General features: G+C 33.3%; 1 protein-coding gene across 6 annotated transcripts; it reads left to right on the top strand.

The window, feature by feature from the left end:
• The first annotated feature begins 26,942 nt into the window (after positions 1 to 26,942).
• LOC118198326 (BTB/POZ domain-containing protein 2-like) lies at positions 26,943 to 245,054 on the top strand. 6 transcript variants are annotated; one of them, XM_085816999.1, is made up of 4 exons: positions 26,943 to 27,171; positions 229,830 to 230,081; positions 230,535 to 230,830; positions 242,425 to 245,054. In XM_085816999.1, exons 1-4 carry the CDS (start codon positions 27,088 to 27,090, stop codon positions 243,314 to 243,316), a joined length of 1,524 nt encoding a protein of 507 aa, XP_085673125.1. In that variant the 5' UTR covers positions 26,943 to 27,087; the 3' UTR covers positions 243,317 to 245,054. The 6 variants fall into 6 exon arrangements, with proteins under 6 accessions (XP_085673125.1, XP_085673127.1, XP_085673126.1 ...); XM_085817001.1 differs by lacking the exon at positions 26,943 to 27,171 and adding an exon at positions 36,294 to 36,398; XM_085817000.1 differs by lacking the exon at positions 26,943 to 27,171 and adding an exon at positions 85,448 to 85,666.
• The last annotated feature ends 6,533 nt before the right edge of the window (positions 245,055 to 251,587 follow it).

Raw genomic sequence — 251,587 nt, 5'->3', positions numbered from 1 at the left:
TTCTCGGTTCTATTCGCTTTGAATGGTGAAAGAGCTGGCTATACGATGTTTTCCTGATTTCCCACAGAAAAGATTCACAATGAAAATGTTCGCCCTTTGGTTTATTTGATTATGGCAAAGCATGGGAGGGTTGCCTAGGGAAGATGCTCCGTGGAGGACTTTTTTAGGGAAACTGCCTCCCATCCACGTCACATGGGAAAACCACGAAAACGTCCATGCAGCCAGCCCGTTCGCCTGGAATCGAACCCAGGAACCAGTATGTTTGCCTTTTGACAGAACCAGTATGTTTCACTTTTGACAGACAATTACTGCAGTACTCTTTACTCTTTAAATGAAAGCAATCCAATCGTCTAACTTATATCGTGTTTTATTTGTTATATTTTAGCGAATGTTAGGGTTTGCGAAAAAATAGAAGTGATTAGATTTAATTTGAGAGCTTAAGATATATAAATGTATTGTGTTTTACATACTGCACAATTATAATAAACAATAACTCTATTTGAAGCTATTAAACATAAGCTAGACACATATTGTTATTACTCGAACAATTCGTATGGTATGTTATTCGAACAGGTTTAATAAACAGTTAAGGTAAAAACGGAAAAAAAAAAAAGTATATACGTGAATAAAAATTTTAAGAAGGCCTCAGTTTTTATAAATTAATGAATGCCAGAAAAAGCGTTAAGAACAGAGTTGGAGTGCTGGAATAAAACTGTTGAATACTTTAATCGGAAATACGTGAAATTTCTCTAAAATTAAAAGTTTGAAGTTTGCAAAACAGTTTATTTCATTTGTTGATATATCTAGATAGGATATATTTATAATAAAGTTTTTATTGTGAGGGGACTGAGAGATTATGAGAACATTTACAAAACTCAAGAAGTCTAGTCTGGGTTGAAAAATAGAATTAAATTCCAGTTAATGCATTTGAGTTAACTAAATAGAAAGACAATTTTATGTCCTTTGCAGGAATTGAAAATTGAATAGCCAACCTATACCATAGTATGTAATCTCAAATGAATTCTTGAATAGGTTAGTGGACAGTCACTGTCGTAGCATATCTTTAGGCAATAGTGCAGCACAAATGATCCAATATGAACTACCCTTTCCACCTCGCTCTTTCAGCAACTCGTAGTCATTTTACTCTAAGCTACCAGCTGGCCCAGGAGAAATAGTGGCAAAAATTACATTTTTCAAGAAAGGGGCACACTAGAAGTTTTGGTTAATAAAAGCGTAAATTTTATGGTAATTGGATAAAACGACTTATTTTTGCCGTTATATATGTACACGCCTCATTATAACAAGATTCAGATAAAAGCTGATGATTTTGGGATGACGAAAAAAATGTATTATGAGCATTTTACAACTTTTAGAATATTACTAACGAATCTAATGAAGTTAAAAAGAAGATTTAGAGCATGTTACAGACTGAAGTTGAATTTTATCTTCATATATACTGAAGTGCCAAGATGAGCCCACTCAAAATCTACTTGAGGGAGGGGGAAGGAACAACCATGAAAGCGTGCTTTATAGTAATTCTGTCAAGTGAAGTTCGATAAAATGTTGATAGTTGATTGCTCATTGTCAGTGTGTCGAATTAAGTCGAATGAGATTCAGCTTTGCTACACAGAAATATGCAAATTTTTGTGCTCGTTCTTTCGTCATGTGTAAAAGAGGAGTGCAAAGGAAATGGTTCAAATTCTAATCGTACTAGTAGGTGGACAACTGTTTCGCGTATGGAAGGTGGAACGTGTCGTTGAAAAAAGCATTTTACGAGTTCTGAAAAAGGCATACGATTGGGAGACTACGAGAAGCACAGGTTAATAGAGACCTACTTGTAGCCAGAAAGTCATGTCAAGAATCCGGAAACGGCTTCAAAACACTGGTATGTATGCGGACATGTAGATCAATGTCGAAAATGTGCCATAACAGACTTTTTTCAATGTCGTCATTTAACAGCAGTTAGCCCAAATTACAAGGGAGTACAATGATGCTATAAAAGCTCAAATGTCCAGATATATTGTGAATGATAGGCTGAATAAGAGAAGGTTGCGTGCAAAGAAATCAATGATTTCATTAAATCAGGTTATGAAATGCGCTAGGCTACAGTGATTATGATTGGAGAACACTGGAGCTGAATTCTCTTTACTAGTGAATCTCGTTTTTGTTTCGAAAGTAATTTAAGTCGTGTTACTATGTGGTACAGGTGATAAGCCTGAAAATATCCTTGAAAGGCATCAAAACATACAAAAGGTGGTGGAGTCGTGGTATAGGCGGGCGTAATTTTAACTGACCACACTAATCCGTACATTTTTACCAGTGCAATTATGAATGCTGAAATATACACAGATAAGGCTGTAGCAATTTCGAGGGCAGATCAGTTACATGCATCAAGAGACACTTCAAATATCGGAAGCAATCGCATAGATACATTTTTACGATGTTGGTACGATATTTCTCAGCTACGAAACAGATTCACGTTCGACCAAGGTCACTTATCTTCTTAAAGGAGGCTTCATAGCGCCACACATTCCATCGGGGCTAATGGGTGGTGATCCAAGAAACGCAAAAAACACCAAGCAGAAACAGAGCTAACGTTCGCTATTGCCTCAAGGTTTTGAATACTTATATCAACTTGTTTGTGGGTGCAATTTATAATAACCTTTCTTAATTTACGATAATGCTCGCTTCCTTGCGCTGCACTAGGGGTCGGATATCTTGAAGGCCAAAATCACTGCCGAGGATTCAGAGTGCTACTCACTTACCGTGAATACACTTTGCTACTGCTCCTTGACAGTATAATGCACAGCATGCAAAATTGCTATAAAGCTTGCATTTCAGTCAGGGTTGAACACGCCTTATTAATTTTTTCTATGTGTCTCTTAAAAGTCGTAATATCAATTTTTCCCGACACCATTTTGAAACGTCGAAAATAAGAAATAAAACTAACTAAATTAAATAAGAAATAAACTCAGATACTTTACAAAGAATAGTAAAGCTGAGATTGGCCTTTTAAACTCAACGTATGTAGTGAGCAGAATGCGGGAAACTACAACACGTCTTCGAGTATCAAAGGGGACTAAGTTCTGGCCTCAAAGGCAGACAGGAACTCACTGAAAAGCGCGCGGAAGCGAGGTAAGGTAGCTAGAAGTTTATTTCTCCCTCTTGGCTAAAAGCCACAGCTTAAATACTTAACAGTTTGCGTAACCAAATCTCTTCGCGTTTATTCTGGCCGGAAATGAAAAATAAGAGAGGATAGCAAAGTTTTAAAATAAAATAAACGTTAGTAAAACTTAAAATCCTTACAGTTGTTCCTTTAATTTTTTGTTTCCTTAACTGGACTCAGTAATCCGACTTATGCTCGTCACTTGTTGTGTCGATTAGTACGCACATAATGTGACAGACATGTGTGAAAACTTTGAAACTGCTTATCGCCCTAAAAGTGGCAAGAATTTAAAGAATTCATTTTTAATTTGTTCTAATCGTTGGAACTGAATGAGACGAGTAACAGCATTTCGAAGGTTAAGTTGGATTTTCATATATAATCATTCCAAGAGTGTACTGTGACCTCAAGAATTCCAGCAAATCTTTGAACTTAATAACAATATGGCCATAAAAAATTCTGGTTGAACATGGCTGATATCAGCTGGTAAGAATTATTTCATTTGATGCAAGTAAAATACTTATTCAAGTAACATTCGAATTCAGTGGAGACTTAATAAACATCAGCGTGACAATTAATGGGTTTTACAATCTGACAGGTAAATGAGTACCTGCAATGAATACAAGATAACAGAGCTAAACTTCTTATTTGGGCTGCGAACGAAAAACCTAGCCTAACCTCATTTCCAACTGTTTGGGACAAACTGAAGAATCTGTATGCTGAGAAAAACCCTATGAATCCCTGGATCTTACATACCAGCAGGGAACTGTAAGCAATGATGACTCCATAATGTTGTGAAATTTATTTAATTTGTATTCAGTTAAAACTTTGATACGTTCTACAAATATCTGTACCTAGCGAACGCTATTGTGAGCCCCATGCCTTTTCTAATGGAACGATGCGCAGCCATATGAGTTTAGAAATGCCAAGTAATAGTTAAAGCGACACTGATTTGAGTTTTGAGTATTATTCATAGCTGCCTGTATCACTAGACTTGTAGAAGATATCTGAGATGATATGCAACGCGCTGATAAACGCAAAAATCCAACGCTTCTGCATATAACGAAACTATTTTGGCCCATTCTTTAAGAATCATGGTATTCATTACCTATAGAATATTTCCATTAATCACGGAGTCTATTTTTGCAATTCTATGCTCCTATGAAGAAACCTCTAAATACTGGACTGATGTAACAGTGCCACTCCCAAATTTTAGTATGTGTGTATATAAGGATGTATCAAAGAGCAATTACAGATTTTATTTGGTTGCATAATTACCAAATACAAAAATGTCTGTTGCGTTTCTTCGTAGGAAAAGGGTAAAAGATTCCGTTCCTTCCAGCTGGAATTAATTTATGTTACATGAAGTTAATTCGTTTCTCACTGTTGGATCAATCAAATCGCACGCGATAACACTATGTACTAGTCTTGAACGCTTAGGTCTCCAGATTTGAGCCTTGCAATTGTTCTTTTTTTCTCCTCTCAGGTGAATCGTGAAAGAAACTGCTTATTCGCCATAAGGAACTACGGTAGAGTATTGTTGCTGCATTTCCACAAAATTCTAGTGCAACTAGAGCGTATGTGTTAAGAAACTGACTGTACGTTCAATATGTGTAGATTTAGGAAAGATGCGCATATAAGACCCATTTACATTAGCGGAACTTTGAACTTTGAGAAACGCAGGCGAACTTGAAGACTCGTTTGACAATTTTTTAACAGCATTTGTTTCATATTGTGAGGAAATATTTAAAGTAACATTTTCGCTCTTTAGTGAAGCTAGCACCTTCGCGTGCGTTTCTTATTAGGCTCAAAGTTCCGCTAGTGTAAATGAACCTTAAAGAAGTTTTAAGAAAGTTTCCTGATAAAAGATTTCATCCTTTCTCTGTTAAATAATTAAGTGCACATTTTGCATTGTAAGTAACACAAATTTTTCGGGTGAGTAATATCTGCTTTTTGGTTTAGAAAAAGAACGATTCATACTTTATTTGCCTAAGAGTCAGTTCTGAACAAATATGAAAGGGGATACATAAAGGAAGCCCGCGGCACGTAAAAGATTAAGAATCAATGTCCTAGTTCTTGCACATGACAGTTATCGGTTTTAATAATCTGTATTTTCGCTCATTACGATGGTATTATAATCTTTTCTATTGCTGCATCTTTAATACTATGTCTTGAAAATCTAACCGATTATCGATGCCTGTTGATATTTCTTTCATGATAGTGACTTACATGCAAAATCTGTAAATTAACGAAGGAGAAGAATGTGAATTAATATAAAAGCACTTAACATCATCATCTGAATGACTGCCTATGGTAGATTTTTATACTGTATTCGTTTCAATGCATTAAAAATAAAAGTCTATGTATGTTTGACAAAAGAACAAACTAGTGCTTTTCTTCTCATTTTTTCATTTGTTAAACTAGCATTTAAAGTATGTGAATTTGATTACGTAATTTCTCTAATGAGCTGTGGCATCATTTTCATTTTATCTTAAATGTTTGACTGTTATTAATATTTTAATTTTGCTGGTTTTTAACAGTGAGAATGCAGTTTTGTCAATTTAATGATTAAATATGAATAATGACTCTAAATATTTTTTTCTAGGAATGCGGGATGAAGTTCATTCATAAAGAGCATTGACTGCAGCAAGGTCATAGTAAAAGAAATATATATATATCGGCTCAGCGAGTTCAGTATCTTTAGATTCTGAGTAAATATAGATTTTCTTTTTCTTGTTAGCAAGAAATACTTTTTAAAACTTGCAACTAGAGAATCAAATGATTTTTTTAAAAAATCAGACGAAAGCGTTTTTATGTTAGTACGGCGTAAATGTCACCACGAATGTCTGCCTTTTTAATGAAAATAAAAGAAATAAACTGGATGTATATTCAAATGAAATCAGAAGTACAGCATGATATTCTTTTTTCGGTAATTACCTAATCCTGTATTTTAACTGATTGCCAATTTTCAAAAAGAGACTGAGATCACTTCGCAAATTAGTGTCCTGAGACCAGAATATAGGTATATCTCGGGGAGAGGGAGTGCCTAAGTAGTAAACTGAGAAAAAATATTGTAATATGAAGGTTTAAGTTGAAATAATGCAAATCATAATGCAGTAATTTTTCCGAATTTAGAATATCTGCAGATATGTATTTTTAATGTCTTTAGCTTGATGTTCTGTGTGGCTAAAAAGTAGCTGATATATCAGTGCTTTACTGTTACTTACGCAAAACGAGCTCATAATTTCAAATCTTGAGGGAACGAAATCTATCCAGTCTAAAGTCCAGTAAATGAAACATAACATTTCAAGGTCTAAAATTTAGTATGGTTTCATGTGTCCTTGTACTTATGTTATTATCTTCATTTGTTTGTACTGTAAAAAACGATTGTTGTTTTATATCACGACTGCTTTTACTGTCTTTTAGACAACAACAACAAAAAAAAAAAAAAATTACAACTGGAGAGTTCATCGACTGTTACTACAAATTCAGTTTTCCGAAAATGTAAACTTAAGCCTGACCTATAACAGTAATTCTTTATGAGATGGCATGATGAGTTATGTGAAACTCTGTTAAATTTTTATGAAAGAAAATTCGGACGAAAAGCAGCATCGAAATGAATATCAGCTCTTTGTTGCTTCGCACAGCTATCGGAAGATCGTTAGCTTAAAAACATGTACAATTTTCGACAGACTGTAATAGATTAGTCATTAGATCATACAGATTTATATATGCTAGCTGATCGAAATGGTTTCCTCTCCTCGTATATTCAAGATTATTATTTTAGATTAAAAAGGTTTATATTATTTATTTGTAATGATCGGATTAGGTAATTTCGAATCGAGGTTTGCATCCTCTCTCCAACTCTATTTCGACCTATTTTACGTTGCCAGAAATCATAAGCTCCTAGAAAAGCTCGAAGTATTTGCTTACTAATTTCAAACACATTACATTGAGAATTTAGTTCTTCTTTTGCCTGAAAAATGTAATATTTTATAAAACTTCGCTCAGCTCATTTTGCATTTCAAAATAAAACATAAATCATGAGCAAAATCATAAATACTGATTGCACATAGGTAGGTAGCGTAATTTATTGCTAATATTTTGAAAAATCCTTTAAATTTTTACAGCATTTATTTGATTTTGACTTCAGATAGATCATTTCAAGGGGAAAAAAATCAACAAATATTTTAACTTTCTTTTTAACGTTCGGGTTGGCGTGTAACTCTCACATCTATTATGTAAACAACTCTGTATGACATATGAAATAGTTGTATCAGATAACGTTACAATTTTTCAGCACATTGTCTGGACACAAACTTCTTTAATAACCTTTAATTAATTTTTTAATAATTTTTTCTTTAACTTTAGACCTTGAATCATTAAAAAGTATTATATATTCCTTGGTTATAAGTCTGTAATGCGTTAATCTTTTGATTAATGTATTCGAAACTAACTAATGGAGATGTAATAACTTTTTTATTGATTTGCACATGGACATTTTTACATAGAACAAATTGTCGTCAGTTAAATCTATCTGTCTTGTTTGTAGCTTAAGCGCGAATGTAATTAGATCTAGTAAATATTAACTTTTTAGTTTTTATTGAGGTTAACAGTTATAAATGTCTAGTGCGTTCCTCTTTTCATTTTATTAAATTATATAAACGTATTTCCTCCCTCCTTCCAGCATACCATCCTGGTTTAATTGGAAGCACACTCGGTGCGTAGTCGAGAGGTCCAGTTTGGAGTCCTGGCGAGGGCATTGCTAATTTTTTATGTCTTCTGCTTCAAAAATAACCTAATAATGCTACAGTGGCGCCTGAACTTAAAGATGGCGGATGATGATGCTTCACCACCAGGATTTGGCGACTGGGTCCCCTAATCCCCTGTCGCCCTTGAAAACGGGGAGTGTATAAGGTATTTTCTCCCCCTTTCCATCATGTCTTCGTAGTGTAACGGTTAGCACACTCGGCGTATATTCGAGTGCTCCAGATGCGAGTACTGGCGAGGGCATTGCTCATTTTCGTGTTTCCTACATCAAAAATCCTAAAAACTCTACAATATAAAAGAATCATAGCAAGTTGTTACTAGTTGACGCTGTATTAATAACAACTCTTCTGTATCATCTATAATTATATTATATGTCTGCTATGTTATCATCATGTGATGATTTGTGGTTGCTTTAATTTTTATCACGATATTTTGCCTGAAGATATTTTAAAATTGCGAAATTTTTTAACCGTTTTATTTTCTACCACGGTGTTTTAGAACTGCGATTTCGAATTTTTGTTTCTTTTCTTTCACGATGTTTTGCACGACGACGTTTTCCCTAGCGTAGCGTTCCTTCTTCACGTTGTTTTCGTCCGAAGATATTCTCCCGCGACGTTATCGCCTTTAACTAGCTTCCACCAAAACATAATGAAATATAAACTTCCTTCTCACTGCATGAAAAACTAACATATTTTAAGAAGAAACTGACTTAGCTTATCAAAACCAAAAGAACTAATAAAAAGAACAGCTCTTTCTCTGATTTGACATTTTTAACTCGTAATAATATCACGGTGACCCATTCGGAACATTCTGTATCTAGTGCAGAAGAATTATTAGCTTATCCTAAGACAGTTTGAAATCCTGGCATATGAGTTGGCTGCATGAGTCTGTTCGTGGTTTTCCTTATTCGTAAGCGGACTACGAGCGTAAACGGACTTTGCTATAACGGACTAGCCAAATAAACAACGGACTAGCCAAATACACGGACTAGCCGAATAAACAAACAATCAGCCAAGATGTTTGGCGAATGAGCATATTGATTATTTTTTTATAGATAAAAGGATTATGTCCAAGCATAGGATGCGTGAGGCGCATGCCTATAAATTTAAAAGTATGAAAAAGGAATTATTCTTCTTTGACTTAATCGAGTAATAAAATCCTTATAAATTATTTTCAATACACGGCTTTGCATGAATTCAGAATGTTGTTTAAAACAAAACGGAATGCGTTTTGTCGTGTCTTCTTTCTTTCTCCCCAGAGATTGTGCTTTCTTTCTAGTTACAGTTTCGATTGACAAAATATTTTACACGAGCAAAAGTTTTCCCTTCCCCTCCTTTCCGCATTTAAGCAAACCCTACCGCGCCGCGATCATAAGGGAAAATCCATCTTCGTGATAGATTACAACGCAGATGACGTTTGGAGGCACACATGTGACACCATCACGGGATTTGTTTTTGCTGAGTAATATAGTCAAATGAAAAAGGAAATAATTGACAGAATAAAAGAGTTCGCAAAAGAAGGTTTGTGCTTAAGTGCCACGCATATCATTCTGTTTGAATAATTTGTTTTTATGTGAAAGATCAGAAAAAGGACACTTTAATGAAACTTTTTTAAAGAAGAAAAATGTGCCTACCAGAATTCACGTGAGATTAAGTGGTATACTACAATTATAGGTAGCTTTCAGGTGAAAAACTTACCAAAATAATAATAATAATAATAATAAAAAGAATTTGTTGAGGATGCGGTAAAAATGTGTTTGAAAAGCTAATATATTTTACTTCATAAATTAGATATCCATCTCGGCATCATTATTTAGTAAGATATGTTCTTGGTTCAGATTATCTTCATTCTGGAGATGCCCCTTTCTGCATATTACGAAAAAGGAGCATTAAAAGAGCATCTACATAGTAAGTAAGCAGTTGTAGAGGACGATGAAAGCTCTATTGAACACAGAAAATTTGTATTGTATTGTGTTTTTTATTTATATTTATTTATCAATTTTATTTTAATTTATTATTTATTTATTTATTTATGTATTTATTTTGTCCCTACTCATAAAGTAAGAAAAAATTTACTATCAAATATACCGTTCTTCAACACGACAATATACCATAAAAGAACAATAATGTAAGCCGATAGAATAATAATATAAAAAATCTGATGTGGCCACCACATGACTTCCGTATGGCCTATTAAATTATACGCATCTGTTGTTGCACTTTATTTAAACTTATTTCCTCGAATTAGTCTAACCTGAATAATCGATCCCTCAAGGTAAGATGAAATGGACATCAGTAAAAATCCTTTCCTTATTTCAATATAACGGATATTGAACCTTGTAGGAAGAACAAAGCTAAATTTTCAGAATGAACAAATTTTCAGAATACTTTTATTTGAATTTTAGAACAGAACCAAAAATAAATAAATAAATAAATAAATACTGCAGCTCTTAACTATCAAAATTTTAAACTCTTAACTACTACAGTTAAAACTCTTACAACTATTAAAATATTAAAATCTTAAACTCTCTAAACAAAATATATAAAAATCTTCCGAATCCTCTTCTTGTTGCCACACCGTAAAATGCAAGTTCTTGTCCTATTATTTATATTTCACGTTCTCTTTAAGTCACGATCTTTGCAAGTCATGATCTTTACAAGTCACGGTCTCTACAAGTCATGATCTTTACAAGTCACGTTCTTTACAAGTCCCCCCACAAGAAGCACATTCGTCACCGTAGAGACAATGTTGCTCAGAGTTCATTTAGAGAGAAAGAGTTAACAGCTAACCTTGACAAAGCATCAGCATTCCCATATGAATTTCCTTTGCGGTATGTCACAGTCATGTTATACCGTTGTAACGCTAAGGCCCAACGAGACAATTTAGCACCATGAGGAGCGCTTTGGGTCAAGTAGGTGAGGGGATTGTGATCAGGTACAATCTGCACTTTGGCACCGAAAATCCATGTGTCAAATGTTTTCAAGGCTTCGATGACACAAACTGCTTCTCGTTCGAAGGTTGACCATCGTTGTTGACAGGGCGTTAGTTTCTTGCTGAAAAATGATATGGGCATTTCTTTTGTAAATGGCTTATCTTCATTATCATTCTCACCTATGGTAGGCAATCCTAGTAGCTGTTGTTCCTTATCATCTTTCTTCTCTTCTATCTTTCCAATGGCTTTGTCGAGTAGCTCATACCATTCATCAATTGTTTCAGCTTTATCAATTTCTTCAAATATGGGATTTCTGTGTTTGGTGAAAGTCCTATAAACTAAAAAAAAATCTCAGCTATTTTTTCTTCTGCTTTTTCTAATAATTCTTCATCAACATGATGTAGATCGTCTACCTCGGGCTCGGGCTCTTCTATTAATTCAGCAGTTTGTTCCGTTTCTTTCTCGTCTTCCAGTTTTTCGCTGTCATCCGAATAACTTTCTGTTCAATCTTCCATGTTTTCACCCTTGAACTTGAAAGGTTTCTGTGGTTTTCAGTTTCATTGTGGATGACATTTTCCTTTTCAGTTTCAACTTTTGTTGTATAATCCACACTTTCTTTTTCATCTCCCAGTTCAACAGTATCTATGCTGTCCTTATTGTACTTTTTGTTTCTATTATCATACAGAATTTCTTTTTCAGTAAATTGTAATAGTTCACTATTATCTGCAAGTTTATTTTCAGTCTCAAGATCTGCAGCTTCTGTGTGATTTAAATTTTCATTTTCAGTTACTAAGTCAGCTTTCACACTTTCCTTATGGATTATTAAGTCATTCTTTTTATCATCTACTTTTTCCTTCTCGTTTCCAATTTCAGCAATATATTCTTTCTCTTCTATGTTCTCATAATCAAGATTTACTTGAATTTTATTGTCATCTGCAATTATTTCTTTTTCAGCTGCAGTTTGAGCATCATCTGTATTTTCTGTTTTGGTTACTGGCTTCACTTGAGTTTCACTTTCATTGACAGTTTCTTTTTCAACTGGGATTTCAGTCTCACCCATAAATTCGTTTTTACTTTCAAGTGGAGTAATTTCTACATCTGTTATTTTGCTGTCAATTAACTTTTCCTCTTCGAGTTCATCTTCTGTTTCTACTCTCTTAGTTTCTTCAGTTATAATTTCTTCCTTCTGTGCTTCCTGTTCAACAATTTTATCTTCTATCATTTCTGTTTTCTCTATTTCTGTAAAAGGCAGTTCTTTACAACTTTTACAGAATTTTTTAACATCTTGCTTAATAGTAGGCCAAAAGAACGAGTACTTGATTCGTTGAATCGTCTTTTTCTCACCGAGGTGGCAGGCAAGAGGGATTTCATGTGCCATTCTTAGGACTTCCCTTCTTTTTTCTAAAGGTAACACAACTTGCTTAATGTTTCTTAAGATACAGGGGTTGGACAAAAATATGGAAACACCTTTAAAAAACATATTTCTTTGCTTAATATGGTGTAGGAAACGCGTTGGCATCCAAAACAGCTTGCAGTCTTCTCGGAATGGATAAATACAGTTCCTGTATGTTTGCCAATGGAATATTATACCATTCTTCCTGCAAAACGGTGGCAAGTTCAAATAACGATGTTGGCGGTGGATAACGAGAACTCACTTTCCGTTCCAATGTAGACCACAAAGGTTCGATAATATTCAGGTTTGGTGACTGTGGTGGTCAGGGGAGATGGGACAACTCATCCTCGTGCTCAGAAAACCAGTCCTGGACAATGTGAGCTGTGTGAACAGGGGCTTTGTCGTCTTGGAAGACACCATCACCATCGGGGAACAAAGTTTGTACCATGGGATGAACTTGATCGGCCAAAATGTTCACATAAGTCTTGGCAGTCATGTGCCCTGACACAGTTATCATGGGGCTAGCAGAGAACCACGATATGGCTGCCCAAACCATAACAGAATCCCCGCCATGTTTCACTCTTGGCAACAAGCAGTCTGTAATATAGGCTTGAGATGGCGTTCTCCAGACGTAAACTCGGCCAGAAGTGGGAAACAATGTGAAAGAAGACTCGTCAGACCATATTACTCGCTTCCACTGCTCTGTAGTCCAGGCTTTATGACTTAAACACCACCTTTTCCTGTTACGGGCATTAGCATCACTGATGAGTGGCTTCTCATTTGCAGCACGGCCAGCAATTCCCTGTTTATGAAGCTCCCTTCTAATTGTTTTGGTACTCACAGGGTTCGGTAACACAACATTCATTTCAGCAGTAACTTTTGCAGCTGTGGTCTTCTTATTTTTCGTCACAATTGCCCTTAATGATCGTCTGTCACGATCACTCAGGACACACTTTCGTCCGCGCTGTGATTTAGCAGATGATGTTTTTCCGCTTTTCAAATATGCGGAATAAATCTTCGATACAGTACCTCTCGTAACACTAAACACCTCGGCTACCTTGCTTACGGAAGCACCTACCATACGTGCTCCAACAATTTGCCCACGTTCGAAGTCTGTTAACTCTGACATAATGCAATGACAACCTCACATAACAGTACTCCGACAACAACTGAACTGTTTAGCACATTTACGAAGTTGTTTAGGTGGCGTCAGTAGTCAAAAACGCCAGCGCCACCTACATATTTCATTAAAATCAATCTTTCTTTTCAAACATGCATTTCAGAAGGTGTTTCCATATTTTTGTCCATCCACTGTATATTCGGAATGAAGTAATATGCCATCATCGAAAGTATATGAATTTTGATTTTTATTTGCCCATTCAAAGCATTTTTTCAGAGTTTCGTCTTGTTCTTGATGTGTCTTGAATTCTAGTCTTACTCTGTTCGTTGTTTTCAGAGACTCTATGTTTTCTTGGGAAATCTGATTAACAACAGCCAAATTTGTAGTATTGTCTTCAACTGGTGAGGGTTTATCATCTGTCTCTTTGTACTCTAAGGGGGATGTATCCCAATGACGATCACTGTTCCACAGTTCGATATTTCCACAGAGTGTTTCATAAGCTGAAGAACTCAATAGCAAGTCGGTAACTAGCTTTTTTGAAACAGCACACGTAATGGACACTCTACCGTGAAAATCATCGTCAATATTCATCTGGAAAATCTTTAGTGGAGTAATTTCGTTTTCACCAAAAGCAGAAGATATCTCTATTTTACTTTCTCCTTCGGAAGGTATGTTGTCAACCAATTTCTCACGGACTACTGAAATTTGTGCTTCCGTGTCTACGATTCCATTTAAAATAATATCTCCACATTTAACTTTGACAAGTTTTAATTCATCTATGTTTCTAGACACGTCCACTGACTTTGAGACAGGAATAGAGATCTTGGCAGTTAGCACTTCTGGTTTTTCTTTTTCTGCAAGGGGTGCTTGTGTTTGTATTAAGTTGTTTTGTGCTGTTGCAGAAGCACTTCTTGGTATCCGATTTTTGGTACATAACTTAGATGTACCAAAAACTTTCTTTTCCGCAATTATAGCAAGTTAGTTTGAAACTAGGCTTTTGTGGTTCGTCAATCTTACGGGATGGGTACACTCTTGGCGTGTTTTCAGCGGACAGAGATTTATTTCTGAAAGCTCTTTCTGGAAGTGGAGAACGAGGTTGCCATTTTTTATTAGTTCTGTCTGCTGATGGATTACCACCAGTCCGTTTTGAGATATTACGAACAGTCATATTCGTCAAGTTTATCAGCTAATTTGGTTGGAGAAACGAACTTCGCCCAGTCGTCAAGAAGATGGTCTCTTACTTCATAGGGTACTATTTTCTTAATTTGGTCAGTAATAATCAAGTCTTTTAACGCGGCAAAATTTGTGATTTCAAGACCATTGATCCATTCTTCAAAATAACTTGTAATTTCGTAGCAAAAATCTCTCCATGATTTTTCAGCGTTCTTTTGGTGCATCACAAATTTTTTTCTAAAGCTTTCAGGATTTAATTTAAATCTCTTCAATAAAATGGCCTTTATGTACTCATAATCTTCAAAATTTTCTTCAGATTCCCTACCAATTAATTGAATGATTTCAGATGGCATTAAAGTCAATAAACATGAAACCCAATCCTTAGGATCAATCTTTGTCCTTTTAGCTTGTCTTTCAAATAAGGATAAATAAATCACAATATCATCGTGTCTTAAATTGAATTTGGGAATAAGCTTAATTAAATCAAATTTATGATGTACATTTTCATTTGTTGGTGGAGTTTGTGTTAGTCGAACACGAGATTCAATTTCAAGTTTCCTCAATTCAAACTCCATTTGCTCTCTTTTCTGCTGTGCTTCTAATTCTTCTTTCCTTCGCTGTTCCTCAATCTCTTCTTTCTCCTTTCTTCTCTGTTCCTCAATTACTTCTTTCTCCTTTCTTCGCTGTTCCTCAATCTCTTCTTTCTCCTTTCTCCGCTGTTCCTCTTCTTTTATTTTCCTCTCTTCAATAATCGTTAAAAACACTTCTTTAGCAAATGCTTCATCATATGTATCACTTTGAATTATTTCATTTTTTATCGCCACGATTTTCATACTTGGATCTACTTGAATTTCTAATTCAGCAGCTAAAACTAGCAAATCCTCTTTTTTCCCACGTCCCATAAAAGTCATGTCCCATAAAAGTCATGTCAATTTTATTCAGTCAATAGACTCTTAGTTTTATGAAAAGCAATTTTTTTTCTCTTTTCTTTTTCTAATTAAATATAATTCACAATGAATTTAATTTTATTCGGCACGAAAATCAATCAGTGGAATCAATACTTAATGTGTTGTTCACCTACTCTGGCGAGTCAAACGAAATTACATTTGAACACTGGCGTATTCATTACTTTGACAAGTAAATAAACTAAGATTCCATGACGGAACCAATAATTAACTTTTCATAATCTTAATTAATTATTTTACGTTTACAAGGTAAATTGAGCTCTCACCTGAGTTATTTTGGTTCGTAATTATATGCGGGGAAACCCCGATCCTGTCGACTGCGCCAGTAAAAATCCTTTCCTTATTTCAATATAATAGATATTGAACCTTGTAGGAAGAACAAAGCTAAATTTTCAGAATGAACAAAATACTTTTATTTGAATTTTAGAACAGAACCAATAAATAAATAAATAAATAAATAAATACTGCAGCTCTTAACTACTACAGTTAAAACTCTTACAACTATTAAAATATTAAAATATTAAACTCTCTGAACAAAATATATAAAAATCTTCCGAATCCTCTTCTTGTTGCCACACCGTAAAATGCAAGTTATTGTCCTATTATTTATATTTCACGTTCTCTTTAAGTCACGATCTTTACAAGTCATGATCTTTGCAAGTCACGGTCTCTACAAGTCATGATCTTTACAAGTCACGATCTTTACAACATCAAAAACTGCAAATTTTGAAATTAAACACCCTGGTCAATTTTTATCCTACGGGAGTGAAACTTCTTACAATTTTATTTTTTCATAACGAGTATATTCCCAGCCATACGAAAAGTCTCGATCGGATCAACATGGCCCAAGAAAGCATTATTATTTATTTGTGTTTCTACATTGTTCCGATAGGATGCTGCCGTTAGACACAGAGTCCCTGGCTCCTTTATGCACTTATTACCAACCAGAGGTAGGTCAATTGTTCGCAACACATCTTTAAGGGGCTGTTACCATTCAACAAGTTGCCTTACTGTACGATGCAGACTGCAGTAAATGGGTTCAAGCAAACAGGAATTTATCCACTCAGCAGGAAAATTTTGGATCACTTTTGCTCCTTGAATAATCACAGATAGAGACAGGCGCCTATCTAGCATATAATGTAATTCCAGAAGCGAACCTGTTTCAGAGAACTAAGCTCCAGTAGTCAGTCTCGTTCCAATATTTTCAAAACTTTCTGGCATAGCTACAGAAGCAAATCCTGCCGTAGAAACAGAGAGGAAACCTGAAGCTCTACATAAGCCTAAGGCTCCTTTACAAGCCAGAAATATTCTAGTTTCCAAATGAGCCTTGCTCTTGTGAAAGTTTGGAACAAGATTTCGGGTTATTGCCTGATCGTGCAATTTTTGCAGATTTTCTACTTTTGACAAACCTCTTCAACAAAAATTATATGTATGCGATGTTCCGAAATTTTTGCTACTGTATCATTTCTTTGTGCTACTTTTTGCGACCTGAAATTTTTTAGTAGATCTTAAAAAGCTTATATGTAATGTATCTGAGAAAACAAGTTTATACTAAATAAAACAAGAAAAGGTTATTTAGGTTTAAATAGAATTTGGCATCTGGCAATCTTGAGATCTAAGAGCGCAAATAGTTTTCAACGTGGCTGGTGTTTTCAGGTGCTTAATTGATTAATTTGTTTAATCCTCAAAGTTTGCCAACAAACAATACAGCTGCAGCTAGGGTATTTTCAACCAAAACTTCGACCGAAATGAACCAAATCTTCGAAACACAATGTGTTTGGAACTAGAAGATTCGATACTTCGAAAGAAGATATCTGTGGAACATAGGATTTTTCCTTGTTGAAATTCTGTAAAATATGAAGTACAAAAGACAACTTTTATTTATTTATTTCGATGTTAAAAGATTCTTCTTAGGAAAGGGAGATTTTATATACATCTATAAAGATAATATATGTAATTTGAAAAATTATCACTAAAAATATTGTAAAAAAACAGTGTGCACTCCAGTGGTTTGCTTTTTGCGTAAAGTTGTTTGTTTTATAATATACGTATTAAAAAATTCTTCTTTGAACTCATGGAGCAAAGAGTGTATTGTATTATTGATAAATAGGAGATAATTCCATAAAAGCATTTGTAATGAAAACGAAAATATTGCAAAAAAAAAAGTGTAAAATAAAGTTATGCATCTTAATACTAATATTTACTATTTTATTACTTTACAAATATGATTTTTAAGCCAGTTTTTCCCCAATTCTATGGTGATAACGAAGCGACTTGTAGCCTGAGCGCCATATATTGGGTACTTAACAAAAAAAAAAGAAATGAAATTCATTGTTCTGATTATAATATTGCTCAGAATTAAAAAAATCGAAGTGACTGAAAAGTTAAAGCAAAATCAGTTTTCTAAATAATAACACAAAGAAATTTAGCAGTGAAAGAACGGTGATTTTATTAGCAGTCAGAATCTGATAAAGTTAAATAAATCAACCAAGCAGAAAGGAAAATACACTGAAAAGCCTTAAATAAACCCAAAAAATGAGCTGCTAACTCAAATAAAGTAGTACAAAAGTGCTAGCACTCCAAACGTTAGGAGCACTTAATAATGGATATGAACAAATTCATTTTACAATAAAAACCTAATTTAACTGAGAATTAATTGAAAAAAATGAATATTTAAACAATGAATAATCAGCTATATAGTTTTAAGATTTTCGCCAAAACTATGAAAACGTAATTAAAATTACTAAGAATCGAATTATAGTCCGTAATTTACGGAACCAATGGAGATTGAATTTGTCATGACGTCAAAGGTCATGTAAACGTATAAAATCTTCCGAATAAAACAAAATATATAAAAATCTTCCGAATGTAACTATGACGTCACAAATATCATGTGATTTCTGGCATCTTGTGCTACTTTTTGCGACTTTTCGATACTTCTCCTGCTACTTTAGTTCAAAACTTTCTCTCAATACTGTCTTTGAAGAGCAGTTCGGTTACTTTCCTTATATTTGCTTTATCACCCAAGAATATAATTAAGGTGACCAGATTTCGAAATTCGGGGTGCTATATGTATATAATTTTTAGAAGTAAATTATTTTATTATGAACTTTTAAAAAACTATTTGATATTATTCCATTTTTGAGTTTTTTTCTGTATGTTGTTGTTAGTTGTTAATAAAAGGTCGTTTAAAATTAATTCCTAATTGATTGATTGATTTTCTAAGGATATACTACAAAGAAAATTTCCGACCAACATGGGGCAGCAGTATAGAGTTGCAGAACGCGTTGAATTTACGGGGAAAGTGCAGAATCGCTCACTGCTTGGCGCGTTTTTAAGAATTGCACATACTTGGTATCCATGTACACATCGACCTATTTTCACTTAAAAAAATCACAGAATTGCACAAAAATGGCATTGTGCACTCCCTTGACTTTATCCATGTACATATCGACCTATTTTCACTTAAAAAGTCAAAGAAAATTGACAAAAATCCAATTCTTTATACTCTTGTAAAAAGCGCCAAACAAATAAGTGGACGATTCTGCACTTTAGCCGAATTTACTTTTGTTTCAGGATACTTCATATAGATGTTATGATAGCCATTTTTGTTGTCTTATAATGAAAGGAATGGATCTTCTTCAGGGATAAATAGAAGGGCTAGGTCATTCCTTTGTTCGACTCCTCGCCGACGCGAGTCTCATAGAGGGGGGGGACCGTGAGTAATCTGACGTATCTCTGTTGCACCTGCTCTGATTTCGCGCCTTTAAAACTGTAGTTTCATTCAGTTGCGAGACGATTTTTTGGAGATCGCATATCCCAAATTCATTTTAATCATACATATTTGTTTTCTAATAATGCAAATATTTAAAATAATTTGTGTATATATAGTTTTAGTCAGTTTTCCTTTTAAATTCTATATTTAAAGTATCCTTTATGTAATATGGCTTCTTGTGCTGTAGCAACGTGCCGTAACACTTATAGAAATACGAAAGGAAGAGATATTGTATTTCATGCTTTCCCCAAGGACAATTTTCTTTTGACGAAAGAATGGATACATAAATGTCGAAGACAGGATTCTATTAATGTGAAAAAAGCAAGAATTTGCAGCGAACATTTTCTGTGCAGTGATTATGAAGATAACATGAGAAATCGCTTGCTTGGATTGCCGCAAAAGAAACTGTTGAAATGCAATGCTGTGCCGAAAGTAAATTTATCGTGAGCAGTAAACAAAATAACACCAAGAAATCGGAGACATTTGAAAAAACTAATGCAGAGTGCTTTTGAAAGACTACATGAATTAAGCCCAAAGAAAATTTATTTTGAGGCCGAGAACGAAATTGAAGCTGACAATAATAAATCAAATGTGAATGATTTTGAAATAAAACTCACAAGTGACAATGCCCTATGTGACAATATCCCTGAGTGCCCTAAGTGTAAAGATAAACAAGAATGTATTGATAATTTGAAGAACAAAATAATATCCTTAGAAAATTGTAATAAAATATTGACAAATAGAGAAAAGAAAGATTTTAGAATGTTTGCTCAGCGACAAAGAAGGTGGACGACATTTAGAAAGAAATTTGTATCGGAAATTCAGAAATTAAAATCCCAAACAGCGAAATTTAGGAAAAAACAGAACAGATCGGAGAATTTGGAAAAACGTCTAAAGCATATTTTTATAAAGACGCAGATTAACGCATTGCTAGAAAAGAAGGAAAAAATCCGGTGGACTAGTGAAGATATTTCACGTTGTATTGTCATAAGAGCTCTGTCATCTAAAAGCTACGATTTTTGGAAAGAAAAAATGGGAATTCCTTTACCTAGCACTAGCACATTTATATGCGGATATTTAGGACTGCACTAAATTTTCATGTAGTCCAGGAATTCAGAGTGATGTTCTTGCTGTAATGAAGGAAAGATGACAATATTTGAATTCTGTAGAAAAAATATGCGTTCTCAGTTTCGACGAAATGCACATAGATTCTAAACTCTGCTATGACTCTAAACTGGACCAAAATCGGTCCTTTTCAAAAAGTGCAGTTTGTTTTAATAAGAGGTCTCATTTCGCAGTGGAAACAACCAATATTTTTTGATTTTAACACTCCAATGAAGAAAGAACTTCTTTTTTCACTCATAAGACATATTCAATCATCTAGAGTAGAAGTGAAAGCAATAGTGTCTGATTTAGGAGGATCTACTACTTTGTGGAAAGAGTTACAGATTTCGATTAATAGTTCTCATTTTCCAAATCCAGTATTCCAAACGAAAAAAATATGGGTTTTTGCAGATTTAGCGCACTGCCTCAAATTACTGAGTGTTGGTGCATTTAATTATGACAAAGCACACTAGGGCTATCTGCCTAAGGGGAGGGATGCTTTCGTGGAGGACTTTCTAAGGGAAACTAGCTCGTATACACGTTACACATGGGGAAAACCACGAAAACGCCCATGCAGCCAGCCCGTTCGCGGGATTCGAACCTCGGACCGAACTACCAGTGTTCAGCGACTTTACCGCTCGGCCTCTGGTGGGCTCAAATTACTAAGAAACCACTTTTTAGATAAAGGATTTGTTTTAGAAGATGGAACTGTTTTAAATGTTGATATTATTAAAGAGAATTAAATTGTGTCACAAACTAAAACCAAATTATTTAATGGTCAAGGGAAACGAGAGACAAAAAGTAAGTTTATATAATATGTTTTGATTTGAAATATTTCTAGATTGCATTTTAGAAGTTAATAGCGTAAAGCATATTTCAAATGAGAACTAATTCTGTTAAGATATTGTTACAGTTATTTTTATTGTATCCTCTGTTATTATTGATTCGATTTTGTGCTAGCTTAGCATTCTAGATAAAATATATATAAAGTATAATATTAAAGTAATTGGCATAAGAAGACCTGCCCCCTTAACCCCCACTTTTGAAAAATTAAATAATTATTTTAGGTACTGTGAATAAAGTTGTTTTGTCTAAATTAAGATAACAATCTTACATGTATTTATTTAAATGAAATATTGATGTAAGCCTAAGTTGCAAAATTATTTTTTAAAAAATATATGTTATTATAATGAATCGGGAGAAAAATATGCTAATGTAAAATTTACAATTAGGCTGAAACTCAAACTTAGATTAGCAGAAATTTTGCCATATATAACCATACACGTTTAAAACTATGCCAATTTAAGGTTATTATTTTGATTAATTTTAAATAGCTGTTATTATAGTTATCTTAGCAGTAGTACAGTTCTCTTAGTTAACATGCAGATAAAGAAATGATTAGAAACAAACAGGCATTTAAAGAAAAAAAAATCCCTGCAAATAAAAAAAGGAACTTTATGCTAAGAGTAGCGCATTTTATCTATTATTTTAAAATTGAGTAAGTACTATTAAATTTTGTAATGTTCAGTGTAAAATGCAGTAACATTGTCTCTTCCAAATTATAGCTACCTTTCACACACAGCTCATTTTAAACGCTGATTCTTCAAATTTAAAACGCTAATTTCTATGTTGTCAATTGCACCTCCGCGCTCAGTGCCATCATTGCTACGTCATCACTCCTCACTGCCTGTTTCAGGGGGAAACGCTTTATGAGCTAGCCCTTCTCTTTAGTCCTGATCTTCTTATCCCAGAGGTGCCCGTTCCCGCAGACGAACAGGGAGGCATTCAACAGATTTATGGTCAAGCAGCGACACCAGACCAACAAAATTACTCATATAATTGATAAGCTAATGGACATGGGTCCAGACTTATGCCATGTGTAAATATAACTGGTTAGTATGTCAGCAAATTTCAATGTAAATCAGTATCATTCAAGCATAAGTAATCTAGGTATGTCTGCGATGTGAGTATATAGTGTGGGCTAGCGTGTCTTAATTTATGTTATTATTATTATTATTATTATTATTATTATTATTATTATTATTATTATTATTATTGTGCTAGGTGTATATACTATCTCTGTCTTATTATTCCAAAGCAAATTAAGGTAATATCATGTAGGTATTTAAAAGTATATGTATGTAACAGTGCTAGATTGTATGTCAGCAAATATGTATTAACAGAAGCATGTAAATAACTACTAATGTATATCTGCTCTTGTTTAGCCATGTACAATGCTATTCTTGAAGATTCAAAAATCACTGGACCGGGGCACTTTGGACGGGTGTCAACCCGGTGGCATTTGGTTCGCGGAACTGCCAACCGGATGGTCCAGGCGTTGGGTTTGGGCGCCCTGTGCAAGCCTCCCATGTGGCCTCTCTGGCTTTACTCTGTATAAGGGCGGACGTGGCCCTATATGCTAATTAACTTAATAGTAAAGGGGTGGTGGCCACGTCCTCCGTCACTATCACTATCACTACCCCAGAGGTGCATTGATAACATCTACCCCGATGTGTATAATTAAGATAAGTAATCTTGACTTAAAACTATTGAATAACATTTGATTATTTATAGTATTAGAATCTTAATGAACCAGTAGTGTTTATTTCCAGTTATTGCGAAGTTGATCTCTTTTGTATGACCCTAAGTACTTAAAATTATCAACGATATCTTAGAACTGAAAGACGAATTTAAATACATTTAAAATTCAAACAAGTATAAAATTAGAATATTAGGCTTTAACAGCCATAGTGTGAACTTTAACTGAGACATTACGACTGCGTTTAAATTTCGCAAAAGACAAAATGTCCTTTTTAGGTAGGGGGAGAAAAGAAGATTTAAAACTTCTTGCCCTTGAACTGGATTTAGTCGTGGCAGATAATCTAAAAGTGGTGCAATTAAAAGAACTCGTAACGAAATCCGATAGTTATGCTGAAGAATCAGTGAAACATATGTTAACTAATATAATAGAAGAAAGACTTGAGAACGAGAAAGAACGTATAGCTCAAGAAGAAGCTGCTAAGTTAGCCAAAGAAAAAGAAGAGCGAACTTATGAATTGGAACGCTTGAGACTTCAACTTGAAGTTCAGAAGACACCCCTCTCCACTACAGCAGGTTCTGTTGTTGAGTTTGAAAAATACCAGTTGGGATCTTGAGAGAATTTTACCTAAATATGATCCTAAGGATAATGTCATGGCCTTGTTCTTAATACTTTTGAGAGACAACTGAAGTTTTTAAAAGTTCTACAAGAAACTTGGGTTCCGTATTTAGTGAGATCGTCACCAACATAAATTGGAAAATTGATTGCTCGTGAGCCAGAAGAGGAATCAAGAGATTACCAAAAGATGAAGGAAATGCTTCTAAAGAGATATAAGCTCACCGCTGATAAATTACAACTGTTCGCTCTACATCGGAAGAAACCAGAAAGTACTTGGCGTGATTTCTACTTTGAACTGACCGGTTATTTCGAAAATTGGCTTAGATAATTAAACATTACAAAATTTGATGATTTGAAGCAGCTCATTATAGCTGACCAAATGAAAAAAAAGAGTCTCTCAAGAAATAAGAGATCACTTTTTAGCCATTTGGCCGAAATTAAACTCGCCTGCAGAAACGTTGGACACTTACGATAGTTTACATAATAATCAAAGCAAAGTTGCAATCTCACCAACTCGAAAGAAAACTTCCAATTCGGAAGGTGGTATCCCAAAATCCGCACCAGTGAAGAAGACATATACCAATGTAACAGATAAACTAACCCTCTCTTGCTATGGTTGTGGCAAAGTTGGATTTACTAAATCAAAATGCCCGGATTCTGAGCACACCACGAGTTCAGCCTCAGCTCGTTTTGACAATATTTGTATACAAAAGTTAGGCACCACTAAGACAACTGCAGTGATGAATATCTCCGTCAATGGAATATATGGCAGAGCTTGCGCGGATAGTGGAGCAAGTCATTCAGTCGCTGGGGAAAAACTGTACCAAATCTTAAAGGAAGATGGGGTAAAGTTCGAGAAATCCTCTTGCACTGTTTGTCTCGCTGATGGCAGCCAAACAACGAGAGATGTTTACACAACTTGTGTGAAACTTGGCCTTAAAGGATGGACCTTCCCTTTGACACTGATAGCTCTTCCTGATGCTACAGGTAATTGAACACTGCTTGGAGAAAACTTCCTAAAAGAAGCTGGAGTAGTGCTAAATATTCGTGAGCAAAAGTGGTTTTTTGGTAACAATCCAAATAAATACTTTCCATCTGCTGAAAGAGTTCAAATCCAATCCTTTGACATAACAAATCCTTGCCTACTACGTCCAGACGAAGGTGAAAATCTAACTGAAGAGCATCGAAAATGATTGAATGCCTTATTAGAAAAATGCGAAACTACATTCTCACCTTAATATAATGCAACCATCTGAAAGGAAGTAAACTGAAGTAAACGATAAAGAAACGGAAAACTGTAATTTGACGTCCTCACAATCTAAAAGTTCATTAGAATATCACTTAGAAGTAAAGAAAAAAATCTGAAAGCAAAGTGAAAGCAAAAAAAGAGAAAATCGTTTATGGTGCCTCAAAAAAAAAAAAAAAAAAAAAAAAAATGTAAACAAAACAACCCAAAAGAGGAACTTTTAAAAAGCAATATGACAAAAGAGGTTCAGGAAAAAAATGTGAATCTTGACTGATGATTCTTCCGATGAAGACGATAAATACACATCAGACATTGACTGTTTATATTCTAATGATATTGTATACTAGGGAATTTACAATAGATAGAATAAGCATGTCGTCACAAAAGTGAAGCCAAGAAAATCTCAACAAGGTGATGCCACGAGTTACCATGGCCACCATACAGCGTACGGATAAGAGTTCGAAATATATTGTTAAATAAAGTTACACTGACTTTCAAAGCAAATATCAGCATCCGCAGGCTCTGAAAAGTGTCTTTTGGCATAATTTGCATAAAATACCATTGAATCTTTCACAGGTCTTCCAGATTTTACCATATATACATTTGTCTTATACTTACCATTTACACATTTTCATGTACATAGATTTTATTAAATTTGAAACAGTTATTTGCAGTTCTTGCTATATTTCTATATACTAAGTGAAATTATTTTAAGTGCTAAAATTAGGCCGGGAAACTTACAAACTTTGAATGATGTATAGCTTACATATAGACAACACCAGTTAGAATGCAAACAAAACCAAGTTCACCTATGGCAACGGGCATGATAAGTCGTGACTTCATATCTTGACGTATCATGGTTTCATTTTCATTTCACAAGACATACGGAGAAGGCTTTATTCTAAACTGGGAAGTGATTTGGCTGAGCCCAGAAAAGCTGCAATACAGTGGAAGGAAAAGATTAGAGAGATTTATTAGGAGATTAGAAGAGATTTATTTAAGATTAGAGGAGAGATTTATTTTACATATGAATTGTGTACATAATATTCTTAAATTTTCTTATAAAATAAAACTTTATGGTACTTTTCGACTGATAATGTAGTTTTGCAAAATCTCATAACATGTGCATGGTGATTTGATGCTTTTTAAAAAGAAATCACGGATAAATAATTAGTGAACTATGGCATTTCTGGAATAATAGATTGTTTTAAGTTAAACCATGAATATTTTAGTTAAGTCAGATACCTCTAGGTTGAATAGCTTTCGAGGTCTTAGTTACCCAATACTACCCCTCTTTCTGCATTCAATTAATAAACCGCTGAAATAATTTTACTTCTGAGGTAAATTCGCAATAATCTAAATCAATAAAAAGTCTTCATTTGCCACCATATAATTAGTGGTGTAAATAACCACTCTGTCATAACTTCATTACTGTCCGGCGGGTAATAGTTCAGCAGTTTACCTTTTAAGAAACGTTTCACGAGCAGAAATAAATTATACTTTCGTTAATTTTGGGATGAACCTTGTTTTTCCAAATGGCCAGTTGATACAGACTTAAAGATATTGTTTTCAAGTTTCACAAAAAACAATACAATTATTTTCTTATAATATAGATATAATGAAAATTATTTCACCTTGGATTTGTTCTTGGATTTTATGCCTCACCGTGAGGTAAAGAATTATTCACAACGAGTTGAGAAAAACAGAAATTAAGACACAATAACACGCCGAACAAATACTAATTCAGAAGTCAAACAACAAAAACAACAGAAATATTAAAGACAATGTTTTAACTTTCTGAATGTGTCTCGTACAGTAAAATTATTATTTTCGGAGTAATCATTACTTCAAAACGCGAGTATAATTTAAAAAAAAATAATATTTATATACTATTTCTGTACACGTATTTGGAAATAAAATGTATGACTGCAGATAAATAATTATTGGTAACTCTTCACGTGTATATTATAAAACTTTAAAAAAAATTCGTTACATTCTGTTTTGAATTACGGCCATTATAGGCGGCCAGTTATGATGATAAAGAATTTGTGGTCAGATGCTCTCTCCAGAAAGAATAAAAAGTAACCTCACGCGCATTTTCATCATTGCTCGTTGAGATGCAAGCAGTCCGAGGGCAGATCAGTATAGCGCATGCGCGCGCGAAGATCAATGAAAAGAATCCAGAGAGAAAACGAAATCAACATGGCTCTGTCTGATCTCAGACCAAAGGCACCACAATGTGCTGTAAACAAGCAGCTTTCTGAAATTACGAAATGATCATATCCTACTATGAGGGAAAATCCAGAAGCCTACAAGTTGGAGTTGGAGTTAGAAGAGGAGAAATTCACCTCTTTTTGTGGATGTTTATGTCCGGTGAGTTTTACTTTCTGTTTTGCAATTCACTAAAATAGTCGTCTGCTAGAATTTCTGAGAAACCTAATGTGAACGCTAAGAAACTCGGAAAAATATCGATATTGATTGCATATTACTATAACTTTTAATGAGAAATGCTTTGATTGAAACTTTGTAAAAACGGAATGAAAATCTATCTTGAAGCAGGCTTTTTGTTTAATGTTTTATGGCAAAGTTGATTGTCGTCTGCTAGAACTTAAAGAAAAAAAGGAATTTTACAGATTTCGTTGTTTTAAGAATACAAGTTGTTTTTAAAAAGTATTTTAATATTTGATAAATAATGCCTAAAGTTATTCAGATTATATTCAAAGAAAAAATGTTATAAATACTGAAATGCCTACAGTTTTAAAACATACCATGGTCCATCTATATATCAGTTTTAGGGTAATCATTCCTACTTTTAAAATATATTTTGTAATGTTAGATGTTTTGAGAAAAATTTAATATTCTGTAGCATAGAGTAAATTTGGTTATGTCCATTTCAAGTAAGTTGAGTTGTTTCAGTACGAAATAATATACATTTCAGTTTACTTAATCGTTTGTATTTATTATCACATATCTCTATAGGAAACGTTTTCAAATTAGTTAATAATAATTTGGTGTAAGAAGGAAATAAATATATATTTTAATGTATTATGTTTACTGTTTGATAATGATATTAAAATATGATCCTTATTAAAAACATTGCAGATTTTTATGGATATGAATTGTCATTAGTAGCAAATCATATGAATGATGTTTCAGTAAGATATTGCTTAGAAAATTTGGCTCTAATTTCATTACTTTCGCAAACAGAAAATCATAGTATTCGCAGTTAATTATTATTATGTTATTTGTAATAAATGAGTCAAAATAAAACGCAGCTCTCCTAGTTTGGTGAAATGTGTCATCCTTGACATCAGTTAACTAATTTGCTGCAATCATATTATAATTAAACATATAACTTTCGTTAATTTTATCCAAGAGCTTGAAACGTACTTATGCTCCTAATTGAACCGAAATACTTCTTAATCCAATTAAGAAAAGATTTAAAATACAAACTTCCGCTACGAGTAAGAAAATGATTCAACAGCAAAAGAAATTTTCAGTAGATCTGTACATAAAAGTAAGTACTATTTGCAGAGAGTATTGAATTTCTATATGCGCTCGTGAGATGTGACATACTTACTCATGGCGTATAAATTCCAAATTCCAGAATACATACTCATACCATAATCAAATGTTATAACGACCTTAGCTATATGTTTGCTGAGATTGTTTGAAGATAATTCAAGTCGTCGTATTTGATATAATGATTTGCATGATATGCTACAATCCATATTAAAGACGAAATCTTTCATTTCCTGCGGATCATTCCCTATTAAAACATTACTTTAAGAAATTGACTTACTGTTACTGTTACTCTAAACTTTTAGAGTATGTAATAATAGTTATCTTTAAAACGGATTGACATTTTCATTTTATTTAATCATTCTGTTATCGAATTACTGTTTTAAAATATTGTAAGGTCGTAATGTTTGAGACTTTTATTGTGCTGTTTATGAGGTTCTCAATCAATTTTATATTAGAAATTCATATTATGATCACTAAAATTATTTTTGTTTCGTATTTAATTAACAGTCGCCCTTGAAGCTTATATTCTGCAACATTAGTGCCGCAGAAATTATTTCTGAATATTTCTAGCTCCAACAACGAAAAACTTAATTCCCATTTCCTCATTTCGTTGCTAGAGAAATTAACGAATAATGAAAAATTTCTCTCACAAATTCTGAATCAAATGCATTTTGATATATATAAATTCGTTTTTCATTTTCGAGTTACTGTGTTTCAACATGCGTTCAAGACTAATAAAATAGCGAATGGCAATATCATAAAATATTTTTACATATCTTACTTATTTTAAGTTAATAGAGCGTTTTAAATGTAGGTATATCTTTTGAACAGAGAACGTGAGACAATAGTCATGCTCTCTCCGGAATTCGAGCTCTGGAGCTTCCGAGTGCTAGTCGGACGTGCTACCATTTGCACTACGAAGGCACATAGTGAAGAAGAAGAGAAATTTCTTAGAAATTTAATCAAAAATTCTTTATCTAAAATTAGTCGATTGGATAAATCGGCATTTTAGAAGTGTAGCTCACGAGAGTGGAGTTTCGAGTTTACATTTCTTTACAAATAATATGCTGTGTAGCCTCAAATATTTTTGATCACGAGATCGATATGATCAATGAGATGCAAACACGGACTTAAAGTATTCGGTCTACCGGAAAGTTATGTCCGTTTTATGGCAACAATTTTCGACCCGTAAGCACATGTTTATTTGCCGTAAGTTCGACTCTCTATTTTTATCGCTTAATGTATACATACTGAAGTAGCAAGTTAACTAAAACAAAGTTGATTCACGTTAGTCTTAAGTGTGAAGCGATAGTGTATCCATGGCCACTGTTAAAGTTCACTTATTCCACTGTATTTTATACGAATTTCAACAAAGAAGAAATGCTACAGAAGCATGTAGAAATTTATTGAAAGTGTTTGGTGAAAGAACAGTTTCTGATAAGGCATGCAGAAGATGGTTGGGAAAATTTGAAACAGGTGATTTCGAAATTTCTGTTAAGCCACGTTCTGGGCGATTATCTTTGATCGGCGACGGTGCTGTTACGACCATGTTGGAGCAAGATCCATTTGTGACAACATCGAAGATCGCAGAAAGACTTAATTCAGCTCAGCAAACTATTTCGAACCATATTCGGAAGACAGGCTTGGTGTGGAAATATTCAAGATGGGTGCCACATGAATTAAGTTAGAAGAATTTGGATGATCGAGTCGTCATATGCACATCTCTGCTTGCTCCGAACAAAATGAAGTCCTTCTTGAACCGGATGATAACTGGGAATGAAAAGTGGATCACCCACGGAAACATCATAAGGAAAAGGGCATATTGTGAACCCAGAAAATCTAGCCCTCCCACCTCTAAACCAAATTTGACCCTAAATAAGGAAAATGTTGTGTATATGGTGGGGCATTCGGTGACCAGTAAATTATGAGCTTTTAAAACTGAACAAAAAGCTCAATTCGGAGAAGTACTGTCACCAGTTAGAAAATTTAAAGATAAGAAAGGAGTCCAAGAAAGGAGACCGATGATTTTCAACAGGAAGGACATCGTACTGCATCATAATCATGCCAGTCCACATGCTGCTTTGGGGGATCGTCAAAAAATTACAGAACTAGGCTAGGAAATTCTTTCACATTCACCATATTCCCCGGACTTAGCACCCTCTGACTATCACTTGTTTTTGTCCTTACAAAATTTTTTTGAAGGGCAAAAAATTCAAAAATGAAGTAGATATCAAACAAGCACCAGCTCAATTTTTCGCATCAAAAGTTACATCATTTTTCAAAAATGGGATATACGAATTGCCCTCACGCTGGCAAGAAGTCATTAATAATAATGGAAATTATATTAATTTAATCAACTTTATTGACGGTAAGAAAAATTTTTATTTTGTTTTATTCCAAAAACGGACAGAATTTTCCGGTAGACCCTATACAAAAGCAGCTTTTATGAATGATAATAAATATACTATCTTATTCTCTGTAAAATTACATTTACTTTCAAAAATGTATTATATTTGTACAAAGTAAGGTACTTTTTTATTACATGCCCGCAATCTAAAAAAAAAATCCTAATTGTTCATAAGGTAGCCTAAATTTAGCCAGAAAGGATTAAGCATGATTTAATTCGCAATAATAAAAGAAAACGTTATCTTTGTTATTGCGAAGTTTACTTGGCAACAAATCTACTATTCTGCTGTTTAAAATGTTAAAAAACAAACATGGCCGCCATTGCAAAAATAATTAGGTTTAGCGGCACTTGAGCAACTTTTAAATTGTTGATAATTCTAAAAATATTGCATGCAGATTTACTAAAGGCATAAAAACCTTAACCGGAAGATAAGAACAACATAATTCAATCATTTTTAAAGCAAAAAGTGCACAATTTACAAACATATAAGAATAAAGAAACTGAGATTTCTGAGCCGAGTAACAGAGTGGATATATGTATACGTATATTTATATACTTTTGGTGCGGCCGATTGCCATTAAAATACGAGGTGCACATCTACATGTCCTAGCAGTCCCCTATATACAAACTTTCTACGTTATGAGGGTACTCGTTTTTGAGTTATGCGAGATAAATACGTACGTATGCACAGACGCCACTAAAATTTCTCTTCAGAATTCATTTTAAATCAGTTTTATAATTTTTGGGGGGCAAAACTTTTATTCTGTCCTTACATTCGGATGTCACGCAAAAATATCGTTAAATTGCATTCGATAGCGGTGAAAATAGATATTTTCGTTTAAATATGATGCCTGAAGTTTTTCGCGATTACAATACTTCCTTTTTACTTCGTACAAGAAAGCAATAACCTAATCTGGCGAGAAAAGTTTTACCGTTGTTCATTTTATTATATTTTTGCTTTAGTAAAGAAAGTAAAATCTGATTCTGATGTTACACAATAATCTCGAATCAGTAATACACAGACTTGGTCACATAAACTGGACACTTTAAGCTAAATTATACTATATGTTAATGTATTATACTATATGTTAATGCAATTATATGTATGCTAACTATGCCATTATATGTAAATTAACTGTGTTAGTGTAATTATATTATATTTAATAAGCTGAATTATAATTATATAGATATATTATTCTTATTAATATAAATTATTCTATAATGCAGTTAGTAATGAACTTAATGACATTTTGTCAATAAAAACTGCCCTTTTACTTTTTCAGTTTGATTTTTAATGTCTAAATAAAACGCTGTTGCGTTTTATTAAGACAGAATTAGCAGTAGTAGTTTATATGGAAAAAAAAAAAAAAAGAAAAGAAATAAAAAATACAAAAAAGATAAATTTAGTGGTTAAAGAATTTCTACCACAGTGTGAACTAAATTTTAGGCTTTTGTCTACACAAAAAATTCCTAACAGGACGGTATTTACTCCCTGGTTGTCGACGAAATTTTAAAGGGGGTCAATGACGATGAAGGTATCGATCAGAGGTTAAAAGCGGAATATGCACTATGAGTTCTAATTGGCATAATTCAAGACAAGTTGATTAAAAAAATTATTGATAAAACTGATAATAAATTGTTTATTGTTATAAAGCTATATAATGATTCAGAAAGAAATCATATAAGATAAATATAAGAGAAAAATATTCTAAAATTGTTACGCAACACGATTAAACTGAAGGAAGATTTTTAAGCACATATCTTTTTTTAAAAACATAGGTACACTAAGTTGTGGAATTTAAAAGTCATCCGAGATAATTTTTCCCAAAATAAAATCACTCACTTTAGCCTCATCTTACCCTATTGTAAGCAAGCTTTAATCAAGTCAATAATTTACTTCGGAAAACAAGACACAGGTTGAATATTTTTGAACGAGCCTATTTAAGAATTAAGGTAAGGAATTTTATGCCAAGTATTAAAAAATTGCAGCAAGCGCTGCCTACCATCATATTAACTAAAAGCTCACTTTTGTGCAGTTAGAACCTGTAATTTTTTTTTCTGAAAACATGTTTATATTTGTAAAATTAAAACTAATGATAATGCAAAAAGTAGTAAAACCTAAATATTTAACCTCAATAATAACGTAATAAATTACCCTAAATAAGAAAACCTAAATAAATAAAAGCAATAAATTTAATAAACCAATTTTTTCAAAATTATGTTCAGATTTTTAGTCTAATTAATATGTTTAAACTATATATGTTAAATTATTTGTACTATGATAATGTTGTCTGCTGTGTGCTGTGGAAAAAAACTGTAAGAGGGGTGGTCGATGAAGAAAACCATTCTTTTAAAGTGAGTTGATGCAAGAAAAAGGTTGATAATCCTGCTCAACCAATATCATAAGAATTTCACACAATGTGTTTAGAATCAATCCTTGTCAAAATCCTATGCTTGCAATACATAAATCGAGACTTTTCTGATCCATAAACATTGATTACGACAAGAATAACAATTTGTTTTCTTCAGGTACTGCAAGTTAGTAATCCAAATAACATATTATGAGGGCATATTGTTTGTTGTAAGTGTTTGATCCAAATAAACTTATGTTGCAGGCTAGATCATTCTTATGACCAGCATAACGGATCATTTTCTCTAGTAACGCCAGGCCACTAATTTTGAAATAAATTAAGAATATTTTAAGTCACACCATAGAGAAAAGTCCAATGATTAGATTTCGATTTTACCCTTCGACTTTTTCTAGATGACCTATCCAATATCCTGGAAAGTGGCAATAAATTATCGTGATTATTTTATTAAAATTTACGAGAGATTCCTAGCATCTTTCCTCTCGGGTGAAGCTTCAAATAGAAATTTCATAAATATGTATAAATGTGCAATTAATGTTCATAATGTACCTTAAAGGTAGACAACTGAAATGTGAAGACTTTTTTATATATTAAAAATGCTAGTAGCTAGTTACGAAGAAGTTTGAGAAAAGAGTAAACGAAAAATGCTTCTTTTCATTTGTTTTCTTAAGACTAACACCAAACGATTAAGATTTGTGCTGATTAGAACTAGAATTTGTCCAGAATAAAAAACTTACTCAATTAAACAGTACATCTTTAACATGGTGTTAACTGTGTATTCTTCTAAACATTTTAAATTAATTTTTAATCTTTCGGGAAACTATAAAACTCGTAAAAATCTAGAAACATCTGTAGCGTCAAAAAATGTTTATATCAAATATTTAAACTGTTTTTCATTTTGAAATTATGCTGCTCGGAAAACATTTTGTTCTACTCGAATTTGAGCATTCCCCCCCCCCGTTACAATGAATTTATTCCTTTTATAATCATATATCTTCACGAAAAATCACCTCTGATTTTTTACTTTCGTTTTGCAATTTTGTATATTCTTTACTAAAATCAAATTTTATTGAACATAATTTCTTTATAAATAGTGAATTTAATAAAGTTTGTAGAGACATTAGGTATTTTTTGGAAGCAGGCAAGTTAAAAAATGAGCAATCGCCTTCGCCGGGAATCGAACCACGGACCTCTGGAATATCGGCCCAGCGTGCAGAACCAAAACCACTACACCACGAAGGCACGCTAGGAAGGCGAGAGAAATACCTTGTGAGTTTGTAGTCTAACTGGAAGCACGTCCGGCTAGTAATCGGGAAATCCAGAATTCGAATCCCGCTGAAAGAATTGCTCATTTTTTAAGTTTTCTGCTCTGAAGTAGGCTTAATGACTCTATAATACTTACATGTAATTATTTACTCCTATAGATGCAAAACATGCGCATCCGTTTAACATTTATTTCGTTAAAAATGCTTAGCAATATTTGCAGGAAAGAAAATGGCATTATTTAAATCGCAAATGTTGTAGAATGCTAGTTGATTTACTCATTTGTGCTTTTTATTTCTTGAATTGCATAGCCTTTTATTTAAAATTAACGCTAAAAGTGCTTGAATTTACCAGTTACTTTACAAATGTATAAGCAAAAATGCTGAAATAACATTTGCAACAAAATGTTCACGGAAGAGGAAACTGCGAGCAACCTGTTAAGCTATTATTTATGACGTTGTGACTCGCATTCATATCACGGTGCTAGATTGTGAAGAATATTTAAAGAGGACTTTTAGTGCTGTCACCGACTGTATTTTTGTTTATGAATGATGCATGGAAAGAAAAAAATATTAAAATTAGGTAATTGTATTCGGGCCGAGTTTTGAGGTTCGTAATTTACGGCTGTATCAGGAGCAGGTTACTAGTTTCATCTTCCTGAAACAACCGAATTTTAGTTGTTTCCCTACCTTTCTGCCCTAATCTGATGGGAAAATTTCCAGCATTTTGCTATTGATAAACTTTATGTGTGGAATATTAATTTTTCAAATTCATGTGTAATATATAATATGTGTAATAAAATCGAAATCGAAATTGAAAAACTAACAAGTAATGTGACGTAAGACCTATTTGGTCTTAAAAAGGTTTTGCGTAAAATGCTGCAAAAATATGAAATAATAGTAAGAAATATTGTAGTGAGCTTGCTAAAAAGTTACCAGGAGCTGTGGCTCCATTTTTATTTTTTCTGTTTCGTGATATAAAATTTTGTAATGTAAATTTTGTCACAGCTGATTTTAATATGATTACTTATTATTCTAAACATTTCACCTCGAGTGACGCTGAATTATTATAAAAAGTTGTAGAAGTTCTGAAGATTGAAAGAAATTAAACCACAGACTACAAAAATAGTTACGAAATGCTAATTGTGTACCATTTAGATACCTCAATTGGGTGTAATTAGTTAGTAAATAATTTATTTAATGAGATTTTTGCTCGAGTGATTATAAGCGTAAATATTTAGAACTTTGTTAGGAAAGAAAAGAATATGTAACTTTATTGACTAAATGTTCCTTAAATTTAATATGAATTTACTGCAGATGTCTTTAACGAATTATAGAAAACTGTCATAGGTACTACCTTCTTGATAATTTCTTGGATTTAAAATTAGGCAAAAAACCAATTTTAATGCGGCGTAGATCTTAAATGAAACTCTCGATTTCAAGGGCAATCAGGCACAATCCCTCTTGTTCAATAGCAAAAACATTTTTGACATATTTGCCTCACTTGTTTACGTTAGCATGTTTCTTTTTTAATTTGATTTGTTGGATACATTCAACAACGTTATAGACGTAAAATTCCGTACAAAAATGTTGCTTTCTTATTTATTACACAAGAAAATTTTTGCCATCTTTTAATGTATCCGATTTCGAGCTGGATGTATATTAGAAGAAAAAGAATGACGGTACAAAGTGAGAGAGTCGTTTTTTAATTATAATTAGGAAAACCCCATTTGTTCATGGCATTTTGAGGAACTTAAAAAATTTTGGAGCTGGACCCGTAACGCTTGGAGGTTTAAATATTATTCGTCATGAGAAACCATATCGTAAAATTCTGAAAATCCCAGCAAAAGTGGTTTTTTTTTTTTTTTTTTTTTTTTTTGTTTGTTTGTTTGTTTGTTTGTTTAGTTATAGATTTGTTGTTTAGGTAGATTCATGATGCATGGAAGATTAGAATCACTGATTATTCTTCTTATGGACAAGTAGAAGCAGTATCGCCATGGGTAGAAAATCTAAATCAGAAAGAAGCTACTATAATTGGTATAAATTTCATAATGATTTTCTTATTGTTTCATGGATATTTTATATATCAACCCATTTCATTCATTTCATGTAAACTAGTAATCATATGTTATATTTATGTTTGATCTTTTAAAGATTTTATTACGAATACTGCTTATGTTGATATTATAAAATTTTCCTCATCTCCGAATACAGCATATTCGTCACTTTCTTTTCTTGTGTAAATGTAAGAATTAAAAAAGTAATGATGTTCTTACTTGCAACAAAATAATAATTAGTACATATGTGAGTGAATAATTAGTACAAAATAATTAGTGTAATGAGAACAATACATATGTGAGGGGGGGAGAAATGCTTGAGGAAGTAAATAATTCTGCAAAGAGGGTGAATTGTAGTCAATGCAGCTTTGCACAAGAATGCTATTCTAGGTTTTCGAGAAAAAGGGGAGAGAATTTGAAATAAGAATGCCCTTCCGAACCGAATGAATTCGCGGAATTAGGACTCAGATGTTTTCTCTTTCTGTAGTCATTGAAGCCGTGATTTTGAAGTGATCATCGAAACTTTAGTAAATCGCATTTGCTTAAGTTGAAATACCGTTGATCTAGGGTTCCTCGTAGTTGTAAATATGGCTCCTGCCAAACCAAACAACACAGTGCTGGTTTCAAATGCAAAGTCATTCAGTTTGAGTGGAAGTCGTACTGCAATAAGGATATTTGGTGTTGGTGAAAAATGGAATGGATGATGATTACTTATTTATGGATCAGACTAACAATGATGGTGAAGATGAAACAGAATTCGATAATGTGCCTGAAGATATAACGGAAAATGAACATAACGAACTTTTCATGTTATCAGATAATGAAAATTTTTAAGTTCATAAGGTGTGTCATTTCTTTTAAATAAGGTACATGTAAAACATTTAGGTAGATTTAGTACATTTAGGTACATGTAAAAATCTTAATTTCTGTATGCTGATTTTTTTCTTTATTTTTAATCTATTATTTTTATATCCTGCGTATAATACGCATCCGTAAATTTCTATCTTATTTTTTGTATTAAATGTGCGTATTATACGCTGGAACACGGTAAATTTATTATTCATATTAACTAAATTTATTATTCAAATTAACTGCGTATAGCTGAAAATCGCAGTTTTTGGGAATTATGCATGGCAATCGCTTATGCATCCCTCCCTATAGACTGATGTTTAATGAAATTTATTTTACCTACTAGTTTTCAGTTCTAGTCTTACCAGCAAAAGAAAGAATTAAAGTACTCTAACTGTGGCGCTTCTTACCAGCATACATCCAAACATAGACAGCTGTATATAATAATCGGCAGACTCATCCATCTCATTAGTGTGAGTACCAACAATTATTTAATTTTTAGTTTGTAAGATGAAGATTATCTAAACTCTAATTGCCTTGAATTATTAAAAACAAATATAAATTTTTCTGTATTAACATACCACAATGAAATTAAATAAATTTTAATTAATTGTATTTTTAAAATATAAATATATTGATAGTAACATTGATTTCGAATGGAACAAGAGTGAGCTGGTGCACAGAACATTTTGATTTGGAAAAGAAGTCTCCACCTGAAATAATTTGAGAAACGGTGCTATAGGACATGTCTGCGACGCTTTTAAGAGGGCCAGTGCAACTCGTCATCTTCCTCTCTGAGCCCTGTAGCAACTCATCAGTCTTCTTGCAACATTGTTTTTAGGTCCTTGATTTATAAAAGAGGTCCCTGGTTGAAACAATTTGAGAAATGGTGCTATCGAACATGTCTTGGACGCTCTTAGAGGGCAAATGTTACTCATCTTCCCCCTCTCAGAGCCCTCCAGCAACTCGTCTCTTTTCTTGCAACTCTGTTTTCAGATTTTGGACGAATGCCTTCAGAACTGACGACGGATTTTCCTGAAATTTGGTACGGATATAGGATAACAGAATACAAAAATATACCGTAAAACAGGCATGATCATGCATAAGGCTCATCGACTCAGGAAATTCTACAACGGAGGTTGTGAGTTTAAACAAAATAAAGAGGCTAATAGGGGTTCTGGTTCCTTCAAACAGTCATACAGTCCTCACAACCTGACTTCATACTACAATTGAGGAACTTTATGAATCCCACTGGCAGTTCTCCCCTACTCTGCAACTCAGTTTTCAGGTCCTAGGAGGACCTGAGTTCGATTCCAATTTATGTTAAGTTCGACGTCACTGATGTACACTGCGCAAAAAAAAAGGGGGAGAGGAGGGGACAGTTCTATATCTCCCGTTCCACTGGTCCTATTGACGAAATTCAGATTGTGTTTTTCATGTCTCGAAAGCGCGACTTAGAATATGTATTAGATTTATATATAGCATTGCTCTAATATAGGTATTTTGACACAAAATCGTGACTTTTCTGTAATGACATGCCAATGGTTTTCCATATTTCGATTCTACAACTCAAATTATGTCAAAATCTTTACCGGAACATAAGAACAACATCATTCAGCTACTTATAAAGCACGAAATGCACAATTTACCCACATATGAGAATAAAAATAGAGATCTCACCGAGCTGGGTAACAGAGAAGAAATATATATATATATAGACCTTTTAATTATCAACAAGTGCAATACCGACCTCTACAGTATGCGTATCGACCAATTCGATATCCACAATTACCTGCTATTAATTATAACACGGTTCCTAAAAGAGAAGTTAAAAAATGATATTACTTTAAAGTGAATGTCCAAATTGGACAGGAAAAAATTCCCAGTATTATTGATACGGGATCGCAAATTAACGTTTTACCGTTAAAATATTTTAACAAAATTGGTGATAAATTTAGAGAAAATTCATTGAAATCTCATGATAAAATATTTTCAATATCTAGTCAAGTTCATATAGAGAAAATAATCAAAGTAAAGTGTAAAGTAGGTAAAATAGAAAATAATGTGATATTTTATGTAGTAGATTCAAATTTGAATTATTTATTGCTTTCATCACCATGTGTTTCATTATTTAAATTACAATTGAATTTTCATAATTATGAAGTGTATCAGCTTGGAAAACAGGTAAGTAAAAATGTTAAAGTAGACAAGTTTTTCCAAAATAATTATATATGTAAAAATGATATCAGTGCTGAACAATCTAGTAAATATTTTGATAATAGCGAAAATTTTGTATGTAAAAATGATCTTAGTTCTAAAAATTGTGGTAATTATTTTGAAAATAGTAAAAATTCTGATAGTAAATTACAGAAATTGTTGAATGATTATAACCATATATTTGCAAAAAGTAAATATGATGTAGGTTGTATAAGGGTTGAACCTCCCAGAGTTATATTAACTTCTGAATTACCAATAGCCTATAGACCATATAGAGCATCTCCTAAAGATAATAGTGAAATTAAAAAACAAATTTGATGATTCACTTCTTTCACATTATCTTGGATTCATCACAAAACGATGATTTGAAGAGCTGAATTAAATTTTCCATTGAGGTTTCAGGCTGCAGGAAACTATGTTACCGGCTAATTGTTATAATAAAAGCACAAGGAAAAGACGGAGCACTGTCGACTTAATTGTAATAATAAAAGCAAAGGAAAAGGAAATGACGGAACACTGTAGATGCGTGATTAGACCCATATTGAAGAAGAATTTTGATTGCGTAGTATTTAAAGAACTTGGCAGTCGAGGCAGTTTTAATTCCATTTTTATTTCCAATTGATATTTGTGGCCACAATCACTTGGCACTCTAGTCGTGCCTTTCCACAGAAGATTTACATTTTTGATATTGTTGAGATAGAAAGCAAGCCAGCGAAATTACATCTTAGCAGAGCAGAGGGCAAAAGCTGAAGTGCGTAGTTATGAAAGATGGAAGCACGCGAAGAGAAAAGTTTTGGTTTACAAGGTCAGTTTCAGTTCTTAATTATTACGTCATCAGAGTTGCGCGGCCCATAGAGTGATCTAGAAATGACGCAATGCAGAGAAGTTATTACGATTTTAGAATAAAGAGGAAGAATTAATGTTTTTAGTTATTCTGATTCATATAATTTTATCTTACATATATATATAAGTTTGATGCACCCGATTGAAATAAAAAACTAGAGATGCACAGCTGCATGTTATAACAGTACCTTATACGAAATTTCATCGTTCTACGGCTACTCGTTTTTGAGTTATACGAGATACATGCGGAGATACGTACGTACAGACGTCACGAAAAAATTCTTCCGAATCCATTTTACAATCCGTTTTGGTAAAAAGAGTCCTTTATTTTGTCCATATGTACATACGTCACGTAAAAGCATCTTTCAGGCGGATTCAAGAGTGGTGAAAATGAATATTTTCGTTGAAATATTTTTTTAAATTTATTTTCTCAAATTTTACGTTACTAGTCACTAGAACTAGAACTTTAGTTACTAGAAACGTTACTAGGTCAGAAGAAAGGATTTCAACTTCGGGAAAGGGAATTCCATAGTTTCAGGGGGAATGTAGTCAGCCTTTTAATTTTATTTCAAGAATATAAAAAAACTACTTTTCTTCAAATTTTGGTTTTTATCAGTATTTTATATGCTTTTTTTTTTATTTAACTTAAAAACGGTTAAAAATAATCAAAACCTAAATAAGTAAATGTATATGTATTTTCGAGTTTTGGAAAGAAGGACGGAAATGATCTTCTAGTAGTGTTGAATGGGAGCAAAATACAAATAAGAACCATTGAACTAGACGAATGATCAGTGAAGGTCGATTTGCACGTCAGAACCGTTACGGACCTCCACCAGAGTTTCCTCTGACCTCTGCTGCCCGGGCATAGTTCACCATCTTTGGAATCACATTACAAGGTATTTTCTCCCTCCTTCCAGCATGACTTCGTGGTGTAACGGTAGAACACTCGGCGCGTATTCGAGATGTCCATTGTTGCTTCTCTTTCCTTAGCTACGTAGGCATCTCCTGTCAATTAACTAGCCATATATTTTTTAGTTTTTATCTAACATTACTAAGCGAAACTTCACTGATTAACATTGTAATTAAAACGAAATCTCAAGTGCTCATTTGTAATAAATGGACACACTTGGCCGGATTAAATCATCAATTAAAGCACAAGTATTATTTAACCTCTCGATTTCATGTCAGCAATTCAGGGAAATCTCTCTTGTCGAAAAATAAAAGCAAAGAATGTAACAAAAAAAAAAAAAAAAAAATTCAGCACAGATGAAATTCTAGTTAATAAACCCATCAAACCACCAGTAAGTCAGCCAATTGGCATTTCGCCGATTTTGTTTCGAGCTACTGTTTCAAACTCTCGCTTTTCTCTTGGATAAGGACATTAGATGTCGCCGTTGGTTCACTTTTAAGTTTTCTGCGCGCCTGTGTGAAGTAGTTCGTTGTAAGTGGTTGCCACAGTAACCGCTTCAACCCCGCCATCTTTGGATCAATAAAAACCCAGTAAACGATGTAAACAATACTTTAGGTTTCCAAGCTTCTTGATATTAATATTTTCTCTTTGTTTTGTTCTTCAAAACATTGTTTAGTAAATTTCAGTTATTTGTTTTCTTCTGCTTCAGAGAAAGTATGGTTTTTCTTTGCGCAATAGTTAGAACGCCTCTGTATTTCCCTTATACTAAACAAAAAGAGAATACTTCCAGCAGAGACTGTTAAATAATGAAGATTATTAAATAATAAATGCTTGTGTTTATGTTTCTTACCAGTGCAGGATTTACGTATAAGCTACACAAGCTATAGCTTAGGGCCCCCACTTTCTTGGGGGCCCTCTCAAAAATTAAAATGCAGTATAACTATAGTATTAAAATATAGTATAGCGGGCTTATAAAGGGCCCCATATCTCAAATAGTATATCCAAGTTTAAATCTGGCTCTGTTTCTTGCATTGTGGAACAAGGGCTGCACCGAGATTGATGATTGATTGATTAGGCATAATCCTCCACGGAAATATGTGCACATAACAATCCGAAATTTGAATTTCGAATTTTTTTTTCAATTAGCCCAAAAGGAACGTTAGTCCCAAATGGGATATTAGTCTCAAAATGCCATTTTGGGTTGAATAACTATAAACGGCCTAACACTTTTCAACCTGTTGCCACCAATTACGTATTATAGCCCTGCATTAAAGAAATTAAATCATAAATAATTTGCATGTTTCTAGCATTTGATTAACAAACTCAACGATTTCAAAGCAAGTAGCGGTAATACTGTACCGAAAAAAACATTTTCATCTTCAGCGCGCGAGGCTGTCTATCGGAAAATCTAAAGATATGCTGTTTTTAAATATTTTGTGATTTTGCTGTTGAATCGAATTTTATGTGGCGTGACTGCGAAAATCTTGATATTTAATAAATCAAGTAAACACACAAAACGTTAATAGTAAAAAAAAAAAAAAAAAAAAAAACTTTTTTGCTAGCTGTCTTACTAAGAAAACAGAACACTGATAGGATGAACGGAGAAAGATTGGAAAAAATATAAAGATCTATGCCAACACTTAACATTGCATTGGGAATTCTAAATTTTGTTAAATTAATAATAATAATAATTATTCTTAGCCTGCCTCGCCTCTCATTGGGCACTACAGGTCATTCGTTATGAATTAATTACAAAGCAAATTACATTTATAAATGCAATTTGATGTTGGTTTTTCCAACTTACATTGAATAGTTATATTAGTGAAAACAAGTTTGATTAGAAATTTGAATATATATATGAAACAGTGAGTTATTTTCATATTTTATAAGGCATGCTGCCTTTTACATATCGTCAGGTTTTAACCTGGTATAACTTGTATGGTGGTCTTGTTGTCATTGACGAAGCTGACAATCTGTCTTACTTCCTGGAGACCGTAGAAATCCGTTAGGTAACCTCTGAGACCTTTACTATGGAGTAGGGCGATGTTGGCTGGAGATCTAAGCGACTTGGTGAGTGGGCATGAAGTGATGTAATAGACGGCATCTACTGTGCTGGCGGGTGATCCACAACTGCACTTGACGTGTAAATGTAGAAACCTCTCTAAATATTGGGGGAACCTTCCGTGATTGGAAAGGGCCTGAATCGTGTAGTGGTTCGAGTAAACTCTTGACAGCCTGATGATCGGGAAGATTGCGAAGGTGTACCTTCCGGTGTCCCCTTGTTCCCATCTTTCTTGCCATTGTGACATGAAAGCCTCGTGGATGTAATGCTTGGCTGCTCTCGTGGAGATCGGAAGAGAGATATCCAAGTCTTGGCGAGATGTGGCGGCCTTTGCGAGAGTGTCTGCCTGTTCGTTCTCTCTTGTCCCTTCATGACCTCTTATCCAGTGACGAGTGACTTGCTTTGTATTACTCAGAGTAGAGACAATCTCTTTTAGGGATTGAATATGCGCTGGAATCTTGCCTGTCTTATTCATACTCTGTAGGACGCTCATACTGTCTGTGTAGATAGAGATCTTGTTAAAATCTGAACTGCTTGCCCTGAGGGCTGCTTTCATAAGTGCTAGGGATTCCGCTTGAAAAACTATGGCATGATCGCTGATTCTGATCTTGAAAAATTTCTTGACTATTGTGCAAAACTGCGAAAACAGCGCCTACTCTTGTGTCGTCTTTAGACCCGTCGGTAAAGATCTCTAAACTTTGATCGGACGGGGGATGTTTGTCCCATCGGAAGTCTCTGAGGGAGGCTGGATGTAGGGATGTTGTACTGAAGCATGGTTCTAAAAGTGCTTCTTCGAGGAGAATGGAACCCTCTAATGTCGCTGATTCTTTGAAGTGCAGAAGTCTATATGTGACTCGCTCGAATTCCGCTTTGAGATCTAATGGGAGTGTATCGGCTAGGATCTGGAGGGCGGCAGTGGAGGTGGTAGTAAAAGCTTTTGTAATCTTTAACAGGGCGATCCTCTGGATTTGTTGTAGTTTTTGTCTTTGTCTTACTGTGCCCTGCATCCATACGGGGCAGCCGTAGAGAATCATTCTTTCGACTTCCCTTAGGTACAGGTCTTTCATTAGTCTACCTTTTAAGTTCCATTTGGACTCTATTATTCGGTTTAAAGTATTTATTATTTTGCAAGTCTTGTTCCTTATATCGGATAGGTGGGGAATCCACGTTAGTTTGCTATCCAATAGGAAGCCGAGGTATCTGAGAGTGCCCTGGTTCTTTAATGTTTGGCCATGCCATTTTATCCTGGGGGGACTGTTAATTATCTTGTTGCCCTTTGGAAAGCTTATCATCTTAGTTTTATTTATGTTAAAATCTAGTTTATACTTTGAGCTCCACGCAGAAATGATGGAGAGAGCTTTCACTGCTTTCCGTTCTATAATAAGTCTGTTACCCCCGTTAATTACTAAGATGAAGTCGTCAGCATAAGCTTGAAGACTTGCTGTGTCTTCCAAATCTAATTCTAAAGCCGTGTTATCCATGATATTCCACAGGGTCGGGCCGATGTTAGACCCCTGTGGCGCTCCTCTTTGGCAAGTGTGTGATATGAACACCGTCTCTTTGGTAAGTTATAACTCTATCGTGAAGATAGCTGCTTATTAGCCTGTAGATATTTTTGGAGCATCTGAGTCTTATTAATTGTTCCTTTAGACCTGGCCACCAGAAACTGTTAAAGGCCGAGGTGACGTCGAGAGCTATGACGCATGTGTGTAGCCCATTTGTTTTGTTCTCGTTGATGATCTTTTGTAGGTTATCAAGGGCATCTATCGTGTTTTGATCTTTTCTAAATCCGTATTGTGCTTTGTGCAGTAGGTTATTTGAGTTTAAGTGATGTACTAGACGCCGTGTTAGAAGCTTATCGAGAACTTTGCCCCAGGCCGAGAGGAGGTAGATCGGCCTATAGGCGCTGGGATCTTTGGGGTATGTTGGCATGAGATTTTGACGAAAATTAACCTCGCGCAATACAGTGAGGGCGGGATGTATTTCAACAATGTTTATTTTCGGAGTAATGTTATTACGTCCGAGCGAAACCCAATTATATACTTAGAAAATAAATATAATAAATAAAAATTACATGCATATGCTTATCAATGACACGTAAAAGCCAAGATAACTAAAGGGAAAATAATATTTGAACGATCATAATAATAGTACTTGTAGAAAATAGCTTTTGAGCAAACAAAACGATAGTAATCACGGGAAATATTGTTCGAAAAACCATAATAATAATACTAATTGCAGAAAATATTGTTATAACTGCCATACCAAAGAGATACAAATTTATTTGATCGGTTTTCAGTCAACTTTCTCTTGACGATACAAAAAAAAAAAAAAAAAAAAGATTAATGAATGAATTATTTATTTTTATGAAAGATTTATTTATTTTTTATCCTTCACCAAGGGGAAATTTATAAAATAGTATTCGAATCACATGGGAATTCTACTCAAACACTAAATATAATAATAATAAAAGGAAAAAAAAAACTGATATTTTTTAGATTCTAATAGTCACCCAAAAGGGTTTCCTAAGGATTTCTACGCTCTCGCTGAGCTGGCAGTCTACCTCACTCCTACTAGTACTTTTTTTTACCCTGTCTTTTTAGATTCCCCCCCTGTCTTTTTAGATTTATTATTAAGCATCATTTTCTTCCCACTTACCCCATATGCAATTCAACAGCAGAACTGCAAACATTTTAAAAGCAGCATAGCAGTATACGTTTAGACATCTCAGCGTTAAGTGTTGGCATACATTTTTCTGTTTTATTCAATCTTTTCTCAGTTAATCATATCAATGTTTAATTTCCTTTCTAAGATGGCATTACAAAACGTTTTTCGTTTTTTTATTATTAACATTTAGTGCGTTTTATTTATTAAATATCACGTTCTTAACGCTTACGCCGCATAAAATTCGATTCAACAGAAAAATCACAAAATATTTATTTAATTTAACAAATAAAGGCTTTTGCACGTGGAAAATAACCTGTATGAAGGCAGGCGTTGAATACTTGGGTTAAGAGATGCTCATTGACTAGTCGCAATTCATCTACGAAGTCTATGTTAAGCCTGTCCAACCCTGGCGCTTTTGCCTCTCTTTAAAGCCTTTATTTGTTATTTTTGTATCGTCAAGAGAAAGTTGACTGAAAACCGATCAAATAAATTTGTATCTCTTTGGTATGGCAGTTATAACAATATTTTCTGCAATTAGTATTATTATTATGGTTTTTCGAACAATATTTCCCGTGATTACTATCAATATTTCCCGTGATTACTATCGTTTTGTTTGCTCAAAAGCTATTTTCTACAAGTACTATTATTATGATCGTTCAAATATTATTTTCCCTTTAGTTATCTTGGCTTTTACGTGTCATTGATAAGCATACGCATGTAATTTTTATTTATTATATTTATTTTGTAAGTATATAATTGGGTTTCGCTCGGACGTAATAACATTACTCCGAAAATAAACATTGTTGAAATACATCCCGCCCTCACTGTATTGCGCGGGGTTAATTTTCGTCAAAATCTCATGCCAAAATTTTGTTATGCAGTAAACCAAGGTCTCTGCAATTTTTCCCATCTGTTCTGCCGTTTCTCATGAATCAAAATGTTTAGTCTACAGCAATGGACCATTTTGAGATTGCGTCAGTATCCGCACGTGCAGTTTAGGACATTTTAAATCACATGATCTATGTAACGTAATAAAAAGCGACAGAAAGTTTATTTACTAGGAACATTCAAAATAGCCTCATTTGTTACTCTGATGATAATTTAATTGGTATGAATACTACCGAACAGCAAGAATACAAATTCACAGATAGTTTAGAATAATAGACACATAATAATATTAATTTAAATTTATGTAAGGCAATTACAATAGAATTAATAATACCCCGATTCTCTAACAAATCAAATAAGCGAATGCGGGAAACTCACTGCTGTATGAATTACATGGAAATGAGAAAGAGAGTTTTAAAAAGTAGAAATTAAATCAAACTTTAAAAGTTGCATATGCATTTTTGAGATTTGCCGATAACGAACATTAAACGAATTTAAATAATAAATAAATAATGTCGATCAGTTATTTTATTACTTTATATTAAAACATAACTCAAAACTTTTCCCAACAGTGAGCAGTAAAGTTAAGGAAATAAATCAACTCAAATTGATCAAAACTGTACTCAATGTTTCCGGTACTCACTGTTCTCACTGTACTTAGTATCTTCACTGTCCGGTACTCACTGTTCTCACTGTACTTAGTATCTTCACTGTAATGTTTCCGGTAAAAACATTGTTAAACATTAATGCGCATATATAATACACATGTATAGTACTTTAAACTAAATATAAACTTCGGAGCAGAAAACTTGCTTTGTTTTAATTAATTAACTGATCTTGATTAGCTGACTGTGTCCACACATTGTATACACATTCGTCTAAGATTAGCTATCAGTAATAAACAACTATAAAAGTATCCTTAGAGTGCACTCTCGATTATACGGGTGCGGATTATCTGGTTTGCGCATTACCCGTGCAACTTTTCTAAATTTTTTAACACATTTTGAATCACAACATTTTTACAGTCATCTTAAAGTAGATGTATTTCTAAGCATACCTGCAAAAATTACAGTTTTTTTATTCAAAATTTCCAAAGATATATGTGAATTTATTTTCTGGCGGGTTTTGAAATGTGGCATATTTATTATAGGCGACAATAACACCAAGTGTGCTTTATACGATTTGTTAAAATTACTTGAAAGAATGAACGATGCAGCTTAATTTTCACTCGTGTACAATGTGAAAACGGAAAGGAAAATACAGGTTACTATAAATTAAGAATTTTACCAAGTGAATTATTCTTGGCGTAAACTGTAAAAGTGCGCCAAGATAAATTTTTAAATTTCTCGGTAAGTTTCTCCCCAGATTTTACAGAATTTAATATTTGATCATAATCTGAGTCGTAGAATTAAAATATGGAAAAAAATTCGGTATGTCATTTCAGAAAAAGTTCAATTTTGCATCAAAATACTTATGTAAGAACAATGCTGTATATAAATCTAGTATACTATATCAAAAGTCGCACTTGAAAAATGCAAGTTAAATTTCGTCAGTCGGTCCTAATTGAAAGGTTTTTTAGTACTGATTAATGCAAATTAATTATTTAGTACTGTAAATACAGGAAATAATTTTTACTATTAATATTTTTAAAGCTGATGATTTTTGCTTGGTACAGTCTTTTTATAAAACTTTCGTGGAAAAAAGTGTATAGTTTTTTAATGCTTCTCATAAAATCTCATCTTTATTCATTTGGGTCAATCTCCATTTCAAGGTCAGATAGTTCCTGTCTCTTTTTAACAGTGCTTATTATTAACAATGCGTTTAACTTTTTTATAAGCTAAAGATGCTTTGCCCTCTTTTAATATCCTTGCTTTCCTTACTGCTGTTATATGATCCTCCAGTTCTTCATCCGGATGGATCTTTGACTTCTCTGTCTTCCATGTCTAAAAATTTTTCTGCGCCGCCAATTTCTTTTTCAATTTGTACGATTTCTTTGGCTTCATTTTATCGATGAAGATCCTTTAAAATTATCGGTAACTTCAATCAAAACTAATGCCAGCAAACATTCAGGGTTGACGAATTAACGTTGAACCGCGTATGAATGAAATTCTAGCGGGGGACAAAAGATGCAAAATTGTGTTCGGCAAGGGTTTACAAGTCAGCATGGGTTACGATGGCAGTACGAGTTGGCTGAGTTTCCTGGACAGCACTCCAGAGGACGGTTCTTCTACCATTCTTTCCCTAACATTAACTTTTCGAGGGATATTTTAAATCAAATGTACACAAATGCCACAGAGACACTTTGCATTTAGAAACATCAGTTCCTTAAGGTATTCAACAAAGAACCAGCAATATGGTAACTGCCACCATTAGTTATCATACCTTTGAAAGCGACAGAATTGAAGTTATTTCAATATTCACTTTTGTTAATGTTCTAATAGTGCTGATGAAACGCGAATATCACAATCAGTCATTGAAAGCATTTGGCCAACAGTTGACAGTTGAGAGCAGAATCTGGACATCCGTGCGGCTTACTAAGACTATTCAGGTCTAGTCCAGGTTCCGCAACTATCCGGGGCAACACCTCATGGGCGCCCCTTAGTACATGCTTATATACAAATAGTTCATAATACGTAGATCTTTCATAATAAGTGCTTAAATAGTTCATACATATACATGCTTACATAGTTCATACTTGCTTACATAGTTCATAATATATTGAGCCAGTTACATAATACATACATAGTTCATAATAATTTTCATTGGCGATAATACATACATGTTTCATAATATATACAGTTAAAAAAAAAGCAGAAGAAGAAGAGACTTCCTCTCACATTTCAAAGTTATGAATACCAAGCATGTTTCGAACACTACTGAGAATATCAAAGCTGATGGCGACTAATAAGAAATATTTCCATTTTCGCAGGCATTATTTCGTGTATACCAGGGATTCCCAACTCTTTTCTTGCACCGATCGTTTTAAAAAGAATGGTTTTCTTCAGCCCTCTTACATTTTTCTCTATAATACACAGCATTCAACATAGTTTAAGTTATTTATGTGCAAATAACTGCACATAAATAACTTAAAGAGTACAATTAAACTAAGAATAGATAGAAATGTTTTGCAAAAAGGAGATTTATTAGATTGATTTATTTTTGCTTTTTAAGTTATTGTTTTTAATTTTACAAATTAAAACAAATTTCAGAAATAAAACCACAGATTCTTAATGCATAAAAATTCGATTTTAATTAATGTGATAGCTGCGCTTGATGTACGGATGCAATTTTTGTTTAATATTTAGCATAACATTGCTTAATTTTTAAATCATCTTATTCAGAATTATCCAACGTGCTTTTTGTTCTCCGTAGTAAATTATTGATTTGATTGCTTCCCTTAGGTTATAGAAGAGCAAAAATCAATAATGATGACTCGGCAACAACTTTTATTTTGGGATATTTTTCACGAATGGTTTTTAAATTTCAAAACTTAGCGAGACCATGTATTTTGAATAAGATTTGACTTTGTATAATATAGCTTTTTATTAATAATTAAGCAATTATCAACTGTATTAATTATTTTTTGCAGTCAGTGACATCTTGTTTATGCCGATCAATTGTCGGTGCATATTCAGTACCTCTTAAATCTCCCCTGACCCCCTTTAAAATTTCATCAACCCCAATCATGGTCAGTACTGTTTCCGTTGGAAACCCCTGGTGTGTACGATGCATTTCTGTAAATCGCATTCACTTTGTCTTTCGTCATACATCTAATAATATTTTGTGTGTATGATCATTTAATAATAATCAGATGCTGTTTCCGTTTTACAAGTAAAATGCATGTTTTTAAATTATTATCACTTAAAAATCATATTCTGTCATACTGACTTCTGCATTTTGAAAGTATCTAAATCAGTTAGTGTTCTTGTTTTGATTATTAAGATTCTTGATAGTGATACGCAGCAACGTAAAACGTGGTTCCCTACCAATGGAGTAAGTATACTTGCTGTTGATAGGTGCTTTCCTTGTGCTTAACAAAATAGATGAACATACCATATCAGACTATGACACGTTAATAAAACCGTTATTCATCCGTTATTATATGATAATCCGTTTATTATATGATGAATAACGGATTCATCCGTTATTATATGATAAATAACGGATGAATGTTCTTGACTGGTACAGCATGAGTTTAATCTTCTTGACAGTTCATTTAGTTAAGCAGGTACTTGGCGGCGTAATAAATTATCCTGGAGACTGTGCTAGATTTCTGTTACAATCTAGTCTTCCACATCTTCTATACTGCAATGCAGGTTTCCATGCCTTGAAATTGCCACACCACGCTAAATTTATTCACGGCTGTTGGCCACGTCCATAAGGCACATCGGGAGGACACATAACTTTCACCCACATCGGGAGATACTTTGATACTTTCGTCGGTATACTGACTGACAGGGGGAGATATTTTCCCCTTCTCTTAATAGTACCTTAAAGATTCCCGTTTAAGGCCTGACCTTTGTGAAATCCGCAGTTAAATATATCCTCTAGTTGAGGTGAATTTGTCAGGAAAAACGTTTTGAATACTTTGTCTCTTGAAAGCAGACCAGCACATCGAGAGTATTCTACTGCGGAATCATTAGTTTACCTTCTTCGGTTCAGCTTAGCCGTAAAGGAGGCACGCAAATTTCCCAACAATCCTCCCGATGTGGGCCGGACTCATCAGATGCTCTGCACACAATTGTTAAACAATGATTATAATATTTTAGTTTTGTTCATTTTAGCATACTTAAACTCTTTTCCGATGTTCAACTTGTTGTTCAATCGAATGCATATATATATAACTAATGACAGCTAGAAGGTAATTTAATTCTTTTTTTTAATTGCATGTATCCAAAATGACCAAATTTTTCTGAAACCTATCCAGGTTAGTATATATTTGGAAGACCTTGTAAAAACTAAAAGTATAATGGAGTATAAAGTAAAGTATAATGGAGTTATTAAAGCTATTATTATAACAATTCTTATCCCATCTATATTTTATTATACAAGATGATAAATCAAGCAGATTTAGCATATTTAAAAACATTGTATTTTAAAAAGTATATTTGATACTTATCGGTACTCCAGTTATTTTCTCTAAGAATTTCGTATTTCCTTTTATTGGGCATCTGAACTGTCGTCAATTCAACTGTACTTCACTTCGTGATTTTCACAGATTTTTTAATTTCAAGCATGTGTATATAAGAGACAATATTTTTGCTCCTTGAAGAAGAGGAACATCGTTATTCGACTCCTGAATAACAATACTTTTTATAAAACCAGGGACAACCTAAGATTGTGTTTTTGCCTAATTTTATGTAATGATACTTAGCTCAGTTTTCCGTACATTATATTTGAAATGCATGCATTGTTTCTGCATTTGTTCTCACAAGACCAATCTAGTTATTAAATCTTACTCGTTTAAAGGAAACGTGATTAACGCTGAAAATGGAAGTAGCTTGCTCTGTGTTGGAACAGTTTCACTTTATACACGTTGATAAATTTTTCAGCTATTACGCATCTTTTTAAATACATTCTTTCGCTGAATAATTTGTTATCAAATAACTTGCCTCCTCAAAAATATTCTTTTAAAGCTAAACATTTCTTTATATTTTTGTATTCTACACTGATTTTCAAAATAATTCATTTAAAATTCTATCGACGGTTTATTTGTCCAATTTTTAAGTGCAAAATGAAACCTTGATTATTCCAGAAATGAGGCCTATTATGAATCGCACGAGTTTCCAGAGTATTTATATAGAACTAGCGATTATTTGGCTACTTGCGCATATTTACATTCTGGTACCACGAAAAAAACCTCTAGGAGTATCTGTAACGGCTAGGACTATTATATTGTTGCGTGCTTACGGGTCCGTAATAGATTGAATGCACACAGAATTGATGATAGCTTGATAAAATTTATTTTATTAAAAGGTATACTTCACAGTTCTAGAACTTTCCACAAAAAAATACTCGTACAATTCTCCACAGTATCACAGAGTACAATCAGCACTTACACTTCAAACTAATAAGGACATTAAACAGAACTCAATGTAAAGAGCATCTAAAAAGCGAAAGTAACACACAGATATGTCAATACTCTGAACCATACTGAACTAACAACACCTGTTAAACTGAAAAACTGATGTTCTCTCCGGTCTTACATAGTTTTCTTCCGGCCGCCGATAGATTTCTAGCACTTTTCACTTCTCGAAATTACTGTAAGACATATGAGGGCCGGGGTTACAGTTATCGAGACATAAAGGATCAATTACAGTTATTTAGTTACAATACTCATTGCAGTTATACAGGGATCAGACCTAATGTCGTCAAGTTTGGCGATTTCTCGCCAATTTTGCGAGATAGTCACTAACGCAATATTAAATAAGCCTGCCCTGTATTCTTATTTTTCGGCAAAGCATCATTTCTTTAGATTTTTCATGTTACACTATATATATATATATATAACTACAGTTTCGCATATAATTTCACTAAGATTATTTATATATGTACAAAATTCGTAACAATGTTAAAAGGAGAATCATGGACCAAAGGCGATGGCACATTTGACCCCACTATAATCAAATAGAAAACATGTTTTCTGTTGATACGTGTAAAATATTTACATAGTACATTTGATTTTATTGATGCACTAGTGTAATCTACAAACTATTAATAAGCTTCTATTTAAACAATTATAAAATATAATCCTCTCCAATTAGTCCCCGAAAAGTTTCTGCGGGTGCTCATGTCTGTGGACACATACATAGGATGCCCATACATAGGACACATACATAGGATGTCCTAAACATAGGATGCCCATGTTTAGGACACGGTATGAAAATTTAATTTTAGCAATTAGAAACCTAATCCATGTACGTTATATAAATCTACATCACAGATGAAAGTTGGTATTAACAAATAAAAGGGAAATATATAGTACTGACACAAAATATTCAATGTATGTATTATAAAATAGATCGCGTACATTTTGCAAATTATTTCCACTTTGAAAATAATGGAGGCGGCTAAAATTCTTGTTCTTGTTCCACTCTTGCATATTTTCCGTAGCAAGCTCTCTGTTGGATTATATGTGTTCATAAAAATAAAAGCGTGAATATTTGAAATTTTTTATCAAGTTTAAATATTTCTCAAGTGCTGATGCCTGTAATCGACTTCTCTCTAAAGACCATTGCTCTTCATCATTGAAAAAATCCTACTCAGTAAAGCTGATGCATTTAGCAGGGAAAATGATTATCTAGATATATAATCAGTCTTACTTAAATGTTGCAGACATTTTTCAATCCGGGAGGCCAGGATTAGGACGGCAAATTTATAGAATGTATTACATTTTTCGAGACATAACCTGAATAGGATATAGTCGTAATATCTGGTACAATTCTCCACATTATCACAGCTATAAGGGTGTATATCCCACCGCTGTTTCTTAGGGTGTATATCCCACCGCTGTTTCTATTAAGAAATTGAAAACAACAACCCAATCCTACATTAAAATTACTTAGCAAGATTTACTCAGCTTTTGGACGTTACAAACATCACATGTTTCCTGCGGAAGGGGGAGACGAAAGAATTGCATCGTTCTCACGTGCCCTATCGCGCGATGGGATCTGTCTCGACATGATTTCACATTCCCAAAAGTCAAACTTGTGTATATGATTCATTTTAGAAAGTCATTCATCGTTCTCGTTCGCCCACGCCATTGAAAACGCTTCTTCTGCATTTGAATCTTGTCCGTGACCCTCTAGTGAATATTTCGGACGGTTCTCTTTCATGTTCTCTTCTAAAGATAAAATTAAGTAAACATTAGAAATATTTATTTATGTTTTACAGATATTCGATGCATTGTGGTTGTGAAACATATTTCATATAAAAAGAAGAAAAGAATTCTTTTTCTGAACATTAGTTTCGAAATTGTCGCTGGTTTCAAATTATATTTTACATAAATTAAAATTTTAAACTTTCAATTTCATTTATATATGATGTTAAAGACCTAATGTGCATCTGTAATTACAAAATCGATTGTTAAATTTTTTATAATAGTAGACTAGATTTAAACAATTAAAGTAGCATTCCTTAGATAAAGTTAAAAAAATATTTGATGAAAATTAGCAGTTTGTGTGTATGCGTGAGTATTTATGTGTTTGTGTGTATTTATAAAGGAATATACGTTTTAAAAAGCATAGGTAAAATAATCACACATTGTCATTTACAGAAATTCTCTCAACATCAATGGTAGACCATAATTACTGCATCAATTGCAAAATTTTGCTTTGAGCAGACACTGCAAAGTTTCTTTTTTTCACTTTAAATATTTAAAATATTTTTTCATAGTTTATTTTAATTCTGATTTATTTTTGTTAGAAATCTTCGTGAACCAAAAAAACTTTAATTGACATAATTCCAATGTGTGAACGTAGCAGTTTGAAAGTCATGGTTTAAACAGGGATTTCCTGTTCACTGTTTGGCGTGCGATATACTATTACGATTACTTATCTGGACGTCTTTAGTAGTGTTTTTCTAAATTTTTGAGTCGTTACCTTGCGTTGTGTGACCATGTCATTTATCATCCAAGCGATTTGACAAATGCTGCCAATTGCATGACACATAACATCTTTAATTCATCGTGCACGTGCCCTGGTTAATAGCCAGTTTTTAGACCGCTAGCTGCATTTCAACTTGATATAAAAAATTTATCTTTCAAATTAACTATATTTATTTTAAAATCCATGCGATGTATGCACTTCTATTACCTATTGCTTATTTTAATTTTAACAACTTATCTAATGAATATATTTTTAAATACATTTAATTTATGGTGATATACTCAACTAAGAATTATAAATATTTTCTGCATTTTTTTATCAATGAACGAATATTTTTATTGCCATACATAATCCAGTATAGAACATACCTTCCTTTATTTTTTCTTATAATCTTATTGACTCAATAAGCAATTTTCATCTCAAAAAAAATTGTAAATCAAAATAAACCCTCCCAAAGCCATCGCTTCTTAAAATTACCAACTTTGAAAATAACTTGCATTTAGTAGAAAAAGAAACGAACATGTTGAAAAGCCATTACATTTGTAAGACAACTGTTTCCATGAAACACCAAAATCATCAAAATCGTAGGTGATCGTGGTTCACCTTAATTGATTTATAATTTTAATCTTTAGAAGATTATCCTTTTTTTATAAAATTTCTCGAACGGAAAGCCGTTTATCAACCGAAATATTCGCGAACCGAAAAGTTTTTTTTCTCTAGGAATTAATGCAAAATGCATTAATTTGTTACTATATCACAAATGATTATTTATTTAAACTTCAGAACATTATTTTGCGCACACGTTCATGACGCAGAATCAACAGAAATGATTAAATCTAAAAAGAAAGATAAACGTGATATTAAATAATTAAAAGAAACTAAAACGAAAACTTAATTTTAGAGTACCTGTAAGGAAAGTGGCCTGCAGAAATACAAACTGATAAAGAAAATAAATTTAGATTAGAACTGGGATTTGAAGTTTATTCTGTAAGCGATTTTAGCAACTGACGATATTTTTCGTCAGTTGCTCATTTAAGAAGGAATTGTTTAACATCCACGTTCTGCTTCAGCTATTTTCTGTTATTTATTGCCCTATGTGTTTTTATTTTTATAATAAATTGTTAGTTTCTTCCTGTTTATCTGACAAATATGAATATTTGAATTAAATGGTATTTGTGACGGACTCTATAATATGGCTTCGTTTCACGACCGGACTAGTGCTAGTTTAGACTTAGGACTTAGATTTTATGAATAACTTGTGCTAAGAAGAAATGAATGCTGAACTCAGACACACGAGAATATTCAATTCTTGTCTCAATGGAATAGTCAGACCTAGTAAATCTTATACAAAACATGCCATTCAGTTTGAACTAGCAATGTCCAAAGATGTGCAACTCTAAATGCTTAAATAAACATAAATATCAGATAAACTCGACCTAAAATGACGAAAAACGGATTGTTCCTAGGAAAATACGCAAAATACCTGGTGTCGAATCTTCCATCGGAGAAGCAGGGAAAAGCAATTAAATCTGAAGCCTTAAGTGATGATGATAAAATGAAAAAAACGGCTCCAGGGATCCATCTGTTTACAAGGTACCGAATCAAACGATGGATTTATAAAAACACGAAAACGTACCTGAAAAATTCTTCCGATTGTAGTTTCTGAAATTAGATTGGAAAATTCTAAAGGACCAAATAGAGGTCCTAGGGGTTAAGAAAAGCACTGGAAATCTCAAAGGAAAAAATCTAATTATAAAATTTTTTAACGAAAGTGACTTTTGCAAAGTAATTACTGATTTTGATGCTAAAGAAATCCTATATCATTCGTTTCCCCTGCTGAAAGACAAACCTATTTGTGCGTTTATAAAAAAGTTCTTACGAAAGGCACAAACCCTGAATATGTCAAACAGGTACTACTAGAAAAAAAAATAACATTAGGGATGAGATTCAACTTCTTCCTACGTTTCTCTTTGAGAATAAACGCAATGGAAAATATCGTTATATATATTAAATTTCGTTATATCAGGTATACTGCTAGAGGCAAATAATGAGCGGTTTTGAAAAATATTTCTAATTTAATAACTTACGTATTTCAGTACATATAGCAAATTTAAATAATATAAGAAACATAAGTAATAAAAACATAAGCCTTGATGTGTAAGAAAAAGTTATATTTACAAAGAACCCCATAATCTATCGAACCGTATATTGATTTTTCGAGTTATAAATGGCAACGCGTACCGATATCACCTAAATCAACTATTGGGTGGTAATATGTCATCTTTGTTAATCAGCATCATTGATCATGTACGTAAATAATTCATTGCATTACCCAGTACCGAGGCAAAACAATTTCAGGAATACATGAGCTATCAGAAAGGCTTGAAACAATATTCTGCTTTAAACTGCGTTGATGCAGACCAGTGATTATGTATTCTTGATCTATATTCTACTTTTGTCAAATAAATTACCTCATTTGCTTATGGAGAAATTCACAGATAAAAGTGATCAAAGTTTTGGATATAATGTGTTTCCAGTTAGAGAAATACCATTTAGATGATGGATAAACGCTCCGTCTAGTACTTAATATTCCCATGGAGCAAATTCCTTTGCTCAGAACCGTTCAGTAATTCCTCTTCTCATGTTCAAACAGATCGAATTAAATTAATGTCATGGCGAATGGACACTCGAAATACAATTCGGGAAAGAAACGCTTATACTATAAGAATAAAAAGAGAAACTACTTTCCATTCCGTTCCGCTGCAAAATAGATTAATAATTCAACTGGCGTGGTTTTATTCGTTTAAGAGGAAGAGCAAAATGAAATGAAACGAAACCAAAAAGATCTTTAGTTGGGCAAAATGCCAGCTAAGCGCATTAAGCATTTTAGAATTCAGTTTTTGAACTTCAAATCTTCCCTCTTCTTTTAAGATAATCGGGATCTGTAAAGATAAAAATATTATTTCTGAATATTTTGGGAAATATATAGGCCCCCAGTGTGTTTTACTGCATCAACAAACTATGTTGCATAATCGAAATAAAACTGACATATACTTTAGAAGTAATAAAATACACCTGATAGTTGAATTCCTGCTGAAGGCCAACAAAAAAATTTCTGATGCAAGCAGATATTATTTTCTTGACTACCTTCGCATTCTGCTAAAAGCAGTATGAGTCTTTGAAAAAAAAATTCTACGTAAGTTAACTGATTCAGCTAGAAGAAAGAGAAATGTCGTGGAATTCTGCACACAAGAATCTTAAATGGTTTTCATTACAATGTAGAGTTGCGCGCCTCCAACCTGCACGCAACCAAGAGGTGACTGTTGAAACTGGAAAATAGACAGAGTCTTGCTAAGGGTTTAAGTCCCTTTTTATTCAACTTAAGACATTACAATTGCGTGCTCTTGACGCTCACAAACTACGCCGACCCGGCGGTAAAATAAAAATAAGAACCTGAAAAGAAATAATAACAAGACTCTAACTACGAGGTTCTCTAACAGTAACTAACCTCACCGCGTTTTACAATACCGCTGCTAATTCAGCAAACTTTGAATATCACGTTGAACGATTAACAATTCTCCGAGGCAAGCACATATAGGCCGAAACGCGGGGTTCTTCAATTTCTGGCTAACTACCTCCGCGCTCGTGAAGTAAGAACAGCACACCTCGAACTCGTTTCCTTTCTATTTAACTCAGAATACTTCCGCTGATAATTTGAATCCTTGCGCGTTCTACTAAAATTTACATACTCTGGCATTGGCAATTCCAGGGGAAAGTAAGGCTTGACAGGAAAGATAGTTTAAACTTAAAATAAATGTTTAAAATAAATATAAACCCTACAACCTTATGAAAATATTCAACTGACAATAAAATCAAAACACTAAAATCTAAAAATATTGGTTTTATGTGCTCATAATATCATATTGGTCCGTACATAAGCACTTAATATAATGATGAGCTTGAAGTTTTACAAGGTGCTTAATAAGAATAAATAGCATCTTCATATAAGTTGGCTTGATATATATATATGTAATATATTCAGGAGTCTATTAAAATTTTACCTGATTTAGACTTAAACCCTAACCATGACAAATTATTTTCCCGATCTTGACCTTTTACTTTTTTCACATAATTTTAGAAAACCAAATGTTTTGTTTACTACATTATTTTGTAACATTTTTTTATTCTCTTTCTTCTTGTTGTAGGGTAATATTCATTTTTAGTTTCCAAAATTCTAGCAAAGACTTTAACTTGATCATATAAGTTATTTGTCTTAAATTTTAATTTTGTAAGACTTTGTATTTTTACAAAAACATTTTGATACAATGTACAATACAATGCCAAAAAAACAGTTACCTGTTATTAGGCAACGGAGGTTTTTTGATATTTTGTACCTAGCACCCCCCAACCGTCAGTAAACTAGTCACGCTGATCTGTTGGAGAGGACATGCCAAAGAATTTATTCAAGGTCTTATGAAATATTGCATCATATTATTAGAGTTTTATATTGTATTGTTTTCTTAAGGTATTATATCATAATGTTTTGTATTAAATTTTTAAATTACTTTAAAATATGTCAATGTATTGTTAATTACCTACGATGAGAAGAATGAATGCACGTAATGCATTATGCATAAATTGTATATCTTTTAAATCTTATATGAAAATATCTTCTCCGTAAAAATTTTAAACATTTTCTATTCAAAACTTATTATGGAGCCATATTCATTAAAAAAAGTGCATAACATTTGAGTTTATTTTTCTCTTGTGGACTTATTGGCATCAAGAGACTCAACTTCATTCGATGAAAGTATTCGAGAGTATCTTCATTCGATAAAAAGGACTTTACAACAAAATTTTACTTTTCATTGGACATTTTGAGAAAAATTGAGGTTTTTTATGATTGTAATTTATTATTTAATATTCTTCTTCTATATATTATTGTCTTATAGTTCTAAATTTAGTTATAGATTATATGTTTATTTATAAATCATAAGTTCCATTGTAAAATTATATAATTACAAAAATTTTATAATTATATGAGAAAGATCATGATTTATGATAGGGCATAGTTAAAGCCTGTACGCTATGTCCTGGATGTTTTTCTTCATGTCTTTCCTCATACTTCTTGCTTCACTAATGTACTAATGCTTTGCTCGCTCGGCGTCTTGTTTTTGAGGGGGGGGGGAAGATGTAAAATATAAAAAATAGGACGGCTTTGCTCTATGCGAACAAACAACCTCTAATTAACTTTTCTCAATTTCAGGATCTTCACCCTAGACCAGTACTTTCGAGAACATTCGAGCCTATTACGTAACCGCTTCTATAAATAGAGAACTCGCGCCATTTTGCGTCAGAGAGACCGCTTTCTCCCTCTGCTGCTAAGACCTGTGCTGCTGCTCTTCTGCCTTTCTTTGTTCGAAATGACGCAGTGCAAATAGATGTTGCTATTTTTAGAATAGAGAAAGGAAATTAATTCACGCTGCTAATTTAATCTTTTACATATTCTTTATTTTTCTTCCATATATGAATTTGGGATGTCTAAAATATTCTCCAAGAAATATAAATACGTAATCTAAATACTATATCTTTGGTTGAAATAAGCGAATAAGTTTTCTTTTAGTGGAAATTTACGAATATCTAAACAGTTTTTTTTTCTTTTGCTTATTAATTTGTGCATATACAGTGTACGGTGTTGCCTGGCATAAAGAACACCGCACACAACGAACTTTCCGGAAAACGAATACCTGCATTGGTCGAAAAATGTTAATACATGTATATTTTGCTATGTATTTTATATTGTATTTTTTTCTTTTTAGTTTCGTGATGTTTTAGTTGAATGCATAAAATCAGCTTTCAAATTTCACTCTTAAATATGTAATTATATTATTTCTTTATATGCATTCATTCTATTTTCATTGATGAATCCTTCAATCTAGCGTAACGTGGGTGGTCTTATAACGTAGATTTAATTCTAGTCCAACATGGTGTATTATAACAAAGAAGTATTTTAAAAAATTTTCTTACAGAATTCATTTAAAATCATACATTTATCTTAGAATGTTTAAAAGTTTTCGAGTTTCATAATGTTGGAGGAGGATTCAAAAGAAAAATACTTTCGTTAGCCTGATTTTAACAAAAGTAATTTATAACCTACTTTATATCTTATGTATTAAATTAATGTCTAAACTCATATGTACTAAATGCGCGCAAAAATTATCACGTAAATGAGTGATACACTTACAGATGTGTACACAGTAAATGACGTTTGATATTATTAGAACCAGGAGCCATATTTCCAAAAAGCAATAAAACGTTGTGGAGAAAAACATGATTTAGGATAGGGGGTGTAAAATTGGCCATGCTGTTGCTCCAATGTCAAACTCAGGACTGTAGGATATCATATATCTAGTTAACGAGTTCAAGTTGATGAAGAATTAACTTTATATTTTTATTGTTGTTGCTGAGACTAATCTTATTTATCTGATATCAGAGCAAGCCCATGAAATTCGTCGTGGCAAGGAGGCAAGTTTGTGCCTATCGTTGGCAAGAGCTTTGGGCACCATACAGTTAACAGTATGACTTTGCTCAATTGCTCCCCCCCCCCCAGTTTTGAAGGTGAGAACCGTCGCATATTTAGAGTGACGCATTCCGCACTGACGCTATACATTTAAAACATCCATGCCTTCTCCGAGATTCGAAACCGGGCCCATTGGTACGGCAGTCAGCGTCGCTAATCACTATCTCGTTTGGACGGCATATTTTAGTTCAGGTGACAGCTAGGCAAACCAAAAGAGGTTGGAAATGGGATGTCAAAATATTTATTATGTGATTGTTCAAAACTGAGTGCTGAATCTTCAGATAATTGGATCTATGTTTAAGTCCAGAGGCACTTGAGCGGATGCTTATATGAAGTTTAAAAATCTTGATGATTATCTGAAATTTAAAAACTTCATTCAGTAGCTCAGAAGCCCTTAAAATGAAATATATTTTCATTAATGAAGACATTTACTCCTTTCTCAACCCACAGTGCCATTTATTACTAAAGGGACTAAGTTCTCTACAGACGCTCATACCTTATGCTTTAATGCATACAGAACAAGCTAAATGTTTTTTGTTAATACAATTTCTTCATAGATTTAGCAATACTTGATAGAACCAGTTAATCTACGTATCTTTCCTAGTTAGGTCTACTTCAAGAGAATGTAAAGCAAAAGTATCTGCACATTTTTTAAATATTTTAATGATAGATAGAAACATCTTTCATTTCAAAAACTACTCTTGAGAGCTATTGAAAAGGACAGTTAACGAAACTCTTATCATGTTAGTAAAATAATATTAGGTGTAATAGCATTCTTTCTACATAAATAAATCATCATTTGAAAAATAGCGAAGGTAGAAATCTGCGTCATTGTGTAGATTGTTAGGCAGGCGAAACGGCTGCTAGTGAACGTGTCATACATTTATTAATGGAAAGTGATTTTTGTTACGTTTCTAATGTCTTTGAGAACATTTATTAGAACACCATATTAATGGAAAAACTATAGTAAAGATGAGATGGTTTTATCGATTGAACAAACATAGATATAATCGAAAAATTGTTTCTCTTCTTAACCTCTCCCAGTACTTTTTTCATTGAAACCCATTTTTTCCCATAAAAATATAGATCTCGAAATAATGATGGTTTCATCACTTTTTTATCATATTTTATTCTTTTTCCGGGTTGTAATAGACCTAGAATTACTTCTCGAAGTTGGTTAGGAATCTTCCGGGAGTACTCCATTTGTCCTGTAAATTTAGCCAAGTTTCGATTCGCTTTTATGGTTAGATGTAATCGATATAAATGGTTAAACTCTTCTTTCATAATAAAATATATTTATATCATCATTTCTATTGATCAGTTTCTTTTTTTATGTCTAGCTAGAATTCCTATGAAACAAAATATTATAAAGTTCTAGTGATTACATTCTAGTGATCTATTTTTACCTTCCCGGATTCAAAATCGGTAACCTATTAAGAAAACAACAACAACAACAAAACTTTTTTTTTTTTTTTTTTTGTCTTTCCTGTTACGTTTCAGTGATTACTTAAACTTCTGTAGTCATTTAGCAAATGTTAGTATATATTGGCAATTGCAATACGGTAAAACTGTCTAGCAGTTCTATAATAATAACTACAGTGAGGAAGAAACGTCTGGCGGTTTTTAGAATGAAATAACAGTAAATGTAAAGAACTAGTTATTATTCGTGATATAGGTTTTTGCTATATTTCATTTAAACCTATTTCTTTGAATTTCATTATAGAGATATATTTGTCATTCAATTAATTCAGTTTTCACTTCACGGTAAGGCAAAAGTGCATAAAAACCTCAAACTATTTTCATCAAAAATTATAAAACAAATAAAAAAAATAATAAAAATAAAACATAAAACACAAAATGCAGTTAAAAACAGTTAAAAATTTTACAATTAAAATTAGAGTTTCTGGGCCAAACGAAGCAATTAAGCCAGCAGGTAGGAAGACAGATTTTTCTGTGGAACAAATTGAAAGTTTACTTTTGGTGCTACTCGGCAAAAAGACACTGAAATTGGTGCTCAAACTGGCTTAATTCACTATTCTACTGAGATTTTCAAATGTAGACAAATAGCGGCCTCATTAGGCTTAGCAAGACTTAAACAAATTTTATATTTTTGATAATTCTACAACTATTGAATGCAGATTAAGGCATAAAAACCTTAACCGGAACATAAAAACAACATAATTTAATCACTTTTAAATCAAAAAAAAGCCAAATTTACCAACATATAAAAATTAAAAACTCAGCTCACGGCTAACAGATACACACCACACTCACTGCTACTGTCTCATCATCTTGTTCAAAGAAATATGGGCCAACCACCAGAAATCTTGACACTCCACACTAAGCTGCAACCCGTTGCGAATGTAGTAGACATTTATAAAGTTGTAGGAAGTTAACAATCATCGACTCTGACAGCGTGTCGCCCGAAGATGCATTTTCAAGATAATATTTTCAAAACATAATAGTGGCATAATTATTAGCTTTATTTTTTTCATTAATGCCATACATTAAACTGAAAAGCTGCAACATAAATAACTGTAAGTCCTTTGTATTCTACGTGTTATTTCATTTCAGAAGTCATAAGATTTGTTTTGCCCCACAGTGTAATATTAAACTTTCTGCTTCCGCGTTTACATTTTGCTGAAGTAAATTTGCTAAAGCTGTCTGCTGGCAAAATAATTTTCATCTCAGATATGAACCAGACAACTAGATGTATAAAAGAAAAGATTAATAATGACAAGAAAAGGCCCTTATGTCGATAATAGGCACGTTATTCATTGAAATATTCCGAAATTAATTTAGTGTTATTTCAGGTTTATCGTAAGGAAAATTATTTTCATTATTTGCCGATGAAGAAATATCCCTTTCTTTCTTATTTCAGCACATTGTGGTGATTCGGCTGAAGAATAAGTTGCAGACACCATTGTTAGGTAGTTTAAGGTTGTAATATACATGTAATATAAAAATATCATTATCAAACAAATGCCAAGCCACTGATTATCAGGTCATTAGGCGGCGAGCTCTCCAATATGTTTTAACAATATAATCCAAATCATTTAGTGAAAAACAGTCGCCCATACGAGCAATAGTCATGGCTTATCCGGAGCTCACAGAGCACACATTCAAATGAATTAGTCAGTTTAAAACAAAGCAAATAGACACTAGGACAACCGTGTCCAATCAAAAGTCTAAAGTCGTCCAACGGCTACAGAGGCAGCACACGGTGAGTCCGGAACACTTTGAGTACCACAAAGTACACTCCAGGACTTAACACCAGCAGCGTGGGAAATCACACGACAAAGCGCTTAAAAGTTCTCTTTATTTCTAATTTAGCAGAGTGGAGTGGAGTCTGTATAAAACTTCTGGAGACCCTTTTTTGTTAGTGTAATAGAAAAATGTGTAAATGCAAATATTTGATTTTCATTAGCAATAGCCCTTTTTATTCTTCATTTTAATTTGGGTATTTCCCCTTTCAGTCCTAAAAAAAGTAACTATTTATAACATATCAATTTAAACTGTGTTATTTTAAAATTAATCTGCATTGTAAGATTTTAACGCTGCAATGCACACACTTCTTATCCAATCACTGAATAAGATTTCTGTTTCAAACCAGAACTTTTTTTAACTCTTTCACGCTTCTTTTGAATGTTCTTTTCAGCTTCGTTGCTTTAAACCAATACGTAGCTGTATCGTATATTGTCTGAAGATGTGTCTAGCTTCCAGAACTGTGAGGTGCATGATGCGTCCATGATGATATGTGAATCAGAATATGTGCTTAAGAATTAATTGTTCAACAATAAATTATGTGAGATCTACAGCTGCGTTTGTCTGCAGGTTTCATCATTCTGTCATTCGTAATATACCTCTCCAATCAATTACACACTCACACCCACACATACGTGTAAAATAAAGATATAAAGAAAAGTAATAACTTTAGAACCAAAACAACAAAGACATGGAAGAAATGAAATATAAAACCAATCATTCAAAATTTTCGGATGAAATAATTTAAAATAGTTGATCGCCTAATTTAGGGTGAACAGAAACACAGTGAATTTTCTAGGAAATGGACTACGCTGGGATCTGATTGACCTCCTCTGGATAACACAATCAGAGTTTGATTGCGTTCCTCTTCCTTTTCTATGTATTTTTATGTATTTCAATTGTTATTGGGCTTTCTTGTGGTTTCAATAGACTGAGCTAATTGAGTGTTCTTACATTTTTATTGCGAAAATTTGGGATTATACTGGTTTTGTATTTCATTTCTTTCATGTCTGTTGCTTTGGTTCTAAATTTATTACTTATTAATCTATAATTAATTAATATTTTAACAGCATTTTGCGCAGAAAGATGATCTTGGAATATTTTTGTTGTAAAAAGGTTTGTACAATACTAAATATATAGCATTACAGATATTTTATAATTTAAAAAAATTCTGTAATATTATAAGGGCCGTTCAAATGAAAGTGGCATTGCTGTAATAACTCTGCCATTTGAAGAGAGAAATGACATCACGTGCCCGTTTAGACAGCGCAGAGTGCTGGGAGTGTATGCAATATTGTCAGATCCCGCCAGATGCATGTGTGATAACGTCGAAGCTCATTAAAAGGCATCATTCGCATAATGAATGAATGCCTCCAAATGGTGTCAACGCGCGGTCGTGCAATTTTTAACAGCGGAAAATGTGAGTGCTTCTGAAATCTATCATCGAATGCAAAATGTGTGGCATGAAGTGTATGAAACGCTGATCGGTATTCCAATGGTATAGGGATTTTTGTAGTGGAAGAAGCAGTACTGACGACAAGCCACGAACTGGTCAAGTGCATGTGGTGATCACACAGGAAGCAAGTGCAGATGTAGACCGTCTCGTAAAAATGAATCGGCAAATCACCACTCGAGAAATAGCGGAGGAAATGTCTATGAGCATAGGGAGTGTGCACACAATACTGCATGAAAGGTTGCGTTACCGCAAGGTTTGTGCGCAATGAGTGCCAAAACATTTGACAGAGGAGCAGAAGATTCATCGCATGTCTGTTTCCGTGCAACACCTTATTTGGTACTACGAAATGGAAAACCAATTCCTTTCAAGGATTATTGCCACTGAAGAAACATGATGCCATCACTTTGATCCAGCTATAAGGTATTTCTCCCGTCTTCCTAGAGTGCCTTCGTGGTGTAGTGGTTCTGCACGCTGGACCGGTATTCCAGAGTTCGTGGTTCGATGCCTGGCGAAGGCGATTGCTAATTTTTCATCTTGCCTGCTTCCAAAAAAATACCTAATGTCTATGCGAAGCTACCAAAAGCATGAGCATGGAATGGCGACACTTTTCGTCCCCATGGCCGAAGAAGGTTTCCATGTCCACTAGAGCTGGTAAAGTCATGTTAACATACTTCTTTGACGTCGATTGCCCATTTCTGTTGGAATGGCTACTTACGGGCACGACTATCACTGCTGCCACGTACCGTGCCACATTACAGAAACTGAGACAGAATATCAAGAACCGCTGACGTGGTGCGCTGTCACACGGAGTTATCCTCTTGCATGATAATGCTCGTTCTCATGTGGCTGTGACGTGCCACACGTTACGGCAATTCTGATGGAAGGCTTTTTAACATCCCTCTTACAGCCCGGATCTTTCGCCGCCTGAGTACCATATCTTTGGTCCACTCAAGGAATCTCTGAACGGACAGCGATTTGTCGACGGTAAAGAGGTCCAAACTGCCGTTGAAAACTGGTTCCACAACTAACCCCGGAGCTTCTTCACCCAGAGTATCCATGGTCTCGTTGACCACTGGGACATTTGTTTCAACCTACAAGGTGATTTTGTCTAGCCTATCTGTTACATCTGTATTACTTCTTTCTTTCATATACTAATTGATATTAATATCACTAAATCGTTTCGCAAACCGACTGTAATGCCAGTTTCATTTGAACAACCCTTATATATATATATATATATATATATATATATAAAGAAATTTAGAACTAATATTTCACAAAGAGCAGAAATTGAAATTCATAATTGATAAATTTCAAATAATCATAGAAATGCAACAATAAATTTTAAAGAAAATACGATAGCTGCTTTAAAAATAATTGGCGACCTCAAAATTAACGATTCTAGATTTGGGCTCTCCTCCTAAATTCATCTGTTCTCACAAATTCGAAATATTTCTACGTTATATAACGCTACTGGAAAAGGGCAACTAAAACTAATATTAACCAATCATACCTTGTCTCTAGAATCACACTTACTTTGGTATAAATACCTCTGGCGAGCTAATTACGTCATTATTCTGCTGCACTCTTCTGCTAGCTTCTACATGGCTAATATCTCCCCGCTTCGCTTCTTTAAAAATGCCTGCGTCATTTCTTGATAAAAACCAAGGTACATAGAAATTTATCATATTTCATTATGATTGAATCATAGAAATGTATCTGATTTCATTATGATTGGATAAATATATCTACTAAGATGATTTTATATGCGTGGAAATAAAGGTGACAATTGGCTGAACTTAGTTTGGTATCAACTTCTTTCTCTCTCCCTACAACTCAGCCATCGCGACTGTGCTTCGAAATTATATGCCATTATATATATATGTGATAAAATCAAACTCAGAAGTAATGACCAACAAGAATTTTGATGGCGTAGAATTGTTGATCCATAATGGAAAAGGCGAAGACAGATTAAATCTTCATTTTTTTTTTTTTTTTCTTTTTTTTTTTTATTTCTGCAAACATGTTGCGGCCACAATCAATTTGGCACCTTAAATGTGCCTATCGCAAAAAGTTTACATTTTAGGTAAATTTGCAGTAAGAAAGAAGGAGCAGACAGGCTGCAGTCCAGCTAAGCCAAAGCGTAGGAAGCAAGTGTGTTACGTTCAGGGTGAAGTCTTAATTCAGCCCGAGTTAGTTTTGGTTCTCAATGCATTTTGATTGGATAGTTAATACTCCTGTAAAATTACTATTGGCTGTTTTAGTTCCATTTACATCATCAGAATTACGTAAGACTCATTAACATAGATTAGTCTCGGAATGACTCAGTGCAAGTAGAGGTTACTATTTTTAGAATACAGAAGGAAAATTAATTTACATTGCTAATTTGTTCTTCAGCATATTCTTTATTTTTCTTACACACTTTCATATATATATAGTATTACAGAAATGTAATACAGCAAAATATATCCCAAATCATTTCTGCGCGAAATGTTGCTGAAAAATGAATTAATTACCGAAATACAGTGGCTTTTCCTAGGAAATGAAATTCAATTGAGATCTGATCTCTTCCTCGATAACCTTGAATCATATTTTGATTTTATTCCTTTTCCTTCCTTATTTTATATAATTTATGTATTACTGCTGTTTTCGGGATTTCTTCTGGTTTAAAAGCAGTGAGTTGATGTGGTTTTCTTACATTTTTATTGGGCGATTTCGGGATTGCACTGGTTTTAAATTTCACATCTTCATGTCTTTGGGGTGTAATACATACATATATGTATATATAATATATAAGATAAAAATTATGTAAATCAAAATTATAATTTAAACTAATGGTAACCTCTTAATTCTTCCTCTCTATTCTAAAAATGGTAATAACTTCTCTGGATTGCATCGCATGTAGATCAATCAATCTTGCATGGCGTGCGCAACGCTGATGACGTGGATAAATGCGCACTTTAGCTTTTCTCTGTGTGCTGCTTGGACGATATTTCGCTCTGCTCTCTTCCTATCGCAACAGTATCAAAAATGTAAATGTTCTGGAAATAGGCACGATTAGAGTGACAAGTTAATTACGGCTACAAATGTCAATTTAAATAAAAATGGAATTTAATCCGCCTCGACTGCCAAGTTTCCTAGTCAATAACGATTTAACATTTTATCATTTCAGAAGTCTTCCCGTTTCGTATGCGATCTACGTGCCTCGCCATGACTCTTTCTGCGCACGGTGTTCTACATCAGTACTTCTCTAAATTTGTTTTACTTCATATATATATTTCTCTTAAAGTTTTATAATTTCACTTACGTTTTCAATTCTTTCGATAAAGTTCTCTTTGTTTAAAGATAAAATTTTGATTTGAATTTTTCACTAAAGTATTTTATTTTTTTACTTACATTTTCAAACTTCACTTACGTTTTTAACGTATGTTGTTACATTCACTTACATTGTTATGTTTTTGAATTTCACTTACGTTTTATTATTTCACTTGCGTGTACGTTTTCATTTCTTTGGATAGAGTTTTCTTTTTTTAAAGGTAAAATTTTGGTTAGAACTTACTTTGTTACTTCCTTGTACGAAGTAAAGGAAGTATTGTAATCATGAAAAATTCTGGATATCACATTTCAACGATAATATCCATTTTGACGGCTGTCGAATGTAATTAACGTTGTTTTTGCGTGACATCTGTACGTAAGGACAAAATAAAGGAATCTTTTTCCCCAAATGAATTATAAAACTGATTTAAAATGGATTTAGAAGATTTTTTTTTCGTCGCTTCTGTACGATACGTGCGTAAGTATGTATGTATGTATCTCGCATAACTCAAAAATGAGTAGCCTCAGAGCGTTGAAATTTTGTATATAGAACTACTATAATAAGTAGTTGTGCACCTCCCTTTTTGGTTGCCTGTCGGTTGCACCAAAATTATATAAAAATATACATATTATATACACTCTGTTGCTCGGATTCGTGAGCTCAGTTTTTTTTTATTATTATTATTCTTATATGTTGGTAAATTGCGCATTTTGCTTTAAAAATGATTGAATTATATTGTTCTTATCTTCCAGTTAAGGTTTTTATGATATAGTTAATCTTTAGTTAATCTGTGTGCAATAGTTGTAGAATTATCTCCAGTTTAAAAGTTGTTTAAATACCACTAAGCCTAATTTTTTATAGCAGCCATTTTTGTTTATATTTGAAATTTAGAAGAATAGTGAGGCCCCTTCAGTGTTTTTTGCCGAGTGGGACCAAAGTAAACTTTTAGTTTTGTGCACCGAAAATTCTGCCTTTTTGCCCGCTGGCCGAATTGCTTGTTTTTGTGTTTGTCCAAAGAGGCAATTTGCCCAGAAAGACTATTAATTTCATTTTGGCATTTTGTGTCGACTCACTGCTGAAATTGTTGAAAATAAAATGATCATGTGATCTCTGGCGATCGTCTGGTATCTTTTTCCTGGCAGGCCTTGCGATAAATGGCTATGTAAACAAACGTTTAGAATTCAGAACGGAACGGAAATTTTTTGCTCACTCGGTTAGTTTATTCATTATACTTGTTTTGCAGATTACCTGATTAATTATATTTGGATAATATTTCAGTCTAATATGTTTATGTATAGGTTGTGTCTAATTACCACACTACAACATTCAATACATAATTCAAATATAGACGATAATGTCCCATATGTTATGCCAAAACCAACAAGCTCTATAATGAACATAACTTCTTGCATTGTAAATAATTTGTAAAAGTTTGTTATTGCTATGTCCCATGTGCTGAAGTATGTTGTGCTATGTCCAATTTGTAATAGTATGTTAATCCTATGTCCTATGTGCTGAAGTATGTTGTGCTATGTCCTATACGTTGTTAGAGCTATGTCCTATGTTTACTGTAATCAGGTCCCCTGTGGAAGGGGCTGTACCAAAACCAACAAGCTCTATAATGAACATAACTTCTTGCATTGTAAATAATCTGTAACAGTATGTTAGAGCTATGTCCTATGTGTAAGTATGTTGTAAAAGTATGTTGTGCTATGTCCTGGTTTACCGTAATCAGGTCCCTTGTGGAAGGGGCGTTACGCTAGAGAGTTAGTGTATGGGGGCTATAACCATTTTTGTCAATGGCGATGGCATGGTGCCCCCTGTACTTGTTCCTGTCCTGTCCTGTATAAATTGTGTTGTGAATAAAAATAAGAAAAACTTGAACGGCATAGTCTTCATGCTAGACTCAAGTTTATTCTTTAGTGTGATATAATATTATTTTTTGTGATATTACTCTTGAATTGAATTTTATGACTTGTGCAAAGAATATTACATTTAATAAATAAAGGTAACACTCTAAATATTAAAATAAAACCCTTTTGGGGGCAATATGTTATATGAAAGCTTTCAGATTTTTTTCTCTTTATATTTTTCTATATTTTTCAGTTTTCCAAAGTTTTTATGTATTTGTGCTTTGTCGCGAAGTGAGAACTGAATTAATTAAATGAGAAATATATCTATAATGAAACTGGAGGAATTAAGTTTACATGAAATCCAGAAAACATTTGTATGATTTAATATTCCGTAGAAGGAAGTCATGTGGTGTATACATCAGATTCTTTTTTTTTTTTTTTCTATATTTGGGGAAGCACCAGAATTTTCGGGTGAACTACTGTATATATTAGAATGGTTCGTCGGCTAATTCTGGATACAGAAATGCAAAGTTTTTTATGGAAAAGAGATTTAAATTAATTTCAGTAATCATCCGCCTGGAAGTAGCATTGAAGTTTATTTAATTCCTCTTTTTTATATTCTTTATTCTTTAGATTTCATTGATTTTTGAATTAGGGCATTACTTGTGTGAGATATTGAGATATTTTACGTTTAATATTTATTAAATTCTTTTTTACATTTATAGGATTTTATGAAATTTATTACTTATAAATTTCAATTTTTGATCTTTGAAAAATTGGTTCTATGTTTCTAACTTTATGTTTTTATTATAATGTTTCAGCAGTTTAATGCGCGAAAATACCAGGCATGATTATATTATGTTTTTTTAATTGTTTGTTAATTATATATACATACATATATGTATGTATATGAATATGTATGCATATGTTATATATATGTATTATATATAACATACATGTATGTATGTATATGAACATAATATAATATACAACACTATAACATATATATAGAGAGAATAGAATCCCTCGTAACCCGAACACAGTTAAGGGACTATAACAACATAACGGTACCTTAAAAAGTACCATCTAGATTTAAATCTGAAATTAATGCTTATGAGATAAAAAAAAATATGTAATGGGCTAATAATCTGTAGACTTAAATGCTGAAAAAATTTAGGCTACGTTTCTTCCACGAAACATATCAAATCTTATCGAAATAATTAATCAAGTAGTTACCGATCTCTTTTAATGCGATTATGAGTGAACTGAAGGCAGTGTCCATGATTTTCAGAATCGCAAACAGGTGACATCGCAAAACATGAATAAGTAAGTTCTAGAAATAAATATTTAATTATCCGGAAAACCTTATCAGGTGCAATCGGCACGATACCGTTCCTGTTTAAACGAAATTTTATTGTATATTAATTAGCATGGCAGAATCTATTTAACTAAAATATCGCAATTTGGATTTCTGTATAGTTTTATTTGGTGTATTAAGCACTTTTATGACCCAAAATGCATGCCAAGCCAACGGTGTTTTAATTTGATTTTAAATACTCCCTCAGAACTAGTAGACGGCGTATAGAAATATTAAGAACTTTGATGAGTGGTTAGCAACGCGGACTGCACTACCGAAGAACCTGGATTTAAATCCCGGAGAAGACATGGATGTTTGTAAATGTATAGTATATGTGCGGCATGGGGCACTCTAAATATGCGGCGAGCCAAAAGTTCTCTCGAGAGTTTGATAGTAGGGGAAGAGGAGTGGGAGACTTCGGACCCGTGTCCCGCCCAATGTGTTGTCGTTCAAAATTGGGCTCGGAATTGAACAAAGTCGTCATGTCACCTGCATGGTCCTCAAGACTCTTGCCAACGACATGCGCTATCTTGACTCCTTGACGATTAATTTCTTGGGCTTCCTGTGATATCAAAGACGTGATGTTATATTACTGTCCATAGGGTAGGATAAGCCACAAACAAACAAAACGAAGCTTTTACATGTATGACAGATTCTAACAGAAGTTATTTAATGTTTGCAATGGCATATTAACTTGTTACATCCATATGTATATTACTATTTATGTAAAATGTTATAAAATGACGAATGTAAGGCTCAGTTTTAGATTTGTCTAGCTTATTAGATTTCAGTTCTCTGACACCTAGGAGTCAGTTTAGCTTTTTTAAAAAAAAGCTGAGTTTCTAATGAGGTAGAGTACACATATGTAACAGGCTGCTTTCAATCATTCGTGTGGTTAAAGTTCAAGCCAGTAAATCATGATAAACTTAAAACCTGAGATTTATTAGCAAGGAAACCTACGTTGCAGTTAGCCATTCTCCCTATATTTAATTTATCATTAATATTTGCTCGAGCATAAAAGTACTCATGAAACACAAACACTAAGCTTTAATGGACTGTAGCTTTATTTCTTTTAATTTCTGTTTGGATGGACACTCTTGCCATCGCATAGGTGCACCTCTCAGCACGCAATCAAGCACACTAATCATGGCCGCTAGCTAACCACGTTGTCGTTTTCTCCCATCGTGGTTGCCAGATCACTTCTGCCTTAACATACTGCCCGGGTTGGGCATTTGTTACATAGTTAACAATGACCAAAATTAAACAGTTTTAAATCACCATACAGTCCAAATCATATATCAGAAAATTTAAATTGATACACATGAACAAAAGCAATAAACATAATTAACCACAGAACATGAAATGCACAACATCTAAATTAAAATACAATGCATATATATAACAATTTTTTGAACTCAGGAAATATACATGAAATTATGTAACATCTACTGGTAGTACAGCTAATTTAGTTATTGGTCTTTTTAAAAAACCTGACTTGGTTCTTACAATACAAACTCTAACCTTTTTATCCTTACCATAAATTACCTCTTCTATTTTACCCAGTAACCAAGTCGAAGTGGGCATGTTGTCTTCCTTTACTAAAACTATAGTGCCCTTTTTAACGTTATCCTTAGAGAAATACCACTTAAATCGTTGCTGTAAATGACTGATGTAATCATTTTGCCATCTTTTCCACAAATATTGCGTTACTTTAGTAGTGCGCTGCCAGCGCTTTAAAGAATTATCAGAAAAATCAGTTAAATCAGGCTCTGTTATTGATGTTAAAGGTCGCCCGACTAGAAAGTGTGCGGGCGTAAGAGCTTCTAAATCATTGGTGTCATTTGACAAAGGGGATATTGGACGTGAATTTAAAATTCCTTCAATCTGGTTCAAAATTGTAAGAAACTCCTCAAATGTAAAAATCAATCTCCCAACTGCACGCTTAAGATAAAACTTAAACGACTTAACACCTGCCTCCCAGATACCTCCAAAGTGAGGAGCCCTGGGAGGGATGAACTTCCAATGAATTCTTTCGGATGTCAGATATTTGGTTAAGAATTCATCAGGGTATTTCAACAAATTGTAGAGTCGCTTCAATTCATTGCTAGCCCCAACAAAATTTCGAGCGCTATTGCTAAATAAGGTTGCGCATTTACCCCTTCTAGAAATAAATCGCTTCAAAGCAGCAATAAATGATTCTGTAGACAAATTTGAAACGATCTCGAGGTGGACTGCACGAGTCAAGAGGCAAACAAAAATTGCAACATAAATCTTGTGCACTACGCTCTTCTTCTGAGTTGTATACTTTATACCAAAAAGGCCACAAAAGTCAACACCAGTATGGTTAAAGGGAAAGGATGGATTCAGTCTCTCTAATGGTAAATTTCCCATCTTTTGATCCAGCAATACTGGTTTTACTTTGGCACACGTAACACATTCTCTTACTATCTTTCTAGCAAGATTACGCCCACTTATCGGCCAAAATTTTTGTCTAACACTATGCAAGAGCGCTTGTGCTCCAGTATGAAAGTTTCGAATATGGTAGTGTAACATAATTAAATGAGTCAGTTTATGATTTTTTGGCAGGACAGCAGGTCGCTTTGTGTTAAAGGGTAAGTTAGCTTCCTGCAGTCTACCACCTACTCTAATAACTTGAGATTCATCTAAAAAGGGACATAAAAATTTTAACTGACTATTTTTACATACTTCCCTTCTCTTACTTAAGTTCTTGAATTCTTCAGGAAAGTTTTGACATTGGACTAAGGAAAGTAATTTATTTTCGCTTAACGAAACCTCATCTACTGTCAGATGACCTACTTGTTTTTCCTTGGATCTACAATTTCTTATAAATCTTAAAACATAAGCAAAAACATTAATTAATTTAGCATAACAATTAGTAATACTGAAAACATAATCCAAAAGAAAATTTTTAACAGTTACGGTCAAGTTTACATTAGAAATAAGTTTCAGTTCGCGCACATAGTTCTCATTTGAATTTTCAAAGTTATTATTAACACTATAATTAATGACCTGTTGATGCAGAAAATTTGGTAATTGAAACCACAAAGACTTGTCAGCAATAATTTCCGGTCTCAGACCGCGAGATATTAGGTCAGCGGGATTGTCTGCTGTTCTGACATGTTGCCAGCAGAAATCCTTAGTTAGCTCTTGGATACCAGCTACTCTATTTGACACAAACAGTTTTAGAAGATAAGGAGATGTAGCAATCCAAGCTAAGACAATTGTTGAATCTGTGTACAGAATAACTTTGTCAACATATAAACTCAAAGATGTTATTACCTTACACACAAGTTTGGAAAGGAGCTCTTCTGCACACAACTCCAAACGAGGAATGGTTATTACTTTGATAGGCGATACTCGAGATTTGCTGCAAAGTAAAGTCACTTTAACTTCGCCAATTTTAGAGACACAGCGCAAGTAAATTACTCCACCATATCCAAACTTTGAAGCATCAGCAAAACAGTGGAGCTCAATTTCTTTAATTGATTCTATTAGAGTGCAACGAGGGACTTTGATTTGTTTCAACAGGGCCTTTTGAAATGTCTCCAATTCTTGTCGCTCTTTGAAAGGAAGTGGATCATCCCACTCTAGATGTAAAAGCCACAGCCTTTCCAGGAATATCTTAGCACGCATGATTACAGGCCCTAGGAAACCTAAAGGATCAAACAGTTTAGCAATATCTGCCAAAACCGTGCGTTTTGTACAGATTTTTGACGAACTAGACACAGTAAAACTAAAAGAGTCTTCTTCTGGATTCCATCTTAAACCCAGAGTCTTTACGGTGCTTTGTGAAGATTCTCCAAAACGATACTCTTGTTTTTCGAATGGAACTTCTTCTAAAAGAATTTTTTCGTTTGAGCACCACTTGTGCAATTCCATTTTCGCAGATTGTAGCATGTCTATTAACTGCCGCTGCAATTCTACAGCAGTGGTGACATCTTCTGCACCAGACAAAATGTCATCAACATAAAAATCGTTGAGTGTCGGTTTAGAAGCCAATGGATACTTATCTTTTTCATCTAAGGCTAACTGCTTCAACACTCTTGTTGCTAAAAAAGGCGCTGATTTTGTTCCATATGTTACCGTAAGTAATTGATAAAGTTTAGATGCATCATTCATATTTTTCCAAAGTATGCATTGAAGTTTGCGTTGCTCAGGATCAATACGAATCTGCCGATACATCTTGCATATATCAGCAGTGAAAGCCACCTTGTGTTTTCTAAATCGTAGCAAGATAACAAACAGGTCATCTTGAACTACACCTCCATTCATCAAACAGTCGTTTAATGAAACACCAGACGATGAAGGAGCCGATGCGTCGAATACCACTCGTAACTTAGTTGTACTGCTGTCTGCCTTATAAACACCATGATGAGGCATTATGTATTTAGGAGTTTCCGTCACACTCTGCATTTTTTGCATATGCCCTAACGCTTCATATTCACTCATGAACTCACAATACATCCTAGACATGTCAGGGGTTTTGTCTAGTCTCTTCCACAAATTATTTAACCGTTGGTTGGCTAATTGCGAAGAATCACCCAAATGAACATCTTGCCTTAATGGTAGCGTCACTACATATCTACCCTCAATATCCCTCTGATGGGTTTTTCTAAAATGCTCCTCACATTCTACTTCTTTATTTTTTAGTTTGAGAGATTCTGTAACAGCCTCAATTTCCCAAAAGGACTTGATTAGTGAATTTAAGTCTTCTTCGACTTTCATAAATCCGCACTGAATCGTATTGCCTGAATTTGAACCAACATTTACACCGGTAGCAATGTATCCAAATACGGAATTTTGAAGAGTTAAATTAGAATTTCGTGGATGAATTTGATCAGCCTTCAATAGTTCATAAAAGCATTCTGCACCTAACAATGCATCTATTTTCTGGGGGTTGTTAAAATGAGGATCCGCTAGTTTGATCTTTTGCGGAAGCTGTGAAAATGAAAATTTAAAATAATTCACTGGTACCAAATCATTAATTTTAGGTACAACAAGGAATTCGAGAGCACGGTGGTAATCACGCTTGTTTGATATCACAGCAGTAAGCCTGGATTTTACCGATAGAGCTTTTCCATTTAAACATGAAATTGATATGTTAATTTTACTCCCTTTTATTCCAAGCCTATTAGTGAAATCATAGGTGAAACACGAACACTGACTTCCGCAGTCAAGTAAAGCTCGACAAGCAATAAAATTCCCGCAAGAATCTTTAACATAAATAATAGCAGTAGATAGTAATACCTCCTCCGAAATCACTTGTGAAGCAGTTACAGACGAACCACTAAATTCCGAATTGTTTATTTGGTTGCAATTATATAACATTTCAAAACATCTGGCGTCAGGGTTTAGATTCGAGTTGTCTACTAAAGGAGGGTCAGAATTATTAGCCGGTGCTTCCTCCTTCCCCACACAACTCGCTATAGTAGCAGGTGAATGCGAAATGTCTTGATTGGGAAAATGCAGTAAACTATGGTGTTTTTTCATGCATTTTGAACAGCTGAATTCTGAACGACAGTTCTTTGCAGTATGAGTCGGATTAAAACCCAAGCAATTAAAGCATAATTTATGTTTCTTAACAAATTCAAGACGTTCACTTACAGTCATTTTCAAAAAAGAATTACATTTATACAACTTGTGAAAATTCATACTTTTACAACAAATACATTTAAAATCTTGACCTTTAACATTTGACACTAAGGCAGTCACCTTTTAAATAGGTTGACCCTTTTTTGCAATAAACACATTAGATGACTTTAACGACTGCAAAGTTCTAGCATGATTTTTTAGAAATGTAATAAGCTCAGATAATTTAGGTAACTCACTTGTTTTTGAATCTCTTTCCCACCAAAGACGAGTGGAAACATCCAATTTTTGCAGCAAAATATATGCAAGAAATGTTTCTGCGAATCCCTCTATTTTTTGGTCTAATATTTCCAGAGACCTTACACTTTCATTCACTGTGTCTACTAATTTTAAAATAGAAGACGGGCTTTCATTTTGTATGGGAGAAATTGACATGAAACGCTTTATCTGAGCGAAAACCTGATCACGTTGATTGGAGTATCTCTCTTCTAAAAAATCCCAAGCAATTTTATAGTTATTGTCACAAATTGTGACTGATTGAATAATCCTAGCTGCTTCGCCATGAAGCGATAACTTCAAATACGAGAGCTTTTGGGAATCCGATAATACATTATTATTATGAATGCTTGAAATGAAAAGATCCCGAAAGCTTAACCAATCTTGAATATTTCCACTAAAAGACGGCAAGTTTAATTTAGGTAATTTCATACCTTGTGCACTGGTATTTTCAATCTTTACATTACTTGCATCTTTAGCACTAAATTTTGACATTTGTCGTTTAACCTTAACCCACAAAGTATCAATATTGTCTTGAACAGTTTGTTGTTCAGTTACATATTTGTCAAACTCTTTTTCATCAACTATTACAAATAATTTATCAAAAATATCTGAACATTCATTATTAAATTTTGCACATTTATTTTCAAAAAGTTGTAACTGAAATTCATCACAAGTATATTTTTCGAAGTCTGATGTAGCTTTCGTTATATTTGACTTTAAAATTCTTTTCTTAATTAAAAATGCTTCCATAATTAACGTTAATTAATAATACCGAACATATGAGCAAATTCACTTACCTCCGTTTGAGGTAATCCAAATGAACCCGAAATTCGTAAATCCAAACACACACTAATTTTTATGTCGAATGCGAAGTAACATATCACACTTTTTTATCAATTTAACACTTCACCTTTAAGCTTTTTAACCAGCACTTTATCCATAGGCACTAATCTTCCTCCAGCTCGACGGACCACAATTATGTGTTCCAGCAAAAAAGTACTCATGAAACACAAACACTAAGCTTTAATGGACTGTAGCTTTATTTCTTTTAACTTCTGTTTGGATGGACACTCTTGCCATCGCATAGGTGCACCTCTCAGCACGCAATCAAGCACACTAATCATGGCCGCTAGCTAACCACGTTGTCGTTTTCTCCCATCGTGGTTGCCAGATCACTTCTGCCTTAACAATATTAATAGCAGAAGGCAAACGAATATTTAACAGCTCAAAGATTAAAATTCAACCAAGAAATCTGTAGCCTTTTAAGTCATGTAACGAAATATTTATAAAATTTTATGCCGTCTGAATGAAAGTCGTTAAATATGGAAATATTTACATTTTCTCGCAGAAATATGGCTTTACTTTAATCCTGTGCTCTAAGCAGCGGTTCTCAGCCTTTTGACTAGCGCGAACCATCTAAACAAAAATTGAAAATCTTAAGAACCACCACTACAAATTACTACTACCACCACCACTCTTGAACAAAGTTCAGATCGCATAAATTTACGAATGTTAGAGAAAAAACTCAGTCAGAATATTGGGGTTTTAATTTTTGTATTTAATATTAAAAATACTTTGCTTCTTTGCGTACCAACTATTTTTCTCTTGCGTACCACCTGTTTTACACATACCACCGGTTGAGAACCCCTGCAAAGTGTAGCAGAGCTTAAAATTAAACGTCATTAAATGGCATCCGAAGTTCTGTTTGCTTCATTCACTGCTGGCCAATAAAAGCGCAACACCATGAAGGAAAGCAGCAACAAAAAAAGAGATTTATTGTACGTAAACAGCATGGCATGAAGATAAAATGATTAAATTTGTATGCAGTATGGGAGTTTACAGGGTCCAAAATCAGTAGAAACAGCTGCCACCCTTGGCATCTAAAACGACCCTTACACGGATCAGGTAATTTAGTATTTTTGATGGCATAATGAACTATGCTCTTTATTTAAATATTTTAAAAGATAAATTAAAATTATCCGCCTAAAATTTGGATATTGGAAACAACTATATGTTTTCCCGGGATAACGATGCTAAGCACACGACCCTTAACGTTCGCGTTTGGTGTGCGTTGTCCTCAAGTTCTAGAAACACCACCTCAGTCACTAGATTAATACACGATTGAATGCATTTAGAGATAATTAGAGGTTAGATTACGATGACACAGCATTGAAACCAAACCAAACTAAAAGCAGAAATGATGAAAGAATGGAGGAACACTGATGCAGACATTTAAAAAAAAAAAATCGCTGTTGATCTCTTTGCCCAAACGTTTGAAAGCTGTCATAAATGCTGCAAGATACTGCAATATTTATTGATGTGTGCAGATTTCTTAAGTGTACGAAGACCTTTCTGAGGTAACTTTTCTGTTATTTTTCGACTGTTCATTTTCCATAAAAAATTGTTTTTCTATATTCATAAAATAACTAATATATTTTTGACAAGAGAAATTTATAAATATTATTAAAAATTTCTCATTCTCAAATAGTATTTTTTATTAATAAATAAAGTAATATTTCACTGAAACTCGTAGTATACTAACACTTCTGGGAGCCACTGCATGTATAATGAAATTTAAATTATAGTATAAAAACATTTACTGCAAAAGAAAGAAAACATTTTCTCTAGTACTAAAGAAAGAGTTGTGAATGAAAAATAGTGAAAGTTTCCTTATACACTTCCTCAAAATGTATAAATTTTAAACGGAAATAGCAGCCTCATTTTAATTCTGGTGTGAAAGATCATTTGTTAGTACTTCGAAAATATTTTTATTGGCAATTTCTTTGTACTGTTTTTAACAATAATATTTTCAAAATGCAGAAATGAAATTCGAGAATAATATTTTAGAAATTTCTTTGTCAATAAATATTTAATTCCGGACAAGTCTTTATATTTATTAATTTCATTTGCTATTCAAGTTTGACATGCTTCTGTAATGTGATACAAGTAGTTCATTATTAAATTAAATGCATATTTATTAAAATGCAGCTGAAAGTGTTAATTTAACTGGATTATATTAAAGAAACATTTCATCAGGCATTTGTTTTCATTATCAGAAATTGCAATAGTAAAATTAGTGATTAAAATTTTGAACCTTCCAAAATCTAGAAAAAAATCATAGTAAATATTGTATCAAATTTTATTACTGCAATTAAAGTAATTAAAATAACTGATACAATATTTCTTTAATATAATTCAGTTAAATTAACACTTTCAGTTGAATTTTAATATATATGCATTTCATTCTACGCATTCACTTTTAAAATTTTAAATTGGTATTCTTTCTTTTTGTAAAATATGATTTGCCTGCTACATAAACATTTCAGCAAGGCAGATAAAATATGCAGTGAAACAACATTGGCAGGCGTATGCGGAAACGAATTTCTAATTGCGAAATACATCGCAATAAAATAGGGTTCTTTTAACGACTGAAATTTTTCTGAATCAGTCATTAATAAAAAAAACTTGGAAATTCTATCAGATTAAAATGTTTGCATTGCATTTCGTAACGAAGATGTTTGATTCATTATCGAAGCCAACAGATGGCGCTATTTACCGTCAACTTCACACACCAGATTGTGAACGGGGATGATAAAACAAAATCTATTAGCAGCATGAGAGTCTTCACTATTATTTTTAGCTTCATAGGAAGTTTACTTAGGTGGGTAAATTATGGATTGCAAAAGAGTCGTAAAGTTCTAAGAACTTCCCCCCCCCTCTCTTCAAAAAATGTGTGAAAAAAGGGTAACTTTGAACGTAGGATAGGCAACGTGATATTTCAGGATAACTATTTTCATTCAGACACCGTATTTGTGTTTATTAAACCATATTTCGACATACGTATACTTACTTGTATATAATGTTTATGCACGTGTATATTTGCTTCTACTTATATACGTGAGGACAAAAATTATAGTTCATATTCTATTTTCGCATGCATGACATTTCAACATATATATTTTTTAAATGATTCAGATATTGATATAATAATATTAATTCAGATATTGATATGATTCATATTTAATTATCCAGGTCTAATTAAAATATCGCGTTGCGTTGTTAATGCAGAACTGTGCAAAAAATTATGTTTTCTGTTACGATTTCTATTTCCACATAGAAGGACAGAAATGGTAACATTTATATGAGATGCTTTGAGAAGCAAATATATTGGTGAGAAATCTGCATGCAAATAATGCTGGATAATAAATAAAACAGTGATGCTAAAATTATAGTACATAGTTTTAGAAGCTTTTCTGTAAGTATCCGATCTGTCATTTATTTTTAACTCTTTATTCGGCCATTACCAGCGGCTGAATGGTTAACATTGCTGAATAGAGGGAGTTCGATCCCAGGCGAATGAGATAGCTGTGTGATTGGTTTCCTGGTGTCTAACGGGAATAGGAGTCAGTTTTCCTCAGGAAATCCCCCATGAAGGCATCTCTTCCTTTAGGCAGACAGCCTCTGCTCGCTTTCCTTTGCCATATCCAAATAACCTTACGTAACATTTAATTTTAATGCAAAATAAATGCATTGTTTGTTTTCTACTTCCTTATAGCTAATTTTTTGTCGTGTCTTGGAATTCATGTAATTCTCTCCTTACCTAAAATGAAGAATATACAATGCAATGGAAATAAATAAATGAAATAAAGAATGTTCAATTTATTTTTTATTACTTGTAGAATTTAAGATATAATCATCAATTACTTTGGAAAGGCTTTAAATTTCAACTTTAAAATAGTTTGATCATCGACATGGCCAAATTAAATTAATTATTTTAAAAGAATTAACTTTATTTTTTACTTAAAATTAGTTTTTTGATTAATTTGGGTTGTTAAGATTTCTGAAAACTTTGACCATATACATGAATGGTTAATTAATGTTATGAGAAATCCTTCTTCAACTAAAATGCTATGAAAGAGACATTTTAACTGATTGGTGCGTTCGCAATGGGAACACATAACATTACATAAACCCGAGTATTTTTAATTAATTTTAATTTATATCTCATTTTTGTTTTCTCTTTCATATTTTGGTGTTTCATCTCTGGCCTTGTGGCTCTCGATTTGCACATTTGAATAGTCTCTCGTTGCGTTTATAAAGTGAACAGCTCCAAATTTTTATTCTAATTTTTTATTTGATTATTTTTTGTTGTTTAACAGCGGTTTTTTTTAAATATATATTCACTTTTAGCATCAAAAACGCAAATTTCTAGAATTAGTTGACTGTCTTATGCTTTTGACACCGTGGTGGAAAAACAATTATAGGCAACTCAATTTTAATTTTTGATAATTTGTTAAAATTTTACTTCTGTTATTTATTTAAAAAATTTTATAATTTGAGTTTGCTCTGTGTATACAGAAGAAACCAAGATTATGGCAATTGTTGAATACTTTCTCAGCAAGAATATTAAAATATGTATTTCGTTATGTAATCAAAACATTATAAATGTTTAATTTTATTTTAAAATAACAAAGATGACAGATGTAAACAGAGACGCAAGTAAACTCTCTGCATTCATTTGAGATTTAGTTTCGGCGACTAAAGGGGAAAAGGAGTCTATTTTAATAAAATAAAACGTTAACTTCCAAGAAACATTCAAAGCCGTGAAAGGTGTTTCAGAGAAGGAAATTGATTGGTGTATAGTTTTTTTCAATGAAATATGCTGTAGAGACAATAGGTTATTTAGAAGCAGGAGACGTGAAAAATGAGCAATGCCCTTGCCGGGACCTCTCGAATACGCGCCAAGTGAGCTGACCACTACACCAGGAAGACATGCTAAGAAGGCGGGAGAAATACCTTATAATGCCTAGGAGGTTGCATTTTTTATAGATACAGTACATCTGATTTTCCTTTCTTGTTTGTTTTGTTTGTTTATATATTCGGGGAATTCTTAAAGTAACTGTGATAGTTAAGCTAATACATAATATGGATTGTAGCAGCTTTCTAAAATGCGAGAAGGCAATAAACTAATTAGAGAATACACCGACTGTTACTTTTGTAACCATAAATAACGCCTACATGTTCGTGCGCATCCTATCTTCGCAGTGAGGTAAAGGAATTTACTGAAAAAGTACCACAGTTAATTGTATGTATCGAAGTCTTAGGATATTTATTCTTCAGGTGCCATTTGCTGGCAGGATTCTCGGCGAAAACGCGAAGATAAGAGAGAGAGACGAGAATTTGCCGCAACACCATCCACTTACCGTGGTTATTTACCGTGGAGACGAGAACCATCCACAGACCGTGGTTATTTATAAACGCTTCTACTCGAAATTCTGAAATGATGATTTCTTAGCTCAAAGTGGAAACGAAACGGGAAGTCCTTCCAGTTCGCTGCGGGATCTCGTAAATTAACAGTTGACTATATAACAGTAAATAAAGCACAACGAACTATATGTGAAATTTTTCGTGTTTAGAATGGATATGTGGCTAAAACGTAAAGGTTGATTCTAGTTAAAACAACTCATACCGAAAATATGGCTGCAATTGGGGTAAGAAATGCCTTTTCTTTTAAAAGTCACTAAGATAGCAGTTCATGGTAGGATGTTATAATCGTCATATATATGAAGAATTTTAGATATGCTTCCATGTGCCTACGTATCTTAGAAAATTATTTTACTAATAAAATTATTTAATAATTTCTTTTGCAATAAATCAAGTAATATGTGAATGTAAAGTCGAATTTTAAATTAGTTAGGCATAAAATCATAATAAATATTAGTATAGATTTTAATTTTATGAATATTTATCGATATTAATGTTCTTTGTTTTTGTCGAATTGCTCTGCAAAAGAAGTTAAAGATTTCACGAAAGCTTAATTATGTTGATTTTAAGGTGCGGATTTTTTAAATGTCTACTTTTAACGATGATAAAAGAGTTATATAATGGAATTCAATAAGATTGTTGTAATAAGTTTGTATGCTAGTTTTAATGCGATATTATAGCATAAAAATAGCATCTTCCTATCATCTAATACCCTGTGATGACGATATTTAAAAGGTAGTCCCAGATAAAATATGATTAAACTATTATAATTCTGCAAACGTACCAACGCATTTAATATTTTTTCCGTTAGCCTCTGGTTTCAGATTTCATACTTTTATTATGCAGATACTAAATGAAATTATATATAATTAATAAGATCCAAACCTAATGAAAGTCATAGTTGTACTGTTTTAATAGCTTTGTATGAGAAATGAATTGTTTACAAAATGATAATTTCTGGAAATCGTATATTCAGAAGCCTCATTGTAATCAAATAGTAATATTGTAATCAAATAATTATTAAATAAAAGAAATTAATTTTAAGCGTGTGTTAATATTAAATAATTGAAAGGAAGCCTAATAATACTGATAGTATCATTTGATTCCGAAGTAGTGTACAGTTGAAATATATTCAACATATTTTAACTATAATGTTAAATACTGATTTGGGAATTAAAATAGTCAAAAAAAGTAATTTGCTATATACTTATGAAATTATGAAAGGAATTATGTAATTATTGAATTAATTAATGAATTGAATTAAAGGAATTATGTAATTATGTAATTATTAAATTTGCTTAGATTAAAATTCCTATTAGCCTTTAAAAATGGCAAGTCGTATGTATTTCAAAATTTTAAAAAGGGCCTTTTATTAAAATATTCTCTTCCTGAGTATAATTCTCATAAAGCAATTAAAATGCAGAGAAAAGCGTGATAGTAATTAATATGTATGTCATTGCAATTTAATTGAATGATTATGATTTCAAGAAAAGGAGTAATTTTAAAGTCACATTTGATGGGAATTATTTAAATTATTTATTTAAATAAATAATTTATATATCTATAATTACTATCTATAAATGACAATTTTAGTCTCTTTTTTTTCTAGCATAGTAGCTTATTTAAATTACTCTCCAAAGTATTTCATTTAATTATTTTTAGAACTATTACCATGAAAACCAGGCTTGCATAATGCATATAAAAGTGGAATATTAAGACAGCCTATTTATGATGCACGCGCATGTCATACTTATTTGAGAACTTTAGAAAAGGTACAAGGAAACAAGTTTCTTACGACAAAGTAATGAGATCTCAAATTTATCCATCTTATAAAAATGTGGAATTTTGTAAAACATTTTAAGAGAATCGTTAAATTAACTAGAGTTAGGTACAATTAGTAATTACATTACACGCAGTCTTTAACGTAAGAAGAAACAAAATTAAACGAATTAGTGAGTGAGTGAGTGCACCGCTATGATGGCTTCCGACCACGGACATGAACCAAACGGAATTATATACCATCACGGCGGGGAAGACTCCAGAGTAACAAGGTTGAATATTATAAACTAATAACAGTTTTTACATATTGTTAACTGCAAGGCACTAAGCGTTATTCTGGTTATCTGCTTTAAGTTCTGAACTTTTGAAACATTATAATATTATCCACGGTTGTTTCTGCTTAGGCAGTGTCCTGAGATTTTCTCTATTTTATCAAGGGCTATTCTGTTTTTGAGTGTGTTAGTCGTCCACATTGCACAGGCGCAGTCCGCTGGTTTCTTCAAGTGCCAGGTTCTTGTATGTACACAATGGAAGTAATAATGGTCCGTGTCGCCTTCCTCTCCGCATTCGCAGAAAGGAGTATCCCTAAGTCTGAATCTGTTCAGGTATACTGGGAATGGTCCATGACCTGTCAAGAACTGTGTTAGGCTAGCACAGTGGGTCTTTATTTCCATGTTAACTTTTGGCAGTAAGCGAAATGTCCTTCGTCCTACCTCTGCCTCTGTCCATCTACTTTGCCAATTTTGTAGCAGACTTGTCAAAGTTGTTCGCTTAATATGAGACCAAGGAAGTTTAGTTGGTCTTTCTAATATATCCGTACAGTTGGCTGCCTGCTTGGCCAGTAGGTCAGCGGCTTCATTGCCTTGAATCCCTGTGTGAGCAGGAACCCATTTTAAAGTGGGTCTTTGCGAAATAGGCATTGTCAGAAGCTGTTTCTGAATTCTGTATACCAATGGACTCCGGCTGTTTTGACTTGCGATAGCCGTCAGACTTGATGCAGAATCACTGAGTATGGAGAATTTCTCCTGTTGACATGTGTTCGCATATCTAATTGCAGCACTGATAGCTAGAAGCTCTGCTTGGTATACCGAGTTGTTCAAGCCTAATTTCCTTTTCCACTCGAATGTTACAACTCCATTTTCTAGTCTACAGAAGGCGCTGCCCGTGCCGTTCTCAGTTTTGGAGCCATCTGTGAAAAGGTTATTACTGTACCTCTGAATTGGTTGGTCGTTTATACTGATACCGTCAGAGAGATTAAAAGCTGCTGGATGAAAGTTATTGCAGTTGTTTTGCTCCTCGTAGTCCGAGTGGTGATAACTATGACCACAGAGTGTTGAAGTTTGACCCAGCCTGGTAACCCTTACGATAGCTGCCTCCCTTTCTACTATCAAATCTAGGGGAGGAATTCCTGCTAGTTGTTGTAGGGCTAGTGTTGACGTGGTACGGTAGGCCCTGCATACTTGAAGTAGCTGCTGTCTCTGAATAGAGAGCAGGGATCTTTTCATATGAGAGGTAAGTTCGCCACCCCAGATTGCTGCTCCATAAGTTATTACTCTTTCTGTAATGGTTCTATGCCAAATTTTTAGTAGCTTAGATGAGATACCCCATTTATGTGAAGTCATGCGTCTCATGTTGTTGCTTAGGATGCTAATTCGAGTCTTAAGATTCCTGACATGTGGCATCCAAGAAAGTCTGTTGTCGAGTAATAGCCCAAGATATTTCAATTGGGGGAAACATTTTACCGGTATCCCATGGAGTTTAATGCTTGGGTTGCGTCTTAGCTGCCTGCTGCGTCCTATGAGCAAAGCTTTAGTTTTCTCTGCCGAAATCTGAAGCTTATGTGCTCTGGTCCATTGGGAGAACAGATCAAGACAGTATTGAGATCTCATTTCGAGGTTACTCCTTCCTGCCGCAACTAGCATAAAATCGTCCGCATAGGCTATGATTCGAGCGTATTCTACGCTCTCAAACTGACGAAATGCCGAGTTTGCCACTATATTCCACAGTGTTGGTCCAAGGCATGACCCCTGTGGGCATCCTCTAAAGACATTTTTGACATAAATGCCGCTGTCTGATGTTACTTGTACACTTCGATCTTGAAGGTACGAGCGAAGGATGGTAATAATGGCTGTTGTGCACGCCATGTTGTGCAGCAAATTTATTACGCCTGGCCACCAAAGGGAGTCAAAGGCTCCCTTGATGTCAATGGCTATTGCCAGTGAGTGCAAATTGTTATCCTTGTTCTGTTTGATAGTGGCCATTAAGTCTTTTAGTTGTTCAGTTAAGTTGCCCATTCGGAATCCATATTGGTTGGGATGCAGGGCGTTGTTCCTTTGCAGGAAGAAGTCCAATCTGTAAATAATTACTCTTTCCAATACCTTACCGAGCGCTGGCAGTAGACAGACTGGCCTGTAAGATGTAGGTTCTGCCGGAGTTTTGCCTGATTTTAGGAATAACGCCACTTTTGCCAACTTCATATTTTTAGGAAAGTACTGATGTTTCCAGCAAGCTGAAATGACCGCTAGGAATAGTTTTGGGAATTCCCGGTGTATCTCTCTAATGATGATATTATCAATTCCATCCGGACCTGGAGCTTTTTTGGGTGCCAGAGTACGTATGATGTTATCCACTTCCATTTGCGTAGGAGGGAGTTCGTCTCTTCTGGTAACTTGGCGAAATTTCATACTGTAGGTTTTTCTCGCTTCCTCTTGCTCCTCTAAGAAATCCTCTTCATCATCATCAGGAAAAACTGCATTTATGATCTCACTGATTACTTCGATGTTGGATGAGGCAGTGCTATTCACCATAGGCGAAAGGGTCGTAGGACGAAACACCTTGTTACATGTTATCTTTTGAGTAGGTCCAAAGGCTTTAGTGACATTACTACAGTAAGGTCTCCATGAGATTAACTTGGCCTCTTTAATTTTTCTTTTATATAAAGCTCTGGCTTTATTGTATGTTATCATTTTGAGTTGCCGTAGATATGGATCTACCGTGGATTGTGCTTTTCTGCGAAGTGCTCGAACTCTGCTCCTCTCTGTGTTAAGCTCTGGTGACCACCAGGATATCGAGTGTTTTGCCTTATAAACAGTTACGTTTAACTTTACCCGTGGGAAGTAAAATCACTGCCATTAGAGCTCGCGTGTGTATAAAATTTTAATTTCTTGGAAATTTTTCATTGCATCTAATGCTGTACGTTTAATTTAGTGAAGCTAACCGACACAGATGAACTATAATTTTCTTTTCACAATTCGGTGCAAATTCATTCGTTAAAAAGTATGCATTAAAGTTCCTTAAGTTTCCTTAAAAGTATATACTACTATAATTGAATGCTTCTGAGTAGAGAAACTCATAGCCTTGAGCCTGAACTAAACTAATGTATGTGTTTATAAGTACGTACAAAAGTACTACAGATGTGGACAAATGTGGAAATAATGAGTGCTATATACCGAAGGCCATAATTAGAGGAGCGGGCTAATAATTGTGATTTCAGTATCGTATCGAAAAGCGCAAACCTGTACCGTAAAAATATTTTTATCACAGGCATATTCATTAAAAGTGCTCAAAAGTTTGCTTAAAATACGTGATAGTAATTTGTTACACTAGTTTGAAATGTAACAAATCTATTCCATATAACTGCAACAAATTGCTTTCGCTCAGCTGGAGTGGAAAACCTTTATTTTATTTAATTAAACGTTTATAATTCTAAGTATTTTATTTTATTGTCAACGAAACGATTTCAAGGAGAACCAATGAAAGACAAAAATGTGCGTTTTTTTAGTCTATGGAAAGATTTCTTCTTTCAGTCTTTCTTCTTCCGCTTCAGCCCTCTTTCTCTTATAGAAAATAACGGTTTCCATTTTGGAAAATATCATGTTATAACATCAAGAAATGAAAAGAATGGAATGACTACTTAAGATCGGAAGTCTTTTGCGTAGTGACTACGCAAAAAACTTAAGCTTCCGACACTATAGGGAATACATCGTAGTCCCTATAGTGTCGGAAGACTACATCACACTATAGGGACTACGTCGTAGTCCTTATAGTGTGATGTGCAATTAAAGAAGGCGTATATTTATTGTGAATATTTTTCTTGTGAACTAGCTCAATCATATTGCGACCGTATGAGGGAACCTACAAAATCAAAAGAGGGCAAGAGGATCAAAATGTCTGCTCCACTGTTTTGAAAAGCATGCAGTAAATTTATAGATTAACATCCTCCATAAGGCTTAAATGTTTTACGAAAGTTCCCCAAAACTGTTTTGAGTTCAAAATTTTATTAGGCAACTCAAATCAACTATAACTGTTTTTTGTGAAATCACTACTATAATTGGAAAAAGTTGTAACGTCGTATTCTCTTTGCTTTCATAAAATGCACTCGATGCTGCAGCCTGTTTGGAGAATTATCACTAAATCCTTTAAAATACTACAAAGTCAGGACAATTGCGTAAAGAACCCTTTATTAACTCAAGTAAACTTTACACTCGGCATCAGCTCATACTTACAAAAGTCAACACTTTTGGCTTAAATCAAAAGGTAATGAATAGCTTAAAAATTAATGAAGTATAGCCTAACGGTTTCACAGGCTAACTATCGCGCAAGCTGGTTCTGATAGGAAAGTCGGCGTAACGAAGCTCAACGGCAAGCATAATTCTAATCTCTATAGAATCTAAAAAAGCAACGTGGCCTTCAAACAGGCAGAACACGCTCTGATTTCAGCCTTCAAAACCTTGCTTTAAATATTTCCTTCCTTCTACCTAATTTGAATATAGCGCTTTCTGGAAATTTGCATTCTGGCAGAGAAATGAAATGAGAATTGAAAGGAAAGGTACTTAAAAATACTCAGCAGAGTAAATATTAAAAAAGCATTGAAAATAAATTTCTATTTATGTGTAAATGAAAATTGGGTATTTTTCCGTAATGCAACTGCCACGCTTTTCGGCGCCTATGAAAGAAAAGCCAAGTACTGTGTTTTTAATTGTAATCTATTTGTATTTGCAAGAATAATTTATAGATGGTAACCTGTTTATTAGTCCAAAAGGGCAATTTGCCCAGAAGGATTATTAAGTTTTTTTTTGGCATTTTGCGTTGATTCACTATAAACGGCGTTTCACTTTTCAAATTGTTGCCACCAAATATTAGAGCCCTGCATTATATTTAAAGAAATTAAACAATGAAGAATCTGTATGAATGTATGTATTTTTCTCGCACTGTGAAAAATCAACGGTACCTAGAGACATCAAATTTTGAATAACGCAGTCATCCACTCGAATATGGGCATCTAGAAGCTCGAATTTGTTTTATTATCTGTTTCATATTTTGTAAAACTCTTAACGAATTTTGGATTTACATACTCAACGATTTCAAAGCAAGCAATGGCAACACTGTACGGAGAAAAAAATTTGATCTCCAGCGCGAAATTATTTTGTGGTATTGCTGTTGAATTGAATTTTATAGTTTAAGTGCGAAGAATATGATATTTAATAAATAAAGGTAATACACAAAAAGTTTAAAAAGTAATATAAAATCTGAAAGGTTTCAGATTTTTTTTTATTTCTAGTTACAGTTATTGGATCTCGGAGAATGTTTGGCTTCTTTTTCATAGGCGCCGAAAGGCATAACAGGTGCATAACGCAAAAGTACCGAAAACAGAAATAAAAATCGCGATTTCATTAAAATTTAATCATAAAAATAATTCTTTATATTATTTTAGGTTGAAATAAAAACAGGCATAAAAAAAGAATTTAGTTAATTAATTTAAGTATTTAGGTATTTGATTTTGTGGTTGTGGTTTACAAAAATTCTTTCGAATTTTGATTTTGACTTGCAGAACCCCTACAGGAGTTGCAGAGAAACGCAGGGTTTCACAAAACACAGTTTGACGATGAGTGCTGGTGGCTAATCCATCTGTGCACTATATGCGTCTGTGCATTATGTCTATGTGCGATATACGGGGTGTTTCAGTGCTGGCGTAGCAAGCTTATAGTAGGGATAGGATGCATCTAGACAACTCGTTTTCACAGGCTTGGAAATGACATGCGCTTGAGATAGTATACACAGAAAATATCAGAAATGAAAGGATTGTCCATATGATGTGAATAAACGTTTTAATAAAACATATGCATTCACAGAAGAGAGAGAGAAAGACAGAGGTCAGAGAAAGTGGTCGAGCTATTGCCAGCCGGACATCTCCAGAGCATGGGATTCCAAAAGTTTTGGGATTCCAAGCATGGAGGTACGATAGATCCAGAGATCGAGTAGGCCAGTGCATCGGGCCATCACGCCCAATTTTTAGGCCGAATTTAAAATCTAAGTGTCCCCGTATACTAGATTCATGTCGGTTGACTTCCTGTTCCTATAGTTAACCATATCGCTGCCTCCATGTATGAAACGAAGTTTTACCATTTGAAAGGACCGCTCGAGCTTGCAATTGTGATGCGATTCCGAGGCTTCTGTGTACACTCTAACCCTCCTATAAATTTTTGACCTGATATTAAGACACCCTCTATACACATAGAGAGAAGAACTTTCTTTTTTATTATTATAGATAATACAGTCATTAAACTCTATATATTTAGCAATGATGAAAGGGAATATTAATAGCAAATTGTCGTGAACCATTTTCCATATGAATCTGAAAGTTTTGAAGAATTTTTCAAATGCAGCATTTTTGGTATTTTGCATTTTTATACCTGTGAAAAGATATTTTCGAATTTTTCCATCATTCGAAAGGTAACACTCAGCTGAACACTGGTGATTCAAAGTCCAGTAATTAAGCATAATCAAAGTAATTCACCACTGAATTGCCACAAGACACAGCTACCTCTCAAGTGGAAAGGATTAAAAGCTTTTTATCAGACATGCAAAAAATGATTATCTTGTACCTGAGTATGCATTGTATGGCAATTAGAAATATTTTTTATTAATAATGGTACAACGAGCTATTTAACATCAATTAGAAATATTAAAAACAAAATAGAGATATAAAAATAAGTACGTATGTTGCCTCTAAATCACCCAGTTCTTTATGAGAAATAACATAATTTTTATTTGCAACATAAATTAAAGATCTTTGCTATGGGTAATAATAAGAATGTTGATTATAAACAACGTTCCAAGTCTCATGGATGATAAACTGAAGATCTTATGTCATTTCATATGAAACTATTTTTCAAGCTATAAAGTCTAACTGTGTAATATTAACTCAAAGTCCTTCAGACTTACATATTAGACTGTTAAGCAAGTTATCGCTCCATCTGTGTAATTACGAAAAGTCCATCATAACGTATTAGACTGTTAAGCAAGTTATCGCTCTGTCTGTATAATTACGAAAAGTCCTGTGAAGGTTTTAAATAAACCCTGTTATTAAATTTGAATTTTAAACAGAAGGCAACACTTGTGTGTACAATCAATTCTTCGCCCTTGCGGGTATAAAAATAACATAATGTTGAATTTACAATTTAAAAAGCAACGTAGCTAGAGATTACACAAAATTGGCCTAACTAAGCTGGCTTAAACTCCAATTTCGCGATTTATCTTCGGGTAGCAAATTACTGATAACTTTTTTTTACAACCGACACTAGCTACTTTTAGGCTTTCTCCTCTAATAAGGCCGGAAGCGGTGGTGATTTTATCATGGGAGGCACCTAACAGACGGCCATCGTTATGTCCTATGAAAGAACAGACAGTTTAGATCCATGCCTCCAACAGGGATTCGAACCTGGGCTCTTTGGTACCGCAGTAGGCTACCCTAATCATATTTTAATAAAAGTGTGTGTTACCAGTACCCCCAGTGTTACGTTACTAGGAGCCCGTAATAGTTCTTGATGAAAACTGTATCCAAATATATTCCAAAACTTTTCAGTTAATATTTAAGACTATATCAATGAAAGCAATAGATTTTGGCTAAAATTAGTAAAGTGAAACTGATACTTCACTTGAAATTCTGAACATATTTTAATAAGGTTATATAATATGACGTAATCCAAAAACCCTCATATTTAAAACTCATATATCCATATTTCATTCATATATGCAATCATCATTTAAAACAACATACTAGATTTTGACTATATACGATAAATCGGATGTGGTACTTTACTTAGAACTCATCATATGTTTTCATAGAAAAACATTGAATCTAATAAGAATTTAATTAATGCAGCACGTATTAAGTCTGTTTCTGTTATATCATTATACGTTTAAATGATATTTATTTATATCAAGCGGTAAAGAAGAGAAAAATTTTGATAACAATGTTTCATTTGCAGAACTTCCAAACTCTTGTCATGCAGGCATGTTATCGAAAACTTGTTTTTCCATGATGACCAGACACAACAGCAAACAGCAAATTAAAAAACACCTGTTGTTTACTTGATCCCGGATCACACGGTAGTCTCTATTCAGCTATAATTCCAAAACCTAACGAGTATTGTTTACTGATATGTAAATATCGCGGAAATATTTTGAATTGGTTCGAATCGGTTACTTAAAACCTCGTTACTGATTAAAACAAGGAAATGGTAAAGTCATGTCCTAGGCATATTATATTTTTTAAATATGCGATGCCAAATTCACGTAAGTTCCGGAAATTAAATGTTCGAATTATGGAATCAGATCTCGACAAAATGAATAACAGAAACCGATTTTAAAACAAACCAATGAAAGCTTCGAAATTTTCCTATAAAAAACATAAAATTTTAAAATTTAGTGATTTAACTTTGTAAAAATGATGTAATTTGCATTAATGCAAAACTTAGCGTGTAAATTTTAAAACTTATTATGTGGATATAACACCAAATTCCCCATAATGAATGAAAAATATTCGAAAAGTACTTTTTGATTGTAGATGTTGTAGAGTCATTAGGATTTTTTGGAAGCCAGAGAGATGAAAAATATGCAACCGCCTTCGCCGGGAATCGAACCACGGAGCTCTGGATACCGGCCCAGCGTGCAGAACCACAACACCACGAAGGGTGCTAGGATAGTAGGAGAAATACCTTATAATGTAATATCTTATTACCATTTTCAGTTGGACAGTTACTGAACTGCCCGTTAATGTCGAACATGTTTCGTATCCCTTAGCGTTTGAAAAAAGAAAAAAAAAAAAAAAAATTCTGAATTGCATTTACATGAATAGTATTTTATTATAATTGTACTCTTTTGCAGTATTGAAGAAAATGGTCTATTTTTTCCCAAAATGAAATCAGTTTTTTTTTTTTTTTTTTTTTTTTTTTTTTTTTTTTTCATGTTTAAATTGATCTCAGTGGTAGGTTGATGTTTCAATAAATAAAACTTAAGTATCTATTTCTATAATTTTGTTACACAGGTTCATTTTTAACCAGTCACATTCGAGAAATTTTTTTCAGTTATATAACATATTTTTACGTTTTTAAAGCTCAAGTTTATACATTAATTTTTTTTTTACATAACGCAAAGTTATTGATGAAGTTGTTTTCAAAGTTTATTAATGATTGACCCCCCTTTTCCAGTATAATTACTGAATTTGGACATATTCTGGGAGGACTGATAGACTGATAAGAGTTCCCCCTCTCTTCGTCTAGGGAAAAGGAAAGAATAATAATAATAATAAAAAGATTAAAAAATTTTTTATTCAAAGGTAAATTTATTAGGAATAAAAAAGAAATATAAATAAAATATTTAAACTATTATCAATATTAAAGAAATTTTAAGAGATATTACTAAGATTTTTAATTAGTTCAGATTTCTCCGCTTTAAAAATTAATTGGTAATCTCAGTTCTCAGTGTTGTATAAAAATTTGTTGAAATTTTCTTCTAATTCCGCTGTGCTTAATATTCAAATTCTGTCCTCGGAACTCTTTGTTATAGTTTAAATATTTCGTATTCATATTTTCAATTGACAACTTACGTTCAAATGAACTTTCATTTGAAGTAATAACAGCTTATCTAAGTTTTTCAGACCTAATTATACCCAGTCCATTTTACTGAAACTTCTTCTGTGATCACTAGATGGCACTGCACATCCGGAAATGTGCTGCCTTGATACGATTGCTATCAATGAAGCCATTTTATGAGAAGTAAACTAGCGCGCTCCGTAAGCATTTTTCATTTAAGAAGCCCTTTTATATTAAATATGGAATAAAGACATAAATATCTGCCCATGTCTCGACCGCAGTATGTGCCCATAAATAATTTATTTCTTTGGTAAGCAATATACATTTGAAATGAAGTTTCTTTAGGATTTGTTTCAAGTATTCAAAAATTAATGAAAGAAAATCACGTTTTAATGAGACCGATGTGCTTGGTTTTGCTGCCTAACAATCTTGTAATAGCATTTGACAGTGCTGATTTAATCTTGGAACAGCATTGGACACTGTTGAACGTCAATAATCTTCAGCATTTCTCATCTGAACGCCGTTCAGATTCAATAAGCGTTATTAGACCTGAAGAAAATCGTTTCACATAAGTATCTGATGCTGAATGGCAGGTGAACATTTAATGCTATTTCAGAAATTATGGAAAATTTAGTTCTAGCTCCGCACCAGAATTCAGTCAAGATTTTTTGTGGAAGTTCAAGTTTTGAGTAGCTCAACAAATTTCTTACAGGCTTTATATGGTTGGTGGTTAATCCAATAAATGTAAGTTAATTAAAAATCTCATTACTGTAATTTGGCTCACCAGCGGCCGAATGTTAAAGCCGCTGAACACTGGTAGTTCGGTCTGAGCTTCAAACCCCTCGAACGGGCTTGCCTGCATAGGCGTTTTCGTGCCTTTCTCCATGTGTAACGAGCAAGTTTCCTTAGAAGATTCTCCACGAAGCCACATACAGCCCTCGATTGCTTTGAAATTATAAACCAAATCAAAGCATTAATGTGATTTAAATTCACTTATTTGAATTAAATTTTCGCGACGCACAGTTTCAGAAACGCTGATACATTATATATTACTATTCGCTAATTGTGATTGCGCTTTTGAAAATTTAATACAGTATTGCATGTAAAACGCTGGTAGCTTAATTAAAAAGATTTGGTATAACTAGAAGTATTTCTTATAATTTCACTATCTAGGACAAAATTCCGAATCCGAATAGGTGACTGACGAAGATGAAGAGTATTTTTCAACTCAGTAATTATCAAGTATTCACCCTCCCTCATTTTATGGATTTGCAGCTTCAGCGAGACATGCATTAACTAATTAATTAGTAAATATTGACAAAGTTCCATTATAAGTAAAAGAAAATATATAAAAGATTCGATAGTTATGTTCAGGGAAAGATCGTGATTTCCTAGAGTTTTTCTTATATAATCTTCTATTCATCATTCATTATGGACTATGAACTCTTTATTATTTACAATATATTTCTGACTTTGATAGTGTCTCCTTATACTGAGTTGTAAAATATTCTTTATCTTGAGTATCACCCAGAAGTTTAACAAATTCATTAGTCGACATTGAACAAAGTATTTATGGTTTGTTGTTGTTGTGACTTTTCTCACTTAGCAGCCTCAGAACAAGCCCACGAAATTTATCGTGGCAAGGAGTGCAAGATTGCACCTCTTGTTGGCAAGAGCGTTGAGCATCATACAGGTGACAATATGACTTTAGTTCCGCCCCTAATTTTGGTGCGGAGCACCCGGGGGGATGGGTCTGAGGGTCTCCCAAAACTCTTCCCCTAATAACAACCTTTCGAGAAGACTTTCGGCTTGTCACATGTTTAGAGTGCTCCCATGCCGCACAGACGAAACCATCCATGCTTTCTCCGGGATTTGAACCCAAACGCTTCGGTACGGCAGTTAGAATCACTAATCAGTGTCCAGGTTGAGCAGCATTTATGATTTGTTCCATTTTAGTTGTAACAGTACTATAATATTTCAATATAGCCGAGATTTCTAATGCTTTATGGGCCCTACTCCTGAATAAAATGGTGGAATTCTAAACGTATTTCCTAAGCTCATTTTGCCTTTTTTGCTCAATCTGAGTGCATCTCTGATACGTCTTTCTTGCCAATCTAACTTCATTGCTCTGCAATAGCTTAACTCTGTTATTAACTTTTTAATTCATCAATAAATCTTCTTGGAAACATTTTAGTTTTAACCGGATTATTTTTTTGAAAATTCGACTGATATTATTATGATATTTATAACATCATTTATAACACAATCACCGCTTACAGTGATTGTGCATTTATTATATTGCTTAATAGAGTATACTTTAAACTTCGACGGATCTAAGTTTTAATGCTGAAGCGTTCAAATGGAGATATATTTGGTTTATAGACTAGGCGAAGGCAGATTAAATCTTCAGTTTTATTTCCAGCAATATGTTGCGGCTACACACAAGTCGGTCAATTAAAGGTGTCTGTTCTAAAAGGCCTAAATTTTTTGTAACTTTGTAGCAAGAAAGCAGCAGCAGACAGACAGCAGTCTAGCTAGGCCAAAACGTGGAAAGTAAGTGCGTTATGTTTAGGATGACGTCTTAAGTCAAACTTAGTTTTGGTTCTCAAAGCATTTTGATTGGATAGTTAATATTGCTGTAAAATTAGTTCAGTTTACTGCTTTAGTTCAATTTACATCACCAGAATTATGTAAGAGTCGTATGACATAGATTTTTCTCGAAATGATGCAGTGCAAATAGATGTTGCTATTTTTAGAATAGAGAAGAGAAATTAATTTAACGCTGCTAATTTAATGTTTTACATATTTTTTTATTTTTCTTACATATATTTAACTTGTTTTTTGTTTTTTCACAAAAACTATGTGTTCCCGAAAACGAGATACCAATCTACCTTTACAAAGTATGTTAAACTATTTCAAAAATGCTCCAACGTAACTCTTGTCCTCGTCCGGCCTGGATAGTAATTTTTGATAATATTCCTGTAGTGTTCTTCTAGTGCTTCTATGTGGTAGAAATAATGGCTATAATCTTTAATAAACTGTAAGTCAATACTTGTGAAAATTAAAGGATAATCTGAAAAAAAAATAACAATTTTCAATCCGTGTCCTCAGATGTTATTATTTATGTTAAATTTTTCTAAGAACAATCAGTATTTAGTTAAGAGACTGAAAGCATCATTCATGTGAAGGGAAAAGTAGCTGCCCTTCACTTAAATTATGTAGTCGAACCAAACGTTGCCCATATGGTCGCCAAACTTGGCGACTGGTAGCGAGCCTCGCAGCCATTTTCCTCAATGTTAAGTCGACTTACCCCTATAATTCTATTTTTAGGGGTTGCTTCTCGTTCTTAGGCCTTTCGTGCTACATTATACAAAAGTTACTACAATTTACATATGATTTCACTAAATTGTTTTTACATACATACAAAATTCGTAACAAAATGGTGATGCATCGTTATCAAGAACACAGATGTATGAGAAATATAACCGCTTTAATTTTGGGTGCGAAAGCATTGAGAATGATACAAAGATAGGGTGCTTTTTTAACTTCAAAGACTGAGGAAAATGTTGAGGAAATTTATTGGGCTTATTCGCCAGAAATTTGTTCCTGAAAATCAATCAAATAATCAGAAATTTTACAAGGAAGTGCTTTTTCGATTAAAAAACAGGATTAGGCGAGTTAGGGACGAAATGTTTGATTCTGGGCAGTGATTTCTTTTGCACGATAATGCTAGGTTCTATACAGCACAATTTGCACAACAATATCTTGCTAAGCATTCAACTGTTGTGATAAATCACCCACCATATTCTCCCGACTTATCCTCAGCTGATTTTTACTTCCTTGTACGAAGTAAAAAGGAAGTATTGTAATCGCGAAAACTTTCGGGTATCATATTTCAAAGAAAATATCCATTTTGACGGCTATCGAATGCAGTTTAACGATGTTTTTGAGTGACATCTGCGCGTAAGGACAGAATAAAGGACTCTTTTCCCCCCCAAAAAAATTATAAAACTGATTTAATATTAATTCTAAAGAGAATTTTTCGTGGCATCTGTGCTTACGTACGTATCTCGCATAACTCAAAAACGAGTAGCCTCAGAACGTTGAAATTTTGTATGTAGGACTGCTATAACATGTAGTACCTCCTATTTTGGTTGCAATCGGCCTCACCAAAAGTGTATATATATATATATATATATATATATATATATATATATATATATATATATATATACTCTGTTAACCGGCTCAGTGAGCTCAGTTTCTTTATTCTTATATGTTTGTAAATTGTGCATTTTTTGCTTTAAAAATAATTGAATTATGTTGTTCTGGTTAAGATTTTTATGCCTTTAGTTAACCTGCATGCAATAATTTAGAATTATCAAGAATAAAAAAAGTTTTTTTAAGTGCCGCTAAGCCTATCTTTGATTACCATGGCAACATGTTTGTTTTCATTTGAAACTTAGCAGAATAGTGGATTTGTTGCCAATCTCGAGAAACTAAGCTTCGCAACAACAAAGATAACGCCTTCATTTATTATTGCGAATTCAATTATGCTTAATCCATTCTGGAATTTATTCAAGGAAATACGTGTTTAAAATTTATTTTGTAATTTTTAATATAGATATTTTGAGTTTTTATGTATTTTTGCCTTGTCGCGAAGGGAGAACTGAACTAATTGAATGAGAAATACTGAATCGTCCGTAAAAACTGGTGTTTTTTGTTTGTTTGTTTGTTTGATTTGTTTTGTTTAATTATATTGTTACGAAATGTACAGACGCGGTAAGATAGCTTCCCCGCAGAGCAGTTTTAGGGTTGCCACATTTGGCGAGAAATCGTCTATTTGGCGACTAAATTGGCGATATGACATGGACGCATAGAGAACCTTCTGGAACGAATTCTTACCGGTTTAGCCCAGAATGTTCCCGAACACAAGCCGAAAGCTATATAAACCCTGCTGGTTCGCAGTCAGTTAGTTTGTGTGTGTCTCGTCTAGCGAGTCAATCCCTGCGGAGTCGAACGAGTTGACAGCCGGGCAACGAGTGCCGAGTGGGTCGTTGAGTGCACCGAAGGAGTCTGTTATTGTATCGCGGTTAGTGCATCGTCGAGAGAGCGTGTTAAGCTCCGGGAACGACTGAACCGAAAAGTCGGGAGCTGTGCTCGTGTGTCGTTGAGTGCATCGCGAGTTGTAGCGTGGAGAATTTCGAGAGTACGTGGACTTCCGAGAGCGACCAAGCAGAATCGGGAGCTGTACTCCGGAAAGCAGAGTCGGGTGCTTTGCAGGAAGCTGTCTCCATCGTTATTGCCTGACAGTGTGTCGGTGACAGTATCAGTGACAGGCTGTGTCGCTGATTGTTCCAGCGTGTTTATAGTAGTTATTCGACGACTTTTGGAGCTATCTGATTAATATTGTTAAATAAAGTGTGTTTCGATATTTCATCAAGTTTCGTTATTATTCACTCCAAATCTACGAACCCCGTACGAACGTGCAGAGAAAATAACGCACGAACTGGTGTCAGAAAAGGAAAAAAAACGTAACAATATATTTTGTATAATTTATTATAGTATTTGAACAAAAGATGTGGTAACGATTATATAATCCTTCAGATAATATAAATTTTGTGCATTCTGAGTTATGGAATGATCGTTGCCTCCGTTTTTCCTTAGAGGATAACCATGCCAGGAAACTCTTATCGTCACGCGCCTGTTAGGCTTCATTCTCACTGAGCCGGCAAAATTACACTTTTGTCTAATAGTTCCGGCGATATGTTTATAAGTTATAAAATGAATGAAATGTAACGCTGTTAAGTGAACCTAGCGCCAGAGTGTCACTATGATAAACAAATATTGTGAATTTTGAAGATTGAATTTATTCTATCGTGGTTTAAGCTCTATCGACGAAGTATATTTAATTCAATCCAGTAAGTCTAAATGAAATGCAAGAAAAAAAATGCATGTAATTTAATTATCCTTACAGGGAAGTCATGTGGTGCACACATCAGATTTTTTTCCTTTTCCAAACCTTAAGATGGCCATTAAGGGAAGAGATTTCAAAACTTCTCGGATATTAAATGAAATCTTACGCGTATTTTTCGAACGCCTAGTTCCGATGGTTATAACAGCGTTTCGATGACCTGAAGAAACGTTAAAAAAATTTTATAGACTCCTCTGGCGATTGTTTTGGTGGAGATAAATTTATTTGAAGGTTAGTGTTTTTACTTTATTTAAAAATATTTATCCGGTTACTTTATAGGCGCAATTTATACTTCTGTAGACTTTGGTTAATGATTAACTCAGAGGTCTGAATGTGTTAAATTTTGTTAATTCACTGGAAACATTATTTCGGAATGTTATATATTATTAAATACTGGAAATAATATATATTACCGGAACATTACCAGATTAAATTATACCGGAGATATTATATATTACTGAATTTATTGACTGTGATTTTATGTAAAAACGGCAATAAACATATTAACTACCAGTTTTATATATATATATATATATATAAATTATACAGCAGATTTTATGATTTTATCAAATAATGAGAGATAAAAGCTTTGAAGTTTTCATAAATCGAAAATATAATCAGCTAAGTCACTGTACATTGAAATACTTATGTCCTCGCCTGTGGTATTAAAAATATCCAGAGCAGTAAATTTCTGGCAATATTATTACATTAATACTTTAGCATACATATGCTAAAAATATAAACGTTTTAAAATACGTTCTTATAACAAGCATCCCATCTTATAACAAGCATCCCTACCTACCATAGCAGTTACTTAAAGAGTTAAGAAAGAAGATGAGAATTTTTAGGTAATCAAATGGATAATTTGGTAACAAGTTTGGGATATCATTAAAAGTTTACTTATGAGCAGGTTATTTTTATATCTTTCTCCTGTTTGTTTTTCTAATTTACTTCCCAAGATATGATGAATAATGAATTTAACTAAATTAGAAAACAGAGTCAAACAGATATGACTGGATTCTAAAATTAGAACTGTCTTTCACTTTATGTTATTTTCATGATTATATGTATACAGACTGGCTGGATAGTTGTAATTTTTATGTATCCTACAAGTACTAAGCGAGTTACCACCCTAGGCGATTTCAGAAAATTTATGTAATTTTTCGTCCGTTCCAATTAAGATAACCTTTGACTGAAAGCTTTTTCTTGACATATACCGTTACTAAATATTTATGAGGATTCCTGTCACAGCGGTTTGGAGAATTTTATATCACTCCCAAATCTCTGTGTTAAGTAATATATTCAGAAAAATATATTGCACACCAGAATATCGAGAATATCTTGTGTAGCAAATGAACTTTACTCAAATATTTTTCTTCTAAGCGTGGATATTATCTTTATGAATTTCTTTTAAATACTGAATGTTGGTGTACATATTTACAGTTTTTTATAAGCTTATTTGAAAGCCTAAGGGTTTTTGAGGGGGAGCGGGGTAAAAGATTGACTATGTTTTTTTTAAGCAAACATGAACATATTATTGGTATTTTTATATTAAATCTCTATACGTACTTTATTTCAGAAATGAATGGATGAAAGTTTTCGAAGCACGTTCATCAAACGAAAATGCTCTGAAGAATTTAAAAAAGTTAAATAATTTCGAAGCATTTACTGAAATGCAAGTTTTCTCTTTTTACAGCCTTTTTTTACATGTATGTATGTAATTCCTGGAGACTCTAGCGTCATACTTTGTCTAATGTTTAATCTGAGTATTATCATACATACATATGTGTGTACTTTCATCATTTTAATGACAGTATAATTATTAATCATTTTCATGAAGAGCCGTATATAAAAACTATTCGTATAAAATAAAGGGTTATTCAAAATAAAAGATCCAGTTTCAGACGAGTATAATTCCGGGCTTGCTAACCAATTGACTAATATATGGGTTGTGGAGTCATTAGGTTTTTTTTTTTTTTTTAAAAAAAAGCAGGAGACTTGAAAAATATACTACAGTAATGTGCCCTGAGAGACAGAAACACATTCTGTCTTAGAATCTTAAATTTCAGCTTAAAAAATCTCTAAATTCAATTATATTTCGGTGAGGAAACGGAACGTAGAAGTTATAGTAAAGGTTGAAATTATAAATAATGATTAATGCAAAACAATAGTAACCTTATAAGTTTCACATCAAGAATTAATAGGTGGCCAAAATAAAAGCTACAGTCTGGAAAAGTGGATCTGAGTGTGTAAAAAAAAGCGAAATGACTTGTTTTTCATTCCTGATATCTTCTGTTGAAAACTGTATGGTGCTCTGTGTTTAAATGAAATAAATAATAATTTATATTAGAAATTTCGAATAATGCCTTGTTGTTCGTAAGTGCACCTTTACAACACTATCGAGACAGTATCTTCGAGAATGGACCATTGGACTTCCAGTAATATTTCTTCATTTCACATGCGTTAAGCGTACATATGCGTTTATCTTGCAATAAGCAAGATAGTTGAAAGTGTTTTGCCACGCAATTTCCTATACAAAATAATTAAAGCCTCGTGTATTTCTTATGAAACTTCTTGGTGCGAAGTTAGATCAAGAAGTCGAAAACCAATGGATTTCATTAAATCTAACACATGCGCGATGTTAACATATACACAAATATTTAACATATTACTAAATATATAAAAAAATAAGAATGCTTGAATTAAATTTTACCTTATCCCTATGAAGGAAAGTTGACGACGTAAGTAAAAAACAGTAAAGGTACACAATATTATTTATGGAAGAGAAATTCTATTTCGTAAAAATATCAACTAGCTTTTCTTTCTGTGGTCTCTTTCTCTTAATGTCGATCGCAGTATACAAGAATCGCTGGGCTTTCGTCCCTTAAATATTTGTCTAGTGTGATATGTTTCTGTCTAGTTTTAAAATGTTTCTAAAACAAGAATGTCATTATCAAATTATTGCAAATATTTATGCCCCAATTTATTAGTGCTTTATCAAAATGATAATGTTCTGTAAATCTTTGCACCGTACTCATTTTGCACAACTTTGTGAATCAAATAGTAACTAGGAACAACCTCTTTTCTGTCTTCTTCTTGTGAAGACATTTCCTCCACTTGTATTAACTGCATTTTGAAGAATCATTTGTTGCCGACTTACTTGTTTACTGCGTTTATCATCTAAGCTATTTTTAGTTAGAAAAATGTTATGGTCAACCTATGTATTAGGGCTTCAAACCTTTCGTGATACAAGTGTTGCGTTGAATCTACCTTAATATTATTTCATTCAGTTATTCTCGCCTTTAAATTAAATCTGACTCTATTCTATAACATTTAAAAATAAATATTTAAAATAAACAATTGCATTTTCTTGCGTAAAAAAAGCCAAACTTCATTTGCTTACACACTTAAGGAAATCAAAACATTATTCTAAATTTTCTTATTATTGCCAAACTACAAAAACAAAACTCCGTCTAAAAAAGAAAACAACGGCTGTTGAATATCGTTAACAAGCATAAATCATGGAGCTCACAACATACTCCCACCTTTTGATTTTCTTAAAATGGTCCTATGAAAATCAAAACATTAAAAAAAAATTAAACTTTCTACTCAATAGATTTGCATAGTACTCGAAGCTCACAATACAAATTAAATAATAATACAGAATATACACTTAAAAAAAAATCACTTATAACAAGAAGGTTTGACAAGTTTTCTGCTACATCTAGTTTTCAGTTCAAAATCACTTTCTTTAAAGTGACTGTACCTTTTAAATTTTTCAGATTAATGAGGAATGTACCTTTTATGAGAAACAGTTCGCACGAAATTTCTTGTACGGACAACTCTCCCTTCATTATATTCTCAGGAGTTTCACAGTTATTGTAGAAACGCCATATCCAGGCTATTAGTCGCAAAATCTTTGAATACTTGGAAAATCTTCTAAGTACCATCGCTCGTCTAACAAAGAAATGTTAGCTAAAGCAGTTTCTTCCTTCTTTCGCTCTTCGTAAACTTCTTCACTATTGGTTTGAATCTGAGATTTGGGCCAGTTGTCTTCGGATTGCTTTAGCCACTCCGGTCCCTCCCAACATTTCGATGTGAGGAGAAATTTTGGAGAACAACCTCTGGATGGGAGGTTTGCCGCATTATGACTCTCAGGAATATGTTTCCATGAATCCACTGAAATGATACTTCGAATTTCCTTAACTCTATTTTTACTCCAATTATCTTCATTCTTAATCCAAAACAAAGCGCTTAAAGAATCTGTCCAACATGTGGCTGGGACTTCTGCCAAATTCCTTTCTTTCCTCATGTAGGATATAATGCATGCTCCTACACAACAGGCTAGTAATTCCAATCTGGGAATTGTTGCTTTCGCCAAGGGAGCAACTCTGCTCTTAGCTTGAATTAAATGAACTTTCACTTCATCACGGTTTTCTTTGCAAAGAAATACAACTCCGTTGTAAGCAGATTTACTAGCATCTACAAAAGTGTGAAGACTTAATCAATCTCGGGAACCATCACAATCAACATATCTTGGAATTTTAATTTCCGATAATAAATGAAGATCTTCTGTCCACAGTGAAAATCTTTTACAAACACTTTCAGGGCATAACCTTATCCTAGCCTAATTTCTTGTATTAGCATCTTTATGCATACAGTTACTAGGCACAACATTCCAATGGGATCAAAAATACTGTTGACAACTGAAAGAATATTTCTTCTTGTTACATGTTCTTTCTTAAAGGAAATATTTTCTAAGTTACAAAAAAGGACATCTTTATTTCTGTCCCACAATAATCCAAGAACGGGAGATTCTTTTTCCTTGTATTGTCTGTTAAAGAAGTACTCCCATACGCATAAATCAAAACATGCTGAATCTAGAATTTGTTTAGCCTCATGTACGAATTGCAGTAATTCCTTTTCATCAGATACAGATATTACACAGTTATCCACATAAAAGGCATTTCTTAACTTCCGCACAGTTTCTGGAAAATCGTTACGGCATTCCTAGAAATGAAAATTAATGATTGCAGCTTAGAGGAATGGACTGCATGTGAGTCCAAAGACTACCCTTTTATGACTATAATTTTTTAATTTTCTTTTCTCGAAATTCTCCCACTATAAAAATATCAAATAGTCTTGATCTTCCGCAACAGAAATTTGTAAGAAAGCCTTTCTTATGTCTGAAATGATGCCAATCGATCTTTCCCGGAACCTCAGTAGCAGTGGAAGGATTTTCTCCAAGAGGTTTGGTCCTTTTTCTAGAACATCATTAAGTGATGGAGAATGACGGATCTGCATGAAGCATCGAAAACAGGTCGAACGCTTGTAGTGGAGGTTTTCTTGAAAATGCCTCGATGGAGTAAATAATGGCATGGAGTTTTATTTTCTTCCTCAGGTGGTACTTCTTCAATAATATTCTCCGTTAACCATTCCTAGAAAACAGCATCATAATCTGCATATCTGTCTTCCTTAATAAGTTTCTGCGCTGTTGATGCATACCTGCGCTCAGCAGCCAATTTATTTTCTTCAAAATCTCCTGTTCTTCTAACCAAGGCAGCTTCACGATGTAACGACTTTCTTTATCCGTTCTCACCGTTCGCTGGAACTGTTGCATAACTAATTGATGCGTCTCTTCTTTAGATTTTATTTCAACGGGAAATCTACCGAACGTGCAATATCCCACATTTTCGTGGTGATCAATAGAAATATAGCAAACAAGAAGCATTCCCTAATTATCAGTCTAGATATTCAGGGGGCATTTGATTCCTTATGGTGGCCGGACATCATCTATGCTTTAGTCACCATGGAATGTTCAGGTCAACTTATCAACCTTATACGCAGCTACCTTTCGGATAGATGGATTCAGACAACCCCAGATGCTGAAGTATTATCTCATTCATTGCAGAAAGGCTGTATTCACTGCAGAAATACTATTCTACAAACATTTCCAAAATTATAAGGACTGCGCACTCATTGCTTACGAAGATGACTTTCTAATTGTTGTGGAAGGACGTTTAAAAATCAGAGGGAAAACTTAGGATTTGACGGATTCTTTTTCACAATGGGCACGAGACCATAAACTACATATCTCAGCCAGCAAAACACAAGCCCTCATAGTGGGTGAGGAGCGTCCTTTAAAAGGTATCCAAAGCTAACTCTACTTGGAAATTCAATAAAACTCCAAGTGTAAATTAAGTAAATAGGGCTCATCATTGATGCTAATTTGCCTTGGATCCCACACCTGAAGTATATAAAAGAAAGAATCAGAATGTTAAATAACAGTATGAAACGCACAAGAGGCAAGGCTTGGGGAGTCTCTTCGAAACTTTACAAGCTTTGGTACAGAACAATTATTGAACGTATAATAGCATATGGTGCAGGAATATGGGCAATAAAACTAAAAAGCCACACACGAAAAATTGTGAATTCAATACAGAGATCATCGCTTCTACAAATAAGCAGGACATATAGAATAGCTCCAACAATCGCCCTACAAGTCATAACAGAAATTCCTCCTGCGGCTTTAGTAGCAGAGCGTGAGGCGTTTCTAACTAGAATTTTGCGCCTCCGTATAAACAGCTCTTTATGGGAAGTAAAACACAATTATGAAGAATACAAGACAAAGGAAACACACTTCCTCTTTCATCCAACTAAGAATGACATCTATAAGACAATGACATGTATGATTGTTAGGATATTGACTCTCATCGAATATCCTAACAATTTAACCTCAACCGGTTTGGAAATCTACACAGATGGATCCCCAATGGAAGATGGGACAGGATGTGGATTATACCTAAAAATAATGACTTTGTAATTCATTGCTTACGAAGCGGAGACTTGGCAGACATAACTCCATCTTTCAGGCAGAGCTAACAGCCTTAGGAAAAGCTATAACCCTGACAAAAAAACTTTTCTCAACGCATTATTATTTATTCAGATTCGCAGTCAAGCCCTGGGGCATTAAGAAGCAGAACATCCAATCATAGTTCGGTCTTTCAGATTCAAACAAAACTGATAAATATAACTCCAGAACTTATTTGTGCTGGGTTCCAGCATATAAAAGTATTGCCGGAAATGAAAAAGCGGATGAGATGGCCAAAGTTGCAGCACTCGGCACTCAACTCCCGGAATAACCTCTTCCATTACCTCAAGCGTACTTCAAGCGCATTACGTTTGAACAATTAAAACAACAATGGCAGTATAGATGGACTAATGCAACGACGGGTAGAACTACGCAGAAATTTCTACCAAATGTCTCAGTTAAATTAGCTACAACCTCTACAGCATTAACTGCCATTCTAACCAGTCATGGACCTTTCCCTACCTACTTGAATAGGTTTAATTAAAAAGATAATGACTTATGTATATGCGGACAGCAGGGCACACACCGGCATCATATGTTCTCTTTGTACACGCACAATACAGTTTCATCTCTCTGAACCTAACGACCAAAATTGGCCACATTGGCTAATCGGACTTCTTAACTCTACGTGCACACTATCTAAACTCTTGAACATATATAAAATATGTAGTGAACTGAACTACAATATATTCTCAATTAGGACAGTTTTGTGCTTGGACAGTTCAAAGCCATTATTATAAATGACATCTATTCTGTTTACAGTTAGTATCTACTTGAATCTACTTGACTTAAAATAGGAGTGTATGTTACTACAATTATTACGTATGCATAATCGCACTAAAAATACCTTTTGATGTAACTTTATTATATAATGCATCTGTTTTTTTTTAATTTTTTTCTATATATATATATTATATATTGTAGTCATTTACTTGCTTTTTTCTCAAAATTCCACTGTTTAAATTTCTTTTTTTGTAATTTACAACATTTGATTTTACTTTTGGTTTTGAATTTTACTTTTACCCTTGCCTATATGGATAACGAAACACGAATTGAGTAATTGAAGAGTTAGGTATGGGGGCAACTTCCCCTTGATAAGTCTGTCTCCTGCCTGCTCAACAATTATTCACTTATGCAATTTTCAGAAATATAAATTTAATTTTTTGGAATAATATATTTTTTCATGGTTTTAGATAAGTGCAATTAATTTATAATTGTTTTATACGAATAGAGATTATTTGTTGAATTCATACATATATATACATAAATTTAGTTCCTTACATCTTGTATTCTGTATTTTAGCATCTTGTACTCAACTCATTATACTCTCTTATGTATCCAGTTTCTGCAGAAACTCACCACACTAAGTTACCGTAACTAAGTTACAGCTATAAGTACTTCAAAGACGTAAACCACAATATGTTCTCAATTAGAACAGTTTTTTTGCTTGGACAGATAAAGTATAATTATAAATGAGATATATTCTGTTTACAGTACAACTTTTAATATGTTCTCAATTAGGACAGTTTTATGCTTGGATAGGCTAAGCATAATTTCAAATGAGATTTATTCTCTTTACAGTTCATTAATCAATTTGACTTAGAATATGAGTGCATGTTACCGCAGTTGTTATGTATGCGTTATCACACTATTAATGCCTTTTGATTGTAACTTTATTATATAATGCATCTGTTTTTTGTATTTCTATTATTTTTCTCTCTCTCTTTCTATATTTATATTTAGCTCCTAGCATCTTGTATTCTGTATTTTAGCATCTTGTACTCATCTAATTGTACTCTGTTATGTATCCAGTTTGTGCAGAAACAGACCACACATTGTAACCAGTACGAGGTTATTGCATGCGCTTGGTACTTGTAATTCTTGTTCTAGTATTCGGCGCATGTAAGTCAGGATTCTCAGGCTACTTTCAAATAACTACGGGATTCTAAAACAAAACTTTAATTCGAAAGTATTCTGAATAAGATTCAACTTTTGTACTTATAAAACCTGTCTATGTAACTAACTGTATATGAAACTTAGTACCAATGATTTCTTGCATTGAATATATTAGATGTTCAGCAAATTAGAGACTAATTCTGAACTGATCGTGAGTAAATATGTCACGGTCTTTGTAGTTAATATTTGTGGTTAGCATTTAGATCCAGTCATGTTGTAGATAAGTCCCCCCATTTTTTCACTTGTATTGAACAATTTAAATCAGTATTAGCATCCAAAGTTCTATATTTTTGCATTCTGTAACTCATTTATTCGTATTCCGTGATATATTTTGTTTCTGCAGAAACTGACTGCAAATTGTCTTAGACTAACCCTAGTATGCAATATTGCATTCATGAGTAAATTTTGTCACCATCAGAACAAATAATTGTATTGTTTAGTAGTACTTTAAACTTGTACATGTAGAGATTAATTCTGCAATTAAATGTAAAACTAGGTTTCATTAGATTCACTTATCCAAAATTATTCTAGTATCTGTTATTCGTAATTAATGCTTTATTTTACCTCAGTAGATGATTATTTACTGTATCATCTACAATTCTGGTACTTGTAACTTTTGACCTTTTTTTCTACACTTTTTTTTTAAATTTTATTTATTTATTTTTCTCTGTAACCCACTATGTATACTGTCATTTCTATATTCCATAGTTCTATTTGGGAGAGCTTTCGATCTCTATATTCGATTCAGATCACTACTTATTAATTAATTAAATCTTAATGACTTTTATTTACACTCATCTTTTATATTACAATATATACATAATTTGAGATTAATTTCAAATCAAATGATGGTGATTATTCCCCCTTCGTACCAAATTCTATCGAGAGAAAACCGAACGAGCGACCGCTCTCTTCCAAGTTTGTTTTTCGACTCCCCGTTGCCACTGGCAGAAGAGAAACTTTCGCTCATTTCGCGTTCGAATTGTAACATATACGTATTCTTATCACTGTTATAAATAATTATTTAGCATTTCGAACCAACCATGTCGCTGATTAGTTTATACCTGTACTGTGATATAAATGATTAATTACCGTATCATCCATAATTTTGGCACTTGCAACAGTTGTATTATTTATTTATTTATTTATTTATTATTAGTCAAAAGGGGCTTTGTCCCTGAAGGACTTTTGTTTTCGTTTTGCGATTTTCCGTTGAATCACTATAAATGTCCGTTTCACTTTTTAAACTGTTGCCACCAAATGTTAGAGTCCTGCATTACATTTGAAGAAATTAAATAATGAAAAAATCTGCATAAATAAATGTACGCACATTTCTCGCATTGTGATAAAACAACAGTACATAGAGCCATCGAATTTTGAATGACGTAATCCTCCTTCGAATACAGGCATGTGGAAGACCAAATTTGAAATATGGAATTTGTTTTATTATCGATTTCATATTTTATAAAACTTTAACGAATTTTTGAATAACAAACTCAAGGATTTCAAAGCGAGCAATGGCAACTACGGGGGAAAAATACCTTTTTATCTCCAGCGAGCTGAACTGTGTATCGGAAATTCTAAACATATGCTCATTTTAAAATTATTTTGTGACATTGCTATTGAACTGAATTTTATGGTTTAAGTGCAAACATGATATTTAAAAAATAAAGGTAACACACAAAACGTTATAAAAACACCCCTTTGGTGTAATTTAAAATCTGAAAACTTTCGGATTTTTTTTTCCTCTGTTTTTCACTCTGTATTCAGTATTTTGTATCATGCAATTTCTAATCAAGCAGTAGCACTGCACATTTAAATTATGTATTCATATCACTGTAATAAGTAACATCTTAGTTTCACTTTCAATAATTTTGTTAATTACGTAACATTATTCTAGAATCTTCGCAGCTTCAAGCTCCTCAATCAGAGCCTCAAAATCAGCAACTGACCAATCTCAATATGAAAATTAAGTCACAACCAAGCCTCTTCCCTCGGCTGGGGTAGCTGCAGTTAGTAGAATTTTCCGCTGATTAGGCAAAACAAAAATCTGCTCGGTTGAACCTTAGGTCGGACGCCTCCTAAGCGGTTTTAGATCATCTTAGACCTTTGAGACTTAACCAAATATCAACAACTTACTGAAATTTAACGTTTTCATACTAGAACCACCTTTGAGACTTCAGCCAAATATCAACAATTTTACTGAAATTTACATTTTCATTCTGTAAACTTTCTTAGAACCATCTCTAGGACTTCAGCAAACTATCAGCAACTTTACTGAAATTAACAGCACTAGTTGTTTTCTAAGAACTCCCACAGCGCTCTGGTAAAGAAGGTTTGTATTTTAAGATTTATTAGAACAATAACCTTTTTATTAAAATATTGCATTCAAAACAGCATTTAAAATTTTTATGCATGTAATTTATCTTTTAGTTGAAGTTGATCATGGTATTTTCCAATCTTCAAAGCATGTGACAAAGATAATTTCAAATAAATATCCCAAATAGACTAAAATAATCCACATTTATTATTCCCGGACGTGTCATGTTATATTCTTAATCAAAACATACTGAGTGCTTATGCATTTACGCGACTGTTAAACTGGCCCTTGACTATTCAGAGGCTGGCCACCGCTGCGCTACAAAATTTTAATATTACAAATTTTTGTAAAAACATGCTGCAGGGCATTTAAATATTATGAGAAACTGGTTTCTTTTTTTATCTTATTTTCCAGCAATTATCACACGTGATTGAAAAGCTTAGAACTCAACTGTTTTCTTCTCCGTAATTAAACGAAATTCGCAGACCTCATCTTCCTGGCATCGATGCGTCGCACATTATGCTTGAAATCGCCAGCGCGATCACGTGGTGTATAAATTTAGACTGCTGCATGTAAAAATACTGTAAGGAGCTGTTAGGAAAAGTGTACTTCTACTAATGTCCGTGAGGCAGCGATGACTCAGATAGTCAGGAAATGTGTGTAACAGTTTGGGGCTGGAATTCCGAAGAATATGTATTCGAGAGAAAAGTCCTCGATTACATGTTGGTTCTTCCAAATTCTTTTTATCTAGTCTTGTACGGAGCATTCAAATAAGCTAACAGTGTCTTAAAATTCCTGTTAAATGAAATGAAGGTCTAAATTATTGCCACATGTTTGATAATTCTAAGATGTTTGAGTATTAGAAATGCAAGTTGCTTAGCGATGACAGAAACTATAGGTTTACCGATTCAGTAGGTCAGTTTCACGTTAGGAAAGCGGTACTCTTAATAGTGTCCGAACTTCATTGCTAAGTGTGATAACTGAAATAATTTTCAGAAATCTGAAAAAAGTTGATTATCCCTATAATTAATAATGCACTGTGAGCTCAGTAAGTTTTGAATATAATAACGCTGTTAGTGCTTTCTTATAAAAATTATTTTCCTCTAATAGGCAATATTTTTTTATTATTAACGAAAACAGAATAATTTTTCGTTAATAATCTTAAAAGATTATTGCCTAATCTAATCAATCTGCCAATCTCTTAAATCTAAATTGAGATTCAGTTTTCGACAAATTAGCTCGATAAAATTAGATGTTCATTAATAGCATGATTTTGTTATAGATTTTAGTGACATTTTCTTTACTGGTTGAACCTTTAAGTAAAATATTCGTTTTTAAAAATCCTTGTAGAATTCCAGTGTCTCCTGATGTTCTCAGTTTTTTTTATATATTTTTCAGCAGTGCAAATTCAGGTGTTTAATTACTAGTAAATTATTGATAAAAATGCGAAATCCGAAAATTACCATAATAAAATCGGAACCTGTCCGAAATACTTCTGTTAGTGTCCTGAAATCGAACACCCAATTGATTACTCGAAGCATATGCAATGTCTTCATAATTAAATCATATACAGTGTACTCTCGATTATCCGGGTGCGAATTTTCCGGCTTACGGCTTGTCCTTGCGTGGTTGTACCCATGCATGCATACTCAACGATACGCTAAAGTGCGTACAAAACAAGCATGCACAAATCGAAGCATGTTCTAAAAACCGCTGAATTGTATCTTTTAGTTTTAACGATTATCTCGGACATGTAATACTATGTGGTGCACAAGGATTTAAAATTTTCAATTAAAAAAAAATCGTTCTGCATATGCATAGTCGACCAAAGATGATTCGAATACAGCGATGAAATAGCACTTCGAAAAATACGCAGTGAAACGTTCTGAAAAATAAAGTAAAATTGCTTGCCGATTTTTTAAGTAGTAAGCATATGCATGAAAACTGATAGTTTGGATTATCTGTGTTTCTCATTATCCGCGACCTGTATCTATTAGCCTGGATAATCGAAAGGTATTTTTATATAAATTTATAGTTTCCTATTTTAGACTGGTTTTTAATTAATTTATTCCAATGACCCGCTGAGTGATACTACTTGTCCAGAAGGCGAATTATCGTTTGGTAGTTAAATTTAATGAAACATCAATCTAAAATGTTTTTACTACGGTCCTGAGGGTAAGTAAAAACAAACCGGAAGTCATTTCAACCCGCCTGCTACCTGTGAATATAAGTAGCCTTATGATCACACTGAAGTGACCTACGGTCTTGTGGGTAACTGATCGAACAGAGTGGACAGTAACTGCATAAAAACGTAACAGCTACTCCTTACAGGTGACAGTTTAAGTTGACGATGAAGTTTCGATTCTAAATAATCGCATAAATTCAGATGTCCACGATCAGTTCTAATGTTTCTGTCATATTAAATTTCGCACGCTTGAGAGCGCACCAAACAAGACAACTCAAGAAAATTGATTAATACGCTTAATTAATCAATGAAACTACAATTACGCTTACTCAACGCTTATTTAATCAATGCAAACTTCAATTACCTTGCGTCTGTTTACATTCGTTCTTAATCTCTGGCATAAGCTAATTTACATTTTACATCTTCTTCTGAAGTGAGATTATTTGTGCGCATGAAAACAGAAATAGGCAAGACAAAGTACCAAAACCAAATCTGAAAAAATTTCAGATTTTAAAGGTCTCACCAAATAAGGTCTTGAAAATCTCAAATATTTTTATATAAAATAAATGAAATCGTATACGTTTCTCATTTCTTATTTTTCTTTATTTCCTAAATAAATCATATATTTTTTTTTAATATATTACGAGAAACTACTATTCAAGAAAGATCCACTTCAATTACATCTCTGTCTTTGAAGTTTGCTTACTTCATTTACTGTTTACTTCCAAAGTAAAAAATAAATTTTAAAGAATGTAAAACTTCAAACACTTTCAAACTTAAAAACACTTTCAGACTTTTGAAATAAACTCTTTAGGCACTAATAAAAATCTGCAATCGAAGCTAATCAGTAAGTTTGAAGTTTTTGATAAAATTCCTGTATGTTTTTCGATTAATAATTCGCCGCTTGGTGCCTAGTTTAAGTGTTGGTCCGAGTCTGTAGCAATAGGAACTGGAACTCTAATGATATGCACACCTGTTTCTAAAGGTCAGTTATTTTATTAAGTCCAAAATAAATAAACAAATAAAAAGCAGAAATTTTAGAAATAAGAAAACCTGCAGTTATTCCAGTCGACATTGTACTATATTTCATTCCTAGATGCAGTTGACTACCACTGTGAACTCTTCACACTAGAAGTAAGCCGAATAGTTATTCGTGAAGGACTGCCTCTACATCTTGCAAACACACATACAAAAATACAAAAAATAGTTCTGTATCCTCGTTCTACTGGACTGATTGACAAAATTTAACTTGCTTTTTCCATGTATCAAAAACGCCACTTAGAAGATATATTACATTTATACACAATATTGTTTTAACATAGGTATCCTAACAAGAAATCGGACGTTTTCAGAAATGACATTCCAATCCTTTTCCAAATTTGGATTCCACGACTCAAATTATACCCAAGTGCCGAGTTTTGGAAAATCGCACGGATATATTTTTAAAAAATTAGCTGTCAAATTTTAGCTCCTCAGTTTTAACTAAATTTGCTATATATTTATTTATATCTCATTATTTATTAAATGCACTTGATTATTTCTTTCACAATTCGAAATTTAGGCACAATAAAATTCATAACTATTTTTTTATTTTTATTTTTATTTTTTTTAGTAGTTTTTATAAATTTTTCGCAAACATTTTTGAATTATAACCTATAACATTTTACCAACATCTTAAAGTAGAGGTATTTCTAGGCACGCCTACAAAAAAATTAGTCTTTTATTCAAAATTTGCAAAGATACGCGTGAATTTATATATTGGCGCGTTTTAAAATTTGGCATATTTGTTAAAAGCGATAATAATGCCAAATATGCTTTACGCGTTTCGTTAAAATTATATGAAAGAATGAACCATGTATCCTTTTATTTCCGGAAAAAAAGGAAAGGAAAATAGGTTACTGTAAATTTAAAATTTTGCCGAAGGAATCCTTAGCGCAAATTGGAAAGAGTGCCCCAAGAGAAATTTTTAAACTTCTGGGTCAGTTGCTCATCAAATTTTAGAAAATTTAATATTTGGGCATAATTTGAGAATCGAAATATGGGAAAAAATTGTCATACAGAAACGGTCTGATTTTTCTCTTAAAATACCTACGTTAGAACAACAATGCTGTATATGAATCCAATATATATCCTACGCCGTGCTTTCGAGACATGAGAAGTGTAAATTTCGTAAATCAGCCGTGCAGAACGGGAGATATAGAACTTTCATCTGTCTTTTTTTTTTCTTTGTGTGTGTGCAAAGTGAACTTTGAACAGCGTACAATCTCTAAACCTTTCTTTTCGCAGCTCAGTCTTTCTTTGCAGCGTCATTTCAGCGCGATGGTAGAAGTATAACAGTGCCATTTTCTGATTTTCCGAAAAAAGTCTTTCAACATAGATGAAATTTTTGTCTTGGAAGAATTTAATCATGGCATTTCGTCATCAGACAGTTGCCAAATTGCGTAATCCTTATGACAACTGAAAAATGACGAAGGGAAAATTATTGAACTGATATCTTTCATCCTTTTGCTCAGAATGACGTCACTGCGTAGCTCTCATGAGGTCAAAGAAGTAGATTGCTATGCTTAGCTCTTTGAATCACTTTTACGACTGTCACTCCGTTAACTCCGTCAGAAAGTATTAATTACATTGATGACTAATCGATAAATGAAACGCACTAATTAGTTAATAATGTGACATGCGAAACAGCGAATTTCTTTATATGAAGGATTTTTACTAATATTGGCCAAATTAATTTGACCTTTTACGAATTTTAAGTTGAAGTATAGAAATTCACTCTGTGAAATATTAAAATGCTAACACAATTGCAATATAACTCGGAAACATAATTAGAATATTTTTCTTTAACAACGTAAACATAATAGGATGTTTTAGTCTTTGTAGATAAATTAAATTAAAAATACATTTCCTGTTTTCTTCCATACATGCAATCATTTATCCGCATGCTTCGTTATTCCTTCTCTTGCTCGATAATAAAAAGTAGAAAAATAAAAGAAGTCTTACTTTCGGCTCAAAATTTAATCCTTGCTCAGAATTCTAATTAAATGTAAGTTTGCCTGAAACTGGAACTTAATACCTGCCAATTTTTCGTTCAATCAAAAAATAAATAAAAGTTTAATAGAATAGTTTAAAAGAAAACAGAAGATAATATTGCTTCAAAGTATCAAATTTGAAAATTTTCTTTATTGATTGTGCTAAGTTAAACAGTTTAAAGTTTTTCATATTTTTTATGTGCACATGTCTTTATATACATAAAAACAATAAAAACTTTTTTCTGCTACGAATATAAGAATGAAGGCAAAGAATGTTTTTAAATAATCCTAAAACATTTTTCACAGTTATGCTGTTCGCTTTTATTGAAATGAACTGATTAGATAAAAGAGCAAACCCTCGTGAACTTACCGATGTTGACATGCAATGTTATAGGAGTTTGCTAACAATATTATGCTAATGATGTCATGTAACGCCATCACTTTGGAGTAGTTTTGGGCACACCCTTTCCTCATGAGATTGTATTATATTCGATATTCATTATTACGAAATTCGCCTCATGACATGTGAATTTTATTTTGTTATAAAGTAAGAACAGAAGCTTTCTTAAAGTATATTGATAAAACAAAGACTTCACTGCGTCTTTCTATGTATAAAATCTGATCTGTAAGCAAATGAATGCAAAATTTATCTACTAAGTAAAAATCTCAAATATATAATCAAAATATAAATATATCTGCTGCTGTCTTTCCAGTTATAGTTTCTGTTGTAAAGAATAAACTTTGCTAGAAAAATTACAATTATTAGAATCGTTTCTATGCAAGACAAGCACTCCACTATAATACTACAGATTATCACGAAATTCGGGCCTACGAAGTTAAAGGCATAAAACCTTTGTTTCTGGATTAAAATACAACGAAAACTATTAACAATCAAAACCATCAATGAAGCATTTTAGCATAAAATTAGTACACGTCAAACTTGAATTTGGCGTATATTTAAGTCAAGATCACAATTTATTTCGAGGGCAAACAGGTATAGGTCCCTCTTCATCAGGAGCAAACTAATCTGCAGTAACCGAGCTGTTTAGCAGCCGAGCTGTTAAAGTCGCTGAGGACCGGTAGCTCTGTCCGAGGTTCGAGTCCCGACGAACGGGCTGCCTGCATGGTCGTTTTTGTGGTTTTCCCCATGTGTAACGAGGATACGAGACAGCATTCTATAAAAAGTCCTCGACGAGACATCTCTACCTTTCCATTAAGTGCCTAATCGCGGAACACGTAATAAAAATTAATAAAAAAAACTTAAGAATAGATTATCTTGTATAAATGTAATTAAATTTTTGAAAGAACTATAAATTCACCATTTAAAATTCAGTTTCATGAAAGGTTGTGGTATCAAATTTACAGTTTAAGATGCAACTGGACATGAAGTTTGATTACTTAAATCAAATGATTTACATATGTATTTAGCAATTTTATTGCTAATTTTCTACAGGCCTGGTAATTTTTCCGTTTTAATCTTCATGGTAATTTTTCCGTTTTAATCTTCATGGTAATTTTTCCGTTTTAATCTTCATGGTAATTTTTCCGCGTATGAATATAAGAATATGCATATTTTACGAAATATTTGAACAACAAGAAAATGTACTTCTTGGTCTTAAATGAATGAACCATTGTTTTTTTCTTTTATCCTAAGTCTGTAAATTATTAATTCAGTTAAATTTTATTAACATTTATGAACGTTTCATTTTAATGATTTACTTTTATTTAAGCAGTCTATTTATTTATCATTTAATTCAATTTATTATTGATTAATTTATAATTTAATATATATTATTAATTATTATTCACTTTTATGTTTTATTTAATTTTATTGCTAATCATTCTTTAGTCAATTTTAGCTCAAAAAGGACGTTAGTCCCTAATGGGATATTAGTCTCGAAACGGCATTTTACGTTGAATCACTGTAACACCAAATATTATCGCCCTGTATTACCCTATATATTTAAGGAAATTGAATAATGAAGAATCTGCATGAACGTATGCATGTACCTCGCATTGTAAAAAATAACGGCACGTAGTGCCATCCAATTTTGAATAACGTAGTCCTCCACCCGAACATGAGCACCTGGAAGCTCGAATTTTGAATTTGTTTTATTGCGTATTTCATATTTTGTAAAACTTTAAAGAATTTTTTTGATCAACAAACTCAATAGTTTTAAAGCTAGTCGTGGAAACACTGTACGGAGTAAAACATTTCTATCTCCAGCGGGCGATACTGTCTATCGGAAATTCTAAAAATATGCTGATTTTAAATACTTTGTGATTTTGCTGTTGAATCGAATTTTATGTGGTTTAAGCATCAAGAACGTGATATTAATAAATAAAGTAAACACGCAAAACGTTAATAATAAAAAGACAAAAAAATAATTTTGTGAAGCCGTCTTTGTCAAAAAACTGAGCATTGATATGACGAACTGGGAAACGACTGAAATAAACAGAAAAATGTTTATGACAACACTTTAACGCTACATCGGGAATTCTAAACGTGTACTGCTATGTTACTTTTTTTTTTTTTTTTTTTTTTTTAATTTTGCTATTGAATTGTATGTGGCGCAAGAAAGTGATGCCTAAAATAAATCGAAAAAAAAAAAAAAAAAAGACGGTTTAACGGACGAGTAAACGAGTTTAAAGATAGAGCGAGTGTAACGCCAAAGGCTGCGAGCTCAGCGAGAACGTAAAAAACTTTAATCAACCCTTTTGGGCGACCGTTAAATCTGAAAGCTTTCAGAATTTTTTAAAACTTTCTTTATATATTTTTATTGATTTTTTCCCGATCGCTAACTCTGAGTTTGACACTATAACTTGTCTGAATTAAAGCAAACACTTATTTACTCTCAAGTTTTATAAGAACTGCTTGCTTAGCAGAAATGTTTCTCATGAGGTAGGTGTCTCTCCTCTATAAGGATATTATCAGGAACGTGTCTCGTTTGTAATTCAGGAACTACCTGTATAATACATAAAAAGTAGAAATTGGTTAGTTCGAAATTTTCGATATGTCTAACTGAATGTTTCCTACCACAAAGTGTAAAAGATAAATGTTAATTTTTCTCGATAAGTCGAATTTATCTCAAGTATTCAGAGTATTTTATAAATTAAATAAAACTATTGAAGTTATTACTGCATTTCATTTTCAGCAAGTCAGATTTTTCGCTCCTGAACGATGGATATCATGGCCCAAATTTCCTTTTAGAAATATTAAATTAGAGTATTTTGTTGCTAAGTAAGCTGTGGCCACAAATGTCAATTTAAATAAAAATGGAATTTAATCCGCCTCAACTGCTAAATTTCTTGTTCATTGTGGATCGGCATTTCAGTATTCTATGCAATCCTAATTCTTCTTTACAATATGTTATCTTCGTGCTTCGCCATCATTATTTTCTGCGTTGCTGCGTCCTTTTCATCTTTTTATTACATATAGCCTTTATTTTGCATTCATTGGTCGTATATACTCCCAATTACAGAAGCGTTTTAAATGACAAAAGTATTCATGTTTTGGCAGTGTCAGGTAAAACAAGTTACTAAATCTAACATTTAATGCAGTCTTCCAGTTTCTATACTTATATTTATGAAAGTTTTATACTTGTTATGGAAAAATTAAATTATAAGATGTTTGACTTTCATACAACAAAAATTGAGCGGGATATTTAATATCAAAATATGCAATTTTTTATGTCACTTTCAATTTCCTTGAATCAATTGATTAAGTTAGAATAATTCAAAGAAATAAGTTTCATTTAATAGGCCGAATAAGGGAGTCTCGTGGTGTTCTCATTAGAATTTTTTATTTATTTTTGTATATCAAACTAATTAACATCAGTAATGTAATTAAAATTTCCATATTGCTTCTTAAGTATGCAAGATAATTATAAATGATTCACCAGGTATTAAAACACTATATTTCAAAAATTAATACGCATGCACGAATGGTAAACGAAAGTAAGCAGTTAATGTCCAAGATTTTATCCATATCATCAGAAAGTTTCATTATGGATTCCTTTGGTTGCACAAAACACTTCTGTGAGGTATTTGAGTTTGGTCCACCCTAGTTGCGCTTGTATTTCCCTACTAATGGCCATAAACGTATTGGTATTGCGATTCTTGATCTCAGCCATCATTCTTGATCATTCTTGATCTCAGCGATCTTGAAGTTTTCGGAGGTTGGTTGGTTGGTAACGAAGGACGGGGACGCCTGATGTCTAACAGAGGTAAACAGGCATGTGTCCCGCGCCCTCCACTAACCAGGAACAATTCCCTGGGGCCTTAAGAGGCCGCCTCGGGAGCTTTTTAGGATGTTAACAAGATCATTTACATGGCCATACAAGGGCAGATTGCATTCGTTTTACCGTTTTGACATTTGTTGTTGCAATTTGCTATGGTAATTTTGCACATTCACAATAAAATTCTAATAAAAATACAAATTAAATATACAGATACAAAAATACAATTACAAAATAATAGGATCAAATTACAGGCTCATAGGGGAAAAAAAATAAAAATAAAAAATAAAAATAAAAATAAAAAAATAAATAAAATAAAATAAAAATAAAAATAAAAAATAAAAATAAAAATAATAAAAATAAAAATAAAATAAAATAAAATAAATAAATAAAAATTTTTAAAAAATTAAGTATTATGCATATACAGAAGAGGAAATGTTAAATACATTTGATTGTACATTATTTGAAAGGTGTCTGTAATAGGGACTTATGTAAATTTTAGGAGTAGACTTATGTGTCTGAGAATGTGGAACTGCATGCTGACTTAGTTAGTGTATCATGTCTTGAGAGTTTTGGTTAATGAGGAGAGCACAAATCTTGGCCCATTCTCTTGAGCTTGTTAACAACTTTGCAAATTGTATTTACTGCCGGTTTGTGCTTTATAAGGAAGCGGTGATAAGCTTCACTATTGTTGATAGGAAGAGGGAGGTGATTTCCTGCTGTCAGATAGCATTCAAAAACATAGTGGTCTGGGGAGCCTTCCGCTCCGCAGGCGCATATGTCCGTGGTTGTTATGCCATGTCTATTGAAGTAGGTCGGGAATGGGCCGTGTCCCGTAATATAAGCCGTAAGAGGAGCTATTGCAATGTTGCGTTCAGTGCTGACTTTCGGGAGGTAGCTGTATGTACGTCTTCCAGTTGTGCAGTGCGTCCAGTCTTCCTGCCAAAGATTTAGGCCTTGACCCCGTAATAGCCCTTTGAGGTAGGAAGGAGGGGCTGGGATTGTGATTTTTTCAGCTTCTGGATCAGTGGCTGCTTGCTTGGCCAGGCTATCAGCTGCTTCATTCCCCTCATTTTCTGCATGTGCCTTGATCCATGTTAAGGAGAGATGTTTCTGCGGGTTGCGCTGTAAAAGTTGTTGTAATTTGATGATCAAGGGCGAGGTGTGGTTGTGATTATCTAGTGCTAGAAGCGTTGACATACTGTCAGTGAAAATTTTCGCCCGTTCTATATTATTATTGAAAATGTAATCGACCGCGGTTATAATTGCTTGCACCTCCGCCTGGAACACACTGTTGTTTAAGTCAAGGCGTCCTTTCCATACATGGATGATTCTTCCTTTGTCATAGTGTGCAAAGGCGCTGCCTACTCCGTCTTCCTGCTTAGAGCCGTCGGTGTATATTTGCGTATCCCTTGAAACTCGCGTCATTGACAGTGGCTGTATCCGTGAGATGTTAATTCTTATTCCTGTGCCTTTACGTGCAGGATGAGTGTGAAGAGTGTTACCTGGGCTTTGAAATTGCAGAGGGCTGTATGTTATGTTGCCAAATGTTGCATCTTTGCGGAGGTATATGAGGGTGGTGTACACTGCCTCTTGTTCTGCCCGTATGTGGAGTGGAATGAGCCCTGCAAGGACTGTCGCTGAGCTGGTGGCTGTGGTGCGGTACGCTTTACAGAGATTCAGGGCGAATGGTCGTTGAAGAGATGTAAGATGTTTGATCTTTCGTCCTCCCATCCGCAAGGAGCGAGCTCTTTACAAAAACAACATACTAGCGGCCAAAATTACCAGTTGGAGTTTTCGGAGGGGAAGCATGTAAGCAAAATCTCTAACATATTCTCATGTAGAGTCATTAGGTTATTTTAAGGCAAGAGACCGGAAAAATGTGCAGTGCCCTCTACGAGACTCGAACCTGGACCTCTTGAAAACGCGCCGAGTGTGCTACCGTTACACCACGAAAACGCGCCGAGTGTGCTACCGTTACACCACGAATCCTTGAGAGAGAAAATACCTTATACAGTAAAGAAGAAGATCACAGATCATGATGTCTGGAAATTGCAAAGGCCACGTAAACAGCCTTAAATCATCTTCAGCGCGTCATCTAATCTAGCGTTGTGGGAGTCTCATTAAGAAAGTCCCGAAAACTTTAAAACTGAGATGTAAACTTGAATATTTAACGTTTATTTTCGAGTATCGTTCATTGCTACATGAGTAATAAACTCTTTTAAAATCTGATGAATCATGTAAAAACATCCTATATTTATATGGATATCGACGTAGAGGCAATTCTAGGTGCTTTCTGCCTACATTTTGCGCAAAAATCCCTAACTCGAATTTTCGTTTACTCAAAAGCTTTTGTATGGTCTCTTCAGTTTTAACTTATCGCAGTTCGACCTAAGTAAGGCCTAAGTAATTATAAATTTTGAAACTCCAATGATAATAATAATATTCTCTTTGAACAATTCTAGGAATTTATGCAGTTTCTTCGACCTTCAAAGAACGGAAAATTGCAGAAAAAAAAAATCACAGCGTCATTTTAAAAATTATCGTTTCATTTCTACTAACAACCTGTCTTTGAAAATTTCATGACGTACCTATTTCTTAGTCTTTGCGCAATAGGTACAAAATTATAATTAGTCACAAGAAGAGCCAATCGCAGATTCAAATGCCGATGCAATCTAAAGATTTTGCTATTCCTTATTTCTGTAAATTATATGAGAGCTTGATTTGGCTATAATCTTTATAGTGCAATTTACGATGAATTACTTATCACTGTTTTCATTGGGAATGCCTGTGAGTATATTCATCAATATTTTCTGCCATATAATTCTTCAGTATTTTAGTTTTCATAGTATAAATACCTTAATGATTTTTAATTGTCTATTACAAAAATGGATATTAGCAATAAAGAACCTTGCGTGCAGTCTTACATCCGTTTTTATAATTGAATGTTGTTACGAACGGCAGAGAAGTATAAGAATCTTATGACAGCTTGTCCTTAAATGAAACTGTAACGGTAGATTTCATTTAAAATTTGCAAGACAAATAATCTTAATTTCCTTTTGAAGAAAAAAATCTCGGCAATAATATCTTTACATTCTTTTATAAAGATGACATCAACAAGGCGAAACTGTGCATTCCCATGCGGACAGCGCCAAAGACATTGCTCTCTGTTAACTTTATGATAAACCTATAGTGATTTCAAACGTATTTAAATTATAAGAATCAATAACAGGTGTTATTCATATTGTGCTACATTAAAAACTAGAGATTTTTTATATCAGCAATTCAGGTGTAGAGCAGCGTTTGCCTTAAAAAGCTTCTATCTGAACAAACAAAATTAATATTCAAAGATGCATTAATTTTATTAATTAAATTATTTTTAAGGTAAGTAGTTTGCTAACATTCCAAGATTGTAGTACTGTTAGGTATTTATTTGGGAGCAAGAAATATGAAATTAGCTGTGTCTTCTTTGGAATTCGAACTCCAGATGTTATGATTGCCCCCCCCCCCGAAAGCGCTAACACTTACACCCTGAAATCACGCGGTGAAGAAAATGAATATAAGGTAACTAACTATCTTAATACTTATCTTCACATCGCTATACATTCTTTAGTTTTAAAAAATTCCATTGCCTTTTTCATTTGGGTTGTTCGGAAAGTAATTTCGTTTTTTTTTGGGGGGGGGACATGAAAGACAATTTTCGTATAATGAATAAATATTTTATTAAATTATATATTGGCCATTCTGGTCCAACACCTTTTGCCATCTTTCTGGCAGTAACATGATTCCCCGCTCGTAAAGGTTTTGGTCCTTGCTGGCAAAAAACTGATTCAGGAGGTTTTTGAGAAGTTTTACCATCCAAAAAATTTTGCAGGGACCGGAACAAATAATAATCGGAAGGCGCCAGATCTGGAGAATATGGTGGGTGTTGCAGTATGTCCCATTCAAGCTGTAAAAGCTTTTGGCGAGTGACCAAACTTGTATGAGGTCTCGCATTATCCTGGTGGAACACTACACCCTTCCTGTTGGTTAATTCTGGCCTCTTCTGTTTAAGTGCATCATTCAATTTGTCCAACTGATGACAATAGACTTCCGAATTAATAGTTGTATTGTCCGGTAAAAGCTCAAAAAAAAAAAAAAAAAAAAAAAAAAAAAAAAAAAAAAAAAACGATTCCTCTGAAATCTCACCAAACGGACAGCATCACCTTTTTTTGGTGAATGTTGGCTTTTGAAACGCTTTGAGCCGGTTCATCTTTTCTGTTCCATGACCTCTTGCGTTTCACATTGTTGCATACGACCCATTTTTCGTCCCCAGTAATAATCCGCTTCAAAAATGGAACATTTTCCTGACGTTTGAGGAGCAAATCACACACGTCAACGCGACGACACAAATTTCGCTCCGTAAGAACATGGGGCACCCACACATCGAGCTTCAAGGTTAAGCCCAGGCCTTTCAAGTGGCCATAAACAGTCGAATTCGACAAATTTAACCTCTCACCGATCTCTCGTGTGGTTATTCGCCGATTTGCATCAACTAATAATGCCTTTATCGCATCTTTGTCAGCTTCGACCGGCCTTCCAGACCGTGGTGCATCTTCGACATCAAAATTGCCGGATCGAAACTTTGCAAACCAGTTCTGGCACTGGCGTACTGTTAACACGCTTTCTCCATACACATCCGTCAATTTTTTTCTCGCTTGGACAGCATTTTTACCTTTTCTGAAGTAAAAAAGTTAAATATGACGAAAATGCTGCTTATTGCTTTCCGTATTTAAAAGGGCACCAACCAAAAACTACTGCGTAGAATTAATAGAACTTTTTCACACACAAGCCTTGTAATATCAGCTCTCAAGACATACAATGGTTATGCGGCTTAAGTGTGAAGTTGGTTTCGAAAAAATGTAATTAAGTCCTCTGACGGGAAAAAACGAAACTACTTTCCTAACAAGCCTAGTTTGTCTCTCATATTATGCATACATCATTTCCATGTTGACATTTTGCCGGTATCGATATGCTCTAATCATCTTAAATCCTTTTTCACTGTAGTTGCATCTTAATGTTCACAATTAAATAAGATAAATCGCTGCTGAAATAATTCACTTGGTTATTAATCTGCTCAGTCAATTAAAGAAAAATTGTTATGTAGAAATGCTTTATTTCCTCTAATTCCATAATTAAAATCTGATCATAATGAAAATTAAAAATGTTGTAATAGCCTTTGAGTTGCATATAAGTAGTATTAACATTACTTAACAATAATAGAATAATTTACGTGTTATATTTTGAATACTAACTATGTCTTATCAAGAACTTTGCATCATATATAAGGTTATTTTTTGTCCTAATTGTTCAGTCAATGATTTGAAACAGAGTTTCTCATCCTTACTACGATTAACTTCAGATTCATTATAGGTAGTGTTAACATACTATTTGATACTACTAAAAGCACTAATCAATAGGTTCTCCAAAATATTTCTGTTTCGAAGGCTGGAAGATGTTATGTCCACCTTAGAGTAGAACCAAAAAACATCATATTACTGAAACTGAGAAGGGCAGAGAAAATGACATTAAAAAATAATAATAAATAAATGTAACTAAGCATCGAAAAAAGATAGCTTTCATTGCAAGTGACAGTCCCGCATCATAAAGCAAGAAATTCATGGAAAAGCGAACTTTTTTCTTTCTTTCTTTTTCTTCTTCTTGTTCCCTGTTGGGGGGGATAGAGTTCATGATGCATATTCTTATACCACAGTAACAATGAATATTGTCCCAGTTATTCTTTTTTAATTTGCTGCACCCGGTCGAAAATTTTCACTTCGCATTTTATGCAGTGGTTAACTAAAATTTATTTCCCATTTATGATATAATTTACCTAATAAAAGAGACTTTGTGAATCACATGTGTATGACTTTCATAATGAAGATATTTTCTTAGAAGTGCACATTCTTTTTTTCATACTCTTCATTTATTTGTACTTTGATTTTTTCCCTCGCAGTGAGTGAAGAAACAAAATTCTCTTCTTGGGACTGAACTAGTAATTTGCTGCAGTTCAAGTCTGACAGAAAGAAGTAAAGAACCTAGTACTGCTATGAAGTCAATTACTCTATTCTCATACAGTTAACTAACTGAAATAACCGTTTCACGCCCGGATTCAGCATTTAAGATTTTCAGATTTTGGAAAGCTCTATTCTGTTCTAAAGAGTAAACGAACCCGGAGCCATCTAAAGGTTTTAGTAAGAACTGATAGTGGACAAAATAACGACATGAACCTAATATAGATGAAGTGGTTTCAAAACTGAGGCTTCGTAGAAATATTAATATTTATTTTTAATCTTAAAAAAATTATAAATTTATTGCTTAGCATGTATCACTTCCACTGATATTGGACATGCATTAACTGCGACGTGAACATAGGATGGGTGACGGGAGCACAACGTTCTAATATAAAAGCCCTGAGTGTGAACAGTGACCTTCTTCTTGATTTGAACGTCAAGTGTGCAACATTTCATCAAGATCGAAATAAAGAGATAGGTTTATGTGAATTACATGCACACAAACAAATAAGCGGAAACTCTTATATATGTAAATACGAAAAAAATAGGTTAATAAAAATTGCAAAGTACTAGAAATATTTTGGCGGCCGTGTGAAAACTATATACGCCCGGATAGAGCATCTGCCATCATTTCGCAAGGCAGCGCACATGGAACTGCTACAATACTAACAGCACTGGACAGGTAATGTATGACTTAGCCAATTCAGCTCTATTACGCATATTAGCTCCTAGAATAGTAGCTACTGGGTCCATAGGAATCTTAGACATTTTCGTGTTCATAAAAACCGGTCATCTACTGGATCTTCTGTGCTGGTTGCACTTTCTTCTGGACAAACCGGTTCGAATTCTACTGGACATCAGTTACTATATCACACCAGACAAAAGAACCATCTACACTGTCTGGCCTAAGTTTGCCAAAGCTATGAACAACACTCATTATACTCTTCCAACAGTACACATTGAGAATGGCATTGACAGTTTAGTTGAGAATTTCGTAAGTTCTATCACCGATGCTCATAAATCTGCCAGCAGAACTGCTAAAACCTTCAAACCTCGCGCTAAAGTAAGTGTTGCGCTAAAGTACCTGGTCATAAAACGCAGACAGTTTCAAAGGACCATGCATGCGGAAGATTAATAGCAATTAAATAGGTTGAACAAGCCAGCACGTGCAGTACCATTATTTTTTATGTACATCACATGCAGCACATTACATGCAGCACATTAATGATGCAGTATTTACCAGCACGTGCAGTTATATGGAAACACTCTGTCCTGGGCAAGTCAATTATATCGGAGTGATACTTACTAATTCTGTCACTTGGACCCCGCACGTATAGTCTATTCTCTAGAAGTGTCGAGTTCGTAAAGCTAAACTATACCCTTTAATTGCTCGAAACAGCGTTCTATTCATAGACAACAAGTTACTCATTTATAAGTCCATGTTGTGGCCCGTGTTATGTTATACCTGTCCTGGGCGTATTCATGTAAATCTGACAGAAAGAAAACTTCAAACTGCACAAAACTGTATTCTGAGGCAGATGTCCAAAGAACCATGGTACGTTCATAATAATGTCATTCATGACGAACTTGGCATTGTTCAAATAAGATCATTTTATTACCATCTTGCACCAAAATTCATGCAAAAATGAGAACACTTAGTAATCCTGATCTCCTCATCTATAACTATCTGGATGAGCTGCATTAAAAGAGGTCCATGGACATACTTAACCATACGGTGTTAATGGAGTAATTAGTATTTAATGTTATTTTGCGTAAAATTTTTCCTTCCTTGATTTGATATTTTACTGTATTATTTTTGTATGTATTCTTTTTTAATTTCGTATCATATGTATAAACTTTACCACTACGATCGCTTGCATTGTGCACTTAAGTACTTCTTGTTCTCAGTTCGATCAGCTTTCTGAACAATCCCCTCCAACTATTTAATTAACATTTACAATATTTTTTTTAATTCAATAATGCGAATTTATTTGCTTTCTTAACGTATTATTGAATATATTATTTCGAAATTTTTCGTCGTTCGATTAGGGGTAGGGCACAGAGCCCAGGCACCTGCGTGTCTTAAACACTACTCCACGTCAGCTTTCCTCATTTTTTTGTTGTAGTTGTTAGGTCAGGCAGACTTTGGAGAAGTCCGCCTTTTATGTGCGCTTTGCATTGTGTTTTACGTTCCTAGTAGTTTGAAGCGTAACTACTGATTGTACACTGTGATACTGTGAAGAGCTGTACCAGTATTTTTGTAGAAAGTTCCGGAACTCTGAAGTGTTTCCTTTGATAAAATTTAATTTCATTAACCTATCGTCTGACCTGTGTGCATTCAATCTGTTACGAATTCCTACGCATGCAGCAATATTTTGTTGTTGAATCGTTTATGTGACGTAAGCGCCAAGAACGTGATATTTAATGAATAAAATAAATACACAAAACGTTAATGATAAAAAAAATTGTAAAGCCATCTCAGTTAGAAACCTGAACGTTGATATGATGAACTGAGAAAAATTTTTAAAAAAATGAGAGAGAGAAAGAAAGGTATGCCAACAACTGAACGCCGTATATGGAATTCTAAACGTATACTGCTAGGCCGCTTTTAAATTTTTTGTAATTTTAATGATTGATTGTATATGGAGTAAGTGCGAAGAAAATAATGCTTAGTAATAAAGCTAAAAAGACTAAAAAAAGGGAGTGAATAGGAGTGGTAGACCGAGAACTCAGCGAGAGCGTTAACAAACCCTTTTGGGCGACCGTTAAAATCTTAAACCGCTCAGGTTTTCTTTTTATTTTCTTTTTGTTATTTTTGGTTTTCAGTCAGGCAATGAGTACGTGCTTAGATGTGATCAAAGTGTAAATATTTAAAATAGATGATATGAGATGAAATAGAAAAGATTATGGCTACCGTAGATCGGAAACTCGCGACCTCAGTGAATACCTTGGTGGGTCGGGAACTGGCATTTACCAGACTAGATTTATTGGTCATCGCTTTTTAAAATATTAACAATGTTGTGTTCTTTCGTTAGCTACAGAGCACGGATGATCCACCCAGTCATTTTTTATATTTTTAAAAGCGAGTTAGTGAAGCTGCAAAAATACGTTTTGCGTATTCCTGGGAGTTAGGAAGTAGGGGGTAAAAAAGTCCCCTAGAAAATTCATGTTAAGAATATAAAACAATTACAAAAATTGTTTCAACCCCCTTTTTTTCCTTTCACTATTTACATTAAACATAATTATAAAAAATGTTTAACGGTTGTAGAGGCATTAGGTATTTTTGAAAGCAGGAGAGATGAAAAATGAGCCGTCGCCGGGACTCGAACCATGGACTTCCGGAATACGCGCCGAGCGTGTTGACTACTACACCACGAACGCATGCTAAGAAGGCGAGAGAAATACCTTATATATATATCCCCCTTTCAAAGGGCGACTGAAGATTAGGGATCCAATCATCAGATCCTGGTAGTAGAGAATCATCATCCACCACTGTTTTTAGTTCGGGTGCCACTGTAGATACTTTAGGTATTTTTTAAAAGCAGTAGAGATGAAAAATGAGCAATGCCGTCACCGGGACTCGAACCACAGACCTCTCGAATACGCGCCGAGCGTGCTGACCACTACATCCCGAAGGCATCCTAAGAAGGCGGGAGAAATACCTTATACGGTAATAACTTTTTAACGGTCGTTTTAATTTATATAAGATAGCCTATATAGAGTACATATGAAGCTTGATGAATTTTCACAATAAGTATTCGCATGGGTGCGGCTACACAGTGTATCATATTAAAACTATTTAAGATATGTAATTTACATTAAATTTTATAATATTTTTAGATGCCATTTAAAGTTATCATTTGCCCTTATCGACAAAATATTGTCATAAAAGTGTCAAACTACTTTAATGATATAAAAACTCTTTTTTTTTAAATCATAATGAAAGAGCTTTATGATTCTTGAATGTTTTGCATCTATGAAAGCAGAGGAAGTAATAAATAAAAGCGAATCTAAAAATGCTCAAACTTAAGAGCTGTAGTATTCATAATTTATGGTGACTCTTATTTACACTTCTAGACTTCAACACGCTATCAAATACCATATTTTTTATTTTTGCAAGTGAAAGCACTTAAAAGAGCCGTGCTTTTTTAGATCGAATGCCGGGAATTCGGTCTTCGAGACCTTTCATGATTATGCACGTGTAAAAGTACACAAATTAAATGGACTCTTCATTAGCACATATATTATTACTTAGTTATTGCCTCTATCAGTTACACTACATGCAAATAAAATAGAGTTGGAACTTACGTAGTCAGACCGTCTAACGGAATAGTGACTCTGATTATCATACCAAAGGGCATGGTAGAATCCTAAAGAAGGCATGCATGTTGCGAATGTATAGTACCTTCCTGGCATGGGGGCTCTCTAATTACACTTGTGTGCAATATTAAGAAAGTTTGCGCATTATGTAGAATTGCTGAAAAACTGACAGATTTTTATGAAATTTGGTATAAGTATACATTTATAACAGAGAAAGAGACGTACTACTCAAAAGCTCTTTTACGTACGCATGATAATGAGCTCATAATACGAGAATGTTCAAAATCCACGTTATGGGGTATGGTCTCCTCTTACTGACAGATAGGTCTCTCAGCGTGACGACTACTAAACGGAAGGCAGTTGAGATGTCCCTACGGCATTTGATACCACTGCTACAAGGCAGTTGAGTAACTCACTGCAGCAAGCCAGTTTTCAAACCCGGGATGGTTTTCGGAGGAAAATGGCGAAATGAAGTTTCCCTCTCAAGAGCGTCCCAGACGTGCTGTATAGTATTAATATCAAGAAATCTGGCTGGCCAATCCATGCGGCGAATATCCTCACTTTCCAGGTAATAGTCAACCAGCTGGGCCTTTCGTGGACAAGTGTTGTCGTCCATCAACAGGAACCTAGAACCAACTGCGCCTCTGAAAATTCAAACATAGGGTTCTACAATCTTCTCTCTATACCTCATAGCAGTCAGGGAGCCTTGGTGACACGCATGCAAGGTCCAACATAGTACCTGCCCAAACCATTACAGTCCACCACCGTAATAGGAGGGTTAGTATCGTACTCCAGGTTTTTCTCTATATACAGGTACACTGAGATTCAGTGTCCAGGCTGATTCTGGGCTCATCTATAAAACTCACGGTGCTCCACTGAAGTCTGGATCAAGGCGCGTATTGTCTGTGCTATGCTAAACGCCCTGTCGTGCTGGAGTGAGCGGAACACAAACAGCGAGTCTTTTGGCATACAACCCCATCTCATGAAGCCTTCGGGCAACTGTAGACCGTGACACTCGGGTTGCAGTAGCAGCTTACAGCTCACGTGAAGGCTGTAAATCTTTAGCAGTCCTGTGTCGCCGCACTTAAAATGCCAATAACGAACCTCATCTATCATTGTGAAGCGTTTTTTTTTGCGTACCTTGTTCAGCTCCTCTCTCTATGAATAAAATGTCTTGAAACTATTTCCACAAGTTGGCGTTGCATTGAGCTCTGTGGCCACCTGTGCTTGTGACTAGCCTGCCTCCAATCTACTAATAATTGTCCATCTCATTCCGTCGTCCATACGTTCGTGACTACTCAATTTACCTGACACCTTATAAAATTTATATTACTCTTGTAAAAAACACGACAAATGTCGTGAAGAAGTGCAAGCCCACAAATCGCTGAAAACCCCTCGTACACTTATAACCCCGTCCCACAATCATAGTTCCGCAGACACGCTCGTATACGCTTACGTATTCGACATTGAACATTTGCAAAATTCTTTAGCGGCATAATTAGTACCTTAGACAATTTTCGAATTCTCTTAATTTTGCTCATAAGTATATGGCAAGCCGGAAATTCTCTTGTGTGGTTTGGTGGTAGCGGAAGAGGGTGGGTGACCCTCGGACTGCCTACCCGATTGCTCTCCTTTAAAATTGTAGTGAAATAGGGTAAAATATGGTGCCCAAGTTAAATGCAGTCTTGTACTCTCTGCACAATAAAATTCGGCGGCTTGTTCTGATTAGTTTAGACATGTGAGATTAGTCACAACAAAAAACATTTAAGTAGATATAAACCGCAAACCTTACTGAAAATGTGTTTTTAAGAAACTGATCGATACAGAAACATAAAATTGCATAATTTTAAAGAATATTTGCTTCAGACTGTCTTTTCACCTATGCTGCGCATTGCATTTTTTCCTACATTTTCATTACTTTCATTCAAATTAAATATTTCGGAAACGTGTATGCTTTCGCTGTACAACTTACTCGCTACTATACATTATGAAATAACATGTTTAATCATCTTCAGATCTTGGCTGATAAACCATAATGTCTCATAAACTGATACCATAAATCTGACGCATAAACCCAGTTATATATGTTTCTTCATCGCTCATTGCTTGGGAATCAGAAAATTTCGGTTGTATGACCTGCAAATTTCTGTCTGTTTCTGACATTATAGTTCCACAACCTTTGTGCTAGTATAAAGACATAACTCTGGGCATTCATTTAATTTTTATTATATTTGTTTAAATTTTACAAGTCGGAAGTGTGAATCATCTATATTGGAACAGCTACTTTTTTCTCTCATGTGATCTTCTGTTTTCCTGATTTCCGTTTAGAACGGATGAGATTTGAAGGTTTGCTTTCACAGACATCCGCACGGCTGCCATTGCCCGATATCATATAAACGTAACTGGGTCAGCTTCAAATAATTTGCGTCAAATTATATTTTGCTTCTGAGAGCTTTTTAGTAACCTTGACCCGAAAATTCGGGTCCTGTGCCCTTTGGACATCCGTAATATTTTCAAATCCATTTGTAGCACTCCATTCATTCAAAGCGACGATAAGGAATTCTGCTATAGAGGTGAGATTTCAAATATTGATAAGTAATTTTAAAGTCTTTTAAAGGGAATGTGTAAAGTACTATGTGTATAAAGGGCACTTTTCCTTTCTAGATACCTTTCACGCAGTAAGTTTAAATTACACATTTTCGTCAAAGAAGAGATTTATGGGTGGTTAACAAAATAAGTGTATAAGAAAATTCAAATTCTTGGTGATTTGCGATAGTTTAAAAAGCTTGCATATTAAATTGATGGTGGTTTTATAGAAAACAATCCATGCTTTTTGTGTAGCATGGAGAGGCACTTTTTTCAAGAAACGAACTAATGTCAGTCTAACACTGAACTCTGCCTAATTTTGAATTTTGTATTGACATGTTTCTCTTCCTTCTATTAATTGCCCCTTGTGATATTTTTGTTAAATTCGGTTTAATTTTTAAATTTTTTAAACTGCAACTCAATTGATGTTGCTTTTGTAGAAAACTGTATTTTGAGTAACCCTTTCAAGAAACCCTAGAAATGCAGCAGGCAATTACTAAAAAATATCTCAACTGAATTCGAAGTGTGAGCATGCCGTCTTACAATCTCAGATAAGTGCACTTTTCTTCCATCTGGTTAGAATTCAAAGGATTTAAAAAAATTAAAAACTTATGTTACAATTAAAATATGCGCAGCTGATATTGATGTTATACATTCTGTTATTTCGAGAGTAATAAAGTTTTAAATAATAATTCCATCATATAATTGATTTATCGTCAGCTCTTTTAAACGCGTTGTAAGGAAGCACATAAGCAGTTTATTATAAAGTGTCTCTTTGTTGGCAGTGATAGGGTTTGAAGGACAGTATTTTCGTAAATAAAACTTACATGGGTGAAAGCCGTTATTAAGAAATCGGTGTGGATATCGTTAGAAATGCACGGAAAAAAATGTCCAGAACTTATGACCAAGAAAAAAAATGCGAAATGTTGACTTTTTCATCAGAAATGTCTATAAATTTGTCAAGATCAAGGGCAAGGATTTGGACTTTTCTTTTCTTCTGTTTAAAAGGCACGTGCACGCGTTTTTTGTGCACACCATTAATTGAAAATATATAATATTAGGTTAGCTTCCTTAATAAGAATAAATGATTGATGTTTCAGCGTGCAGTTTCTAAAAGACATGCTGATTATTGTGGTTTGAATGAATGGTTGCCATCATTTCAGTGAAATACATTGATAATTACATTTTAATTAATGTCATGAATCTCCCAATATGCACCACATAAAATTTTATGATAATAAATTTGTTATAAAGTTGAGTGCTTTAACAGTTAGTATATGTATGCAGTTATCTATAAATTATTCAATACTTTTAATTTCACACGTTATATCCCCTTCTTGAACACAACGCTGATAAGTTAGTATGTAAATTTAATTTGTAATTAACAAAAATAGTATTTAATCAATATTGTGTAATTAGTCAATATATGAATTAATCAATACATGAAGAATTTATATTTTGATAAAAAAATTTCAACGTTCATACCGAAAATAATGCAAAAGTTGGTCTAATATATCTTATAAACTTGCACAGATCATCCTAACTATGCACATTGCTTCAGTGATTCGTCCTATGTACATGCGTATAATAATAACGTTTTCTTTACAAATAAATAATGCATATAAAGTACAAGTAATGCACTCTCATTGAGTTCTCAATACTAGAAAGACGTAATCTCTCCGAAATCCAATAAAACTGCAGGATATTTACGGAGAAAAGACTGTTCATAACAGTAATGTGCACAGATGAATGAAGAGATTTAAAGAAGAGCGAAGTAGGACTGAAATGGAATGAGACATAATGGAAGTTATTAATTGCAACTATTGAAGTAAAGTTTCAACATGTGGCCATATTAACACATGCCTTATTGGAGGGCCTGTGTTAATATGATCCCCAGGCTGGAAGGCCTTATTTAGAAGTTACTTACTCTGGGTTTCCCAGGGAACATCACGAACATCACTAAGTCCTATTAAATAAGTAGAAACTTTGTTGTTCGCATTTCTAACGTGTACTCTTCCGGCCGAGCTAGACTAGCTTTACAAGACTCCTTTCTGTGGAACGATATTCTTTTGCAGAATATCGTTCCCTGTAGTCGGATATCCTCTACAGACAGTTTCACTGCATTCAGAATTGAATGTATTTTATTATTTGATGTATTTACAGAAAAATCCTAATTACTTTGGCTATTTTCCAGTTTTCTAAGATCAATCGCTGTCTGAAAACTGATTGATAAAGAGTTTGTAACTTCAGCTGCAAACCCCTTAAATCGATTAAATTCACGAGGAGAGTTATTTTCTAGTGTTTTCAAAATAGACATTAAAAAGATCCTGTTAGATTAATGATAAATCAAAGAAAAGTTTTAAGAATTAAAAAAATATTTTACCTATATTAATTTGCCCGTTCATATTCTATATTAGTATTATACCTCGATTATCCCTAATTCAGGCGTTTTATCTTTGTCACGAGTAGCGCTAATATTCAGGAAGTGTGCTGCCTCACTAAGTGATACATAACAAAAAAAAAAGAGAGGGGGGGAAATGATGAAGAATAAAAACATGTAAAGAAACCGCTAATTTTTTTTTCCAACCCACGACGAATTGTTCTTAAAATAGGCATCTAACAACTAAATTTAAAGAGATATTATAATCATAATGGAAGAATTCTTTGTAACTGCTTTAGTTCGCAAATTATGCAGTGACAGCTACAGTTCTCTGCTGATATTCCCTAACAAGTGTTTTTCCAATTAGCAGCTTAACGTTACAAAGTTAATTCGACATAAAATTATTTAGGACGATGCGCTTAATGAACGTCGTTGCCGAACATACTGTCGTCCAGCTTCAGTCCCATCCGAAAGGTCATTGTACTCTGGAGTCAGGAATATAAACTTGAGAACGAAATTGAATGAAAATTCATGGAAACGCAGCACGCTATGTTTATCCAGGGCATGTGTACTAATGTAAAAAAAGTGTGGATCTGTTTCCGTTGACAACTTTCGCTCTGCTATATTTGTTGAATTTTTTCCCCGTTTTTAATAGATCGTTACTGAATACAAAACGACTTCCGGAAGGAGGGTTGTTCCCTTTCGTTGTCCCTCATGCTGTCTGTCACGAACAAGCGCAGTGAAGCCAACATAAACAAATGTGCAATTTGATAACATTTAGTGAGGAGGGGACTAAGTATTGTCCATATGAAGAGATACGTAGATCTTTATATGTAATATATCTCATATATAACAGATATACGAGATCCAGACCTCTTAATACTCAGAAAAGAGATGTGTAGATCTTTATATATAACTCATATATAACAGATATAAGAGACTCAGGACTCTTAATATTCAGATAAAGAGAAGAATAGATCTTTACATATAATACATCTCATATATAACAGATATAAGAGACTCAGATCTCTTAATACTGAGATAAGAGACACATAGATCTTCATATATAACAGATGTATGAGACTCAAACCCCTTAATAATCTCCTTATATATAAGAGACTCAGACTTCTTCTAGACTCAGACTACGATATTTGTAATTTAAATTTTTATATAAAACGTCAAAAGTCATTTTTGTTGTGAAAAAGTTTCGAAAAAGTAGGATCTGGATCTGAAACAATTAATACTTCCAGAATTAAAAAAAAATTACATTCAGACTTTTTATTTCTACTCAAAACTGCATTTTTTAAACAGCAACTTTCTCTGGCCTTGCAATCGATATAGCTCCTTCCGAGTATTAACGAGGCACTCCTGATAATCAAAAGTCACTCAAGGATCTATACGAAAGTGTTGAAAATTAGAATCATACCATCACTGCACTATTTCAGTGTTCATTAAAAATTATTTGTCATTTTGGCTTGATATTACTTGTAGTACAGCTCGTTTTTTATAAGCTGTTTTGTTGATCTTAGCAAATAAATGAATGAAATAGTCCTAAAGCTTTCAGATTTTATATGACGCCCAAAGGGTAAATAAAAAAAAATCTGGAAGCTTTCAGATTTTATATTACGCCCAAAGGGATAATTTTTTTTCCGTTTACACTCACACGCATATGTTTCGAGAACATTTGGGCTAAAATCATTTAAAAACAGTATATCTTTAGAATTTCCGATAGATAGTCTAGCGCGCTGAAGGTAAAAAAGTTTTATTCCGTACGGTGTTGCCACTGCTCGCTTTGAAATCGTTGAGTCTGTTAACCAAAAAATTTTCTAAAGTTAAAAAAAAAAAAAAAGAAAAGAAATAGAAAGTAAAACAAATTCGAAATTCAAAATTTGGGCTTCCAAGCACTCAAGCTCGGGTGGAAAACTACGTTATTCAAAATTTGATGGCTCTAGGTATCGTTGTTTTTTCAAGATGCGAGAAACATACATACATTCATGCAGTATTTTCATTATTTAATTTTTTAAATATAACAGAGGGCGATAATGTTCGGTGGCAACAATTTGGAAAGTGATTCAACGCTTTTCGTGGTTCGACGCAACCTTTGGTTATGTTGATATACTCGTAAATTTATAAAGCCAAGTTTTATACATGGCTAATTATACCCAATGAAATATAATCCAAAATTTCGTATTACAGGCTTTTCTATTTATTGGAACAGAAATTATATTTTCTTTACAAACGATCAACGGGAACTTTTCAACGGAACAACGGGAACGAAGCTCGTTACTATTTAAAACATTGAATTTTGGAAGGCCATAGGTTGGGCACGTCAGATTTTTTGCTTATTACATCTGTCTTAGCGGTCGAATCGTTATATGGATACACTACTATAAATTGAAGGGACGCATTGATAGATTTATAAGGTTCCAACCTTAAAGTTACGGCTATGTATGTGGAACCTTGAGAACTGGTAAGCGAATAATCGTTTTAGCTCAGGAAACGGAAACGTAAACTCAAGAGTTAATTACCCTTTTATTGCTCAAAATAAAGGTTAACAGATGGTCTTTTCTCAGGACGTACAGAAAAGCCTTCACTTGCGCTTGAATTCAATAATACTAAGAAAATCAAACTCAATTAATGCTTAACTAAAAAGATATAGCCGAAGCTATCAGAATTCTACAGGAGTTGGCCTCTAAATGTTAATGGCCAAACTATCAAGGGCCTGAAATACGGTTCAGCGTAGTAATAGCTTAGAAAGAGGCTAGCCAAAATCCGAACGCGCGCTAGTCAGAATCTCTGGCTCTCTAACAAAGCCAGTGGAACTTCGACTTAAGTGCTTCACTTGCATTTAACTGCGATTCTAAAAACACATTCTGGAAGGAAATTGTAAGCTGAAATTAGGAGGAATAGGAAAGTATCTTTAACTAAAAATAACTGTTAAAAACATAGGTTAAACCTTACAGATTAAAACAGTGGAATTTATATACTCATCTAGAGCATGTTAATCACGTAGTGAAGTTACTGTTTTTGGTACTTACGTATTAGAGCAAACCCCTTGATGCAATTTGGCGATTTTTTACAGGAGAAAAAAGGTGATTCGGTGAAATTTTGGATTGCAACTTAAAATGAATATGGTTACCTAAAGAACTGTTATGCGCATGGTTGCCAGAGTTTGACGACTTCTACTAAGGTGGTTGCAATAATACCTAAGTACTCCCTTCCTTTTTTCTTTTTCTTTTTTTTTTTACGTGTCTGTAACTGTAAAATAAACTTTTATTTAAAACTCATAAAATTACTAATGAAATCGAAGGATAAAAATAATTTGTAATATAGTTTATTGGAAACAATAGTTTAAATAATTATCTTTTCAAAGTCCATGTACAATTTTATATCACGAATGATAAAAGCCCTTAAAGATAATGGCTTATACCTTTGGCAATGCAATTCGTTTATTAGATTTCTTTACATAAGCGCCATTTCCGCTAATGTATTACTGTTATACTTTTCCAAGTCAGCTTTGTATGGCTCAGCTCCCGAATTTTAATTCTTTGTGACTTTACTCTGCTAACAGCACGCTATGCTTGATCATCTGAGAATAGGTAAATTACCACACCACATCTGGTTTACATTCGGTATGGAGAACTACTCATGCCAGTGTGATAGCTGGCACCGCAAGCAGCTAGTTAAAGGTTTAAAAGCGTCTCCTAATAAATATCTTAAAATCTTTCTTATTGTAAAAGAGTTTATATTATAACTTGCAAAATTTTCAGATCTGCTACATTTTTAGATGTTAGAATTTTCAAACTCTTATAAAAGAATATAATATTAAATTTCACAATAAAACTAAAATGAAAAAATTAATTTTAAAACGAATGGGTGAGAAAAATGCTTATAAATTTATAAAATGATGAAATTAAAAATGACATGGCAGATTTCTTTGCCAATGATTTTAAACGCTAATGACTCCTTAAAGTGCGCGTTTTTCAGATTAGTAAAACGAAATGAATACTAAATGGAAAAATCTCTATATCAAAAACGGGAGAGAAACAGAATTTATAAAATTGCGGAAGACCTTCTAGAGTAAGCTTAATTTCTTCACAAGTGATTCTTTCTAGCAAGGGAAAGATTAATAAATGAATAAATAAAATCAATAATAGAGAAATTTATACGGAAGCAGGAAAAATAGTTTGACGCATAATGACATCATAACCTGTTGTATGTTCATAATGCAACATGTTTTTTTAATGTAGAAAAATCTCATAATTTATATATTTTTATCATTCCCGTTTTAAAAGAAGATAAAGAGCTTGAGATGTAAATGTCAAAACACAAGCGATACAATTTTAGATGTTGAAATTTAAAAATAATAGCAGTCAAACAGTCGAGGTTTTCGAGAGTTCTCCCAAAACTGAGAATTTATTTTAAAAATTTTTATACTAATTTAAAATGAAAAAAAAACTTTCTATCCGATTGTGTAAATAATAAAATTCTGATATTTAATTTGTTCCTTAAACGAAGATATGTGCAAAAAAAGCGTTTCAACATTAAATTTTAAAAAATCTAAATCGAATTTTGAAAAACCCTTGCTTCATCGCATAGTACAAGATAGTGATAAATTCACTTTCCGTGTTTGAAGGCATCTGCAGCTAAAACTTATAAACAGAATGAAAATAAGATTTCATACACAAACTGTAGAAAGCAGGGGAAAATAAATTTAAAAAAGAATTGGCGCTGTCGGAACCCAAAACGAGTCAATGATTATAATGAAAGTGCAGAAAATGGATTAGGCAAAATTTCATTAATGTTTCAGTAATAAAAAAATGCGCATACAAAAATGAATGACATATAATACGAAATTCATAGAAAATAATCTTTTACTAATCAACATTAGGATTTCCTAGATCATGTCCAACATTTTCGATGTGCTGACCTTCCCTGTGTGCAAGATATTGCATTCGGTGTACAACGTTCTCTACTGTAGCATGTAAACTGTCAGTTTGGATGTTTGGAACAGCCCGTCTTATGTTATCTTTCAAGGAACTCATGTTTGTAATGCCACCATAATACACAGTGGATTTATGATTTTCTATAGTCAAAAGTTATATGGAGTGATGTCCGGGCAACGAGGTGACCATTCCGTCGAAAAATATTGACTGATATCTCTCTCATTACCGAAATGCTGGAGTAAAATGTTCTGTAGTGAACAAAAAACATGCGGCCATGCTCATCTTACATAAAAAATTAGAATCCAAGCACTGTCTTTGCTGCAGTTATGAAATAGCGAAAGTTTGCAGCACTTGCAGATATTTCTACAGTCCAGTAACGGTGCAGGTACAAGGACTGTAGATGTGATTTTCTCGTTATGATTGTGTTATAAAATCAGCCACTGAATCCACACCACGCGATTACTTTTGCAGAATGCAGTGGCACTTAATGGATTACTATGAGTTGCTCAGATGACTATATTCTGCAATTGTGAGTATTGACGGGAACCATTCAGATAAACTAAGCTTCATCTCCGCATAATATTTTCCAAGGCTGGTTTGTTATTGTTGGTTTCTGTGCAGGTAAGAAACATAGTACGAAAGTTGGGTGCTTAATCATAATCTGTCATCCTTAGTTCTTGCACATTACTGATATTATACGGATAGAAATTCAATATTTTCTTGGCAGTAACATAAGGCATATCGGTTTGGTGACAACGCTTAGACCACTGCTAATCCCTCTGTAGTCAAACATGGCAGTGGCAAATTCCTTTACAGCTTTTCATCATCTTACGACTCTAGCTCTAGCGATCCAGATTCCTCGAATTTAACCTTACATTAACATTACAAGTAAAGCCTGCTCAGGTAAGGTAGGACACATATTAAACACAAGTCAATGGTCAGTCAAAGAACTACTCAAAGTCAAAGAAGGGGAAATTTTGATGAGAAAAGATAGATCCACTTCGCCTCTATAGCAGCTTGAGACCTTCTAGCATCTCTTGCTCCACGAACAGTGCGTGTGCAAAATTTAAGCTCGATAGCATTAGCAAGAAATAGTTTAAAAATCGATGTTAAATATTTTATCATAGCAACAAACTCCATGAGTGAGCTAAATAAAAGCTTATGATAAATATATGAGGTTCTTATCAAATTGCCAGTTTCAGTATTTTTTTATTGTTATTTTAAATTACAAAGCAACCTAAATGTTACAAAATTAGAAAATATCTCATGTGAAAGATATAACGGCAAAAAAAATTCTGCCTTCGTAAAAAGTAAATTTGACCCATTTCATAGCAGATGCCAGACTTCAGTAACTTGCTTTTGTTAAGTGCCTACGGCTGCTTTTTTTAATTCAGCACTTACACGAAATATTCGAATCCTTTTTCTTTTAGGAGATAACTGTAGATGTGAAATTAATTTAGTAAAGAAGCTTTCACAGTTTTATTTTCTGTACACTTTAATTTTTTATTTAATTTTTTAATATGCAAGAAAATAAATCTTTTGTAGCAAAAAATAAAATTTTTATGACCCTTCGAGTAGTTTTTTTGGGGGGCGAGGAGGTTACCTGATTTAGCATTTTCCATATTTTCCCCCTACCTTTGTTCATCAATGACCTTTAATAACATGCATGCTTAAACTGTAATAAAGTAAATATAATTTTATTAATTCAAGCAGTTTCACAGAAAATCCATGAAGAATTTCATAAAGGCCTGTAACTAAATTGCAATGCAGATTCTCTGACTAAAAATTCTCTTCTTAGGCATAGAAAGAAAATTTTAAAAAACTTGAGAAGTTTTATTATATTAATAGTCAAAATTTTTATTATTTTGTTTAACAGGACTAACGATTTTAGAGTAATTTCAATTCCGCATCAATCAGAATATCCAAATTTTCCGAAAACAGGGTAAAATATTAAATATCATTCGAAATGTAAGTTAAAAATTTTGTGAACTAGAAAAGTGTATAAAGTAACCAATAAGTTAATTTTCTTATATTGTGAACTTTAATTTTAAATAAAATGAAAAAACATGTCGTGCGTAGTAAAAATTTTTATGACCCTTCGAGTAGTTTTTACTTTAGATAAAACTTAGAACTGCTGCTTAGATATTTTTAACTTAAAAATGAACTATATGACCTAATCTTGGTAATCTGAGTCCCGCAAACCCATTTGTTTGGTACTTTTCAAAAGCAGATGCTGTTTTAATTAACTAAAAGCAGCTGTTCTTTTAATAACTCTTTGTGTTCGTCAATTTTTTTTAGTCTTTCCAAAGCATGCAAGGCGTCCACGACCGGATGTTATGTTCTAAACGCGTCTGTCCTTTTTAAAAGTACATAATTATCCAGGAAATCCCATGAGAAGGATTGGACGTATTCGGACCTTCTACGAAATGCTATCGTATAAAGCATCACCAGCACTAGATCGTGGATCTCCGAAGGAAGACAGGTTAAAGCCTGAGGGATGTAACGGTCTGATATCAAAATAAAGGTCTGTCTTAATTGGCTGATTATCGCTGTTCAGCAGTACTTATCACCCGTCTCTCAAAAGAACTTTCTTTACTTTTTTACATTGTTCGGCCGCAGATGCGTCTGAATTTTGACTTTTCCTCTCTCCAAAGCCATATCTCGTAGCATATTCTTACCTGTACTTTAGATTTCAGCGTTCTCATTGTGCCTTTATCAATATTCAGTATCTCATAAACGAGAGAATATTAATCAGTTACCTGCTGACCGACGATGAACAATAGATGCATTGCAGTTTTTACCAAAGACTGGCCGTCATGGAATTAATGAAAATTAAAACATATCCTCATTCCTGCAATTCTGGACTACACTGAACACGCATAATTAAACAATTTTGTGTTTCTAAATTATTTTCATGAATGTGTCTCATGTATTTCGCGGTTTCTTAATTAAAGAAATTTTTATATATGCTTATTCAGGGAAGAAATCTAATTTTTATGTGATTAAAATGTATTTTAATTTTATAGCTAATAAAAGGGGCAATTTAGATCAGAAACGTAATTTAATCCGAAATAAAGCTGAGATTAAAATTCCTTTAAATCTTACTCTTTAAAAACAAATCATTTGCCAAATTTTGTAAATAGGAGTTTGTTGTTGGAATTGCGTAGCATAATATTTGAAAAACATGTATTTTAATAGTCATAGGAAGTTTAAAGGATTTATGGCTTTCTAACTCTGAAGTTAATTACCCTAATATCAGAAACAGTAAAAATAAGTAAATATAGCAAAAATCATAATTGTAGATAAAATTCTAATAAACCTAAAAGCTGTGCCTGTAGTAAGCATTTTAAGGCTGAACACCTTTTAAATTACATGAAAATTACTATTTCCAAACTGTAATTTGAAGCTGTGTTCCGGTTCTCCTAATCATTTAAATTTCACTATAAATATTATTACGTGCCATTAGTAATAATAATAATCACAATATGTGCATTACCGTCTATCTGCATCATTATTTTGAAAAAATAATAATACAGTAACAAAATGTGATTTAAAAAAATTAAATGAATAGCAAAATAACATAAAAATTTTTTAATAAATTTAAAATAAAATGGTGGACAAAGATAAATCTTTTTCTCTGTACTCTAATTTATTCAGTCTATCCACAGTGTAAACTTTTTATATAAGTATTTTATTAGGCGTAGCTCTTTTTGTTGACGTTTAACTTCAATTTTTGTCCAGGAAAATGTCAGAAAAAATAGCAGAATATAATAGAATTTCTATTTTTTAGACTAAATTTTAGTTATATTTTGAACATGGTATTTGTCTTAATAGCTTTTTCATTCTTGTATTATTATACAATAATATGCTCAATCCATGAATAAGCAAGCAATTAAAAATGGAGATATTGTTTGCATTAAAAAATAACTGCTTTTTAATGAAAACAATCTTCTGTATTTCATGATTAGTACTTCCCAAACTTTCATATATTTTCATATTTGAATGTTTTTTTTTTAATATAAATGGCGGGCACTTGCCTATATCGGCATTGGCCTCTACTAAGGCCAGAAGCGGTGACCATTTTATTGTGGGGGCACCTAATAGGTGGCCACCGTTACCTCCTATGATGGGACTGACAATTTTACATCCCTGCCTTCTGCGGAATTAAAACCCGGGCCCTTTGGTATCGCAGACAGGCTCCCGTAATCACTATACCGTCCGGGCGGCTGATTTGAATCATTGAAAATATACGGGGGAAACATCGATTCACGAACTTAATTCGCTCCTGAAGGCCGTTTGTCAACTGAAGTATTCGTAAACCAAAACAATTTTCCATAGGAATTAATGTAAAATGGATGAATTCTTTCTTAGATCACAGCTGATCGCTACTTTGTGCATATGTTCGTAATCCCAAAACATGAGCAAACATGTAACGTAACCAAAAATGAAAAATCATTAAATGCCAAACAAAAAATATATATATACATATAAACACAATATTAAGTATACAAAATAAATGAACACTTAATTTAATTTTACTATACTTGTAGGAAGAGGAATGGAGAATGTAAATGGAAAATAAAGAAGATGTTATTGCTTGGATTCGAAATTCCCTTCCATTAAAACATCAGATAAGTGTCATTAGGATACGTCTTCTTTTATCTTTCCTTTTCCCCTAAGCTCCAGGTAAGAATAAGCTCCACTCGACTGTGCTTGAGACGCACAGGGTCTCTATTTCACTGAAAATTTGTCCATTATGATTTGCTGTTGCCTGCGCTTTTAAATGTTTCTAAACTGAGACGTGACGTCAATGAAAGTGCTTACGCTATAGATTGCCACTGTTTTATCAAGGTGATACGTAATGATTTTGCAACTTTCCCCATTTTTCACAAATTTTGCAGGCCACAGAACCAGGATCATTTTTCTTTCGCTCATTTTCATGATCCCATAGTAACGTCTCCACGTGTTCATTGTTAATTTCTTAACCCATGGTTTTGTCTAGAGACACAATATCATAGATATCAAAAGCATTTTAAGTGTCAAAGTGCTTAGTCTTTGCCTGCAACCCAATCCTGCCATTATTTATCCAGACATAAGCCATGATCCTTTAAGTCACTTGCTGTCATGAGAGCTATCTTAATGAGAGTTAAACAATGGAAAATATTAAAATGGTAACTGTCGGTGAAAATTATGTACGTGGTGCAAGCTACTTTGAAACATCTTTGAAAAATCGTATGTTGCCGACTCATGAGTTCAAACATCTTTGAAAAATCATATTTTGCCGAAACACGTGTTCAAAACTCGAGATATAGATCGTCATCCAAGACCTCTTTTGTTCAGAAGATTAGTTGTTCGTGATGTGAGGCTTTTGTGATCCGAGTTTCCACTGTAAAAATTACAAGAACCGGCATTCATCTAAACAAGAGTATTTTTTTAAAAACTTCAGCAGAGGTTCAGTTGAAAGTAAAGAAGTACTTGCACTCAGGATCACGTTGAATATTAATACTAGTATAGCACATACGTACTGATTTTTTCAAAAAATATTGCGGTTAAATATCTCTTGAAATACTACGTACTATGCTATCTTAAAGAGACTGCTTTGAATGCTAAAATACTGAAAAAATATTTAGCGACTATTCGCTCTCTTGAGCGTAAGTAACAACTCCGGAAAAAGGGTTAAACTACCCTTTTTTTCAACTCAAAATATATTTACAGATCGCCGCTCTTGGACGTACTAAAAGCCTCTACTTGGGCCTTAACTGAAAAACGAAAATATAAAATTGCACTAATGCTAAATAAATGTAACCAACCGAAGCTACACAGAATCAAATTCGTGGAGTTGCTCATAATTAAGAACTACCGGTGTATACTAGCAGGCACGTATCAAGTACAGCCGTAGAATAGCAAGCTTTAACTAATAGCAACAACGTGGCTGGGAAGTAGAACACGCTTTCTTACTGACTCAGGCCCCAGCTTAAATACTCGTTTCTACTTTATTAGCATAAATCGTAATACAGAAAACTCATTCTGGCAGGGAAATTAGAATGTATAGGAAAGGCTTGTTTCAAATAAAAATAACTATTAGGAAAATAAAACAACACCTACAACTACTTATAGTGAATGTAAAAAACTCTTTAATGACTGCAAGAGCAATGAAGATTTTTTTATTTTCATGATCCTAAATGCCAGCAGAGGTAGTCAACCTTTTTATACCTATCGCCCTTTTAGTAGGTACTAAAATTTCCTTACTGTCTTCTGATTTCGCAGTAATTTTATTTTGCATAAATTAAAAGTAAGTTTTAGCGGAGTTTAAATTTATCCATTTATTTACTTTGCTTATATTTATGAGAGATAAGAAATTTATGTCTCGCGTAGCTAGCCGGGTTCCAGGGAAACTGTTTCGGCTAGGAACCTTTTATTGGTAGGATAAGTTCGTTTCTCTAAAACATTTCTCCTAGCCTCACGCACTGTTAAGATGCGATAATCCCATTATGTGCGCTATAGTCGCAGAACAACACCTAAGAGAAATAGCAAAGCCTTCTAAATAAATGAAAACAGAAGATAGCTGAACCTGGGAAAACAATCAAGTAGAGAGTTAACGTTTCAGATGTGTATATATGTTATACATCCAAATGTATGTATGAGTATGTTTCGATCGTTTTGACTCGCATCATTTCATCGAAAAAAGCCTCTATCGCCACCATTAAAACTTAAATTGCCTACTAGTGGGCGATAGGGATGAGATTGAATATCCCTGCAGTCCAGAAACTTTTGAGTCCAAGAAAGGAAAGCGAACTTGTCATCTCTGCTAAAGGGGAAAAAGGTACTCACTCTTTTTTAGATAAAATTAAATATTTATACGTTTATTGCATAAGCAAATAAACAACCTAGGCGATAATGATATTCAAGATTTCGAGAGTGAAGTTTTTCTTCAGTATATGAAACGAATTCCATTAAAAAACTGTGAAAAGACAGTCTCTTGCGTTTTTTGGACTCATAGCTCCGTTATCCTTCAAGATTCAAACGTTTAGGTTTGAAATGCGTTTTTAAAAAGGATTGTATTTTTCATTTGCTAATATTAATTACATTAGAAGAAGACAAAACTTTCTAGTTGGAAACAGTAATTAAGTAATCCTACTGAAATAAAGAGTAAATGTCGTTATTACAAATTTTCCGCGACACTTTAATTTTAACACAGATGTCACAGAAAAGCATAGATAAATTGTGCTTTGAGATAAGTAAACTCTGTGCCAAAGGATAGCTCCACTGTAATCCTTTCAGTTGTTTCCGTATTATTAAATCTGGCCTCGTTAATTCAGTTATTAAAGTCCGCCCCAATGAACGGTGTTCTGTTTTTTTTTTAACATATAAAAGAAGATTTTGTGTCTTTAAAGTAAAAAGATTTTTGAATTTATAAATGAAAATAAATGCACGCAGTTAGAACGAAAGAACATGTTTTAGATAATCCAAACTTAAATTTTGAAAGCAGAAATCAAAATTTTCAATAAAGGAGATCTATCAAAAGTGCAGCGAATAAAAAGGAAATCTAGTTTCTTATTCATGAAGATTCTAAGAAATGGACCACTGTCATAAATAAAATATAAAAGATGAAAAAAATCAAGAGGATCTACGAGGAGGGAAACGAAAAAAATTCTGAAAGCTTTCAGATTTTATATTACGCCGAAAGAGGCGTTATTTACACACACATACACATTTCGAGAGCCACTTCCAGAGCATTTAAATTAACGCCCCTTTAAGCTAAAAATATTTAAAAACAGCATATATCTAGAATTTCCAATGAACAGTTTCGCGTGCTGGAGATTTTTTTTTTTTTTTTTCCCGTACAGTGTTGCCACTGCTCGCTTCGACATCTTTGAGTTTCTTAATCAAAAATTCGTTTAAGTTTTACAAAGTATGAAATAAATAATAAAATAAATTCAAAATTCGGGCTTCCATGTGTCGATGTTCGGGTGGAGGACAACGATATTCGGAATTTGATGGCTCTAGGTACCGTTGTTTTTTAACATTCCGATAAATATACATAAATCCACGGAGATTCTTTATTTTTTAATTTCTTTGGCTATAATACAGTGCGATAGTATTTGCTGGCAACAATTTGAAAAGTGATTTAACGCTTTTAGTGATTCGACGCAAAACGCCGTTTCGAGATTAATAGCCTTTCTGAGCTACCGCCCGTTTGGGCTTAATCTGAAAAAATCTGCAAGCTTTCAAATTTCATATTAAGTCCAAAGAGGCGTTTTTATTTACATACACATACCTGATTCGAGAACATTTGGGTTTAAGTCCCCTTGGGCTAAAAATATTTAAAAACAGCCTATCTTTAGAATAGGCAGTCTTCCGCGCTGCAGGTATAATTTTTTTTTTTTTTTTTTTTTTTTTGTTTTTGTTTTTCTTGTGCAGTGTTGCCATTGCTAGCTTTGAAATCGTTGAGTTTGTTAATCAAAAATTTGTTAAAATTTTACAAAATTTGAAATTTACAATTAAATATTTAAAAACAGCATATCTTTGGAATTTCCGATAGGCTGTCTCGCGCGCTGGAGATTAAAATGTTTTTCCGGTACAGTGTTGACATTGTTCACTTTGAAATCATTGAGTTGGTTAATCAAAGATTCGTTAAATTTTACAAAAAATGAAATACACAATAATACGAATTCGAAATTCAAAATTCGGTCTTCCAGGTGCCCATATTCGGGTGGGCTACGATATTCAAAATTACTACTACGTTATTCAAAATTTGATGGTTCTAGGTACCGTTGTTTTTTCCCAGTGCGGAAAACATGCATACATTCATGCAAATTCTTCATTATTTAATTTCTTTAAATATAATACAGGGCGATAATATTTGGTGGCGATTCAGACTTAATAGTGATTCAACGTAAATCCCGTTTTGAGACTAATTGTCCTTCTGAGCTAACATTCTTTTGGGCTAAAAAAAGGTACTCATGAAATTTTATTATAGCAAATAATATCGTACTAGAACAGTTTTGAACATATCCAAAATTTTGCCTCTATTTTCCGATAATTTCATTGCTTTCATATGATTATATAACATTTAACTAGATAAACGATTATATAACTAGATAAAACGCGCAAGTATGTTAAACATTATCATAAACTGATAACATTAAATATTTTCATCATATGGTAATAATTTTGTGTTTGCCGCTTTAAACTGTTAAAACTGATGTCTCACTTTCTATAGTTGGAATGCGGGTGTTACGTTTACCGGAAACGTTTTCTTCCCTGCATTGTTTTGCTGATATTTAATGTATATGTTCAAACGATTGTTCCACTTGGCTGATTCCAACGGTAACTGTTTACCGGGTTACAAGATCTTTCTGCAAACTTGATAAATCGTCATTCGCCAGCTGTGCGGCAAATTCTGGCGCTTACCGCGGGCTATCTTCATCCTTGCATGCCCTCTAGCAGCAGATTTCTTCTTTTGTTTGTTTCACTCTCTCACACCCTTTCTGGTTTTGCTTCGTATTTTTTCCGCTTTAGGTTCTTTTTCCGCTTTAGGTTCTTTTTTAACGACGCAGATGGAAAAGAATAATATGAAGGAGTGCAACTGAAACATTAACTTAGGAAATCCTAAAAATTTACAGGCGGATGTATTTGAGTATGTTTTCGGAGAACTAGAACTATCGTATCGTTCTATTATTAATAATTGCTTAATGATGCCGTCGTATTGACGAACGTCACATTTCCGACTGATGAAGAGAACATAATGTTTATAAATGAAGCAAATGTTGAGAGTAAGAACAAATCCCACGCAGAATATCTCCTTAACTACACTATTCGGAAGGAAAATGTATACTGGGTTTATTTGCTCAAAAATGTACCTATATGTTCGGAGTTATGCTACTTGGAGTCAAAGCATGAAGAAACGAAAGGAAAGATGACATGAATGGCACTTTTTTTATCATTTCCGCAGCATTTCTCTAAATGTTAACGATTTGGGAGGAAAGATCAGCTTTACACAAATTATTTTATTGAATTGCTACTAAAAACATATATCAGCAAAAACGAACTATCAGTTCTTACCTGTGTTGTGAGGAAATAATAAATATCAAACAACCCTGTATTTTCTCTTTTCTCTTTTTTCATTTTTCATGTTTTTTTTTTTTTTTTTTTTTTTTTTTTTTTTTTTTTTTTGTGCATAGTTTGTTTTTCTCCTTATTAAAACAAATTTTCTTTAATTTAGTAATTTTTTATAATTCTCGAGATTCTCAGTTTCGAAAGGAAATTCAATATCTCATGAGATTAACTGATACCGAAATTAAGAAACTCCTAATTCTGAACAAGAAAGTAAAAGTTCGACACGTTCAGTACTAGCAAAGACTAAAAGAATTTGAAAGATAATTTAAGACGAATACCATAAGCAGCATATGTACATTTCTATAATAATCTATTTCTGTCTGAAAAGTTTTAGAAGTAAGCTTAAGGAAGCGAAATTATGTTCCTGTTATTAACATCTAACTATATCAGTTTTGTCCTTAAAAATTAAGTTAAGAAAAAGCCAAAGAAACCTGAACGATTTCATATTTTAAAGCTCTCCCAAAAGGGTTTGTTAAGATTTTTTACGCTCTCGCTAACCTCTCAGTGTTCAAATCATAAAATATTTAATAATAGCATATCTTTGGAAATTTCCGATAGCACGCCGGAGATAAAAATGTTTTATTTCGTACAGTGTTACCACCGCTCGCTTTGAAATCGTTGAGTTTGTTAAATCAAAAATTGGTTAAAGTTTTACAAATATGGAATAGATAATAAAAATAATTGAAATTCAAAATTCGCGACTTCCAGGTGCCCATGTTCGTGTGGAGGACTACGTTATTCAAAATTGGATGGCTCTAGGTACCGTTGTTTTTTCACGATGCCAGAAACATGCGTACAATCATTCAGATTCTTCATTATTTAATTTAAATGTAATACAGAGTGATAATATTTGGTGGTAACAATTTAAAAAGTGATAACGCTGTTTATACCGGTTCAATGTAAAATGCCGTTTCGAGACTAATATCCCATTCGGGACTAACGTCCCTTTTGGGCTGATAAATAAATAAATCTAAATTGATGAGTCTTTGTTGACCTTGACTTTCCTTTAACACCTGCTCTAATCTTAAGTACTACGTGTTCCCACCCTAAGCAAAAAGCTACGGGTGTAAACAGAAGAGCTTCATGCGTAACGAACGGTAAGCTAGATAAAGAAACGTATAGGATAGAAGTTGTAAATACGAGAAACTTAAACATATTCAAACATTATTTTATTTATCAGTTGTGTGTGATAATATTGAACGATATGAGTAAATGTAGACGAATTAAATAATAAGTTCAGGAATCAAAGGGAATTAATCCTTCTAACCCATATGGAAAACGTAAACTGCGAATGGTAAAAATCTAAGCAGTCAAATTGATTTGAAGTAATTGGCAGTAGAACGTATATCTTGTGCCATTTTAGGATTAGGTGTTCGTATCTTATCAGATATGCTTTAGGTAAAAACGAACTAAAAATTTTACATTTGCCTGACTGCTGAGAAAAATGTCCCATATCATATTAGCTCAACAAAAATTTAATTTTTTTTTTAAATCTTACCTCTAAAAGACTATTTCGTGGTCAGTTAAAGATGAAAATACTTTTATCTCTAACCTGAATCATTTTCAGCTTGTAATTTTTAAGTAACCAAAAATTAATGTCTCTGTAAAAACAAAATCAAATTGAGAATCCAGTTTCATTGCAAATTTGGAAGAAGCTAGACTTAATTCATTAATCGTACGAATAAATTGTGAAATATACTTTTCATCAACTTTGCATTGCTTCTCTTGCAAGTTCTTGCTGCTAATATAAAGATGCGAGCAGAATTGCTGTTTTCAAACAAATGCTGTAAAAACTTACAACATTTTCAGAAATTTGTGGAAATTGATTACCTAGATTACAACTTTTCTAACCTGTGAGACAATGATTACCTAGATGTAAAGATTTTAATCTGACGATAAATTAAAAAAAAAATTAATTTGTTTAGCATTTGATTACTGCTGTACTACATTAAATCAAAATCTAAATATTAGCTAACCTCATATTAGTATATGCATCAGTCTCGTTTTTTTCGAAAGAAATTTATGCCGTTAAACAGTAACATCGTTACGGAATCTGTAAATTTATTCTTTTCCTTTACTTCGATTTGTTGTTTGATTATTATAGTTATTTCTTAATTTTAATCAGTTGGAAAAGAGCCAGATTGATAACATTGCAGCCCTTTCGTCATTTCTCCGCGAAGTCTTTGAAAGTTTTTCTTGCCGGAAATATATAAGTTTCTGAAAGTAATACCCTCTTTCGGCATTAATAAAAGTAAAAAACAGTTTATCAGTTTTTGTTAGATGAATAAGATGAAATAAAGGAATCTGATTTATACCTTGACCTTGAGACGTTATTTCTCACCCCTATACCTTTTCCTCTCCAGAGGAAAAGGGAAAAGCAGTATTCTGTTCCCCCTGCTGTTTAACAGAGATCGGTTATTACAGTAGATTGGATGCGGATACGTCATTTCTCAACATCTGGTCACTTTCACTGTATTCTCTAATTATATCTCTCATGGATTCCTGTGGTGTCTATAAAGGGGGCCTCATTCATTTAACCGTTGAAGAGATATGGAAAAAAAAAAAAAATAATAACTCTTGGTAGCAGCTCTTCCCACACACCCTAACAGAGAACCCCAGGAAATCCATAGGTATACACACACCTGGGGTCGAAGTCAAAAATGTTCATTCATTTCGGATGACCCATTTTGATAACCTTGATTGGTGCCTCCAGGGTTGACGACCCTCAAGGCATGATTCGGAAAGGATGGGGGGCTGAGTTTTGTAAAAGCGTAAACGAATCTTCCGATCATTCGCTGTTAGACAGAGGTAAAACTACTGGAAATGATTATGATAGTTAATGACAGTTATGTAGGAAAAACTCCTTAATTTTTTTAAGAATAGAACAACTCCCCTCATTCTGTAAAATTCGTATTTTGGGGTAGATAGCAATCTCGCGACCTGCTGTTGTGCGACAATTGTTATTTGACACCTGAGGAGGAACTCAATAATGCAGCCAGGTGATCCAAAGGACCAAAGGAAAGAAAGTAAAACTCGAAGAGGGTAATTTTATTTTGGAATATGAGCAATCCGTGAATGGAAATTTTTCACGGATGCTACTGTCTTCCCACGGCAATTTGCGACCATGAACTTAGATACACATTTGCTACTCTCACCCGCGTGCTTACCATATAAGCCGTAAATAAGTTACAGATAGGTCCCGATCAGGCTAGCATAAGGGCCCTAGGTCCAGTTTTTTTTTTTTTTTTTTTTTTTTTTTTCCTCCTAGCGCTGTCTAAACTTCCTTTTCTTATGTAAGAATAGCATTATGACAAACTATAATGTTTTAGCCTTCTAAAATCTGAAGTTTAGGACCTGTGCTTAAACTTTAGATGGGGCGTTGGTTGTAGAAAGATTCAGTCTGTTTTAATGTATTTAATTCCCTGCCTAGATTCAAGACGTAGAGATTAAAGAGATGAATCAACGGAAAAGTTTGAACTATTAAGAAAATAATAAAACCTTAAATCTCATTAAATAAGCATCTAAAGGCACATTCTTCAGGTACGTATGATATCTTACTGGATGTGTGCAAGTGTTTTGGCAGAGTGCTAATTGAGAATCATATTTCGTGTTGGCGAAAAATATTTAAAAAAAATAATAATTTTGAGGCTGAGGAAGAAATTGTTTTCTTTCTTTTTTCCCCAAAAAATATTTAAGCGTTGAAATATGAAGTGTTTAAATAACCAGAAGAATTTAAGATAAATTTTGAACTGAATTGGCTGTAATGGGCAATTATGAACTGAATTGTACTTGAACTACATATTGTCTGTAATTGAATGGTATAATTACTGAGGAAAAAACTATGAAAAGTATGTACTTTTTAATAAGGTTACAGTGCCGCAGGAAATAGTATTTTTTAATACTCAAGAATTTAGATTCAATGAATGAAAATATCGTTATTTTTCTCTGATTTACTAGCCAGAGCCAGTTTTTGTCCAGCTAGTATTTTTTTTTTTTTTTTCCAAACAGCTGTTTTCATGTTGGTTGCTGGTTTGATGTTCGCATTAATTGATTGATTATGGCAAAGTAACTCGAGAACTATATACCTGTGGAGAGACCTTCGTGGCGGACGTTGGTAAAAGAAAATAAATAACTACAACCATAGTAAAAGAAAATCAATTTCATGCGTAAATGCGGGCTCGTATCCACATTTACGCATGAAATTTATTTTCTTTTACTATGGCAAAGCAAGCGAGAGCTATCTACTTAGGGGAGATGAGATGCCTTCGTGCCAACGCTACACACGAAGAAAAACACGAAAATGAACTCTGGTGGAACTGCCATTATTCAACGACTTTGCTGCTTGGCCGCTGAAAAGGCAAACGATTACCCAGAAAGAGCTATGGAATATGGGGATTTTAAAATAGAATAAAGAGTTTTATTTAATGATAATACGAAGTTTAAAATTTCTTAATAAAGCAATAAAACTTCCCGTTTTTCATATTAGCAGAGACTAACATATTTCTGTTACGCAACTAGAAATTTACAATTTTTGCCAAGTGCAGTAAATGAATTATTAAAAGCTTATTTATTTACACTTATATTTTTTAACTCCTGAAGGAAATAGATGTTATGCTATGAAAGGAAACAAGTACAAATATATTTGAACAAAGTTTTTTATATCTTCAATAATTTAACGAAAAGGGAATATTGAAAGATTATATTTTTCGTCTATTATCATCCTGCGTGCAAATGTGAGCACAGTATGGAAAAGATAGCAATATAATTTGTGCATACATAAACATGAAAATTTCAACCAAAAAATTATAGGATCTGTAGATCGGAAAGGTACAAGTTACTTTAAAAAAGAGAAAGAATGAAAAGAAAAGACAGTTTTATATCTCCCGTTCTACTGGGCGGATTAAAAAAATTTAACTTGCGTTTTTCATATCTCGAAAGCGCGGCTTTTGATATGTATCAGCAGGGCCGTTCCTAGGGCATTGGCTGCGCACGAAATCCCTGTTATTTAATTACAAATTTAGGTACTTATTAGATACTTACATTTGTATTGCAACGTTCTTATCTTTTGCAGGATTCGTTGTTTAGCCTGTCATGAATATGTGTAACACTGTAATTATTTAAACAGTAATTATTTATTAAAAGTCAATAATGACATTTATTAGCACTATGACTCTGTCCTTAAGCACTACTACTAGTGCCTACTTATATATCTATTATTACTTCAGATTTATCTCACAGTATTTATCTTAAACTTATTTATTTCACACTGCAGATATTTATTTCAACGCCGGGATAATAATTAATGCACTACTAAGCACTAAATGCAAACAACTTAAATGGCAAACTGTAACTCCGCTGGTAGGGAATTTCGCGCCCCTTCTTGAATCATCCCATCTTTCTCGAACTTCATTCCTGGTGTTCTTTGTCTCTATTGCGCCATTCTGGAATCTGGCCAATGCTGCAACATTCGGCCGGAAATAACCTTATATAATAAATAGGTAAATGTATTTTATAATATGTTAATCATTCCGCCAATCTAAATTATAATAGCTTTAATGAATTTAAAATATTTAGGCGTGGCGTCGCGAGAGTCCGGCCGCCCCTGATTTTAGCCGTCCGAGAATCGTCATCCACCATCTTTTTTTTAGCTCGGGCGCCACTGTAAAGACAGAAGGTTATTTCGAAGCAGGACAGATAAAAGATGAGCAATGTCTTCGCCTGTACTCAAACCACGGAACTCTCGAATACGCTCTGAGTGTGCTGTCCACTACACCACGAAGGCATGCTAAGAAGGCGGGAGAAATACCTTATAATATTTATCAATATCTCTTTTTTTATTATACTTGATTTCTTTTTCACAGTCCGAAATTTAGGTTCAATGAAAATAAAATTCGTAGTTGTTTTCTGATTTTTTTAGTTTGTAATTTTTAGTAAATTTTATAAATTTTTGAAAACATTTTTTATTAAAACCTGTAAAAATTTTACCATCATTTTAAATTAGGTGTGTTTCTAGGCACACTTGCAAAAATTTGAAGTCTTTTATTCAAAATTTCCAATGAAATATGTGAATTTATATAATAGCGCATTTTGAAATTTGGCATAATTGTTATTAGCGATAATAACGTCAAATGTGCTTTATGCACCTTGTTAAAATTATTTGAATTATGAAAATTATTTGAATTATGAATGTTGCATCTTTTTTTATTTCGCTCGTGCACTATGTAAAACGGGAAAGGAAAAAGGGATTACTCTAAATTAAGAATTTTGAAAAGTGAATTATTCTTGATGAAAACTGAAAAAAGTACGCCAAGATAATTTTTAAAAATTTTTCGGTACATTTCTCACTAAATTTTATAAAATTTAATATTTAGGCATTATTTAAGTCATAGAATCGAAATATAGAAAAACTCGGTATACCATTTCAGGAAAAGTTTGATTTTGTGTCAAAATACTATTAGAATAATGCTATATATAAATCTAATGTGTATCCGAAGTCGTACTTTGGAGACATGAAAAACGTAAGATGAATTTCATTAATCGGCCTAGTAGAACAGAAGATATAGAGCTGTCTCCCCTTTTCTTTGTGCAAAGCGTATCTGTATGTTTTGCGCAGGGTGTACATTTAAGTCAGGAAATCGGAATTTTTGTAATTAGTACACTGCTTTAAAATATGAGTAAATTTAACAAAGAACGCGCTTTATGACTGAAACTGCAGAGCATTTGAAATCCACTGAATAAGTTCAGCAATCGAAACTGTTTGTTAATATAATTTAGCTTCTGCCTTTCATAGTATTTATTTAAGTTTCCAAAAATATGATTTAAAAGTATCCTTCTATCAAGTTTGTGCGTCAAAAAATATAGTACATGTACGGTAATGTAAATAATATAATTGTACAGTACGTTATTTTTGGTAGTATAATTTTTATGCAATAGGTTTAAATAAATGTTCGAAATGAATGTAAAATAATGCCCCTTTTGGTAGTATATTTTTATGCATATTTATGCGGTGCAATGTGTAAAAAAAGATTTCGAATCCCTGTTCTAATCCATACGATTATTTATGTCTAGTATTAAATAATGAAAGATATGCATATGTGTATGTTTGTTCCACGCATTGTGCAAAAACGGCGCCAACTAGATCCACCAGATCTTGAGCGCTCTGGCTGCACTTTTACATGTGCATTGTGAAGCCCTAATTTTGAATATCGAATTTGTTTTTTATTCATTTTATATTTTGTGCGAAAACAAATTCGGCATTTTAAAAGAGATCTGTTGCCACTCGACAAAGCCTAAGATATTTATGATTGAAATTTAATAAGAAAACTCAGCGACTTAAAAGTAATTTTTTGTCTCATTCATTAAAGGGTATGTTGCCATTGTTCGAATTAAAATATTTTTATCTTACATGCGCCAGTGTTTTTTGTTTGTTCAGTATTCTTTGGTGTATAAGCCACGGTTTTTTTTTTTTCCCCCCATAGAAAAGCAGGTGAAATTCACGGGTGCGGCTTGTGTTCGCGAATGTTTAGAAATAGGTACGTACAAAACATAAGATAACCCAGTGAAATATAACAGCGCGTATCTATCGATTTAGTAGCGGTCAATCGGTGGAATCGCTGAACACTGGTAATTTGGTCCGAGGCTCGAATCCCGGCGAACAGGCTGGCTGCATGGACGTTTTTGGAATTTTCTCCATATGTAACATGTACACAAGCCAGTTTCTCTTAGAAAGGGAAGTTTCACTTCATCGAAGGCATCCCTCCCCTTAGACCGATAACTCCCAAGTGCTTTGCCATAATTAAATAAATCAAACCAAACCTAAAGATTTAATTATAAAATCCATTATTGTCGGGTTTTAGTTGTGGTTGCAGTGCTTGGTGACATGCTGTAGGATATCGGTACCAGCGGTAGTGAGGCTGGTAGTGCAGGCAACTACTTTACTGGTATCGACAAAGGACAATGAATAAGACGTGCTAAACACAGAACCATAGTCCTTTTGACAACTAATAAAAATTTGTCTTAGTGTGTGGGAAATACTGTTTCCATTTTAGCTGTTTTTACATCTCCAAACGAAAAAAATACTGCAAATGGTAAACAAGCTAAAGTCATTTTTTTTTATTAGAGGTGAAACTAAGGGTGCAGGTTATAAACGAAAGAATATGATATTAAGTATTTCATAGGTAGGTTATAAATGCTAATTCAGAAGTCAAACAACAAAAATCAGCGTTATACCTACAAAATTTTCACAGGACTAGTTTCGATGGTTTTGCAGCTGAAGATGATCGTTTTGCAGCTGAAGATGATGGTTCGGTAAAACCATCGAAACTAGTCCTGTGAAAATTTTGTAGGTATAACGCTGATTTTTGTTGTTTGACTTCTGAATTAGTATTTATTCAGCGTGTTATTGTGTCTTGGTTATAAATGCTTGACTGTTTATAAAAATATCTAGCTATGATACATCCTTACCTTTTTATTTGAAGAGCATTAAACTTCCTCCTTATAGCTTCCATTATTCTATATGTCATAAGCACTATTGCTAGCTCTTTTATGTTATTAAATAAAAGATTTATCCGTTTGTCCAAAGAGTGTTTTTTAAAAGTCATTTTTCGCTTTGAAAAAATTAAACTTCGAAATCAGGCACACCTATATCTGTTTTGGTGAAAATCTGAAAAGAAGTAACAAGTTAGCAAAATTTGCGTTAATTAATTTATTCATTATTTCGTTTTTGATTTTAGGTCATTGGAAAATTTTTGTTTGTAACTGGAAATTTATCCATCATCTGAAAACAGGAACAATTTATATTGTTGACTTGTCAAAACTTTTCATAACTTCATTTTTTTCCTTTCTAAAATATTACTGGTGAAAATGAGAGAATAATAGAATCAGATCTATTGTGAAGCTAATACTAGAAAACAAAAATAGAGAATGAAAGGAAAAAATAAGAAACGAGGTAGAGTATTACGAGTTTAATGAACGGGGCCAAAAATGCTAAATGTGATGTCGGTTACAAAAGTGCTGACCCGAAACTGCTAATATCGTTGAGAAAAATCTCCTTCGTATGTAATTATGCATCGGCTTGGCAACTAATCGTTAAAAATACTTCGGGCGTTGGCATCTTATTCTTACTAGCCAATGTCTGGGGAAAAAACTGTTTTATAGCTTCGATAATAATCCAAAGGAAATTTGTTTAAGGGGTGAAGAATCTTCAAGCTGAGAACATAGTTCAATGTAAATCATGTTATTTCTCAGAAAGAGAAAGGAAACCGCACGGGAAATAGAGCAGCTCTTATCAAATACAAAGTTTCCGTTTTCTCTTGGCAGAATGTGAATGCCATTATCTGGGAAGCTCATGAAATTTTAATAGTGCCTTTACGGCTTACCTTGTGTACGAAAAGTAATTTTTAGAGATTTTTGAATATTTTCTAAAGGCGAATTTATATACTACATCAAAACTTTATTTGGTGTCAATATTAAGGAATTTAGCTAGGGTATGTAAAAGATACATAAAATTACAAATTTAAAAAAGGATATGCAGGTTCTGTTAGGCACAAGGCCCTCAGCTGCTCGAGATTTCCTCCCTCAACTTCTTTTGCAATCAAAAAATGTAACAATTTTTAAAAAATTTAATCAAGGATAAAATATTTTATTATCTTTATTGCTGATTTTCTTGAGGCTGCGTATATTTATGCATAAAATTGTATATAAACGTAAGAATATTACAAATCATAGAAGTGCAATAAAATTCTCAATATTAAATTCTAAATAGTGTATTATAGCGCAATGGTAAAAATTACAGAAGAAATCACATTTGAAACTCTGAAGCTTATATTTTGCGTAGATGAAGGATGTGCATCATGTAGACCGATTAGTTATATTCCTTGAACCTTTAATATGTTATTGCAATCCCTCGTAATAACAAAAAACCTTTTGCTAATAATTAAGTTCTTATTGATTTTTGGCTGAAAAAATATTTTCTTTTTTCCTAAGCTTCCATAAGTATAGGCTTATGCATACTCTAGATAATGATTTATGAAGTGCAATGCTTGTCCTTTAAAATGCACTATATGTATGCTTGGTTATATTGATTTCCAGAAAAATGCCTGTTCGTTGAGATGAAATGTTTTGCGCAAGGATATTGTCGAAGTGAACTCGTAGTCCCCATAAAGATGAATTTTGAGCCAATTGCTTACTAAAATACTTCGTACGCAGGCCCAACGGCAAAGCCTGTGCGAACAATGCGGCTGCACCAAGCTGCAGGATAACAAAATTTTTAAGGCACTGGGCGACAGTATTAAGGGAAAGCAGGTATTGCAGTGGGCAGGAAAAACGTCAGTCGTCTGTTGTATTTATACATCACAAATCTAGCCACCAGCGTATGATTTCAACTCAGGCAGAACACGCAGGTTTTCCCTATGGATCATGGTTTGTCTATTTGTTATGAAGCCTGCTTTGATTTAAAACTGCACACTCTTGCCGTTATACCTTCTTTTTTTTTAAATTTATTTTTGAGTTAAAAGAAAGGGAATGCAATCCTTTTTCACTATTAAAGATGAATAAATGTATTATATTATAAGAATAAGTATTTTAACTAAATCGTGACTCATCAGTAGGGAATTATTGCGGAATCGATTATGATGATCACAGCTCCACCTTAACTGATGCTGTCTAATGAAGGAATTAAAAAAAGAGCACAAACTTCCAGGTATAAAATCGTCTTTTGTGAAATATATGTAAAATATTTTTCATCTAATCGAACGCTATAAGCTTGGGAAAACGTCGTCTAGCGACCATCGCTCGGTATTTCTAAGCTGTTAAGGCTAAGCTTTCTTGGTATAATTGCTTTGTTAGCTGGCTGTCCTGCTTGCTTGATGATGATGATACCTTCCGTTTCCTAAAATTAGTCTTAGAGTTTTAACAATTTTATTTGGAATTCATTTAGTGCTTGATTCTCTTCAGCCAACTGTTTTCAGATTCGAAAACTTTCATCTGATGCTTTTACTATTTGTTAACTCTCTCTTGTTCTTGTAGCTGTTAGTAGATTTACCACGCACAGTTTTCCCTTATATTCTGATTTATTAACACAGTTTTATACATTTATACAAGCCGTATGATGGAAGGTCGCAAAACGCAATTCATCGCCATTACAGAATTGTTACTACACGCACTGTTACTCACTCTGCGCCCTCTATCGGTATCGCTTTTACAGTCCCATCTATTGGCAGATTCCAAAATATCAAATGTTTATAATCTTTAACAGATTTGCAAAGGGACACCACAGGTAACAGAAGAATAACTGCTGAAAAATATGTTTCAGACGCAATCTGTTGTGCTTGCTTTTGTTTTGAATCTGTAATATGTACGTTGAGATTTTGCTGATTAGTCGTGACTCATTTTTTCTTCAGTCATTATTTTGAATTTCATGTTCATTAAGCTTATTTACATGTTCTTCCTTATGCATCCAGAGTCATGTAAACAGGTCCACCTCGTGCGGGTATTCAGGTTGGGCCTCACCCAAAAAGATCAGAAGTTGTGCCGTATATTTTCACATATTGCATAAAATTTGTCCGTTAATAAAATTCTTTAATACCAAAAAAAAATGTTTAAATTAATTTTAGCTTTATTTCATAAAATAATAATTTCAGTGTAGATTGCACGACTTAAGTAGTAAAGCAATGAAAAATAGTAAACTTCTAAGGTATTAAAGTTGTATTTCTTTCTTACGGTCAGCATATCCATCTAACTTGAAAACTTGGATTAAATTTTGGCAATAAAACAACTGACGTTTTAAAATTTCTTGCCGTCGACCTTTTATTTTGACATATCATTTCATGTATTGTACGTGAGAAGATCCGGATATGTTATGTTCATTCTCTGAAGTGGGTTTTGTTTTGACTATTTTCAATAATACGAACAATACTTTGTATGTAATTTGTAGCATGGAACAAATGTCGGTCTTTCGCATTAAATGCGGTTTAAAATATAGCGAACGCTGTACCGAACAATTTTAGGACGCAGTTTAGCTTTACGCACTCGAAACTTCATAATAACAATAAATAGGCGTAATGTATGTGGTCCATGTGAGAGAATTTGTGAGGATCATTCCAAGATAAGGGATTTGCTTTTATCGATTAATTTTCCATCTTTCTTATCAAGTCTCAGTGTATTTTATTTTAAATGTTGGATGTGTGGATTAGGGCATGCATTTTGAGCGAGTATCTCTGTGTCATCAGCGTACATTACAAGTGTTATGTTTGGTGTTCGTTCAATCGCGGTCACGTGGACTGTCAATATTAAATAGAATGGGCCCACGAAGGGACTCTTGTAGCACGCTTGCTAGAATAGCATGGTTTGCAGAATATGTGCTGAAATGTGAACAAAGAGAAGCAAGAAAACATCCTTCGCACGATACAGATGACAACTGCCATCAAGCAGCTCTTTGCAAATGAAAATGTAATTGCGCTTTACGAGTTCATTCCCTTCATTTACGAGTTTATTCACGGCACCTGCGAGTTGCTCTCCAAAGTCACCTATGAAGGCATTCTGACGTTAGGTAGTAGTCCTCGTGTATTTAATTAAACAGATCTACTAAGTGAAATCTCTGCAGCTCAGACGGGAAAATGGTTTGTGACTTTAACTGCTATCCCGAAGGGCCCGGGTTCGAATCCTGGAGAGGACATGGATGCAGTTTGTCCTTCCTTTCCATAGGAGGCAACGGTGGCCCACCTATTAGGTGCCTCCATAATAAAGAGACCATCACTTTCGGCATTAGCCATAGCTATTGCCCATAAACGGCTAGAGCCCTCCATTAAGTGAAATGTCATTTTTAAAGGCACACTTTTGACCACATTTCAAAAACTGAAAAAATTTTAATGACGAGATAAAAAAACATTCCAAGAATTCACGTCTAAAAAGTAATTCAAAAACTTCAGAAACATGCTAAGAGATATATAACATTCGAAAGAATATGTGCAGAATACTAACAGTGATAAAGCTGTTTTCTTCCGATCAAATTAAATCTTAAAATTTTGTAGACTCACTGTGTATAACTCCTGAATACATTTTAAAATATTTATGTGAAAACAAATTAATCAACACTCTGTAGTAGAATATGTTCAACAATATATATTCATTTGGAAACAATTATTACATCAAAGAAGCTAAAAGAGAAGGAGAAAATTCATTCCATTCTAAATACAGAACTATGATTCGTTCTGTTCTAATAATTATTCCTTGCTAACGTGAGTTCTTGCATTAACATCGATTCTTATGTCTGTGTTGGACAACTGTATTTTCAACGCAACACCTCTAAAATACATGTATGCGTAAATGGCAGTCAAAATTGCTTTTCAGAAGTGTTTTTCTTTTAAAACAAAAAAACAAGGGAGCTCAAGATCAGTGACTCGGAACCAAATAATTACTTGTAATTTGTATTCATGTCCTGACAATGAAAGTCCACTTCAGTCAACATGGCATCTATGACTTGTTGGCTGCACGCGCGCCATTTTGAAATTATGTTATATAGTGTCTGCGTACTGGAGTTAACTCAGAAAAGAGGTCAGTCAATAAAGCTGAAAAAAAAAATCGATAACGAAACTCGTTTTTCATTTCTTCCTCACCCTTTGGAGAGTTTTCGAAGTTAAACCCTTCTAATGACCGAAACCGTCGAATTTATTTATTAGACGGGAAATCGTGAAAAGGTAATAATTCCTTTTCAAAGACACACGAGAACATGAGCAGGTGATTTAGCCCACCCACATTCATTCGCAAGCTTATACCTTTTGAAGAGCGTTGAAATTTATATGAGTTTTGTCTCTGAAAGTTGCAGATATATGGCAAAGCTTAAGGTTGTTTTGTACACTAAATTCCAAACACAATACTGAAGAGTTTATAATCAGAGTTTTCTTTATTTTTAAAGTGGCAAAAAATTAAAGGACAAATAAGCATATGTTTTTAAGAATATTCTGTTCTAAATTTTAAAGTTTTGGTAATTTTCTTCATGAAATTAATCAGAGCGTAATTGTTATTAAATAATGCTCCTAAATCTTGAAATTGTTTTAGGATTAAAATTTAGGAGTAAGTAGAAATGTACAGTCTAACTAAAGTTCTCAGCCTGTATTGCCCATGCACTCATTCACCACTGCTACAAAATCATCCCCCCCTTTTCCAAAACTAGAAAAATACATGTATACATTTATTTAGAATTAGAAGTTTTATAAATTAAAGAATAAAAATTATAGATATTGATATATACCGAAATTTGAATAAAAGTAGTTTTTAGTATTCATAACATCTAAAAATCTGACCGCATTTCCTCTGAAACTATGCCTGCTAACTGAAAACCCCTGGTCTAACACATAATTAAGCCTAATGAATTCCGGACTAGAATATCAGGGAAAACATAGATTTTTGTAAGCGTATAATGTCTGTGCGGCAAGGGAGCACTTAAAATATATGGCGAGCCGAAAGTCCTCTCGAGAGGCTGGTAGCAGGGGAAGAAGGGTGGGAGACCATCGGATCGCCCTCCGAGGTGTTCTTCCTCAAAATTGGCCGAGAACAGTTACCATCATTGGTCGTCCAGGCACTGATACGCTGTTGGTCCTATCAGTGCCTATATGACCAATAGCGAAATTCTGATGTCCCACCCACTTTTACGTGTACATGTACATTTAGGGGCTATATTATGATGTGCGTTGATGTCGCGGGACACAAAATGAGTTTGTTTAACTAGCATTTAAAAGTAAATCAATAGGAGTTATTTCAAGACAATAGGCATATTTATTTCAAATTATGCTTTTAAACGATTTGGCAGACAGAATAACATCGAGACCATATATAAGAGAAGAAACATAAGGAGTTTTTTATGCCTTTGTTGAATATATTTACCTTTGAATTCTACGGCTTAAAATGTAATTCAGGTCAATTAGAATGTTGTAGGCACTCGTTTGAAGTAGCCCATTCACCAAAATTAAATTTGAATCGTGGTGTTCAGATTTTTAACTACCGAAAATGGTTCTAAGATATTCAAAAGTACGAAATAAGTTAAAAAGTGTGATATAATTATAAAACTTTTAACTTTCCCTGGCCCATTGAAAAAAACCTCATGGGCAGCCACATAGCCATATTTATCATTAGAAGCAATCTTTGCAGTTGTATTCATGTTATTTTCAGGTGTTCGAATATAATTTCTGTTAAGTGAGACTACAATAAATAATTGTTGCATTTAGAGAAAAAGGTAATTGATTTTGATTTGGTAATTGATTGATTTGAAGGATCTTAAACAGGTACAGCACGTTATAATAGTCTTATTATTTCTCTTTCTCCACCCGAATTATGGAAGATTATTAAGATTCGTCGGAAGTTAAATTATGAAATTAGCGTAGACTTCATAGCAATCATAACAAGAATATTTTTTCTCAGAACTCAATTTTGAAAAAGAGACAAATTGTATATTTTGGAATTTAAATCACATTTCCTTGCCTTTTCAAAGTTGGATATATGTATATTTTTTTAACTTTATAGCTATTGAGAGACTACTGAAACTATACATGTTGACATTTGTTGCGTATTCTTATTTTTTCCAAGGTGCCCCGAATAATGTCCAATTTTCTGCCCTACTTTAAAGTTGCAACATAACAACACCACAGCACTTTGCCGACTGCAGTAAATTTCTTTTGCCGTCTCTTGGTTGGCCAGGACATTCATTATGTCTCACTAATTACGGTACATGATGCAATTTTCTTTTCTTTACAAGGGGGAGGGGGTATTTATGATCGAAAGCCAGCAAGAACTGTCAATTGTCCTCCATTCATCCATATCTCTCACTCTCTTCCGTTGTGGTGAAGGACACAGATAGGCCCAGTTGCTTGACTCGATTTGCGCCCGTGACCTCTGTATAAGGAAAGCGAGTGCGAACCATTGCGCCTGTTGTGCCCGTGAATGTGGAGCTAAATCGAGTGGCAGGCCAGAGGATTAGAAAAATTATCTCTTCTCTAAAAGAGAATTTTCTAAAATTTCAAGAGCGTGGTAGTGATTAAGTATAGGAGCGAGTAATCCACAGAATGATTTTACGAAATAGTAGATTCGGTGCATTTTGAATGTGTTAACTTTAGTTACTTCGCCTGCTATGTAATATTGGTATTAACGTTAATGTATTTTGAGTGGTAGTTATTTTCTTATCATATTATTGAAAACACGTAGCATGTTCTTCTGTATCTTTATTTTAATTAAAGAATAAGATTTCCCAGATTAAATTATGTTTCAGAAGTATCTACTTGTTTGCAGTCAAATGCAATCATCGCTAAGCCGACAGAAGTAGGAAGCAGAGATGAACTAAGCATAATTGCAAATTAGCAAAAATATTTAATTATCCATTTCGTTTGTAAAAACGAATATGCATTGTCCATAAGTAAAATGCAAGTTCATAGTTCTGTAAAATTAATTTTCTTATGATAATTATGAAAATTATTACACGCGTCTTTGGCTGATTTTATAATGAGCAATATTCCTATACGATTGCTTACGTATGGATTCATACGGTTCAATCCAGCATTTCTAAATTGAAATTTCAGAGTATTCTAAGATTTCAAAATACGTAAACGTAAATCAACTAAGTTTGTTTTTAAGAAACTGAAGCCACGTTTCGGCTTTAGTTAATTAAGAGAAATTTAAAAGAAAATTTATAAATAAAAATTTTAATAATAAAATAAATTATAAATTTTAAAATAAAAAATTGTAAGTGCTTTTAAAATTTGTGAAAGTAAAAAAGAAAGAGAAAGAGAAAGGCTGATTGATGTTGAGAAAACTAAGCTAAGCTTAAACATTTATTTTCCGGTTATTAAAAAGTGGGTGCCCACCGAAAACATCCCGGAAGAAAACGTTGAGGAGAAAACAACACAAAGCGAAGACGTCGTCGTACAAAATATCGTGGGAGAAAAGCAAGCAAGGAGAAAGCATCTCAGTTTAAAACATCATTCTATAAAATATCCTCGTCGAAAAACTTTGAAGTATTAAAACATCGTTGCAGAAAATACCGTGATAAAAAATACAGCCCTTCAGGCATGAGTTTTTCAGGCTTTAAAAATTGTAAATACATATTTGCATAATGATTCGTGAGCACAAAAAGAAATGAATGAGGATATTTTTACTTTTATATTTTGTATTTTTGAATTATAAATTTTCGTTGAAAAATATCAAAATAGAAAAATATCAACATTAGAATTCAAAAACTAAAACTGAGTAGGAAGTTAATGTCATTTAAAGAAGCCAATAGAATAAGAAACTTATATAGTTATGGCAAAGCTCACTAGGACTTTTTGTTTAAGGAAAGGGATACCTTTGCGGAGAATTTTCTCAGGTAATGGCTGGCATTCACGTGTTCAACTGATATAAAAACGAACCAGTTTCTGTTAATATTCTCCTGAACTAGTCAACAGCAGCCGAGCGACAAAATGATGAACACCTGGCGAACGAGTTGGCGAACGACCTGGCGAACGATTTGGCTGCATAATATTTCGTGGTTTTCCCAACGAATAACTTGGATACGAGCCAGTTTCTAAGAAGTCCTCCACAAAGACATTCCTTTCCTTAAGCAGATAATCCTAGCATGCTTTACCATAATCCAATAAATTCAAATGCCGTGCTGAAATATACTTCGTAGCTGACACGTTTCATCATAAAAAGTAACAAATCAACATCCAAACAATTGACTGCACAGTGTATATGAAAGAGTTAATAACATTTTAAGAAGACGAAGAAACAAATAAAACAAGATTTAATTTTCATATAAGTAAAAGAATATCAAGAATTTCACATAGTAAAGAATTACAAGCCTTGTTAAATTACAAGGTAAAAGAAAATATCCGATAATTTGATATTTAACTAAACAATTTTACTAGAGGTAACTTCATGCAGTTACTCATTTTCCTTTTCATAATCTTTTTAGACTATATTTTTCAGGAAACGTTACCAGTAAAACGTTATAAAGGAGATTAATCAAATAAGGACCTTTATTAGATAACCGCATAAGTTTAAAATTCTATTAACTGCCTTGCATTTGTATTTTTTGGTTATTTGATTATGGCAAAGCACTGGAGGGCTATCTGTCTAAGAGGAGAGATGCCTTCGTGAAGGACCTTTCTAAAAGAAACTGGCTCGTATACACGTTACACATGGGGAAAAACACGAAGGCAATTCATGCAGGAAGCCAGTTCGCCGGGATTCGCACCTCGGACCGAACTACCAGTGTTCAGCGAATTTACCGTTCAACCGCTCATAGGCCTGTATAAAAAGTTTTAAGTAACTTTAATTTTCAAATTATTTTCAGTTTTTCAATGAAGTTTCCTTCATACTTTTCCAGAAAACATTTATTATTTAATTCAAAAATATGAAATATAAAAGAAAAAATATTCTCCACGCTTTCTTACATTCACAAATTATTACGCGAATATGCATTTACAACTTTTAAAGCCTGGGAAACGCATATGTGTTTTCATAATGCAATTATTATATAGGTATTTTATTTTATAGGTACTTTATATTTTATCACGATATTTTCTATGACAACGACGTTTTCACGTTTTTGAACTGCGGAGTTTTTCAACCTCTTTAATTTCGCTACGATATTTTGCATTACAGTAATTTAGAACTGCGATGTGTTACCTTGCTTTCTTTTCTCCCAAGATGATGTACGAAAACGTTCGACGAAGTTTTCGTTTTCCGTTGTTTTCTCCGCGACGTTTTCGTTCACGATATTTTCGACTGCAACTTTTAAAAGTGAGAAGGAAAGTAATAGTTCTTTCATATTCTGTATTTAACATCGAATGCAGTGTAAATTTAGTCCATTTAATAGGCCCATTTAAATAAAATCTAAAAAGTCAAGACGTATTTTAAGAACAAAAAATGCAAATTGCATTAGAGGTAATATATTCTGTACAAAAGCAGAACCATCAAAGAAAATTGTAAATTCAAGAAAGCAGACCCATGAATAAAATATTCTCTATTTAAAATACATTACAGTTTAAACAATCATTTTTAAACACCGTGAATAATAGTTATTAGTTCAAAAGGGATGTTAGTCCCGAATGGGATCTTAGTCCCGAAACGGCATTTTCCGTTGAATCACTATAAACGGCGTATCATTATTCAAATTGTTGCCACCAAATATCATCGCCCTGTATCATATTTAAAGAAATTAAATAATAAAGAATCTGGATGAATGTATCCATGTTTCTCGCATTGTGCCATCTTTAGTAAGAAAACTGTAAATTGATAGGGTGAACTGAGAAGATGGAAAAAACAGAAAAATGTATGCCAACACTTAACGCTGCATCGGCAATTCTAAACGTAAACTGCTATACTGCTTTTAAAATTTTTGTAATTTTGCTGTTGAACTTTATATGGCGTAAATGCGAAGAAAATAATGCTTAATAATAAAATTAAAAAGACAAAAAAAGAATGGGTTAATAGGAGTGAGTTATAACAACAGACTAGTAAACTATGAAGTGAGTGAGAGCGTAGGAAACCCTTCTGGGTAATCTAAAACCTTTCAATTTTTTTCTTTTATTATAATATTAATTTTCGAGTAGAATTCCCATCTGATCCGAAGAATATAAAAATGGTAGGATCAAAAATAAATAAATCATTCATATCAAACCGTATTCCAGAAACATATTCCAGCTATATCAGTAAGACAGCTACATAATCAGTTACTGATATTTAATAGAAACTGCCAGTATCCTCTTGCACAAATTACTTAAGCTATCCTTAAAGTTTGCATAAATTCATTCTTAGCTAGTAACTTTTCAATTAATAATTACTTTGAAAAACTAAATGCATCACCTTAATTACCGTAGATCAAAGCCTATTCTACCAGCATCCCTTGTGAAAGAAGATACAGTCTATGTTAATACAAAAGCTATTTATAAAGTTCTTATACAGGAATAAAGTATTAGAACAAAACCTTCTTACATGTAGTTTCTTAGTCAACTGAAACTTATTGAGTATTAATAAATCTATATAATTTTCTTCTTTTCCGTCACTCCATATTCATTATTTACTTTGTATTTTTTATATCTCTGTCATTTTTATGAAATGCTTAGTTTTTTCACCTCGACTTAAAAAAAAATCTTACGTAGCTGTTTCTTTTTAAATCCAGATATAAAACAAAACATTGTGAAGACATGAAAAACAATATATTGTCATTCATACAGTAAAAATTTCTAATTACTATATTTGCATGTTTCTTAATTGTTATCCCAACTTTCAAATAAAATGTGTGCAGATTTCAGGAAAAATACTTGCTGTGGGAAAAATTTCAGGAAAAGTGCTTTTCAAATATCTTGCACGATTGGTAATTAGTCTTATTAACCTTCTTTATACAAGAACAAATAAAATCCTGTTATAAGACAAGTTATACTGTATACGATGTTGTAATTTTAACCCTAAGCTATAAATTCCCAGACTTTTATTTCTAGTGTATATATCATAAAGTTTCCGGACTAGCGCTGCAGTATGCTGCAAATGACAGCATGTGCTCATGCAGTGGCATTCATTCTTGATAAAACAGAGTGTGCTAAGAGACATCGCTGTGTTGATATTGGAAACTGTTATCATGTGTTATGTGTTGTGTCGGCGTCTGTGTATATGGAAGTCTGGGATTAGATAATAAAAGGGAAGGTAGAACAAGGAGCCAACGTGTAGTTTTACTTTAAACCGGGAAAATCGACAACAATGATATTGAGCATGCGTGGGCAAGCTTACCAATATGAGGCAAAACGTTATATGCGATTTTTCGAGTGTGACGGGTGTTTCATATAAGGAAGAACATTCCTTGAAGATAACGAACGATCCGGAATATCTTCCACGAGGATCATCCTTGAAAATGTTAAGCGAAATCGGAAACTTGTGTATGCGGATCGTCGGAGGATTATTAGCGACACTGCAAAAATTGTTTATGTGCTATACTGATCAGTGCCTGCAATCCTGGACTTGAATATGCTTGTCTCTAGACTGCTGACGCCTGAGCGAAATGAGTATCGCGTTGCATTGTGCCAAGGTCTCTGTGAGCGTGCCATGGGGAATCCATTCTTCACGTCCACCATCATCATTGATGACGAGATCAAGAGCGAATAGCAAAACGTTATGACTTCGAGGCTGCATTCCAGCGGAGGCAGGAACGCTGAAAGCGGTATGTTTATGCGCAAGGCTGACTATTTCGATCGAGAAATGCTCAAAATTAGACGAGTAATATCTTTTTGTGAACAGAGCAAGTCCAAGAACCTTTTGATACATACTTTTGTGTAAGCAACGAAGCAAACTTTATACCTTTCAATAACTAAAAAACTTTCATAATATAATTACAAAAAGGAACTTTGCTAGTGAAGCATAATTTGCTATCTGGAATATTTAACGATTACCAAAATGTATACTTTTTTAAATTTACAGTTACAATCTCAGTTACGAGAGGAGGAAACAGCAAGTCACTGTCTACAACTGGCCAGCAAGTTCGTTTTTTCAGACAACACGTAACAATAAACAGTAATTTAAAATTGAATTACCTTTTGTTGTATATTATAAATAAATTTTGTTTCAAAAAAAGAAAAATTATTTTTATACAAAAATTTTACTCATAATTGTCAAGTTTAAATGCGTTTCTGCATTTTATCCCGAATTGAAATTATTCTTTCTCATTTAAAAATTAATGCCTTTATATAGTAATTTTTATTTTAAACTAAAATTCTTAAATTAAAGAAAGAATAGTTAATGCTGCTAAGATAAATTTATATTTTTGAAACTGAATTCTATTTCCTTCCTTCTTTCTGTTTATAATGATTAAATAATAATTTTCATGGTCGTTTTTAAGGTGAATGTTAGATTACAAGATTAGGTCAAGTACGACAAGGCAAGCATAGATTTATCGGCAGAAGTTTTCAGTTTTCTTAGAATTCGATTCGGGAGTTGAATTCTGCTGAGAGTCTTATCATCCATCGTCTTACCACCAGCTTATCGAGAAACTGTCAGACAGACAGATTAAAAAGGTATCCGACTACGTTCGACACCCGAATTTAGGAAAATAGTGCAAATAAATCTCTTATTGGTGTTATTTGGTAGAGTACTACTTAAAATGATAGAAACTAAATATGTTCCCACAAAAATATTTATCAGTATTCTACTTTTATTATTGACTCTTATATTTATTAAGGTATACGGAATTGAATCGACTAAAATCTAAGTGATAAAGTAAAAGGACTGTTAAATATATCTGCTTGAGTATATGCACTAGCTATTTTTCCAGAAATTTCTGTCTTTTCTTTTATAAAATTGTCTGAAAACATTTAGATATGTACACAAAACTGAACTATTTCTCCATTTAATTCACAATATTTCACAGAATATTTCTGGAAAGTTTCATAAAGTTACTGATGTGATATTTTAAATTAATTTTTTTTCTCCCTAACAGAAAAGTTGAAAAAGTCGAATTTTTCAAAAATAGGTATAATGTAATGCAAGCACAAAGGGAAGGAAAAGAAAATGTTGCTGAGTATGAAGATTAAACTGCAAAATGAATCTTGTTCCCGAGTACTTAACAAATAGAAAGGTTTAAGATCATCTTTTGAACATCACCAAAATTATCCAAATGAAAAATTCTCTCATTTCAAAGTTATTTAGAGTACATTGTATACCTTTAGACATCATCTTCCGGGTTTTAAAAAGAAACGTCCGTGTCACGGTGTAAAATAGCCATAATTCTGATTCTAAAAACCGGAGAGACAAAATAGAAGTAATTTTGGGAAGTTTACTATATAAACTTTTAAATAAAGTAATATTTTTTTCAAACACTCCATCAAAATTAACAATTAGAACGTAGTCGGATACCTTCTGCTCTTCTCAAATGTATCTAAGTTATGAATGTCCGTACCTAATGTGGGATTTGAAGCAGAGCTCAACAACGACTCAGCTAATCTTCGCTAACCGCTATACTACTAACCAGAGCGATTTGAACATGAGGTTATTTATTGAATTTAGGAAGCTCCCATTGTATAACTAACTGTAATTTTTAACCACTTAAATACAAATGTGAGCAGACTTTTATCCCCCATATTATATTCAGTTAATAAAACTTTTCAGGAACAGACATATTTGTTATTCTTGCCATTTACGTCACCTAATGTAGAATTTGATTAAAATATTTAGCCAAGGTGTTTCTGAATGTCCGACTAGCTAGACTTACGACCATCAGATCTTAACGTTAATGAATAATTTTGCTTTTGTATCCCATTTCGATAAGATCAATCCTATCACAGCATTTCCTAAATACGCAAATATCTGTCAAACACAAATCCAGTTATTATCGCGTGTTTCAGGTAAGTTTACAGCTCGGCGATAGAGATAATAAGCATGGCAAATAGCAGTTGATTCTGTTGAACTATTGAGGAACTGGAGACAAAAATTAATATATGCCGTTTCAAGGACCTTGATATAAAATGGAAAATTATCCATTGCGTGCAGTAAATAGAGGGATTATCTAACCGTAAGTTTCTCAACCGTTGCGAGTTTCACTTGCTTTGCTGATATAGGACGTTTAATCTCTTGTGAAAATTGCTATAATAATCGAATAAAATTTAAAAGCCTTCTTAATTGTTATGTGGCGTATAAGAGTTTTTTTTAATTAGTGCATTAATGATGATAATTATATACAGCTACTTTAACAAAGACAACAAAAATAAAATTAAAAAACATTTTTTTTTTCAAAAGTTTTCATATTTTAACGCTCGCCCAAAAGGGTTTGTTAAGGTTTTTTACGCTGTCGCTGAGCTCGCAATCTACCAGTCTGCTGTTACACTTGTATTTTCTCCCTAGTCCTCTACCCGAACATGTGTATCTCGAAGCCCGAATATTGAATTTCGAATTGTTTTTACTTATTTCATATTTTATACAAATTTAATGAATTTTTGATTAAGAAACACAGCGATTTGAAACCTAGAAGCGGCAACACGGTTGGAAATAAAACATTTTTATCTCCGGCGTGCCAGATTGTTGTTACATTCGGAAAAATGTAAGATATTTATCTTTCAATTTTAATTAACAAACTCATCTACTATTTGAAAGTAACGTATTGGTCACTTCCGGTAATAAAACGTTTTTATTTTTCATGAACCGATGTGATGCATTTAGTAAAGCCTAAGATATTTAAAATTTCAGATTAATCTGGAAGCTTACTGAGTGACACAGTAAGCGATTTAAAAGTAGTAAACTTAGTTCTTAAGAATACTTTTTTTTCTTTTTAATATTATTAATTTAAAAAAATGCATTAAAATCATGAGAAATCTAATCAGGAATATAAAATATTTTTATGAAAATACACTAGCTCGCCTCCTTGAAATCATTACGTAGTTTCTCTTTTTCATGATAACTATTTTAAGGGGCTGGCCTTGCGGGTAGATAGTTTTTAAGGAAATAATATACCGAATATAAAAAGTATGGCAAGCACGCTATCGGGAATTATAAAGGCACACTGTATTATATGATTTTGCTTTTAAATTTTAAGTGGTGTAAGGGCAAAAAACGTGATATTTGATATATAAAGTTAAATACACAAAATGTTAATATTAAAAAAAATTTTAAAAGAAGAATTTTATGTTAGTTATCTTAATTAGAACACTGGACTTTGATGTGATAAACGGAGAAAAGACTTGGGGGGGGGAACAAAAAATATATGCCAACATTTAACACTGTATCAGGGATTCTAAAAGTAATGCTGTAAAACATTTGTGATTTTGTTGTTGAATTGTATGTGGCGTAAATGCGAAGAAAGGGATGTTTAATAATATTGTGTTAGCAGGAGTGTCCAACAGCAGTCTGTTAAAAGACGATGCTCATCGACAGCATAAAAAACCTTAAGAAACCCTCTGCTGCGATGTTAAAAATCTGAATGCTTTCAGGTTTTCTTTCTTTCTTGTTTCATTTCTGATGAATCGGGTATCTTTTCCTCCCAGTTCTCGAAAAGACTTTGAGACAGCAGATTTTTAAGAGCAGAGATACGCTACAATCGCAAACATGTATCATCCGGCACTCAAAACCTGGCTTTGAGACGTTATAAACATCCTTCACTGGCAACATTATTTCATTTTTGAATATTTTCTTATAACAGCAAGAAAACAATATTGAAATGGAGGTCCCAGCTAATTTATGTAGTCTGAAAAGTCATTTTCGGAGATCACTGACCCCTCTGGATTATGAAGAAGTTTAAATAGATTATACGTATAATGATCTGATGATTAATTTGGTAACTGGTAGATATTAATTTATGGTCCTCATCGAAATCAAACAGGACATAAATTGTATGACAGTAATTGTTTAAACGCGTATTTTTTTTATTTTAAGTGCTCAAGGAAAGAGCATGTATTTGAATCAGAAGCGAATATAAGAACATAAAGTGATAATTTAATTTCTTCATTATTTTAAGATTTTTTGATGGAATGGAGATAATATGCGGGCCGGCATAAGAGTATTAGATGTCAGTAAGTTGTATCGAGTTGCAGAACTTTTAGGGGCAGGTAAAAGTGGATGACGCACCACCAGGACGAAGCACCAGAACTTCGCCTATGGATCACCTAGTTTTGCTTTGTCGCACTACTGTTCTAGCACAACATCCATCACAGGGCATAGTGCACTCCGCCACGAGATCCACTCAGAAAGGAATCCACTGTACAGGTGTGGATCGTTCTCACCTTTCTCCTACTGGGCGGCCTTTCCGTGTTGCCGGTCTCTGTTATGTATTCTGTGTTTCTTTATATACAGTTATAATTAGTATTTTATTTTGAAATACCAATTGATATTTTGATAATGGCTTGGAGTTTATTTATATATTTTTTTTCATACTTACATTTCTTTATCGTTTCATAGAGGATCCTGTTGTATCCTGTTGTTCATAGAGGATCCTGTTGCATGTATAAATATTTTATTTCATCAATTTTAGCATATTTTTGTTGAGCTGCATCATGTAAAACTTTAATATTTCAGGTTGAAACCGGAAGGCAGAACTTAAAACTCTGAGAGTTTGCACCGGGCGGCAAAATGCCTAGCGCCGGTTCTTAAGATTTCACGGAAATCTCTTAAGGATTCCAGACAATTTCGGTCCTCTGTGAACGTAGTTGCCTTAAAAATATTACTGTAGGTGATATTCTTAATCTGAAAGCATTCAGATTTTCAATGCTGTAATTTAATTATGTTCTTTGAAATACTAATGGTCGTTAGAGGTAGTCGCAGTGCGGAGGTAATTGCCATGCGAAGTTTCATTAAATTTTTATATTTAATATTTAAATAGCATTTATTTAATGCTAAAATTAAGCAACAGTTAGGCAGCTAAACATTTAGAAACCAAAGTGGTTTAACTATTCTCTCCCACGTTTGAGTAATTCCATGCCCCTAGCCGATCAGGTTACTAGATTCACTTAATAGTATAGCCGGCCCTGATAATATGCATCTCAGTTTAAATATTTTTAAATATAATTTGTAATCATTTCCCTAGATATTTATTAAACAACGTGTACTTGTGTTTAACAAAATATATGTATATATTATTTGATATTATTTATTATTTCATTCGAACTTATTTAATTGGTATTTAAACTAAATGCGTATAAAGTTTATATTTGATTAACATATATTTAAATAAACATGTACTTGATTAAATACATTTTAATTATGTGAGCAGAAATGGAATTAAAAGATTTTTAACCAGGCAGTTATGATTTATTTTTATACATATAACATTTATAATATACTTTCTATTTTTGCATAATTTTATAATTAGTATAGTATAATATAATTAATATAGCATAATATAATTTTATAATTAATAATCGTGAGTTTTTAGTTATTCAATTCTAAAAATTATTATTACATTTTTTTTATTTCTTATACATTGTTGAGAACCTTTCACTTACACCAGCTATCAAAATTTTCGCTTAGATTTTCCTATGTACAAAACAATGGTATCAAATTACATTCCGTAGAATCCCGTTTTCAGAAATTTTCAGGAACATATTTCAATCTCACGTATATGTTATTGCTACTACGAAAAGATTAAAAAATGTAACAAATTGCTCTAGTAGAGTGGTACAGTAAAACTTGAGCTTTCAAATCTCTCTTAAAAAATCTACTATAAGGTCGGGGAATTAAGTAAGAACTAATGGATTGTCATCAAACCGAAGAAGAAATCGCTGGAGAAGTTCAAAAGACTCTTTTTACTTCCTTGTACGAAGTAAAAAGGAAGTATTGTAATCGCGAAAAGTTTCAGGCATCATATTTCAATGCAAATATCCATTTTCACCGCTATCGAATGCAATTTAACGATGTTTTTGCTTGACATCTGTACGTAAGGACAGCATAAAGGACTCTTTTCCCCCCAAAAAATTGTAAAACTAATTTAAAATGAATTCTAAAGAGAATTTTTCGTGGCGTCTCTGCGTACGTACGTACGTATGTATCTCGCATAACTCAAAAACGAGTAGCCTTAGAACGTTGAAATTTTGTATATAGGATTACTATAACTTGTAGATGTGCACCTCTGTATTTTGGTTTGGTTTCTGTTAATCGGTTTGGTTGCACCAAAAGTATATAAATATATTTATATATGTATCCACTCTGTTACTCGGCTCAGTGATCTCAGTTTCTTTATTCTTATATATTTGTAAATTGTGCATTTTTTGCTTTAAAAATGATTGAATTATGCTGTTCTTCTGTTCCGGTTAAGGTTTTTATGCGTTTAGTAAATCTAGAACTATCAACAATTTAAAAGTTGTTTAAGTGTCGCTAAGCCTAATAATTTTTGCCGTGTCGGCCATTGCTTGTTTACATTTGAAACAACAGAATAATAGATTTGTTGCCAATCTAGAGAAAGTAAACTTCGCAATAACAAAGATAACGCCTTCTTTTATTATTGCGAATTAAATCACGCCTTATCCATTCTGGAATTAATTCAAGGAAATAAGTGTTTAAGATTTACTTCATAATTTTCAATACAGAGATTTTGAGTTTTTATGTATTTTTGCCTTGTGGCGAAGTGAGAACTGAATTAATTGAATGAGAAATACTGAATCGTCTGTGAAAAACTGTTTCTTTTTTTGTTGTTGTTCTTTGCTTAATTTCTTTTATACATCGTTTTGTATTTATTATAGCATTTGAATAGTACATGTGGCAGCGGTTAGATAATTCTTAAGATGATATGAATTTCGTGCATTCTGAGTTAAAAAATGATTGAAATGTAGCTCTGTTAAGTAAGCCTAGCGCCAGAGTGTCTCTGTGATAAACAAATATAGTGAATTTTAAAGAGTGCACTTATTCTGTTGTGGTTTATGCGCTATGGACGAAGTAGATTTACTGGTAAACAAATATAGTGAATTTTAAAGAATGCATTTATTCTATTGTGGTTTATGCGCTATCGACGAAGTAGATTTAATTCAATCCAATAAGTTTAAATGAAATGAAGAAAAAATGCGTATAATTTAATATTCCGTACAAGGAAGTCACGTGGTGCACACATCAGATTTTTTATGAAAGGATTTTAGAGCTCAAATTTTTCAGCTGTACTACCCGATATTAATAGTTTTAAAAAGGCAGTTCGTCAAGAGTTTTCGAATTCATCAAGAGTTTCTATTGTATCTGGAAAACAGTAGCAATGCTTTTATTATCATGGAGAACATTTTCAAGGTATCGTATTAGAGAAATGAGGCTTGTTTGGGGAATCCATGACATTGACTTGCCCAACAGTGCTATATTTATTACTTAGTGGCGTAAATGTGTTATCCTTCTTTGAAAATGGATAACGTTAAATGCCACAACCTGTAATTAATAAAAGATATTTCTAACACCCTATATTACGTATATCGGTATAGTTTTCTTCTCTTATTTTTGATTAATTTACATCTGTTTATTTATTTATTTATTATGCTGGTTCTTTCATTATCGTTATCAAAGTCATAATTTCAAAGGAGGTTTTTTTTTACTTACCCTGTAAGTAAATCCTACTTGAGTTTCCTTGTTCGTTTAATATTTTTTTTTTTCCTTTTACAGAAGTAATAATTGATTTTTCCTTATGTAATATTATTTATATTGTCATTAAGACATATTCATGTACGTATTCAAGTTTAATTCATGCATGACTATTATCTAGTGCTTTTTTTTTAATATTTTGTGGAGGTGGGTTATAGCTTAACAATCACAATATTGTCCCCTGTAAAATAGCATGTTTTGTTCTTTTAAAAATAATATGCAGTATCCTTTCTCAATGTCTGTCACGTTACTTTTAGTCTTTTCGTCTTTTGAATGGTTATGTGTTTTCTAACTTTTAATTTATATTTTTCCGGTGTATCTTTTTATGCGCTTTAAATTAACCGAAATTATTTTGCATAGACATTCTAATTATTTATGAAGAGCTTATAAGGTATTTCTCTCGGTTCGATTCCAGGTGAAGGTGTTGCAAAAGAAAGATGTCAGAAATCAGAATATTTAAAATTGGAAAATACAGTACATTAATTCATTTGAGTAAATGGGAAACATAAAATGTGTAAAAACGATTTACTAATCTCATTATTTTAAAACCGAGTGTTACCGGATAATTTTAAAAATAACTTCAGATGCTGCAGAAAATGTCTTAAATCTATATATACACATTATAAGCAGACTTTTTTCGAAATTCTACAGATCAACATTGTAAAGAAAGGAAAAATTGCATAAAATAAATGCCGCCATGCGGGAGTACAAAACAGCTGCTCTCGGTTGGCTTTAAAATAAAGCGATCTCCGTTGCTAGGCAACTACATCTCACGTGGCTTAGTTGTCAACATGACTTGTGATTGGCTTAAGAGAAGTAATAGGAGTGCCAGTTTAGAATTAATATCGCCAGCGGTGATTAAATTGTATTTCTTGTATATCGTCGTCTTGTTCTGAGAATATTTCTTAATGTGTGTTTCATCAAATTTCGTGTTTTCTAAGACAATTTTTCTAAAAGATAATAATAAGGAGTAAATAAACAAATAAGTTTAAAACAAGGGGGAGATAGAAGGAAACTGCAATCTAACTTTTTTATCGGTCCCAAGAGTGCATTCTCTAGTAATCCCAAAATTGCATTCTGCTGCCTCAAAGAAAAGACATTAAAAATTTCAAAAAGTTAAAAAATATTTAAAAGACAAATTATACAAAACACCATAAAATAAAAAAAAAGTAATAATTTTGTGTCAGTTACGAAACATACGGCATTAGAAACATCTTTTATTATTTTCAACAAGTCGCCAATGTTTATAAAATTTTCAGTTGAATGTATCATAAATTAACTTTAATTTATATTAATTAAGTACGCTATTAAGAAAGAAAAATTATTTAAGTTATGAGGTGTGTGTATTGTTTTAAAACGTTCAGTTTGTTAATAACAAAATAATTAATTTAAAAGATAAATGAAAGCTCTTACACCTTGCCGGTGATAGATAAATCTTAGATGTTTTGTTTCGCATAGTAAATAATACCCCTTTTTTAACGCTCAGTTTGTTAAGCATTGACGGACTTATTAAATCTGAACTATGAAAGATTGAAGTTAAAGATCCTATGCTTATCAGGAATGGCAAACTTTCTGAGAAAGGGGTACATGTGAGGATGTATGGAAGATAAATTAAAAGTCTCATGTTTCGTGATAACAGAGGTAACTCTCACCTTTTATTGATTACAATAAAACTTCAGATTTCGTTAAATTATCAATTGGATCTATTAACAATTAAATATCTTAAAATTTTTATCAATTAAATGTAGTTCTAAAAGAGCAAAGCTTAAAATTATTAATAAATATGTTTATTTCTTTTAAATCGCTCATTATTAAATACCTGTAGCAACAAGATTATATCTGAAGGATAATTAAAATTCTTATGCTTTGCCGAATGGCAACACTCTGGGTTACAACTCTGAGTTACGCGAGAAAATGCATGAGAAATAAAGGTCTTAAACCTTTTGCAGTGACAACTCTTGGCAGTGAATGCTTCTAGATTCTCTCCACTCTTTTCATCCGTCAGTCTCTGACGCATGATCTTTCTTGCAGATTTTATTTTTATTTTTTATTTTTTTGCCAGGACTGGATTTTATATGTTAAATGGAAACAATACACTTCCTTCAAGGTATATTCATAAGAGATTTTTTCCCGTAAATTCCTCCTGATTTTAAAACCTTTTGTTCGAAATTAAATCTATATTCAGACTTATAATTCATCTTAAATAGCTCTCAATCCTAGTTGCATATTCTTCTTATTACGTTGATATGTATAAACTCCATTTGATTAGTTTAAATTCTAATAACTGCGAGAAGAATAAGCATGAAAAAAATTCTAATTATTTTATAGCTATGATAGTATAGTTTTCAGATTAAAGCACGATGCATGCTAAGTCCAGTATATGAACAATTTTGCAGTTGATATCTCGATAAGAGTTATGATGATTAACGTTTATTTCCGTAACAAAATCATTTCAGATTAATGCTGGTTCCGTTCATCACAGATTGTTTAGAAGCGCATCCTTCACGTGTAACGCATAACTGCCTGTAATTAATAAAAACCAGTTTCTTTCCAATTAACCATATGGTAACATGGTTCCTGTCTAAGATGATATTTCTGATAGGAAAGTAACGTGTGCATTTCTCACTGAAGGAAATAAACAATTAAAAAATCGTCTTCGAGTTTTGATAGGATTCACATAATTGAAAATGCAAGGATATCAATATTTTATACCCTCCAGGTTTTAAACTGAATCTCAAAAAATTAGATTGTAGTTTGTATGAAAGTACTTTTTTAATGAGTAGTCTCTGTAATGAAAAATGTACTAAAAATTAAAATAAAAGAAAGAAAGAAAGAAGATAAGATTTCTTAGAAAAACGATTGAAAAAATAAGTTGGAAATAACTTTCCACTCTGACTCTAGGAGACAAAACCAACATAACGAATCTTTTGGCGCAGTTTGGCGACCTTCTTTAATAACGCTTTTCCTGTAACCCGAAGTAGCGGGAGGCACCGTTCAATAGTCTCCGATCTTCCCTTGCAATGAAAGAAAACATCAGAACATGTGCGTTAGCCGGCGCGAGTATTTTCAGTGTTTCTTCTGTCTGACTTGACCAAGAATAACCCGTGAAATTTATAAAAGTTTAAGAATATGTTAAAGGATACCGAAGATTTTAATTAAAAATTCCATCACAGTTATTAAAAAAACTTTGATGAATTATATTTGAAACGAATATTTGAATTATTCGTTTGAACTGCTAAATGAGATTTTTGTTTAAGTTTATTAATTTGGTTATTTTCATGTACAGTTGTTAAACTGTTCATAAAATGAATAGCATAAATATTATACAAAATCATCAAGTTTCATTTTTTCTCCAATTCTTTTGACAATGAACTTCATTCGACGGCGAATATGGAGATCATGAAAAATTGAATTTCCGGGACTTTTTTCTGTTGTGCCATAAAGTATTGAAAGTGACACTCGATAGTTGACAAAATAACTTTCCAAACCAAACTATGACTACTTCAGCCAAATCGATGTCTGCGAAAAAATCGCCCATTTATTACGTGATAATTAACTTTCGGCACGAAAAACTTTATTCGCATTACTATAAAGGTACTGATGTCGATGGAAGTGTTGGAAGATCAAGTTTTCTGCCTTCACAAAGAAGAGTAGTCCTCATACGGGCCAAATTATATTCAAAACATGTAAGTAAAACTAATGTGTTTTATTAATATATACATTAAATTATGTTAGAGAGTATTTAAGTTGTTTCTGTAGATTCGTTATGATTTGATGTCATGTCTTTGTTGTGGAAAGCCGTGGGTGACCACGTATGCATATTTTTAATGGCTTCGAAAGATTAAAAAAAAATGTTTGCCAGGGGAAAAATAAAATCTAAAATATGAGTTTAATATGGACTCAATGAAATTTAAATTGTGTTTACGTTTTGTTCCAGTATACCTTATGTACTGTTTAAACTTTTGATACATTTATGAAACTTTTGATTATTTTAATTACTAAATTTGAGTGAAAAATGCTAATTTAAAATGAATATCTCGTACATAATTATATATTTTAACGCCTTATTTTGTTTATATGGGGATTGGAATCTTCGAAATAAATAAAAAAAAAAAAAAAATTGCTGAGGTCTCGCAAAGTCTGCACCAGTGTTTTATTGCATCTTCATATGCTGCTATAAAAATGTGCATTAAGTATAAATTAGAATTTGTATAGTTACAAAAAGTTAAACTGAATACAATGAATGAATGTTAAAGCAATACGAACAGTTAAAAAATGTGACAAATCGAAAAGGAATCCGAAACTTCTATCTCGCAAAGGCAGAGATAAGATACTAGATGTTATTTAATTCAGTGGTCTTAAATTGCATGTGAGCCGAATGCACGATCTGAAAGCAGCTGATTGGCAAGAACTCTTTTCTTAATCCAAGTGAAAAATTTTGAAATGAAAAAAAACTAAATAAAATATATCTTATAACTAAATTTTAATTTCGCTTAATTTTAAAATTCGCTCAATCACTTAAATAAGTGTCTTTAATCTAAAAACAAACAAGGTATGAAAATTTTCTAAGTTTCCAGAGAATTACTAAATGAGACCGAACGTGAAAATGAATATTAACAATTTAGTCTGTTTTTTTATTAAATTTTTATTCGAAACATAATTAAAAATACGTGTATTTTTATGTCAATACTTAAAAGCTTCCTTATTTCTTACTGCAACTTACTACTTGATGGTTTTTCGATTTTGAAAAGTTTGTAGTCTTGGAAAGAAATTTCTAGAACTATCTTCACAGATTGCAGATGCTCATCGGTCAATCAGGTTCTTTTGTTATTTTTAGATTTAAAAAAAAAAAGAGAGAGAGAGAGAGGGAGAGCTGTTGACATATAAATGCATTCCAAAACAAAACAATTGTTCTTAGCGCGAAAAATCATAACTAAGAATGTACCTTTTTTGGAAAGTACGAGTAAAAGTTAAAGAAAATAAGTATCTTGAAATCATTAATAAAATTTATATCATAATGTAAATTAATTAGCTCCGTTTATAGATGTTTCGGTGAGTTATTCATTTCGTTTTTAATAGAACTGAAAATAATATAAACTCGGAATTTAAGTAATTACAATCTTGAAATCTTTGCAGCACCGTATTTGCGATAAATGCATATTGAAATGTCTTCACGGGCTGCATAAAATTGCTTCAGGGGCCGCCAGTTTGAGACTACTGATTTAATTTATGTTTTATAAGTCAGAATCTTCAACTTGTTTTAGTGACCAATAATGTATTGCTATTTACTTTAAATTTTCAAAATGTTCCAAGATTTTATTTCAGTATTACCCTTCCATTTGTTTATTTGTTAAGTATATAATCAATGTGTGTTTTATTTAACAACCCCCCTTAATTAAATGTCAATGCAGTTCCATTTATGTAAATGTAATTTTTTTATACTATTTTGCATATTTCCTCCCTAACTAAGCTTCAATTTCTTTCCTCCGAAGTTTGGATATTTACGGTTAAGTTTACCATATTAAAAATTATTATACTTGAATGATTTAAAAAATAAATTACTGTAACCAGCATTAAGCGCCAGTTCGTAGATATGAAAAGCTATGAAAAAAACTGATAATCACTTAAAAATATTTTAAAACGAAGCAGCTCTTAAATAATCCTGACTAAATTAAATTTGTGGAGGGGAGGGGAATTTTCTCATAGACCATCTCTGAAAAAGAAACAGAATTAGAAGAAAGCATTTCCTCAATTCTTGTTGATGAATGGCTGTATTTCTAGCCAGGTGTTCATTTTTTTATTGTTTCTGTTTTGAATCAAACGCTCTTATTCTTTAATATCCCATCAAAGCAATTTCTAGTTTTATGCATTCATTTCTATATTTCGTGGTTTATTTCAAGTTTCGTGACCAATTAAATCATTCTTTCAGCTATTACTGTATAGAGAATTTCAATCGACTCTATAATTTCTACTAAAAAAATGTTCACAATTCCGCAAATCACGTGTGATCATATAAAGACTCACGAATAATCACGAGAAAATTATTTATGTATTATGGAATTAGGAAACATTTCATTTAATATAAGCAAAGAGTGGGGTATAAATTACGTATTCAAAATCGTGACGAAATTGTTAACTGCTGATGTTATGTTAAAGTACGATCTGCAGGCGGAAGGCAATAAAATTTACACACAATTGAAAATTTTGGAATTTTGTCTAAAATATTCGATTGCATGTAAACTGTGCACCGTTAAACGCATAGATGTAAAATTCCGTGAAGAGGAATTCGGCTTTTTTATGATTGTCTGCAATTTAAATGAACGTAATGAGGATTCATAAATGAAATTAGGTTAAAACATATTTATATGCATTTTAAGTTCTATTTGGAGATATTTATAAATTTTTGTGTTAATTACATTTAATTATTAAACAGAAAAGTATCGTAGCTAAAAAAATCGTATTGAGACTTGAATTAATTATTCTTAACGAATAGTATTTCAAAATATTACCTAAAAATTTAAAAACTAGATTCATATTACATCAAATTTAAATGGAAATTTGCATTGGTTTCGTAGGAAAGTTTTATACATTTGCAAAGAAATTTAGAGAGATCTTTCTTTGTCAAAAATCAAAACATTCAAGCAGCTTGTTTAATCTTACTCAAAACACGTTGCTTAACTAGATGGAGATGATGTAAAATTAAGTAAACAATTTTTTTTAAATTGTCGTTGTAAGATGGATTCAGTTTTCGTGGAACCTTCTGTATTCAAAATCTGTCAGCTGTAAATTATTGATTTAAATTCGAATCCGTTTGATTAATCCACTATTCTACTACTAAGCTTCAAATGTAAACGAATTGCGGACTCGTTAGGCTTAGCACTGCGTAAATTTTAAATTGTTGATAATCCTACAATTATTGCATGCACATTAACTGAAGGCATAAAAGCCTAAACCTGGACATAAGAACAACGTAATTGAATCACTTGCAAAAAATGAACGATTTACCAACATATAAGAATAAAAAAACTGAACTAACCGAGCCGAATAACAGAGTATATACACGTTTTTGTGCGCCGATTGCAAACAAAAAGGGTGTTGCACAACTTTATGTCATAACAGTCCCAAATAAAACAAATCTCAATGTTCTAAGGCTATTCGCTTTTGAGTTATGCGAGATACATACATACGTAAGTACAGACATCACGGAAAAATCTCTTTTGAATCAATTTTAAATCCATTTTACAATCCGTAAAAAAATGGGGGAGTCCTTTATTCTGTGCTACGTAGAGATGTCACGCAAAAGCATCGTTCAAATGTATTTGAGAACGGTCAGAATGAATATTTTAATTGAAATATGATACCCGAAATTTTTCTCGATTACAATGCTTCCTTTATTTCGTACAAAAGTAAAAATGGAAGGGCAGGTAAAAGGTCAAAGATTCTTTAGTCCCGAATTTAAATTTAAACAAAATATGTAATTAATTTTTAATTGCAATATTTTCAGTGAATAATTCTACGCCGTTTGCCTAGAAAATTCAATCTTATAAGGGAGTTTCGACGTCCTTTAACCAAACTGATGACCGTACTTGTACGCACCTTCAAAGCAGCTGTATATAGTTAAAATAAGCAAGTATTGTATGCTGTACAGCAGCCGAGTTCTCATTTTCAATTATTGCATGTGCTCTTCTTGATTTTATTTTTAGTCTAAAGGGAAAATTTGGCTAGAAGGACTATTAATTTCGTTTTGGCATTTTGCGTTGTTCCACTTTTCAATGAAATTGTTTCAAAAAATAATTAAATGTATGCGAACACTTTGCTGCATCGGGAATTCTAAACTTATACTGCTATACTGCTTTTAAAAGTTTTGTAATTTTGCTATTTAATTTTATATGGCGCTAGTGTGTAAAAAATGATGCTAATAATAAAGATACAAAGGAAAAACAAAATGGGTTAGTAGGAGTAGATGTAATAGCAGACTGGTAGCGGGCTCAGCCAGAGTATAAAAAGCCTTAAGAAACCCTTTTGGGTGACCGTTAAAATTCGATACCTTTCAGATTTTTTTAAAAATATATTTTAACTCTGATTACTGTAGTTATTTTATAAGATGTCCACATAGCACATGTAAAACAGCTAAAAAGTTTCACTTTAAAAAAAAATCATTTTTCTTTCTCAAATGATCTCTAGTACCTTCCAAAAAGCGCATGACAGAAATTTCCATTGAAAAGTTAAATAAACAACCACGAAAGTGGATGATCATATGGCTCGATAAGAAATACGGTGGCTGGAAGATCTGGACTGATTGCATGCTAGAGTAGCGTTAAACGAAAGAATCAAATTTCCGGCTGATAATTATGAGTTAAGAATAAACCCAGGAGTTTCGCTGTCAGCACAGCAGTTTCGACTTCGTGAAATGGAATCAAAGATTGCGGAGTGAAGTGAATTTTTTATTATATTTCTTTGTTGGTTTGTTGTTGTTGCGTATGTGTACGCCAGTGACCTGATTATGCTAGGCTATTATTAGTGAATATTTCAAACACAGGCTGTTCAGCTCAAACTTTCAATTATTCATTTCAAAATTTGCTGTTTCAATTTTATCCCCTCCTCAGATTTCTTATTCTACTACTACCAGTTGCATTACTGTTAAGGAAAGTGTTTCAAAATCAGGAAACAAACTTCAAAATAAAGGGATAATCAGTTGTTCCAAAGGGAAATTGATATCTTTGGGCTATTCAAATACATTATCAATGCCTAAAGATACAAGAAATGCCGGGAATTGAGAATCAACATGCTTTTAAATTGTTAATTTTGAATTACGCTAAAATTAATGCGAATTTGTCAAGCAATAAAATCGTAAGAGAAATATTTCAGCATATAGCGTATATTTATATTACCGTTACCGTTTTTACATTTCAGTTTGATTTAATTTTCTGTTATTGCGTTTTCAAACAGAATTATTGACTTTTAAGTGAAAAAAGAAAGTAATTTCGTTCAAGGACGAAACGTACGTTACATCCTTCCGTTACGTGTTTTCGATTCCGGTTTTGCCGTTGGAAAGAGAATTTCTTCCACCCACAATAATTTAAATCTCGTTGTGAATTCCAACGAGGAGGTATTCGACGTAAATCAAATATAACAACCAAGTAATGTTTGGAAGAACTGACATAAAACCGCAGGAATTAGTTATCAATGGTAGTTCGAAGCAACAATGAATACGAAAATAATTTTTTTAAACCAACAGCTGGAATCACTGAGGAATGAAAGCAACTTGCGTGAACTTTGAAGAGCGGTTAAATGGTATTCCTTTCGTAAAAACAAACACATAAACGTCATAGGTATTTTTATACCATTTGCTGATTTTCGAAAAAGTCTCAAGAAGCTAAAAATACTATTTTTAAAGTTTTTATTTGATTTTAAAATTTATAATTATTCTTCGGTTTCAAATTCTCTTAAATTGGTATACATTCTGTTAAAATTGAACCTATTTTAGTGAAACAATAAGAACGATGGTAGACCTTTTTCATGCCATGTTCTACTTCACTCTATTGGTTTTTAGGAATAATGCATGCATGAGTATATGTATGTTAATTCTAATAATTATTTGATTTTCGCAGTCAGTGGAAGACACATGTTTGAATGGCAACGGAAATCAAAATTTGAATCTAAAATAACAAATAGAATTATGCAACAACCTGCACTTTTAATACTTAATTAAAAAAATTTTGTTATGAATAAAAAATAAATAAAGTAAAATAAAAAAAATATATATAAATGTTGACAAAAATCTTTGGTCTGCCCATTGTTTCCCTATAATTACACTTTTCTTTACTCGCTGAATATCGCTCGATAATTCTTCATTTCGGTCATCGTGGATGTTTTAGTCAACCATTAGCCGCATTTATAAGATTAGTCTGAACAATAGTAGTTCAACTTGGATTTGAATCCCAGGACATATGAGCATCATGGGCATTTTCGTGCTTTTCCTCCCCATACATCTATTTCAGTACAAGTTGGTTTACCTTAGAAAGTCCACTTAGAAAGATTTCGTTTTGCGTTTTTGAAATTATCCATCCCTAGCAAGATAGCTCTCCGATGTTTTTCCTTCACCAATCAGTTATGAATGATTTGTCCGTCGATGTCTTAAAGACAACTGTATGATAGAGCACATAAGGAAATTCACAACAGTGCTCGGCCGGGTAGTCTCACACCTTAGAAGATTGGATTTGTATTGTATTATTTGGATTATTGTAAAATACGCGAGACTATCTGGCTAAGGAGAGGCATGCTATCATGGAGACTTTTTAAGAAAAACCGTTTCGCATTCATTTTGCAGATGGAGGGAACCATGAAAATTTCTCTAAAGCAGCCAGGCCATTTCTCAGAAGAGTTCAATTTTTTTAACAGTTTCTCGAAATTTGTCTGTTTTTAAGAAGAAATTCTTGGGTAAAGAGCAGTGAATTATTTACATTTCTAGAGGGTGATTATTAAAATATTCTTCATTTTGTATTCCATAAATTGTTTTAGAATAAATATTTGTTTAAACAGCTTTCTGTTCCAAAATTTCGCAAAAGCAAAGGTCATTAATGATGTTTATTGCTTCTTATTAATACCGAAGCCTAGCTGCGTGTAAACAATAATAGTTGGAAAAAAGGGTTCGTGCTATCATTCACAAAGACCTCGAAAACTGAAAGTTGACAGTTAGATCCCAGTGCTGCTGTAAATTGGATTAAGACACTGGAATGGTATCTGAACTTATCCCCTGATGTGTAATTTTCTATTGCTAAAGCATGCTGTCCTCGTGGCATACTTCTTATTGGCAAAATAATTGATTTTTTTCTACCCCCGCCTTTGCATTATTTTTAAGTACCTGAATTTTAGCTTTATATCTGTGCTAAAAATTAAATTTTGTGGAGGAAAGAGAAAAGGGGAAAGAAATGATTATTATTGAAAACTTTTTGTCTGTAAATGGAACAAAGCGATGCATTTATTTTCCCGCCAAATTTTCCACGTTATAATACTTTGTATTAAAAAGGACAGTTGTTGGTCCATTAAATAAGAATGGTACGTATGAATTATTCTGTTTTTCTTACAAAAATACGCAGTGATTTTGTTTGCCACCGCATAAAAATTCCTTTTTTCGCTAAATGAATTAAGTAATTTATTGAATTTTCTTCAGAATTTTTTTCCCTGCCTGTGAGTATTTTTAAACTGCTTAAATTAGAATAATTTCTAAAATATTTAAGTAAACTTCTCAGCCGTGCAAACAAATACATTTCCTACTTAACGTAAGATGGAAATTTCTTCATATAAAACGTTTTGTTTTAGAGTACTTACTGATTCATTAGTTTCATAAAGACGTGATTTTTCCTGGGTGAAATGCATAGTTTTAATTCTCAATGATATAATGTCAATTTTTCAGATCGTTATAGTTGATTGATGGTTAAAAGTACGGAAGGCTAGTGGTTCCATCTTGGTTGATTCATTGGCTAGAAGGAGGTCAACTGCAAACGTTTCATGGTTTCTTTTTGTGAAAAAATAGCTTCTCCATAGTTTGCATTTTTAATCTATGGACTTTCATTAAGTCCTTCCGCATGCATTTTTACTAGCCACACGTCTTCCCTTGCATTTCTGTACTTAATTGCTTCCAGCAGCATGTAGATGCTAAACAAGGTGCCGGGCATCCATATCAGGAAATGAATGCCTGTTATGTTATCTATTGAGAATTTTAAGTCATAGTTTATTTTGTGTGTGCCCTCAAAATTGTCTTGTCATGAATGCACTGGCATTACATATCAGCAAATATTTATTATGATCAGAATTTGGGAGGGGGGAGTATTCTGTTAAATAAAATTAGTATTAGAAAGATGTTTTTATTCATTTATTTTTTTAATTTTTACTTTATTTTCTTCTGTTTTATCTTTTCTTCCCCTCCCCTCCCATTTGAGTAAGAGTCCGTTTTCATTGACTTCCATGTGAAAACTAGCGTATTTAGAAACCAGTTACCTTATAGTTTCGACCCCTTTTTCTTAATTTATACATGTCGCCAATTTGTTTTGCCCGTCGATTAGTTACAACATTCCAAACCATTTTGCTATTGGAATTCCTTTTTCTTAATTTTCTAAATGCCTGGAAAGGAACCTCTTACAAGATATCTAGTTTTTGTCAGATTTTGCCATCTTGGAAAAATAAAAAGTATTATCGTTTGAGGGAATTATTTGGTGCACGACTCGTGCGCAAGCGATCCACTGACTTAAATGTACAGCTACATCTTGAATAATTAAAGCATTTTTTTATTAAATAAACCCATAAATCCCTACATGGAGATGATTTGTGATAAAGTAATATCATATCAAATTTTATCTTCTGTCATTCTGTATTTTTAATTTAACTGTTCGTTTTTGGATATATAATTTGTGTTTTATGTCACGAATTTGTTGCCTATTAATGCTGAACCTAGCAGACTAGTCGTAACTGTTTCTGTTAAAATAGTTTTAGGATTTAAACTGGAATCATCATACGACGATACAAAGAAAAAAAGTTGAAGGGAGGGTTTTTTTTTATTTTAGTATTTTAAAGCTTTTTAAATATTTTTTAACTTTAAAACGCTACATTAAAGAGTAAAATTTCCAAGATTATAATTGTTATTTTTTATAAGATTGTTTCAAAAGAATGAATTGAATTTAAATACAAATTTAATCTCTCCCTTTCTCTCTTATTTTTTAATGCTGTTTTTGTTTCATTTTTATTTATTTTGTTTTGTTTTTTGTTTTCTTTACCCTAGTGTGTTATGCACCGCTGATGATATCGCAAATCAAGCGACAAATCCTTTCCGTAACTAAGTCTTATATTTTTCACCATCCTGATTAGAATGCTAATCTCCGTTAATTTTTATTAGCTAATCCATGAATGTCGTGTGTTAGTCATCGCTTTAAAAAGCTGTCAACTATAAAACAGTATATGTGTAGCAAATTGAAAGCTAAATGCGAAATAAGTTAAGGTGCATTACCAAATATTTTATTACTCATCTGATGCTTTCTTAAGATATATTTAATTTATAGGATTGATTCATTTGTGAAAAATCTGTTTCTTAGAAAGTCAATTTTTCTTAAACTGACCTTAAGGAAAAAAAATTTCTTCTTTTCATATTGTGCTATTTTCGAAGAAATAATTTAATAGGTTCTTCTTTTCATATTGTGCTATTTTCCAAGAAATAATTTAATATGTTAAATTATATAATATGTTAAATTATTTATTTAAAAAAGAACGTAGCAAAGCTGGCCAAACTTTTATATAGACTGAGTATTTATTCTCCAAGATGATAATAAAAAATGTACAATTTTCAACTCGATATCCAGAGTACAGTCAAAAAATTCTCGAAGCCAGCAATACATATAGGAATTAGAGATTTTTCGGATGACGAGTACCTGATGCATATGTGTGCAGAAAGATACCGGGAATTTCCCTCATACCACGACGAGGGTTGAATTTAAAAAGCTCATAGTCATAAAGTCTAGAAATTCGAAACTTTACATGTGAATTTACATGTGAATTTACATAGTTATCATTGCTTTGCCTTAAAATAACAGCCTTTTACGAATTTTTAACCATAGCTATAAATTCAATATTTCTATCAAATTTGAGGTATTTTTTATTTATAAAGTCTTTTTATTTATTTAATTCTTTTTATTTTATTTTATTTTAAAGATCATGGTTGGATCACTCTGCAGTTGCTTCAATTCTCAATTTTTAAAGCCTTAAAATTCGCGTTATTAATATTAAAGATATTATTTTTACTGAAACTTGATTTTTTGCCGTTTATAGTTTACCAACATTTGCCTATACGTAATGAGATACGTAGGATGGAATCACACTGTTAATACGAAATTTCTTTAAGTTTCATATTTTGAACGTAGATTAAAGATAATTTCATAAAGTATTCTTAATAATTTTGCGCAAGGGTAAAAAACTGTGTGTATTGAACCATCAGGAGGTAAAAGGAGATTAACATATGTGGTTAATGTGCTGTCTCACCGCCATCATTTCGGACTCGGAAGCATGTTAATGCGAATCAATCGCTTATTCACACATACGTTGTTGACAACGAAGTTTGTGAATCATGTGACGTAATGTCAACGCACAAAATGTTTCAACTTTCAGAATATTTCGGATCATGTATATTTAACCTGTAACTAGCGCAGTTCAACTCCTTTAGTATTTGTTGCTCAAAGTTAATTTTTTCGGGCTTGAAAATTGTTAGTAATAAACCGAATCCTCAAAATCTCCCATTCTATCTCACAGAGGTCATTGCACTCTAGCAGTGGCGAAATTCGCTTTTTTACCCTCTCCCCTGTGATACACTCTCCCCCCCCCCACACCTCAATGGAATGGATGAAGGGCTTAATTGCTATCGGAGTTGGGGGAAGGGGGTAGCTAGAAGTGACTCACCCTTGGTTGGGAAGTTCTCCTGGAGGTGGTTATGATTAGTCTGATATTTTTATTGGGTGATGGGAAAATGCAAGTGAAAGCGCATGTAAGTGTTAACATAATTTTTATCAGCAGTTCTTCAGTCACGTAATTAAAAAAAAAAAAAAAAAACTCGTTTTACTCCTGGTTTTTTAAATTCAAGTTCTTTTTTAATGCATAACCTATTTGGTATATATAAGTATTTCTATATGTGAGAGACAAATGGAAAGAAAAGCTCTGAAAACTTAATTTAACATGAATATTTTTATTATATCCTACCTGTTTTTACTTTCTTCTACGAAGTATTATCATTTGAGGAAATTACTGTGAGCAAAACTCGAGCGCAGGCGATCCATTGAAATAAATATACAGCTTTATATTGAATAATTAAGTATTTTCTTTATTAAATAAACCTATACATCTCTATCAGGTGACAATTTATTGTGAAATATCATAGTCAAGTTTTCGCTTCTATCATTTGGTATTGCTATTTTTAATTGAACTGTTCCTTTTTGGACATATAACTTGCGTTTTATGTCGTGATTTTTTTTTTATTCTGTAACTTTAATAATCTATAAATTTTACATATAATCATGAGAAAAACTAAAAGTTAGCTGAAAATAAAAAACGAATTGAGGTTCCGTACACAAAATACCAAAAGTTTCAGGAATATCATAGGTATGCATATTAATTATTTTAAAGCTGAATTACCACTATTATACATACTTAAAAAGAAAACTAATATGGAATTATAATTACTTAGACTGTGTTTCGAAAAGCAATATAGACAATGGGCAGACCAGCATAGTGATATCGGAAAATGTTCAAAATTTTAATTGACATTAGTAACATTAATATATATATATAATCTTCCTCTTTAACTTAAGTTCATGAAATTAATTTAGAAAAATGAACTGTATTTCGTATGAAATATTTGTTCACTGTTTAGAAAGAAGACTAAAATAGTTCATTCATGTTGTAGGTTATTCGAGGTCATATCGCGGAGTAATGTTTGGAGCCCGCATTGTCTGCATGTTCGTTAACCTAGCAAGGACAAATTTCTAAATAAACCTTCTGCGTTTTTTTCCCCCGCTTTTCATTATTTTATTTTCTACCTGTAACGAAAGGGAATGTAATTTATAAAGAGTTCAAGTTAAAAAGCATCTACATGCATAAATATAAGGTGCGACTTTTCCAAATCATAAACTTCTGGAATTTCATGCGTAAGTGTTTACTCATAAAATTCTCGTTCTGTTTTCCCTCGGGATTTAATGTATGACCATGAGCTTAATAACTAGAAGTATTTCAACATATTATTTCACACGCACTCTGAATGTTTTAAGAATACAATATTAGAGATTGATTACATGTTCTTTTAAATTTGTAATACAATTTTTTCTTCCGCTTTGGAAACATTTGTTGAAATTGTAAATTTTATCAGACCAGAAGCTTAAGAAGCATAATGGAAAGTACGCAACTTTATTCTGGATGTTGCTTGCACATACGCATACCCATTTACAGAAAAGGAAATTTACCTGTTGAGCTAAAGGTTCAAAAATCAGTTTGGTTTCTTTTATTACTAAAACATAGTCTTATCATTAAATATCATTAAAATAAAAATACTTCCTTCACTCATCCCAGATACCGAGCAATCCAGAAAAACTAAAGACAAAACTTGCTCACTTACCTGGGTAGTGTGATGTTGAATCGGAATAAAAACTCTTAAGAAGTTGATTTATCTAATTATATTCTATCTACACTACAAAATATGTACATTATTTAACAATTTTCGGGAGATTTTTCTGGCCCCTAAAGTTATTACACATATTAATCGGTTCACGTCACGAGGTCGAAAGGGGAAAACCCTTTTTCTCTTCCTACTTCAATGATAACCAAAGCCATCTGTGCCTCGTACATCAAAATGAAGAGATTTGTTTTTAATATTTGTAAGATACAACTAATCAGTTTCACAACACTCCCACCTTTTTGATTTTCAGAAGCAAAATCAAAAATTAAATAATGGTATCCTTAGTACAGGAACACACTTCTAGAGGGTAAAGTTTACGTACAGGGCGAATCAGTATGCTATTTCTAGTTTTCACTTTTACAACTCTTACACGTCCATCTCTGCTTGTACGAAGTTCTTGGACACGAGCAATTGGCCAGTTCACTCTTTTAAGGTTCTCACAACCTATTAGTAGGATGTCTCCAACTTTTAATTCACAGTCCTTCTGTCCATGCTTTTGTACTAACTGTCCAAGGTACTCCTTGCGGAAACGGCTACGAAATTGTTCTCGAAGTTCCTGGCAGAAACGATGATGAGCCAAGAGTTTATTTCGATCTAAAGTATCCAAATCTGCTGTACCTGAAACCTTAATGTCCTATAAGAACATGAAAGGCGTTAATGGTAGAAGATCCTCAGAGTCATTTGACACATAAGTAAGTGGTCGACAGTTTATTACGGCTTCCACATCACAGATGACGGTGAGTAACTCTTCGTAATTGACTGCAGCTTGTCCTAAGACTCTCACAATCAAATTCTTGGTTGTGCGGATTAGACGCTCCCACCATCCGCCCCACCAAGCAGCAGTGGGCGGAATGAACTTCCAAGTGATGGGATGCAAAGTTTCCTGAGCAATTACCTTAACCCAGTCGACCTTTTTCAGCAATGCAGATGTACCGACGAAATTTGTGCCGTTGTCTGAGTAAACTGTAGATGGCCGACCTCTTCTGGCTATGAACCGACAAAACGCTTGAATGAAGCATTCGGTACTTACGGATGTCACTTGCTCCAAATGTACACATCGATATACAGCACATGTAAACAGTACTACCCAGGCTTTGTTTTTATTTTTGAGAATCAGAGGGCCACATAAATCTATGCCGGTAGGATGCACTGTTTCACCACCGATCTAATTCGACGTCTTGCACCAATGATCCAGAATTCTTCTCTAATTATAACAGTTAATGCTTGTACGCCGGCATGAGAATGCTTTAAATGGTAATCTCTAATTAAACAGTTAACAATATAATGCTTAGAAGGTAATAAAATCGGGTATCGGAATGCATAAGAATCATTTTGTTCGGTGATTTTCGTTTTTACTCTTCTTAAGCCACTCTGATCTCGTACGGTCAAAAGACCATTGATGGAGTCTCCAGTCTCTGGAAAGCTCTCCCTTTGAACAAGTGAAAGAAGTATAATTTTAGATTCCTGTATCTCGGAAGCAGACAGAAAAGGCTCTTTATTTACAATTTTCTTTTGACAATTTTTGATAAATCTCTTTATCCAACCCATGGAGGTAGGAAGTAAAGATGGAGTCGCCCTAAACAAGTTTCTCCGTACCCTGCTCTGAAGCACCGGCGATCCCTACGTGGTGACCAAAACATTGGGTCATTTACCATTGAGTTCTATGGGATTTGACGCGTTCGGGTGTAAATATTTTGTAATTACGTCTCAAATATACATATAAATGTATATATTTTCTTTTTCTACAACACTTCAGAGTCCTAAGTATGTGAAAACAACATATTTTTAAACAACATTTCATTCTGAACGGAATTAAATGCTATACTTTTCATAGGACAGTTTTCTCAGAATGGTTTAATTTGAATGAAATATTTTCACAAGTTTTCGTTAATTACATTAGAAAAAAAGAATTAAGGTAATTCGATTTTATTCGGTTAAGGTACAAAAATTAAGATCAAAGTTTACTGTATTATTAATATTAAAATTATGCATTATTTCTTTTCTATTTATAGAGCTTCTTCCTAAAATACTTTCTTAAATATGACATGATTTTTTGGCTTCTTTTAAATCGAAAAATGTAAGTCAATTTATAATTAATGCTCTGTTCGGTTCATTTTAAATTAGAGAATTATTAGGAATTAGCGAAATACTTTAAATAAGTATTTTGCTAATTCCTAATAATTAAATAGGTATTAAATAGTATTTGACTTTCTCTGAACATTTCTGAAAGGGAATAAAATAAGTTTTTTTTTTTTTAAGTATTATTTAAAACTTGTGTTATTATAATAACTTGTGTTATTATATATAAGTATTATTTAAAACTTGAGTTATTATAAAATGTAAAGGGAATAATTCTTTTAATTATACTTATCAGATTTTTTTTTACCCTTCATTTCAACAATACATATTCCAAAACTCTTTATTACGTTCTTAAGTGCGCATCTCATAGCATTTGCTTTACAATACCTTTTAACAGATTGCTTTCCAATACGAATAATTCTTGCTTAAATAGTTTTATAACGTATTTGTCAACAGGATTTCAATTTATGTTTACAATTCAATATTAAGGTTATTATATATTTAGATAACATTTATAATCATTATAAATTAGATACATTTAATCATTAGATTTCTTCACAGTACTTTCACAGTTGTTTATAAGTGAATAAATTCTTCATTTCAAATACATTTATAAATAATTTAATGAATATTTAAGTATTTTGTCAAAGGCAGATACATGCTTTTTGCAAGCACATGCATAAATACCCATACATATTTCCTATTTATCATTTCCGGCATGTGCAAATCTTTAATTTCTGTGCATTCACTATATTTTTCGTGTAAAGTAATTTAGCATACACCCGAAAGTTTTACATAAAAAATATATATGAATATAATTTGAATGAAAATTATAAGTATTATTTTTAATACCCACTCAAAGGTCAGTTTTTCTTCAAAATTCCTCCACGATGGCATCTCTCTCTTTAGGCAGATAGCCCTTGCATGCGTTACTCTATTTAATAAAAACTTAATCTGACCTATGTGCCTAATTACAAATATTTTAACATACATAATTTTATATTTACATTTAGCCATCAAGTTTCAAACTTTTCAAATCTTCTAGAAAATAAATTTTGACAGATCTCTTTTAGCAATTTTCTTAAAATCTATATTTTTGTAGTGCAACTGCTTAGAATTTTATAAAACAAATTCATAATCAAAATCGCTGTTGTTAGTTATCGAAAAATAACCAAGATGTGATTTTTAAATGTCAATAAACTATACAAATTGCTATTATCCATCACACTATGAATGTTTCTTTCATGCGAGAGTGTCCCTTTTTCGATTTCTATGGAACTGTCGTGTGTCGAAATACTATCAGAATCTTGTCAAGCGAGCTTCTGAATGTAAACAAAGAACACCCCGTCTGGTGGCCCAAGCTTCAAAGTAGTGCTTCACTTCTAGCGCGGAATGGCCCCTCCTCCCTTTCCTACCTCCATGATCCAACCTAAAAACTCTTAATATTTTTGAAACTTTAGAAAACTTCTCACACCACTTAACTTTATCCGCTTTTGTAGTTATACTAAGATTTACATTTAAATTTATGCCTTTCCTGCGATCTGAAAAAACTAACGTTTCATTTGGCTTAACCTCTAATTTTGGCCAGATATCTCTAGGGCCTTTGAGCCAAACAGGCCCTCTCCACCAATTTAATTCGGAAAACTGAAGAGGGAAACAACCACGAGAAGGTAAATCAGCTGGGTTAGAATGACCCGGTACCATATGACCACTGATTCGCTTTAGTGAAAGCGCAAATTTCCTTCACGCGATTGCCCACAAAAGTCCCCCACGCATCACTTCTTTGAATCCAAGATATGGCCGTGGTGGAATCGGTCCAAAAATATTTCGAGATGTCATCTAATGTAAGAGCTTCTGTCACATATTTGGAAAGACGCACGCCCAAAAGACATGCCATAAGTTCGAGACGGGGAATGGTAAGTTCTTTTAAGGGTGCGACTCTTGACTTAGCCACTACAAAACTGACTAATGTTTCTTCTTTAGTTTTACATCTCAAAAATATTACCGTGGCATAAGCATGCTGGCTAAGATCACAAAATACATGAAGTGTCCAGGAACTTCTATCTCCAAAACCTATACGTCGCGGTATTCTCAACTTATTCAAAATTTGTAATTTATTATACTACCTCGAAAATTTACTTTTGATACTATCTGGTAATGGAGTATCCCAGTCTGCTTTTATCGCCCAAATTTCCTGTAGCAGTAACTTTGAAGGTAATAAAACAGGTGTCAAGAAACCCAAAGGATCAAACATTGACTGCGTTAATGACAAAACCTATCTTTGATACAAATTGTCCGAAACCAATACAGTCTTAATTTCAATATAAAGGTTATCTTCTATTCTGTCCCACATAATCCCTAAAACTGGTACAGAATTCTCCATTGTGGACTCAGTGCACAAAGCAATTTGGGTTAGTTCCACATCTTTTTCTACTGGGCCATAGGTCCACATACGTAAGTCCATTTTTGCTTCAGCTAATATTTCAGTAGAATATTTCACAAAATTCACAAGCTCCTTTTCGTTATCAATAGAAGTCACACAATTATCAATATAAAAAGATTTACTTAATTTCTGAGCAATAGAACTTTGTTCCTTTGATACTTGTGCCAAATGAACTGAAATAACCGCTCCTAATAGAAAAGAGCTGGACTTTACTCCAAAAACTACCCTCGTATGGCGGAAAACCTTCAGCACATTTTCTTTCTCCCACCATAAAAATCTTAAAAAGTCCCTATCTTCTTTCCGTAATTCAATCTGTAAAAATGCACGCCGGATATCAGAGATTACACCAAAGCATTTTTCTCTAAATCTTAACAAAATTGAAGGGATTTCTTCTATTAAATTTGGTCCTTTTACTAAGTAATCATTAAGGGAGGGCGATCTATTAACTTTACATGATGCGTCAAAAACAGGTCTTATCTTAGTTGAGACACTGTCTGGTTTAAATACTGGGTGATGCGGTAAGTAGTGCCCTTTAGAATTCAGTTCATCGTCTGGTACTATTTCAATTACACGCTCCTCCATCCATTCATTAAAACTTCTATCATATTCTTCATATTTATGTAAAGACTTGAGTTTTCGGGTGACACTGAACAATTTTTTTTCTGCTACATGACGATTTGATGGCAATTCTACGTTATATGCTAACCAAGGTAATCCGACACAATAACGACCATCTTCGTTTCTGGAAAGAAAAAATGGTTCGTAGGCAATTTCTTCCTCAGCAGCGTTAGTTGAATTCTGATAAGCATCTAATATTCCTATCGTTTCTAAGCTCCAAAGATCGGAGATTTTAAAGTCGTGGCCCACTAAACTTGCACACAAAATGGAAGCATCTTTATCTTTATGATTAACAAATTCCTCCGATACACCACAAACTGTCCAACCAAGTTTCGTACAGACTGCTGCTAGTCCTCCTTTTAATTGTTTTATTGATCCCGTGAGAATTTTTCCATAAATATCACTACCGATGAGCATTTCTATTTTTGGACAATCTGCTCCCAAATCCGACAACCAGATGCTGTTTCGTTTTAATTCTTTTAATATCGGACCCTTGGGTACCCGAGGTATATCCCCACATATTATGTCTTGATCTAAAAATTCAAATTCTAGATCTGAATACTTACGCGGACTGGCTGAACATAATTTTACCCGATATTTGTTATGCAACTTTGCTTCAGTTCTGGCACCTCCAAATAAAGTAAGAGCAACATTTTCTTTGGAAATAATTGGTAACCCCAATTCAGTGGCTAATGATTTCAAAATATACGATTTCTGGGAACCACAATCTAAGAGTACTCTAACATCTTTATGCTTTTTGACACCCGCTACTCTTACGCATAAAGTCATTAAAGCTACGTCAGCGGTACAAGTTTGCCTGGCTGTAGCCATACGTATGATGTCTATTTCTGGTTTTTCTGTAGGAGGTTCAGTTTCATTATTAATGTCTAGACACAAAATAACTGAGTGTGATTTACCACAAGCAAAACACCTAACAAACTGTTTACAAAACTTTGCCATATGATTTAGTTCCAAGCATTTTAAACAGCATTTTTTCTCCTTAACTTTAGAAATCCTTTCATTAAGAGATAATGAACGTGCATCGTAACAATTTTTACTATCATGCATTTTACCACAAAAAATACATGCATGTTCTTTAGTTGTAAGAAAACCTGTGGCAGTGGGAACATTTGCCTGTTTCTTAAATTTAAATTTATTGTTTCCCTCTTTGCTTTATCATGATATCCTTCTTTACGACTAACACAATCGAGTCCATTACGCGCCAATTTTAATCTCTCCTCATCCTCCACTTCAGACTTTAAAAATTTCATCAAGTTGGTAAGGCGAGAAAGATCAGTTCCGTCAGGCTGGTTAAAGAGTGAACTCCTTTGCCACGCCTTTAAAACATCCTTTGTGAGACACGATTCCACCATAGGAAATAACCACGATGTATTTTCGCTCGATTTAAGACCTAAAGACTCTAAGGCTCTCAACTGAGCTTCAATTTTATCATACAGTTTATCAAGAGGTAATTTATCCTTGTGATCTGCCCTCACATTAGAAACAATCAATTTAATTAGTTCCCTAACATACACTTCTACTAATAATTCAGGTTTCCCAAAACGTTCCTTCAAAGCTAAAACAGCTTTATCGTAATTTTCCGAAGTCACCGGATAGCTTTCAATAAATTCTTTAGCACGTGATCTGGGCTTCATACACTGAATCAAATAGGAAAATTTGTCACTTTCATATAAATCAGGGTCAGTGTGAATTTTCTCAAACTGCGACCAAAACGGTAGCCAATTTATCAATTCCCCCTCAAACTGCTTAAGTTCGATTTTCGGAAGTCTATACTGTTTAATCTTACTACATACAACAAATACCAGCACCATCATTTGGTCTTGTTTCTAAATTGATTTCATCTGAAAATTGCAATTTTTCATTAATTTGCCGAGTTAGTGTTATGAAATCATCAGAATACACCTCGCGACTTTCGATTTCTTTAGTAACATCATCCTCTAAAGTTTTCCCGTCTTGAGTTAACAAATCAAGAATTTTATCATCTACATTTTTTATATCTGAATATACATTTTGTAGTTTAGTAAGTTTATCTCGTACTAAATCTACAGAAAAATCTTCTTTTACTAACTCCGTTTTTAAAATATTAGCAGTTTTTGCAAAAGAAGTGCGTAAACCTGCCCGTTTAAGTTTCAGAGCCTTTAAAGCTTCCATAGTTAACTTTCAAAATAAAACGAAATGCTTTACAAAATAGTTTCGAATTTAAACTTAATTAAAACTTTAATACATCAAAACTATCTATAACCATTAAAATAATTTTTTTTAAGTTTATTTCTTAAAATCCTGTCTCGAACGCCACTTTATGTTATTACTAAAACTTAGTCTTATCATTAAATATCATTAAAATAAAAATACTTCCTTCACTCATCCCAGATACCGAGCAATCCAGAAAAACTAAAGAGAAAACTTGCTCACTTACCTGGGTAGTGTGATGTTGAATTGTTATAAAAACTCTAAGAAGTTCATTTATCTAATTATATTCTATTTACACTATAAAATATATACATTATTTAACAATTTTCGGGAGATTTTTCTGGCCCCTAAAGTTATTACACATATTAATCGGTTCACGTCACGAGGTCGAAAGGGAAAAACCTTTTTTCCCTTCTTACTTCAATGATAGCCAACGCCATCTGTTCCTCGTACATCAAAATGAAGAGATTTGTTTTTAATATTTGTAAGATACAACTAATCAGTTTCACAACAGTTTCAAAGAAATATTTTTGATACTAAATCAGTTAAAAAAATATTTTTTTTTAAATAAAGTTACTTTAAATTTTTTGAGATTATTTCCCCTGGTATCGATGTCCAGACTGTGGCACCGTTTTAGAAACGCTCGCGAAAATTATATTTCGTCTGTGATTCTTCTGTTTCAGGATGCCTTATGGCTCTGATGTAGAGATCTTGATCTGATACAAGATAAGGAAAATGAGGTGTAATTGTAAGGACATCTATTCCGAAAGTTCTAGTGGAAAAAGATCATTTTGGTATTGAGCGTAGCGGAGAATAGATTCATTCTTTGATGAAATGCATTGACAAACGGGGTAATTATGTTGAAAAGTATTAAATAACCACAATTTTGAAAGGGATACGAAGGGGTATTTAAATTATTTTTACAAAATTTTAATTAAATTTTTCAATCCCATAATATATACATATATATTTATGTGTGTAAGTAAAAAAGTGCATTTAGTTTTGTATGTATGTTAAAATGTACAAACTTATATCCGCGGTGTTGAGGAAAATATTAATTTAACTGTAAGAAAAGGGCTACTTATCAGGTTTTTTACTTTTGTGGCTTAGATACATGTATACATCAAATGTAATGGGGAAAAAAGACTTACATTTTTAATTAATTTAATATTTTTTAAAAAATTGCTTCAGACTGATAATACATTTCCTGAAAATTTTCTTATTTTTCTTTTGAGAGCAGAAGGCTGAAATTTTCTGAAATCTAGAGGTATAAATTATTTGTCGTGTTTATTTGTTGTCCCATAATAAGTTACTATCTATAAGCTCGTGTTTGAAGATATCCAAATAAAATTGCTTTATAGTTGCTATCACACTTATATATCAGAACGGTATTCACGTGGAAAATAATTTAGAAGTAACATTAATATGCTTACTGTTATATGAGGAGTACGCATTTCTGTACGCTGTGAAGCACCAATCTCTTCTAACAGTTAACGTTTATCTAAAATTCCCTGGCACCTGACTGAGCCTTAGAAACAGACATGGTTCAGCGCACTCCTAAAAAAATTCATCTTTCCAAGGATTGACTCTCTCTCCCTGTATACCCACCCACCGTCGCCACAGAGAACGAAAAGATGGAGGAAAGTCTGAGGGGGGAGGATCATTTGGATATGTATTGTAGGGTATCTGGACAATGGCCTGAAATCGAGGTCATGCTGGAAGGAAAAGCCTACCAGCCCCTCTTAGGGGAGAAAAGGTTGCCCTTTTCTGGTAAAGATCTCCGTTAAATTTCAATGGGGTTCCTCCAAGATCTTGAACGATAAGTTCTGGTAAGATCGATTGTGTTGAATCGGTGCACTCTTGTCTGGTGTCTTCGGGAACTCATTCTTCATATATTGCCATCTAGTTTTAATTCTTGCAATGTAAGTGTAATTAAATCGAGTGCAAAGTGAATCTTTGCAACGTATAAAAGAGAAGTCATCGAAGCTTCGCGTTTGATTACTGGTTTTAAATAATGATTGTTTGTAATCACATTAGTTTTCCATTTCAATTTTCGTAATAAATTTCGAATTTTTATTTTAATTCGGATGCATTTCTTTGAGTTCCGTGGTTTTTCAAAAGTAGATTATTTTAGAAAATAACTCATTTTCGTATATCAAATTCAATTTTAAACTAGAATGTGGCTTTGAAAACTGATGTTCTTTATGAACTAGAAATAAATTAAAATCCAATTAAACTTATTCTCGAAATCATATCAAGTCAGCAAAATGGATACTTACAACTGGAGTAAGAATTATTTAATGACTTCCTATACTTCAGTTATAACGTAGTTTTTAAAATTTTGCCTACTAACTACTTTATATGTTCATCAAGTATAGAACTGAATTTCTTAAACTTTTCAAATACATGAACGTACAATTAAAGTAACTGCGAATGCGGAAAAACATTAAACAGGAAACCGAAAATTTCCACTATACTATGTAATCACAAGGTATTGTCGTTCTTCCTTCCTTCCACCACTTTAGCCAACGTAGCATCCACCCCTTCCAACTATAAAACGTAGAAAAGTGCTCATATGTTCTGATACAGCTATCTATCTATCTTTTAAAGCAATAATTCACGGTTCATTTGAATTTGATGAGTTACGAGGGAGAAATGTTACCATTCTTTTTTTCCCCTTTCTTCTTATTATTATTCTTAAAAAAATATTCTGGAACTCTTCCCTTAACATACACATACTTCCCTTACATACAAAAATATTTATATATTTTCCCTACCTGCCAGTGGATTGCGAATTTCAGTTTCAGAAAAGGCAGAGTTTTATGAGTACAGAACGTAGATAAGCATATATATATTAAACTGATTTAATATATTAAATAAAGAAAAAAAATAACTAGCAAATCTCGCAGACTGAGACATATAGTTAGTTCACTTAAAAGCCATAATTTTTGTCCATTCTCTTTACACATAAAGACAGTGAAAAGCATAGTAAGCACAGCAGGAAAAAACAGGTTAAAATAACAGCAAAGATTTAAATTTGGGTTATTAAAAAAAAAAAAGTGACCTTTTAAAACGTTTTTAATGAAAAACTGCTTTTTCCGGTAGTCGCGAATATTCACTGTATAATGTGTAATCACTTATATGTGCGTGAAACATTAACTTGATCTAATGTTATTTTAGAGATTTTCATTCCTAAAATACATAGTTAATATCGCGGTAATTTAAAATTTTGTCTCAGCGACTGTAATTCTCTCCTCTTCCCCTTTTCACGATAAACTTGCTGATTCCATTGTATATATATATGTATCCAGCGAGTGGTGTTACGCCGTCTTATCTGACTTTTTTTCCTCATTGCGAAAAATTTAACGTTGTGTTACTTAAAAGTGTTGTGTCACTTAAAGCACTTCTTTTTCATTTTGTTTTATGAAATCTTGTAAAAATATTTTTAATAATAATTTTTATTTATCTAATTATGATTTTAATAAATTCATCTGCGAAGGGACAAAACTGATCGAAATTTGCCATTTCCATAAGGAAAGTTTTTTTGTGTATCATCATTGCAAAATATGGGATAAGTTTTGCATTATTTTTCACGTGCATTAATTGTTCATCAATCATTATACGTTTCTTCAAGAAGGAATTCTTCAAAAATGAAAAATAAGAATTAATAATAGGAGTAATAAAATGAAACAAAATAATAAATGAGAAAGACTAATGCCAAAAATATAAGAATACAAGCAGTTTTAAAACTTCCTTTCACGTGTTGGTTTTCCTCTAATAATACCACTGTTTCGCAGACCGCCAGATGGCGGTAACCGCAATCTACTGCTTGTGTTCCCACGAATTGCCCAGTATTGTTTCTCCGCCTAAAAAAAGAAAGGAAGCGTTACTTTCTATAACACTTCGAGGCTTTTGTGCCGAAGGCCGAGATGGGAAGTTATTTTAGAGTTAGGACTCTGCGGACGTGAAGAGTTGGTGAGGACAAAACAAAACAGTTCGATCTTGAAAGTTTGAAATGGCTCAAGATCCTAAGGCCGGATGTGGCTCTTCCGTTGGGCAGGCAAAACAAGCATCAGGAGACTACGCCCAGTTCCAAGCCTTTCCGCTGAACATGTGTTCGTATTTTCACATTACGCTCACATTACCTCATTGTTCTTTTAAGTAGTTTGTCTTAACTTTCTGGAGGAATACCCTAAATTTGAAAAATTATAATACGAAGTCTAAAACTAATCACATTCTATGAAATCGAGGCAGATTGTACCAGTACGAATTCCTGTTCATTTTTTTTAATAAAAGTTAAGAAAATTTTCAAACATACCATTTACATTTCTGGTTTAAATTTTTATTTTTTTATTTATTTATTTTTAATGCAGGATTGAGAGGGAAAATGCCGCTTTTTGATTCAGTGTTAGATACAAGTGAGGGTTTACCTTAATTTTAACTGACAAATGTTACTTTTATAGTAATGAAAAAAAAAAAAAAAAAAAAATGCAGTTTGCATTTCATAGAAAATAACATCCAAAATTTGGGGGTATATATCAGAAATGAATGCACCGGAATTGTTGAAAAGCGTGGAAGATTAGTCCTATCTCGTTGATAATACGAGTGCATCACTTCATGGTGCCGTAAGTGACCTGTCTTCTTCATCTTACAGACGCGGCATTGCTTTTAATTTCAGAAGTAAGTTGGTTTAACAGAGGTAACATGCATTTGGTTCTTGGGTATTTTCAGTAAATGACTCGAAACTTGGACTTCAAGAGTGGATTTCTACAAAAAAGTCATTTTTTTTTTAACTATGGCTCATGTCCAAAAAATAGCGCAGCTATTACAATCGTCCCCTCTAAATAGCCTTTTCAAGGCTACCTATTTTAAAGATTTTCTCAGAAGAAGCCGTGGACACTCGCAGACTTAGAACATAGCCAAACACATGCAGCACGGCGTTGACATATGTTTAGGGAGGAGGAAGATAACTAACTTCCATTGCATGATGTAAAGTATGCTTATTCGACATTCAGTGGTACCTTGGAATACATCATTAATTCGTTCTAGTTCCTTAGGTTTACCAAACGAACTTTTCCAGTAATGAAGGTAATCGGTTATAAAAAAATCGTGTTGTTATTATTAAGAACATTTAATATTAAATGTAATGCGATGAGTAAAAATAGTATATCCTGTACATAAATGAATCTTTACGTTTAATACTGTGCATTAATGTTTTTCTGCTTTCCAAATCAAAAGCAATTTTTCAATATGCTTTGACCTCTCTGATCTTTGGTAATCGATTTCATCCCTTCACAACGTTAGCCGATTTAATAGCGTCTTTGTTTTTCACAATTGTAGACATCATCATACTCGGTATACTGTATGCAATAGCAAGGTCCCGGATGCGCATGCCATCTTCATACTTCTCAATAACCTCTTTTTTTCACGTCCATAGTCATCCTAACAATTTTCTTCGTTGTATCATTCTTCTCATTAACTTTCTTAAAGCCCATTGTTAATGAATTTACAAAACATGCACAAGAAAAACACAAAAATTCATCGACGTGTTATACCGTGAGTTGTTTATTGAATAGTAGCAGCAGGCATAGTGATGCTTATGGACAGTATCTCGAACGAAGTAAACAAGTGTAGTGTGCACAGTCGTGACTCATCGAACTCCAGTCATATTCCAAACAAACGCCGTATACCATAACAATTTTTTCTTACAAACAGAACATATACCGAGTTGGATGTATCTCAAAGAGGACGTATGCCAAAGTATCACTATTAGTTTAGTGGTATGCACGGTTCTGCCAGTCTTCACTACGCGGCCAATCCAACCGCAGAACCAGGCCCAGTGGTTCAACCATTGTCCTTGCAGCTTGGAGAGGATTGACCAAAGAATAACACCAACTGCCATACAGCGACGTTGGTCATCAATTTACTGCCTACCAGTCTCTCAGGCTGCCCGTCGCTCAAGGACCCAGGACTCTACCCCCCGGGCTACCAGAGCCTTAAGCTCTAGGACGCACCAGACCCACAGCCGACCAATAAGGGATCTTTCCAGGACCTCCAAAACCACTGATTCGTAATTTGTATACCCCCGCGGTCGAGACTGCCTAAGTACAGATCCTAGCCAGTAGCTTCGAAGAGTTCTCTACGTCGACCCCACGGTGGGGGGGGGGTACGGTATCACTGTAAAACAAATTAAATGTTTAGAAGTTCTCAGCTGTTTCTCTCCTTTATTTAAACAAAAAATTAGGATTTTGTTCTTTTTAATAATTTACCCCATAAACACCTACTAGTTTAGCAGATTTTTAACGCAGGCAATGATATTTTCTGCAGAAAATTGCTTTAAGATTTTGCAGTTTTGTCCCGTAAAGGCATCCCCTCTACTTCATATATGGAATGCAAAATTATTTTTAATTCATAAAACTTTAGAGCGAACAAAATGCGTCTGTACAAACACAAACGACCCATCACTGTCGGCATCAATCCGCCTTCTCTTATCTTCAGATCATCTTATCTCTTATCTTCATTCTTTATATCGCCGTATATCTCGGAAAATATGGAATGTTTCCACCCTTTTTTGGCTATACCGAAGTGAGTAAAATTGTCTTTCTTGTCGCCATTGTACGAAAGGGCATTAACCCCTGTTAAATCTTCTCCGTTTTCTCTCCCCTTGTCCCCGCCGTTTTTAAAGTTGACAACTTTCCCCTGCCTTGCCACCTGCGCGTCTTTCTCTATCACATTTATGCGCACTTCGCAGACAGGACGAGTTGAGAGGGTGGGACTTTGTCGCCCATTTACAAGGCAGACTCTGAAAAGAAACACATTCTGTGAAATGGTTAATAAAGAAGATAGAGAGCAACCTTTGTGAGTAAGTTTACAAAAAAAGTGAGAAAAAATGTTTCTTCAGAACTTTAAGAATATTTCACTGCACAAGGAGGGAAGATAATAATAATGAAAATTCGAAAAATAGTGTTTTGCCTCATTTTACTGGTGTAAAGAGCCTGAAAATTCAACAATTTGCGATTAGGTGTTGCAGAGATCAAGAGCTAAGTAAATGTTTTAAGTTTGGCGATGACGTAAGCATTGTAAATAAAATTTTCTGTGACAGTTTCTGTGTCCTTTGGCAATATCTTGTAATAATTGACAGAAAATTGATATCTTCAACTGTGGGGAAATATTTATCCACACAACATCTCAATCCACTGGATTCTGCAAATTAACCGTAGAATTTACATCTTAATAAATTCTACCTTTCTGTTCATTTTACGTGCGTTTGTATTTTATCCTTCTTGTTTTGAATGCGGTTCTACCCGGCTTCGAACCCAGGCGAATTGGCTAGCTGTATGACTGACTTTCGTGGCTTAGCCCATGTGTCATGTTAATATGAATCAATTTCCCATAGAAAGCCTTCCACGAAGGCATCCCTTTCCTTAGGCATAGCCATCGTGTGCTTTGATATGTCCAGATATGTCAAACCCAACTCTCCCATCGCTTTCTTATTTTTTCTTGCAGACACAGGTAAAGAGGGAAGATAAATTATTGAGTCCGAAATTATTATTCATCTTCCTAAAAGGAGCGATAAAAGTTTTATTATCGCATCTGCGTAAGATGCAAGTTGATTTGCCAAGCTTCTTTCAAAATCCTTCAAGAAAAATTTTTTCTCACTTATTCTCATGGTACGTGAATTTCATAATCCTTAGCAAAAATTCAACTAAATCGATCAGATGCACCAAGAAATTGCAGTCTAAATTCACAAAACATCGACAGAGTGTGGATTCCGTATCTCATTAATCGGCATTTTAATTAACATTTATTTTCTGATGTAAAAGTACATCTTCATAGACTACTAGTCAGATTTTTCGAAGCAGGAAACATTAAAAATCAACAATGCCTTCGCCAGAATTCAAACTTCGAATCTTCCGACTGCTCCTCGGACGTGCTACCACTTAAATCACGAAGTCATGCAGCGGGAGAGACGACTTTAACTGTTTTATTCAGTATTGGACAAGTTAAGAAATACAGCGTTAGTTATTCGCATATTTTCAACTAGCCGATATACGGCCAGCCTTCGTTTGTCTTTCAAATGTACCGAAAAACAAACGTCCTCTCGACAAACATCGTATGCAAGAGAAACATTAAATTTAAAAACTGCACAGACGTCCCGTATCCAAGAATAGTCAGTCTAACGTCCAGTGTCCAAGAGAAACATTAAATTTAAAAACTGCACAGAAACATCGGCCTCATTTTTTCTGAGTGGCAACACTGCTGATATCAGCAACAATGGTTGCCTGCCATTGTTGCTGATATAATGAGTGAGAATTATGGATTTGATGCGATTTCATCAAAAAACATAAAAATAAAAAAAGTTTCAGATTTTAAATTACATCTAAAGGGGCCTTTTTTTAACATTTTTTGTGTTACATTTATTTATTAAATACCACGTTCTTCTTAAACCATAAAATTCAGTTCAACAGCAATATCACAAAACAGTTTTAAAATGAGCATATCTTTAGAATTTCAAATACAGAGACTCGCGCGCTGGAGATAAAAATATTTTTTTTCTGTACAACGTTGTCATTGCTCGCTTTGAAATCCTTGAATTTGTTAATCAAAAATTCGTTAAAGTTTTACAAAATAGGAAATCCATAATAAAACAAATTCCAAATTTCAAATTTGGTCTTCCACATGCCCATATTCGTAGGAGGATTACGTCATTCAAAATTGGATGGCTCTATGTACCGTAGTTTTATCACAATGCGAGAAATATACATACATTTACGCAGATTTTTCATTATTTAATTTCTTCAAATATAATGCAGGATTCTAACATTTGGCAGCAACAGTTTGAAAAGTGGACATTTATAGTAAACCAACTCAAAATCACAAAACGAAAACAATAGTTCTTCAGGGGCAAAGCCCTTTTGGACTATATATCTCATTCGAACTCTTAAAAAATCGCTTTGAGGTGGACTGGCTCTTGTCTAGATGCACCATATGTACCAAATTTCGTAGCCCTGGGTCTATTAGCTTACGCGCTGCACGAACGAAAGAAACACACGCAGACAGACTCTTCTTTTTATTATATGTAGAGATATTTGAAGACGAATTTAAAAAGAAATCTAACCATTTCCAAAGAGGGTTTTATGGTTATAAATGCTTACGCATAGTCCGCAATACAGTCATATATTATGGGTAAGTTCAAATAAAACTGCGAATGGTTTTTGGTGAGCCTTGATAAGGAAAATGTTGCCTTCGTTGTATACCATATAAGCGCCGTCAAAATTTAGATGTTCGTAAGAATTCGGGAAAAGCAACTAAAAGTGAGTTTCTTAATTCTGTATTTGTTAGGGATCCATGCCTAATTAAATCTCAGAATATTGTTAACTTTGAGCAAAAGCTCTGTGAATTTCGAGATAGTGAAAAACGGGACTTGTTTCTTCAAAATGCAAAAATATTCTGGAGAATAGTTGCAGGCCTTGAAGAAAAGAGACTCATCTCTCTCTCTCTCTCTCAATAGAGAAATTTTATGCAAAATTAGATTTTGAATTTTTAGTTATTTTTAGAACATACTTCTTGGCCATATATCATATCAAGCATATTTTCTGTTGTTACATTCCACTCGACATCACTTTTTGCTTTAAACGTATTGTTAAATGACAACCATTTTTTTAAAAAGATTTTGAAGTCAAATAAAAGTTTGTTGCGTTCTATAGCTGACTTCGGAGAAGATCTACAGAAGCACATATGTACTTAATAAACAATACCAAGTTCGACAGCACCCTGAACGAAGGAAATCTTGATTTTGCATTCCAAGCAGAACGTAAATAGACTTACTGAACTGATTTTTGAAAGGCTGGAATTTCCTTGCACAATGCACACTTAACGTCTGGAGCCGAGGAAAAGTCCATAAAATACGTAGTGAAAAAACACGGGAGCGTAAAAAGCAAACTGAGGGGTGGGATGTTCGTCCGTTTCCATTCTTTCCCAAATAAAAGGTTTAAGCAACTGAAACGATCGCCTGAGGGGGCTTGACCTTTCGAAAACCGAGGCAGCACTCGTAATCGACACCGGTAAACACGGTGAGAAAAAAATTTTCTCACAAGCTGTGGGAGCCGTTCAAATGCGGGAAACAAGCATTTCGTGAAAACTGAACGATCACTTCCTTCGCAGAGCTTTTACTGTTCGTACAATCATTTCTTTCGGATAAAATACATTTTAATATGCTAATGATATAATATAAAATTCTATAAATAGTATATAATCTATTTTATATTAAAATACATTCTGTAAATATTACATTTAATATATTTTACAGTTACAAATATCTTTCGCATTTACTGATTTTCGTGCTCTTACAGTACTTTATTGATCTTAAAGTATACCGCCTAGGCCCACAAAGCACCGTAAAAAGATCTGTATTTTAAACAAGGCAAAATCCTTTTATAATTATAAGAAAAATGCAATAATATATATATATTTTCCTTTTAGGAAATTTAGTAGACTGAGTTTTGAGGAACTCCAAAGAACGCGCGCCCATGATTTATACTATCTTAATAGACCCTGCCTTCAACAATGATCCGATAAATAAAAATAAATCCAAAGGAAAGTTATACACGTCTTCCTTCTACGACTGCATTAATGAAATTTCGAGAGTAACTTAAAAAAAAAAAAAAAAAAAAAAAAAAAAAGTGTAAAGTACTCATGGTAGGTTTATTGAAGAATTAAATCATAACAACACGTAGGTAACTAAAAGAGAAACGCGTCAATGTAAAATTTTAAAATTATCAACGTAAATCTGTGCTTTTATGCAAATTAGAGGCTGACAGTTGTATCAAAGAGTCTTCTTTCACAACTAAATCTGACCATAAAATTGAATTTGACAGCATCAAAAGCTTTAAAGGAAAATAATAATAATAATAATAAGATTTTTAACGGTCGCCCAAAAAGGTTTGTTAAAGTCTTTTACGTTTTCTCTGAGATTACTGTCTACCAGTCTACAGGTTAACCCATTTTTAGTCCAAAGGGGCTTTGTCCCTGAAGGACTATTGTTTTCGTTTTGCGATTTTGCGTTCAATCACTATAAATGTCCGTTTCACTTTTCAAACTGTTGCCACCAAATGTTAGTGTCTTGCGTTATATCTGAAGAAATTAAGTAATGAAAAATCTGCAAAAATGTATGTCTGTTTCTCGCATTGTAATAAAACAACGGTACATACAGAGCCATCGAATTTTGAATGACATCATCCTCCTACGAATATGGGCATGTGGAAGACCAGATTTGAAATATGGAATTTGTTTTATTATCGATTTCATATTTGTAAAACTTTAACGAATTTTTGAGTAACAAACTCAAGGATTTCAAAGCGAGCAATGGCAACACTCTACGGCGGGGATAAAAAAACCTTTTTATTTCCAGCGGGCGTGGAAATGTGTATCGGAAATTCTAAAGATATGCTCATTTTAAAATTATTTTGCGACATTGCTACTGAACTGTATAAAAATAAAGGAACTGTATTATAAATAAAGGTAATACACAAAACGTTAAAAAAACGCCCCTTTGGACGTAATTTAAAATCTGAAACCTTTCAGATTTTTTAATTGTATTTTTATTTTTTGTCTTTTTAGCTTTATTATTAAGCATCATTTTCTTCGCACTTAAGCAATATACAATTCAAGAGCAAAATTTACAAAATTTCAAAAGCAACATTGCTGTATAGTTTAGAATTCCCGATGCATAGCGTTAAGTGTTGGCATACACTTCCCCCCCCCCCAGAGTTTTCTCAGTTTATCATATCAATGTTCAGTTTTCTTACTAACAGGACTTTACAAAAGAAATTTTTTTGTCTTTTTATTATTAGCGTTTTGTATGTTTATTTATTATATCATTTTCTTGACGCTTATGCCGCATAAAATTCGGTTCAACTACAAAATCTCAAAATATTTAAAAACAACACATCTTTAAAATTTTCGATAAAGATTATGGCACGCTGGAGATGAAATTCTCTTTTTTTTTTCCCAAAACAGGCAGTGGTATCACTGCACACTTTGAAATCGTTGAGTCTGTAAATTAAAAATTTGCCAAAATACGAACTAGATAATAAAACAAATTCGAAATTCAAAATTCGGGCTTTCAGGTGTTCATGTTCGGGTGGAGCCTACATTATTTAAAATTTGATGGTTCTGTAGAGTCATTAGGTTAATTGGAAGCAGAAAAGATGAAAAATATGCAGCCGTCTTCGCCGGGAATCAAATCACGGACCTCTGGAATACCGGCCCAGCGTGCTACCGTTACACCACGAAGGTACGCTAGGTAAGTGGGAGAAATACCTTATAGTTCTAGGTACTGTTTTTTCCCCATAATGCGAAAATATGCATACATTCATGCAGGTTCTTCATTATTTAATTTCTTTAAGTATAATAAAGGGCAACAATTTGAAAAGTGATACCCCGCTTATAGTTATTCAACACAAAATGCCGTTTCAAAACTAATATCCCATTCTGGACTAACGTTCCTTTTGGGCAAAAAAAGGGAAAATGAATTGGTCATTGTGCTTGCTTGAATTTATACATGAATACAAAATATAATTTAGCACTCCCAATTTAGAAAATAATGCTGTTGAAAAATGTTGTGTGTGTACGTAGACGCTCACCTTAAATTCCATACAAAACTCAAGATCAATAAATTTCTGAACATTAATTTGAAAATGAGGTGCAACGTTGCCTATTGCCATTTATATCTCTGTTGAAACTAACATGGGCTACGAGGTCAGCTCTTAATAATGAGAATAATGTAACTCAAAGTTAATGACTACTTTTGGTTTGAATCGCGGCTAATTGTCAACTTGTCATCTAAGCTGGGTTGTTGTCATTTTGCTGTTTTTTAGGCCACGTTATTAGTTTCTTCTTAAGCTACAATTTTGACCAAAGTACTCCGGATGCCGGAATTTAGAGTTTGTTAACCCTCTTCTGCCCTTGCCATCAGATTTCCAACTATGTTTTCTCCTCTTTTATAACAAAAACCTTTCCACGCCACTTCAACTCTACAATGTGCGTACGCTTCCGAATACCACCATTATAACTTCGATCAAAGCTAAAAGCTTTTAAAACTGAAATATTTGTATATGATCCGAATACTTTTAAATTCCTTATTTCTCCGTATTCCTGGCATCTAGCATCTTAACATCAAAAGCCTTCCTGGCATTATATCATCAAAATTTAGCACTCCCAATTTAGAAAATAATGCTGATGAAAAGTGTTGTTTCTAAACGTTTTAGAAACAAAACTATCGGGGCATAGACCTGTTGCGGAAGATACCGCGTGTTTTCTGCAAGAATTTTAGTTTTATAGCTAAGTAGGTCAGTGAAGCTTTAAACATCATACAGATATCAAGAAATCATATAGATAGATATTAGCTTTAATTTACTAGCGATTAGATTTCTGTGACATTGAGCGCTTCTAGCCATTAAGCTTGGTTATACCGGCTTTTACGAGTCAGAGCCTGCCTGCGCATTAAATGACTTATGAAAAGCCTTTAAGTTAACTTAATTCTAGTCTATTTTAAGTTACTTGTTACCTTTTGAGCTAAGCCCAAAGTGTTATTTTTTGTAAGCACGAGTCCTTGTCGTGTGTTATATTGAGTTAATAAAAGGTCCTTTATATCCTTTCTTTGGACTTTTCCGTACTTAAGGATAATTCCTTACACAGTCTATAGACGTTTAGTTAGTTTATGCTTGCTAAGAATACCAGACGTTGGAGACTCATTAGCTTTTTATGAAGCAGCCGATGTGAAAAATGTTAGTGCTCTCGCCAGGACTCGAACCGTGAACATCTCGAATACGCGTCGCGTATGCTTTTAATTACACCAGGAAGGCATGCGGAAAAGAGGGAAAAAATATCTTATACCAGTTTTCTGCAATCGCAAAATAATTGTTTTTATGTAGGTTTTATGAATTTTATTCATTGTAGTGTAATTGTTTCATTGTTTTATACTCTTCATTAATTTTTATACCTTCCCATTTAATTTTACTGATAGATCCTGTTAGTGCTTAAACTTTTCGTGCAGACTATAGAGACAGCTGCCATCAAAAGCGACGATTTGTGAAAGACAGTACGGAATGCGGAAACTTTCTTATCGAGTTAGAACTAACATCGCTTTGCGTGTCATCAGTTGCGAATGTTTTACTTTTATTGCAACGGTATTCTAACGGTAATTGGAAAAACCCCCAACAGCATGTGAGATCTTCATCACTTCTGCTCTGTACTAGGGGGTAGGAACAAAGATTATTTTTCGCCAGGATGTGAACGAGGTCAGTATATTCTGCCAAGCGGAAATTCAGCAAGAAAAAACACGTTTAAAGTTATCGATCTAGCCGTGACATTGGAATAAGACTTGGTAGGACTAACAATATTTTCTGTAAGAAAAATGAGCAAACAAACAATTAACGTTTTAGAAACAAAACTATCGGGGCGTAGATCTGTTGCGGAAGATACCGCGTGATTTCTGCAAGAATTTTAGTTTTATAGCTAAGTAGGTCAGTGAAGCTAATTCATGATTTTATTTACTTTGACAAGTTACTGTAATGTTTCTTTCGGTATTAAAGTTAACAGTCACAGAGAATGACACGGGCTTGCAAAGTTTATAGGTGTCCGTAAATAGAAATAAGATTTTGAGCATGAAAGAGCCTGGATAGAGATTATATATGAAGTGTTTCTCTGCGACCTCGAGTTCGCTGAGACGAAGAAAATTAATTAAGTTAATGCTCATGCACCGTATAAATTTAAATAGCCTTTTAACTGCGACAATGGGATAAAAGGAGAAATAAAAAATATCAAACGCCTCTCTTTGCTTTTTCGGTGGAATAAACATAGAACAGTGATATATAAACATAGAAATAACTGCATATCTGTGAACACAATTATAACTTGCTTTCAATTTTTAAGAGGGATATGGAATTTGAGAGCCTTTAGTGCAAATTATTATGCTTTGGTGCATATTAATTCTTTTAAAATTCGAATATAGATGCAGAATAACGCTTTTTATCACCATTTTCTTATTCACTGACAATTTTAAATGCAAATTAATTACAAAAATTAATTTGTAAAGTAAGAAATCGCGTAACTTTGGGCTTGCGAATTTCGAAGTATCTCTCTGTCCTTCACTTATTTATTTATTTATTTATTTACTAGAATGCCCGGCTGTCATACGAAATGACAGCTGTTCTAGATATTATAGATTGTAATTAAAATGATTTGTGCAAAAGTGTCTGCTAATTTAAACTGAATTACCCAGGACAGGCGGCGAGGACGTCCCTTTGCTTACTGCCCCACGGGCTACCCCCTTCTACTTGCTTAGAAGTGCAATGAATGAAACCACTGGCGGTACATTTCTTAAGAGCCATCGCTAGCTCAATCTATAAAGGTGATTTAAATAATGAAATGTTAATTCACATGTCAAAGATCTCTTTGTACACAACATTTCTTGTGTAGATCTTTCCATGATTTTTCAACTCGCCTTGCAGAAGACCATCAATTATTTTTAATTTTACGTCCGTTCTTTCACAAACTCTTGAACAGGCAACATAGAGTTGACCGTGTCAAATGCAGGCTCAGGTAAAAAAATGCCAACGCGCAAAAGCGTTTGGCCCTGAGACTTATTGATGGTCATAGCAAAGGCGAATTTTACAGGAAATGGTCTACATCTCAGTTGAAACGGTAACCTTGTGCCGTGGCAACTTCAGCCCATTGACTAGTACAGTTACGCAAGCAATCAGTAAATATCGGCGACAAACAGACACTTAAGCCGCATATATATATATGGGGTGAAGTAACATCATCTCCTCTGAAACGGCTGGCTCCCGGGCTTAGCGAAGCACAGCGTTGGATTCCGCAGCTCCGTGGCACGCCATTTTGACCATTCGCGTCTTCTTGGGACTTTAATTAGCCGAGATATTAATTAAAAACTAATTTTCCCCTACGTTTACCCTACATTCTCCACTTTCTTCCTTGGGTTTTCCCTAATAGAGGGATTTGGCTGCGTGCCAAATTCTTTTTTCTCGAATATCTACGGATTGGCGCCGAATTGAAATTCGAGACGCGTAGCCGAGATATTAATTAAAAACTGCGAAAACGTTAATTTCCGCGCTCATTTTTCCGAGTGGCAACAATAAACTATCGGCGACACACACTTTAGCCGTTTATATATATAAAGATTTATTCATTCATTCATTTATTATTTATTTATTTATTTATTTTTCGTTAACTATAAGAATTAAGCTACGCTTAAAAATGATACTCTTTACAAATGTCTAACAATTCAGTTTAATCAAATATGAAATTATGAAATGTAAAATATAACGCGTCATCTTTCAACATTCCCATCTGAGGAACTAAGATATTGCCGAAGAATGTTAAATTTTGCTCAGCAGAGAAATTTGAGTATTTCTTCCATAGTTCTAAGCTTCATTTGATAGTAGTTACGAGATCCGACTCCAAGCATAGGTGATATAGGCAGCCGCCTAAGTAGCCAGTTTTTGGAGGTTTACAAAGTAAACTGTTCTTGCAAGTAAAGAACAAATAAAAAATATATATTTCGCTTGAATTATCAATGTTTCAATTTATATGGAGCTTTAAATCCGTGATTTATACAAACGATTAATTTATACGGATCGCCTATATCGCTACGATTTTAATACCTAATTTTACCGTCTGTTGTTAGTGTGTTTGCTTTTATTATATGTGTCGCAAAATATAAAGCAACAAACTGTTTAAATTTATAATGTCTTAATTTTAAGGTTTATTTATAATGTTTTTTCTTCCATTATATTTTTACGGAACCCTTTGTAATTCGAATTAATTTTTTGCACGTAACTTACAGCCTAGAAGCTTCATGAAAAAACCTAAGCGGGTAACCTTGTCACAAAAAGTTTAGATCACCGTGATCTAAATGGTTTTAGTGTAGGAATTTTTATAATATTTTAACATTTATAGGCACCTTTTGAAGTTTGGCATATTATTGTTATAAGCGATAATAACGCCAAATGTGTTTTTGCACTTTATTTCGTGCCCAGCGAAAGGTAAAGGAAAATAAGTTAAAATTTTCGCTTAGTTAATTATTCTTGGCGCAAACTGTAAAAAGTGCGGCAAGATAAATTTTTGAATTGCTCGGTAAGTTTCTGACATAATTTCACAAAATTTAATATTTGGAAATAATTTGAGACTTAGAATCGAAATATGGAGAAAAATAGAAACCTTGTTTCAGAAAAATGTCCGATCAAAATATCTAAGTTAGAACAATATATTATTTTGAAATCTAATGTATATTCTAAGAAGCGCTTTCGAGACATGAAAAACACAAGTTAAATTTCGGTCAATCGGCTCAGTAGAATGGGACCTACAGAACTGTAACCCCCCTTTTTTTCCGTGCAGAGTATACGTGCTAATTTATGTTAAACTTTTATTACGTGCATTCATTATTTTGTTTCATTAGAATAGTTACTAAGACGCTTTCTTATAAATACGTCTGTTATGCAGAACTGATGCAAAAACTGTTTGCCTTTAATGTTAGTTATGCAGGACTGATACAGAATTATTTATGCTCTTTCTTTGCGAAATCGTGCAGACTCTGAGTCGATATTCCATTGCAAGTCGATGGCAGTTCGCAACTTATGAACCAATTTTCTGGCGAATAATGCATAAGAAACTTAGTGGTGCTGAAAAAATAAAAGTATGACTCAAACTGATCCTTAACTTTTAAATCTTACGAAAAAAGTGTATAGGCGTTCTTCACCTCATTCGTTACTTTTAAACGCTTCGGCAATTATATGTCACTAGCAGAAGCGATCCACATTAATGCCGTACTAAATTTCTCAAAGTCACCATTAAATTCATTATATGCGAGCATTATTAACAATCTCTATCAAAAATAAATATATTCTAGACCGTTTCGTTGCTTTCATAATATATTCTTTTATGTCCAGTTTAAAGTAATTGTTTTTTAAGTAGCCTTTCTTGTGTTCATTTTCTTTTATCTCCAGGTTAAATTAATTGCTTTTTAAGTAGCCTTTCTTGCGTTCATTTTCAGTCAGAGAAAATCTGATTTATAGACTCTCTCGTCATATAATGCTACTTTATTGCTCTTTCAATGGACAGCAGACAACGCTTTTCCTAATTATTCACCTGAAATTGTACGTAAAGGCAGAAATGTTAAAAAAAAAATGCTTGGTTCGCCACATAAATCGATCTATTCTGAAGTTAACAATAGCCGTCATTCGCTCAAATTGCTGTTGCTTTATTAACCACAGTATTGCTTTCTGTTGCTGATCATAACGATTACGTTTTCATTAAAAAAGACGTTACTATTTAATTTTAATTTTGAAAAATCATAAACGTTTAATTATGCTTTATATTTTCAGTGTGCGTACGTGAATAATTAAAGTAATATTACTAGCCCACAAGGGACGTTAGTCCGGAATGGGATATTAGTCTCGAAACGGCATTTTGCGTTGAATCACTATAAACGCATATCACGTTTAAAATTGTCGCCACCAAATATTATCGCTCTGCATTACATTTAAAGAAATTAAATAATAAAGAATCTGCATGAATGTATGCATACTTCTCGCATTGTGGAAAAACAATTGTACTTAGAGCCATCCAGTTATAAATAAACCTTGACAAGTTCTTTTAGGCTACCGTTTAAATCTGAAACATTTCAGATTTTTTTATTATTATTGCTATTAATATTTAAAATGATTTTTGATTTGTGTGAAGATGATTAAGTTAATTTAAATGAGGTGTGGGAAAATAAGGGTGTTTATCCAAAACTCGTATCTGTGTTTGTAGTAGATTCTTAATCAAATTCTCATTAAATTCCCACAAAATATGAAATAAATAAATAAACAAATAATAAAAACAAATTTAAAATTCCGGCTTTGAAGCGCGCGTGTTTGTATGGAAGGACCATGCGGGTTTAAAATTTAGTGGCGCTAGGTGTTGCCATTTTTCTACAGTGCGAGGGAACATGCGTACATATATACATGAGTATTCTTCATTGCTTGCTAATAGATATCATCTCATTTAAAAAATTAAGTATATGACAGTAATCCTTATCAGAAAACTTTTATACTTTCTTACTGTAAAAGAGTGAACAAATGGGACAAATCAATGCTCTGCTAAGTTTTTCACCGTGTAATAAATACTACGTTATTAGTTTGTAATTCGAATTAAGTGGAAAATATTTACTTTTTTAAAGTAGCTAATTCTTCCAGTTCTTTTCTTTTTTCCTGCAGTAGAGTTTCTGTTTAGGAACTAATTTGGGATATCTGCGTTTAATATTAAATGTAGATAAACTATTGTACACTATTGTAGATAAAATATAAATGTTTCTTCTCGTTGCATAAACAGAATGTTTATGGCTAACATAAAGCAAACTTGTGTATCCTCAAAACCGGAAGGAAAGTACAAATAATATACCTTTTTTTAGCACAATATTACCCCCAAATTATTCGAGAATTTTTTTTTAAGATAAGGAGAAAACCGTTTAAAATTTTCGACTGATACCATATCTTAATCTTCTGTTAAAAAACCGTCATTTGTAGAAAGGCAGTCTCTAACAGGAAATCATGTGAAAATCGCGTTTTCACTTTCTCTGCCTGAAGTCAGTCGAGTATGAAAATTGGGAAAAGAGACAGACACTTACGCAAGGAGATTAACTCTCCCTTAATCTCATAGCACCTCCGTCACTGTGCAGACCGTTTTAGTTCAATAAACTTAGCCAAGTAAGTACATCATATTTGCAATATTTTTATTGCCCAAACAGAGTGGTGGTTGACAAATATGTCTCACTTCGGTACATTTCTATTTGTCATAACCTTGTACTGGCTATCTCGTGTGTAAAAATGTCATCTAGGTTGCACAAAGTGCAAGATTTAAGTGTGTTCTGTTGCAAATTACTGTTGTCAGTGCATGTGACGACCGGATACTGATGCGTTTGTCCAGCGATTCTACGTCCTCAGAAGGATGTTGAGTTCGCTAATTGATATCCTTGGGTTGTTTCGATGAAAACAAGTCATAGACCTAATAAGTTTGATGCCGAGTTCTATTTATTTTAATGATTCAGTATTCTTTGGCAAAGGTAAGGTATACAATGAAAAATTGTAAACAAATATGCTTTACAAATCATCCTTTTAAAAATACTTATTCTTTAATTTGCTTAATTTAATATGTGAATTTATTTGACTGTTTTATATTCCTGTTCTTTACATGGATTTTACAAAATTATCGTAATATAAACCTTTAATTTAATATTAGCTTAACAAATGATTTTTCAAGTATTTGAAAAAATATTGAAGTAAATTGTGTCATATATAAGCAGATATGTAAAATATAGCAGTACGACTTTTCTTTCCCTGTCTACCATTATTTATAATTTAATATATAAATTTGACTCTCCAGAGCACTTCTAAATAATAAGTTCTATTTTCAATTAATAAACGTGTCCTCAGCTTTGCAAACAGTCTTCAGGTTTTTAGGTTTTAGCAGAAAAATGTTTATTATTTCTTTTCTTAATATCAGGTAAAATTTAATGCAAAAAAATAACTTAACAGATGACGTCTTCAATTAGAAATTGATGAGTTTTTAAATATCTGATAAAGAGATGTAAAAGCATAAAATGTTTTTCCTCCATATACAATTGAAATTTAGCTTGGATATTTTAATATTATATTTGCTTAACAGAGACATTTTTATAGTTACACTAAGAATATGAAAATTTATTTTATATAAGGCTGTATTTCTCAAATAAAATCCTATTACATTTTTTATGTACTGCCAATCTTTGGATCATCCTCATCCAGTAACCGTTGCCGTAAGAATATCAATATAATACTCTGACAAAAAATTTTATTGTAAAAAAAGTTGGATTAGTTTATGAAATCTGCAATGACAAATTAGCCTTGGAACACAAATCTCGTACGATTGAGTTAATACATAATTTAACGCAGAATGATCTAAATAAACGTATAAAAACTTAATATCCAGCTTATAAATTCCTATGCAGATTTAATCAGTCAAACAAAGTATTTATATCGTATTTCTTTAAGTAGCGTACAAAAATTTACTTTTAATAGAATAGATATTATAAATATCTCTCTTCTTTAAGTATGACTGTAAATTATATGGAGTAGTTTCAGTAAAGTATAAATAGTGTAACATAAGGGTTATCATTTTTTGTATTATCAAATACAATTAAATATAAACCTGGATGTATATTTTCATGACTGTTAAAGTGTGGTAAAAGAAAATGCAGAATGCATTGCCAAGGAGAGGCGAGAAATGTAAGTCCTGACTTTGTCATATGCTTTGAGAGATGGTTTTTAAGGACCTTTCCTGGAATTCTTAGCAAGATTAGTAAAATTTATTACTATTACTACTGTTTCCTGAATTATGTATCGATTTTCATACTTTTGTTCACCTTAAATTAGCTAAAAAAGAAAACTGTTTTTTAATGAACTTCCCGTTTCGCAAGGCTAATTTGTCATAGACAAATTATGTTTAAGGCCTTAACCCTTACGAAGAAAAATATTAAAACTACATTTTCAAAGCAAAGATATTAAAGCTGTATTTTGTAGGTGTTTCAGTTTGCAGATGGTTCAAGAAAGGTAATTTGAGAAAGGTAATCCGTATGTACAAAAGTTTGCCATCTGTTAAATAACTGCATTATCTGCTGCTATAATTTACTGCCAATTAAACTTTCTTTCTGCCCATTTTGGGGGCATCCTTTTAATTTTGAATACGTATTTCAATCTAATTTCAGTATATTTTAACATTAAAACGATGTGTGATTTGATATAATTGTCTATCAAACTGTTCTTTTAAATTATTAAGAAATTTCTGTGAGGAAGGGAAATAAATCCGTTTTGCAATAAAAATAAATATTTTTTTTTATTTATACCTTTTCTTTGGGGGAAGGGGAATCTTGATCTCTTCTCATTTGCATATAGATAATAACGAAAACTGCCTCCTTCTCCTCCTCCTCCTTCTTCTCTCTCTCATTTCAATCAATATGTTGAACTTTCTGAAGTGGCATTTCTCGTGAGCATATTATGATGATATTTAAATGTTTTAGAGTTCAAACTCTAACCCCTGAAAACTTTAATCACGAAAAACATTACATGTGTTTTCCTGATTGCAGCTTTTGACATAAATCAACATTAATCAATTCTCGTTCGTCTGGTTGTAACTGCCTTCATTATTCGCCCGAAAATGTTCCTAACTGGCATTTCAACTCACAATAGACCAGATAATAATAATATTTTAATGGCTACCAAATCCTAAATTATTCGTATCCCGAACCACTTTTTATTAATGAACAGATTTATGATATATCGGTGTACTATCTTCCTGGAGCTAAAATTTATATCTGAGTATAGTGATATATATTGTGTGCGAAGAAACATATAAGAAAAACCCTGTACGGTAACGTAAACTAACTAAAATAGGGCTAAATTTAATTTAATATCCGTAGTCAAGAATAAATGTAAATAAGTGAAATTTATTTTGTATGCTGTACTAAGGATGGGAGCTTTTCTTTTCAACCAAATTCCAAAAATTCTTATCCTTGTACATGGTTTTAAGGTGATGTATCAGAGATCAAGAATCTCTAATTCCGGTTCTTCTGTCTTGATTTCAAAAAAGTTTTTCAATAAATTCATTTATTTTTGTTAGATTTAATCAGCAAATAAACGATTAAAGAAAAAGAAAGGGGAACATTGGCTCAATATTTATAAATTGCTTTTTTTTAAGGGGGGATTTCTTTTGAAAGCGCTTGTAGATAGATGAATCTGAAAGTAACCTATCAATCACAGTCCATTAAGTTAAAGTATTTTGTCATTTTCTTTTCATATTAATGAAATGGTCTTGGGAGATATACAGAGATGATTTGCAACAAGTAATGTACACGCAGGCACACAAAAAGGCCGGTAAAAAACAGGTCTGGAGACCACTAGTGCAGATGGTCATCTTATCTTTAGAACTGAATTCAGTTCCCCCATTTCTTTTTTGTTGAAAATTCTAATAACTTAGAACTCAGCTGTATTACATTGTGTAATTAATTAAATGAAATGTAAAATAAATACATTTTATTAATTTTTCTTTTCAGTGCCTGCCTACCAAAGTAAAACGGTCCGACAGTGGAATCGCATGGCGGCGCAAAAACAGTTCGAAATCGAAACATCCCCAGAGGAAATCCTCGACACCACCTTCGACTCGGCCTACGCTGTTACTGCCTCCCATGAGGTGTACTGCTGGAGGTCTACGAGTGGAAGAAAACTGCACCATTGCCCCTGTTGTGACTACTCGCGTGCAGCATGGTGAACATGGTCGTCAGCCACTGGATAGTTTTAATACGCAGGTAAATACGATTCAACACTTACAAAAAAGTTCAATTAAGAATTATGTTCTTAACTTCAGAACCTTAACTTTCGATATGTTAAGGAGGAATAATATTTTCTAATATATTATTATGAATTGATTTAGTTAGGTACTTGATTTAGTTAGCAAGTGCATTAAGCTTGCATCATGTCTATCAGTGCAATGCATAGCAGCAAAGGCACTCAGTTTGTAACAGTTGCCATTAATTCTATAGTTGTATTGCTTATAATATTTTAGTCCTAGAAAACAACACATAGGAAAAGCACGTGAATCATAGATTTCGCTAAACTGCCAGATTATTTTAAAGGAAGTAATTTAGCGACTGTAGAGAGATAAATTTTCTTCACCGAGCCATTAATGATATGTTTTTCTAAATGAGTTTTATTTCGCCTAAATAAGAAAATAATTGTAAAACTTTATTTTTCCTTCTTAGCCTCTTCCAGAGCCATCAGCACCAAGCCCAGGTCACCTGTTTTATAATAGCGAAGATCACAGCGATATTACTTTCATTGTGGGCCAAGAAGAGTGGCGATTTCCAGCTCATTCATTTATATTAGAAAAAACACAACTAACCTTCCTTTCTTTGCTGAGAGCAGCAAGCACTGAAGAACAGTATGAAGAGATCAGGTCCCGCTTCTCGCGCAACGAAAATATGGATCCTAACTTAGTTCCTCCAGTGATTTTAAAGCTTCCTGATTTGCAGCCAGATGTTTTTGAGCAAATTCTAAGGTAAATACATTTTCACACTCTACTAAAATATTCTAAACATCTTTATGTTAAAAATATATTTAGAAATTTGCAATTAATGTTTGAATTTTTTTAATCATTTAGTATGCAGTCTTTTGATAAATGGGTTTGAACAAGAATTCTCGTTTTTCCAGAGTACCATTTTATCCTACGTATGGGATGAAAGGCTGGAAAATAACTGGTAGGGTGGGGGTAATTATTGCCGTTAATTAAATTTTTTATAACATAGAAATCATTATTACGTGATATGTCTGAAAATAGTCTAGAAGTTGATATAAAAAGTAAAGATCAAAGGTCATTTCTGATCAGCTTTTTATCCCAAAAGGTACGTTAGTCGAGAATGAAACATTAGTTTCGAAACGGTATTTTTGTGTTGACTTACTGTAAACGGCGTATCACAATTGTAACCACTAAATATTATAGCCTTGTATTATATTTAAAGAAGTTATATACTGAAGAATCTTTAATGTACGTATGTTTATCGCATTGGGAAAAAAACAACTGTACATATAATTATCAATTTCGAATAACATAGTTTTCCACCCGAATATGGGCACCTGGAAGGCCGAATTCTGATTTTTTTTTTTTTTTTTTTTTTTTTTTTTTTTTGTTTTTGTTGTTGTTGTTTCTATTCCACATTTTATAAATATTTAACGAACAATGGCAATACCGTACGAAATAAAACATTTTTATCATGCAACGCAATTTTATTATGCAATGCAAGTATTGAAATTCTGTCTGAAAAATCGGGTTACTCAATATGGTTTTTCTTTCAGTATCTTCATGTGCATGAAAATCTTCTGTGTAACTTCAATCCTAGGCCAACTAACTTTCTTTCTGCCCTTTTCTTTCTTTCTGCAACTAAACTTTCTTTCTGCCCTTTTTTGGGGCATCCTTTTAATTTTGAATACGTATACATACATGTAATACATTAAAATTACAGATTTTATTTACTTATAATTATTACAGTTGCAAGAAAATTCTTATATAAGAATGCTTGGAATTAAATGCTTGGAATGCTTGGAAACGTCAACTTCTTTATGAATTTCCATCCATCCATCAAAATGACACTAAAACCGGTCGAATAAAGTTCTGCAAAAATGATAGTACCTTGCCAGTTTAGCGGTCTCTGCTATCAAATGCCATAAATATTAAGAACTCATAAAAAAAATGTGGACTCTCATTTACAAACGGTGTCGACGGAGAGCACGTCGTTCTCAAAACTAAATACTACCTGATATTCTAGAAATTTATGTTCTTCATGTACTTCTTAAAGCACTCAGTATTAAATACAAAGTGAAATAATAACCTAGCAAAGAAAACTTGGCGAATTACAGAAATAAAGGGAAGACCATGCCTTTTGTATTCGAATACCGCTTCAGAAATAAAAATATTCCTTCAACAGCAAATTTCTTGTGATACAGCATGCAGTTTCATCATTGGCACTTTTTTTGGGGGGAGGGGGGTAGTCACTATGAAAATTGAGGCATTTTTCTTAGGGTAAGTTATTCGATGTTCATCTTGTAAAATGTGGTGTTTTGAACAGGAAGCCATCGTGTCACTCCTTTTTGATATACTCTTCACTGCGAGATCTGTGGCCATCATGATGTTTCTTGAGAATGCGTAATACCAGAGAAAGGCAAGTAACTGAAAAAATTGACACTTGACGTAAGTCTATCACATGGATTACTACCCCGAATAACTGCTCAGCTGGAATTCATGTGCATGATGTGTCTGTCGAGCTGTTTCTCGGAGCCAAAAGCAAAGATAAGGTCGTATGCTGTATCATTCCTCGACAGGTTCACAGAATCACTCCATTATCAAAACTTGTAAGCGTAAACCAGAATCATTCCGGTATCCCGCGAGCCAGTAAATTCATATTGATGCTGTCAGCTACAAAGCAAAGACTTCTATTTTCTGATCAGAAAGATATATTATTATATGACATCATGGAAAGGAAAGCAATAAATAATGTGGCTGCGTATGGTGCAATACTGGAAAATTGACGAGCTGCCATCAGATGTTATCTTCCTCTTCCATGATAATACACACTGCTATTTCAATGTTGCAACATTTTTCATGGGTTTAACTATTCACTATGGACCGATTAGCGCCAAAGGATTCTCATCTCCTTTCATCGCTCAAATAACTTCTTGGTGACCAGAGATTTCATAATGACAAGGTTCTCAAAATAGAGGTGGCATAGCAGCTCGATATTCTCACCACAAGGATATCACAATATTGGTCTTACGCTTAAGAAAATTATTCATTAAGGCTTTTATGTGGAAAAACAAGATATTCATCGCAGAATAGGATGCAAAATGTAACGTCTAAATAAATTTTGAAGTTAATAACCTATTAGAATTTACCTAAAATTATCTGAACTATATGAACTTCGGGACTAACATTTTGGCTATTTTCTCTCTCTTTTATGCATACCTTCGTGGTGTAACGGTAGCACACTCGACGCGTATTCGAGATATCCAGGTTTGAGTCAAGGCGAGGGCACTGCTGATTTTTCACGTCTTTCAAAATAACCTACTGTCTGTACAAGTTAATCAGAAATGACATTTTAACTTTAACTTTTTATATCGACATCTAGCTTGTTGCCGTTTGAAACAGCGCCGCATGTATCTGTACCTCGGAAAGCAAAGGTGCATATTTATATATGCATCACTTTTATGGTTATGTTAAATTATATGTAAAATTTCTTTGGTATCACATGACTAGTATTCCTACTCAGCTTCGCGACATATGTGCATGGATCGGAAAGCTTCAGACCTCTTTCTGTCTTTTCAATCGCGCTCTCCGTTTACATATACTGATGGTTTTCACTTCATGTCAAGATGAACTGCATGTTATAATGCAAATAGATTAAAATATCTTAACACAGAGTAGGGATATCCAGCTTTTGGATCTTCTTCTTTCTCATCGATCAATGAAATTATGCTAAGGACTGCATTTAGTATGTATTATTTGGCATGGGTATTCTTTCTTCGATATACGGTTTGTTAAACATACTGAGTCATGACCATCCACAGTCCCTGATGATGTTGATCTTCAGTTGTAGTGGTTGCTTTAGAAAAGAGATACCAGTACCCATTTGCGGTGCTATGGTACATTCGTTTATTTTGTTTAGTGGTATAACTTACTTGTGGTATACTTTGCGGTATACTTGTGGAATACTTTGCGGAACACGAGAAGTTAAAAAAATATATTCTGAGAAATACTGATCAGTTACAGAAGTGACCATCTGAAAATGCTTGCTTGCAACAAAAGGTTTCATTGTATAATTGCAGAAAATGTACGCGATGGTATAAGTGTTTTCTCATAAATTGATAACATTTTCTTTTAACCCCACCTCCCGCAAATAGTATAAAATAATTGAAGCAAAATGAATGAAATATAAAATTTACACAAAATTAAAGTAACTACTTTTACAACTATTGCATACCTAATATATTTTCTTGTACAGCAAAACTGGTGCAGTTTCCATATCAATGTTATATAACTTTATGAAAATTTGTAGTTCGATAGAAATAATAGTTCAATAATGTGTTGTCTTTCTTTCTTTCTTTTTTTAGAAAGAGGCTTCTTTGCATGATGTTTTGAATTTCGTGTTAGTTTGATACATAGATATTGACAGCAGCTTTGTAGGGCAAAATAATATTTAAAGTACAACTAGTTTCTGAGCAGGATTCTGAGTGACTTATTATTATTCAAAAATACAACTATAGCACTCATCGTTAAGTCACGATGCAATTCCATGTGTCGTGACCGGAAGTGAGTGCGAAAGAAACATTAGCAATAGATCATTATTGTCCTAAAACATTTTGTTTTGGGAAATTAATCTTGCTTATACATAATTATAGCTCTGTAGTATGAAAGTTGATATAAATCTTCAATAAAATTTCAAGTTGCTGACTTTAGTACATTCGATTAAATTTCATTTCGAAATGAATTCTGTAATACAGTTTAATTGGAGACTGAATTTCAGAAATTAAATTATGAACAGTTGCTCTGAGATAATTGATATGAAATATATAGCCACAGTCTGAATCATTTCAAAATACTGTTCGATTTAAATCAACTAAAAATTAAATGCGAATTTTTTGTAAAGCAGCATGATTTGCTTTTAACTGATTGGTTATTTGAATTTGGAAAGCGTGATATCTGCTTAAGAAGAGAAATGCTTTGATGAAGGACTTTTGGGGGAATCTGACTACACAGAGAAAATCACAAAAATAAACCATGCAGCCAGCCCGTTTGCCTGAGCTACACTTCGAAAAGAACTTCTAGTATATAGCAGTCTTTAACAGTTTGGCCACTAGGGTGGGTCTTGCTTTTAACTGAGTAAAAGAACAAAAGCGCGCTAAATTCAGTCTTTCTGCTCCAAAAAATAGTAAGTTCACAGTTATTCGAATTTACTGCTACCCATTTTTGGCAGTCTTGCTGCTTGTTAGAAGCTGTTCACAGTAAAGTATGTAATTAAACTTGATTTTGTCCTGTAGCTCAAAAATATTATTTGAATGAATAATTACGATAGTGAACTATCGAAAAGGTCGAAAAACACTAGTTCTAGTAAATTCTCAGATGGTTAAAAAAAATCTATCGAAGAAAGGTCTTCAGTAATCTGGACACGTGTCAGCTTAACATTAGATATTCATAGATAAGCGCAACAAAGTCGGCCATGGGTAAATAAATATATTGTTAAGAGGATTGATATCTTTGGGCTAGAATTAAATTTGCATAAATAAATAATAACTCCTTAACTATGCGTCGCAAATAAGTACAACACCGATAAAGATTGTTTTCAAGGTAAAATACAGAGAAAAGTTACAAGAGATTCTAATAGTTTCGTTGAGGCTGAGTCGGTATAACTTCAATTGCGAATGGTTTTCCTATTGCTTACATTTTTGGCTAACATCTAATGAAAACAGATAGAATGTTCTTATCTTCAGAAAATGTCTTTTTTTTTTTTTTTTTTTTTTTTTTTAAATAGCATTTAAAGATTGTTCATTTAAAAACAACATGGATTTTGAAAATAGGCAAAATTCAAACTTAGCGGGAATGGGTTTTGATAACACATGATGCATATCAAACGACAATCTGATCTAATTTTCACTTGAAAGAAATGTTTCTCAGAAACTTATTCTGTTACGTAATTAGGTTTATTAGATTATGACAAAATGACATTAGATTATCTGCTTTTCTTTTAGGAGAGATGCCTTCATGGATGATTTTCTGAGGAAACTTCATTCATATTCACCTTATGTATGAGTAAAGCTATGAAAACACCTATGCAGCCCCCTTAATCGCCAGGATTTAAATCCGGTTCGAACTACCCATGTTAAGTAGTCCGCTCAATCGCTGAAGTCTGCTTGTGGCAAAAGATCATATTGACGTGTTTCACATGCATCTCTACCATATAGTTTATCATCGTACTTTTGATATTATTTAAGAGATATGCAACCATCAAACCGATGTTCGACAACTATATAGTAATACTAACAGATGGAGCACGTTAATCTCTCTAAGCATATATATTTTTGATTCCAATGAATGTCTGTGGCATCAGCCATGAGAGTGGCAGGAAACGCTCTGATATATATTTAATCCGCAATTTATATTGCTTGTAGAAATCATTATTTTGAATTATTGCACAGGAAACATTGAGACATTTTATTTTCTAGTTTTGTTAATTTCCCCCATGTTGAAGTCTTGCGTATTTACAACAGAACTCATCATCCCTAAACAGAAAACGGAATAACTTTTTATAAGTATTATCATGAACAAGAATTTCATTAGTGATAATTTATTAATTTATGAAAATTTTTAATGATATTTTACGCCTTTTTCCCTCATTCTGAGTCAAATATCAAATGTCACAAATATTATGCTGGATATATTAAAACTTCAAATAGATGTGCTTATGTAAAATTAGTAAATTGAAATAAATAGGTGCAATTCTAGTTATCTGCTTCCTAGTTGGCAACATTCGGTAGAACTGCTCTTTTTTAGGTATTTTCGAGTGTACATCGTGCATATTAAGTTAGGAAGTTAAGATTGATTTGGTTTTATTTGATTATGGCAAAGCATTCGAGGGCTATCTGCCTGGGGAGAGAAATGCCTTCGTGGAGGATTTTCTAAAGAAAACTCGCTCATATACACGTTACATATGGGGAAACCCATGAAAAGGTTCATGCAGCCAGCCCGTTTACCTGGAATCGAACTCGGATCGGAACTACTAATGTTGAGTGGTTTTACCGCACGGCCGCTGTTAGACCAGGAAGTTAAGAAGTCTGAATTAAGAAGTAATAGAGCTACTTTCTGTCTTACCTCCAGGTATGCGCGAGACAACACACAACGCCACATGCGCTTACGGTATACATATCTTAATGCATGTGGGTTTGCACGTTTTATATTGAACTGAACAATATCTGCAGTATAACAATATAAATATCCGACACATAGTTTTTTTATTTTTTCGCATAAAATTTCTTTTATCTTAAAAATGCTTTTTTTGTTGTTTATGAACATAATAAAAATTATCAGACGTAAAGATAGCCTAATAAATATTTTCCACCAATTCATAAAGTCACCAATCAGTTGGAAACTTTCTGCGGGGATGCGAATAATCAGAAAGTGTCAATAAAGGTGTAACAATTATCTAAATTTTTTTTAAAGCTGGAATTTTGCATAAAATTATTTTATTTTTTAACATGCGTGTTTCTTATTTAATATTTATTAAATTATTAGTATTGTAGATCTGTTTAATGTGTAGATAGTTTTAACTATGCAGTATGGAAATAGGCCTTAAAAAAACCACTCATGGTGTCACTGATGCTGAGCTTTAAGAGCAACAATATGTATTACTACTTAGACAGTTCTATATTACCGAGCTATTGCAGGTGCAACGTTGCCGGTTCCTTAAATTAAGCCCAAGGGCACATGACATAATGAATTCAGGAAATGGAAAATATCTCGGGTGAGAAAACGGAGAAAGGAAAAGTGAGAGAGGTACCAAAAGGAAAAAGGCTATAGGTTATCTAGCAGATGAACGGAACTTGACAAGATGAAGAAAATCCGAACGGATCCTTCACAATTCAGAGAAACGACAAATCCGAAACATGATTCAAAATGCTATACAACAACAACAAAAGTTCAATATTACTATAAAACTACACAAATTCAACCCATACAACAGAAAATCAATACGCAACGACTATTACAACATCACACTAGCAATCCAAACAACTTAGAGTACAGCACTGTCTTTATCAGATAAAATGAAAGAAATTACCGCCTTCAATTGAGGAGCAAGAGAAGAAGCAGAAGTCTCATCCCATGAAGGCGTGAGCAGCAAGTGGTCTTATGTTGCGGTCTTCGTTGAGTATTTCGTAGTTGAAGACTTGGGAATAACTCACATAGTCGCATTGGACAGCTTTACAGAAGAATTTCTCATTTGTTCTTTTAATAAATTCTGTGACGTTTTCAAGCTTAAGATCTCTATGAAGAAGTTCATTTCGGATGAGAAAGTCAGCATCAGTGATAATATGAAGAAATTTATTCTGCACTATTTGACGTTGACGTAATTGATTAAGAGAGGCAGTATTCCAAGCTGGAGATGCATAAAAAAGAATAGGTCGGATACAAGTAGTATAAATATGTCTCTTGGTTCTTATGCTAAGGTTAGAAAATTTTCCAAGTACTGGAAGAAAGCTGCACATAATTCCATTTGCTTTATTTTTAACATTCTTAATATGGTTGATAGCTGCCAGTGGGTTGTTTTGCATGGCTGTTGGCAACTTTCTGGCTGGAATCAGGATTTATTGCTTAATACGGGCTCGAAAATTATTACTGTATCTATGCAGACAGCTGATTGGTACGAAATGGGAAGCATGCATTGCTTACTTATTTGTTTTGGAAAAATAATTTGCATTATGCGCACGCTGAAGTAGTAGTATAAATAATTTCGGCTACATTCATATCGTGATGTAAGCTTAAGAGAAACTGGTGCGTGTTCTCACGTTGTGGTATAATTAGCTGAGATAACCGTTATAATATCTGCTGCTATAAGTATTTGACTATGACCGTGTCTTCACTCACTTTTTCTCTCACGAACAGACCCCAATATCTCCAAATCTTAGAGAAATTGGCCGACGTCATTGGAAATACTGAAAGAAATTATTTGTGATCATGTGAAAAGAATTATAATTGAACCCACATTAATGCTGTTTAGAATGCCATGCCATATCTGACGACTGTTCTCATAAAGGTACTGTGCATTCCGATGGTGTATAAAAGAAGAGAAATTCCACTTCTGTGGCATTTGAATTTGACTCAGTTCACAATACCTCGCAAACAGGTTCGAGCACAATGTGAACATTTGTCACCGGCTGAGAGAGGATGTGGAATCAGCCTAAAAAAAGTAGGGTGATCAAACTGAAGAAGTGCTCGACATTTGGGTCGGAATGATGCGCCGTTTGGTGGTGTTGGCAGGAATGGTTTAGCTATAACGGATCACACAGTCAAGAAGGCAGCGATCGATCTGTGAAAATCTACCAGCGGCCGAGCAGTAAAGTTGCTGAACAGTCGTAGTTTGGTTGGAAGTTCGAATCTCGGCGAATGGACTAGCTGCATGGGCGTTTTAGTAGTATTCCCCATGTGCAACGTGTATACGAGCCAGTTTCCCTTAGTAATTTCTCCACGGAGGCATTCTTTCTCTTAGGCAGATAGCCCTCTAGTACTAGGAAGACGACAGAACGTGAGAACAGAGCAGTCATTAGAGCGGCTCTCGCAGCATCTGGTTCGTCATTACCCTCGATGCGACATGTAACTAGATAACTGGCAGCCTCAAATGTTATTCACAAGTGACTCAGAAAATGGGGCTTACTGCTCACCTGTGCACACAGACAAATCCATTAGAAGTGGTGCCAGCTTTGTTTGAGTTGGAACTGAGCTACGATCACCAGCGAAGATGTTTCTGAAGACCTCCAGAGCAGGGGTGGGATACTGACCTGACTATTCTCTGTCACACAGCCTGAATACAGAGAGTTCTTACCTGGCGAGCCAGTTCATTCAACTATCGCACCCCTATAGTTGTCATCCGTTGCACCATTACAGCATGATAATATTGAACGCTCCGTTGTGTTATTTTGCCTTGCAAGCACCTCCTGCTTACATTTCAGCAGAATAATGCTCAGCCTCATACACTAATCATTTCTGCTGCATGTTCCGTCGCCAGATCTCTCTCCAATAGAGCGTTTTTGAAGTCTGAAAAACGAGTTTCGCCGGTCTGTCTGTGTAATTAGGAGTTCGGCAAAATATCTTGTAGAAGGTAATCTGCTAACCCTACCAGTTAAGGCCGAGCTGAATAACATAATGGCCAGAGGTGGGCCAACGCCTTACTGATTTATTCGCTACAAGTATCTTTTGACTAAAACATTCAATTCCTTTGAAATTATTCCACACATATATATTATGTCTATTGAACTTTCATCCCATTCGGGTAAATCTTCTTTAATTGCTTCATTTTTGTTTTCTGTTTTAGCGTACATAACGTAATAAATATCTGGGACATAGTGGAAGCTTCTAGAGCTGTTTCCAACCTCAGAATGGCAATTCATCCTGAAAGTTTAATGCAGTTTAACAGTTTAGTTTGTAAAGAAGAATTTTTGAAGCAGAGTCGAAGGTTGGGTTTTCACATATGTCTATCTCAAATTCGGGCAAAATTTTGAAATTAAAACAGCAGTGGGGCTCGTAAGATGGCTCTGAAATGAACATGACTAACATCAACTGATAAGAATAATTTCATGCGATTCCTGGGATAACGTCGCAGTTCAGTGCTAGGGCCTCAACAAACATAAATGTGAGGATTGCACAGCATTCTTTTCATGATATGGGCTTTAGAAGCCGTCGCTCAGCCTGACGATATAAAGCTATGTGCTTATCTCATTAAGATCGCTACAGAAACATTTGATGTCTGGAAAAAATGTAGCCCGGTCTGATTAGCACCGTTTTTAAACAGATGGAAGAATTTGTATACAGAGAAAACCCTATGAAGCCATTAACGCTATACTTGAAGAAGATACTTTACGGGCTGTAATGTTAGGAGAATTTTTTAGCTTGCATTTCAGTGGGACCTCTGTAAGACTGGCTTAATATATTTAGAAGCCTTAAGTACTTAAACGATTATGGTACCATCACACATATTTACAGTATAATGCTTGTTTTCCCCTCATTCCTTCTCTTTCGGTGTTGATTTAGTTGCACAATACATTCCAAGGTAAAATCGGCATGAGGAACTTTTATGGTACTCCCTTTGCATGATGCTCTAAGCATATGCTTATTTTGCTCAATGCTAATCCAACTATTATTTATAAACGTTTCGAACAACTGAACACTTTGTGCCCATCTTCCCTGATCAGTTATACACGTTCATGACCTGCGTTCATTCTTGTGGATTTGGTCTTTTTTAACACTATAACACAAGTTTAGAGATGCTAAATTATGGTTGTAGGAACTCTCATCTGAGTATAATGTCAGATCCATCTAAGTCTTGCCAGGTCCACCTAAGCGTTATCGAACTCATCTGAAATGCCATACAACTCGCTGTGGGATAATCATCACTTCCAAATACACCAAATAACTAAACTGCTTTACAGTAAGGATACAGTATTCATTGTATGCAGAATATTACTGTATATTCGTGAAATCCACTTTTTTGCAGTTCTGCGCTTTTATGAGGGACTTGTCCAACTAAATTTGTGCGCTAGTTTTTCTGGAACTTCATTGTATACATATAAGACTTAATTAAAGATCATCAAGTGAATAAAATTAAATAAATAAAATAATTAATTATTAGATAAAATATAAACAGATAAAGGGTAAATAAGTTAATGAAAAATTGCTGAATATAAATTAAAATACTCAAATTCCTCATATTTGGAGCTGGGACCAGAATTAAAATTTCACTAAAAATCTGAGAAGCACCAGAACCGGTCTTCGGCTGAATTTAACCCATGACTACTGCATGGTACATGATCTTCAAATTCGTAATAATTTTTGGCGCCTTTGTAGTTAATTTTATCAATTCACTTTGAAAATTCAAAATTTGAAGTTTGATTTCTGACTGTTTTTCATGTTATATGCATTTTTATGGAAAAGTAAAAATGGTTTGGTTTTAGGTTGGCTATAGCTTCATAACTAATTAAAACACATGTAATTTTCCCAAGAATGTAGGGCCTAATTTTTTTAGTTTCTGCCCAAATTTTTCTAATTTAAATATAATAAAAGCGGTAAACGTTCCAGTCTTTCACACAAATAAGAGCATATAAATAAGCACATTAAATGAAGTTTCAAATGGCATAAAATTAGTACCAAATTTGTTTAATATTAAAAAGCAGTTGATTGCAGTTTCGTTTGCATATGAAAGAAACTTACAATATTTTAGAAGGCCAGATTAGAATGCATATTACTTTACCACTGTTTGAAACTGGAATGTGAACTTTGGAATGTATCTCTGTGACTTTACTATAAAAATCATTGTACTTATCACTATTAATTCTTTTCAGATATATTTACACGAATCAAGTGTCCTTCTCGACAGTGGATTCTACTTTACGTCTGTTACATCCAAGTCAAGTATATCATCTTCCACAACTTACTTCTCACTGCCTCAGTCACATTTCAAAAAATGTTAACCCATCAAATGTTCTTATGGTGCTTAGTCATCTTCTTTGTCCAGAAGTCCATCATCCTTCCATCAGTTTCTCACCGATTACAACACTGAACGATAACTCATCAAATGAAGAGAACCACGAGAACGATAATGAAAGAAACGAACTCGTTTTCAAATGCTTCCTTATAGTAGACCGTCATGCTGATGAAGTGTTGCAAAGCGAACAGTTTGAGACTCTTGAACATGAACTCATGGTTGAAATAGTGAAAAGAGATACGCTGGAAGTTAGCTCTGAAGCTATTGTGTTCGATTCAGTTATGAGATGGGCTTGTAGAGCATGCAAAAAACAAAGAAAAGAATTAACTTCAGATAACAAGTGCTCAGTATTGGGGAAAGCTCTTTTTCTAGTCAGATATCTCGTAATGACACCAGAAGAATTCCTTCGAGGACCTGTTAGTCAAGGTGTCCTGAGCAAAGAAGATAAAGAATTATTTCTATCCCGGTTAACAACCCATAATTCCTCCCCACAAACTTCACTTCCAGATCGCTGGAGCACATGGAAGATAGCAGTAAAACGACAAAATTATCACAGTCTTCTTCCAGTAACATCTCCTCACTCTGAATTGCCGTCCAGCAATACAGACATGTCTGTGTCACCATCCAATTCAATCCAACCAGTGAACTCGAACGTTAAGAGAAATGACAGAAAGAAAAAATCAATGTCCAAAAAGCTGCTCAATGGAATGGGTGATTTGGTTATCTGTGTTATCCAACTGCTTGATTAAAATTGATACTCCATTTCCAAAATAACTTAGTATCATTAACTAGACACTCTGTATTAGACAGTAATCCAGAATAAACTTTCAGGTAATATTTTTATAATGTGATATATGTTTAAGAACTTAATGCATCAGAGCATACATTTTTGTAAGATTTAAATTCTTACTCAAGGTACTGTACTTCATGTTTATCTGCCATTATGAAATGTTCTTAAAGTGCTGATAATAGACTTAATGATCAAGAATGTCTATTCTAGACAACGTTCATGTTTTCTTATGATATTTTGATTCTGTTAAGTCCACCAGGTAGAACAAATTGCTTAATTTTGTCCTATTAGTTATGTTACCATTAAATTCTTTAACATTTTGTTACTTTGAATAATGTTTGCATGCTCGCTGCATTAAGTATTATGCTTTTGTATTTCATTTTATTGTAAATATGATTTATGTGTGAAGATTTAGAATCCTCCTTTATTAGCCATATATTACTGTTATGCTAACTGTTTATTGTTTAGAATGTTTATATTGTTTTTAGGAAAAGAGCTGAAAATTTGGCTTTGTTGTAATGTTAAAACTAATCCAGGTGATTCTTTCTATTAGCAAATATTCAAAACCACTTTGTTAAAAATTCACTGTAAAGTTCTTTAGTATCTGCTTACATTTATTTCCTTTGGCAAAAGTTTTAAAACGTATTTGGTATAGCCTAAATTATATTAAAGAAATCTTTTTTATAAAAAGGATAGAAAATACATAAAAATCAAAAACAATCTGTGAACAATTTAAAGACACCAAAAATAAATTAACATTTAATCATTATATATTTGTATGAATTAAAAATGTAAACACATATACAACTTTTGCATCATAAAAATATTTTAAACTTCTTTTTCAACATCCTCAATTCTTAAAAAATGAGTACTGTTTTAAGATATATCCATAAATAAGTGAAAATTTATTTACAAAATATGGTATTCTTAAATGCATTTCCTACTTTATTTATAATCTGAATGGCAACAGAAATTTCTTCATTAACAATATATTTAAAAACAATTATACTATGTCAGTAGAGTCTAAACTATCTTGGTTTTTGTATCATATAAAATTATTTGAATTACATACACAAACTTTGAAATTATTCATACATAAACATATACAATTCTGTTTCTATCACCCATAAATGTTTGTATACTATTTTATGATAATGTGAGCATTAGTCTAATCTCACACTGAGCGTATAATGCAGGAATTAATATTAAGACTGAACATTTTCTCTCTCTATCAGAAAAATAAGCTTAACAATAAACTTTCAACAAGCAGTTGCTTACAGGCAATCTGAGCATTTATTTCGTATATAACATATTAATATGTCAGCATGTACAGCATTAGAAACTGTGCAGACTATACACCTTTCAGAAGTTGTAAAGTATTTAGATAAAATACTGTCTCACCAAGGATACTGAAAAAACTTCTCCCAGTTAAATTGCAGTCTATCGTGAAAATTGAAGCATTTTATTTTTTTCAAAACGTCAAAAGTCTCTATGTTTAACAAATTTATAACCAATTAAAATCTTGTTCATACTGATACAAATATAAGATTCCTCAATCTGCCTTTCAATACAAATTACATTGTCAGCAATATTATAGTACTTTTTCTATGAAAGATTAAGAATTTCTCTCTTCCTTTGAATTTAATAATATATAGCTATAGATTAGTTTTTCTATGAATAAATAATTTTTAAATGTTTATGTTTCTATCATTTTCAAAATTCTCATGAAGACTTCTGAGTTCTATGAGATAATATAGATTCTACGACTAAATTACAACAGTTTCATGTTTGATAAATCTAGTCCAACTTGTTTTGATTTTAATTGAATTTCTCTTATTAATGCTCAAGTATTATTACAAGAATAATAAAACATACTGTAGTACTTTTTCATGTACTTCTGCTGTTATAATGGTATTGTTATGGATTTGTAATACTTTAAAATTGTAACAGCTTTTTTGCATACATCATAATAAAATGTTTCGTGTAATAAAAACACAATATTCTCTGTTTAATTTACAAATTTAGAATTGGTCTTAAAGGTCTTCCAATTTCAAAAAATCTGATGAAGACACCATGACTTCCTTGCAGGTAATAGTAAATTATACGCGTTTTTTGCTGCATTTCATTTAAACATTTTCCTCGAAATTGATTAGAGATATATTTCTCCTTCAATTAATAAAGTTCTCACTTTGCGACAAGGCAAAAAATGCATGAAACCTCAAAATGTCTTCATTAAAAACTGAAAAGTATAGAAAAATATAAAACACAAAACACAGTTAAAACAATTAAACAATTTTTTAAATTAAATTTAGAGTTCCTGCACAAAAGCATGCAATTCGGCCAGGCAAGAAGGCAGAGTTTTCTATGCACAAAACTTAAAGTTTACTTTTAGACCCACTCGGCAAAAAAATACTGAAGGTGCAGAAACTGACTTAATTCACTATTCTGCTAAGTTTCGTATGTAAAAAAAATATGGCTGCTGGGGTAAAAAAAAAGTTAAGCTTAGCCGCACTTAAACAACTTTTAAATTGTTGATAATTCTACAACTATTGTATGCAGATTAACTAAAAGCATAAAAACATTGACCGGAAAATAAGAAGAAGGTAACTCAATCATTTTAAAGCAAAAAATGCACAATTTACCAACATATAAGAATAAAAAAAAATTGAGCTCACGAAGTCAAGTAAGAAAGTGGGTACACACACACACACACATATATATATACGAGTATATACAGTAGAACTCCAGAAATCCGCAACGCTTGGGGCCAGAGGTTGTGTGGATTTTAGGATTTTGCGGATTTCAGGACAGAAAAGATAATAATCAGACTGAAAGTGCAAAATAAATAAGGCGTATTAAATACATTTAATTAAATTATTATATACATTAATACAATAATTGATTATATGCATTAAATTATTATTACATATATAAACTGATTATACTATTATATTGTTCATTTACATTAGGCTCCTCTATTTTTAAATCAGCATGTATATGCTTCCCTTTTTCTCTTAGGAGTAGTCCTGAAACAGGTACCCTAACACTCCGCCGCTGCCGAACTACTCGTACAAGACAGCATCGAGGTTTGCCGATTTCGTCTCATGTAAAGATTGCCGGTTTCGGATTTTGGTGTTAGAATCACTCTTGCTGTAAAATTTCAACAGCTTTTCTTTATTGTTCCGTATATCAATGACAGTCCGTGTGGCAATTCCATACGATTCTGCTATAAACCGAGCAGTAGCACCTGCCTCCATCTTTAGCAGAATTTCCACTTTTTTCATTACCGTCAATGCAACGTGTTTACATTTTTCAACGTTGCAAGCAGTAAAATCACGAGTGCGTTTCTTATCTGTCGTTGTATTAAAAAGCGCTGAAATTTAAAATATTCTTAATTTATCCATAAAATATCCGGATAAAAAAACAACGTCACTAAACAATCTCGTGAAATAGCAAAACTCATAAAGTACTACAACGTGAAGCGTGAACTTGAAAGAAGAGTTAAGTGAATCGTCTGCTTTTTTACCTCGATGCAGATTGGAGAGAAAAATTTTATCATGATGTCAATAATTTGGTATTTCCGTTATGATCCATTATTATTCGGTAATTATGACGTCATTATCCAGTAAGTATTTTTTCTTCAATATTTCGTACTCCATTTTGCGATTTCCGGAACCTATAAATATTATTTTGAGATATTTTGAGAGGCAACGCGGATTTTAGGTCTCCGGTCAGGCGTCGGTATTTGACTATATTTATATACTTTTAGTATTACCGATTGCAACCAAAAAGACAGGCGCACAGCTACATGTTATAGCAGTCCTTTATACAAATTTTCAACGTTCTGAGGCTAATCTTTGAGTTATGCGAGATACATACATACATACGGACGGACGTCACGAAAAAATCTCTTTTGAATCCATTTTAAACCAATTTTATAATTCGTTTGAAAAAAAAAAAAAAAGAAAAAGAAAAAAGAAAGAAAAAGAAAGAAAAAAGAGAGAGAGAATCCTTTATTCTGTCCTTATGTGCAGATGTCACGCAAACACATCGTTAAATTGCATTCGATAGCGATCAAAATGGATATTTTCTTTTAAATATGATATCCAGAATTTTTCGTGATTACAGTACTTCCTTTATTTTGTACAAGGAATAAGAACAGAAAGAACACCTGACAGATCCAAATGAAAAATGATAATGGCTTTAGTTCTATAACATTCACTTAACTAAAATTTTAAAGCTTTCTTTCAAATCTGACAAAGTAATAAACCAATCATATTGGGAAAAAATCCTATAAATTCCCCCAAAATTCAGATATTTTTTTAAGATTATTTTAAATACACTTGAAATTTAATTTATGGAACTTTTGCTTCGGGCTCGTTTTAATATGTTTGCATTAATGTGACCAATACAGCCAGCTCTATGGAATCTACACCGGGAAAGAAAGTTAGTGGCATTTTGTAATAAGTGCCACTAACTTCCTTTCCCGATGTATCGAGATAGAAGGGATACTTGCGTGCAGACCAAGACTCAATAGCATTTTATCATTAAAACTATAAGGACTTTCTTCTTGAGCATTACATACAAAAAATATAAAGTTAACGGTCCACTTTACGAAACTTAAATTCACATTTCATAAGTATCCTACGAAGATTCACAATTCTTTATATTTATCAAGGTAGGCATAAAATCTTTACCTTAGAACGACAGCCGATTTGGAAGAACTTTCCTCCACGTCACGTACTCTTAACATGAATAATTAACGGCTGCTGGTTCCTTCCATATGATCTGCGACTCCTTTTATGACTAGACTCGGCTGTCGTTCTTCAGGAAGAACTCCAACTCAGGCGGGATCAGACATCCAACATAAGACAGCTGCAAGCCGACTACCACTTCCCAGTTAAGTGCTTAAATCACTCCGCGCTTCCCAAAGTCTACACGATCCTCTGGAGGGAACGGAGCTTATGACTAAGTTCGAAGGGATAGATAAATATCGAAATTGTTACACAAGATGAAATTTGTAGGAAATGTGCAATTTTGATAAGAGATAGGAAGAAAGAAATTTAAGCTGTGATTACTTGGAAAACCATGAACACATCGGCTGTGCGCACTTTGACATACATTGTATGGCAAGTCAGACTTGTCTGAATCTTTTATGGCTGGTTTCAATCTGTGAACTGAACCCGTTTGTGCGCATTACAGTACCTATCTTGAATGCAAACTGTGCTTGTTCAATGACGAACTTCTAACGTCAGTTACAAAAATTCAGTTTAGTTAACATAGTTAGTCATAGAAATGCATTGATCGTTAACGCAAATAAGGCAAATTAATATTAAAAACAAATTACTTCTCGCCCCTAATCGGGATAGTGTTTAGTGGCCCTGATTGCCGTACTGAAGGGCCCTTGTTCATATCCTGAAGAAGGCATGTATGTTTGTAAATATATAGTGTCTGTGCGATATGGAGGCACTCTAAATATGTGGGGAGCCGAAAGTCCTTTCGAGAGGTTAATCGTAGGGGAAGGGGCTGCGAGACCCTCGAACCCATCCCCCCGGTGTACTCTGTCTCAAAACTGGGGGCGGAACTGAGCTAAAATCGGTCTGTCACTTATATGGCGCCAAAGGCTAGTCATAGGCCAACGACAGTCGCATTTTGCTCTTCCACGATTAATGTCCTGGGTTTGTGCTGACCTTTGTCAGACTAATGAGGCTGGTAACAACAACAGTAACAGATTACTTCTTTTCAGTCAATCTGTCTTTAAAAGTACCGAATAATAAAAAAATGAAAACCTTTATTTAGGAGATAACATAAAATCTCCTCAATTACTAACTAGCATTACCACCAGAAAATGAGTTCATTTTGAAACATGCACAAGAAACGTCTTTTTTTAAGATGTCAAGATTACAGTTGGCTAAGAAGTGCCTTATTTTAAGCACCCATGTTCAAAAGAAGAAATTTGATACTTCAAAAATCACTGTTTTTTTCAAGGTATATTATTTCAATATTTTATAATTATGCTTGACATTTAGGCAACAATCATGTAATATCTAAACTGCAATCTACAGAGTAGTATTACGGGAATGTTATAATCATCTTTTTTTCTGCAGAAATAGCCATGAAAGCGTTAGCATAAGAAACCACAAAAGGAAGAAACATGTTTAAATCATTTGCATTTAAAATAATTTAAAAAGCTATATTAATTCGGGATTTCTTAGCATATTCATCTCAGTTATTAAATTTCTTCTGAGTGAAACTTGTTTACAAATCAATCAATAAATGAAACACAAAATGAGAAAATAAAATGAGCTGTTCTTATTCCCATTTAAATTTAAGTTGTTCCGACAATTTGCTCCTTTATAAAACAGTTCATAAAAAGGATTAATAAATGCAGAATCTCTTGCCGAATTCCTGTTTATGAAAGTTGGCAAATATTGCCTATATTTAGTTAACATACATTATATAATAAGCAAATGAAAATGAATAGAATGAAATTGCCTTTCTTTCCCTTTCCTTATTACATTAAGAAAGTAAATAGAAATAATTTTTTAATTCAGTTCTCTCTATTTACATAATGAATTTGCTCACTGCTAGTAAATATATATGCAACTACTAGGTACATTGCTTTCTTTCATATGTACTATTTTGATACATTATTGTATAACAGTTTATGATAAGTTACTGTTTCTGAAAGGAACTCTTAAGAAAATCTTACTAGAGGTTTTCCTGGAATATAACATATAATCTTATCATAGCTATAGGTTTTTAGAAAAATTATTGGTACTGTAGGCTAGAACTATTAATGTTAAACGAAAATAGCAAAGTATGATAATTTAAAATACAGGGTACGGTTGCGCAAGTCCAACCTATTAAATATTAGGCGTAATATCATGTCAACTGCATAACGAGTTACCCCTAGTCAATTATATTGTTTCACATCGGGTTCGTTTTCCTATAACGTTTGTGAGGAAGAACGAGAAGAGAATATGAATCAGTGCATATAAAATGCAAAAGATGGCTATACAACTTATGCTCTAGAATTGACAAGAAAAAATATCTTTGTGATCATTGTTGTAATTAATTGTATAGATAAATTAATTGAAAAAAAAAGTTTTGTTAAAATTATACAGTTTTAAACGTAGTGCGAATCAAGCTATAGGTGAACTAGTTGTCGAAGTCGTATTAAGTTGGTGTTCATAAACTGTATTAATTTTATTCAAGAGAGTAGAATTCTAATAATATCAGCAACGAGAACACAAGATATTATTATCACACATAATTTTTTTTTTTTTTTGTTAGAATCTTACGATTTATACCTATTTTTTCTTAGAGGTAAACTTACGCAACCTTATCCTAACTGCTGTATAATAGTGTGAAAAAAGCCATTCAGCATTTACAGAAACCATTAAATATGATCAACATTCAGCAGAAAATCTAAAGCTGAGGTAACACCGTGCAATATTATATCCATTAAAAGTTTTATTCCATTAAGAAAAAACTGCATCTGGTTTTTAAAACAAAATATAAAATTCAATAAAAACAGTCTTGAATAGGAGGCTACTGGCATATCTTATAAATGTAAGTTTAACAAATAGTGATAATAAATGCTTATTTCAAAAGATCATATCCTATGATTTTATTGATGACAGAGTACTTCTCAGTTAACATTAGAAATCAAAATAGTTTTTTTCATACAAGTACTAAAGTTGTTAAACTTGCGTAAGAATTTAGGTATATTTCCTTCTCACTAGATTAGAAGGCTTCAGGAGGAAATATTAAAAAGACATGCAATGGATTTTCAATAATTCGATACAGAATTTCTCATTACTACTTTCTGTAATCAGTACTTTTCACGCAGAGGAAGAATTTGAAAACGAGTTAAAAATATACCTTCTAGAAACATTAGGTTTTTTTAAAGCAGGAGACAAGAAAAAAATGAGCAATGCTCTCGCTGGGACACGAACTGCGAACCTCGAATACGCGCCTAGCGTGCTGACTACTACACCACGAAGGCATGCTAAGAAGGCGGGAGAAATACCTTATTACCTTATGCACATCTACAATCCATATATGACATAAATGTAATATTGAATTTAAACAAGTGTTTTAAATGTAGTTTCAAATGATTAAAATCACTGAAGAAAGTTAATTCCATAAAAAGCTTTTGGTATCAAAAGAAAAATCATCCAACCTTCCATATTTTCACGACGTTTCTCTTTAAACCTTTTTTTTT

The sequence above is a fragment of the Stegodyphus dumicola genome, chromosome 5, assembly GCF_044657685.1.
Source record: "Stegodyphus dumicola isolate Sdum_Otavi_A_Nest chromosome 5, ASM4465768v1".
Taxonomy (NCBI): Eukaryota; Metazoa; Arthropoda; class Arachnida; order Araneae; family Eresidae; genus Stegodyphus; species Stegodyphus dumicola.
Note: the sequence above shows the minus strand (reverse complement) of the source record. Positions and strands in the feature narration are given on the sequence as shown.

Bases quoted from the DNA above. Each gene is read 5' to 3' on its own strand.
- LOC118198326 (XM_035369979.2), top strand. From the start codon at position 186,617: ATGACTACTTCAGCCAAATCGATGTCTGCGAAAAAATCGCCCATTTAT. The intron at 186,809-229,829 runs GTAAGTAAAACT...TTTTCTTTTCAG, and splicing joins CCAAATTATATTCAAAACAT to TGCCTGCCTACCAAAGTAAA. The intron at 230,831-242,424 runs GTAAATACATTT...AATTCTTTTCAG, and splicing joins GTTTTTGAGCAAATTCTAAG to ATATATTTACACGAATCAAG.